The sequence below is a fragment of the Sarcophilus harrisii genome, chromosome 2 (genome assembly GCF_902635505.1).
Source record: "Sarcophilus harrisii chromosome 2, mSarHar1.11, whole genome shotgun sequence".
NCBI lineage: Eukaryota > Metazoa > Chordata > Mammalia > Dasyuromorphia > Dasyuridae > Sarcophilus > Sarcophilus harrisii.
In genome coordinates this window covers 271,110,621-271,398,978 of record NC_045427.1, presented here as the reverse complement: position 1 = coordinate 271,398,978, position 288,358 = coordinate 271,110,621, and the positions used below count along the sequence as shown (strand labels likewise).

The 288,358-nt window shown below is 34.5% G+C and overlaps 3 protein-coding genes across 6 annotated transcripts; 2 read left to right on the top strand and 1 right to left on the bottom strand.

Moving 5' to 3' along the window:
• The first annotated feature begins 127,806 nt into the window (after positions 1-127,806).
• On the top strand, positions 127,807-147,759 carry COCH (cochlin). The gene is made up of 12 exons (XM_012546927.2): positions 127,807-127,898; positions 128,487-128,543; positions 128,755-128,799; positions 132,285-132,441; positions 134,093-134,226; positions 134,740-134,802; positions 136,151-136,195; positions 136,289-136,436; positions 141,828-141,931; positions 143,168-143,394; positions 143,641-144,157; positions 146,627-147,759. The coding sequence occupies exons 2-12, from the start codon at positions 128,510-128,512 to the stop codon at positions 146,800-146,802; spliced, it is 1,650 nt and encodes a 549-aa protein (XP_012402381.1). The 5' UTR covers positions 127,807-127,898; positions 128,487-128,509; the 3' UTR covers positions 146,803-147,759.
• A 2,373-nt stretch (positions 147,760-150,132) lies between these two features.
• STRN3 (striatin 3) lies at positions 150,133-232,281 on the bottom strand. Of its 3 annotated transcripts, XM_031952267.1 has the most exons (18): positions 231,750-232,281; positions 198,236-198,339; positions 194,712-194,785; positions 191,120-191,201; positions 188,254-188,430; positions 186,022-186,151; positions 184,857-184,998; positions 179,487-179,597; positions 167,244-167,384; positions 162,730-162,860; positions 161,466-161,641; positions 161,271-161,318; positions 157,772-157,893; positions 156,980-157,147; positions 156,133-156,273; positions 153,869-153,976; positions 151,915-152,001; positions 150,133-151,825 (listed from the first exon to the last, which is right to left on the bottom strand). In XM_031952267.1, the coding sequence occupies exons 1-18, from the start codon at positions 232,056-232,058 to the stop codon at positions 151,656-151,658; spliced, it is 2,421 nt and encodes an 806-aa protein (XP_031808127.1). In that variant the 5' UTR covers positions 232,059-232,281; the 3' UTR covers positions 150,133-151,655. The 3 variants fall into 3 exon arrangements, with proteins under 3 accessions (XP_031808127.1, XP_023356922.2, XP_031808128.1); XM_023501154.2 differs by lacking the exon at positions 231,750-232,281 and having other exon boundaries at positions 191,120-191,198; positions 198,236-198,360; XM_031952268.1 differs by lacking the exons at positions 167,244-167,384; positions 179,487-179,597.
• Positions 231,250-286,678, top strand: AP4S1 (adaptor related protein complex 4 subunit sigma 1). Of its 2 annotated transcripts, none has more exons than XM_031952269.1 (6): positions 231,250-231,625; positions 267,057-267,259; positions 271,061-271,147; positions 272,148-272,216; positions 277,845-277,856; positions 286,158-286,677. In XM_031952269.1, exons 2-6 carry the CDS (start codon positions 267,122-267,124, stop codon positions 286,284-286,286), a joined length of 435 nt encoding a protein of 144 aa, XP_031808129.1. In that variant the 5' UTR covers positions 231,250-231,625; positions 267,057-267,121; the 3' UTR covers positions 286,287-286,677. The 2 variants fall into 2 exon arrangements, with proteins under 2 accessions (XP_031808129.1, XP_031808130.1); XM_031952270.1 differs by lacking the exon at positions 231,250-231,625 and adding an exon at positions 240,913-241,108 and having other exon boundaries at positions 286,158-286,678.
• Positions 286,679-288,358: the final 1,680 nt, after the last annotated feature.

The window sequence follows — 288,358 nt, the reverse complement described above, 5'->3', positions numbered from 1 at the left end:
TAGTAGTGATAAAAAAAAAAGGAAAAGAGTAGCAAGAAATATTTTAAAAATTCAAAGACAAGGGCAGGAAGTTCAGAGGAAAATAGATTAGTAAGATAGCTTTGAAATTAATATGCTAAATTTATTATATACTTTAAAACAAGCTGTACACAATGGAGACTTAGAGTTTTAACCTTTGAATATGGAAATACTTGCATTTGTTGGCATTTATCAAGTTGAGAATAACAAAAATAAAATTTAATTTAAAAGAATTAAATATAATTTTATATACAGGGTGTTAACTAAAGCCAGAGCTGTTTAAAAGATTAACAAAAGATGCTATTTTAAAACTCAGCATACTACTTTATTAGGTCTGAAAGAAAAAAAAACATGCAAATTTTTCTTTGTTCTCAGAAATTTTGGATCTGTGCAAGTCTTTAAGTTAAAGTTTCAAAGAGGGAAATTTAGGGTTGATAGGAAAAAAAAATCCTTTCTAATAATCAGACATTGTCAAAAGTAAAATGGACTACCTTGAGAAGTGGTGGGTTCCTCCTCACTAGAGTTCTCCAAGTAGCATGTGTATGACTACTTGATCAGTAAATCACAGTGGGGATTTCTCATGTTTATGGTTTGCACTTGATGTCTGCTGAAATCCCTCTCAATCTAAAATTCTCTGATTCTATGATCCTATTATCAGTCCATTCACTAGTATTTGACTTTAGAATTCAGGAGACCTGGATTCCAAGTCAAGATTCACCACTTACTTAGTAGCAAATCATTTAACCTCTGTCCATTGGTTTCTTCTCCTGTAAAATAATGGGGTTGGACAGAGTGATCTCTCAGGTTAAGATACTCTAGTGATCTCTCTCTCTCCCTCTAAGATCCTGGGCCATGATGATAACCTTTTTCTTCCCTGTGACCTAACAATCTCCCAAAGTAAAATAGCAAGGCCAAAAAGAGAACTGAGCAAATTCACAAAGCCAAGAAACACAGTGAAATGCAACACCATCAGATCCCAATGGGGCATGAGACAGGGCACAGAATGAAGCCTGGAGCTGGGCGCCTAATTCAGGAGGTCAGGAGTAGGAGTACATCATGTGGTGGAAACTGACTTTGATATCCTTTTTTATTTTTTTGTCAAGAATATAAACTGGATCAAATCATTCCCAGCAGGAACAAAACAAAACACAAACAATTAAAACAGTTGACCTGGAACTGAGGTCACTAAAGTTTTGTTTCTATCCCCAAACTCAATTGACTTTAGGCAATTATTTGAGCCACAAAACAAGGAATATGGTTCATGAGAAAGAGTACTTTGAACAAATTAAAACCTTTCTACGTCACTTCTTTTTCTCCGCTAACCTCAGATCTTAAAATCTCATCTAATACGTATGACTGATGCCTTCTGTATATTCCTCCCCTTTTTCCCTCCTTTTCTTCATTCACATAGCTATCTCACATGAAGATAATTCTATTAGCCTTCTGATTAATGTCCCCATATCTGGGCTCTTTCATATTAAATTCAGCTTTCATATAACTAACAAATTAATATTACTACAGAACAGATTTGATCATGTCACTCCCCTATTCAGGAAGCTTCTATGGCTCTCAATTTTTTCTAGAATAAAATACAAAAATAAAATTCTGACTTATTTTTCCAGATAGATTTCATGTTATGCTGTTTTGTATCCTTGAAATTTTAGTCAAACCAGCCTACTTACTGTGCCCCAAATATAAAATTCAATCTCCTGCCTCTATATTTCTATACAGATTTTTTTCCCCATGCTTGGAATCCTCTGTCTCTTAACCTGTGTTTCTTGGAATTCCTAGCTCCCTTCAAAAAACAGCTCAAATGCCATCTCCCACATAATGCCTTTCCTGTTCTCCTACTTGTGTTTCTTCCTTCACAACAAATAATTTGTATTTTTAAAAATTTGTCTATGCACATGTTGTTTCCTATATACCCTAACAGTTCAATCAAACTGGCTTCCTTGCTATTCCCTACATATAACTCTCTAATTCCCTTCCCTATATCTCTGCACAGGATGCCCTGGTCCCTGGAATTTATTCCCTCCTTACTTACTTATATTTATCTTAGAATAACTATTTTCCTTCCAAACTCTACTCAAGCACAATTTTCTACATGAGGTTTTCCCTCATCCCCTGATGCCCTGTGTTGCTGCTCTTATCCACCTCCAAATTAGCTTGTAAGCTCCATTCAAGTAGGGAATGTTTCATTTTTTTATCTTTCTATCCTCAGTCCCTAGCACTATACCTGGTGAATAGTAGGTGCTAAATAAATGCTTATTGACTGTGTTTATGTTTTTATTTTGTATATATTTTAATCTAAATATATGTGTGTATATACATTCATGCATAAATAAATACTAAGAGATAAATTGGTTAATAACTCCAGTATCTTGCTTGGCAAAGAGTAGCACTTAATAATGTCATCCAGAAGGCTAAATGCTGAATGGGAATTTACTTAATGACCACTCAGAAAAACTTATAAGTATTCCAAAATAGATTACACTCAAACATGTAAGTGAAAAAAAATTTAGAACCTTATATAATTTTGAGCATATATAGTTATCTATAAAACTATATTATGCATACATATGTATACACACACAAATGTGTATGTGTACATACATATGTGTATACATATACACACAAAATCTTATAGTCTCATGGCAGAGAAATGAACACTATTGACCATGGTGCTTATGAACTATTCTACCAAAAGCCTGGTTATTTAGAAATGGGACAGCCAATTATATACACAAATTCTATGTATTTTGTGCTTTCAGACTTACCATGTAACTTGGCTAAATGCATGTTATTTAAATTGAATTGCTCTTCAACAGTTGAATTTAGATTTCCTTAACTTTTAAAAAATATTATTCTATTTAGACACCTTGGAGATTTCTGTGACATATCAGCATTAGAGAAATTGGAAGGTCTTCTGGGTCACATGAGCTCAATGACTCAGCTCCCTCAGCATCTCTCCCCTATCTCTCATACTACTTGTCAGTGAGACTTCACTAGCAGACCTTACTCACCCCCCTCATTCTATCCCCTCCTCTCTCCCCAGTGTGGAGACCCGGGCTGTGGCTCCAACCACGAGATTAGCCAAGCTTCCTTAGCTGCTTAGAAGCAAAAGCCTACCAAGGTCATAAGTCCCATAGCACCAGTGCTGCAAAGCTCCATGCCACACCAAACAAAGAACAGAGGGAGAAGGCAGGAACCAACACACTGGGGCAGTGGGAGTACAGGTGGTGGGGTGGGGAAGGCTATACAGTACTCTACTAAGCCCAAGGAAAAGAACAGAGAACGTGACCACCCAAAAGTCACGTTGGACAGAGACAGATTGTTGAACTATAAAATGAAAGGAGGCTGAAAGGTTTCTCTCAGGTAAATCACAATAAATGGGGTAGGGGTCAGAAAGTGAACAAAAAGGGAAGAATGGGACAGAGGTGGACTGAAATTATCAAAGATTTCAAGAAGAAGAAAAATCAAAGACTTTGAACATAAACAGATAAATGAAAAGGAAAAACAGTAATGAGAAAAGAAAATATGGCCTCCAGATCTAGTAAAAGAGTTTAGACATTTGTAAATGGATTTGTAAATGTAAATGTAAAATAAAAGAAAATGATCCAATATTTGATGAGATAGAGGATTGTGAGAAATATGAGAACACAGAACCACAACATGGTATTCTTTTTTTGTTTGTTTGTTTTTTGTTTTTGTATTTTTTTTTTTGCAACATGGTATTCTTGAGTGTTTCCAAAAAAATGAAAATTTGGGGGGTAGACTTTATATCTGCCAAACAATAATAATGAGGGGAATAGAAAAATTTAGAATCTGCAATGGCAAACTTTACCAAAGGAAAAAAAAGAGAGAACAATAGATAGGAAACAAATAAACAGGATGATCTAGAAAAAGAGAGGCAAAAACAATAACATCATAATAGAGAAATGAGAAAGATTTAGATTTTTTTCAAATATATCTTCTATCACATTTAAGAAATATACATTTTGATTAGACCATGACATGCAGTTGAATAGGCAGCTCAATAAGTTAGTCCATCAGCACATAAGGTAGAATGGAAGCTCCATAACTTGCTCTCTTCTTACTTTTCCAGTTTTCTTATACCTTACCAATATTTTTTGGTCAATAGTTTTGATCAAATGACACTGGTCTTCCCAGTTCTGATGGACCTGGCCATCCTCAGCAACGAGATCAACCAAATCATTTCCAATGGAGCAGTAATGAACTGAACCAGCTACGCCCAGAGAAAGAACTCTGGGAGATGACTAAAAACCATTACATTGAATTCCCAATCCCTATATTTATGCCCACCTGCATTTTTTATTTCCTTCACAAGCTAATTGTACAATATTTCACAGTCTGATTCTTTTTATACAGCAAAATAATGTTTTGGTCATGTATACTTATTGTGTATCTAATTTATATTTTAATGTATTTAACATTTACTGGTCATCCTGCCATCTAGGGGAGGGGGTGGGGGGTAAGAGGTGAAAAATTGGAACAAGAGGTTTGGCAATTGTTAACGCTGTAAAGTTACCCATGCATATAACCTGTAAATAAAAGGCTATTAAAAAAATAATAATAAAAAAATGACACTGGTCTTCTTGGTATTTCTCACACTAAACATTCCATCTTCCAACTTTTCACTTGCTGTTCCACTACGCTATTATTTATGCATGTACTTTTAAGGTTTGCAAAGAGCTTTACTTATGTTATCTCATTTGACCATCCCAGCATCTCCCTGAGATAGGAGTTATATTATCCCCATTTTAAAATGAGGATCTTGAGGTTGAGAGGTGAAGCAAATTGCCCATTGTTACCAATATATGCAGGATTCAAAATTATATCTTCCTGACTCCAATTCCAGGGTTAAAGTTTAATAAAATGGTTCAATCTAGAGGCAATGAAGGTCTAAATGAAGATGTGTGAAGATAAAGGGTTGTATACAAATATACAAGTAGAAATAGAAAGATGTGGTAACTAACTGGATATTATAGGTGGAAAGAAAGTAGATAATAGAGGATAATGCTGAGGTTATGAAGTTGGGAACCTGAAAAGATGATGGTATAAAGAACTAAATTACTTTATTACCTAGTTATCAGGAATAATTAGTTGACATAAGAAACTTCCAGAAGACTCACATCCTATTCCCTGTAAGTAATCTGTCTAGAAGCATGGTTTACAATGTCTCTGTTCCTTTCCCCATAGAATATTATCTGATAGTATGCTGTTTATGCGTACTTGGGTGCAATTTGTGGTATTTGTCCCAAGTGTAAAAATTCCTAAGTATGGATCTGTTGTCATCTTAAAACAATACCATTTTTTCCCATTCGTTCTGGTAAGTATTTTATTGGGAAATATTATTCTAGAAGCATGATTAGATAGACAGAATGCTTCACCAAAAAATTCAAGACAATTCACTCACTCCTCCAGCTAAATTTTTTTCACTATCAGCATCATATTGGTCCTAGAAGAAAATGAAAGTGACTTTTCTTTCCCTGCTTGCAGTTTACAATTAAGTTGGAGGAAGTAAGAGGAGTACCCGGATAACTCAAGGAAAAGAGTTAAAAGTATATAGAAAGTGCTATAGGTATTCATTAGTTGAAAATAATACAACTCAACTGAGTAAATTATTAAGACAAAATATGAAAAAAATATGAAAACTTCACTATTATGACTCTCAGGAATGGTCAAACTTTTGTTCTCACTTCCCCCACATTTCTTGGGCCTCTGAGATCCTAAACTCTGAAATTCCTTTCTCAAACCCTAACCTTTTATCTCTCCATCTCACATTCTGCCTCAAGCAATGTAAACTACATCCTCATGACCTTCCCTCTCTTTCAGTAGAGAATTTTTAATTAAGAAAGTAGAAACTATGGTGAGCTCAACTATTTTCTTATTTTTAAACCTCAAATAACCTAAGAGTCATTCTTTACATTCTTCTTTTGCTCAAATCTCAGAGGAAGAAGTGAGGTCCTTCTTTTCAAGGTCAATCTTTCTCCTTGTGCCCCTAATCCCATCACCTCTCACTTGCTTCAGGAACTTGCTCCCTGAATTACTTCATATATATATATATATATATATATATATATATATATATATATATATAACTTTTGGCCTTTCTTTATCTGTTGTTTCCTCCTTCCTTGTTACCTAAAAATATTCCCACATCTCTCCATATCATTCAAAAGTCTTCACTTGATATGTTTACTCCAATAAAATGCTCTCATATTTCTTCTCTCTTTTATAACCAGATTCCTAAAAGAGTCATCTATACTACATTCCTTGCTTCTACTTTCTCATTTTAATCCTTTGCTAACTGAATGCCAGTCCCACTACTTTACTGAAACTATTCTAAGCATTTTGAATAATCAAATTAAATTCTCAATCCAATGACTCTTTCTCAGATTTCATCCTTTCTTACCCCTTCTGAAAGCATTTGATATTGCTGACCCCTTTCTCCTGAATACTCTCTTCTCCATGGATTTTCATGACACTGTTTTTTCTTGGGTCTTTTCTTCTTTTCTCTCTTACTACTCCTTCTGCCTTCCTTGCTAGACCATGTTCCATCCCTTTTGCATTTATTCCATCCCTCTAGCACTCTGTCCTAGGTTCTTTTCTTTATTTATACTATCTTTTGTAGTGGCCTCATGAACTCCAATTGATTCAATTATCTCTGTGCAATAACTCCCAGATCTATACATTCCCAATATCATTTGTCCTTTATCACCAATTATCTGCTGGACATCTCCACTTAGATATGCAATAGACATCTAAAATTCAACATAACAAAAAAGAACTCCTTACCTTTTTCTCTGAAATTGTTTTTCTTCCAATTTTTTTTATTTCTTTTAAGGCACTACCATTCAAATTTAGAATTTTTGAGTCATCCTCAGCTTTTCCTGCCCACTCCTCACCCACCCTTACTACTGAAGCAGTTGTAAAAATCTTGTACCTTCCACAAGCTCTCACACATCCATCCCATTCACTTATATGGCCACCATTTATCAGATGTTTGTAATTTCTTATCTTTTATTGCAATAACCTCTTAATCAGACTCTTGGCTTCCTCTTTCTGATGTGATTCCGTAAAGTTCAAGTCTGACCATGCTTAAACATTTTTTGACTCAAAAATCTTCAATAATTCTTTAGTCTCTAATATGAAATATTAAATCCTTAGCTTGTCACTTAGAGAAACTGACAATGCTACTCGTGCTTTTCATAACTTATTTTACATTACTCTCTTTTACATTTTCTGTGATTCAAACAAACTGGGCTATTTGGTTCTCAAATTTGGCACTCCGTTTTCTCTTTCTATATCAATACACAGAATGTTCTCTATACCTGTATTTCATTCCCACCTCATCTCCACCTCCAAGAATACCTAGCTTACTTCAAGGCTTGATTCTTGGGTCATCTCCTCTAAGAAATCTTATTTAGATCTTCCTTCTTTCTCAAAATATCGTATTTGTCTGTGTATATTATGTCAGGGACAGCTATTTAGTGCAGTTGATAGAGTTTTAGGTCTGGAACCATAAAGACCCATCTTTGATAGTTCAAATCTGACCTCACACACTTACTAGCTCTGTCACCCTGGTCCAATCACCTAATATGTTTGCCTCAGTATTCTTATTTGTAAAATGGTAAGGAGGAAATAGTAAGCCACTCAAGTATCTTTGCTAAGAAAACCTCACATGAAGACACAGAATCAAACACAACTGAAAAGTGACTAAACAACATATGTTGTAGCTCCTTAAAAGTTAAGAAATTAATTCTGTTCCTGCATATTCTGAATGTCTAGTAAAGTGTCTTGCATATAGAAAGTTCTTAATCCATGCTTGCTTAATTGAATTGAATAATTTCGAAATCTTTCCAAAACTGCTAGACTAATAGACAGCTTCACCAACAATGAACTAGCATGCCTATCATCCCACCACCCCTTTAAATTTTGTTTTTTCTTTCATCCTCTTTGCAAAATTAATGTTGGAAAATGACACTACAAAGTTTTTATAGCTTGTCCTTACTTTTTAAAATTCTTGAAATTGAACGTTCTTTCACATGATAATTGCTATCTTACATATCTGTTTTGGAAAATTATTCCTGGTATTTCAATGTAATGGAATGTTATTGTTCTATTTTAAATGATGAGCAGGCTGATTTCAGAAAATTGTGGAAAGACTTATATGAACTGATGTTAAGTGAAGTGAGAAAAATCAAGAAAACATTGTACACTATAATAAGAATATGCAATGATCAATTGTGATGGACTTGGCTCTTTTCAGCAATGAGGTGATTCAAGGTGACTTGGGATGGAGAGTAAATGTGGATCAAAGCATAGTATTTTCACCCCTTTTTTGTCACTTGTTTGCTTAGTTTTTTTCTTTTTCATTTTTTTCCTTTTTGATCTGATTTTATTTTTGTGCAGCATGACAAATATGGAAATATGTTTAGAAGAATTGCATATGTTTAGCCTATATTAGATTGCTTGCTGTCTTGGGGAAGAAGAAAAAAAGAAAAAGAGGGAGAAAATTTTGGAACACAAGGTTTTGCAAAGATGAATGCTGATAACTATCTTTGCATGTATTTGGAAGAATAAAATACAATTTAAAATTTTTTTTAAATTGTTCCTATTTGTTGATCACTTGTCTATTGAAGAATGTTCTTAGCCTCAGAGATTTCTGCTAGATCCCTATATGTTAGATTCAGATTTTGGTCATAGATGTTTGATGCAAGGATTTTTCTGCCATCTTTATTATTTCTTATTTTGGCTGCATTGGCCATTGATCTTTTTCAAGAATTTTTAAATTACCTATAACTGATATTTTTGGTCATACCTTCTTGTAGCCTTTATCTCTAGAAACTAGTTTTGATTGTTTTTCTTATTCACAGGTAGGATTCCTTTAATTTTTCAACTTTTTCAGTAATGTTTCTTAAGGCCTTGGAACAATTTCCTCCTCTACATGTAAACCAAATATAAACCACATATAAACTCCACAATAAACCAAATGTTTATTGAATACTAATCAGTTTTCCAAAAAGTATGAAAAACATAAAAATGGACTTTAGAAATGCTCATTTCATATCTTGCCTATAAGTATAAATATAAGTATTATTGCCTATGAGTTAGTTCCTTTGGTGGAAATTGGCTAGGAAGCAATGGGTTAGGAAGAGTGAGGAACTGGAATTACTTGGAATAAATGGGTTACCAGATTGAATGATGATTTGAGCCATTGTGGATAGGGTAGGAATATAGAAAGGAGAGAAATAGCTGACCAGAGAAGAATTTCTCTAGCCAGAGAACATATCAAGCCTAGAGAAAAAAAAAAAAAATGCTGGATAAAAAGAAATGATAGTCATGATAAACTAGGAAGAATGGCAAGATTATTGGTGGGAAACTTTAATGTTCTAAGACTTCAGAAAGCTCCAGAAAGCACAAGGATTAGGATTATTCAAATATAGTGTGCTATTACCACATATGAAAACCAGATCACCTGAACTTCCCTCATTTTAGTCTTCTTCATAACTGAAGATTCATAAAATCAATGACTGATCATATTTCAGTCTCCTATATGCCTCCCCAAAAAAGAAACTAAGTCTTTTATGCTATGCTTTAAGTCCATGACTTGGTATACTGTCATATCCAAAGATTCAAAGCAGACCAAGTTCAGAGTTCCCAAACCATGGTACTATGTTTTAACTATTTTACATGCTCAGTCTCCACCAATCAGCTCTTTGACTGCCCTTTTTCCATGTCTTGTCCTCTCCCTGGAAACAGTCATGCTCCAAGGAACAAGATAGCTTAAGCTCCATGATCCCCCTGTAGTCTTTCCTAAGAACTTTCAGGTCATAAGGTAAAAAATTCTTCTTCAACATGACTGATTCTTCAACAAGGAAGATGGACTTGAGTAATTCACAAAGGGAAATCCCAAGAGAATCCAGTGCTTTTCTAAACAGCTTCTATCTTGAAAACATAGTCTGTACCCAGGCAATAGCCAGAGAAAAAGGGCTTTCTATTACCCAACAAAAAAGTTACATAAATACACACTGTCCCTTTTGTTTTCTTTCATTTTTTTAAGGTCGGTTTTGAAAATAGATAATTTTACTGGGTAAGAAGCCAAGAAATGCTATTCTATCTTCACGAGGAGATTTGGCTTTTGCTTTCAGAGAGACCATTTGTGCCATGGTTAAGTTATGCACTCAGAACAAGGACTAATAAATTAGTTTCACTGTTCTTTTGGCTTCAGGTATGGCTGTACCTGAGCAGGGCTTCAACATTCAAGCAGAGCAAACAGCTTTGCTCCCTCACCTAATATTTTCTTTAAAAATAATTTTTCTCTCCACTAAATAAAGGAAGATATTTTCAACAAGTATGAGGAAGAAGTAAAAAATCTTAAGGCAATTTGATATAGCAGAACTTGGTAGATGTGATTTTTGGTGTCAGGAAACTGAGTTTTGATAACCAACTAAATTACTTTTCAACTGTGTGACCTCACTCAAGTCATTTCATCTCTCTCAATCTCAGTTTACTTAGCTGTAATAATAAGTAAACTGGATTGGACAATTCACTGAAAGGTCTCTTTAAGCTCTAACCATCTGTGGGTCTGTGAGTTTGGATAACAAGAGAAGCTACTCAAAAGGAACTCGAAGAGCCCTGGGTGTCATGGAAACTAACGGAAAGGGGAGAGCAGAGATAAAATAGAATAAGAGGCAAGTTGCCACTTAAAATAAGTGAAGACAGAGCCAATTATTGTGAGAGGATCACATCCAGCAAAGGGAGGATGTGCCCACCGAGGAACTGAAAGATGAAGAATGTTTAATGACTGTTGGACTAGAGAGAGCATAAAAGCATCAAGATACGATTTGCTAGACATTTATAGGGGAGAGGAGAGAGAAAAAAGTTCCTGGAAAGTCAGTATCTATAAGGACTCTTCTCTATACATTCAACAATCTAAATTGATACTTAAGCTTAATGGGAGTTGGTGGAATGGGAATGGTTTAAGGGACAAATGCTTCAGTCTACCCATGATAACTGCTCCATAAAATGGATATGACTGAGACGGAAAATCTGATGAACAATGCACAGTGTTTATACTTTGTTGCCGAAAATCTGTTTGAAATCTTATAAGGAGAAAAAAAATTTTCCTGCTAATATAAGTGTCCCATTCCTCATTCCCAAACCACAAAACAAGGAACTCTCTGAGAAATGACACCAAAGCTAAACTTCATTCAAATAAGGGCAACAGGATTTTCCATGCATGTTCTTTGTGAAACAAAGACTGGAAAAACTTCCACTGCCCTGAATCAATTATGGTTCCTCAATGGTCCAAACTTTTTGAAAAGCAATTAGGTTCTTATGCAACATACTCATATCCTTGGATATAACAGTCTCATGAGTAGGGATGTACCTTAATGATGCTATTGACTCGGATAAAAAAAAATCTGTTAAAAAATCTAATTAGCAGCATAATTAGCAACAGCAAAAAATAAAATAAAATAAAAGTAAATAACCCATTGATCTAATGATTAAATAAAAGGTTGAAGAAGTTGTAGAATATGAGTGAAATTTAATATTTTAACATCAGAAGAAGAACAACATATTCATATGATGAATATAGAGAAATGGCTAGGCAACACAAATAAAATAGAGAGGGAGCTTCAAAACCAAGAAGATCTGGATTCAAGAGTCTTAACCTCTTGATGCTCTAGGCAATTCATTATAATCCTAAATTCCAAGGAAGGTGCTAATTCTGCATCAGTAAGAAAAAAATTTCCTCACAAAGTATACCAATGAAATCACAGATTCAGTCCCAATGGGCAATGCCAAAAAAGAAACACAGGAAGACTTTAGAAGCTAGTTTTGCCTTTCTTATAGAGAGCTTAGGACAGTTCCTGACATAAAGGAATCATTTAATTAATGCTTTTTGACTTAAAATAGTGAATGAAGAACCAAATCAATTCTTTGTGTGTGTGTGTATGTATGCTACCCCCAACTATGTTAATTGATCTATTATTCAAAGTCACAAAGTAAGATCTTAAGAAACTTTTTTTATTCATTCAGTCATTCAAGATTGAATATAGAGAAATGGAGAAATCTTTCTACCAATGAATGATAGTTAAGTTCTAGGGAGCTGGCAGGTGCACAGAAGGATTAAAGTCTTGTTCAGGGTTACCTAGCTAAAAAAAAAAAAAATGTCAGCATAAAGTCTAGATGACCCAGGGGATAGTGTTCTGGACCTGGAACGGAGAAGACTCAACTTTGTGAGTGCAAATCTGACATCAGACACTACTAGCTGTGTGACTCTGGACAAGTTACTTCACTCTGTTTACCTCAGTTCCTCACCTATAGGATGAAAGCAAATCATTCTAGTATCTGCCAAGAAAACCCTAAATGGAGTCACAAAGAGTTAAATACTACAATAACACCTTCCCGACAAAATCCAACACTCTATCCACCATCTTCACTGCACCATAATGATAAGAACAACAAAATTCGGAAAAATTCAAAGAAAAAATTCCATTAAAGGCACATGGAACCAAAATAGTTTACTAAGTCTAATGTAATAATTGGTCAGCCCAGCATAGAAAACAGGTTTTAGAGACAGAAAAACTTGTGTTCAGGTGTCACTTCTGATATGTACTGGTTATGTTACCTTGAGCAAAATTATTTGTCTTATTGCCTCCAGGTAACTTTCTAAGACAATAAGTTGTACAATTGACCATCTGCTTTAGCAGATGGAGCTTCATGCAAATCCATCCTCCTCTCAAAAAAAAAAAAAAAAAGTTAAAGTTAATTTACACATTACCAAAAAAAAAAAAAAAAAAGCTTAAGTTCAGAAGTTTATGGTTTCATAAAATAAAAAAATCTCTGAATAACTAAAATTAATATCAGAAAGAAAGATGGATAGGAGATATGACCTACCACATAACAAATGAGGATCTCTGAAGAAAAATAGGAATAAAAGATTTCATCAAGAAAATATTTGATAGAAAAAGAAAACGGAATGATCTTATGGTGAGAGTGACAAGCCAAAAGATTGTGTGTCCCTGAGACATGAGAAAAAAGGAAATAAGGCTTCTAGCACATAGGGGAGGGGAACCCTCATGAAAGAACATGAACTAGAGGTTCACAGAATGGGCAGGCATGAATGTGTTGCCATCTGCACTAAAGGAGGGAACTCTTGAATTAATGAAATCACAGATCCATTTAAGCATATGAATTTGGTTTCACAAACAAATGTTTTTGTTTTGTTTTTTGTTTTGTTCAGTTTATTTGAATATTTTAATTGGTTGATTGATGGTTACTAAGTTACTAAGGTTACTAAAAACATAAATAAAATGTTTTTTAAAATTGCTCAGGTTAAATCTGCTCAGATTCTCTGCTTTCTTTTCTGATCAAGTGGCAAAAAATGATACCTTATATACTATAATTGTTGTTAAAGTCCCACCAGGGATGTTGGTTTTTTTCCAGTAGAATACAGTATAGAAGATAAACAAGGGCTTTCCTTCGATATTCTAAAACTTTTTGTTTGCCTTTTCCTATGATTAACCTTCCTACATATACTATCAACTCTGTCATTTTCTACACTAAATGGAATGTTTCAAAATTGGCATCTCAATTTTTAAAGAAAGCCTGGGCTTTTTTCAAAAATGTGTCAATTTTTGCAAATCCTGAGCTGAGAATCAGCTTGAGGAGAGAGGAGAGAATGATCAGCAACTAGAAATGAGCACATGTTGGCCCTTCAGAAACTCTGCCAGCCCACCAGAAGCTCTCGCATCTCAACACATACTGCATTCTTTGCTGCTTTTCTTGGAAACCCATGAGAGCACCCAGCTTGTGTGTCTTATCAGCTTCCAGGTATAGGCAACCTGCCCAGCCACTTCAAAAGAGAAACCAGAGAAAGGGTGGAGGAACGTGGGTAATACAATCCAGGATGCTACTGCTGACTACAAAAGCTTTGCAGGTATGGTGACTGAAAAATAACTTGAACAACAACAATGGTTGAAAAATAACTTGAACAACAAAGGTCAACTGGACTTCCCACTGTGTGTCTTGCAGTTCTTTTAAATTACTTCAGAACTAAAAATTAATAATGAATAAATAAAGGAAGCTTCTGTGACTTGTTTTATCTTATACCCAAACCTCTATTGCCTTGTGCCACTCAAATAAACTTAAGTGAATTCAGTTGTATATGCTAAGTTCTTGGTCAGCTAGTAAAGTTTCCAAAGAATAAATATTGTTTTTTAAGAGTCTGGTAATTTGTCTCAAACTTTCATGTTATTTTCACTGTGGTCCTTTTCTCCAGAAATACTAATTGCATCCTATTCACTCATCTTCCCATTTGTCCATATTACACATTTAACTTCTTCATTCTGATTCATCTTGATTGACAACAGTCTATATCTTTCCATAATTTCTATACAAAGGGTCTATACAAAATGTTGAAAAACTTCCTTTATTCCTGGGGAAAATGTATTGTCCAAGATAGAAACCAATTTTCTTTTGCCCCTATAATAGCAATTTCTCTCACCACTGGAGAAGAAAGGGCCTTGCCACCTAAACTACCTGGTCCCCTAATAATACCATTCCATTACAATACAAGGGAAATTAAACATAGTAATATCAAACTCTAGTAAACAAATCTGGTTTTTTTGAAGATGTTAAATATTTTTGACTGTTTGTGGATATTTCTTATCCTCTTAAGTGAATAGGATGATGGTTCAATTCATATAATCCTGCTTCCATGGAGTAAAATATAATAGGCATGATTAAGAGTAAAACAAGTCACAAGAAACCAGAATAGGGGGATATCTCTAAAAGAAGAAAAATGCTTCCGATTTAAGCATTATTTAAAGTTTCAAAAAAAAATGCTCAACTCAACCAGAATTTATTAAATATGGGGCCAGGCATACATAATTATAGAAATAGGCTACAGGGACAAGGACAAAATTAACAGTGAGATTATGTCAGTTGATCAACAAGCACTAACTAAGCACCTACTATGTGCCAGGCAAAGTGCTAAGAATGAAGATCAAAGACAAGGATGAAACAGACCATGCAGTCAACAGAGAAGTGATGAAATTAAAATGAAGAAAGAGACAAACATTTCAGACATAGCTAAACTATAAATATGTTTTTCTGGACATATAACTATTTCTTGATAGCTTTGGAATTTTTTGAATATTGTCTTTAATTTGCTCAATTGCAAGAAGTAGTAGGAGGGACACTGATTTTTTGAAAAGCTTGTTACTAGAAAAATAAAAAAATATTAAACTATTTTTATAAATTCTATTGTGGAGTGGCAGGGATAAAATATACAGATAAGAAAAATGAGAAATAATTTGATAAATAAGATAATCCTGGGGCAGCTAGGTAGTGCAGTGGATAGAGCACCAGCCCTGAAGTCAGGAGGTCCTGAGTTCAAATGTGACCTCAGACAGTTAACACTTTCTAGCTGTGTGACTCTGGGCAAGTCACTTAACCCCAATTGCAACAGAAAAAAAAAAAAAAGAATAAGAACAAGAACAAGAACAAGATAGCCCTAATAAGATTGGGAATGGTTTCACATTGAGTGTTGTACTTGAGTTGAACTTTGAAGAAAACTAAATGCCTTAAGTGGGAAAGTTAGTGCATTGGATAGAGCACTGGACTTGAAGTAAGAAAAATCTAGAGTTCAAATATGGATTTAGACACTCATCGGGGCAAGTCTTTATTTGCCTCAATTTCCTCATCTGAAAAATGATTTGGAGAAGGAAATGGCAAACCATTCCTTTATCTTTGCCAAGAAAATTCCAAATGGAGCATAAAAAGTTGTAAACAACTAAAAGGACAAAAAAAAAGTGCTTTAAGAGCCACTATTGAGAAGAGAATGTATGAGGTACAGCTTATGCGAAGATATGAAGGAACATATTGAGTTCAGAGAACACCGAATAGATCAGTTTGTCCAGAACACAGAATATATGAAAAGGAGTAATATGAAAATGGGCTGGAAAGGACCATTGGAGCCAGATTCAAGGGGACCTTAAATGTCAGCTTAAAAGTTTGTGTTTTATTCTATAAGCAATTCTATAAGCCACAGAAGTTTTTTGAGCAAGGAATGATGAACTCTGTGCCTTAGTATGATAATTTTAGCATCTGTGTGAAAGGTGGATTGGAAAGACAAACAATAAGAAGCAGAGAGATCAATTATGAGGCTATTGCAATAGTCCAGGCAAAATATGAGATCCTGCTCATTGCTATATGAGTATAGAGAGATAGAGAAAGCTGATATGGAAGTTGAATTCATAAATTCATAAGTGATTAAATATGGCAAGAGAACTGAGTGATGAGAAAGAGGAAGAGAGCAAGAATGACTCTGAAGTTTAAAAAATTGGATGACTGGGAGGTGGGAGCCTCAAAAGGAAAAGGGAATTTTGAGTGAGTAAAGATTTAAAGGAGTCAAGACAACAGAAACATAAACTTCTTGAGAGGGACTATTCCATTCCTTGTGTTTGTATACCCAGAACTTAGGACAGTGCCTGGCACATAGTCAGCACTTAAAAAATAAATGCTTATTGGTTATAGGCATTGAGTTTGAGATGCTGATAGACATATCCAGATGAAAAAGTTAAATAGGCAGTTGAAAATGCAGTCCTGGAGTTGAGGAGAAAAATCAGTATTTGAGAGAGAGAGAGAGAGAGAGAGAGAGAGAGAGAGAGAGAGAATATATATATATATATGTATATATATATATTTACATATAGTATATATGTGTGTTTAGTATATATATATATCTATAGCATATATATGACACACATATATATGTATAACATATATTTATATTCATTTTTAATTGTCATTTTAGTGGGGATGATCATTGAATCTCAAGAGCTGATTGACAAATGAGGAAAGGAGTGAAAAAAGGAAGAACTAGACAAGAGAAGAGGAAAAGAGAGAAGGGAATAAAAGAGAGAAGGGAGACAGGGAGAGAAAGAAGGAGAGAAGAAAAGAAAAGAGGACAGAGAAAAGTGGGAAAAGGAGGGAAGGGGAGGGGAGAAACAAAAGGGAAGGAAGGAAAAAGGGAGAAAGGAGAGGAAAGAGAAGTGAGGTAGAAATCCCAGAGAACCCTGGTAAACACCCATGCTAGTAAGTAGGGTAGCAAACAATTATGAGAAGAAACCAGAAAGAGAAGAAGAAAATCAGAAGAAATCAGTGTCATAAAAGAGAAATAATATCCAGAAAGAAGGGGCCAGATGTGACTGTCAGTGTATGAATTTCAAAGAAATAAAATAGGATGAGGAATGACAAAAAGTCCTTTGTATCTAGCAGTCAAGAGATCACAGGAAACACCCTAATATTATTTTGGTGGGGTTGTCGATTGGTCCAACCATTCTGGAAAACAATTTAGAAAAATGACTAAATTATTTGACTCAGAAATTCCACTTCCAATCATACACCAAGGAAATTCAAGAGAAATGAGAAATAGGTCCCATGTGTACCAAAATTTCTGTGGAATCCAATAAATGGAAAAAAAAGTAAATGTCCATCAATTGGGTAATGGTTAGACAAATTATGACCCATTGTTGTAAAGAAATATCATTGCATTAAAAAAATAATCAATATATTTTGTGCCTTATATAGAGTGAAGCAAGCAGTATGCCAAGAAAACAATAAACAACAAATAATTAAAGTAATGCAAACTAAAAGAACAATTTTTAAAAGCTGAATGCTGTGTAATTATTGTGATCAATCTCAATTCCAGAGAAGACATTCAGATTTGGATTTGAAAATGCCCTCTAGCAATACAAATAATAAATCATTCATGCCTATCTATTTTGTATCACTCCTGCCCATATATTTCCATTTCCAGGAAAGGTTTATTCACTATGTTAGAGTTAAGTGATACAATGAATAGAGTGCTAGGCTTGGAATAAGGAAAACCTGAATTCAAATCTTGGTCTCAGGAATTTACTAGCTATATGACCCTAGCAAGTCATTTAAACCTTGGTTTACCTCAGTTTTCTCAACTGTATAAAAGGGATAATCATAACAACTACCTACCAGAGTTGTTGTGAGGAAATAATATTTGTAAAATATATACCAAAGTTCCTGACACATAGTAAGTGTTATATAAATATAAAGGTGTTATTTCCTTTTTCTTCCCCTTATTCACTTTCAATTGTAAGGCTCCCAATGAAGCCTTCAGGTTTTCTACCCATCATGTAGGTAGCTTGCAGGGAAGTTGTGTAAATTAAGAAAGACCTGAGTTTAAATTCAGACTTTGACATTTACTAGCTATATGACCCTGATCAAGTCTCTCAATTTCTGTCTGCTTCAGTTTCTTAATCTGTAATATGGGTATAATAATAGCACCTACTTCCCAGGATGGGTAGAAGGAATAAATGAAATCATATTTTAAAATTACTTTGTAAAAGTGATATATAAATGCTAGCTAGTATCCTTTGCCACCATGACATACTAATCATTTTCTTTTTCTATCATACACTTCTCCAATGACATCTTTTATTCCCATTCTTTTTCAAGGTTCCTCACGGATTATCACAGCCTGTCAACTCGTACCATATGCCTCTACTTTGTCATCTATATGACATTCATTTTCAATTTTTCAAAGTATTGTGTTCTACCAGTAGACATTGTATAGTAGCAATACTATACAATCACTATCTGTGAACGACTTAGCTATTCTCAGTGATACAATGAGCCAAGACAATTCAGAAGGATTTATGATGAAAAATTATGTCTTCCTCCAGAGAAAGAATTGATAATCTGAATCCAGATTGAAGCATATTTTTTTCACTTTATTCTGTTTGTGTTTTTTAAGTCTGTTTTCTTTCATAACATAACCATTATGGAAATATATATTTTACATGTTTGTACATGTATAATCTATATCAACTTGCTTACCATCAGGGGAGAGGGAGGAAAAGAATGGAAGAAGAGAATTTGGAGCTCAAAATATTTTTAAAAAAACATTAACAGTTTACATGCAATTGGAGAAAATATTTTTAAAGTGATGTGTTAGTGTTTAGCACATAGTAAGCACTTAATGATATTTCATTATTTATCTTGCAGCTATACAAGAACAGAAGTAAAACATTGGCATTAGGAAAAAGAAGCTTTCCTTCTGTGAGAAGTTTGAGGCACTAAAGGAGCTTTGCAATTCCTTAAAGATAACATAGTCCACCCTCTTCCTTCTATTTATCTTGGACTCACTGGAACAGGTAGATATTCTGATGGACTCATGCTATACTTTATCCATCTAATTGCAACTTATAATTTGACCCATAATTATTCTTCATTTACTTGGCCTTTTCTGCATGAATGTCAGGTCAGACTCTTCTGAATGAATCTATATCTCCATCAGACACCTCTGTAATCTGAATCCAGAGTAGATGTCATCTGCAAATAGAAACATCTGGAGAACATCGCCATTCAGAGGGAATCTCTCTCCAATTCTTAGATGGATCTGCTGGATCTGCTTTAGTACATCAGTCCACACTTCAGAAGAGCATATATTTCCCTGCTTTATGACTCACCTGATGTTCATGCAGACTAGGGTTAGAACCAAGTAGGAGGTGAGGAAAGGGAAAGAAGAAAAAACTTTATCTAAGAGTTAAATTTTGAAAAGGAGGAAGGATATAGGGCAACAATTTAAGGAGATGGTGGAATTTTAAGAATATTTTTGTTTGTTTTAAAAAATAGAATCAGCCTGGACATGTTTGTAACTGGCAGAGAAAAATTTAGTAGATGGTGAAATATTAAAAAGTAAAAAGTAAAAAAAAAAAAAAAAAAAAAAAAGGAAATGAGAGGGGAAGTTTCTAGGAAAGTCATGAGGCAGACGAGTATTGATGAACAATAAGATGGAGATAAGGAAATCCACAGGAGATGCTCTCCATTTTATCAATCAAGATGGTCTACTATGATAAAGGTAGTGGGGGTTGTTTTAAAGGACTTGAAAGAGGAAAAATTTTGGAAGAGCTGCTAATGGAAAAACATGCACAGGAAAAAATAAAAGGATTGGCAAACAACAATGAGGGTCCAAATAAAATGAAAGTATTGAACCGAGACAGCAGGAGGGTATGACTTCTTCCAGGGACATTTGGCTACTGTCAAGTAGAAGTGAATAAATGGGATGATGAGTGTGAACAAGTTTTATGGACAAGAAAGCAAAGGATTTAAAGGTAGAGGAAAATAAAGTACTGGAAAAAACATCACTGAATTCCATTCAGGTAGAACACTATCTGATAATGTACGGATTTTCCAAGAAGTAGAAAATTTAATTAAGGCTACCATGTCATTTCAAAGGTCAAAAAAGTACAGGGACAAGCCCCAGATCAAATTCTAAATTTACCAACTATTGGTGCCTTCCAGTCTTTTCTGTCCAGCATGGGGGCTGTTAGAGCTATTACTGAAACCACATCTGACTTACTTAGCAATGTCAACATTGTCACTGAATATAAAACAACAAGACAACGTCATCAACAGAGTAGTTTTGAAACAGAATCACTCTACCAGGACTGGAGAAATATTTTTGCAATGCAAATCTACTACGATAGACAGTCACAAAATAAAATTACTATGGTATAATATTAAGTTTATGTTAATAGCTTCTTGCATAAGATAGTGACACATTGTGGGGGGGGGGGGCGGTTAGGGATGAGAAGAGTTTGGTGGATAAGCCTTACAAGTTGTGGGGGGAAATAAAAAGTACCTGGAAGTCCCACCCAGGAGGATTATTCTATTTGTTTTTATTTTTTGACCAAAGAAAAAAGGGGTGCTTTGTTCATTCCTAAATGACTTATTAAGATAGACTAAATATCTCACTTCACATGCCATTTTTCATTTGTGACCAGTTCTCCAGTACCCCATTTGAACTTTTCTTGACAAAGAAATTGGAGCAGTTTGCTGTTCCCTTCTCTAGCTCATTTGACAGATGAGGAAATTGAGGAAAAAGGAGAAAGTGACTTGTCCAGGGTCACAATGCAGCTAGGAAAGATCTGAAACAAGATTTGAACTTGGGGAAGATTAGTCTTCCTGACTTCAGTCCACTCACTCTATTGACCGTACCATTTAGGGCCCCTATATCTGTACTATTCAGCACCCCTGAACCCTTAGGATACAAGGACAGTCACCTTTAAAATCAAGTAATGAACTAAAATTTTCATTAGAGTGCAATGTGGTTCAGTGACTTGGTTAGCATATCTATTCTATAGAATTTTCTCTTTAAATGACCAGGTTTTCCATATCATAAAAGAAGAGAAGAGAACTAAAACTTAGGAATTTAGTTATTTTAAATAATAGGCATTCCTCTTGGGAAAAAAAAAGCAGTAAGCCTAAACTTTACTTATTTGCATTTCACTGTTGTTGAACAACCAGTAGGGAAGACAGAGCTTCTGATGAACTAAGAGTCAGAAAAAAAATTTTTAAATGCCCAAAAAAGAAAAAACACAAAAAATTTAATGCTTTAAGTAGGGGGATGTTCTATTACATCTACATGATATTTGGGAATTGAAAGCAAACATTAAAATACTAGCACATTTTTCAAAGAAACAAAAGCATGATTAAGTTTAATAGGAAAAAAACTGAATTGATTTAGGTTCAGGAGAAATGGATCTAGAGATAACAGAGAGAAGAATATCATTGTTAGAAGGGACCTGAATAATCACTAAGTCTAATCTCCCCATTTTGCTCATAAAGATATAGATATCCAAAGAGATTAACTAGGGTTCATCATGGTCCCAAAACTGACTAAACAGTAATAAAGTTCCGTTGGTTAAAAACAAAAACAATCCCAGACAAGTTACAATGCTGCACATATGGAACCTATGAGGGCATCCTCCCAGTGTCTCTGAGTTTGCCATGCCATTTTAAGAGTCCCATGGTTTTTCACTACACAACCTTAATGAGAATTTGAGGATGGTCCAGAGGACAGGAACACAAATTATTAGAAGAATGGAAAACTGGACCTAAGAGGCAAAATTTTAAAAACAACAGCAGCAATTGAGAGTAGACATAATTCCTGAGCAGGCTGATGGGTAACTAAATAAGAGTTTGTAGGGATATGAAGAGTTATCATAGAGGAAGGATTTAACACATGGCTAGCCACTTTTTTAAATCATTACTGGGAAGAGAAAGAGTAATTAAATTTAACAAATATTCATTAAATATCTACTGTTTTTGAGGAACTGGATGCTAGTGATATAGGGATAAAATGAGATATGGTCCTTGAACTCAAAGAATTTACAATATGAAAATAAACAAATTGTAGCAAAGAATAGAAATTTTGGATATCATTGTATCTTATAGTGTATACTTTTAGAAGGCAAGAATTATTTTCATCCTTTTGTTTTCATAACTCTAAAAGTACCTACAAAAATTAGACACATTATTAAAGTTATTTGACTTAAATTTTTTTGAAGATGAGTCTTTTTTTTTTTAATCAAACCATGAAACAAATTCTACAAGCAGTGTTTGTATGCCTGGACCTGACTTAGATGTTGTAGGAACTACATTAGAATGAGCAGATGGTCTCTTTCTTTGAAAAGTGTATAATTTATCCAGGAAGGTAAGAGCCCCCATTACTAAGTTTCTATGCAATCACTCTACAGTAAAGTTACTGGTGGGCTAAATTTGACTCTGCTTTTATGCTTATCTTTTTGTAAGTACAATAAAAGCTTATTCTCAGCTCATAAATTGTACAAAAGTAGACTGTCACTGTAGTTTGTGGACTGTATATCATACAATCATATTTACTGGTTTGTATTGTTGTATAAATGCTTCAAGTACATAGATAGCATGACATATTGGATCAAATGTTAGAGTCAGAAAGAAATTAATTTAAGCCTCACTTTCAATATTTACTATCTGTGTGAACTTAGGCAAGTTATTTTACCTATTTAAATCTTGATTTCTTCATCTGTAAAATGAGATTAATGATGGCCCTCTCTTCCTAGGGCTGTTGTGAGAACCAAAATTATAAGTGGCAAATGCCTGGTAAACCTCAAAGCACTATATAAATATCAGTTATTATTAATTCCTTGATCAGGCAATGGGAGATTGCTATTGTGTCTTCTAGGGTGGATCCATCACAGAGTAAGTAAACATTTTAGAAGTACTTATAGCTTGACCAGATATGCAGCAACCAAAGAATAATGATAGACAAGATATAAGTATGTAAATTAAACTCTAGTCAAAATTGCTGAGGGATTAAGTTAGTGACATAATGTCATTGAAAAATCATCACAAATGCCAACATGACAAAATAACAGTCTGGGGCCATATCTCATTTTATCTTCATATTTCCAGCATCTAGTTCCTCAAAAATAACAGACATTTAATGAACATTTGTTAAATTAAACAGTCTTGTCTTTTCCCAGTGAAGATGAAAAATGTTGGTCATGTGGTGTTTCCTTTATGATATTCTTCACAGACTGAAGAATTGTTATTTAGTCACTCATTACCCTATTCAAGATTCATAAGCCTACTTGGAGTTGTTGCTGTTCTTGTTTTAAAAATCTTGCTTCAGAGATCCAGTTTTCCATCCTTCCAATAACTGGAAGCTAACCCCAGGCCAGCTCTCTTTCTACCACATCATCCTGCCTTGTAATATTAGTCATTTTTATTCTTTGCTTGTTTCATGATCCCATTTGGGATTTTCTTGGCAAAGGCACTGGAAAGATTTGCCATTTTCTTCTCCAGCTCATGTTACAGATGAGGAAACTGAGGTGAACAGGGTTCTGTGCATAGGATCACACGGTGGTAAGTGTCTGAGGCCAAATATGAACCAATAAGAGGACTTCAGGTCTCTCACTCTATCCCATGCACATCTACCTGTTCCAATAATAATAAAAATCGTGACCAAAAGATAGTTATCCTTGGAGAGATTCCATGAAATGGCTAACATCAACTAGTAGTATCAAAAAGCACTCTTCAGCTGGCAGTCATGAATGTAATTAGCAATGTGTCATCAAATAAAACCACTAAACTAAACAACTGAATCAAGTGAATTTGTTTATTGAAATGGAGTGGTTTAGGATAGTGATTCAGGATAAGATCATTGCCACTAGAAGTTACAAAAAGGTTATCTTTAAGAAACCCTGATCTGGAAACCTATTGTGCAATGAAATGGTGAAAACTGCAACATATCAATATGGTTTGCAAAAATTTAGTATCTACTAGATGTCCTAAAAAAACACAAATAAGAAACTAGAGTTAATATCTAGTTACCAGAATCTCATATCACTTATGAGACAATAGATGACCAAAAAATCACATTACAAACTCGTGTATAAAAATACACTTGATTTCAATGAATAAATTGTACTAAGACAAGATCATCATAAAACACAGGACTGCTTCCTGTAACTACTCAGACACTAAGAATGATCCATAAAAATGTAAGATCAATGTTTTTAAATAGATGCATATTGTTGTCCTGAATAAAGTTGTGTGGAATGAAAAGCTTTCAAAATATAAAAATGTTGCAGAAGAATTCAAAGTCATTTGGGAACAAGATAAAATTTGTGCTCTCCTCATTATCCTTTCTGCCATTAGCATTTTATCTCAAAGGTGTTTTCAGGGAACCTAAAGAAGATGAATCCATGTCCTCTGATTCCAAATCTTTCTACTGCATCATACTGTGATTGGTTCTTTAGGTCTTTTTAGTAAATGATATTAGAACAAAGTTAAATGTGCTTTTAAACAACAGTACACTCTTCATTTGCAGTCAAAATTGAGATCATTGTCTTATTCAGTCTCCTTGACAGGATTTAGTATGTCTTAGTTAAGTCCTTACTCATTCTAACCAAATGTTTAGCTTCTTGATGTTCATTTTAGGGTCCTTTGCACGCAGGTTTCTTCTTTCTTGGAAGGTTACTCTTCTACTCCATCTAAGGTTAAGACCAAACATGTATTGAAAAGTTAAAAAGACCTTTGGTTTATATGAGATCTCAGCACAGTGCTACTATATAGCTAACCCCCTGTAAGGGCTTATAGGAATAATGAGAACATGACTAACCCAACTTTATTCCCTAAACTTGCCTTTCTACTCCCAGCTAGTTCTTTTAGGATTGCTATATATAGCCAACTTTTGCCTACCTCTATCCTTGCAGAGGATCAGAAAAATCATAAAAATCACTACATAAAACCTTAGAATAAAAGGCAGGTCCTTCTGAGACTAATTAAGCATATTTCTTTTCTAAATCACAAGATGATTTTTAATAGTAAAGGCAGCATCTGATTGGGGAAAAGACATTTAAGTATTTAGTTAGAAGGCAATTTTTGGAATAGCAGAAAAAAACCCTAAATTTGGAGTCAGGACAACTGAATGTGAGTCTTATCTCTGCTTATTACCTGTATGACCTTAAGCAAATTACTCTCTAACATCAGTTTATTCACCTGTAAAATGTGGGACTTGAATGAGATGACCTCAGAAATTTAGTCTAGCCTTGATTCTATAATTCTTTCTGTTCTGTAGGAGGATAATATTTAGGGCCAGGAGGATCAAAGTTCCTTATTTTGCAGATGGGGAAAATGAGGCCTAGAGAGGTTGTCTTCTGACAATTTTTCCTTTTTTATTTCTAGCAATATCACTATGATATTAAGTAAAAGAAACATCATGTGAAGAGTCATCCACATTCAGAGAGAGAACTATGGAAACTGAATGTGGATCAAAACATAGGTTTTTTTTTATGTTTTTATTTTTGTTTGTTGTTTGCTTATTTTTTTCTCTCATTTTTTTCCCTTTTTGATCTGATTCTTCTTGTGTAGTAAGATAAATATGTAAATATGTTTAGAAGAATTGCACATGTTTAACCTATATCAGATTGCTTGCTGTCTTGGCGAAAAGAGAAGGGAGGAGAAAGGAAGAAAAATTTGGAACACAAGGTTTTGCAAAGGTGAATGTTGAAAACTATTTTTATATATATTTGAAAAAAATACTATTTAAAAAGAGAGATCATGTTTTGTAAGAGATATGGTTTTTAATTTGGAGTTAAGACAAACTAGATTAATATTTTAATTCTGACAGTAGCAGTGTATTCATGGATGTTAGAGGGCTGAAACTCTTGAGTGGATGCACTGAGGTCGGTTCGAGAACTTAAGGCTAAATCCGGATTGGACAATACTCTATGGGCATGTGCCTGGGAAATGGCCCTTCCTACTATCCTGTGCTGGCTCGATAATTAGTGTATACAGAGAATTGTAGGAGGGACTAGGGGGTAGAGTAAGACTAGCCAGAGTCACTTTGGCAATAGATGAGGAACAAGGAAGGTCACAAAGATTCTGCTTCCATCCAATTCAATCCTACCTCTAAAGACCAAGAATAAAGACTAAGGACTTTTGCTTATCCTGACTCCTGCTGATTCTAAGGTATCCAGAGTGCTAAAGCAGTCATCACACATGGACAAGCTATTTAATTTCCCTATCTATTCTAAGACTATCTATTATGATTTCAGACCATTTGTATCTATCAGTATAAAAAGCTTCCCTTGAAGAAATCTCCTATCTTTAAAAGGCAGAGTTAACAGAAAGGAGTCTGAATTTAGAACCTGAGAATCATTATCCCTACTTGCTATCCATAGAACCTTTTACAATGCTTCATTTTCCATCAGGGCTCTGCTATATTTTGACTCCATCAGTAGCATACTCCAGATTAGGTACCTCCTGTTTCTCCCCCTTAGATCATCTTCCCCACGAGAGTATAAACTCCTTGAGGACAAAGACTTTCTCTCTTTTTCTTATTTTTTTCCCCAAGAGCTTAACACAGTGTCTGGTACATAATAGATATTTAATAAATATTTATTGATTAAAGTAAAGTGAACTTAGAGTTCTGAAACTTGCTACATAGGCAACTTTGAGTAAGTCAATTAAATTCTGGAAACTTCAATTTCCTTAACTATAAAAGGAAGGGCCTGAACAAGATGCTCCCTAAGGTAGCTTCTTTCTAGTTCCAAGGTTACAAAAATGTGATCCAATGACAGACTAAAGAAAGTAATAGAAAGGTATGGAGAAAAATTCTACTAGCAGTCATGATAGAAAAGTGATGGACTACTATGAACAGAGAAATGCTCATTTTTGAACATGATTGGTATGGGAAATATACTGGACCAGGAGTCAGGAAGATAAATTCAGATTCACCCTCAAATACTTACTACGTGAGCAAGTCACTTGATCTCTGTCTGCCTCAGTTTCTTCAACTGTAAAATGAAAATAATAATAATAACTTCTACCTTCCATGTAGGTTATCTTGTTGTGAAGATAAAATGAAACACTATTTGTAAAGTGCTTTGCAAATCATGAAATACTATATGAATTCTATTGTATTAATTTACAGGATTTTATTTTTTCTGAAATAGTGGGGAAAAGAGAGGAAAAATAGATTATAGATAATTTTCAAAAATTATTTTAAAAACAGAAACATTACAATTGATAAAAATGATGGCAAAGAAAACAAGCTTATGTTAACTTTGTTCTTAGAAAATGATCAATTAGAATTAAGGAAATGTTAACATGATCTTAGTCTCAGAAAAGTTATGGTAGTTCTTTAAAATGATGTTATAGGATATCATTTTGTCCTGTTAAAAATGCCTCAAATATACTGTCCTGATGAAATATATGGAAAAAAATTAACTATAGACACAAATAACACCTGCAAAAATAATCAACCGGCACACCCAGAGCAATGAGAAGCCAATATCTCCCGTTGTAAAACAGATCCAAGGAGGGTAAAAAGCATCTTCTCTGGCACCACTTCCTATTCTGTGTAGCAACAGAAATTAAAGCTGCCCAAGAAACTCTGATTTTCTTCCCCTCATTTCTCTCCCCCCCCAAATCATTTCACCAATGATCATGAAATTTAGTCCTTGATCTTTGATTTGGAGGGAATACTATGATTATAATGGATCTTGTCCATATTTTCAAATTAAACCTTGTATCTATATAGAATCTGGCATCAAGGTCCCAAGCTCTCCACTTACATTGTTCTCTTGCCCTTTTTTCCATTTCCAAATGGAAACTTTGTGAAATAGGGTATGAAGGATGTTGCTTATATGAGTTTCAATATTTAGTTTTTATACACATTTATTCATAATCATAATTGTGAAGTGTCAAATATAAGTTGAAAGATTCACTGGAGGAGTCAAGAAAGAAGAGAAGACACATTCCTGCTACAGCTTTTGCCCTCAAGGAAAAATATTGATAGTGTATTTTTCAAAGAAGCGGGGAAAGGCGCTATTCGAAAGGGTACTGAGTTCATCGTTGGCAGAACATTTTCTACCCTGTAAAACAAACTCCTCTTGTCTGTGTTTTGTAGGCATTAGGAGGCTATTATTACACTCTGGGAGATGGAAGAAGAGGGAGGGAATAGAAGTAATTTTCTATTGAGAGAATTTCCTTTTTCTATTTAAGATAAAACAACATTTTAAGTATTTACAACTGTTCCAAGGTGTCCTTTTCCTAGCATTTCAATTCCTAGCATTTCAAGTACCTGGATGATCTTGGACAAGTCCCTCTCAGACTCAGTTTCCTCATTTGTGAAATGAAATATAGTAGAACTAAATAAATTATAAGTTCAAAGTTCCTTGAAGAAAATTGTTTCAATTTTTTTTGTTTTTTTTTTCTTTTTATATCCAGTGTCTTGCCTACATCCTGACATGTAGAATGCACTCACTCAAGATTTGTTAAATGAATTATAAAATGAGTGAATGAATTTTCTAGCTCTAAATCTATCATCTAAAACCACGTGCAAAACAAAGATAACTAATGGACATTGCTGCAAGGATCCACTTCTCAAGTGCATGTGACCAAATCTCAGTTTCCCATATGAAAGGACTCTCTAACATTGTACACAGTAACAGCAATATCATGTGATAATCAACTGTAATAGACTTGACTCTTCTCAGCAACAGTAGGTTTGTGATGGAAAGTGCCATCTGCATCCTGAGATAGAATGTGGATCAAAGCATAGTATTTTCACCTTTTTTGTTTTTATTATTTGCTGGGTTTTCCCCCTTTTTCATGATTTTTTAACCTTTTGATCTGATTTTTTTTTGGGATACAGCATGATGATATGGAAATATGTTTATAAAAATTACACATTTAATCTATGTTGGATTTCTTGTTATCTTGGGAAAGAGGGAAGAAGAGGGAGAAAAAATTTGGAACTCAAGGTTTTGCAAATGTAAATGTTGAAATGTCTTTACATGTATTTGGAAAAATAAAATATTTTTAAAAGAAAGAAAGAAAAGGACTCTCTGGTTTCCCTTGGACATTTACTTCAGGATACCCCAATATTGATGAACAGGTCTTCTGTCAAATTGAAATCCCTCACACAGTTGCTGAGGTCCATATTAAAGCACAACTAAATTCCCACCTCCTCTAAGAAGTCTTTACTGATTACTTATTCACTTAGCAAATAGTTGTCAAGGTATAATACAGGTAGTTTTTCTACAGTACTTTAAGATTTATAAAAATCTTTTCATAACAACCCTAGGAAATAAGCACAATTATTGTTCCTATTTTACAGATGAGAAATCTGATGCAAACAGAAGTTAAGTAACTTGTCCAAAGTCACACAACTGCCAAATATCTAAGTTCAATTTGAACTCAAGTCTTCTTTTTTTTTTTTTTAATTTTTTTATTTTTATTTAATAGCCTTTTATTTACAGGATATATGCATGGGTAACTTTACAGCATTAACAATTGCCAAACCTCTTGTTCCAATTTTTCACCTCTTACCCCCCCACCCCCTCCCCTAGATGGCAGGATGACCAGTAGATGTTAAATATATTAAAATATAAATTAGATACACAATAAGTATACATGACCAAAACGTTATTTTGCTGTACAAAAAGAATCAGACTCTGAAATATTGTACAATTAGCTTGTGAAGGAAATCAAAAATGCAGGTGTGCATAAATATAGGGATTGGGAATTCAATGTAATGGTTTTTAGTCATCTCCCAGAGTTCTTTTTCTGGGCATAGCTAGTTCAGTTCATTACTGCTCCATTAGAAATGATTTGGTTGATCTCGTTGCTGAGGATGGCCTGATCCATCAGAACTGGTCATCATCTAGTATTGTTGTTGAAGTATATAATGATCTCCTGGTCCTGCTCATTTCACTCAGCATCAGTTCGTGTAAGTCTCTCCAGGCCTTTCTGAAATCATCCTGTTGGTCATTTCTTACAGAACAGTAATATTCCATAATTTTCATATACCACAATTTATTCAGCCATTCTCCAACTGATGGACATCCATTCAGTTTCCAGTTTCTAGCCACTACAAAAAGGGCTGCCACAAACATTCGTGCACATACAGGTCCCTTTCCCTTCTTTATAATCTCTTTGGGATATAATCCCAGTAGTAACACTGCTGGATCAAAGGGTATGCACAGTTTGATAACTTTTTGAGCATAGTTCCAAACTACTCTCCAAAATGGTTGGATTCGTTCACAACTCCACCAACAATGCATCAATGTCCCAGTTTTCCCGCATCCCCTCCAACAATCATCATTATTTTTTCCTGTCATCTTAGCCAATCTGACAGGTGTGTAGTGGTATCTTAGAGTTGTCTTAATTTGCATTTCTCTGATTAATAATGACTTGGAGCATCTTTTCATATGACTAGAAATAGTTTCAATTTCTTCATCTGAGAATTGTCTGTTCATATCCTTTGACCATTTTTCAATTGGAGAATGGCTTGATTTTTATAAATTAGAGTTAATTCTCTATATATTTTGGAAATGAGGCCTTTATCAGAACCTTTGACTGTAAAAATATTTTCCCAGTTTATTGCTTCCCTTCTAATCTTGTCTGCATTAGTTTTGTTTGTACAAAAACTTTTCAGTTCGGTATAATCGAAATTTTCTATTTTGTGATCAGTAATGATCTCTAGTTCTGCTTTGTTCCTACAGACCTTCCCTTCCACATGTCTGAGAGGTAAACTATCCTGTGTTCCTCTAATTTATTAATAATTTCATTCTTTATGCCTAGGTCATGAACCCATTTTGACCTTATCTTGGTGTACGCATTAAGTATGGATCAATGCCTAGTTTCTGCCATATTAGTTTCCAATTTTCCCAGCAATTTTTATCAAACAGTAAGTTCTTATCCCAAAAGCTGGGGTCTTTGGGTTTGTCAAAGACTAGGTTGCTATATTTGTTGACTGTTTTATCCCTTGAACTAATCTATTCCACTGATCAACTAATCTATTCCTTACCCAATACCAAATAGTTTTGGTAACTGCTGCTCTATAATATAATTTTAGATCTGGTACAGCTAAAGCCACCTTCATTTGATTTTTTTCATTAATTCCCTTGAAATTCTTGACCTTTTGTTTTTCCATATGAACTTTGTTGTTATTTTTTCTAGGTCATTAAAATAGTTTTTTGGGACTCTGATTGGTATAGCGCTAAATAAATAGATTAGTTTAGGTAATATTGTCATCTTTATTATATTTGCTCGCCCTATCCAAGAGCATTTAATATTTTTCCAATTGGTTAGATCAGACTTAATTTGTGTGAAAAGTGGTCTGTAATTTTGCTCATAAAGTTTCTGATTTTCCCTTGGCAGATAGATTCCTAAATATTTTATATTATCAGTAGTTACTTTAAATGGAATTTCTCTTTGTAACTCTGACTATTGGATTTTGTTAGTGATATATAAGAATGCTGATGATTTATGTGGGTTTATTTTATAACCAGCAACTTTGCTAAAGTTGTGGATTATTTCTAATAACTTTTTAGCAGAATCTCTGGGGTTCTCTAAGTATACCATCATGTCATCGGCAAAGAGTGATAATTTGGTTTCCTCATTGCCTATTCTTATTCCTTTAATCTCTTTCTCAGCTCTTATTGCTATAGCTAGCATTTCTAATACATTATTAAATAGTAATGGTGATAGTGGGCAACCTTGTTTCACTCCAGATCTTATTGGGAATGGTTGCAGTTTGTCTCCATTACATATGATGCTTACTGATGGTTTTAAATAGATGCTGCTGATTATTTTAAGGAAAAGTCCATTTATTCCTATACTCTCAAGTGTTTTTAATAGGAATGGATGTTGGATTTTATCAAATGCTTTTTCTGCATCTATTGAGATGATCATATGGTTTTTGTTAATTTGGTTATTAACATGGCCAATTATATTTATAGTTTTCCTAATATTGAACCAGCCCTGCATTCCTGGTATAAATCCTACTTGATCATAGTGTATTATCTTGGAGATGATTTTCTGTAGTCTTTTTGCTAATATCTTATTAAAGATTTTAGCATCAATATTCATTAGGGAGATTGGTCTATAATTTTCTTTTTCTGTTTTCAGCCTACCTGGTTTAGGTATCAGTACCATATCTGTGTCATAGAAGGAATTTGGTAGGACTCCTTCATTCCCTATTTTATCAAATAATTTATATAGCATTGGGGCCAATTGTTCTTTAAATGTTTGGTAAAATTCACATGTAAATCCATCTGGTCCTGGGGATTTTTTCTTAGGGAGTTGTTTAATTGCCTGTTCTATTTCTTTTTCTGAAATGGGATTATTCAAGCAATTTACTTCCTCCTCTGTTAGTCTGGGAAGTCTATATTTTTGGAGGTAGTCATCCATTTCACTTAGGTTATCAAATTTATTGGCATAAAGTTGAGCAAAATAACTCCTTATTATTTCTCTGATTTCCTCTTCATTGGTGGAAAGTTCTCCCTTTTCATTTTTAAGACTACTAATTTCATTTTCCTCCCTCCTTTTTCTAATCAGATTTACCAAAGGCTTATCTATTTTATTGGCTTTTCATAGAACCAACTCTTAGTTTTATTAATTAGTTCAATAGTTTTTTTACTTTCAATATTTTTAATTTCTCCTTTTAATTTTAGAATTTCCAATTTAGTATTTGATTGGGGTTTTTAATTTGGTCTTTTTTTAGTTTTTTTAGTTGCAAGCCCAATTCATTAATCTTTTCTTTCTCTGTTTTATTCAAGTAAGCCTCTAAGGATATAAAATTCCCTCTTATTACCGCTTTGGCTGCATCCCACAAATTTTGGTATGATGTCTCATCATTGTCATTATCTTGAGTGAAATTATTAATTGTATCTATAATTTGCTGCTTCACCCAATCATTCTTTAAGATGAGATTGTTTAGTTTCCAATTACTTTTTGGTCTATTTCCCCCTAACTTTTTGTTGAATGTAGTTTTTATTCTTCATGATCTGAAAAGAAAGCATTTACTATTTCTGCTTTCTTGCATTTAATTTTGAGGTCTTTATGTCCTAATATATGGTCAATTTTTGAATAGGTTCCATGAACTGCTGAAAAGAAAGTATATTCCTTTCTATCTCCATTCAATTTTCTCCAAAGATCCCACATACCTAATTTTTCTAATATTCTATTTACTTCTTTAATTTCTTTCTTATTTGTTTTGTGGTTTGATTTGTCTAATTTTGAGAGTGCAAGGTTGAGATCTCACACTATTACAGTTTTGTTGTCTATTTCTTCTTGCAACTCTCTTAACTTCTCCTTTAGGAAGTTGGATGCCATACCACTTGGTGCATATATGTTTAATATTGATATTGCTTCGTTGTTTATGCTACCCTTTAGCAGGATGTAGTTACCTTCCTTATCTCTTTTAATTAGATCAATTTTACTTTTGCTTGATCTGAGATAAGGATGGCTACCCCTGCTTTTGACTTTCACCTGAAGCATAATAGATTTTGCTCCAGCCTTTTACCTTTACTCTATATGTATCTCCCTGCTTTAAATGTGTTTCTTGTAAACAACATATTGTAGGGTTCTGACTTTTGATCCAGTCTGCTATCTGCCTCCTCTTTTGGGGAGTTCATCCCATTCACATTTACAGTTAGAATTACTAAATCTGTATTTCCTGCCATCCTAATAACCCCAGATTATGCTTTACTTATTCTTGCCTCCCCAACCCTCTTTCCCCCTTTTAAACTTATGTACCCCTCTTGTATCCACAATGCTTACCCTCTTTATAATCCCTCCCTCCCCCCTTTGAGTCTTTCCCCTTCCTTCCCTTATTACTCTTTTTCTTTTCCCTTTTCCTCTCCCCTGTTTTTAATGAGTCGAGAGAGAATTTTCTCTAAAACAAATGTCAATTATTTTTTCTTTGAGCCAACTCTGATGAGAGTGAGATTCACACAATGTTCCTCCCCCTCTCTAAATTCCCTCAGATATGATAAGTTTCCTTTGCCTCTTTGTGGGATGTGGTTTCCCTCTTTTATCCCTCCTTCCCACCTTATTCTGCCATCATCCCTTTTCCATTTCTACTTCCCTTTTTATGTTATATCAGTACAATCAAATTATACATGTATTCTTTTGTATATCCACAACTAGAAATACAATTCTCAAGAGTTATTTTACCTTTTCTGCATCTCTTGAGTTCTATGGTTGGAGATCAAATTTTTTGTTTAGTTCTGGTTTTTTCTTCAGAAACAAATGGAATTCATTTGTTTCATTAAATGTCCATCTTCTTCCCTGGAAGAAAATGCTCAGCTTAGCTGGGTAGTTTATTCTGGGCTGCATCCCAAGTTCTTGTGCCTTTCGGAATATCATATTCCAGGCCCTTCTTTCCTTTAATGTAGAGGCAGCCAGATCTTGGGTGATCCTTATTGTGGCACCTCGGTATTTAAATGTTTTTTTTTTTTTGCTGCTTGTAAAATTTTTTCCTTAATCTGATAGTTCTGAAATTTGGCCACAATATTCCTTGGGGTTTTTATTTTAGGGTTTCTTTCAGAAGGTGTTCGATGAATTCTTTCAATGCCTATTTTACCTTCTGATTCTATTACATCTGGGCAGTTCTCTTTGATGATTTCTTGTAAAATAGTATCTAGGCTCTTTTTTCATCATAGTTTTCGGAGAAGTCCAATAATCCTCAGATTATCTCTCCTAGATCTATTTTCCAAGTCTGTCGTTTTTGCAAGTAGATAATTCATGGTTTTTCCAGTTTGTCATTTTTGTTTTGCTTGACTGATTCTTGCTGTCTCAATGAATCATTAGTTTCTATTTGTTCAGTTCTAATTTTTAAAGAATTATTTTCTTCATTAGCTTTTTTACTTCTTTCTGTATGTGTCCAGTTGAGTTTTTAAATGTATTGTTTTGGTCTGTGGAATTTTTTTCCATTTCACTAATTTTTTTTGTGTGTGAATTATTTTCTTTTTCCAATTCACAGATCCTACTTTCTTGCGAGTTCTTTGTCTTTTCCAATTCGCAAATCCTACTTTCTTGTGATTTCTTTATTTTTTCCAATTCCAATTTTGTTTCCTACTTCCTGAGAATTTTTTAACTTTTCAATTCGTATTTCAGGAAGTTGTTGCTCTCTTTAAGGCTTCTCTTTCCTTTCCCCATTTATCTTCTAACTCTCTTTTGAGACTTTTAATGGTCTCTTCTATGAGAGCATCATGTAAAGGAGGACAGTCTGATGCATTTTTGCTGTTTGAGGTCTCTTCAGGTTTGCTGACCTGCTCTTTTTCTGCATAGAAGCTGTCCATCCATCGTTCTTTTCATCTTTTTATTGATGTTTTAAAGCCTTTAGGGTATGTCTCCTAGGCAAGGGGGTTACCAGCTTCCTCTGCAGAGCAGGGAGAGATGTAAACCGATTTCTGGCTCTGAGGTATGGGAGTGCTCTGAGTGAGAGTCTTCCCTTCCCCCAACAGGAAGTGGATTCAGCACTGGCCGAGCTATTGAAGTGCCCAGTTGGGCTGAGTGGGTTAGCGATTGCCCTCGGCTAGAGACTAAGGGGTGAAAGTGTCACTGCCCCAGGCCGGAGCCTCTTGTGGGACTGTGAGTGTTAGCAGCTGACCCGCAGACTGCAGACCGCCCCAAACTCTGCCCCAGTGTCTCTGCCTGATGCAAATCGGCCCTGGAAAAGCTCTATGGCCCCAAGCTGAGCCCCCCACTGCGCAGATTGGAGGCTAACCCGGGCTGCGTCCTCCTGCCGTGCAGGATCCAGCTGCCCAAGGAAAAGCCCTGTACTGCGGGTTGGGGCTGCAAGCTTGTGCTGAGATCTGTGCTTTCACTTTCGGTTTGAGGCTCTCCTCGGAACCTAATTTCTCTCCCAGTCTGCGCTGATCTCCCCCCTAGCCCCAGAACAAACCTTTTTTGGCGAGACTGCAGATTTTCTTTGGCTGGTGAGTTGTTCTACTTCTTATCTTTACAAATTGTAGCAGTCAAGACTATTTTTGAGGCTCGATATAATATTGATAAAGAGGGTAAGAGAAGAGCTTAGAAAGTCGCATGTGTCTTCTCCGCCATCTTGGCTCCGCCCCCCGAACTCAAGTCTTCTTGATTCCACATCCAGTGCTCTATCCTCCATGCTAAGTACTAGGTAAAATAAAACTTAGCATCTACCTTTAAAGAAATTACAATCTAGTAGAAAAGATAAGACAACCCCATTTAAGGTTTTCTCATGGCAAAGCTACTAGAGTGATTTCATTCAATCTAACCTAAATCCCTCACGTTATATTCAGTTTCCTTTTATTCTATCCTCAGTAAAGACAAATCTCTTACAATCCTTGTTTTGAATGATTCCATCTGCGCAAAAGTAAAATCTACAAGATTTGATTGTATAATTGCATGTGGTGGAGTGGGATGAAAGAGAAAGAGAAAAAAACTAACATCAAGCTTTCAGACATGAGTGAAGGGATAGCAGTGTCAACAACAGAAATATTCATAGTATAAGAAAGGACTGGTTTGGGGTAAAAAATGATAAGTTCAGTTTTGGAAAAGAAGAGTATATAATAAATACTTGGTCTTGGCACTGCTAATTAGTTCTCTAGAAAAGTAGACTTTGAAGCATAAATCTGAGTAAGAGATTTAAATCAGATTGAAGAAAGGATTTTCTTTTATTGAGAGATTATCAGGCAATTCAATGAAAATATAAGAGATTTAGATCAGATTGAAGAAAGGATTTTCTGTTATCAAGAGATTATCAGGCAATTTGATGAAAGTATAATAGAACCTTCTTTCTTGAAAGTCTTTAAGAAAGAGATTCACATGTAAGCTGTCAAAGGTATGGCTTTGTCCCAAAGGCTAAAGGACTTTACAAAGTTCCCTCCAGTCTTAGAATTCCAAGTATCATAAAGAGAACTTTAATTTTCATCTGTGAATCAAATCTCATGTGGATTCCAGAGAAGTCACAAATCATTAATACATAGAACTACTCCAAAAATATAGAAGCAAAATTGCCCCATAAGTCTAGTTTGTGTTATGGTGGTAGTTATTCAGTCTTGTTCGGCCATGTCCAATTCTTGATGACCTCATCTTGGTTTTTTGGTTTGTTTTTATTTCATGGCAAAGATATTGAAGTGATTTTCCATTTCCTTCTCCAGCTCATGAAGCACTGAGGCAGAGTTAAATATCTTGCCCAGGCTCACATAACTAGTAAGTATGTGAGGCCAGATTTGAACTTCCTGACTCTGAGTCTAGGAACAAACAAAATCAAATATTTAGTCTATTACTTTCCATAGGTTTATAACAATCAGATTTGGAAAGGATCTTCATTTGTCTCAATCTATACCTAAATAAGAATTCTTCAACATCACCAATGATTGGCTAACAGCCTCTGCTTAGGGACCTCCATGATGAAAAACTTACCAGGATACTCTGTGAATCAAAATCTTCCCCAAACTAATTCACAAAAAATGTGTTTACTTTTACTAGTCAGACAGAGGTCACATTTAATTATAAGTGAAAGCATTTCTTAAAAAGAACATAGTTATAAATGTAACACAAGTGACCTTCCCTAAACATGGAATTCACTCTTCTCTAAACAGTTCCTCTGTGGAGAGTAAACATGAAAAGATATAGCACAAAAAAGAAGGGAACACATGTACAGGGTATAGGTGTATGTCAATAGCTCATTCCTTGACCATCAGATAGCTGCCAGTATTTTTCATGATGTAATTATGAATCATGATATTTTCTTTTGGACCAGACTCATGTTTCTGCTATTCCTAGTAGATGTTGCTCTTCCATTTCAACTAAACTTCAATTATCAGCTATTTTCAGGCTTTATAAGATGAGGATGTTTTGATTAGTAACCCTCTTAAGCATTGGTCCACATCTATGTCAGACAGTACTTTCAGCAAGCTCCATGATTTACTGGAATTAGTTGTTAATTACTTTTGTAGTTAGAAAGCCTGTCTCTCTGGTAGAGTAGCTTTTCAATCTAGTCAGCTCTTTTATTCTCTTATTTGATGTCAGTTATGGTCTTTTTTTTTTTCCAATGAATTTTATTTTTCCAAATATATGTAAAGATCATTTTCAATATTCATTCATAATGTTCCAAATTTTTCTCCCTCCCCTCCCCCCATAGCTCCCCACTCCACCCCTTCCTTCCTCCCCAAGACAGCAAGCAATCTAATATAGGTTAAATATGTGCAATTTTTAAAAACATATTTTCAAATTATGTTGTGCAAGAAAAATCAGATCAAAAGGAAAAAACACACACACACAAAAGAAACAAGCAAACAAGAAGAAAGTGAAAATATACTTTTGCTCATATTCAGTCTTCATAGTTCTTTCTCTGTATGCAGATGACTCTTTACATAACAAATCTATTATAATTGTCTTGAATCACCATGCTATTGAAAAGATCCAGTCCATCACAGTTGATCATCACATAATCTTGTTATAGTGTACAATGTTCTCTTGGTTCTGCTCATTTCCCTCAGCATCAGTTCACATAAGTCTTTCCAGGCTTTTCTGAAATCTCAGCTATAATCTTCATGTCAGGTGCTACTTACAAGGCCATCTGCATCTGTTTGCCTCCCACCAGATGCTGTTGTGATTAATTAGCCTTTTCTGGATGGGGAAAATGGGGAGCTTTTCCATTCAATGGCTATGTACTGCCTCTCAGAATGAACTAAAACTCCAGTCACAAATTGAGATCAATTCTATTTTTTAAAGTCACCTCTCCTTTATCATCTTTTCTCTCTTCTTCATTTCAACTCTCATCTCACATGATCAGAAACCCAATTTAGTCTGTTTTTCTTCATATCATACCACTGACTGTGACAAGTATTCCTAGGACTCTACTTTTGCAAAGGAAAAAAAGAGGGAGTGCATGAAATTATTGAGGAAAATGTTTTTACTTTCATGATCCAATGTTTTGTACAAATCATAATGGCTGAGCACTATTAAGAAAAGTGAAAATTCCATTCCCCATCACAAAATATACCCAGGCTTCTTGCTGATACTGCTCTACTTTTAAAAGCTTTTATTTGACTTACCATTCTCTAAATCTATCATTCTTTATTTATTACTACTTACTCTCTACTCAATAATTTCTCAAACTATTATAATATGCTTTCTGACACCAATACTCAATTGCAGCTTCTCTTTAGATTACCTATTTACCATGTAATAATTCAACTTCCTTTTAGTTATACTATTTCTTTCAAAGAAGGTAAATTTATACAGGCACAAGTTTCATCCCATCAAGTCTCAGTCAAGCAAGTAGAGCAGTATATTAAATAGAGAGCTAGATCCCAAGTTAGGAAAACTTCAATTCAAATCCTAAGTCAGACACTTAGTTATATAGTTCTCAGTTTCCTCATCCACAGAAAAGGGAATAATAGCAGTTCTATTTCCTAGGATCATTTTATGGATCAAATGAGATAATCTATATAATCTATGTGGGTAATTATTATCTATTATTAATTAATCATAATCTCAGAATTCTTTTGAATACTGATAAAATGAGATAATAATTCATAAAATAAGTCAGGAAAACTCATCTCTCCAAGTTCAAACCCAGCCTCAGACACTTAGTTGTACGATACTACATAAGTCACTTAACCCTATTGGCCACAGTTTCCTCATGTATAAAATGAACTGGAGATGGAAAAGGCAAGCCTTTCCAATAACCTTGCTTAAAACAAAACAAAACCAAAAATAAATTAATAAAAAAACAAGTAGAGTCACAAAGACAGAAGCAGAACAACAATAATGGCAAACTTTAAAGCTTTAATTAAGTATCAACTATTATTACTAATTTTCTTTTATTGTGACATGTAGCTCTTTTTTGCTTGTTTCCTAAATTGTGGGGATTTATGTATAAATATCTGAGTCCATGGACTTTTATCATTTCTTCCTTCTAGATTATTGTTTCTTGTGAACATCTGGATGTTTCAGCTGCTAAATCTTCTTTCATTCTTGCTATTATTTATAATAACCTAACTTTGTAAATATATGTAAGATAGCTTTTCCCCTCTCCCATTATTTTTACTGTAAAATTATTTTGACCAGAATTGCCATTACATTTCAAATTGTGTGGGATGAACTGAGTGAAGACTCTCTTATGGGAATATGGCCTTAAACTATACCCTAATTATCATTTAAAACTTCCCCTAAAAAATGGGGAATTTTTTTGGTTAAATTGAGCTATAGCCAAAAAGCTTCAGGTATTAGATTGTCTTGAATGAACATTTCCCTTCTGTTTCCCACCAACTCTTAATTAGCATTTAAGTACTTCTTGTAAAGGCAATTTATTATTTTGTTTCTGGGATAGATTTCTATGTTTAAAATATAATCCTGGACTCCCCTAAACAATAGGAGAAAAGGTCAAGTGGGGGGGGCAGGGCTTCTGTTCTATTTAATCTTGTGTTCTGCAGTTTATGCTTTTCACTCTTTTAACTGGCATCCTGTTGGTTAGAAGATGTTATTTCTCATGAGATTGTAATAAATCTCTTTTTGCTTTTTCTTACTCTGAGAGTCTCTGATTGTTTTTGTGGTTGCCACTGTCTCACACAGTTTGGGGGCTTGTCCAGGATATTTCCTATTCATGAGGGGTCTCTCCTGTATTGAATCTTTGGGCAGACACCCTCCAGAGAATACTCCAGTAGTCTTTGGATTAGGCTCAGGAACTCCCACTCTAAACGAATAAACTCTCTAAGTAAACTCTCTAAGACAGTCAGAGAAAGCAAAAATGGAAGTAGGCTAAAACATACTCAGTGAGAAAAGGGCTTTTATAAATTTCTTAGTGGAACTCACAATTTCCCAGTAGAAAGGAAGTACTACCCCATGAGGTTGGAGCATGCCCTTAGCTGGCAGGCTAAATCCTGAAAGTGACTTAGTACCCTAAAAGAGTTAGTTAGCCATATAGGAGAAAAAGGGTGATCAGAAAGCAAAGTGGAATTAGAAGAAATACCATGTGACATGGGGGAAGGAAAAGACAAACCAGAATGCTATGGTGGACTTACCAAAGGAAAGTAGCCGCTGTGGGATGGCACACAAATAGGTTTTATAGGGAAAATTTAAACTCAGGGACAAGACTGGAATTTCCATAGAAGAAGATTGGAGAGGGAAGTCAAATTAGACAAGGATAGACCCCAGGAAAGAAAAAGGACAAGGCAGGTCTAGAGGGGTTGGATTCTGTGAACTAGATAGTTGAGGAAATGTAACAAGAATGGTATGAGAGGTCTTCAAAGGACAATAAATAAAGAGTATGGATTGTGGGATGAACTGAGTGAAGACCCTCTCATGGGAATATGGCCTTAATCTATTCCCTAATTATGACTTAGGATTTTTGCAATAACAAGTTGAGCTATAGTTAAAAAGCTGCAGGTATTAGATTGTCTTGAATGAACACTCCTCTTCTGTTTCCCCCAACTTTTAATGAGCATTTAAGTACTTCTTTTAAAGGCAATTTATTCTTTTGTTTCTGGAATAGATTTCCATATTTAAAGTATAAGCCTGGACTCCCCCAAACAATGGGAGAAAAGGTCGGGGGGAGGAAGGGGGGGGGATTCTGTCCTATTTAATCTTGTGTTTTGCACTTTATGCTTTGTACTCTGACAACCTGTCAGTTGGGAGATGCCCTTCCTCATGAGATCATAATAACCCCCTTTTTTGCTTTTTCTTACTCTTTGCCTTTATGGTCTTCAGTTTCTTGCCTAAAGCTTTGTAACATTTTACACTTTCTAAACTATTTATGTTAGTATCATTTGTGTGCACATGATATCACCAGAAGTGGGTAATAGCCATTAATTTTTACAAATCTTGAAAGTGCTTTGTTATGTGAGAGGTATATACTTCCAACCTCTTTGTTGTCATCATTAGGTCAACGTATAGCTGCCTCAGTGCCTCTAATAATCTTCCATCTTGCAGCTTCTGTAGCTCTATATTATCAGCCTTTGGAGGACAGTCATTCCTTCTCCAATGTACCTATCTCCTTCAGAAAGAGCTTCAAACTTGGTTGTTAACTCCAAATATTCTCCACAATGTGACATTCCTTCAATTTCCAACTATTTTCATTGCTTTTACCTTTCCTTATTCTGAATTTAATGAATAGCCCAAAGAAGAACATTTCCATATATAATATAGAAGAGTAAAAGAGGATTTTGAGTGAGATAGTGAATATCTATTATGAATATCTATACATATTTTTAAGAGCATATAAGCAATTCAGCAGATTACTTTCAAAGCTGTCCTATGGAGGGTGAAGCTAAGATGACAGAGAGTATACAGGTCTTTGAGCTCTCCCTGGCTTCCCTCAGATCAACCCCTATAAGATAAATGTGAAGTTGTATTTTACATTTGTTTTCATTTGTATTTTTCTAATTATTTAAGAGGGCTTTTTATGTATCTGTTAATAACTTATTTTTTTCCTTTAATAACTTTTGGGACATATTGTGTATTTTGAATAGCAGATTTTTTTCAAACTTGTGGAAAGCAAGATAACTGTATAAATATGTATACATAGATTGTATTTAACATATACTTTAACATATTTAACATGTATTGGATTGCCTGCCATCTAGGGAAGGTGGTAGGGAAAAGGAGGAGAAAAGTTGGAACAGAAGGTTTCACAAGGGTCAGTGATGAAAAATTACCCATGCATATGTTTGTAAATAAAAAGCTATAATAAAAAAAAAGAAAGAAAGCAGATTTGTGGAGGAGGAAGAAATTTGTGACCAAAGAAAAACTAGAGATCATTATTAATCATAAAATAGATAATTTTGATTATATTAAGTTTAAAAGTTTTTGTACAAACAAAACTAATGCAGACAAGATTAGAAGGAAAGTAATAAACTGGGAAAACATTTTTTACATCCAAAGAATCCCTCATTTCTAAAATATAGAGAGAAGTGACTCAAATTTATAATAGTTTAAGCCATTCTCCAATTGATAAATGGTCAAAGGATATGAACAGACAATTTTCAGATAAAGAAATTGAAACTACTTGTAGTCATATGAAAAGGTGCTCCAAATCACTATTGATCAAAGAATTGCAAATTAAGCAACTCTGTCTGTAGACAGGCTACACACCTGTCAGAATGGCTAAGATGACAAAATGACAAGAAAAGATATGACGAATGTTGGAGGGGATGTGGGAAAACTGGGACACTGATATATTGTTGGTGGAACTGAGAATGGATCCAACCATTCTGGAGAGCAATTTGGAACCATGCTCAAAAAGTTATCAAACTGTGCATATCCTTTTGATCCAGCAGTGTTTCTGTTGGGCCAGTATCCCAAAGAGATCTTAAAGGAGGGAAAGGGATCCACATGTGCAAAAATGTTTGTGGCAGCCCTGTTTGTAGTGACAAGAAACAGTGGATGCTCATCAGTTGGAGAATGGCTGAATAAATTATGGTACATGAATGCTACGAAATACTATTCTGTAAGAAACAATCAGCAGGATGATTTTAGAGAGGCTTGGAGTAGGTCTCTCCTACTGATGCTAAGTGAAATGAGCAGAACCAGGAAATCATTATACATTGCAACAAGAAGACTATACGACAATCAATTCTGATGGAAGTGGCTCTCTTCAGTATTGAGATGATTCAAACCATTTCCACTTGTGCAGTGACAAAGAGAGCCATCTACACTCAGAGAGAGAACTGTAGGAACAGAGTGTGGAACACAATATAGCATTCTCACTCTCTCTGTTGTTATTTGCTTAAATTGAGTTTTCTTTCTCACGTTTTCTTTTTCTTCCTTCTTGATCTGATTTTTCTTGCACAACAAGATAATTGTATAAATATATATACATATATTGGATCTAACATGTATTTCAACATATTTAACATGTATTGAATTACCTGCCAGCTAGGGGAGGAGGTGGGGGGAAGGAGGAGGAAATTTGTAGAAAAAAGAGTATGCAAGGGTCAATGTTGGGAAAATTACCCATTGTTATGGGCCAGAACTCTGAATTTGAAACAAAGGATTCTTACAAGGTAAAAGTCAGTGGAATTGATAGAGACAATGGTTATCTAATTTAGCATGGTTCAGTATGATTGATTTAATCCTACAAGGGAGATGTTATGGGCCAGAACTTGAAATAAGGTACTAAGTGGAATTGGGGAGACAATGGTTAAATCTAGTTTAGCATTGATTTAATCCTACAACAAATAATGGTTTCTTAGTGATACAATGATTGGTGTATACTCAGTGTGTAGCATATAAGATAGAAGCCTCAGCCAGGAAGATTCAGAGATTCAGAGACAAGTGAACAGAAGACTGGAGGCTGAAACTGGAGCCCAAGCCCTTAGACTCAGACAAATTCATCCCATCTCATACCACCTTGGTGGCAGGCTCTCCTCCTCTTCTCCACTGAAACCAAGATTTGGAAGGTTTTCAGAAAACTAGCCAAACCCCAAGTGAAGGAGATAGGACTTTGAAAGAGATAATAAAGGATTTGACTTTAATCTCTGGCTGCACTTGTGGTGATTACTGAAAGCTGCTCCCAGAGATCCCAATAGAACATTTCAACCCATGCATATGCTTTGTAAATAAAAAGGCTCAATAAAAAATAAACAAAAACTAAACATGCTGCAAAGACTTTTCTTCCTAGTTAAGTTTCTCTTCTAATTTTAACTTTATTGATTTTGTTTACATAAAAACTTGTCAGTTTTTATTATTTAGTCATTTTCAGTCATGCCCAACTATTCATGATTTCCCTGGGATGTTCTTGGCAAAGACATTGGAGTGGCTTTCCATACCCTTTGCCAGCTCATTTTACAGATTAGGAAACTGAGGCAAACAGGCTTGGGTGACTTGCTTAGAGTCACACAGCTGGTAAGTGTCTGAGGCCAGACTTGAACTCAGAAAAATGAGATTTTTTTGACTTGAAGCCTGGCTCTTTTAAAGGCCCCTATTCAATTTTACATTATCAAAATTGCCTGTTATACCTTATATGATGCTCTCTATCTTTTGTCTGGTTATCAGCTCTTCCCTTACTCATAGTTGCAAAGTTATTTTATTCCTTAATTCTCTGATGTGTTTATGATGTGAGCTTTCATATCTAGATTATATAATCATTTGGAGCTCATCGTGGTATATGGTGTGAGCTATTGTTCTAAACATAATTTCTTTAAGAATGCCTTCCAATTTCCCCAGTATGTTTTGTCAAATAAAGAATCTTCATGATTTCTTCTTTTTAAGATATATATTAATTGTTCTATATTAATTGGAATATGGACAGGAATTTGTTGAATCTTTTCTCATTCTCTTCTACAAGAAAAACCGGTCTACAAGAGACAATACTCATTTCAATGAGAAAGAAATACTAACATTGCAGCACAGCACAAGTCAATGAAAAATAGCTTTCTCCATAATGGTTGAAATTTTCAACTGAATTTTTTGAATTTCTTACAGTTTTTATACCTCACCTCTTAAGAAATTTCTCTATTATCTCAGTGATTTCATCAGGATCCTAGCTTCAGTTATCATATCTATAAAGATGATTCTCAAATCCATATAACCATATATTTAATCTGTTCTGAAGTTCATTCCTCCATCTCCAGCTGTCTCCCTAACATCTATACTCAAATTTAAAATATATAAAAATAAACCCATTGTCTTCCCCTGAAACTCATCTCTCTTCTAAACTCTCCTATTTTTAAGGAGGGATTTTAAGGAGGACTGACCACAAGAGTCAAGCAGATTTGCAATCTTAGAGTCACCTTACCAGACTGTTATCAACTATTGCCCACCCATAATTTCATCTACTTTCTATTCTTGACATCTTCCTATATCTTTTCAACATTTCTATCCATTTTTAAATATATACATTTTTAGAACTGGTCAAATATTAAGTTAATTAATTAAAGTTTAATGAATTTATTCTCTTACTACATCAGCTTGGATTTATTAGAAAGCAAGAATCTCAATTATAAAAATATATTTCCTAAGTGCCTTTTTGTGAAATCTTCCTGAAGTTTCTATAGCACTTTTCAGTTTAAAGGTATTTTATATATTCTCATTTGAATTTCTGTGAGATAGGTAGGGCAGGTATTATCCCCATTTTACAGATAAGGAAACTGTGGCCCAGAGAAGCCAACTACTATGCCCAAGTTCATCTAACTCATCAAACTGAATTCCAAGTCAATAACTTTCCCCACGACATATGTGTATTAATACTAATACCTACCAACATTTCTCTATATGAATTAGCCCCATAATTTTCTTCTCTACTTCACCTTCCCAAGGATTAGTTTTCCCGAAAATGCAATAAAGCTGTCTATGATTAGTCCCTGCTTCCTTTGATATAACTTTCTGGTCACCTAATGGCCTAAAAAGTCTCACCCATGTGGAGTACAGGGCCTTCAAATTTGGTGGTGCATTAGAACATAACAAGTAACCATACCTTCCTCTGATGATCAAAAGCATTTCCATAAGGAGGAGAAGGATGAAGAACAGATGTTTTGTTAATTGTTTAAAAATCAGGATTATTTCATCTTAACATCTACCCTGAACTGACAGGGTCACAAATCACAATTTATATAAGATGTGCTGTTAGTCTTGGCCTGAGAAACAGATACTGAAACAGTCATTTCTGGAAATATACTACCTTCCCTTTCATCTGGGCACTACCAATAAAAAAATCAACTAAATATCACCAGTATATAGAACTTTACTGACATACAACCTTCTGATTCTTCAGTCTCTCATTTTTCTGCTGAGAGAATGGGAATTTTATTCTTTATAGAACTTTTTCTACCTAAGATTTTCTGCTTTCCTGAATCTACCAGTGTCACAAAAATGACATTTTACAAATAACATTTCTTTTTTTTCTTTTTTTATTTATTTATTAATAATAGCTTTTTATTTACAACATATGTATGGGTAATTTTACAGCATTGACAATTGCCAAACCTTTTGTTCCAATTTTTCCCCTCCTTCCCCACACCCCCTCCCCTAGATGGCAGGATGACCAGTAGATGTTAAATATATTAAAGTATAAATTAGATACACCATTAAGTACACATGACCAAGCCATTGTTTTGCTGTACAAAAAGAATCGGACTCTGAAATATTGTACAATTAGCCTGTGAAGGAAATCCAAAATGCAGGTGGGCAAAAATGTAGGGATTGGGAATTCAATGTAATGGTTCTTAGTCATCTCCCAGAGTTCTTTTGCTGGGTATAGCTGGTTCAGTTCATTCCTGCTCTGTTGGAACTGATTTGGTTCATCCCATTGCTGTAGATGGCCAGGTCCATCAGAATTGATCATCATATAGTATTGTTATTGAAGTATATAATGATCTCCTGGCCCTGCTCATTTCACTCAGCATCAGTTCATGTAAGTCTCTCCAGGCCTTTCTGAAATCATCCTGTTTGTCATTTCTTACCGAACAATAATTTTCCATAATATTCATATGCCATAATTTACAAATAATGTTTCTATAGATAACTAATAATATTGATGCCTGAGGCAAATTTAATTGAACAGAGTAATGGCAGGGTCACCAATGAATGAATTAAGTAAAGGTAACAGGATTTCAAGAGGTTGAAGAACTGGCAGAAATTGGTACAGAAAAAAATTGTTAGCCAGGTACTGAATTTATTCAGGAAGAGTGAAAGTTGACCTAGAAGTTTATAGATAGCAATAATGAAGGCCTAAACAGCAAGGAATAAACTTTGAAGAAAGAAAGGAAATGTTTGAGGATTAAAAAATTAGGACCAATTTGAAAATGACATTGAGGAATAAAGAATATGTCAACTCTTCCTTCTGGCCCTGAACATCAGGGAGCATGAGAAAAGATGCATCCAGATTTGGATGGGGTACCAAGAGATAAAGTATCTTCAGGAAAAAGCTAGGTTTCAGTGAGTACCAGAAGATGAAATGAATCTAAAACAAAGAGATCAAGGATGAATGAAAGTTTTTAAAAGCAAAAGTTTCTAGAGGACATAATGAAAGAGAAGGCAGAAAAATGTGGACTGAAGTGGGTTAAAAAAGAAGGAGATAGGCATTAGTATGGGGAGAAATAGCAGGAGAAAGAAGTTTTGGAAGCAAGAAGTAAAGCAGGACAGTCCATGAAGAGACAATCAAACCAAGGGTACAGCCATAATGGGACAGAGTGTGGCTTTTTCCTCCCATCTTGTTCGCTAACTTCCAATGACAAGAACACTAACTTTTTCACCCTTTTCTGAAGCTGTCACAGAAGCAAAGGACGCTAAAAGATATCCTCTAGACCCCAGCTTCTTAAACTGTGGTTTGTGACTCCATATGAGATCTCATAAGGTGGGGGGTCAGTAAATATTTGCTTTGTGTACCTATTTTACATATCTATATACTGAGAATCAAATTAAAATGTCTTCCGCAACAAGGGGTCATTAATGGGAAAAGTTAAGAAGCCCTTCTCTAAGGAGGAAGTGGAACCCTCATCAATGACTCCTGAACAAACGTTCTCATTCTTCTAGCTTAAATACAGTTCTTATCATTTCAAAATACTAGGAGCTATATAGAGTTCTTTTGTTGGTTTAATAAGCATGATTGCTAGTTTTTTCCTTAGTATTTGGCTTACAGTCTTCTGTCCCAATCTCTGCCCTTTGAGACATCCTAGATTCCCATTTCCTGATATTACAAGGACAAAAAATATTTTGAAGGAAATATTTATTTTCTTTGTGGTTTCAGAATTATCTATAGTATCATTCCAATGTGAATTTGACCTGATCAATGCCTCTTCCAAATATCTTAACAACATTCATTTCCTAAGGGTGCTAATGAAAACGGAGGAATTGGACAACCTTTGGTATTTTCCTCAGTGAGAAGATCATTTCAAAATACTAGGAGCTGTGTAGAGTTCTTTTGTTGGTTTTATAAGCATGATTGCTAGTTTTTTCCTTAGTATTTGGCTTACAGTCTTCTTCTGTCCCAATCTCTGCCCTTTGAGACATCCTAGATTCCCATTTCCTGATATTACAAGGACAAAAAATATTTTGGAGGAAATATTTCTTTGTGGTTTCAGAATTATCTATAGTATCATTCCAATGTTAATCTGACCGGATCAATGCCTCTTCCAAATATCTTAACAACATTCATTGCCTAAGAGTGCTAATGAAATGGAGGAATTTGACAACCTTTGGTATTTTCCTCAATGAGAAGATGATTGAGAAGGAAATGGATATCATATATGAATGGAGATCTTAATATATACGTATGATACAGATCCAGAACAATATTTTTTGTTAGTGAGTGGGAAATTCTCAAATTTGGCTGGCATTGAAATCTGTTAATTTCAGTGTCTAAGGGCTATTTATTTTAAAAATCAAAACAGATTTTTGTGTACAATACATTTTTCTGTTGTTTGCATGATTAGCCTTTTACCAGAAGAGAGACCATTTTTACATAATAGATTCACGGGTCCCACAAGTAAATTCCCAGGATAAGGGAGTGAGGGACTGATTAGTGGCAAGTGCTCTTTTCTTCCACATCTAGATGTTGCCTTGGTTTCAACTCCATTACAATCATTCTGGTCTGGTGTGCTTGGTCTGCCCTATATTGCTCTCTCATAGCCCTAGAAACCAAAGAGAGGGAATCTTCTCTTTGAAGGATCCCTAGGAAGACCAAGTGAATTTAGGGGCTACCTTAAAGTTTGAGGATAGCATTTAAGGTGAGATCTGAATAGACCCAACAGGGGATAAACTGGAACTCTGAGATTGTGTCCTCTAAACTACAATCCTCTATCTTCAAATTCCTTCTGCATTTCCAATAAGATTCCCATAAACATCTCACAAATTGAAGATGTACAAAACACTTACCTTGTCCTCCAAACTTTTTCTGTCTAGCAAAGGAATCATCTCAAGCATCCATTTTTAAATGGTTTAAAAATCATTTTTTTAAATTAAATAGTAAAAGATATTTTTGACTATTTTCTATACAGCTCATTATCAACAAGCAGCTAAGAATTCTAAGGTTTTCAAAACTAGCCTCAGACACATACTAACCGTGTGACCATAGCAAACCATTTAAACCTTTGTTTGCCTCAGTTTCCTCAATTGTAAAATAGGGATAACAGCACCTACTTCACAGGGTTGTTTCAAGTATGTTCTGATCATGAAATGAGATAATATTTTTAAAGTGCTCGGCACAATGTCTGTCTCATTAAAAGAGACATAAATACTTGTTCCTTTGCCCTTCCCCATTAACATCCAATCAACTGTTAAATTCTGTCAATTCTAGCTCTGTGACATCTTTTATGTCTGTCTCCTTTTCTGTTTTTCTGCAGTGACAGGTTTTATCAGGCTTTATCACCTTTCACCTCTACAATTGTAATTGCCTGCTAAGTGATCTTTCAGACTGGTTTCTCCAATTCATCCTTCCCACAAAAATATCCTTCCCTAAAATAATCTTAAAGCCCAAGTCTAACCACATCAATTTTCTCCTCAAAAATTTTCAGTGATTCTTTATTGCATCTAAGATAATAATCATTCATCACCCTTCCCACCCTTACTAATTCTGAGACCAAAATTAGATTGTCTCTCCTAATTTGTAATATCTGTTTTGACACTTCAGTTCTCAGTTTAGTGGATAATTTAATTGGCCCTAGGACTCTTACTAAATGATTTTTTTAAAATAATTAATTTTGGGAACAAAAGGATAAACCAAAGTATATTTTGTCATCATTTTAGAATCAACTTTTTCATTGAATGTCAACAAATTCTAATTAAAAACACCATACTCATCAGTTATATTAGTTAGAAAAAATAAAAATCAGCATAAACAGAGTTATTGACTGACACCGGCATACATGTACACATGTATACATAAGGAAGTCTCTCTCTACATATATATATAGAGAGATATATATAGATATATATATATACATAGATATATTTTATGTACACATACATAGTATGTGTACATAATACATACATAGTATGTGTACATAAAATATATCTATGTATATACATGCATACATATTCACAAATATACTAAAATGAATGCATAATTTCATTAATGTGGGTATCTCCACCAATACAGATTGTAAATCATCTACAATTTTTTGTCCTGACTGATTCTTGCCTATGCCCCTCCCATAAATTCTGTTTTCTCATTTGTAAAAAGGAACAAGGATACTACCACGTATCTTCATAAGAAAGTGCCTGATAAATAATGCTAAAATTTCTAATAATTTATTAAGTTTTTATCTTCTTTTACTTCTCAAACACATGCCCCATTTTCCAACAAATTTTTACCATCTTCTACTATGTCTATTTTGGCATTGAAATCACCATATGTCAAGGTGTATGTTGAAATGCTCTGGAAGATTTTGTCAAGTTCACTGTAGAATTTTTCTACTTCTTTTATCTTCTGTAACAGATGTAGGCACACATGCTACAATTATTTTCGTGGTGGTCTTTTTTGTCTATGTTCATCATAAGCAAGATGACCAAATATTCTATGAAATGATGTTTCTTGCCATCTTTCAGCACATGATGAAACCAACACTTCCAGCTCTTTTTTGCCCCTGAGGAGAATCTGGAAGTCATCTTTCCCTTTAGCTAGGATTTCCTTCTCTTCTGGTTTCATTTACAGCAATAGTGTTTGTACGGACATGATTCAGCTTCTCTATTAGGACATCAATTCATTCATCAGTGAGCAAAGTCATCATATATAAAGTGCCAAAAATTAAAACAATGATTATGGACAATCTAAATGCTATGTGATTCTTGGTCCCCTTTGTCTCCTTTTCTGACACTCTATAGCCATCATTATACAAAAGGAATGTCTACAAAAAAAAAAAAGAATCAAATAATAAGCATTAAATCATAAGATCTAGCATTTATCTAGTGCATTAAGTCTTGAAATATATATTACATATATTTCTACTACATACATACTCTATCACTACTATATCAATAACAACTTGCTTTATATTTTCACAGACGTGTTGCTATACAAGAAGAACCATATATATATATATATATATATATATATATATATATTCACTTTATGGATAAGGAGGCTGAAGGTGGGAGTGCTTAAATGACTTGTCTAAGCTCATACCTAGGATGAGTCCAAAGTAATAGTTGAACTTCCTGCCTCTCTATCTACTATGCTATCTACTGTCCTACTATATATCTAGCACTATGCTAAGGGATATAAAATATATTTTTTGGAGGCAATTGAAGTTAAGTGACTTAACTAGGGTCACACAGCTAATAAGTGTCTGAGGCTATATTTGAACTCAGGTCCTCCTAATTCCAGAGCCAGTGTTCTATCCATTACATGGGATATAAAATTGAACATTTTTCTTGGTTTCATAAAACACTAAGGTCAAAGAACTCATCATCTAGGAATCAACCAATTAATGATGAGCCTCTTTGGACTTTGCTAGATTAGCTCTTTAGATAGTAAGTGAATGTCATCTCTGTAATGTATTTCAATGAATATTATATCATTTTAAGTTATATGTGAGTGGCAGCTTGTTGCAAGGAAACCCATGAGATAGCATTTTGCTCTACAGAATCAAATAAATTTGTTTGTTTTTTATAGTATATCATCAAAGCCATATATTTCAGAGAATTATATGACAGTAAAATATGATCTACTATGCAATAGTCACCTGTAACATCTTGTGTTCCTTATTAATAACTTTAACATTTGATGAATGTAGAAAATAAATTAGCAAATGAGATAATAGTTGGAAAAAACAGCTTAGCACAGTGCCTAGAGCATAGTAGGTGCTGTAAAAATGCTTATTCCCTTCCTCCTTATTCTCATAAAGTTTTTCTACAGTTGAGAAAGTAGATATGGTTCAGCAGTTTTTAATATTCCCACAGTAATGAAGTCTGAGATTTTTTTCCATAGTTTTGGCATGTTTTCTTCCTTCAGATACCTTAGAATTAGCTGTTTAATGCTCTCATGATAGTGTCATTTCCAGTACAGAACTCTTTTGTGTTTATTTGATCTAATACAGTTGCTTTTCCCATCTTTATTCTCTTCAGTCCATTTTTATCTCCTTTATAAGAGGATTCAGATGACAGTGTTTCCAATGCCTTTTTTGATGAAAAGAGATGCTTATCTAAAAACAAAAACAAAAAAAACCCTTTACAGATCTTTTCTCTCTTTCTTCTTTTTCTTCTTTTTTTTTTTTTTTTTTTTTGTCCTTCTTCCAGATTCATTCTTAAATACTCTCCAGGATAACTTGCCTTAATTAGATATTTCATCAACCTTTTTTAAAATTGATTTTATCTTTTATTTTTCTCTTATCAGATAAAACTGATCAGAATCTACCACTGTTCTTCATAATATTTTACCACTGAGTATTTATTTTAAATGAGTATTACTCAAGGCTACCCTATTTCTCTGCTTAGCAAATATATTCACTGTTTTCCAACAGAAGAATTTGAGGCTCTTTTATTCTCCTTATGATGACTGATTTGCATTGGTTGAATTTCTTTTTTTTTTTATTTATTTTTTCTTTTTTTTTTTTTTTGGTTAAATTTCTATATTAAATTAGCATAACCAATGTCAGTGGTTTTTCCTCCAATCATATTTCAGCATCAACAACTTATTTAAATCAGTCACATTAAGGTTTTTAAAAATTATTTAACAAGCATATTTCTTACTTTTTTTCATTTAGTTTATTTATTCTGACCATTGCTCTAATAAGACAGTGACCCTAATATACATACCCAGCTAATTCATGAATATCTACTGTATCAATAATAACTTGCTTTATATTTTCACATACATTTTCACATACAAGAAGATCCTTAACTCTATATATGGTTATACATGAAACTTATATAATAAGGCCTTATACAAAGGGAAAAGTTTTTTTTAAAGCTGTACATTACTTTTTTTTTTTTTTAATTTAATAGCCTTTTATTTACAGGTTATATGCATGGGTAACTTTACAGCATTAACAATTGCCAAACCTCTTGTTCCAATTTTTCACCTCTTACCCCCCCCCACCCCTCCCCCAGATGGCAGGATGACCAGTAGATGTTAAATATATTAAAATATAAATTAGATACACAATAAGTATACATGACCAAACCGTTATTTTGCTGTACATTACTTTTTACTAGCATTTATGGTTATGTCCTAGGATCCACTAGTATCTTGAGGTTTAACTTGACAGTCATTTCATTGGGTTTTAATTTGGTCATCACAATACAGAAAACTGTCATAAATATCAATGATCCTTCTGGTACATAAAAATTATAAATAGCAATAGGAGATTGGACTGAATCTATTGATCCCAGTATACAATTTATAAATTGTACCCTTCCCCCCCCCCAATATAAGCTTGTTTTTCTTACCATTTGCCTCTTGCTTCAGAAAGTATGATTATAAAGTACAAAAGCACAGTTCTAAAATTCCAGTTTAATTAGGACAAGTTTTACCAAATTTGAAGAATTTCTTAAGTTTTTAGTTTTTTTCTGTTTTGTTTTGTTTTATTTTATTTTGTTTTTGAAACTGATTCTCTCTGTGTAGGTTAGAAGTGTAGCAGCCACTTACGTAATGCTCAACTTCAGGGCTTTTGGGAATAAAAGCTTCAACCCACTCCATTTCCAAATGGATACACCTGACCCCCCTTAAGTAATCTGAAGGGCTCCCACTACTTGGGGCTCATCATAATGATTCTGGATTTAATTCAGAAACCCTATAGGTTCAGCATAATTGCAACTCAGAGCTCCCAAATTCAAGTGATGCACTAGCCCACAGCCTCTCTAGGAGCAGAGATTATAGGTATGCTGCACCACATTGGCCAAGGCAAATTTTGTCCAAAACAACAGCCAGTTCACGTTGCCATAGCTTAACTTGTTCTCTCTCTAGACAACTGCCACAAAATCCTTAAATTTATGTTATAGGCTACCTATTTTTTTTCCAGAGCAATTACCTTGTTACATTTACACTTTTAACCATAATAACAGCATATCATAGTGGGTGTGGGGGAGGGTAAACTATGGGACAAGGAATAAGAGATTTCATGAATAATCTTGGATAACGTTTTTTAACTCTAAAAATCAGATTCCTCATCTGTGAATTAAGAGGTTTGAACTAGATTATCTCTTTAAGGTCCCTTTTAGCTCAAATTCTATGATCCTAAAAGAATTGTTTGGGTAAATGGAGAGGTCTATCAATCAATAATATTTCATTAAGTGACTACTTTGTACCAGGTATTATACTAGATATTCTGGGAATAAAAAAGAAACAAAAATGGACTTATTTCTGCCCTCTATGAGCTTACATTTTTTGGGGGGGGAAATGTATAGTAATTCCATAAATTAGTGCATATAACTTTTTTGCCTTGATTTTATTTTTAATAATATTTTGTTTTTCCCCTGATTAAATGTGAAAAGCAATTTTCAACATTCATTTTAAAAAAACTTTTGAGTTCCAAATTCTGTCCCTCCCTCTTTTTCCTCCCCTCCTCCCTGAAATGGTAAGTAATCATCATATGGGTTATACATGTGCAATCAAGTAGTCATTTTATATAAGAAAATTTGAATCAAAGAAATGTAGTTACCTATGACTAGGCATTTATTGTTAGGAGAATGTAGCTACGCTATTAGGGAAAACAGCTCCCCTAAATAATAGGTATTTTGACAAATGGAGTTCAACTCTGATATGGGACCAAAAGGTTAGAATTGGCATAAGATGGCATTGGAATTTTCAGGTATATATGAAGAAATAATGAATGAGTGTAATGAAAGATTTAGAAATTCTAGTGAAGTCAAATAAAGAAGGCAAAAGAGCTGGCATGAGGGTTGAGATCAACACTGCATGACTGAAACTAGTTTCCTGTTTAAAATACAGGCCCCTGTGAGTCTTTCCCTAAAAAATGTACAAAGAGCTTTTTTTTTTTCCAGCTTTCACTACTTGCTATTTTAGGTGCGTAAAAAATCTGTGGTGTCAAAGCACTTCAATGATTTCCTAGTATCACTACTTCCAGCTAGTCTCCAAAGAAATGCAAATGTAAAATATTCTATTCCACTAAAGATGGGTGTGTCATTTTTCTTTTTACTAAGAGTGGCAAAAGATGAGCTCAGAGAAATGTCATTAACCTCAAGTTTCTTTGTTTGCCCAAATGCCAGTGTTTTGTCAGTCCACCACTGACAGAAGGATCTAACTGATAAAGAAGTAATATTCAAATTGAGGAGGTGAAGATTCATGCTATAGACTCCAGAATTTTATAATCTAAAACAACAAAGTTTGAAAAACTCTGATCTTTGCAGTAAACCACAAATTTAATGTAAGTAAATATTGTCTTGGAGATTGGGAGAAGAAAGGGAAATAGTGATATTATCAAAGAAGGAAACTCTCAGAGTTTCCAGACTGAGTTTCCAGACAGATACAAAGAAGCAACATGGATGCTGACGCAAAGGCTGAGTTGTATCAGTTCTATCTATCATCTTTTCTTTGGATCACTAAAGCATTTTTTGTTCAAAAATCTGTGAATTTTCCAAATTTCCAACTTGAAAAGGACCCCAGAGGGTATCTAGTCTAATCTGTAACTGAAGGGAACCACAATTACAACATCCTCAATAAATGGTCTTACCCATGTAAACTTTTGCAACATGAGGTGAACAGAACCAGAACAATTTACCCCGTAAAAGCAATACAATTAAAATAATAGCATATAAAAATAATCAAATAATTCTAATCAGTACAATGATCTACCACAATTTCAAAGGACTCATGCTCCAAAAATGCTGTTTACCTCCAATTAAAGAACTGATGGACTCAGTGTACAGATTGAAGCATATTTTTATCTCTTTCTTTTTCTTTTTTTCCAGAATATAACTAATATGAAAATGTGTTTTGCATGAATTCATTTGTATAATAGATATTGTAATTCTTCCCTTCTTAATGGAAGAATGAAAGGGTGGAAGTAGTGAGAGAATTTGGATGTGAAAATAAAAATTAAATTAAAAGACTATCAAAGACTACTAGGAAGGAGAAACCCAATACATCTTAGGATATAGGTAGCCCACTCTACTTCAAGCTAACCACAAATGGAAATAAGAAACCCACAGCCCAAATTGAGTATGTGTGGATTCCCATTTATGAATCCTTAAAATAAGAGTTAAAAAAGTGATATCATTTCCCTGTGGGACCTTCTTGGTGATGGGAGGTAAATGAACATTATGATAATATACTTCAGGATTTTGAAATGTGACATTTAAGTAGCACACTGAGATTTGCAAAGCATTTTACATATATTACCTCATTTGATCCTCAAAACAATCCAGCAAATTAAGTGCTAACATGCAGGTTTTACCATGTCTTTTCTCCTACCCCATTCAAAAAACTCCAGTGTTCTTACTACTCCCAAGATTGAATATAAAAACCTATGTTCAGTTTTTAAAGCCTTTCCCAACTTAGCTCCTACTACCCGTTCCAGATTTCTTAGACCTTATTCCTCACAATGTACTCTGAGATCCAGTGACCCCAGTCTCTTTGCTGTTCCTGAAATTAAGACACCTCCATTTTCTGACTTGGGGCATTTTATTGCTTGTTCCTCATGCCTGGAACTCTCTTCTTCCTCACAAATGCCTCTTTCTTTCCCTGGTTTCCTTCCAATCTCACCTAAAGTCCCATCTTCTGCAAGATACCTTTCTTAGTCTTTTTAAATCTTGTACTTCCCTCTGAGATTATCTCCAGTTTTTTCTGTATATATATATATATATATATATATATATATATATATATGCTGTGTCCAAATTTATATGGTTAGTAAAGAGTCTGCAGCAACATTTGCACTCATGTCTTTCTAAATCTATCCTCTGCTCTTTCTATTATGCCCAGATTATTAACCATTGGTTACCCCATAGCTTAGGAACAAATCTGTGGTTACGTAAGTAAGGTTAAAGTTAAGTAACTGAAACATTTTTAAAGCATTAAATTTCTAAGTGTTATAGGGATATAAAGGACAGGACTTGGAGTCCAGAAGATCCAAGTTCAAATCCTGTCTCAGATGCTTACTAGCTGTGTTACCCTAAATAAGTCATTTACTTTCTCTAAGACCCAGGTTCTTCATATTTTAAAGAGAGATAATAGCAGTCTCCAACTCCCAGAGTTGGTGTGAGAATCATAAGACATAGTATTTTTTAAAACTCTAGAAATCTTAAAGTGCTATTGTGTTACTATCGTCTATTATGATAGATTCTGGGACCCAAAAACAAAAAAACACAACAGTCACAAATGGTATTTCATTACAATTCAGAAATGTTTAAAGAAAATGGTTCTGCCCTTTAATACCATTCTTGTCTATTAATTTATACCAGATTTTAGAAGCAAGGCTTATGTGATTTGCCTAGACTGGAGTATTCAGATGACCGATTGCCCAGAATGATAGGAAAAGATGACAGATTAGTTCCTCCCAAACCGGAAAACTATAAGATGAACCAAAATATTTGACATCTTATGCATAAACTTCTCCTTTGAAGTCTTGCCCAAATTTAAAACACACACACACACACACACACACACACACACACACACCCCAAAACAAAACAAAAACAAAAAACCAACAATCTCACAATACCACAATTCTCACAGAAGGAAAGTAGCTCTAAAAAAATCATTCTGGATAAAACATCCCTTCTCAAAATTTGATCTATTTTTTCTGATATAGTCACAGAAATGTATTTGCATAATTCTCATTTTGCATGCTCAAAAAGGAACTGCTGAATTTGGCACTTGGCAAGACCTCTGAAGTCTTTGATGGTATAGTGAAAATAAAGAAATAGGGTTTTAGACCCTTCCCTTGGAATTGGCATCTCATCTAAAAATGAGGTATAATCAGTTGAAGATGCCTGTGTCCCAGCTTATAAAGCTGGTCCTCACCAACAATGGTTCCTAGAGATTTATTAAGTGGGGACTTCGCAGCAACTGAAAGTTATAACTACAGTAAGAGCTGATTTGGGTAATCTAATAACTAAAAATCTCTATTAATGAATCTCGCCCTATTGCAGTGGTTTCAGTAATGTCCAATCTTTGTGACCCCAATTGGGGTTTTCTGAGCAAAGATACTGAAATGGTTTGCCATTTCCTTCACATCATTTTACAGATGAGTAAACTAAGGCCAACAAGGCTAAGTGACTTGCCTGTAGTCACATAATTAACATCTGAAGCTGCAGCTGTTATAAATACAAAAATGATAATATATGCTTATGATGATGCTAAAGTGTTTTCTGGATAATCAAAGAAAGATAAGAGTTCACTTAGTTTTAGTGTTATGCATGCTAACCAAAAAATATATATTTCATGCACTATAATACTTGGGTGAAGCAATATAGACAATGGAATTCTACACCTGCAACCTTGTTTTCAAGTCTTGTTTCTGACAAGAGTTGTGTGACCATGGATTAGTCACTTAATCTCGCCAAAACTTTTAGACTTCCTTAAGATTCATTTATTTCTCTATAAATGACTTATGATCTAGATTAATGGAAGGAGATCCTATGTCAATGAAATTACAGTAAATAAATAAATATATATTAGGTGCCTAGGTTGTGCCAGGTACTATGCTAAGCACTGGGGATACAAAGTCTCTGCTCTTAGGAAGCTCCCACTGTTATCTTGACAATAATATTCAATAAACCAAAATGAACTTGGATGTGCCCTTCCCCAAATATGCTGAGAAAGGGAAAAGTCATTTTTAGAACTGTGATCATTCAAGAAACAGAGAATTTTCTAAATACAAAGGGCCTTAGAAATCATTTAACCTAATTTGTCTGCCTTGAAAATGTGCTTCCCATATTCTAGATCAAGTATTAGATGAGTCTTAGATTTCTTTTCCTCTATTTTAAATTCCAAATTGAAAAGGTTACTTTTCTCCAAAGTCCCCCTCCTTTTTTACTTCAGCAACCAGTTCCTCCTTGTTGATGAAAATCAGTTCCAAAATTACTCATCTCTAAAAAGTTGAAAACAAAAGATATGCCCAGTGTAGGAGAATAGTTAAACAAATCATGGTATGTAAATGCTGTAAAATAATAATCCTCTGTAAGAATTTAGAGAAACGTGAGAAGACTTATTTCAAATAAGGTAGAATGAGGGAAGGGAAGCAGAATAAAAAGGAAAAAATATAATTGGTTCAGAAGGCACAACAATTTAAATTAAGTGAAATTGAAGATTAAAAAAATACTTTTGTTTAATATAAGTACCATATAGCCAAAGTTAAAAGACATGCATGACTACTTTGTTATTAATTTTTTAAAATATAATTTATAATAAAATTTGCTTAAACTTCTGATGTATCAAAAATAAAAGATATCCTTAAAAAAAATAGGTGTTTCTCTTGTTTCTAGCCACAACTTTTGAAGGGCAAAATTATCACTAAGGCAAGTCAAGAAGTCAATAACTGCTCTCTATTGGAAGAAAATGAGTTTCAAGAATAGGTATATTAGTACATTGTTAGTGGAGTTGTGAATTAGTTCAATCAGTTTGGAAAGCAATTTGCAATTATGCAAATTAAGTGACTAAAAAGTCCATACTCTGACTTAACAGTATTTTTTGTTTAACAGTAAAAACAGTATTTTTGGTTACATTACTGAAACCACTGCAGTAGGGCAAGATTCATTAATAGAGATTTCTAGTTATTACATTACCCAAATACTGACTTAACAGTATTTGGAACAGTATTCCAAAAACTGGAAACAAAGTAGAAGCCAATTAAGTAAAAAATTGCTAAACTTATTTTGCTACATGAATATGTAATACAATATTACTGTGCAGAAAGAAATGATGAATGTAATAAATGCAGAGAAATATAAAGAGAGCTATATGAAGAAAGATAAAGTAAACAAAGGCAACACTATATACAATGACACCATTTTTTAAAAAGTATCACAAAATCAATCATAAAGAACAAGAGAAAACCAGAAGCCAATAATAAAAACTTATTTTTTTTAATAAAATAGATTTTTGAGCGAAATAGGGAAAGGGGAAGGGAAAGGAGAAGAGAAGAAAGAGAGAAAAAAGGGAGGGAGAGAAAGAGAGAGATGGACACAAGGAAGAAGAGGGAGAAAAAGGAAGGAAGAAAAGAGGGGGAAAGACAGGGGAAAAAGAGAGAAGAGGGGAGACAAAGACCCAAAGTCAGAAAGAAAAACATGTGTGTGGAGAGGGGGGGGGGGGGAAGGAGAGAGACTGAGATGGACAAGGAGAAAAGAGAAAGAGAAAAAAAGAAAGAGACAGAGAAATCCAGTAGCTGACTGGATAATTTCAGCCCCATCACTACTATATGGTATCTCCTTGGTAACGTTCTGATGTTTCCTGACAACCTCATTCTTTTTCTCTTTAGGTTCAGATGGTCTGAAGCACACTCTGCTAACAATCTTGGTTATAGTTTGTCTCTATTGGTCCTCACCCAAATGTTCTCTACCATGGCACTTCATCCCTTTGGTTCCTAGATTTTTTTTCACATGCACATATATTCTTAATATACTACTCTTCTTCGCTCCCTTTTCTCCTTTACCTATCTTGTTCCTTTTGTTATATCCATCCAAAATCATATTCCAGTCAGGCTTTCTTCCATGAGAAATATCTAGAAGGTAATAGTAAGTTTGGATAGTAAGATCAGTAGCTAAGTGTCTTTATTACCTTTTCTTTGTGTGTTTATGTAAAGATATCGGAGACTACTGATTTTATTATGGCTTTAATGCAGTTAGTGGCAGTGCAGAGAGTTGTGGGAATCCCCTCTTTGGTTGGAGATGCACAGATCCACCGTGAAAGAATTCACGAACCCAAAAAGTCTGACTGGAAAAGGGAAGCTTATTGCTGACTGAGAAGCCAGCTTTGCTAGGAAGACAGACTTCTGAGTGGCAAGCAGTCCGGGCAGGGAAATAACAAAAGGTTATCACTGAGAAGAGAATGTCTTCACAGCAGGCAGGAGTCCTGGCAGGCACCTGTGCCAAGAGGAGAGGTCCTGTGGCAAAGCATAATTCCTACTTTGGACTTCTGCAGAGATTGGGAGTTCAAAATTGTCTTTTTATAAGAAATCTGAGACATTCTATTGATTTCTTATAATTCCTTCAATGTTGTCACTGCCCCCAGCCCTAGATTTCTAGCTGAATGAGACCATTTAAGTTAGAGCTAAGTCGGGAGTGATACTGGGCTAATCTTAATGAAACCACTTAACTGCCCCAAAGGATGAGTCTCTGTCAGGAGAGTTTGAAAATTCACCCCAAAAGTCAAGGAGGACAGTTTCAGGGTTCACCCCCATCAGCTTCTTTCTTAGATTTTGTTTTCTGTCAATCTCAGAATATCTTTATTGTTATTTTTTGTTGCTATTCTCTATAAAACTGTAGCACAGTATCATAAGTATATATATATATATATATATATATATATATATACACATATATATGATCCAGAAGGCACTTTAGAAACTAACAGTATTTTAAGATCACTTTATGGGCATATATTACTGTTATTACATATGTTACAATAGCAACAGGACTTTCATTGGTATAAATTTCCAGTTATTAAACTGACTAAACCAGTTCTTACTTTAGTAATTTTCAGTAGTTTAGAAATTCCATTTAATAATCTTCAAAAACAACTCCTAGGTTGCTATTCTTTAGGTAAGTTTATACAAGCAGGTTTTTTCCCTTTCCCTTCTTTTTCAGTGTACATTTTTTATTAGATTTTTGAGACCAGATAAGAAGTTATTATTTGTGAGTGTACTCCAGAAAACTAAAATTAAAGGTGGGATAACATTGAATGAGATGAGGTAAGCTCTTTCAAGACAGTTGTGAAAATCGAGTAAGGTTTCATCTACTTCAAAGTTTGAGTAGGCCTGAAGGACTCTGAGCATTGATCCAAGAGCATACTTAAGTCCCCTTCCTGCTATCCTCCCATGACATCATTTTCTCTCTATTTCAGTCAAATATGGGCAACTATGTACTTATTGGTCAAGTTCAATTTCTTGGGTAGTTCCTGCATTTAGAATGTAAGATCCTCAGCCAATGAGGATGAGGGTCAGTGGTGGGAGGGGGTATTTGTGTTAGGGATTAAAAGTGTCAACCCTGACCCAGAAGGTGCTTCCTCCCTTCGATTTTCTGCTTAAGGGGTGGGACACCTGATTCTTGCGAGGACATATAATAAACTTTGCTTTGCTTCTAGAGATCTCTCCAGCTTTTTTTTATTAAATGGTGATCCCCTCTCCATTTTTGAACCACACAACATCTTTTTAGCTAGTTTTTCATTTCCCAAATTCTCCTCTGAAATTCTCACCTTCATTGGCAGTTTTAATGAGAATAGCATCTGTGCAATGAAAGTTGTTGATTTCTTGCCCAATATTTCAAAATCTTTACAATTTTTTTGCCATTGTTTCCAGTAATATCCTTCATGCCCACATGAATCACTACAAGTGGGTAGAACTAATCAAATGTGACAAGTGTTGGTAGATTCTCCATTATTTCCTGGATACATGACTAAGAGAGCAAGTCTCTCTAAATTAAGGTTAGATATACAAATAACTGTCTCAATATTCCCTTATCAGAGAGGTGGCTACAATGACTACTTGCTCTTTTTTTTTCCTTCCTTTTATTCAAAGACCTTTTAGCTGGAGGTATTTGTAATTCGCAGGAGTCCTCAAACTTTTTAAACAGGGGGCCAGTTCACTGTCCCTCAGACTGTTGGAGGGCCAGACTATAGTAAAAACAAAAACTTTGTTTTGTGGGCCTTTAAATAAAGAAACTTCATAGCCCTGGGTGAGGGGGATAAACATCCTCAGCTGCTGTATCTGGCCCATGGGGCCGTAGTTTGAGGGCCCCTGTTAAAAAAATCTATAGAATCAGTCCTTAGAGTTTAAGCATCTATATTCAAATAGTCTAGCTCTCTCTGCTTTGTAAGAATTTCTTATCTATTTTATAGCACCACGTGTTCCCTAAACCTGCCTCCAAACTGGAATTCTCCTTTGGCTTAATTTCTCTCTCTCAAAATTCCTAATTTGGATTAAAGTTCATTTTAAGTTTCAACTCCTGCATAAGACTTTTCTTGATTCCTCTACTTGCTAATAGTGCTTTTGCCACCAAAAATTGCATACATGCATATATACATATATACATATATATATACATACATATATATACATATGCATGTACGTTACACAGATATGTAATATGTAATTATATACATATACCATGTTTCCTCTCATAAGCTTTAGGATCATTAGGTGTAGGGACTGTTTGATTTTTGTTTTTGAATGACCATTCACTATTGTAGAGTCTAGCACTCTCCTCATTCACCTCTGTCTCCCATGAAGAAGTTGCTTTCGTTTTTGCCAAGACAAATTCTTATAATGGAAAGGGTCCATTTCCATATTCTAGGTCATGGAAATAACAAGGTAATGGGTCTTAGTGAAACCAAGGGCATGAACAATGCTCTGCAAGGCTGAGGTTAAATTTTGATGTAAGGAAGCTAATGAATTGGGAACCCACATGTCCATGAGAAAAATGATGTGTATGCTGAAGTCCTGAGCATGAGAACATGGATTAAAGAGGAAAAAGAAGACCATCAGACAAAAACAAAATTCCTTAAAACAGGAAGAAAAATCACCTAGAATCTGATAAGCAACTATAAATTTACATAATTACATAAGCCACCAAAATTTACATAACACACATCCATATGCATGTATGTTTATAACACAGATATGTAGTATGTAATTATATACATATATTAATTATTTCATTCCATAGAGTTTAGGATCATTAAGACTAGACTGGATAATATATAACAGGTGGAACTAATCTCAAGTAATAGTGGCAAAGAGATGGTCTGGAGATGGCAATAAAGAAAGACAAATATGCCTACTCTTCCTCATGGCCCAACTGGGTGCATGGAAAAAGGAGTATCAAGTACCAGAAAGTGTGGCCAGGAAAGACTTATATGAACTGTTGCCGAGTAAAATGAGTAGAACTAGGAGAATATTATACATAGCAACAACAAGGTTATATGATGATCAACTGTGATGAACTTGGCTCTTCTCAACAATGAGGTGATTCAAGACATTTCCATTAGACTTGGATTGAAAAATGTCATCTGCCTCCAAAGACAGAACTATGGATACCGAATATGGATCAAAGCATAGTATTTTCTATTTTTTTGTTCATTCATTCATTTCTCATGGATTTTTGTTGTTGTTGTTGTTGTTGTTGTTTTGGTCTGATTTTTCTTGCATAGCATGACAAATATGGAAATATGTTTAAAAGAATTGTACATATTTAATCTATATCAGATTACTTGTTCTCTTGGGGAGGGGAAAGGTAAAGAAGGGAGGAAGAAAATTTTGGACTGCAAAGACAAAAACAAATGTTGAAAACTATCTTTACATGTATTTGGAAACAAGATACTATTGAAAATTTAAAAAAAAAACACAAAAAAGTGAATCACACAAATTTTTTGTTTCCCAGTGCATATAAAAGTTATGTTTTCACTATAAAAAATAAAAAAATAAAGTGTGGGCAGGGATAGTGTTCTCTGAAGGGATCGGGTTTCTGTTAGCACAAAAAAGTTGGAAAGAATGTGAAGCAAAAAGATTCAGTGGTAGAATGGAATGAGAATGGGAGGGAAAGAGCCAGAACTGAGTTGTTGTTTTATTTTATTTTGGGTTGTTTTTTGTTTGTTTGTTTTTTAGTCCATGCTTTCTGGTTTCAACAAGTTACTTATTTCCTAATCATATCATTTCTCTTATCTGATTGCCTCCTTCTGTCTTCAATAATCATCTCTGGGATCCTGTATATCTGAAATTTTCATGATGGCAACATTCTAGGTTAGAAACTTCCAAATTCCTGGTTGATTGATAATTGACTCTTCCTCATGACCAAGAAATTGATACCTTTACCTGTACAGGATTCATACTTCATCTAAAAGCATTTGAGCAATTTTAATTTAAGAGCTACCCTGAATCCTAAGCTGAATGAATTGCTCAAAAGCATGGATCCAGGAGCCTTAGACAAATAGTGTGATACGCAAGGTCACATGCAGCCCACACTATTCCTGAGGATGACCTAAAGAAGATTTAAATATAATTGTGAAATATTTAACAAAGTAAATAAAAATGTGTAAAAACATAGATAATATCACATCAGACAACACAACAACCTCTCAGAGAGGTCAGATAACAGCAACTGCCTCTCAGTCTCCTTGTATCATCCTTTCACAAGAGGAGATCCATTCTGGGTTGGATCTCCAGCAGCCACTGTCATGTGGCTCCCATGTATTCCAACAGCTATCCTGTGTATTCCAACAGAGTAAGTACTCCCAGAAATCACTCCATTTGGGTACCATTCTTAATCTTGGAGCACTAGTACAGGTCCTTGAGAGCATTTAGGACTCTAAGGCTTAACATCCATGATTGATGTGACTCCTTTTGAAAATAGACTCTCTACAATTCCTTGCACTCTAAAGCCAGAGATGAGTGATACATTTGGAACTCAATAATGAGCAGACTCTGGACAAAGGATTTTCCAAAGGGTAAAATATGAGGAAAAACTACTGGAGAAATCAAATACAAGGGTAATATATCTTGACTGGTAACTTTTAGTAGGAAGTGTCAGACAAGACTGAACTACAAAAACAAAAAATTTTTAGTAATTAGAAATCCTGATATTTGGGAATTAGCTATGTGTTCTTTCCAATGTGTGTCTACCCTCAACTCTACAGATAATGGAGAAGAAAAGAGTTGCAGATAATACAAATCAAAAGAGAATTCATACTTTTTTTATAAAGGCAGACCAAATTTATTCAAAAGATTATGTATTGATGTTCATTCAGTGACTACTATAGAGAACCCAAGACCTAGCTCCACGATCTCAAGAAAAGGTGTCAGATTGATGAAGGAAAATCTCAAGTAACTGAAAAGCTGAAGAAGACATAGTTAAGTTGCAATCTGTACCAGGGGAGGGAATAGCTATAGCTACAAGAATGAGATAGATGAACTCTGAGATACCACTACACACCTGTCAGGCTAGAATGACAGGGAAAGATAATGCAGAATGTTGGAGGGGATGTGAGAAAACTGGGACACTGATACATTGTTGGTGGAATTGTGAATACATCCAGCCATTCTGGAGAGCAATTTGGAACTATGCTCAAAAAGTTATCAAACTGTGCATACCCTTTGATCCAGCAGTGTTACTACCGGGCTTATACCCCAAAGAGATACTAAAGAAGGGAAAGGGACCTGTATGTACAAGAATGTTTGTGGCAGCCCTCTCTGTAGTGGCCAGAAACTGGAAACTGAGTGGATGCCCATCAATTGGAGAATGGCTGAATAAACTGTAGTATATGAATATTATGGAATATTATTGTTCTGTAAGAAATGACCAGGAGGATGATTTGAGAAAGGCCTGGATTTCAGAAAAAGACCTTCAGAAAGGTCACTTACATGACCTGATGCTAAGTGATGCTACATGATCAGGATGCTAAGTCCTGATGCAGGACCAGAAGATCATTATATACTTCAACAACGATACTACATGATGATTAATTCTGGTGGATGTGGCCCTCTTCAACAATGAGATGAACCAAATCAGTTCCAATAGAGCAGTAATGAACTGAACCAGCTACACCCAGCGAAAGAACTCTGGGAGATGACTATGAACCACTACAAAGAATTCCCAATCCCTCTATTTTTGTCCGCCTGCATTTTTTTATTTCCTTCATAAGCTAATTGTACACTATTTCAAAGTCCAATTCTTTTTGTACAGCAAGATAACTGTTGGACATGTATACATATATTGCATTTAACTTATATTTTAACATATTTAACATGTATTGGTCAACCTGCCATCTGGGGGAAGGGGTGGGGAGAAGGAGGGGAAAAGTTGGAACAAAAGGTTTTGCAATTGTCAATGCTGAAAAATTACCTATGCATATATCTTGTAAATAAAAAGCTTTAATTAAAAAAAAAAGAATGAGATAGATGACATACTAAAGAATTGAAGGAGAAGAAAATGACCTCCTTTTTCTAGAAAGGCATCCGCTAATCTGTGAATTCTTTCCATAGATTGTAGGGGACCTACTAGCCTTGCTTATGTAATTTTTATTCTGCTTTCTGATTTTCTCTGCCTACAATGGAAAATGAGATGAACTCAATTATTAAGGGAGGAACTGCTTGGATTAATTGAAACCATTTCTTCTAATAAGCTGTCCATTTGGTATGTTGACAAAGAAACTACTGATTTCCAGAGTCAGGATCCATGGACCAGAGCACTTGAAAGGATTTTGAGAGACTAGTCTTCCCACCTTCAGGGAAGGTTATGCTTTATACTCCTAGATAATGCTCAACACAGCTTTAAAAGCTCTCCAAAACTCTCCAGAAAAACTCTTTTTCAACAATGAGGATTCACGGCCAAGTCCAATAGATTTGGTAGGGAAGGAGGCATCTGCTTTTGTTGTTGTTGTTGTTATGGTGGTGATGGTGCTTAATTTGTTTGGTGGCTTTTTTTCCCTTGTGAGTTTTTTTTCCTCCTTTTGATCTGATTTTTCTTGCTCAGCATGAAGAATGTGAAAATAGATTTAGAAGAATTGTACATTTGACCTATATCAGATTGTTTGCTATCTTTGGGATGGGGGAGAGGGAGAAAAAAATGGAACACAAGTTTTGCAAAGGTGAATGTTGAAAACTATCTTTGCATGTATTTGGAAAAATAAAATACCATTAAACAATAAAAAAGCTCTCCAGAGAAGGAAATAGAACCTCTACTATCCATTTAGTTCAAGTTCAGTAGCTATATAAGAAATCTCTTCTTTTAGCTAATTTAAACATTATACTCATGTAATCATGGGATGAGAACAGTGTTTCCCAACATTTCTTGATCCACAAACCTCTTTTAAGAACAACAAAATTATGGATCCTCAGAGTAATGTAAAGTACTATTTATATATTTTTTTGCAATTATTTACTGCCTAAAGCATCATTAAAGAACTTTTAACAATTTGGACTCACAGCAGGAAATCCTAGGAGGTTTGAGAACCACTAAATGAGAACCTCTAGATCAGAAGGAATTTCAAGAGATTATCTAACATATGGCTTGCTTTTGAACTAAACTTCTCCCAAATAAGTGTTCCTTAGATCTGAAAATATATTTCATAGTCAGGAAACTATTATTATAGTTGACATATATCTCATATTTTTATTACAATTCTTATCAATATTTAACCAAATTTTTTCTTCTTATACATAATTTTAAGTAGGAAAGACTCAACACAAAGAGGTTTGGTACACTTTAAAAAAAGGAATTTCTTAAATATCTGGCTTATTTAGCCCTACCCAAGTAGCATCTAGAAATAATATGCTTGTACTTCCCCAAATATAGCCATCAAATCTCTAGTCTAATCAACTTATCTCATTTAACCCCACTCAGAAGTTAGTTGGGAATAACTATGCATAATGCTCCCACAAGAGTAGACAACAGTTCCCCCATATAAATTTTCAACTTCACAAAGCATCAAATATACAACCAATTTTATTTACACAGTAAAAGACACAGAAAGGATTTGCACCCAATATAAAGAATCAAGAGTTGCCCATTCCCCTTCTTAATAGATTTCTGCCTTTCTACAGAGGAAGATAAGTATAGTCATCACAATTTATAGATTACTATGTGTAGGACTTCAGCAAGAGTAAAGAACTTGGGATTCAATAAAGAGCCTGAGACCTCCTCTCCAGGAATCTACATAATACTTTTGAGTCACAGTTTAACCCATTGTGGAAACCCTACATGTGGGAAGGACTCAGGTTTATGGCCTCCATGTCCAGAATTTGCCTTATTATTTTGTCACCAGCCTCATGCTACTACCATTGTCTTCCATAACCATAAGGCATTTTTAAGTTCCTATGGCATCAATCATTACTTAGTTCCTGGCTGGTGATGAGGACCTTTTTTCTACAATTATTGTTCTCAAATAAGCTTCATTGCTCCAACTCCAAAAATTATTTGCTTCTTTTCTCCTTGAGATGGTCTCAGGTCTTTTGGTGATAAAATAGCCAGGGCCAGAATGCCTCCAGGCTCATTTAAACTTTATTACTCTTCCCAACCCACTAGCAGAATGTATCTGGACTGTTTAATTTACTCAGCTTCCATAGTCCTACTTTCCACACAAAGTCTCCTCAGATAATTGTGGGAACATGCTCTTGCTTGGACCACTCCAAGGTATCTACATTTTCCACTTTAGGTCAGTTCATAGGTAATCCATCTTGATTACCACCTTCCCCAAACTTGAACATTGTGCTTTCCACTGAGACCTAGACTCTAACCATTTCTCAGAATCTTCTCCAACATTTCTTTAGAGATCACTAAAAAGAGGGCAGCAAAATCAATGGTTTCCACTGGCTACTCCCAGAACATGTACCTATAACATATATAATTTAAGCCCAGCTACTATTCTATAAATACAAAAATACCAGAGACAGAAAAGACATCGATTATCATCTACTTTTTATTCTCTCACTGATATAGAAACTGAAATTATTTGCTCCAAATTATACTATCATTAATGGAAGAAATGGAATTAGAACCTAAGTATTCTTCCTCCCATACCAATGATCTTTCCACTATAGCATAGTTCCATGTTGTTATTGACTTCTCAAATATCATGTATTTTTTTCTCTCTCGTATCAGCTCTCAATATTTTATTTAAATAGGTTGTTTTAGCACCTTAATCTGTTCTTCAACTATTCACTGTGAAATCAGGGAACCAGAATTTAAATCTCTGTTCTGACTTATCATCTGTGGAATTTGGGCAATTAATTGGTCTAGTTAATCTCTTTGGTCCCTCACATCCCTACATCTATTATACTTATTCTTTCTCATTCCTCCAATTAACCAAATACAATGTGAATTATCACTAGTGTAGAGCAGAAGATCCTTGGCATCCAAAGGACCTTGGGTCAAGTCCAACCTCTGACATGTACATGAATGGCTGCTAGACAATACAATAGAGAGAGTACTCGATTTGAAGTCAATAAGACTCAGCTTCAAAAAATATACATATCTTAGAGGATTGTTGTGAAGATCAAATGACTTAAATGACTAAATCATTTACAAACCTTAAAGTGCTATGTGTTGTTGTTCAGTCATTTTCAGTTGTGTCCAACTCTTTATTACCCATTTTGGGGTTTCCTTGGCAAAGATACTGGATATGATTTCTTCTCCACCTCATTTTACAACTAAAGAAAGTGAGTCAGACAGGGTTAAGTGATTTGCTCAGTCAGGGTCACAGAACTAGTAAGTGTTTAAGGTTGGAATTGAACTCTAAAATGACTCCAGGCCAAGCACTGGAGGCACTTAGCTGTCCCAAAGTGTTACATAAATGCTTATTATTATTATTATTATCTGTATGACCTTGGTTAAGTCATTTATTTTCCCACTACTTAACCTCCCTTCCCCATAGGTGACTCTCTAAGACTATAAATGACTCTCTAAGACTATAAATTATAGAGTGGGTACCCATATATATTGGTATAAAGAGCTTCCTCATCAAAAACTCCATAAAGAAATCACAGGGCTGTTCTTTTTTTAAAGATTAACTGAATTATAGCATTATTTTCTTAGGTTCTGATCACAAACTGCATTATTTCTAAAATGGCATTGCTTACAAAAATACTGTCTATGGTACTGTGAAAATGTCAAGCCACATGAGTTCTATGATCACATCCTCTGAAATGCCATTTATATTCCCCCACTGATAACTATTTGGCTTACTTCCAGGCAGTGCAAGAGTATATTTTTTAAAAGATGATTTCAGTCAACGCTACTATATATGGGCTTCAGAAGACTTAATGGACCTACTGTGGAGAAAAGTATGCTGTTTTGCTGTTCAAAATGTGTTTTGATCTGTTTGGTATGTTTAAAAATAGGTTTCAAAGAAATAAGTTTGAAAGAATTGCCTTAGTAGCTGCCTGACTAATGGCAGAGTTGCTAAACAACATCTATTATGTATAGAAGCACTTACAGAGCAAAATTTTTCAAGCTGTATCCCACCTACGGGAATACTTGAATCCCTAGGGGTAAGGGGAGACATGAAGCAAAAAAAAATAATAATAATAATATTCCAAGTACAATTCCTCCTTCTTTAATTTCATTTTTTTAAATTTTAGGTAATTGGGAAGGGGGGGGGGGGAGTGGAGATTGACTGATGAGAACCTAGTCCTTGAATCATGTACCACATACATGTGATATGCAGGTTTAGTGAGCCTGCTTCCAGAAATCCATGATGGAGAGGCCCTTTCCATCCCTGTTTCAAAGAAGGTGTGGGTATTCTCCTATTATTTCCCTTTGGCTTACTTCATGGTGATGAAAAAATCTTTTCAATGTATTCTGAGACAGAACTAAATATGTATACAAAAATTTAAAGCAGACAAACTCATTTTATCTTCCCTACTAGCTTTCAAGGGAGGAGGAAGAAATATGGGTGGGTCTATGGGTGGAGAGAGAAATAGAAGCAACGGAAACATAAATGGGAATAGTCTACCATGAAGCTGCCTTATCTTCCCATCAGATACCATAAAATAGTGAACACACTGTGCCTTTTCTTTCATGCTTTTAAAAAAAATTTTCCTGAGTCAATGAGAATCAGAGGTGGACCTCTTTGAAAGATTTGAAAATCCATAAAAGTTTCCCTCTGTAACTCAAGGTGGTAGCATTAGCCACATATGGTAGGAAGACAACTCTAATGAGCAACATGCTTGATTCATTCTAGCAGTGAACAAAACCCAAGATATCAAGTTCCTTGAACAAGGCTGATTCTTCATTAGCTATGGCACATGCAGAAGGGAATTAAGTGGGGATGTTATAAAGAGATAATAGGAAAGAATAAAATTCTTCCTAAGAACCAGGGTGCAAAAAGGGGAGACTAGACTCCTGGTTAGGCTATTATTGCTCTTTAATTCTTGCTATACTCCTTCAGTAAACATGCTTTTGTAAAAGTTAGTCAATATTAACTGTTTAATTGATTTTGGAGAAATAGTAACTAGCTGATTGTTATATGAAGAAACTATGAGATGGAGGATTGTGAAAGATGGTTTTAGAAAAACATCTCCAATCCTTCAAGGTTACCTCTAGACCTCCAATGGGGAAAAATAGTAAGTGTTCTCTGGGAACCCAATCTGCCAATCTAAATGGGGTTGTAAGAATGATCCCAGGGTTTACAACATACTTATTTTTGTTGCTAGCTTTTGTTTTTGCATCACATTCGCTTAAGAATATATCATTGTCCTCATATGTACCCAACTAGACATCCCTTGTAACAAATTTTAAAAGAAAAAAAAATTAATTAGTTCAGTAAAACTACTCTACACAGTGACTCTGACATCTTATCTAATATTATTTATTCATAGCCCTACCTTGTCTAAATAAAGAGAGAAAGATATATTTTCTCAACTCTTTTTAAGATCCAAACTTTATCATTTTAATTATACAGGATGAAAGTTTCTTTTTTGTTTTGTGTGCATTGTTATCATGATTCTGCTTCTTTTCTCTGCACCAGTTCTGTATCTTCCTATGCATCTCTAAATTCATACTTATAATTTCCTATAGACATCCACTTTTTTCCATGAAAGCAAAGTTCAACTCAAAATCATCACAAATAAGATTCACAGCAAATTCACTTCAAAAAATGTGGCACAGCAATTAAGTGACATAGTACATGTTCAAATAAGACCAAATTTTAGCTGAACATATTGAATGTTGTTCCAAACAGACTCTGCCACTATCAGTCATGTCACTGATATTTGCTGTATATTGTACATGAAGGATATAAAAATCAAACTTTAAAAGGCTTTGTATGAAAGTTTAAAATACTTTATTTAATTTCATTGGTTTTTTAAAAATCTTATGTAATTGGGAAGGGGAAAGAGATTGGCTGATGAAGGTCCAGGCCTTAAATCATGCATCATTATACACATGATATGTAAGTTTAGTAAGTCTGCTTCCAGAAATCCATGATGGACAGGCCCTTTCCACCCTACTTCAGAGGAGGTGTAGGTATTCTCTTACTATTTCCTTTTGGCTTACTGCCTGATGATGAAAAATGGAAATGATGAAAAATGGATTCTGGGACAGAATTACATATGCATATAAAAATTTAAAGTGAACAAACTTTTTTGTGTTCCCTAGTAGCTTTCAAGGGAGGAAGAAGAAATGGTGTGTAGGTAGAGAGAGAAATAGAGATTATGGCAATGTAAGTGGGTATGGTCTAGCATGCAGCTGTCTTATCTCCCTATCTGTCACCATTTGACAATAAGTACATGGTACCATTGTGCTTTTTCTCTCCTTGTACTTTTTTAAAATTTCCTGATTTTAACTAAATGAGAAACAGAGATGTAACTCTGTCTCATTTTCATTTTGGAATATTCAATAAAATTAATTAATTTGCCAAAAAGTTGTAACTTTTTAAAAACTGAAATAACTTGAGAATAATTATAGACTATTACTTGAATTTTTACCATTTTAAATTAAAATGTTAAATTTGTTTCATTTTAAAGGTGCAATAAAATCCCTTAGTTATGGTTAAATACATAAACAGTTTAAAGAGAAAACCCATAACAGAAAAACTGAAACTAGTAAAAGAAAACAGACAGATAAATTGCAGAAATACAAAAACACAAAGTAAAAAGCACAAATTCAAAATTCTTTTCTTATCATTGGGATTCATAAGGACTATTATTAATGGAAAGGAAAGATAGCTCCTTGAGCTTCATTTAGAATGACACCTATCCATTCCAAAAAACTTGTGATGGAAAGAGCCATTCACATGCAGAGAGAAAACTATGGAGACTCAATATGGATCAAAGTAGAATATTTTCACCTTTTTGTTGTTGTTTGTTATTCTCCCGTGTTTTTTCCCTTTTGATTTGATTTTTCTTACACAATATGATGAAGATGGAAATATGTTTAGAAGAATTGCACATGTTTAACTTATATTGGATTGCTTGTTGAGTTGGGGAACAGGAAGGGAGAGAGAGAGGGAGAAAAATTTGCAAAACAATTTGCAAATATTTGTAAAGGTGAATGTTGAAAACTACCTTTGCATGTATTTGGAAAAATAATTTTATTTTTTTATTTTATTTTGCTGAGGCAATTGAGATTTAAGTGACTTGCCCAGGGTCACACAGCTAGGAAGTGTTAAATATCTGAGACCACATTTGAAATCAGGTCCTCCTGACTTCAGGGTTGGTGCTCTATCCACTGCACCATGTAGCTACCCCTCTCTGCTCTCCCCCCCCCCCCCAAAAAAAAAAAGAATCCCTGTTCTATCTGGAAATATTTACACAATCTGATATATAGAGAGAAATAAGTAAGCTGAGCCAAGAATTCACTATACTCAATGACTACAACAATCTAAAAAAAAATAATTGTAATTATGGTTAGACATATGTCTGAGATGGAGGCAAGCACTCCAGGGATCTGCTCCTAGGAGATAAGAAAAATGGTGCAGGTATAGACACTCTGCATTGGTTAGCCATATGGTTGGGAGAAGTCTCTATCTGTTGTATCTATAACTGGTTGCATTTTTAAAACTGACTAGTGTTCCTCCTCCCCCTACTCCTCTCCCTCTCCTTCCTGGAGCCTAAAGGGGTACAGAGGAAATTAAGCCATCAAGATGCTGGGGACAAAAATTTTATGTTTGTTCTTGTATTAACTTGGAATAAAATATTTCTTTGAAACAGTTAATCTGATTGTGAAGTGTATAAATAGAACTACGCTACTTGGAGCTATGTGATTAAGGGAGTATAATCAGTGAAAGCTCAAACCAATTGCAGACCAGAGAGACAATACTAGTTCTACTGTAGGTAAAGGAATCACTTGGTACACTAACTCACAATGTCCACACATGCTTCAGCTCTCTTGTATCCCAAACAGAGTGTCTCCATTTAGGTGATTTGGGTATTCACTTAATTCCTGTCATACAGTCAAACAACGAATGCTGCAACCTTACAAAGAACAAGAAGAGATAAAAGAACATAGCCTCAATCTAGTCCTTTGTAGAGAGAAGAGATCCATAGAACCTCTACATGGAATATGTGGAACAATATTTTCAAAATTTTTGATGTGTCAATTCATTTTATTGATTGGATGTGTCTTGTTTTTCCTCAAAAATATTATTTGTTGATAAACCCAAAGGCTCCATCCCATTTATATGGGATAAAAATTCACTATTTGACAAAAATTGCTAGGAAAACTGGAAAATAGTATGGTAGAAATTAGGCATTGACTAACATCTAACACTCTATACTAAGCTTAGTTATATACTTAGCTATACTAAGTTACTATACTTAGCTATACTAAGCTAAGGTTGAAATGGCTGCCATAATTTAGACATAAAGGATGATACTATAAGAAATTAAGAGAACTAGAATAGTCTACTGTGATGACTGCGTATTTTAAAATCAGCCAGAGTTAGGAATTCAGGTTAAGGGAAAATCTTCAATCGTTATTCTTTGTGGAGGTGAAGGGTGATCCGAGGTGAAGGGGATCACGATAGCAATGTGTGCAGCTTCGACAAGAAGCCAGCCAGCAGTCTCTCTCTGCCTCTCTTCCTGCCCCTCTGCCTCCACCCACCAAAATCGTCATTTCCTATACAACACATCAGGACTTGCACAGAGAGTGGGCAGGGACCATTCTTTCTCCAAGCATATATATTAATAGAATATGATCCAATTACTATTTAGCCTCACATGCTTGGGACTTCAGTGCATCAACTCGAGCTTCAGCCCATTAATTACAGTCTTACCTCTCAGATCTGTAAAGAAGGGAGCTATGTATAGACAAAGAAGAACTAGAGAACATTGTGAAATGAAAAATGGGTAATTTTGATTACATTAATTAAAAAAGCTTTTGCACAAACAAAACCAGTGCAGTCAAGATCAGAAGGAAAGCATATTAAAAAATATTCTAAATCATCATTGATTAGGGAAATGCAAATTAAAACAACTTTGAGGTATCACTCCACACCTCTCAGATTACCTAAGATGACAGGAAAAGATAATGATAAACATTGGAGGGGGTGTGGGAAAACTGGAATACTAATACACTGCTGGTGGTGTTTCTAAATGTTCCAACCATTCTGGAGAACAATTTGGAACTATGCTCAAAGAACTAAAAAACTGTGCATACTCTTTGATCCTGCAACCCAAAAAGATCATAAAAAGGGGGAAAGGACCCCATGTGCAAAAATGTTTATAGCAGCCCTTTTTGTAGTGGCAAAGAATTGGGATTTGAGTGGATGTCCATTAGTTGGGGAATGGCTGAATAAGTTATGATATATGAATGCAATGGAATATTATTGTGCTATAAGAAATGATGAGTAGGCTTATTTTTAAAAGACTGGAAAGATTTACACGAACTGATGGCTAAGTGAAGTGAGCAGAACCAAAAGAACACTGTACACAGTAACAAGAAGATTAAGTGATGATCAATTGTGAGGGACTTGACTCTTTTCAAAAATGAGGTGATCCAAAAAAATTCCAATAGACTTGTGATAGAAAGTACGATTCACATCCAAAGAGAAAATTATGGAGTCTGATTGTGGATAAAAACAGTATTTTCACTGTCTTACAACTCTTTTTACCAACAAGGGTCATTTCAGAAACAAACCTTTCAATAGTTATATGAAAAAAAAATGTTCTAAATTATTAATAACTGGAGAAATGTTAATCAAAACAACTCTAAAGTGTCAACTCACACCTATCAGATTGACTACAACAACAAAAAAAGAAAATGACAAATATTGGAGGGAAATGTAGAAAAATAGGTAAACTAGTACACTATTGGTAGAGCTGCAAACTGATCCAAACCATTCTGTAGAACAATTTGGATAAAGACCTTCCCCCTGCCATATCATTATTAGGTTTATATCGTAAAGAGATCATAAAAAAGTGAAAAGGATCTGTATGTACAAAAATATTTATAGTAGCTCCTTTTTCTGGTAGCAAATAATTGGAAATTCAGGGGATGACCATTAAGTTGGGGAATGAATGAATAAGTTATGGTATATGACTGTGATAGGCTACTATTTTGTGTACTATTGTGTCACAAGAAATGACAAGGAGAGCAGATTCAGAAAAACCTGGGAAACCTAAGATGAAGTGATACAAAGTAAAGTATACAGAACTGGGAGACCATAGTATATAATACTAGTAATAATGTAATTATGATCAACTGAAAGTCTTAGCTACTCTGATCAATACAATGATCCAAGATCATTTTAAAGGACAAATAATGAAAACTTCTCTCCACCTCCAGAGAGAGAATCTATGAATTTGAGTGCAAACTGAAGTATATTGTTTTTTCAACTTCTTTATTTTTCTTGCCTTTTTTTTGCAACATGACTAATATGAAAATGTTTTATATGACTTTACATGTATAATGAGTATCACATTGCTTGCCTTCTCAATGAATGGGGATAGGTTTTGAAGAAGAACTTTGGAAGACTAAAATTTAAAACTTTCAAAAAAAAATTATAAATGAATGTTTAAAATGTTTTTTTTTTTTTTTTTAAAGTGCAGATCCCAATAGACTTGGGATGGAGAGTGCCACCTGCATGCAGAGAAAGAACTATAGAGATTGAATGTGGAGCGAAACTTAGTATTTTTATCCTTTTGTTGTTGTTTGTTTGCTTGTTTTTTTTTCCCCTTCTCATGGATTTTCCCCCTCTTGATCCAATTTTTCTTGTGTAACATGACAAATATGGAAATATGTTTTGGAAGAATTTCATATATTTAACCCATATCAGATTGTTTACTGTCTTGGAGAAGGGGAAGGGAAACGGAGTGGAGAGAGAAAAATTTGAAACACAAGATTTTGCAAAAGTAAATGTTGAAAACTATTTTTGTATGTATTTGGAAAAATAAAATACTATTGAAAAAAATTTTAAATCTCAAAAAAAAATTTTTTTAATGAATTGAAAAAGAAAAAAAAAGTGCAGGTCAACAACTTCTCTGCAATTTTGGTTTACTATCTATCTGGCAAAGTCACTTAATTGATATTTACCTCAATTTCTTCCATTGTAAAAACAGGCAAAATAACATCATCTACCTCACAGAGTTGTTAGGAGGATTAAATGAGATCTGTAAAGCTTTTAGCACAGAGCCTTGTAAATAGTTGATGCCATATAAGAGCTTGTTCTTTTCTCTCTCCCCAGTCCCTTTCCCTTTCTCTCCACAATTGCCTTGAATAGTGAGAAGCTGAGAACTAGTCTAAGTTCATATGACCAATATGTGTCAGAGGTATCATTTGAACCCAATCTTCGGGCCTTTGATGCCCTTTCTATATATATTATGCTAATTGCCTCTTAAGAAATGAAATAAAAAGATTACTTTTTCATAAAGAAAACTTTATTTTGTATATAAATGCCACATGAAAGCTATTCATGAGAGTAGGATAGTATTAAGTTTTTATTAGAATACATTCAAATAAATTTGGTAAAACCTATGATTCTGTTTTTTTATTGACCAACACTTTCAACCTGGGAACTATTTTTTGCAATTCTTGATATAAATTTGTTTTTATTTTCAATTCTAAATTGTCTCCCTTCTCACTCTCCCTTCCTTATCCATTGAAAAGACAAGAAAAACCAAAAAAATTAATTGCTGCATTAGCCATGTTTCAAAAAAAAAAATCCAAGAAAAATAAAAAGAAGAAAATATGTTTCAAAGTATACTCTGAAGCTATCTGGAGGTGATTAGTATGATTCATCATCAGTACTTTGAAACTGTGGTCAGTCATCATGTCGATCAGTTACTAAGTCATTATCATTACAATATTGCTAGTACTGTATAAATTGTTCTTCTTGGTTACTTGTTTTTGTTACTTTATATCACTTCATACAAGTCTTCCAAGGTTTTTCTGAAACCTTTCCTTTCATCATTTCATCATTCAGCACAATAGTATGTTCTATCACATTCGTATTTGGAATAGCTTTTGAAAAGAGAATCTTACCTATCACATTTAGCTTCCAGTTTGTTTTTGGCTTGGAATTTAATTGAGAAGAAGCCTGAGAATCTTGATTCACAGAGATATGCAGTTGAAAACAGAATTAAAGCCTTGTAAACATGATTAGTAAGCTAGAGGATGCTTCTCTGAAATTTTCTAACTTCAGTGACTGGCTATTGTAGAAATCAGTTAGTTCATCTTACACTGCGTTTCTGTTGCTGATTTTTCCCTAGTTTAGTATGAAAAACTAAGTACAAGGGTCACTCATAGTCTGTTTCCAACTGCTAAATATTATTCATTGAAATTTTGACCTGCTCCATTTCCAACTTGGATGGGTTCACTATACTTTAGACAACTTAATTTGGTGCCAGTCTGGATACTCTAGCAGGGGTCCTCAAACTTTTTAAATAGGGGGCCAGTTCACTGTCCCTCAGACTGTTGGAGGGCCGGACTACAGTAAAAACAAAAACTTTGTTTTGTGGGTCTTTAAATAAAGAAACAGTCATAGCCCTGGGTGAGGGGAATAATCGTCCTCAGCTGCCGAATCTGGCCCGCAGGCCATAGTTTGAGGACCCCTGCTAGGGTTTCAGCCCTATTGCTCTCAGTACTCTCAAATTTAAGTGATCCACCACTGTCATTTCCCTATAGCAGGGAATGACTACATGTGTGTACCATCACATTTATTTTAAAGGTAGAGAGATAATATACTACTTTTTGTAGTCCTTCCAAAAAATCTAGATTGGGGTAGGTTCTTATTTCTCTTTCTATTAAATTGTCTATGATCTGGCCACCCCCAATTCTCCTGCCTGGTACCACTTCCTTGTTTTGTCCCTTTTCTATAAACTCTCCCTCATAAATAAAATATTTTATGCCCTAAAGCCCAGTTTTAGGCCTAATTACCATCAACTATCTGCCTAAAGAATCAGAAACTAAAAAAATAGGACCAGCATGAATGGATCCTTCCTCCCCCTCCACATAAATACCTGACCCTGGTTGGTACTCCTGAACTGATTTCATGTATGGTGTAAAGAATGATCCAGATATCTTAGCAAGAATTATATAGTATAACATGAAAACCTAAAGCTATCTTTAGCAAAACTGTCTTTCTCTCGCCACTTTTTGAAGGCCATTAAATAAACAGGCTTCAGCTAGGTGACACAGTGCATAGGGAATCAGGTCTAAAGTTAGGAAGATTTATCTTCCTGAGTTGAAACCTGGCTTCAGAAACTGGTTAGCTGTGTGATACTGGACAAGTCACTTAATCCTGCTTGCCTTGTTTTCCTATCTGTAAAATAAGCTGAAGAAAGAAATGGAAAACCACTTCATTATCTTTGCCAAGAAAATATCAAATAGAAACTATGCTCAAAAAGTTATCAAATTGTGCATACCCTTTAATCCAGCAGTGTTACAACTGGGCTTATATCCCAAAGAGATCTTAAAGAAGGAAAAGGGACCTGTATGTGCACGAATGTTTGTGGCAGCCCTTTTTGTAGTGGCAAGAAATTGGAAACTGAATGGATGTCCATCAATTGGAGAATGGCTGGAAAAAATTGTGGTATGTGAATGTTATGGAATATTATTGTTCTGTAAGAAACAATCAGCAGGATGATTTCAGAAAAACCTGGAGAGACATGAACTGATGCTGAGTGAAATGAGCAGGACTAGGAGATCATTATATATTTCAACAACAATACTATATGATGATCAGTTCTGATGGACGTGGCTCTCTTCAACAATGAGATGAACCAAATCAGTTCCATTTGTTCAATAATAAATCGAACCAGCTACATCCAGCGAAAGAACTCTGGAAAATGAGTGTGAACCACAACATAGCATTTCCAATCCCTCTGTTTTTGTCCACCTGCATATTTGATTTCTTTCACAAGTTAATTGTACATTATTTCAAAGTCCAATTCTTCTTGTGCAGCAAAATAACTGCATGGATATGTATACATATATTATATTTAATATATACTTTAACATATTTAACATGTATTGGTCTATCTGCCACCTGGGGGAGGTGGGGCGGGAAGGTGAGGAAAAATTGGAACAAAAGGTTTTGCAATTGTACTGAAAAATTACCCATGTATAACTCTTGTAAATAAAAAGCTATAAGAAAGAAAGAAAGAAAGAAAGAAAGAAAGAAAGAAAGAAAGAAAGAAAGAAAGAAAGAAAGAAAAGAAAAGAAAAGAAAAGAAAAGAAAATATCAAATAGAGTCATGAACAGTAGGACATGTCTCACAAATGACTGAACACCAAATACACAAGGCTATCTGGTCATATTCCTTTCTCCATTATTTTCCCAGAATATGTTAATCCTATTCAGGATGAGTAGATGTTTTAGATATTAATACTATACTACCATTAATATTATTATACTCTTCCCTTCTTATCCCTGACTCTACATCCCACATCTTTCTTTGCCTGTCTCCAGTCAAGCTATGTGACCTCTCTCCCCATCCTTTTTAATATGTAAGAACCCCACATGAGGAACTTCCTCTTCCAAGATAGACATCATTGTTGCAAGTTATACTCTTAGTTGAGTGGGACAGTGAGAAATTAAGTATTTTGCACAAGATCCTAAAACTAGTTTGTATCAGAAATAAACTTTGAATTTTAGTCTCCTTAACTTTAAGACCAACTCTCCACCTACTTTGTCACTCTGTCTCTCACAAACTTTCCCTTAAATGTACCAAATAAAATGACCAATTGCTTCCCAAACTGACAGTATCAGGTCTGCTAGGGAACAGTAATACAGCAAATATCCTACTGACCAAAGCAGATAGAGATGCCAAGTATACAGCTGCTTCAGTAGAAATAGCAATTAATTTTCTACAAGACTATAATGTTTTTGTTTTTGTTAGAATTAGGCACTAATAACATATGGGAGCAGTTTAGGTCTCTAGTATAATTAACAGACCCTAGATCTGAATCCAAGGCTGGGCTGCGGTTGAAGGCTACTGTAAAAAAGACTCCAAGACACCAGCAGATTTCAATTGTACATGATAGAACTGGACATCTTTATGCCCCACCCTGTGGCCTGGCATATTAAAAACTCCCTGGTCTACTTGGAGGGTAACAGTCCCACCCTATCTCTATGTATGTTTTTCCTCCTTCAAATATGGCATACATTTTTAAAAGATGTTAAATATTTTTAAAGATCTCTACATCTTTATTTTAAAAGAGTAATTAACTATATAAGCAGGTGTCCTATGCCTCAACATAATGGGAGTAGAAGACAAACATTCTTTCTAGGTACAAAGAGAGGAAAATTTCCTCTTCTTTTCCCCCTTGAAATCTTTACCATTTCAATTTATGCTAAAATTGAGAAACTAAGCTTCTCTCATGGCTGCTGCTAGGTAGAAAATTATTATTAATGGAACTTTAATAAGTATTCCAATGGTTTTTCATTCTTTCTCACACTTCAGCTTGGCTACATGCCTTTTATGATCTATCTCTTCTGACCTCTGCTATTCCACATAAAAACATTGCTTTCTGTTATAATATTCTAGCACAGAAAATTTATTCTAGATTACCAATAGTTTCTGACACAAATATTTTTACCTTTACACACTATCTCCTGGCACAAAAGTATGCTTCAGAAAACTTCTGTCTCTTGGCTGAAAGCCTCTACCCAAGAAACCTAAGAAAATCTACACATGGTACCTCTTAAGATATTTGCAAGCATGAAGTTCACATTATTACAGAAAAAAGCATTTCATTAAATGAAGAAAATGATAAGATATTAAACTGATGAAGAGTAAAGAAAGCAATATACATGACAGCAATGTAAACAGGGAAAAAAAGGAGAAAAAAAAATGAACATTGTATAATTATGATGACCAAGCTTGGTCCCAGAGTAGGATTGAAATTAGCTACTTCTTCACACCCCTTAGCAGAGTTTTGGAACATCACATATATTTTCAGACAACTGGATGAGCTGGTTAATTTTGCTCATCTACTTTTATCCTTCTGTTTCTTTTTTGATCATTTTATGAACAATACCTCTCTTGGTAGAGGAATAGAAATGGATATATTCAGAATAGAAAGTAACATAAAAGCAAGATAACACAAAAAAAATTAACAAAAGAGAAAAATATAAATCCTTGAATGCACAACTATTAATCCCAAAGATATCTATAAATCTCTAAAATAATTTTCTGCCTCAAATCAGAATAGAATAATTTACTGCCTCTCAAGAAAACTTTTAACCCCCAAAAGTTCTAATGTTTTACTTCTAACTGGTTAAAAGTATCTTTTCTATTAAAAAAAAAAAAGTGTCTTTCTTTAACTTACAGTATATGTTATTCTCACAACTGTCAGAACAACATCCTTATCAATAGTAGTCCACTAGTCTCTCAGGCAAGGAAACAATGAGTCATATTTTTGTGCTTTCTCTAATGGACCAGATGAAGGCAAAAATTCTCCAAAAATCCTTTTCTCTTCTAGAGGTTATTGCTCTTATCCAAAACACCAATCCCCTCCCCTAATTGTCTCCTAGTTACCACTTGCATTCACCCCAAGCTTATCTTCATAGGAACATAATTTATTTTCCCCAATTAATCAAATATAAGGAGAGAAAAAGAAAAGTATCCCAAAATTTACCACATTTTTCCCCTCAGCCAAAAAATTTTGGTCCCTGTAAACTATCATACCATGTGATATTTAAACAAAATAACTTTTACATATACCATATACAGTTACTATAGTCCAGAAAAATCACGGCCCAGACTTTATAATTCAGCAAAGTGTCTTTTCTTTAATCACACTTCTTTTCCTCTTGCCTTCCTCCTTTTTTCAAACTCACCATATCGCAATCTTCTATGCCTGAAATTTTCAGGTCAAAAAGTTCCAATTCCCGGGCTAAATGGCAGCTTCCCCGTTGATGGACTTAAGATTAGAGGAAAATAATAAGAACTGCTTAAAAGGGATCCCACCCCTCCCAATAAAATACTTCAATTGCCCACATGCTGAGCATGAAGTGATGCGAAACTCAAAAGTTCCAGGGAGAACTTGGCATAATCATGGACCACATCTTAAAAATAACTTTTCCATAGACCATTGTAGATTCTCTCCTTTAGCCACTTATGTCCCTGGTTTTACCCCTTCTCTATTATTCCCTCTTCCTCCACTTTGAGTGCATAAGCCTGGAAAAAAGTAAAAAGACCACTGGCTCTGGAAATAGAGGACCTGACCTTTACCTGTGTTACCTTGGCAATTTATTTAATCCTGAGTCTTGATTTCCTAATCTGTAAGAAAAATAAGAAGATCAAATGGCCTTTGAAGTAAGTTCTTTCTCTATGATCTTACTAGCCTCTGTCCTGGCCCCATTATGTGTGATTAATGGGCTGTCCTAGTATGGAAATAGCAGTCTTGGACTCAGGATTTAAAAGGGGTTGGGATAGAGGAAGAGAGGTTAGAAGGATGTCCTATTAGATGAATGTTGCCTCACTCCCAGTATCAACTCTGACTTTTCCTTCAGGCTTCCTTGAGTATCTCTAATTAAGTCAATGTGGCTTTCCTATCAATACTGCCAAATAAAAATTGGTTTTAGTCATTTTGATTGCTTTCAGCACTATCATCTAACACTTCTCCAAAGCTCCTTTAGTCTTAGCAAAAGGACCCCAACATTAGTAAACAAAGTTCAATTCAGATGTGGTCCACTTTACGAGCATTTAATCATGTGCTTGCTTTCCTTCCCATGATACAAGATGCCATCCTATGCTCATAGGCAGTTATGTGCCACATTGGCTATATGTTCATCTATTACCTCCAGGGTATCATATATGGGTCTAGTCAGTGGCTGAAGAGCCTGAGTGACATCTGCTGTGACTTACTGCCACTTTCAAAATATTCTGCTTCCCTGTTATTTATAGAGGACAAAAGAAAATATTGTTTTCTTGTTATTTTTTTGAGAAACAATTATCAGACATATTGGAAATCAGCTTAAGTACTGATGCCATTACACTTGAAAGCTATTGAAGCTATCTATTTCCCCTAGGTGGGGCACAGGTCAGGAGGTAGCCAAGTTCTCACTCAAATATTAGCTAATATGAAATAAATCTCGTGACATAATTCCTGGTGAAATTTAAGCATGTACCAGGAATGTCTCATATTGGCTCCACTGATCCTTCTGCTCCAAATATTGGCAGTGTACTTAACAAGGTGTGATTGCAACATTCTGGTAAGTCATGGGTTTAGATGTCTTAATTCCTGCCAAATCAAGTGCTGGTTCTCACAATCTCAACCCTGATTAGACTTGAGCAAAGAAGAAATAATTGAGAAATACGGTTTTTAAAAAAAATTTTATTTATTTAATATTTTCCCACAGTTATATTCAAAACTTGTTTTTTACATTTGTTTTTAAGATTTCTGAATTCTAGATTCTCTCCCTTATCCCCCCACCCCCCTCACAATTAAGAAACCACATGTGAAGTTATGCAAAACACTGGGAAATATTTGCACAGAGGATTCAGGTAGTTCTTGGAGAATCTCTGATTCCAAGTTGGCTAAACCTATGAATTTTGGATCAGGGTTATACTTACTATTGAAACAATAGACTTATCAAAACAAACCCCCAAGCAAATCTCCTCACAAACATAAATATCAAAAGCAGTTGAGCAAAACCAGCCAACAAAATTGTTATGTCTAATCCAATTGTATATGTGAAATTCTGTTTTGGGAGCCTACCATGGTTAATTGAAAAAATGCTTATTTAACTTTACAGTATTTAGTGATAACACCAAACATTACATTTTATCTAAATCTTGTTGCCAATCAATTTTTCCAAGTTGTATTTTTAAAATAATGAATCCCTTCAAAGCATAGTATTTTTACTTTTGTTGTTTGTTTGTGCTTCCCCTCCCCCCTTTCTCAAGTTTATTTCCTTTTTGATTTGATTTTTCTTGTGCAGCATAACTAATATGGAAATATGTATGGAAGAATTGCACACATTTAACCTATATTGGATTGCTTGCTGTCTACGGAATGGGGGAGGATGGAGAGGGGGAGAAAATTTTGGAACACAAGGTTTTGCAAAGATGAATGTTGAACACTATCTTTGCATGTATTTGAAAAAATAAAAAGCTATTATAAAAAAAAATAATAAAATAGGAAAAAATAAGGAATAATTTCCCTAGTTTTTATTTTCTAAGTTTTCAAATAGCATTTTTTTATATTCACTTAACTGGACAGCTAGATTACATGGTATATAGTGCTCTGGTCCTGGAATCAAAAAGACCTGAATTCAAATCCAGTCTCAGACCCTAAAAGGTGTGAGACCCTAAGTCATTTAACCTCTGCCTCAGTTTCCCTAATTATAAAATGAGGATAATAGCCACCCATTTTGTAGTGGTAAACCCCATAAGTTTTGTGGAAAAGATTTTCAAATAAACAACCAAAATAGTCCTGTTTGTTTGTATAATTGTCTCTTTTTGTGGCTAATTAAGTATCTGCTTAGTATAGAGACTGCACTAGATCTCGAGTTTCTTCAACCTAGGAATTAGAAATCATTATGATGGATTGTATAGCTATTGAGTAGTATTAATGGAATTGGAGCCATATTTTGGGGAAAAAAGGTTTGGGTGCACATTGGAGTTACAGGCTAGTATTTCAGATTGTCTTAAAAGAATTTGTAGACTTAGACCATCATCATCAAATCAAAAGTAAAAGATTTATTACTCTACTCGCAAGCTAAATCTTTATGGAATTTTAGAAATAAGCAAGGGGAAAGAGGAGAGCTAAATTTCCTAATGGAATTCACAATTAAACAGGATGAAAGATGCCATTGGGGAGGAAAACATCATTAAGGGGAAAGACACCTTGGCAAGGCAAGCTCCTAGAGAACTGAGATGTCATGAGTGGGGCTAAATCCTAAAGAAGAAGTTTTACCAGAGGATTACAACATTGACTGATGGGCTAATCCTAAAAAGGAGTTTAGCATCCTAAAAAGACTCAGCTATAACAAGGAATAAGATAAAATAAGATGTGGCAATTTCCTAGAGAACTCAAGCTGCCATAAGGTGGGCTAAATTCCTAAAAATGGAGTTAGGAGTGGGACAAGGTTTACAATAAAAATAGGTTCTTTTAAAGGAGAAATAAATCTCAGGGTTGACAATATAACTTTGATTTCTCTTTGGATACAGTAACCATGGTTTTAGAAAGGTTTTGTCAATGCAAATTATTTAGCTAAGAATTCCATACGGCTTCTGCTTGGAGTAGGGCTAATAAAAGTCCACTTAAAGGTAATAAAAGGTCAAGATAATCAGAGTTCCTTCCTGCTTGCCTCAGGGAGTAACTTGGGTTATGAAATTCAAGCTGTGTCTCAATTGTACTATTCCTTGCTATCAAAGATTGCCCAGCTATCAAAGATCTAGAGTTTGCTCTACCCTAAAGGTTTTAGGGTAATAAATCAATAAACATTTATTAAGAACCTATGTATCTGGCATTGTACTAATTACTGGGGAGTGCTAATTTACTTTGTATAGCCTTAATTAGACTTTTTTTTTATTCTGCCAATCTCAAAATTGTATATTAGCTTTGATATAAACTGAGATCTTTTGGGGGGAAGGGTTGGAAAGGCCCTGATGTAAACTATGTCCCCTTTGAGGGGAAGGGGGCTCCTGACTCTCAAACCCAGGGAGGGACATGATCTTCCCAAGATAAGTAATCCCATTCAATTGGAAATCTGGGCCTGGGACCGGTCAATGTCCTCTATTGAATGGCTCAAATTGCTCCCCAGCTCCAGGCCAAGACTGACCCGATATAACCAAGAATTGTCAACTTATCTTTGCAGAAGTCCTAACAGGATTTTGCCCACTGATGATATTTTCTTCTTGGTGTAAACCCATTTTAGCTAATTGCCCTTCTGGACTTAGCCCACTGATGAAGATATTTTCTTCTCAGTGTAAATCCATCTTTGCTAATTTTTGATAGGAGTTTGCCCATTAAGAAAGCTTTCTTGTTAGTGTAAATAAACCTATTCTTTGCCACAAACCTCATGCTTGTATTTATTGGGGTTTGCAAATTCTTTCACAAAACCTGCCATTGGCCAAGGGGATCTCTTACCCTCCTTCTCACACCTCATCAGTTTTAGATCAGCTATTTCTGAAAACATGCAAAGCATGATTCTTCTATCATCTAAACCTCCCCCACCAGCCCCCGACTTTTTTAAGGGCATCACTGACATAAACTGCAAGTATGAAAATTATTTATCCCATGAAGTATTCAGGTCCAGAATATCAAAGAATAGATAATTTTCCAAGTTTATCTGTGAAATTTTTTTGGATACTGATTTAATGAATTTAGTTATGTGTGAAGGATACAAGAAGACAGGTGGTATTGATGAGGAGAGCCCAAAACTCTTTGTTTTTTTTCTCTCTCTGTCTTCTGGGTAAGCCATGAGATGAAGCACTTGGGAAGCTCTTTGAAGGAGACATTCTCCTTGAAACCTGCCTCTATAAAGGACAGCTTTTTTCTGTTATCTTGAGAGAGGGGCACCACCCCCATTGATAACATTTATTACTGATTAAGCTTCCCATTGAGTTAAAGAGCAGCCCAAAGACACTCATTCAATTCTAAGAATTTCTATTCTAATTCCAGTTCAAACTGCACTGACAAGCCCCCATCAAACTAGAGCAAATTCTAGTTTGTAGATAAAATGAGCCAACTCGGGGCTCAGTCCTTGCAGAGGACCTAAAATGTCAAGGCATCTCTCTCCCTGGCATAGCAGCAACCTCTGCCCGCTGAAATTTCAGCATTACCCTCTCTTTATCTTCCTCACCTATTTCCCTAACAAGACTTTATACCTCTCTGTCAGGATTTCTCTGCTAGAAAGTCTCTATCTCTCTGCCAGGATTCTTCCACTAGAAACTTTACCTTGCTACCAAGGCAGTCTTTCTATTCATGCACAGCAAAGGCTGACTTCTCCATGCCAATAATAAACTTCTTTTACCATTCTAGGTTTTCAGATTTGTAAATTCCTTTGTGAAGGACCTCTGTGCCACCAGAAGGGGGTTCCCACAATGCCCTCCCATGAGCCAAATCCTAGGGGGATTTAGGGGAGCCAAACCTCTTCATTTGGTTCCCTGAACCCCAAACCTGCCACTAACCTCATCATTTAACTCCCTAACTACCAGGAGCCCTGAATTTCATCACTATCGTTCCCCATCCTTAATTGGATCAAAAAAATATAACTTCCTCCAAAAAATTAGCTCTATTGAGAGAGATGGGAGTGGGGAGGGAGGAAAGGAGGTAAATTGGAACTCAAAGCTTTAAAAAACAATTGTTAAAAATTGTTTTACATGTAACTGGGGGAAAAAATAAAATAAGAAATTATTCCTATTCCATCATAGCCCAATCATAGGATGGCCTGCATATGTTAGGGACAGAATGGCTTTACATCAAAAGAATAAGGGAACTGGAATCTCTTAAAATCATCACTCTATAGAGAACAAAGTTTAGGGAACTCTGGAAATTCCAAAGAAAAGTAAAGTCTATACTGCTAAATAGAGAATGCTAAAATTCCTTTTGGCTTCAAGGGATATGAATGTTGATAATTATCAGTCACTCTAATGTTTCCCCCTTCCTCTTCCTATGTGTATATGTCTGTGTGTCTCTCTTTTTTCTTTCCTCTCTGTCTGTTTCTGTCTTCTGTGTCTCTCTCTGCATGCCCCCCTTCTTTTTTGTTTGAAGGATTGTAGTTCAATAGGATTGAACCAGGTTTGCAATGTCATTTATCCATGGTTCCTTCTTCTCCTCTGCTCTCTTCTATATTTGATTAGATACCAAATTAAGCTGATCATAGCTCCATGACAGCTCTTCTATGTAAATTGCCCACATATCTTAGTTCAAGTCCTCTTCAACTTTCTCATAGAATAATTGACTTCCCTGTTTCTGGTCCTTCAGCTCTCAATTCATCCTCTACACCACTGAAAAATTAGTCTTCCCTAAAGCACAAGTTTTATAATTTTAATTCTCTATTCAAAAACCTTTAGTGGTTTCCCATTGACTATAAGATAAAGTTTACAAATCCCTTAGTCCATCATAGTCTGGTTCCCATATAACTTCAAGACTGATTTAATACTATTTCTCTTCTTGAACTTTACCTTCTATTCACACTAGACTTTCAGCTATTATCCCAAATTTAACATTCTTCCCACTTTTTTTCTTTGTCCAAGCTGTCTAATATACCTAGAAAACATTCTTTCTGTTGTTTGCCTTTCATCCTTGAAGACAACCATGACATCAAGGAAGTGATGCCATGACTTGCAAGTGAATTGAATTTAAGTGATGTTAGGCTGTGCAAAGTCATCAGCCTTACTTTTTCCTTCAAAGTCTATTGATAAAATGTAGATAAAAATAATTGAAGATGGTCCCAGATGCAGTGGGAGATTTTGGTCTTTTTAAACTGAAATCTTTCCCAGGTCTCAGTTTGACTGAGGCACCAAGCATTGGGTGATTAAGACTAAGTAAGAAATAAGGCAAAGCATGGCCTTTTACGTAGTCAAAAACAAATGTTTGCTAAATATAAACCGTTGAAGTGGGGGACAGGGGAGGGAAGGGACACAAGGCACAGTTGGGAACTTGGACTTGGGAAACTAGTTCAAATTCAGCCTCACACAAGTCCCTGCACTTCTGCCTGTCATTTCCTCATCTGTAAAATGGAGATAACAGGATCGCCTCCCACTTCTGCTGGGAATCCAAAAATGAGAAAATGTTTTTAAAGCACTTAACCCAGTGTCAGGCACAAATGTGAAATTCTGATACTCTTAGGGCAATGAAATGTGTCCCCTTTCTGCAAGAATAATACTAACATCCTAAAGAGTTCCAATTCAGTGGCCTATCTAGGCACTGTTGTTCAAAGGCTCAACTCAAGCACTTTCCTCATGAAGCTTTGCCTGATTCCTCCTCCTCCAGGGAGATGTCAGTGTTCCCTCCTTCTATGATTGTCTTTATATTCATAAACTAGTTTCCATCCAAACTTTAGGGTCCTTTTGCAAACTGCTGAATACTCAGGGGAAAACATATCTCTTGATCACGTCAACTATCTGCCATAAAGGACTTTGGTGGGTTCTAGAGACTTTAGGGAAAGATACACAGGAAAAAGAATTTCCTAGGAAGAGAGGGAAAGAAAAGGCTTCGGAAAACTATAGATTCTCGTTATGTATGAGAATTAGCTCCATCATATTCCTGAATCTCTATAGTTTTGCAACAAATGAATAATTCCTTCTTATATTTAATAACTATATGGGACATTATCAACCACAAAAACAATCAGAGACTTTTAGAATAAGAAAAAGTAAAAAGGAATTTATTACCTAACGCACCAGAAGGAGCATCTTCCATCTGACAAGGTGTTTGTCAGCAAAAGGAGTGCAAAATAAAAACTGTAAAACAGAAGATTAAATATCCTGAATGCAGAAGTTTCTACCCTCCCCCCACTCCTAGTCTTTTCTCCCATTATTTGGGGGGAATCAGGCTTACATTGTAATGGAGGAAATCTAACCCAGAAATAAAAGAATAAATAGCCTTTTTAAAAGAGGTACTTAAATGCTAATTAAGAGGTAGTGGGAAACAGGAGGGATAAACACCTGCAACTCTTTAGTTATAGCTATATTTGTTATTATAAAGTTTCAAGTCACAATTAAGGTATAGTTTAAGGCTATAGTCCCATAAGAGTATCTTCACTCAGTTAAGTCCACACATAACTAATTATTATATTAGGGCCAAGATTTCTCCCCTTTTCTGCTTTATTGAGAAACCAATCAGTATGGGAGATCTCAAAGATTTGCCTAGGCCAAGATCTAATCAGACAGGAAATGGAAGTCTAATTTTAGGCCAATGAGTACACTCCTGTTTATTGTATTTGTTTAGACAAGTCTGGAAAAATGTTGATTCTTACTTTTATCAAGACAGGTGATATGGAAATTATCTCTCTGACCAAGATTTGAATGATCTCTAAAGAAGGGGAAGAGACCTGTATGTGCAAGAATGTTTGTAGCAGCCCTCTTTGTAGTGGCCAGAAACTGGAAACTGAGTGGATGTCCATCAGTTGGAGAATGGCTGAATAAATTGTGGTATATGAATATTATGGAATATTATTGTTCTGTAAGAAATGACCAACAGGATGATTTCTTTTTTTTTTTTTTTAATAGCCTTTTATTTACAGGTTGTATGCATGGGTAACTTTACAGCATTAACAATTGCCAAACCTCTTGTTCCAATTTTTCATCCTCTTCTCTCCTCTCCTTAGATGCAGGATGACCAGTAGATGTTAAATACATTAAAATATAAATTAGATACACAATAAGTATACATGACCAAAACGTTATTTTGCTGTACAAAAAGAATCAGACTTTGAAATATTGTACAATTAGTTTGTGAAGGAAATCAAAAATGCAGATGGGCATAAATATAGGGATTGGGAATTCAATGTAATGGTTTTTAGTCATCTCCCAGAGTTCTTTCTCTGGGCATAGCCAACAGGATGATTTCAGAAAGGCCTGGAGAGACTTACACGAACTGATGCTGAGTGAAACGAGCAGGGCCAAGACATTATTATATACTTCAACAACAATACTATATGATGACCAATTCTGATGGACGGGGCCATCTTCAGCAATGAGACGAACCAAATCAGTTCCAATGGAGCAGTAATGAACTGAACCAGCTACGCCCAGCGAAAGAATTCTGGGAGATGACTAAAAACCATTATATTAAATTCCCAATCCCTATATTTTTGCCCACCTGCATTTTTTATTTCCTTCACAGGCTAATTATACAATATTTCAGAATCCGATTCTTTTTGTACAGCAAAATAATGGTTTGGTCATGTATACTTATTGTGTATCTAATTTATATTTTAATATATTTAACATCTACTGGTCATCCTGCCATCTGGGGGAGGGGGTGGGGGGATGGAGGGGAAAAATTGGAACAATTTGGCAATTGTCAGTGCTGTAAAGTTACCCATACATATAAGCTGTAAATAAAAGGCTATTTTTAAAAAAAGATTTCAATGATCTAATTTTAGGATTAATTTAGAATGAATTTTAATAAGCTAAAGACCAACCAGAGTATGTAAATTAAGATGTGAAGAAATGTACTTCTTGAGTAAGGAATAGTTGAAAGAACTGGGAATATTGCACCTGAAGAAGGATAGATTTTTCTAAGTATTTGAAATGTTGTCACACACAAAAGGCATAAGATTTATTCTAGTTGACCTCAAAGAAAAGAACTAAAATACAGAGAGAAGGATTTAGGTTTGATGTAAAGAAAAATTTCCAGACAAGAAGTTACTCCAAAGTAAAATGAGGTAATAATTCCCTCATCACTATAGGTTTATAAGCAAAGACTGAAAAATCTCCTTGTCAATGATGTTAGTAATAGAGATTCTCATTCAGGTATGAGTGAGACATATTGAAAGTCTCCCAGAGACAGTTTATTAAAATAATTAAAGTCTGAGAGCTCCAGCTTCCATTTCTCAGAAATAAAATTACTAATCCCTTTACAATAATGCTAATGTCAGACCTTGCAAAATGCTGTTGTGACAACCACATCTTGTAAAGCACTTGCAAAAGTACCTTGCAGGAATTCCACAAGCTTCCTTATTCCTTGAATAAGACCTTGCAGGAAGTCCACGAGTTTCCTTATTCCCTGCTGGCAAGGATCCAGCCAATAAAATGAAAAGCCAATAGGAACGGGTGGGTTAGGGAAGTACTGTGGTTTTTGTGATTTTTGATGATAAGAGCTTGCTGACTGTGAATCTTCCTCCGTGCTGGGACAGCCCGCTTCTCATGAGAATTCTAGTAAAGGAACTTTCCGTTAGTAGTGGAGACACTTCTGAGTAGTCAGTTTGAGTGAGGGTCTTGCTATTCCACACAGGTAGATAGTGGATTAGTTGGTTTCCATGTTTCTTCAATTCAGAGATTCTGTATGCTTCTATTTCCTTGGATGACTTTAAAAATCTGGAAGGAAAGATATGATCATGCCTAAGTACCCGTAATGAAAAGCACTAAATGAAAAAAATGCTACCATTTTCACTTTTTTGTTCTGTTCTGTTTTTTTCTTTCCCTCTTGTTCTGATTTTTCTTTCATAACATGATTGATACGAAAATAATTTAAAATGATTTTATATGTATACCCTATATAAGATTGTTTTCTATCCTTAGGAGGGGGAAGGTAACAGAGAGAGGAGGGAAATTTAGAACTCAAGAGTCTTTAAAAAATGCATGTTGAAAATCATCTTTAAATGTAATTAGAAAAAGAAATACTATTAAGTAAAATCAAAAGAAAAAATTTAAAAGATATTAAAAATGCTACAAAGAAAGTCATATGTCAAATGTTACAATTAAGAAGAGGAGGATAGCTTATTTCTGTCTGTGGAAAGAAATTAATAAAAGTAGATTGGGAGAATATCAAAAAAATGTCAAGACAGAAGGGTGTTACAGGTAAAAGGATCTATATGACCAAGGATTCCTAGTCAACAGAGTGCAATATGTAAACCCTAGGCTAGAATGGAAAAGGCATTTGTTCAATAAAGAGACCATATTTTCCATAAGAAAATTAAATTACCCCCATTTCACCCCCAAAATTGTCCCTGATTCCATCTATTTCTCTTTTTTTTCTGGGTCTTCATCACTAACTGTATTCCCTAAGATGTCTGTTCTGAGTCTTCCTTTCTCCTACCTTATTATGTATCTCCTTTGGTGATCTTATTAGCTTCCAAACAATCAATTCTTAGTTCTTTGCAGATAACTCAGATTTATTTATCCAGCCCTAAACACTACTTTGACCTCTAGCTTGCATCACTAAATGCCTCAAACTAATACCTCAAACTAGATGTCTAATAGACATCTCAACAAGTCCAAAACTGAACTTATCTCCCCCTTCTAAAAACAAACAAAAAAACCTCTTTTCCCAAACTTTCCAATGACTGGCAACAGTATCACAACCCAACCCACAGGTGCAATCTGTTGCCAAGTTTTATTATTTCTCCCTTCACATTTCTTATATATGTACCTTTCTTTCCATTCATATAGCTGCCATGCTCAGGCAGACTCTTATAACCTCATATCCAGATTATTTTAATAACTTTCTTCTTGCCACAGGTCTTTTCTAAATTTCTTAAATATTTCCCACTCAGAACCCCTTTTTTACCTATGAGATATGATCTCAGGTATATAGGTATATTAAAAAAAGTACTCAAATCCAACTTTTTTTTTTAACTGATTGTCTTCTTTATCTGGAAAGCTCTTTCTCTTCATATCTGCAACCTGGCTTCCTTTAAGAATCAGCTAAAATCCCACTTTCTTCAAGAGGTCTTTCCCAGTGTGTGTCTCCTGTGTCCCATCAAATGTTCCCTATTCCTACTAATAGTTAATTTCCTACTGAAATTATCTCCCAATTATACTGTATTAGATCTTACATATACTTAGAAGTTTACATATGGTTTCTCCCATTAGGCTGTGAACTCTTTGAAGCTGGTGACTGGGTTTTTTGTTTGTTTTGTTTTTTTGTTTTTTCCCCCTTTCATTGTATAATCAACACTAGCAAAATGCCTGATTCACAAAAGGTGCTTTGTAAATGCTTGTTGATATGATAAATTTAAAGGCAGGTCAATTACCAAACAGTTATTAAGCACTTTGTGCCAGGCTCTGTGCCAAGTGCCAGAGATGCAAAGGCAAGCAAAAACAAAACAAAAACAAAGATTCTGGCCTTCAATGAGTTAGCATTTTAATGGATTAGACCCTATATTCTCAAACTGTGGTTCATGATACCATGTGAGATCTCAAATGAATGTGGAAGTCCTAAAATTATGACTTATTATCAGTGAATATTTGAATACCTGTTTTATATATCTGTATACCTGAGATCACATAAAAATTTCTTGGGTAAAAAAGAGTTCTGAGTAGAAAATGTTTACGAAGCTTTGGTTTAAACAATGTCTAAATAATGAGATGCCTACAAAATATAACTAGAAGGTAATCTTAAAGGAGAAGGCATTAGCAGTTTGAATGGAAGAAAGGGACTGGGACTCGGAAAGTTCTCTTGCAGAAAACTATTTTGTTTTCTTTTTAAAGGTAAGGAAGCTATTATAATAAAGCCTAACTCATAAAAATTTGGGACTACCAGGGAAAGATTCAATCTGAAGCAAGAGGAAAAGTTATGACCTTTCCAGAGATGACAAAAATACAAAAACAAAAAGTGTCAATAAAACTGTTTTGAAAAACTTGGGGTGTTTCTAAACCCAAAATAAGACATTTGTCAAAAATTAGGATGGCACTCATTACTAAGGTCATTCTGTTTTTCTGATACTTCTGCTCTGGCCCGAGACTGAGACATCTCATCACTGACATCTTTTCCAGTATGAGAAAAGAAACAGATTTACAATGCTTATTTTTCTTGGGCATTCAAACATGGCCTACTTCTTTGCAACTGTTAGAATTTAGAACTAGCTTTTTATCCTTGCCAAATGCCTATCAACAACAAGGTAGATATGTGAATACACATGATAGAGGGCAGCTGTTCACAGCCTCTTCAATATCTTTGAATGATCTATTGCTATAGATTTTTTTCACAATAGTATCTTATTTTTCCTATTACAGGTAAAGATTTTGAGTTCCAGTTTTTTCTTTCCCTCCCCCCTTCAAGACAGTAAGCAATCTGATATAAGTTTTACATGTACAATCATTTTAAACACTTTTTCATATTAGTCATGTTGTGGAAAAAAATCAGAATAAGACAGAAAAAGTAAATTTAAAAAAGCTGGAAATAGTATACTTCAATTAACATATAGTCCCCATAGTTCTCTCTCAGGATGTTGATGGCATTTTCCATTCCATAAATATTGGAATTGTTGTGGACTGCTGTATTCCTGAGAAAAACTAATTCTATCATGGTTGATCATCATACGATGTCGCTGTTACTGTTCTTTTGGTTCTTCTTAATTCACTAAGCATCAGGTCATAGAAGTCTTCGCAGGCTTTTCTGAAATTCACCTGCCTATTATTTCTTATAGAAGAATAATATTCTATTACATTCATACATCCTAACCTATTTAGCCACTCCCCAATTGATGGATATCCACTCAATTTCCAATTGCTTGCCACTACAGTTTCTATAGACTTTTCACCTCTCAGGCAAATTTTCAGTCCTCCCTTATCTTTTTTCCTTCCCTCACTTTCTCCTCCAACTCATACATGAACATGGAGAAATATATAGCCTTTTTTCCAGGATCTCCCCTCCTATAATCCTGCCTGGTAAAAAATGTAGAATTTTGTGACATTCTTTTGGTAATTGTTTTCCAATTGTTGGGAAAAAAGTTGGGGGAGCCTTCCTCAGTTTTTTTCCTCATTCTCAAATTGTGTAGGAGCAAATGGGTCTTTGCATTTGTCCCTTGTGTGATCCCCAGAAAGAAAAAAATGAATGACTAGTTAGAAGAGGCTGTGAACAGAACAGTTTGCTCTTAGCAACACTGCCAGTACAAGCAAATGTTGTATGTTCAACAGAGCAATATAGCTTCATCTTGGCATTTGCCTTCCCTTTTCTTCCCTTTGGTTAAGATCCTAAAATAATATTTAAAGAACATGGAAGAAAGCTTGGATAAAACTCACTTGCTCTATAGCAGGACACTTAACAGGTCACACTAGTGAGTTGGGACAGCTTAGAAGTTGCCAATTTCCTTTGGTATTCCCATTTTTGAAGATTCTCAGAGAGGAAAAGGTTAGCAAGCAGACCTCAGAGTCAGGAAGACTCAAGGTCAAATGCAGTCTCTGACTTATTTACTGGCTATTTGGCAAGTCTCTAGAAAATGCAGAATAGGGACCATGTTGTTCAGTCATTTCAGTCATGTTTGACTCTCTGTGACCCTTTTTGGGGATTTTCTTGGCAAAGATACTAGAGTAGTTTGCCATTTCTTTCTCTAGCTCATTTGACAGATGAGGAAAGTAAGGCAAACAGGGTTACGTGACTTACCTAGAGTTACACAGCTAGTGTCTGAAGCTAGATTTGAACTTGAAGACGAGTCCTCCTGATTCCAAGCTCCATTCATTGCACCACCTAGTTGCCTGTGAAATATATTCTGCCTGTCAAAAGAGAAGTGTGGGAATCCTGATACAAAATGTACTTTTTATTATTAAATTTTGCTATTTTCTTAATAGATTCTGCATGTCTTTGCTACAAGGGAAGGTTCATTGAGGCATGCATTGTATACTGGGAAATCACTATGAATTTTTGAAGTTTAATAAGCTTATAATATGTATGTATTAATTTAATATGTTTGAAATTGGTGCTTTTCTAAAAATAATGAATGAAAGACAGTTCCTGGGCAAGGTTTTGTGCAGCCAGAAGCTAAAGGAAGCAATGACAAATGGGAATAGATTCAGTAAGAGGACCTGTGAGCTCTGCTGGGATTTAGGGGTCTATTGTCAGACAAGGAAACCTCCTCTGGATTTTCCTCTGATTGGCAAAAGCCAAAGACTATATCCAGAAACAGAACTAATTTTGCATTAGAGGGGAAGGTTTTGGCCTTGACCAAAATACAATATCTGTGCAGATAAGCAAATAGAGCTACATCCAGGACTACTGTAGAGATCATTAGGGAACTACAGAAAGAGCCCCTAAAAATGAGACACCCACACCCACAGAGAGAGACGTGGTTAAGGGCACCTACTAGGAAAACCAAGAAACTACACATATTAGGGCTATACACCAAAGAAAAAAATTAGATGAGAGCAAAAAATAAGATCCATTCTCAAAATATCAACGGGAACTACACAAGAGAGAGAAGATTACATATCTGAGATTGTAAATGACTGAGAATTTCCACAGATCTTGGAAGATTTCTGTTTTGTTTCCAAGGATTTGTTTTTCTCATTCTTTCTATAAAACTTCTTTTCTTCCTCAATATTGTGAAATGTGTGCTTGCAAGGGGGACTGGTATCAGCCTACTGGATGCTGTCATAAAGTGATTTCTCTAGATTTTCTGGGTAGGAGCTATGAATCAGACAATAGAAAAGATTCTATAGGACACTACAATCTTTCCAGGTGCTGAAGCCTTTGCTACAAAGTTTGAGGACAGTTTTCTCCAAAGGTCCTACAAAGAACTGATCTTCAGCATCGAGTTCCAAGTATAGTCAATTTTGTATATTAACAATTAAAACAGAAGAAAGTAGAAATCAGAAGGAGACTTCATTATGAAGAAAATTTGTAGAAATTTAAACAAAAACCATAAGAGTAGAATGAGGCATATAATTTCAGACATGATTTATGTTTAAAAAACCATTCATTTAGGAAGAACTTAATTGTCACGAGAAAATATGAGAGTGAGGAGAATCATTGGGAAGTAAAATGATTTTTTTAAGAATATTAATAAAGCTTTTCAAAACAATGTTTTTAGAATCACAAAGAGTGTGAAAAGAATGAAAAAAAGCCATCTAGGAGAAACTTAAAGGAACTAGAAGGAAAAAAATTCATATAACATGTATCTTGCATAAAAATAAGGTAGATTTTTTGAGTTTTTTTTTTCTATTTATTCTCTAATTTTTGCATTGGACTTGTGGTTTTCTCAGTAAAGGGAACGTTCAGTGAGGAAATTTCCTCTACCTATGCTAGTCCCACCTGCTCTGTAACTTATAATCTTAGAGAGTTGACATTCCATTAGGATATAAATTAAGTTGCCCAGGGGTCACAAAGCCAGTATGGGTCAGAAGCTGGACTTTAATCTAGGTCTTCTTGTCTCTAAGAATAGCTCTCTATCAGTTTGCCATAAACCACTTATTATTGTTGTTGCTGCGGTTACCTTTGTTTTTCTTATTCAGACATTTCAGTCATGTCTGATTCTTCATGATCTCATTTGGAGTTTTCTTGGCAAAGATAACTGGAGCAGTTTTACATTTCCTTTTCCAGATCATTTTACTGATGACCTGCAGTTTTACATGAAACTGAAGCAAACAGGGCTAAATGACTTGCCTAGGATCACACAGCTAGAGTCTGAGGCAAGAATTGAATTTAGGAAAATGAACCTTCTTGACTCCAAGCCTGACACTCTATCCACTGCACCATCTAACTGCCTTATTCTTGTTGTTAGCTTCTGAGGGAAATCAAGATCACAAATCCATTGACATGTTATTCACAATAGAAAAAAAAAGAATGAGAAATAATTTAATTGTAGTCTTCAACTGAAAGTGAAAGAAGTCTCTTCCTCTAAGAATAGAATAAAGATAAGTCTAGATTAGACATAAGAAAACTTCCAGACAGTTGAAATAAGTTGCTAAGAAATGTTATAGAATTATCCAAAATTATCTAAAAATTGCAAAGATTCTCATCTATTTGGGATAACTTGAAGTGTGGTCTCTCTGTACATATATTTCCTCAATTCAAAACCTTTTAAATAAACAGGTACTATTGTAATGCCAAAGAAACTGAGCAAGACAGAGATTAGAGACCAATTCAATAATTTATTAAATGGAGAGAAATACTGGGATCCATGTTGATCCCAGGGCTAGACGAGACTATCATCTTAAAGAGTCTAGCCCCGACTATCAGGGCTAGGAGCCTTTTATGGAACAACAAGAACAATGACAGAATGGAGGGACCTAGGTGGGGATAACCTGATAGAGGGAGGTTACTGATATTCTAATGACATTAAGGAATGCCTATAAAACCTTTATCTCAACCATTAAGAGGGAATGGTTATAACCTAAGGCAGAATTACAAAATAGGACAATTGGAGGAACTGGTCACCCCATTAAAAGGGAACTTTGGCATAACACTATTTCAGAAAACTCACACACAAGTTCTATCATTTAAAGTATGAAATAAAAAAGAACTTTCCTCTTCATTAAGAATAATTGGTATACTCTTCTTGGGACACTTGATTAGCTGTGAAAATTTGACAAAGACATTTCCAAGCTACAGTGAGACAGGAAAGACATTTTTAGATGAATTTAAAGAATGACTTTTTAGAATAGTTAAAGCAGAGTGCCTTGAACCATTCAAACACTCAAGTACTGGGTAAATGAGACTTCTTTAACTTTTAATTTTTTTTAACTAATTAGTAATCTCTATCCTTTTTTACCTTTTGACTAGTTAACTCCTTATCAACTCCTTTTAGCTCCAACCTTTTCCTTTTTATCATGTGCTTAGATTAGGGTCTTCAAGAAACAAGTATCTCAATAAATAATTTAAATTTGTCAAATAAAAAGTGTCCGTTATTTTCTGTCAAGCTACTACAAATAAAATTTCTATGTTTTAAAAAAAGAAAAAGAAAAGAAAGAAAGAAAGGAAAGAAAATTTGACAAAGGAAGAATGGTGAAATTTTAATACCTGAGCTACTAAACACAGCATTCTGTCTTCAAGGAGAATTCTCATATATGAGTCAGCATACCAGGGAAAACAACAGTAGCATACTCACTTCCAAGAAATTCTCCCAGAAGACCACTGCATCCTTCCCAAGTTCTAGGGTTTAGCTGGTCTGCCTCTCCTCCCACAAATAGCCAAATGCTTCTCAAAGCAACAATGATATGGCCAGCCTAATTATCCCATCAGCTAGTACTCATCGTTTTTTCTTCTCAAACCTCCCAGCTACCACACCATCCTCATGTCCTAGTGATGGCAAAGCAAATATAAGGCACCTGAAGCCAGCTTTGCTCTTTCCTTGCCATTGAGAAATTAGGACTCAGACCATAATCTTGTCCTGACCTTAATAAATATGACCTTAATTAGGTCATTTAACTTTAGAAGCTTAGTGCCTTTCCCTCTCAAAAAATGAAAATAACCACTGTTGTTGAGGAATGGAGTGTGGAGAATCACATTGCAAGTGTAAAAGTACCTTAAAAAAGCAAAAAGCATGATAAAAATCCAAGTTATTATCTTCTTACCTATATATAAGGCTATATTTCTGAGCAGTAAAATACAGAGCACTTGCTGTTGTGAATTTGTACAGAGAATTTTCAGAGTTCTCCAACCAATGAAATCACATGTCTAAACACAAAGAAAAAAAATTGAATTAATATATCTTAAACCTGTGTTCAGAAAAGAATAACAGGCAACCTCTTTACAGGGATGAGAAACAACCATATAACCTCTCTTTATAAGTATACTGGATATAAATGAAGCATCAGGTTTTGACAGAAAAGAAATACTTAGTAAAAAAAATGGAGTTTCAGGGTTTTAATATTAACACAGAGGAAAGTGGCCCAATGACAATTGAAGTTGCATTCTTCCCAACATGGCATATTCTTTGTAAGCTTTGTATCTTGTAATTCAAATTGTTTTACACACACACACACACACACACACACACACACAAACTTTTTTCTAGATCCTAGGTTCAACCCCAAAAATCTCCAAAGCCAGTACCCTAAGATATAGTCAAGGGAATTTCTTGCAGCAACAATTCACCATAGAAATGACAATGACTTACAAATTAAGCAACAATAGCTTGGAGTTCGACCATATATGACTTAATGTCTTTATCCTGAAGATCAGAAACAAGAAATGGTTCCTTCCCTCTCAACAATGCAAATTGTAAATTCTTAAATTTAGAGCTAGAAGGAACCTTAGAAGTTACCATTTCCAGCTCCCTCATTTTACAGGGAGGAAACTAAGACCAATGATTCTCACTCCTCCCTTCACTCAGGTGTCAGGATATCTATGTCCACCAATGAAAAGAGATTCCCATATTAATGAGCTTTGGAACTCAGTTACATTCTACTATCAAGGGTCCTAGGCAGGATTTAAAGCCAGGGCTGCTAAACTTCCAATTCAGTCCCTTATGCTCTGTGCTTTGCTAATTCTTCTCAGAAGCAATTGAGGAAACTAAGTTAAAAGAATAATTTAGGGAATTTTTCTTTTTTGGAGGAAACGGGAATTAAGCAATTTGTTTAGTAACTCTTGTAAGTATCTGAGCATGGATTTGAATTCAGGTCCTCCAAACTCTAGGGTCGGTGCTCTATCTACTGCAACACCTAGCTATCTCTAATTTAGAAAATTTTTAAAAAGTGGTTCTCCTTTACTTTCCCAGGAGTCTTTTTCTATTCTATCAAATATATACTCGTGTGTGTGTGTGTGTGTGTGTGTGTGTGTGTGTGTGGTGTGTGTGTGGGTGTGTATGATAGATCCAAGTCTAGAAGTTCATCCAGCACAGATTTCTCAGTAGTCAAATCCTCTTTGAAAGCCTGGGAAGGTCATGCTGGTTCCAAATCAAATCTTACGAATATTATCAGTGGGGTCACTGTCACTGGGATCAAAAATGAAGATAGTCAAGAGATAGACAGTCTTCAACAGTTGCATTATTTCATTGAAATTAGGAAGCTATAAAAGGGGCCAAGAGCAAAGATAACTCAATGGGACTCAACTGAATGGTGTTTCAACTTAATATCCTTACACTTACATAGAAATGTATGGCTTGAGTTCCAGGGGTGGACCAAGATGGTAGAATAAAATCAGGAAGTTGCTGGAGCTCTCCCAGTTTCCCTCAAAAACCATATAAAACCAAGCCTCTGAACAGTCAGATGGAATGAAACCAATCTCCAGCTCAAGATAGATTGAAAACAAATTTCAAATTCCTGAACAGGAAGCTTGGAACAACGCCCCCTTTATCCCAGGAGCAGAGTGCTACCTTAAAAGTTTTTTTTAAAAAATGAGGCAATACCAAAAGAAAAGGAAAGAAAATGGGCAAGAAAGAGAAAAGAACAGAAAAGTAGAAAGCTACTATGGTGACAGGGCAGACCAAAACACAAACTCAGAGGAGGACAGAATGTATACAGAAGAAATCTCAAAGAGTAAGATAAGTTGGTTTCAAACCCAAAGAGGTTTCTTGGAAATATTCATATAAAACTTCAAAAGTCAAATGAGAGGAAGAAGAAAAAATGAGAAAAGAAATGAAAAGTATGCATGAGAGAGTCAATAGTTTGGAAAAGGAAGGAAAAAAATTATCTGAAGAAAACAACTCAAAAGTTGAATAAACTAAAAGAGATACAAAAGATAACTGAAGAAAATCACACATTAAAAACTAGAACAGAGCAAATGGAAGATAATGACTTAGTGAGACAGCAAGAATTAATCCACCTAAAAAATATGGAAAAAATGGAAGAAATGGAAGAAAATATGAAATACTTCATTGGCAAAACAGGAAAATAGATCCAAAAGAGACACTTTAAAAATTATTGGCCTACTGAAGGCCGTGATCAAAAAAAGAGCCTGAATAGTCTTCTACAAGAGGTCATTAAGGAAAACTGCTCTGATATTCTAGAAACAGAGGGGAAAAGACTCATTGAAAGAATCCATCAATCATCTCCCACAAGAGATATCCCACAAGGAAAATCACAAGGAACATTGTTGTAAAAGCCCAAAACTTAATCTCAAAGAAAAAATACTGCCAGACAAAAAACTATTCAAATTTCAAGAAGCAACAGTCAGGATTACCCAGGATCTGACAGCTCCTACAATAAAGGATCAGAGGGCTTAGAATACCATATTCCAAAAGGTAAAGGACCTGGGGTTACAACCAAGAATTAACTACCCATAGAGATTCAGCCTCATCTTTCAGGGGAGGAGATGGAGCTTCAATGAAGTAAGAGACTTCCAATCATTTCTATTGGAAAAAAAAAAAACAAACTAGAACTAAACAGGAAATTTAATGTACAAATATAGGACTCAAGAGAACCACAGAAAGGTAAATAGGGGGGAAGTGTGTGTGTGTGTGTGTGTGTGTGTGTATTTAAAGATTAAACCCCTAGATGGGAAAACAATACCTGTAGCATTTGAAAACTGTATCTGTCACTGAGACAGACAAAAGGGAGCATCACATGGACTGAGGGTGTGGTTGTAAATGGACTCTGATGAGATGACATCAAAGAAAAAGACATTAAGGGGTAGGAAAACCCCTTACTGGGTTTTCCTGTACTGGGAAAAGAAGAAAAGGGGAAGTCTAATGGGACAATTAATGTTCACACCAAGATGCTCAAAAGACCTATTACAATTGAGGGAAAGAAGGGAGGGGGATGAGCATCAAAGCTTGATCTCATCAGTTTTGGCTTTAAGAGGAAATAACTTAATCATTTAAGTTGGGTATAGAAATGTATCTAACCCTATGAAGAAATAGGAGGAGAAAGAGGAAAAGAAAAAGGAGGGACAAGATAAAAGGGAGGACAGAAACACTAAGGGAAAAGATAAGAGAAGGAGGTAAGGGTGATAGAAGGTTAAGGTAGTAGGTGGAGTGGGTTAGGAAAAAAACCCATACAATTAAGGACACGGTGGAAAGAGAAAACAAAAGTATATATAGGAAAGAAAATACAGAGGGAAATACACAGATCTGGTAATTATAATTGATAATGTGAATGGGATGAATTCTCCCATAAAATGGAAGCAAATAACAGAGTGGATTAAAAAACAGAATCCCACAATATGTTGTTTACAAGAAATGTATGGCTCATAGAACATAAAACATATATGCACATACATACATACATACATACACACACACACATACACACACACACTGAACCAAAGGCTTTGTTGAAGTTTTAAGCTTTTAATAACAGAAAATTGCACTAAGATTAAAAAGATGTTGTGTTTATACATGTGTATGTTCATATATGTGTGTATATGTAGTGGGTACCTATATAACATGTATGTATATAGGTATGCACATGCAAAAATCTATGTGCATGTATGCTAATAAACTTCTCTTTGGGCTTTTAAATGCCTTTCCAATCTGGCTCCTAGCAATCTGTCCAGTATCATTATATGTAACTACCACTTGCTGTACTCTACAACTGTACTCATTCACAACACTCCTTTCCACTTCCATGCATCCCCCTGCTTAGTACCCATTCCTTCCTCACTTCTACCTCATAAGATCCCTTAGTTTCTCAGCTCAAGTATTTCATTGTACACAAAGCCTTTCCTAATTTATCCAAATCTTAGTGCCTTCCCTACCTAATTTCGTAGGGTTTTTTAAACTTGCACATTATATATTTTGTATATATTTATCCTCTATTGACCATATATATACAAATTATCTTGCCTTGATGGCATATAAGACTCCTTGTAGTAAGGAATTAATTCATATTTTTTGTCTGAGTTCCCAGTATCTACAGTAGTCCTTCACACCTGGTGAGTGCTTAATAAATGCTTGTTGATGATGCTTAGTGAAGTGAGCAGAACCAGGAGAACATTGTACACAGAAACATCAAGATTGTGTGATAATCGACTATGACAGACTTTACTCAGTAATACAGAAATCTATGACAATTCCAATAGTTGGAATAGAAAATGCCATCCATATCCAGAGAAAGAGACAACTGAATGCATAACAAAGCATAGTATTTTCACCTTTTTGTTTGTTTTTTCTTTCTTGTGGTTTTTCCCTTTTGTTCTGATTTTTATTTCACAGCTTGACTAATATGGAAATGTGTTTAAAATGATTGTACACATATAATCTATATCAGATTGCTTGCTATCTTGGGGAGAGGGTGGTAAAAGAAAGAGGAAGAAAAAATTTGGAACTCAAAATCTTACAAAAATGAATGTTGAAAACTATCTTTCCATGTAATTAGAAAAATTAAATACTATTAAATAATAAATGCTTGTTGATTCATATGCATATATCTTTTCCATTAAACTGTAAGCTACATCATGGAAGGGTACATTTATATATATATATATAGTGCTTATATCACTTTCATTTATAAATATATTTCTCCCCCTAGAGCAATCCCATATAACAAATAGCCCCCTCCAAAAAAAGAAAAGAAAGAAAGGGGGAAATAGCAGTTTTGAAAAACTAATCCAACAAATGAGTCTAACAATGCATGTAATCTTCCCCACTCAAAGTGACCAACCTCCAAAGTTTGGAGGCACATTTCTCATCCCTTCTTTTAGAATCTTTGTTATTATAATTAAACTGCTCAACTTTATTTTTCATTTCATATTATAGTTATTATAGATGTTGTTTTCCTGGTTCTGTATAATTTACATTAATCCATATAAATCTCCTCATGCTTCTCTGTTTTCTTCATATTTATTTCTTAAAGCACTGTAATATTTTGTCAATGTACCATAATTTAATATTAATAATTGTCATTCCCTAACCAATAAGAATTTACTCTATTATTCTTGATTTGCATAATTCCATACTGCTTTCAGGAATGGTTAGGAATGCTTCCAAAAATAACTTCACCAATAGTATACTAGCCTCCCTATCTTTCCAAAACCCCTGCAATATTAACTATTTGCACCTTTTGTTATCTTTACCAACTTTCTGGATGGAAGGTGAATTCTCAGAGTTGTTTTAATTTGCATTTCTCTTATTTCTTGGGTTTTGCAACAATTGTATAGTCATATAGTTGTTAATAATTTGTTATTCTTCTTCTGAGAACTATTAATATCCTTTGACTATTTATCCACTGGATAATGACTCTTGGTTAAATATTTTTTGTCTTAGTTCACCATATCAAATCCTTATCAGAAATATTTAATTCAAAGGTTTTTCCCAGTCAGCTCTTTCCCTTCTTCTCTTAGTTGCATTGATTTTGTTTGCAATTTTTTTCTCAATTTTTTGTAATCAACAATTATCTTTTTTCATAATTTGTGTTAATCTCTATCCCTTGTTTAATTTAATATTCTCTCCTTCACCAAAACTGTGAAAGATACATGCTTTGGCTCTGGCAGGAATCATTTTTTAGCTAAATTATCTCCTCCAGTAGCAAAAACACAGTCAGTGTGTAATGGTTATTGAAAGATTGAATTTTGGATTTAAGTAATTTTATTTAATCTTCAAAACAATATAAGGAAAGCAGGGCATATCCCTACTTTACAAATCTGGAGACCAAAGCATATAATTAATAAGTGGGAGAATCAGGACTTGAACTCACGTCTCCTATCTATAAGCCTCATGTTTTTTTCTACTATGCCATACTGTCTTTATTTTTAAAACATCACACCAAACAGCAAAACTCTCTCACGATTTTTTTCCTTTTTTTCCATATAATCCAAAGTAATCTATAAGTAAATCTTATAATAATTCGTTCCCTTTTTAGTGCTGCTCCCATCTCAGCCCCAAACTCATACAAAAGTTAAACCAGCCTATAGCTGCTAAAAGGCTCCTAAATTTGTTTTATGTCCCTGGAGCTTTTAGTATTATTTGGTCTCAGTTTTCTCAGTAAACCACCTTCTTTGAAGCTCTATTCAGTAAATCAGAAGTCTAATCAGTCCAATAAGAAGCATTGTAGTACAGAAGCTAGAAGAGGGAGTTTATCAGGGTTTTCTTGATCACCCTGTAGGATGAATCTTTGCTTTTTTTCTTCCTATGAAAGTTGTGGACATGTCCATTTCACATATTCAACTCAGTGTAGATCAATTGTAGATGAACTTATTGGCTCAGACTTGTAAAATAGAGCCACCCTTCTGTGGTACATTCATTAAAACAGGAATCTGCTTTTTTCTCTTTTTTTGGAGAACTAGAGGAAAGGTGGGAATAAACTAGTATATGCATATAACTTACCCCCATCTATGAACTGTTATGAATATCTAGGGCAAAAGAACATGGGAGTAACAAGTGCTTTCATCCATGTGGTGAGCGTTCCTGGAAGCAAGTCATTAGCTTCCAGATTTCTGGATAGACAGCAAGTACTTTCCTAAGTAATGTCAAACTTTTTGAGATTTCTGGAATATAACTTTTAGCAAGAAAAGAAACAGCTCCTGGGCAGCAACAGCATATTAGGGAAAAGAAGATCTTTCACATGCTCCTGAAGCTAAAAGAGCAATAAAAGACTAAAATGCAACATGGTGAAATAAAAAATCCTGAACTTTGCCTTCTACATATACAATAACATATTCAGACAATGTAAGATCAGTGGGAAGAAGATTAGCTTTTTATCATCATCAGGCTTCTAGAGAAAGCCTTTACAGTAGTACCATAAGGCTAGAGACCTATACATTCCCCTGGAGTAAAAGCTGAATTCAGAGGAATATCAGGGGTCTACCTCTCAAACAACCCCAAATTCAATTATGTATTACCCATTCTGAGTATCTTACTTTTCTGCATTGTTTATTGAATCATAATGTCACTATTTTCTTTACATTTCCTCTGTGGGGCGAAATAAAGGCTGCCCTATACTCAATAATCATTGTTACCTTGGGTGCTTATATGGGAACTGGAGACCCTTTTATCTAAATCTATAAAGATTTATAATTTATAAATATGACTTATATTTAGGAATTTCCCAGAAGGAATTTTAGATGGAGGCAAAACAAATCAAAAGGCCATTTCAAACAAATTAACTTACTTCATATATTCCCAGAATCTGGGATCAATATTGAAGACAAAAGAGCCCTAGAAAAGAAGTCAGAGAACCTGAGTTCTAGTCCTGCTTTTTGGCTCTTGCTAACTATATGAACTTGCTAACTGTGAAAGTAAGTCAGTTCTTTGGATCTCAGTTTCCTCACTTGAAAAACAAGGAGATCAAACTAGGGGACTTCTATAATGTTCTTTCTACCTCTAAAATCCTCTCCTACCACACAAACTACTAATGGCCTAAAAGAATGACTACATCTCTGCAGAGTAAATAATTAGACTCTATTTGATGTATTATATCCAGATAAAAACATTATTTATTTGACATTCCCAACTGTTTAGTAGTTTTGGGCTACATCTAAAATATGCAGCATTTAAAGATGGATTTCCTGTCATCAATCCATCTATCAAGCAACATATTTTGTAAACTACTTGAGATGTCTAACTTCAGGGTTTTTTTTTTAATTAATCATCACTGGAATGAGCTAAAAATGTCAACACCAGTCTGAAGGGGAAAAGCCTATGAAAATGACTGAGGAGACAAGTAAATGAATAACAACAAGTAGAGGAAAATACCAATCTGTCAAGTAGAATAACACAGGAGGTACACTACACAACTCGAGGTTATTCAAACTGGGCTATTAGTAGGCCCAGGAACATAGACATCACTGGGTACATGGAAATGATCATCTTGACTATTAAAAAACAAACAAAACCAGACAAGTTTGAGGTGAAAGGGGGAGACATGACCAAGTGGAACAAACAGATAAAAAAAAAAACCTAGAACTTTAGCTGTCCTATGCAGAAATGGATTGAGTTGGACCAGATTCACATGGTAATTGTCCTTTTAGTCTTAGATGGGTTGTTAATGTCTCAGTTTTTCCAGCTCAAACTACAAGCAACAGCATAGATTTTGCCACACATGATCATTCAAAGGAATTTGGTCTGTCTATTCACACAGGAAAACTGAGAATTCAGATTTCAACAGATATTTGGACCGGAGCATAGGGGACAATCTCCTTTCTGGGCCTTAGCTCTAGGAAATAGGATTGTCTCCAAATATCTTGATAATAGATATTTTAGAGCGCTTATTCAACAGAAGTATATCTGTACAGTACAGACAAAAAGGTGATCCCACAGTTGAGTTGAGGAGAAAAAAAGTGTGCTAGATTACCTTCAGGAAATAACAAAGTTCTTTTATTGACTTCAAGCAACCTATGGAAGGAAAAGTCTATATTTTATTTAATTTTTAATTTTTTAAAATGGTTGTCTTTTCCTTATCTTTTTAATATCAATATTTTACTGTGATGTGAGATATGTAACACTACTACCTACTCAGAACTAAGGATAAATGTCAAGCATAGGATAATAGAGAATCTCATGATAGATATGAGAACATTATAATATATACGGACATAACTCTCTTAGGAAAAATGGAGCAAAGGATGTCTTCAAAGAATTACATGAGAGAAGGAGAAAGTAAGTGAGCTGATCACATGACAATAGCAAAGGATGACAATTTTGTTTTACAAGGCAATTTGGGGTTAATCCTAGACAGCAAATAATCCAATATAGGTTAAAAATGTGCAATTCTTCTAAACATATTTTTTCATTTATTATGCTGCACAAGAAAAATCAGATCAAAAAGGGGGAAAATGAAAAAGAAAAAAGCAAGCAAACAACAAAAGAGGTGAAAATACTATGTTTATTTCCCAAAAGACCTCTCTTTGAATGCAGATGGCTCTTTCCATCACAAGTCTATTGGAATTGGCTTGAACCACTTCACTGTTGAAAAGAGCCAAGTCCATCACAGTTGATCATCACATAATCTTGTTGTTGCTGTGTATAATATTCTCCTGGTTCTACTCACTTCACTTAGCATCAGTTTCTGTAAGTCTCTTCAGGCTTTTCTGAAATCAGCCTGCTGATCATTTCTTAGAGAACAATAATATTCCATTACATTTATATACCATAATTCAGCCATGATGGGCACCCACTCAGTTTCCAGTTTTTTGCCACCACAAAAAGGGTTGCTACAAACATTTTTTCATATGTGGGTCCTTTTCCCTTTTGTATAATCTCTTTGGGTTATACATCCACTAGAGAAACTTCTGGATCTAAGTGTATGTACAATTTTGATAGTCCTTTACACATAATTCCAAATTTCTCTCCAGAATGGTTGGATCATTTCACAACTCCACCAGCAATGTATTTGTGTCCCAGTTTTCCCCTATCTTCTCCAACATTTATCATTATCCTTTCTTAACATCTTAGTCAGTCTGGAAAATTTAGCATTTCTTTAATCAATAATGGATGACAGTTTTACAGAGAGACTACTCTGCTAGTCCAAGAAAAATTAAAAAAGGCAATCAAGTGACAGAATGAAAAAAATAGAGCCTAGTTCCCCACTTTTTTCCTCCACAATGATCTAGAAAATATATCAAACTGAATTCTGATTAGGAAATCTAAGAAAAAGTCACTATGAATCATATTTTTCAGCCAAGGAAAGCTTAGGGAGATAGACGAAGAGATCATAAAAAAGGGAAAGGATCCATGTGTAGAAAAATATTTGTAGCAGCTCTTTTTGAGACAGCAAAGAATTGGAAATTAAATTTCCATCATTTGGGAATGGCTGAACAAGTTGTGGTATATGAATGTAATAGAATGCTATTTTTCTATAAGAAATGTTGAGCAGGTGGATTTCAGAAAACCCTGGAAAGATTTACATGAACTGATGCTAAGTAAAATGAGCAGAATCAGGAAAATACTGTATATGATAACAGCAGTATTGTGTGATGATCAACCATAATAGACTTAGCTCTTCTCAGCAATATGATAATTCCAGACAATCCCAAAAGACTTATGATGGAAAATGCTATCCACAGCCAGAGAAAGAACTATGGAGTTGGAATGCAGATAGAGGCATACTATTTACACTTTTTAAAAATTTGTTTTTTGTTTTTTGTTTTTTTATCATGGCTTTTCCCTATTGTTCTGATTGTTTTTTTTTCACATGACTAATATGGAACTATATTTAATGTGATTGTACATGTATAGTCTAATTTTTTAAAAAAAATTATTTCCTATGTTAAACATTTTTGGCACAACATTAACATCCTATTAAGTAATCTTCTTTAGTGTGAAGATGTAGCCAAGAAATTAAACTACATTCATTTCAATTTTTAAATTTGTATCTGAAAATACTGAACAACTTAATTCAGCTTAATTCTAGGGAATTAATTCCACAGATTTTCTTAGTTCTAAAAAGCATGCTGGAGAAATGCTATTAGTGCTCCTTGAAATATAAAAGGAAAAATGGAGAATGGCGTTAAAAGGTAATTGGGCACATTAAGTATACCAGCTTTAGAAAAGATATTTCTAAAGTACCTATTTTTATTAATATATTCTAATAACTCTTATATGGCCTTCTTGCTTTCAGTCTTTTTTCTCTCTATTTAGTCTTCTCTATAGATGCCAAATTGATAATTCTAAAACATATATCTGACTATGTCACTTCCTTTCTCAATAAGTTTCAGTGTCTCCCTACGGCCTTTTGATAAAATACAAATTGTTCTGACATTTAAAGCTGATCATAATGTGATTTTTTTTTCAAATGGATTTCATTTTACTTCTTTTTACACACTCTGTGTTTTATCCAAACACATCTGCTTTGGCTCCCAATACATGATACTCCATTTCCCCCTTTTGTGTCTTTGCAAAGGCTGTCCCTCATGCCTGGAATACTTGCCCTCTTCATCTCTTATAATCCTTAGCTCACTTTAACATTCAATTTAGGTGCTGCCTCATGCACAAGATCTTTCTTTTCCCCTTGAGTGTTAGTGCTTTCCACCACAACATTCCCAATGGGCTTGGTAGCACAATATGAGAGCTAGCATGGTTTATCCAAAAGGGTCCAAACATGATGCTTTGAGTCCAACCTTGGAAATGTGCTACATGTGCCACCACAGGAAAATCACTCATCTCTGAGAGCTGAGCTTCAATTTCTTAATTTGCAAAATGAGAATGATAATAGTTATACTACCTACTTCAAAGAATTGTTGCAAGAAAGTACTTTTTAACTTTTAAGGAACTATATAATTTGAGTCATTGTGAATAATTATTAATAATTATAACTGTGGCTATTAAAAAAAGAGAGAGAGAAAGGCACTACTTGTCACCTGAAGACTAGTAATTTTGTTGCTGGCAGTAATACCAAAAAAAAAAAAAAAAAAAAGGAAACACAGTAGTATAAAAAAAAAAGTCACCAGCACTTACTATCTGGCCCTTTTCAATTTTGTTTCTGAACTGATGACCACCAAAGGCAGCATGGGGCTGAAAGAAGTTCTTTTATCCCAGCTCTACCTAACACCATTACGGTTTAGATAAATGAATTTCTTGAAGGGGACCCTTTAATATATCCAAGGTTATGAATTGAGTTAAAGGGCAATTTCAGAGCATAACTCAGGGGGAAAAATAGATTAAGGTGCAGCAGGAGAAAAGCAATTCAAAAGATAGACTTTAAAATGCCTAAGGGCTTCTCTGACTTATTGGCTGAGTGCAGGTGGCTGGAGGGTTGGAATCACAGGAAGAGCTCAAAATCGTCTCGGGAACTATCATAGGATCCGAAGACCAGCCAAGAACAAAAAGAACAGCTGACTTCCTAAAGATCGCAGCTTGGAAGAGAGGAACCCAGCTTCCCAAAGAGAGCAGTGTGTACCGTGATATCACTGGAGCACATCAGTGTAACTTAAATTGCTGTACTTATGGCATATGTTCTTGAAATTCATATCCCATAAGTATCCTTTCCCCACAAGTAGCAGGGTAACCTTTGGTAAAGTATAACATTGTATTATGAGGAAAATCTTTCTTATCATTTTTATTGCTATGTGTTTAATTAAATATCTTGATTTGAACTAGTGTATTGTCTGCTTAACCAGTAAAAGAAATATTCAAGTGAGGGCTTATGACTTAAACGAATAACAGTAATGATATAATAATAAATGTATATAACAATAACAAAATAATTGCTCATCTATAACACTAGACTTTTATATAGCACTTTGTTTTGAAAAGTGGCTTACAAATATCATCTTATTGGACCCTCATGATTATCCTATGAGATAAGTACTATAGACTTTACAAATATTCTTTATCCTTATTTTTTTAGATGAAGAAACTGAATTGTTGAGAGATTAAGGCCTAATAGGGCAACCAGGTAGTATAGTGGATAGAGCACAGGATTTGAAATCAGGATTTCATGAGTTCAAATCTGGTCTCAGATACTTATTACCTGGGTGAGTTTGGGCAAGTTACTTAACATTGTTTGCCTCAGTTTCCCTATCTGTAAAATGGACTGGAGAAGGAAATGACAAACCACTCCAGTACCTTTGCCAAAAAAAAAAAAAAAAAATCCTCAAAATGGGTCAGGAAGAGTCAAACATGACTGAAACAATCTTTACAAAAAGAGTTAGCAAATGTCAGAGGAAGTATTTGAATCCAAGTGTTCTTAACTCCAAATCCAGTACACTATCCATCACGCCACACTGCCTCTATGGTTTTAAATAGATCCTCATCTATCCATAAATATCCATCTGGGATGGCTCTGGGAGAGTATTTAGAGTTGGGGAGGGTGCCTACCAATTATAGGACCCTTAGGTATTAGACTGATAAACAGGTAATAAGAATTGTTAAGTGACAGAATGTATTAATTTCTCATAAGAGAGGAAAACAGACTTTGAGAAAAGAAAGCCATTTGTCGGTCCCTAGGGCTTAGGTTTTGCAGGTAAACAGGTAAGCATAGTCATAGTTTATAAGTAGTATTCTATTACCTAAAAGAGCTAATGATGCAAAATAGTATTTAACTTGTAGTCAGAAAGTTTAAAGTGATTTACTACATGAATTCATTAAAAATATATTTAGACTAAAAAAAAGGACATAATTCAGTTTATGCTACAAATTTTAAATGAAACAAAGGTCATTGCATGGCAGTCTGACTTACTATTTTACCTGTTGAAATGCTTTAAAATAAATTCAAAGTCATATATGTGTAACAATGATATTAGTAGACAAGTTTGTTGTACAACTATATTATATAAGACTTTAAGTGCATATAGTGATGTAAATTGTGCTTGGCTGTTGATAGATAAGCCAGAATCAAAAATGCCAGTGCTAGAAGCAACTTTGGAGATAACCTAGATTAATGCCTTCATTTCCCAGAGATAGAACCTGAGTTCTACAGAGATTGTGGTTATAATACTGAGATTCCGGGACCCAGATCCTCTGACTTTCAGATAAAGGACTCTTTCCATTGGGATAGTATGGTATTTTTTGGTCTTACAACCTCTTTTTATTCTTAAATATCATTAAAGACTCCAAAGAACTTGTATTTATATGTTATATGTATTTAAATGTACTATAATAGAAATTAAAACATCTTAATTCTTGTGACAATATTTTTGATTGCAAGTCCTTCTGAAAGAGTCTTGAGGATTCCATAGACCTCTGGGCCAAACTTTGAGAACTGTTGGTATAATGGTTAAAGAGCTGAACTCAAGTCAGGAATGAATTCAAATACTATGTCTAATACCTAATGTTATGACTCTGGAAATATTATTTCACCTTTCAGTGCTCTGGATATTTCTCTAAGGCTAAACTAAAGAGAAAGTTCTTATCTACATTGGGAGATTCCTTATATAGGAGTTTCTGACATCAATGAAATGATAGATATAGTCCTCATCTTTATCCTTTTCCCTATCACAGTGACTAATTTTGAGCATCTGTTTGGTTTAGTAGATGGAATATTGGTTTTTAAATTGGAGTTCTGTTTCTGTCACTTATAATTAATTACCCTGCAGCTCAGTTTTCTTATCTGTAAAATGATGGAGTAGGGATGAAGTAGAACAGATCACCTTCAATATCTCTTCTACCTCCAAATTTCTTATAATACTAGCTATGTGGCTAGACTACCTCTCTCAAGCTCAGTTTACTCCTCTGAGTATTATTGAGTATTATTATTTACTCATCTCAGTATTATTAATCTCCACAAAATGGGGATTAATGATAGTACCTCCCTCGGATGTTTGTTGTGAACACCAAATAAGATATTACATGCATTATAATACTGTATAATGAATTATATGATCAAATATTTTAACAACTGAGACTTTTTAAAGCTAAAATTTGCTTTTAAATGAAATTTCATCTTAAAAAAATATAACAAACCAAGCACCCAGAGGATATGTTTTTAATTATATAAGCAATGAACCAAATCCAATCAGATAAATCTGCAACTCTGTTTTCAAGGCTATGAACTTTTTCAGATCTTCAGGGAGTATGTAATGAGTTACTGCTGCTTGTAGTCTAAAAGATCTTATGCCCTCCCTAAAGGGCCAAACTTCTGGAGGTAACTTCCTCATTGAACAATGTCCGGTTCATTATGTAGAAGATTATGAACTTAATTGTACTAGCATACTTATGGAAAATTACTTTTTAGCTGAACAAATTGTGATGCATCAATATAATGGAATATTATTATATAATTAAAATAGCAAATATAGTACAAAGGAATACGGAAAGTTGTATAAAATACATAGATCGGAATAAAGAAAGATTTTCTTCAATCAAGCCTTTGACAATATAAACCCTGATGATCATCTTGGAAACTCCTCAGTTTCTTAAAATGTTGTATGCAGAATTAATCACAATAACTCCAGATGTAGTTTCACTAGGGAAGAGTAGAATCTTTTTTTTTTCTTTTTTCTTTTCAGATGTATATCTCTTGATTTTTAAGGGTTTTTTTTGGTTGCCATATTGCACTGTTAACTCAAAACTCACAATTCATTAAAACTCATGTTTTTTTTTCAGATTAATTTCTTTCTAGCCACTCACCATCTTATACTTATGAAGTTTATGTTTTTAGCCTAAACATATATTTACATTTATTCCAATTAAATATTTCCTACTTGGTTCAGCCCTCCTGGAAAGCAATTTGGAAATAAGCCCACAAAGTCACACAATCCAATGTGTGATTTATAAATAAATAATAATAATTTAATAATAAAGTTATAAATCACTTATGATTTTTAAAATTTTGACTATGTTTTCCAGTATATAAGATATCCATCTGAAGCCTCCTGACAGCAGTGATGGATGCAGGGTAGAGAATGAGATACATATTTTGGGGCGTGGCGAATGTAGTTTTGTTTGACTATGAATATTTGTTCCAGAAGTTTTTTTTTCTTTTTTTTCATTTGGGAGGCAAAATAAATTCTTGTTATTTGAAAAAATAAATTTTATCATCCCATTGAACCTTACTTTTTCTATAATATTCATATGAAAATGTATATTTAGACATCCTTGACTTTATAACTCAAAAGTTTTGTGATATAATTAAGAAATTTTGCCAAGGAGAATAAACAACAATCAATACACAAAGATAATTTTATGTTCTTTCTCAGAAGATTCATTTTTAAAGTGGTAAAGGAAAAGACAAACTGAGCAGGGTAAAAGTTTGCAGTAGTTATTATTGTTATTATTAGCACTCTAACATTAACTTTGGTAATATAATTGTGTCTTCCTTCTTGCAGTAAGTTAGCAGAGTATAGACTTTAAATAAATTCTATGAATTAAATTATATTAACCTATCTACTTATGGCATCATCTGTAACAACCACAGATGCTGAATTTTGTATAAAAAGTCCTGATTTCAACAAAAGAAAAATATTCTCCATGAAATGAGATGCAGAAAATTGGCACTTTGAATCCTCAATCTCTCTGTTTGACCTTCTGTAACTCATTTGCCCTCTTTGGACCTTAAGTCTTTCACTTTCTTTATCCTTTTATTATCTTTTTTCAGGCCTGTACTGATTTTTGTTTGGGAAAAGAAAGTTGTCATGACCATCTATAATGGTTTGTTTTAAAAAATCACATTTAATCCCACACTATCAACAACCATATGAGAAATTGTTCCTGTTCGAGAGAGAGAGAGAGAGAGAGAGACATAAAGAGAGAGAGAGAGAAAGAGAGAGAGAGACAGAGAGAGAGAGAGAGAGAGAGAGAGAGAGAGAGAGAGAGAGAGAGAGAGAGAGAGAGAGGACAAAAAAGAGAAAAGAGAAGAGAAAAGGAGAAAGGAGAAAGGAAAAAAGGAAGAAAAAAGGAAAGAGGAAAAGAAAGAAGGAAGGAAAGAAAGGGAGGGAGGGAGGAGAAATGGATTCATTTTTGCATTGGTGGTGGACCTATAAATTGGTTCAGCCCTCTTGGAAAACAGTTTGGAAATAAGCCCACAAAGTCACTAAATTGTGCATATATACCTTTTGATTCACTAATAACCAATACTGGATCTCCATCCAAAAAATATCTAAGAGGAAAAGAGCTTACAAATATATGTAAAGCTCTTCTTTTTGTACTGGCAAAGAACTAAAAATTAAAGGAATCAATTAGCTGAACAAATCACAATATATAGATGTAATGAAATATTATTGGAACCATAAGAAAAGCTAAAAAAGATGGTTTCAGAGAAACCTGAGCAGATTTGTCTGAACTGATGCAAAGTAAAGTGAGCAGAACCATAAGAATAATTTTTGCTGTAACATCAATATTGTAAAAATGAACAATTACTCGGATGAATGTCGTAACTAGCCATAGTTCTATAGGATTGATGAGGAACAAGACTACCCACCTCTTGACAGAGAGGTGATAGAATCAGGGTGCAGAATGAGATAAATTTTATAATGTAGCCACTATGGGAAATTGTTTTATTTTTCCATACATATTTTTCCCTGCCATGGGGGAACATGGTAGGAAATAGAAAAAAACAAATGCTTTTAAGTTGAAAAAAGAAAGAAAAAGAAAAAAGGATAATACTTAACTTTACATTTTCTAAAGTAATTCCATGAAAAAATTCTTTTCCAGACATCTCTGACTTTATCCCATTCCTGTAAACTTCCCCATGCAGAGTTTACTCAATCTTGAGTTTGACTATTTTTCAACCATATGAAAATGTGTAAATTATTTTTTCCCTTCTAAAACATCAATTTAACATTACAGAATAACAACTATAATGACAAAAACCTTAAACTCATTTCTGGATAAATAACAACTCTAAAATCAAAGAGCAATTTTCTTTTCCCTTTTGAATGATTTCTGCAAATGAAGACCTACCCGGAAAATAGTTTCACAACTGGGTATAATGAGATTCCAGTGTCATAGGCTGAATCTGCTGTGTATAAGTTGAAAATAATGTCTAGCATATTTTGTTGAACAAGCCCTTCCAGGAACTGGGCCTCTTCTGCCTAGTGGACTATGGGATAACTACATACTTTTTCCAAGGGGTGTGTGTATTCTTCCTGATAGCCTGCCATCATGGGGATTTGCCCAGCCTAATTGGGGGGAGTTAGTCCAATGACGTTTGTGGGTACTCAATAAACATTAAACAACAGCAACAAGATCATAGATGGCTTTAATCATTCTGAAGGTTTGAAATTTCTCCCAAGGAAAACTTCAGGGATGGTGGTTAGTGTAGTTTCGAAGAACTAGAACACTATAATGCTTCTCTCTCTCTTGATGGAACTGATTAAAGTTTTAACACAACCCAGCAAGTAAGTACCAAACTTCAGCCAGCCCACAAATGTTATTTTACCAGCCACCCTACCTCCCAAAGACAGAGAGGTAGTCCAATAAATTAAATCAGTGTTCTTGATTTGCTTGGGATAAATATTTACTTCTCTGGGCAAGAGGATATTTGCTTAACTGCTTCAATATTTTGGTCTTCGGGTGTTTGGTTTTTGTTTGTTTGTTTAATAAAAAAGACATAATACTGCCTCCCTTACTTTAAGCCAGCCTGAGGTCATATTTCTTTAGTGCGGATATCATCTACATGCAGCAACATATCTAGCACTTTTATTCTTCTAGAGCTAACTCCAAACCTCTTGTATCTCCCCCTATATCTATTTTTTAAATAGAAATAAACATTTTTTGTTTTAAAGAAGAGAAAAGATTATTCTGCAAGGTCATATCTGGACTCAGATCTTGAATTGAGGTCAGCTTATCATAGAATCTTTCTGACTGAAGAAAGAAAAAGATGGGAAAAATTAATTACTCCCATAGCCCATTTTTTGTCGCTGAATCATATGAGTTGTATTTGATCCTCTATGACATCATTTGTAATTTTCTTGCCAAAGATAACTGGAATGGTTTGTCATTTCCTTTTCCTGCTCATTTTTTGGAGGTGAGAAACTGAGGCAAATGAGGTTAAATGACTTTTCCAGGATCACACAGCTAGTCAAGATTTGAAATCAGGGAGATTAGTCTTCCAGTTTCCAGGCCAGTCACACTATCTACTGTGCCACGTAGGGGCCTGATGTCAGGGTAAAGTAGATGGAACCATCTCAATGGTGTGGTCTCCACCCATTGAGAGGCTGGCTATGTAGCAGAGGGGATAAGAGCTAGCTTTGGAATCAAGAAAACAGGTTCAAATTCTACTTCCAACATCTACTAGCTATGCAACCCTATACAAGTCATTTAATATCCCATTGCCTCAATTAGAATGCTCAGTCCTAAGGATTTTTTTTTTGTCATGGATCCTTTGACTGTCTGGTGAAACTTATGAACCCCTTCTCAAATCATGTTTTAAAATGCATAAAATTATGCTTTAATATGTATTAAAATAAAATTAATGCCATTAACTTCTTTTCTAATTGGTTTACAAAGAATGTCAATTATACTGAAATATAAGTCAAAATTTTTTTTTGTCAAGTTCACAAGTTTCCAGCTTTACCTTTCCCTAAAATTATATATTTTAGAGACAGCATCATCTGCTTTTTTATATAAAGTTCTACATTAGTGCACCTTATATTAATGAAATAGAGAAGAAAGAGTGGGGAAGAAAATGAGAAAGAAAGAGAAAGATGAAGAGAAAAAAGAAAGAAGAGAACAAGAAGAGAAATAAGTAGTAGAAGGAAGGAGGAAGAGGAGCAGCAGTAGTAGAAACAGAAGCAAAAGGAAAAAAAAGAAATCCTGAAATAAAGGACTTAGGTAGCATACTTGTTAAGTTTTGCTGATACTATTTGACTCTCTATAGCAGGACTGACATTAGTATCTATGTCAGACTTTCAATGTTACAAAAGATATTTTATTAAATTTGGATTTGGATTTATGTTTAGCAATAGAAGGTACTTTCTAAACTATTAAGGGAGAAGGGTTGTGATGTCATAGCCTACTATTTCAATAAAATGTTGATTGTTTCAAATGTACAATGGGATTTTTTTTTTTTAACCTGAAGGGATATTTTGTGTTTGTGTTAAAAAAAAAAAAAATAGTAAATTGGCATCCTTGTGTCAAGTGATGTTCCCCCCCCCTTGGCAATTATCCATTAAAATGAAATGTATATGGATGGCAAAAAAGAAAGAATCCACATCAAAAATCCCCAATACTAGATGGGGTAAGACCCAAATTCAAATTCTGTTGTAGATACTAATTGTGTGACTCTCGACAACTTACTCTCTCTTACAGCATCTCTGAAATGCTACTGGACTTAAAAGCCTGTAAGGTCCTTTCCAGCTCTAAATCTATTATTGTAGATATAACTAACCAAAACCAAAGGGACCTAATAAAGATTTGTCAAGCCATGAGCACAACTCATAAAAATCTAAATAATTAAAAATACCAGCAATAGCAATACTTTGGATTGCAATAAATGTCTTCCAACTGCAATAGCACATAAATCTTAAATTATCTGTATACTGAATCTCCTTAAGTCTCAGCTGTAAAATGAGGATAAAAACAGCTTCTCTCCCTCAGGGTTGATGCAAAACCAAATGAGATATTTCTAAAGTTTGACACACAGTAGGCACTGTATAAATTCTTATTTCCTTCACCTTCTGTAAGTCAGCATTCCTTCCCAGTTGATCCTTTACTCAACGTATACCAGAAAAGGGATGTTTGATTGTTCTCAACAACTGGAAAATCTACTTTAATAAATTAAATATATATATATATATATATGTATATATATATATATAAAATGAAGTAACATGGAAAGGAAGTGTTCTTTAAGCCATTCTCCAAATGATAAATGATCAATAAATATGAATAGCTTTCAGAGAAAGATCAAAGCTCTCAATAGTCATATGAAAAATTATATAAAACATTAATAATTTTAAAAATGAAAATGAAAACAACTTTGAGATACTACTTCATACCTGTCAGATTGGCTAAGGTGACAAAAAAGAAAAATTACAAATGTTGAAGGGGATGTGGGAAAATAAGTACATTAATGCACAGTTAGTGGAATTTTGAATTAGTACAACCATTCTGGAAAGCAGTTTGGAACTATGCCCCCAAAGCCTCAAACTATGATCTTTTGATCTAGTGATACCACTACTAGATCTATATACCTCAAAAAGATCAAAGGAAAATAAAAAGGACCCATATATACAAAAATACTTACAGCAGTTCTTTTTGTGGTGGCAAAAAATTGGAAACTGAGGGAATGACCATTAATTGGAGAATGGATGAAAAAAATTACAGGGCAACTAGGTGGCACCCTAGTTCATCAACTGTAACAATGAGTCAAATTGTTGAAAAGGGACAATAAATTACTTATTTACTATTAAGGATAGTGAACTGAATAAGGATATTGTAAAGTTTTACACATTGGTTAAAAAACAATAAGACATTTATAAAGGAGGATAGATAAAAGTAAGTTTAAGTGAATTGGAAACTCAATGAGTCAACATGTGATATGGCAACCAAAGAAGCTAAAATACATTTGTGCTACATTAATAGAAATATAGTATTCAAAATGATATAGTGGCATATTTGATCTTGCCATAGTTGCTCTTGGTCAACTCATACCTTGAATGTAGTATTAAGTTTTAGATGCCACATTTTAGGAAGAATATTGACAAACTGGAACCTCTTCTTAGGAAGCTGACCAAGATAAGAGAAATTCAAACCATGTCATATATGGATTGGTTAAAAGAAATTGCTAATATTTAGCCAAGAGGAGAAAAGACTTTGAATGGGTCAAGATAGCTATCAAAGGAGATATCTTTTTAAAAAAATTTTAGCACAGAATAGAATCAACAGTTAATAAAATTTTATTCCTTTCTCCTCCCTCTCCCTACCCCATCTTCAAGTGCTACATTTGAAAGGTTGTCATGTAAAAGAAGAATTAGACTTAATTTGCTTGATTTCAGAGTGCAAATTGAGAAGTAATGGATGAAAGTTGAAAATGGCAGGTTTCAACTCAATATAAGTAAAATTTCCTAACAATTAGAACTATGGGGGAAAAAAAGGTGGAATTGACTGCCCCAAAAGATAACAAGTCCTGTTTTGTGAGGCCTTCACACAAGTGCTAGATGACCATTTATCAGAAATTTTATAGAAAGATTCATTCTTCAGATATCAATCTTTTAATATGTATTTACTGAACATCTACCTACATTCCAGGCAGTGGGGCTACAAAGACAAAACTAAAACAATTCCTGTCCTCAGGAGGCTTACTTTCTTTCAAGAGAGACAACTGGTCATTTGTGGCTGGTGAATGGTTTCTGTCTTTTCTGATTGACACGATTCCATTTGAGATTTTCTTGACAGATACTGAAGTGGCTTGCCATTTCTTTGTATAACTCATTTTACATATGAGGGAACTCAGGCAAACAGGGTTAAGTGACTTGTCCAGAGTGACACAGGAAGCATCTGAGGTTAGATTTGAACTCAAGGAGATAAGTCTTTCTGATCCAGGGCTAGCATTTTATCCACTTTACTATGTAGCTGCCCCTATACTACATATCTACATATCAACCGAACTCCTTGAAAAAAAACAAAACACTATCTACAATTCCTTTCTTCTTACTTTAAACCCTCTATAATCTAAATTCTAAGAGCATCACTTAACTGGAACTATTCTCTTGAAAGTAACCAATGATCTCTTAATTTCTAACTCTAATGACCTTTTTTACCCAGTTCTCATCCTTCTTAACCTCTTTATAGTTTTTGACTCTCTTTTCTTCTCTGTACTCTCTTCTCTTTGGGTTGTTCTAGGATTGTTCTCTCCTCATTCTCCAGATACCTGTCTAACCACACCTCTCAGATCACCAGCTGTGAAAAAATCAGATTCTATTTTTTTTCTCTATATACTCTTTCATTTGATGATCTCTTCAATTATCATAGTTATGTAGATGTTTCCCAGACTTATATATTCCACTTCATGTCTCTTCTGAGTTCTTATGAATTGTTCTAATCGTCTAATGGATGGTTCAATGTCCAATAGACATCTCTAATTCAGTATGTTCAAAAGAGAACTCATCTTTCCATTTTCTTAATTTCACTATTACTGTTAAAGGTATAATCTTCTTTTCAGTCATGCTAGAATCCTCATTTTCACTTGCCTTCATATATTGAATCATTTGCCAAATCTTATCATTCCTACCATAATAACATCTCTCAGATACAAATCCTTTTCTCTATTTACTGAAAACAACCACTGCCCTAGTTCATTCAGGTCCTCATCACCTCTTGCCAGACTTTTAAAATAGCCTCTTTTTCTTGAAATAGTGAAAAGTAAATGAGCAGAACCAAAATAACATTGCATATAGTAACAGCAATATTGTTTTAAGCACAACTTAATTATGTCATTTTGATTATTATAATTATTTTGACTATTATAAATATTCAAATTAATTACAAAGGACCTATGAAGGAAGATGCTATTTGCAACCAGAGAAAGAACTAATAAATAAAGGTCTATAAAGAATGATTTTACATATATATACATATTTGTTTCTAATGATAGCCATCTGGGGAAGAGAGGAAAAAGGGGGGAGAAAAGAAATTTCCATGATAACTTTACCATATATTTGTTTATTTCTTTTGTTAATCACATATTTAAAAGAAATACCAAGTTTACAGAATAAATTTGCAGTTTCACATGTAATCATCTTTTTTTTTTTTTTTTTAGTATACTATGTTATGAAAATGCTTGTTTTACTCCATAAATTAAAAAGAAAATAAAGAGGGAAAAAAGAAAATAGTCTATTTGGCTTCCCTCCTCAAACCATTCTCTACTTTGCTATCTAAATTATTTTACTAACGTGTAGGACTGACCATGTCAACATCCACTCTTTCCCAAAGACAATAAACTCCAATAGTTCCCCATTTCCTCTAATATAAAACATAAAGTGACCTGTTTGTCATCTGAAGCCCTACATAATCTGTTCCTTTCTACTTTTCCAGTCAACTTACATATTTTTCTCCAGCCAAATTGGCTTACTTTTTCCTCTTCACACCCAATGTTCCATCTTTCCACAATCATTTTCTATGTCCATGCCTTTGCACTGGTTCTCTTCCATGCCTGGAAGGCACTCCCACCTCACCTCTGTGTCTCAGAATAACTGCTTTCCTCAGAACTCAGTTCGCTTGTTAGATTTTATATAAAACCTTTTCTTAAGCCCTCCTCCCCGGATCTAGGCTCCTTTCCCTAAAACTACCCATTTATTTTGCATATACTTATATATGTGTATTTCTTCCCCTTTACAAAGGTAGTCAACTAGCATTTATTAAGCATATGTGTCAGGCACTGTGCCCAATTGCCAGGCAACAAGGTTCAAACTCAACGTAAGGCTTGACAAAGCGCCTCAGAATTGCTGCCTCCTCTTTTCCTTAGAGAAATATTTAAAAAAAAAAAAAAAAAAGTAGGGATTTGTACCTGGTGAAATCCCACCACCCACTAATCAAATACTGGATTGCTTTCTGGGGAATAGAGGGGGGTAGTTAGAAATCTGACCGTGGCTTTTATCTATATCACCTGCTCAATTGCACGGTATAATCTCTTCTCCCTCTAAAATCACAACGAAACGCTGGGCAAGGCTGAATACTTCATACCAGTGGAGTTTTATTCCTCCCCGAAATAGACATTTTTGAGTCCTTGGCACCTACAGCCCAGATCATGTCTGTGGCGTCCCCATTCATCCACGCGCCCACTCTCTGGGGCTCCCTTGGGGAAATGGGGAGGAGGGAGGTGTCCATCCCTCGATTCTTGACCCCCTTTGTCCGACTTCCCTCAGCAGGGAGGGAGGGCTAGTCCAGGTGACCCTGGGTTGAGCCCTTAGGGTCCCCCAAGCTACTGGGCAGCCCCGCGGGGAGTAGGCGGCTCCTGTGGCGCTAGGCGCCTCCAACCTGGCCTCACCCCAAGCAAGTCCCCAAAGTAGAAGGGAGGAGAAAGAGCAGTGGGAACCCGGCTGCTGCCGCCGCCCAGTCCCAAGGGGAATCCCAGCTCCCCCATGCAGCTCCTTCCTTCCCCTCAAGGCCCTCCCCCATTTCTGTCCCCTCTTTGCCCCCGGCCCAGTGCCCATGCGCGCAGTAGACTCTTTATAGTCCACCCCAGCGCCCGGGCTTTCTGCACTCGTGGACACCCGGTCTGACAGCGAGCAAGCAGGTGGAGAACTGTGTGTGTGTGTGTGTGTGTCTGTGTCTGTGTCTGTATCTGTGTGTCTGTCTGCCTATCTGTCCTCGTCTCTTTTCTCCTTTTCTCTCTCCTTTGCCCATCCTCTTGCCTGCCTTCCTGTCTCCTCTTTGCATTCCCCCTCACCTAACCCGGGTATCTTCTCCCAGTCTTCTCTTAAAGGAAGATCCGTTGTAACCCCTAAAACTCTGAATTTTGCACCTTCTATAGAAGGAATATAAAGCTATTCCAGCTAAGGCTGGAAGGGAGCAGTTGCCCCTTTTCTTCTTAGGGCGGAGAAATGGCCCCGTTGCATCCTAAGGGAACCGGGATTTCCGAAGGAGTCCCAAACGCACCGGGCAGCTGGGTGAGGGGAGGGAAAGGGTAGAGACTCAAGTTCCTTGAGCTAGGACACGGTAAACAGAGTGTGTGAAGACCAGAGATTTGGGAGCCGAGCGTGAAGGAGACTGAAATTTTTCGGGAGGGTGGGAGAGGCATTTAGTAGGATCATCGATTGCCAGTGAAGCTAATGGTAGGGAGTAAAGATAAAGCACAGAAGTCCTTCTTTTTTCCTCCTCTCAGGTCTGAGCATTCCTCGAATCACGATGTCTCCGGCGTGGATCTCTGTTCTTTGCCTCGGTGGGTAATTTCTGGGTTATCACGTCCCCTCAGTTCTATCTTCCAGTGCCTCTCCCTTTCTCATTCTCTTCCCCTTTTCCCCCCAATATCCTGTCTCGGTTTGTCTCCAGTCTCTCTTTGACTCTGGGGGAAGGTAGTGGGATGGAGAAAAGGAAGAAGGGGGAGCATTGAGCCTCAGCTGCTATCCCGCCCCCTTTTCTTCTTTGTACAGGTGGCTACTTTCTCCTGCCGGGACCTGTGAGCTGCGAGGGTGCGGGTGAGTTCAGCCTCTGGCCAGAGCGAATGGGGAAATAGGGGTTGGAGTTCACAGAACTTGGGCCTCAGTGAGAGCAATGCGCAGGAACCCAACCCATCCCCAGGACCTGTCCTTGAGGTTCCTAGGCCAGCCTTTTGGGAGGAATATCCAAGTATAGACTCGGGAAAAAAAAAAAAAAAAGGAAGAAATAGACGTGTTCGGGCTGGTTACGAATTTGTCCTCTCTATAGGGATTTCTACCTCTGTCCTAGTTCTGAAGCTGTAATATAGCGGTTTATTGTTCGTTCATCCTACATCCTACTTGCTCCTGTGGTACCCAATGGAGGTCATTCTCACAACTCCCCTACTCCTCCCAGTCCTGCCCTCCTTTCAGTCTTTACGCGGGTTTTCCTCCCAGCCCTGCTGTTCTAGGAATAGTTCCCCCACCTCTAATCCTAAAATAGAGAAGGTAAGTGTTAAGGAACTGGGGGTGGAGAGCTCTAGTAGATTCATTACCTGAAAAAAGTTCCTTTCAGCGGGAAGAGAGGGGGGCTAATTACAGGTAAGCTTTTAGCCTCTAGAGACAGATGATGGTCTTGAAGTCAAATCGGAAGGATGGTTTTCAACTCTGATCCCATATTTAAAAGGTCATTGAGAAGTAGAAAAAAGCCCTATTTAATATAATTGTGATTGTGAGGGAACTGGAAACCGCCTTTAAAAGTGTCAGTTGTAGAAATGAGAGTGTGCATCCTAAAGAAGGACATTGATTAAAGATGTGGAAGGTGAGAGGAGTGTAGTCATCATCAAATACTTGAAAAGTTGTCATAAACATTTATTAGATTTCTTGAACTCAATTGGTAGAAATTTTAGGAAGTTTGGTTTTGTTTTGGTTCAGTATAATGAAAAAAAAAAAAGTTTTTTTTTTAAAATGGATTAAGCTGCCCAGATGAACTTCCGAGTTTCTCCTTGGAAATGTTCAAACAGAAGCTAGATGGAAGCCAGATCATACCTTTGTCATTATTGTTGTAGATAGGATGTAAGTTACTATTGGGCCAGGTGCGCCAAAAGTTTTGATCAAGATTCATTTATTTGTCTGCAACTCTATAGGTAACTCCTTTAAAGTGCAACAATTTAACATTAATTTCTTATTCTAGGAAGTTTTCCAAACTTGTATATTTGGAAAGTTTTTTGGTTTGCTTGGAATTTTGTTGTTTCTGGATTTTACAAATGGAATTCAGTTTTAAAATGTATTATTATTTGTTGTTGTTGTTGTTTTCCAAAGAAAAGTTGTGAAGGGGAAAATAGGCAGCCAATGAATGAGGTAGTGGTGAGGAAAGAAATAACAATGGGAGATAAGGGATTTTGATGGAACTTTGATCTGCTACATAAAAGATGACGATTTTCACTATGATTTCAATGAAACCAGTGAGATAATAGGTTTGAAAATATTGGATTCTTCTTCGTCTGTCAGGACATTAAATTTTCTCCAGCTATTAAAGTAATATTTGATATGAATCTTTGCTAAGGACAATGGTGTCAGTCCTGGTTAAATCTCTTTATAGGAAAGCTTTTACTTCTTATTTCAGGTAAAATAGGTCTTGGTAGATTTCCCAAAGAATGCTCAAGAAAAACTAAGTGGCACAGTGAATAGAGCATCAGCTCTGAAATCAGGAGGACCTGAGTTCAAATTTGATCTCAGACAATACTTCCTAGCTGTGTGATCCTGGCAAGTCACTTAATCCCAACTGGCTCAGAAAAAAAAAAGAGAAAAGAAAAGAAAAGAATGCTCAAGACTGTAGAGTACTAAATTGACCATTATGGACTCTAATAAACATATGCATTAGGTACTTGAACAGAATTCTATCTGATTTTTCACACAATCTGTTGTAAAATTTCTCAGCTGGTTGCTTTTAAGATAATACCTGCTACCATCCATTCTGAATTTAATGTTTATATAGGTTTTCCAATTTGTACTTTAGCATATTTAAAAAGTTGTTCTTGTATTTTGGATATCTTTTTTTAATGTAGATTTTTATTTTCACTACTATGTCATGTGGAGGCTGATTGTTTTGTTTCATATTTTTGGTCTAAATCTGTGATTTAATCAGAGTAATTAAAACTAACATTTTTATAGCACTTTGCTATGCAAAGTAGTTTACAAGTATCATTTCATCCTATCCTCACAATAACCCTGGGAGGTAGGCACTGTTATTATCCCCATTATATCTGGGGGGAATGAAGCAGACAGGGCTAGTGTCTTGCCCAGAGTCACACTAACTGTGTCTGATGTTATATTTGAATTTAGAACTTTTCCCCAGTTTCAGCATTGTCTCCATTGTGCCCCCTAGCTGCCTTTAGAGACTCAGAATGACTTAAATTGTAAACTCCTTTGCTAGTGTGGATCGGCAACTCATCTGTATTTTAAACAGATCTTAGAAAATTGCCTGGGCACTGAGGGGTTAAGGGACTTATTCTGTGATTATCGTGAAAGTGTGTATCAGCAGTAGAACTTGAAACTAGCTACTTTTTCTAAATTTCAAAGCCAACCCTCCATCCTTATATCTTATTATGCTTTTGTGTTTCATATTAGGGAAGAATATCTTTATTATTTGACTTACATAAGAACATAGATACGATTGGTTTATTTTAATATCTATATAATGAATACATTACATCTACTATACAGAAATAGCATTCTTAAACCAGAGAGCTATTTGATATCATTCAGATTGTCTAGACATAGTTATTTAATTATAGAATCATTCAAAAATAATTTTATATGCATAATTACTTTGCAGGTACATTGAGATATATAAAATTTTCACTTTTATAAAAGTAAAGATCATCATTATTATTACTAATACTGCTTTATCTTAGACCAAAGTTCTTAAATCATCCCAAATACAGGTGTCCAACATGATTTTAAACCAACCCTGAAAAAATACGCAAATTAGAATTTTATAATAGAGGAGACTTATAAGTAGGGGCTAAATTCAATTTGGGGAAGACATTTATCTACCTTGCTAAAAATCTAAAATATAGTAGAGAGATGTCAAAATATTCATTAAAAAAACCAAATATTTTTATTGATATATTTTTACATCCTCTACATTTGACAAAGTATCCCTTCTCCTTACCTTTAAATTCCCTTTAAAACAATTTTATTAAAGTCTTTTGTTTTTACATCACCTATATTTTTCAAAGAACTCCTTTTTCCATCTCCCAGAATTTATTATGTTATAGCAAAATTAAAATGAGTTTTTTAAAAATCAGCAAAATTAGTCAATTTGTTAAAAACATCTGACATATTATACTCCACATTCCTAATCCATCAAAATTGACAAAACAAAACAAAACAAGAAACAAAGTAGTACCTTCTCTTAACTTTTCTTAGGGACCAAGATTGGCTAAAGTCAAGATATTTCTGGACTTAAAAAAAAGAAAGAATAGAAAAATAGCTATCACAAAAAATCATGGGGCTGGTTGTATCCCCTTCTTTTTCTTCAGCTCCTATTGCTATCACATGCTTTACAAGAGGACTTGATATCAGGAAGGAGAAAGCTGATGTCCTTTGCCCAGGGGGGTGTCTTCTCCGAGATTTCTATGTCTTTGGGAACATAGTCTATGCCTCTCTTTCAAGCATCTGTGGAGCTGCCATTCACAGGTAAGCCTGGTGATCATGTCAGAGTAGGAGTGTCTGTTTTATCCATCTTCCAGTTTTACATCGTTATTTTGCAAATTTTCATTTAGGAGAAAACCAGCTTTTAAAACTTTCCTTAATAATCTTAAAACCTTGGAGGAAATAATAAAATAGTCACGGGAGGCTTTGGTGGGGGGAGGGGGGGAGGGAGAGAGGGAGGGAGAAAAGGAGGGAGGGAGGGAGAGAGAGAGAGAGAGAGAGAGAGAGAGAGAGAGAGAGAGAGAGAAGAGGAGGAAGGGAGGAGGGGGGAGGGACGGAGGGACAAAGGAAAGGAAGGAAGAAAGGAAGGAAGGAAGGAAGCAAGGGGAAGGGAAGGAAGAGAAAGAAGAGAAAGGAAGGAAGGAAGGGAGGAAGGAAGGAAGGAAGGAAGGAAGGAAGGAAAGGAGGGAGGGAGGAAGGAAAGGAAAGGGAAGGAGGGAAGGAAGGAAGGAAGATCCTCATGAAAGATTGTCCTAAAAAAAAAATAGAGTCATTTCCTCTTGGGGTCTCTTCACTTATGAAGCTTCTTTAATTGCAGTTCCCTACACTAGTGGTAACCTAAAGAATGAACTCTGCTCCTTTTAATTTGTTTTGAATGAAATCTAAAATCCTCTGGTTCAAGGCATGGTTTGGAAAGTTTGGAAAGTTGTATTGAGATTTTCATTAACATGGCAGCTCTAAAAAATAAGAAATTAGTGCCCCCTCCCCCCAATTTTATGCCTATCTGTCACTCAACAAGTTAAGAGGGCACATTTTCCCAGAATGTTTTTATTACAACTCTTAACAGCTGTAACAAAACCAAACCGATGCAAGATTGATAGAATCTTTAGATGACTTCTTTGTCTGAATTACTGAGATATGGATGATTTCCTTGACTCATAATAAATAGTAACTTACATTTGCATAGAGCTTTACCTTTGTTATTTCATTTAAGAATTACAAGAGCTTTGTGGGATGGATCTTGCCTGCCTTATTTTCCCAGTTTTATGGATGAGGAAATTGAGGCCCACAAAAGTTAAGTCATTTCCCCATGGTCTCCTAACTAGAAAGTGTCAGAGGCAAGTCGTAAACTGAGGTCTTCATAAATAACACTAATTTTTTTATGCCATGGTTTCTATCAAAATTGCAGATTACAAGACCTCTAATTCATACAGCATGTTCACAAAAAGTAGGTAGTATAGGTATTATTATTATCTTTGTTTCACACATGAAAAAAACTCTGGACTGGAGAAACTGGGTAATTTGCTTAGGGATACATGATTTATAACTATCAGGCTCAGGAATGAAACTCAGACTTCTGACTCCTAAGACAAATTCTCTTTCCATTCCATCATTGTGCCTTCAATACAGCAAGGCACTGAAGCCCAGACAACCCACTCCAGTCCCTAGAGCTACTATAAAATTTTTAAGAAGTATCATTTGGTGCTGGATTTGTAGACTGAGGATCTGGGATTTAATCCAGGTTCCTTCCACTTCTTATTGTTGTGGGCAATTTCACTTCTCTGAACCTCAGTTTCCTTAATTATAAAATGAGAAGGTTGAAGCAGATCTCTGGGTTTCCTTCCCTCTCTAAATCTATAATCCTATGATCTTAGATAAGAGTTTTAATTCTGTTCATCCCATTATTATGTTTCAGGGGGGTAATTACCAGCTCAGGAGGGGCTGTGCGGGTCTATGGTCTTCCTGGCCGGGAAAACTATTCTTCAGTAGCTTCCAATGGCATCCAGTCTCAAACCCTGACCCGATGGTCCTCATCTTTTACAGTGTCCAGTAGGTGCAACTAGCTTCCTTTTCTTTGAAAAAAAAATGTCACTAGACAGTAACATTGCCTATCTTTCTTAAGCATTTTTAGTTATATTGCTTGTTCCAAAGACTGAAGCCATCAATTGATGTCAGTCAACGATGTCAGACCTTTGATTTGGGGAATCTAGTGCTCAATCTGATAGAAATACATGTGAAAGGAGAAAAAAAAAATTTTTTAATTTCTGTATCTGTCTACTTTTTCCATCTCATGTTAGAGGACTGGTCTGGTATTAATATAAATATAGACCATCTAGCTAAATCAGTAAAGTTGAAAAGAAGTGGGATTTGTTTTCTTCTTGTCCAATGAGGGTCAGATTTGGCTCTTCACAGCAGAAAGATCATCGTCTGTTCCCATGGGCAATCAGCATTCAGGGTTCACCAGCCCTGTCTATTACTCAGTCTCAATTCTGAACTAGATTTCTCAATCTCTGATGGTGATGAGATCAGTAGGAAAAAACTGATCTTTTTTTTTATTAACAGAAGGCAAAAGTGAAGCTCTAGAAGCTACAGGACGGGCAGTGTCCACAGCACGTCCACCAGCAGGTATGAAATATGGAGTCAATTTTTTCAGTTTCCTGGACCAAAAAAGTTTTTTTTTTAAGTGTATTTTAATAATTGGGATGAGTCAACTTTTTAATTGTTTTGTGATAATATTAAAGAGCAATTAAATCAATATATTGAATTTTACTTTGTTTAAGTGATAGGTATGAGAAGGCACAATTTTCTCTTCCATGTATCCTATGATTGCTTTTACCTACTTGAACTGTGGTAACAACCATTCTCCACTATTCACTACATCACTGCTCCTTCATCTTATGCAGTAGAAGAAACAAATGTGTTGTGAGCTCCTGATACAGTCACATTTAGTTTTAAGACATGAATTATAATCCTTCCTCTGTCATTTATGACCTGTGTGTTCTAAGGTGGCCACTCTCTGAACCTCAATTTCTTCCTACAAAATTAAAGTATTGGACTCAATAGCTTCTAAGATCCTTTTTAGTTCTGAATCTATGATTGTGAAATTCTTTCACTCACCACGTCCTCTCTGATTTTTCCTCCTAGGTGAAGAAAAAAGAAGCCAAGGAATTCCCTCCTTCAGTTATATTAATTAGTCATTGTTAATTAGTTAATTAACATTGATACATTTGTTGATACGTAGATTTTCACCTTACCCAATGTTATTGTTCATAAAATTACTTTGTATTTGCTATTTGTGTATATTTTATATTTTTCAGTAGATTTTTGTAGTCTTTCAGTCCAGGGATTGTTTCATTTTTTGTGCAGAGGGCCTACTAGAAATTCATTACAAATTTCATAAATGTTTGTGGATTGATAGATTTCTAAGGCTTTCACAGATTTAAAGCCACAAAAAAGATTTAAAACCACAGCAAGAAAATGCAAGAGTATAATAGGAGAAATAACAATGATAAAGAAAAACTCACATAATAATAATATTATTTTTAGATAGTACAAGTGTTATCTTCTCCATTTTACAGATGAGGAAACAATCTCAGAGATGTGAAAATGAGATTCTTTGTTTTGTTTTTCTCCCTCCTGACAAGGCCTCCAACCTTGTTGACTTCAAAGCCTCCTCACTGGCCTTAGCAGGAGATTAAACATCTCTGGAAGTCTATACTGGCCTCTACATTGAGATACAGCAAGTTATACTCTTAGGGTCTTTACTTCTCATTTCTTTGTAGAGATACTGTTTCCTGACTTTTTGTTTCTTTGGTGGAGATATGGCTGCCTCTAACTCTGAAAGTGACTCAGATAAATCATTCTGTTTAAGAATGATGGTCCTTACCATCGACTCCTCTCCTTGCTTCTCTTTTCCACTTTGGAACTTCCTTCCCTCCTTTTGGTAATGTGCTGGGTGCTTCCTGTGTTGCAGGTAAACGACAGAAGAAGACACCTGACAAAAAGGCTGGAAACAAAGGTAAGATGAGCTAAGACTTTTACCTTCCTCCAGACTTAATTCCTTGTCTTTCTAGGACTGTTGAGAGAACTTACTTATTTTGCTTTTTTGCAGATTGTAAGGCAGATATTGCTTTTCTGATTGATGGAAGCTTTAATATTGGACAGCGCAGATTTAACCTCCAGAAGAATTTTGTTGGAAAAGTGGCTCTGATGTTGGGGATTGGAACAGAAGGACCACATGTGGGACTTGTTCAAGCCAGGTACTTGTATTTCAAAATGTCAGGAGATCTGATTGATAGAGCAAATGATCTTTCAGAATTAGAAACCATAAATGGACAGATTGTGTCTATGGTAGGTATATCATGAACAATGCAAATCTCCAAATCCCATGAGAATTAATGGTAGGAGTGCCAAATAAATTCAACACACATTCATGAAGTTCCTCCTATCTATAAGGTACTATGGTAAACATTTGGCATACAATGACAAAAACTAAACAACCCGTCTTTGAGGAGTTTACTCTCTATTGGGGGAATACAATTTGTATGTGTGTGTGTGTGCACTATTCTGACTTATATATAGATATATGCATATATGGCAGAATAATACATATTCATAAATATAAATAAATACAAAGATTTTACAGAGTAATTCAAATTAATTTCCAGAGTGGGGTCAACAAGCATTTATTAAATATCTCTTGTGTGCTAGACACTGTGTGTATACATATATATGTATGTACACATATGTGTATATATGCATGTATAAACATACAACTATGTGTTTGTGTTTAAAATTCCCATTTTCTTCACAAAGATACATATTATTTATTCTCTTTTCCAACTCTCTGACAGTTTTGTTCTTAGTCTTATCTTGTGAGCCCTAAATATTTTTCTCATATCTCAAAAATTCCAGTCCATCTTGATTGGATTCAAATATAAGAAGATTTAATTTCTAGCAAAAAGAAATCTGTCTAGAACTAATTGCATATAGTTAAATGTAGATATGATTTCCAACTGTTATCATTAAGCCTGACTATAAAAATGATTTATCTCCCAAATTAGAAAAGATTCTAATGACACTGATTTTTAAAAAGTGTAGAATTTTAGTTAGGCTTACTTACCCATTTTGCATTTCATTCTATTAGATTCTTCCCATAATTCCGGACTGTTAAGATCTTTTTTTTTTTAATCTCATACCTGTGATTTAATATCTTAACTATGCAAATTGGCTTTACAGAGTTGACAAATTCAATGAGCATGTCATTTATGACTTCTTTGAAATCACTGATTAAAAAAAATTTTGAACTGCATAGGTAAAAGCTATTTCAGTAATTTCATTAAGACCTCCAAGGGTGATTTGTTCCTACTGTTTAGGTCCAGTCATTCAAATTTATTCAAATCTATTTATCATACTAGTTTTCTAATTCATGTTTTTCCATCTTATCCATAAGGATATTGTGAAAAATACTGTGACAAAAATTTTGTCAAATTGAACAGGTATGGCTAAATAAAAATTTGTCTGAAAAACATCTAGGGCAGGGAACTGTGATTTTGGAGGGTTTTTGGTTTGTTTGTTTTTTTAAAGATATTTGATAATTAGCATACACTTTTAATCCCTGCTGCTGGGGAAGCTGAAGGCTGGTGAATCAGTTGAGCTTGGAAGTTCTGAATTGTAGCAAGTTATGCTCATTGGGTGTGTACATGAAGTTTGGCACCAATATGGTGAACTCTAAAAGGAACCCACCAAATCCCCTAAAGAGAGGTGATTGATCCAGATCAGAAAAAGAAAAAGTCAGTTCTCACGATGATTAGTAGTGAGATCTAGCCTATAAGAAGCTTTTGTACTTTCGAACTGGGCAAGATAGGGAGAATCAGTCTTTAAAAATAATAACAAAAGCTTTTGGGGGGGGAGTTCAAAAAGATTATTGAGAAAGGGTCCTTGGACTTCACCAAGACTGTCAGAGAGGTACAAGATACACACACACACAAAAAGGCTGAGAACCTCAGACTTCATGGTTTTAGTGAACTGCAAGCTCAGTAAAAAACAATAGTAGAAAAGCTAATGCACTCTTAAGACTGCATTCCAGTCTTAGAGGCATGGTATCTAGAGTTAAAGTACAGGTATTTTCTGATCAGTCAGAATATATCTGGAATAGCATGTTTTCATAGTTTAGAATGAACATTAATGAGTTGGATAAGAGAAATATAACTAGAATGGTGAAGGGTCTTGGGTTACTAAGAGGATCAAGGAAGAAACTATTTGGCAGGGATAAAGAGGAAGACATGATACCTATTTTTGAGAACTGAAGGGTTTCCTGTGGTAAAGTAAATATGTTTGCTTCTTGGTTCTAATTGAAAGTAATGGATAGATAAGAAAGAAAGAAAGAAAGAAAGAAAGAAAGAAAGAAAGAAAGAAAGAAAGAAAGAAAGAAAGAAAGAAAGAAAGAAAGAAAGAAAATTTAGGGTGAAATAAGGAAAAAAAAAAAAAACCTTTATTTTAAAAAAAAAATTATCATATCCCTAAGTATAAGGGCTACACTGGAAGACAGTAGATTCATTCCCTCTTTGTAGAGATCTTCAGGTAAATAGAGAGGCAGTATGACACAGTGGAAAGAGCATAAACTCTGTGTTCCAATTAATATTTGATCTCTTGTACCTCAGTTTCCTTATCTATAAAAGGTTGGATTGGATAGCATCTGTGGTCTCTTCTGGCTCTAAATCTCTAATCCAAAGACTGGTAACCACTAGGGTATGTATGTCACTTAGATGGCCTTAAAGGCCCCTTCTTGTGATTCTGTGAAATGCTCTGGTAAAATTACCTATCTAGGTAATTTCTGTGATCAATAGTAACCCTATTATAAAAGAGATGTATATATGATTTGCTCTTGATGAAATCATAGGGAATCATCACCATTTCTCTTGGTAGAATTCTAGATCTGGACTCATGAAAACTCATTTTCCTCAGTTTAAAGGGGACCCCAGGCAAGTCACTTGAACCTTGCTTTTGCCTCAGTTTCTTCACCTGTAAAAAGGGGCTGGAGAAAATGGCAGGCCATTGCAGTATCTTTGTCAAGAGAATCCCAAATGAGATCACAAAGAGTTAGACATGACTGAAAGAACTGAACAATAGTTAAAAGCTTTCATTTGTCAGATGAGTAAACTGGGGCCTAGAGAGATTGAGGTGACCTGCCCAAGATCACTCAGATAATAAGTGACAGAAGAATAAGAATCCTGATCCTCTGATCCCAGAACTATTATGCTTTCCCCTGTACCATATACTCCATTGCTATAGCTTTGAACAATCTACCATTACTTTCATGCTACAATGAAATACTAGAGCTGTTATCTATGCCTTTCCAAATCAACAGATAAATACAAAGATAAATAAAAATAATAAATACAAAGTTTTTAAATTTCTAAGATTGCTAAATTTGAGACTAGGATGTTCCATATGCCAGTGAATGAATTTAAACTCTTCTGAGTACCAACTTCAGACTTGGCCATCATAACGGAGATACCTCTCAGAGCTAGGCCAGTTGTAAACTTTATAAATTGACTAATCTTTGAAATGCATAGCAAATTTAAGAGATTAAAGATTAGGCTTTTGACTACTACTTGTGTCTCTTCATTTGGTCATTGGTGAATTAAAGTCTCCAGTCTAAAATGTAAATTATCTTTGTCTTTCAATTTAGTGTTCATACTGTTCAGCTTAGATTTTACATTAAAAACTTTTAATTCATAAACCAGGAGCACAGATCTTGCTCCTTATCCTCCCCAAAGTCCCCCGACACCTATTTAATCATGAATTTCAAGTAGAAAAACATCTCTGTTACTATGACAACCACTCAACCTACTGCTTGGATGAAGCCCATCTAAAAGTGAGAAAGCTGATATAGGCCACAGTTGCCCACAGATGGGGGTGGGGATGCATGAGTATGTCAGGTTTTATAGAGATGATTATAATTTTGAGTTTAAAAAGAACTCTGCTCCAATTCATGGCATTAACTCTTAAGTGTTAAATGATTAAATTTTTGTGAGCAATAGAACTGGGAAGCTAAATGTTTGTGGCACTTCTCTATCAATCATTAATGCCTTAAAAGTATACAGAAAATAAACTATACTTCACAGAAATTTAGTTTCTTAAATAAGCCTCTCATTCTTTTTATATTGAAACGTTATGTTCATGATGGTCATTTTTCAGTTGTGGCTGATTCTTTGTGACTCCATTTGGGGTTTTCTTGGCAAAGATACTGAAGTAAGATTTGCCATTTCCTTCTTCAGTTCACTTTACAGATGAAGAAACTGAGGCAAATAGGGTTAAGTAACTTCCCAAGAATTATACAACTAGTAACTATCTGAGGTTAGATTTAAACTCAGGGAAATGAGTCTGCCTGACTTTACTATGGGTGCTCTATCCATTGTACCACTTAGCTGCTCCAGGGACGTAATTATTTCCGTTTTAAAGCAAGTCAGGCCTCCAGCTGCTGCTGGATTAGAACAAAGGCATAACATTCATCAAATATATTTTGGATATACTATTGTATACAAGGTATGATAACTGCTAAAAAGAAAAAAATGTTCAATAGGTTCTTACTATTATTTTTTTGTCCCACATAAATCATGACATTATTTGCAAGGAAAAATACAATAGCAAAATAATATAATACAATAGTAATCCAGGCAATCTGAATACAATTAATTTGTAGAGGCTAGTGAATACTGTGCTGTTATCTGAAGTCAGATATTGTCTCTGACACTTTACTGTTTGTATGACTGAGGATGTCATTTAAATCTCTAAACCTCACACAATTTTCTAAGATTTATTTTATTAAGTTATAGTTAGTTCATCTAGGTGGAGGAAGTTCCCACTCCCAAAATCACAAATCCTTAAGTATTGGTATTTTAGCATGGTTTTGACACTACCAAATAACTTAACCCCTCCCACTCACACACACACACATACAACTGAGAGAATACTTATAAAAGGAAAATGAAATACTTGTAACCCTCAGTTAGAAATGCAGAATCCCTAAGCAGTACCTGAATACCATGTAGATTTAAGAATGGAAGATTTGTCTATATTTTTAAAAATAAGAATAAAACCTTCAATTTATTAAAACTCTATAACTTTATAACAAGGATTTTTGTTTTAACTCTTCTTTTCTTCTGTTAAAAACTTTGGGCTATTACTGTATTTACCTTACTCTGGAATTCTGGGCTCAGAAACCTTAACTGCTTAGTTACTAACATTCCCGTGTTTAGTAATAAGCACCAAGGCTTCTGTATCCTTGCACCCACTATTCTGTGGAGAAATTAAAATGTTACCTAATGTTACAGTAAAGTAAGTAATAGTGGATAGAGTTTTGGGCCTAGAAGTAGGAAGATGAGTTTGAATTCTACTTTATGATACTTACTCTCTATGTGATTCTAAGCAAGTCACTTATCCAGTCTTAGCCTTAGTGTCCCCACTTGTAAAAAGGGGATAATGATAACACCTAACCTCAGGGTTGTTGAAAGGATCAAATGAAATAACATCATAAAAGGACTTTAAAAATTTTAAGACACTATATAAATGCTATTATTGGGGAAATTCAGAATTTATTTTTATTCATTCTGTTGGGAATAACTTTTATCTTGTTTTCCTCTTAGTGAACATCCTAAAATTGAATTTTTTCTGAAGAACTTTACCTCAGCCAAAGATGTTTTGTTTGCCATAAAGGAGGTGGGTTTCAGAGGGGGCAATTCCAATACAGGTAAGTAGACCTAAAGTTATAGGACCTGGTGATAATTAATAGTGGAAAATCATCTCTCAATTTATGACAGTGTGACAAAATATTTTTGGATTAAAAAAAATCTTACAATTTTGGAGGCTTTATTCCCCCTTATAAGTCATTTACCATTAGCTAAATTGCATATCTCATATAGGTATCCTTAATGTACAGAAAAAAGCAAAGGAACCAAGTTTAGTAATCAATATAGCACTAATTTTGTACATTTTTGATGGCACTGTCATTTGTATTATATTGGCACGGTGCAGCAATGACCACTAAACATTCCTGTTATTTGTCTTTCTTCATATCTGAAAGAGCAGTACGTAATTATATCTATAAAAGTCAATCAATAAAAAAACAAATATTTATTAAGTATTTACTAAGGGCCAGGCACCTATGCTAAATTCTGGAAACAGAAAAAGAAGCAAAAGATAGACAGACCCTGCCATAATGGAGTTTACAATATAATGGGGAAGACTTTATGAAAACAAATAAACACAAAGCAAGATATGTGTAAGATAAATAGGAAGTAATTAAAAGAATTAAGGGGGAGGTTGGGATTTGCACCAAAAGACATTTGCTAGGGTTTGAATTAGCTTCCCTTATAGATTTCCAGTGCTATTGAATACTTTAGAATAACTAGTCCTTTGCTAATTAGGACACAAAAGATTTCCAATGGGGATAGGGGCCTACTTGTGTCTTTATCATTCCCAACTTAAATTCTTATGAAAATTATTTTAAAAGAAGTAAGGTTTATAAGAGTTAGTATAGGAATAATGTAGATTTTTAAAGAGAATCAAAGAATGCACGCGCTTTACCCATGCAAGGATTATTGTCCTTGTCTAAAAAACAAAAATTATACACATACACACACACACACACACATATATATATATATATATATATATATATATACACATATATCTATAACATGGGTACTTATGTATGCACATATACATACACATACACACACATATACAGTGTATATAATATAGCACTTAATGAATTTTAAATTAAATTGACTGGTGAGCAGTCTTCCAGAAATTATTAAAATTCTTCCTTCAATTAGGTCTTTACAATCAAAGAAACAGGAGGGAGAGAAGGTATCCACAATTTAAAACCTCAAATTGCCAGCCAGGGGGTGTCTGTAGTTAACTGGAAAATCAGTTCCTGCAGTGGTAAAGGCTGCTTCAGTATGATTTTCCCTTTCAATCCTAGGAAAAGCCTTAAAGCACACAGCCCAGAAGTTCTTCTCAGCAGACAATGGAGTGAGAAAAGGCATTCCAAAGGTGGTGGTGGTCTTCATTGACGGCTGGCCTTCAGATGACATAGAGGAAGCCGGCATTGTGGCCAGAGAATTTGGGGTTAATGTGTTCATTGTCTCTGTGGCCAAACCCATTCCTGAAGAACTGGGGATGGTTCAGGATGTCGGCTTTGTGGACAAGGTAAGGTGGTTGAGAGAGGGAGAGGTGTCCTGTGGCTTTAGGTTAATGACATTATGCTGGAACTTCAAACACTGCTCTGGGGAAATAGGATTTTTTTCATGTCCATTCGAGCTTTGAACATTTATAATAAGAGCACAGATTTGTGGTGTTTTTCCATAAGGAGAGCCTCTTTTTTTATGAGAAGCAGCAGCCAATTCTGGAGTTTCCCTAAGGGTTTCTCTCGTGTGTTCTGTTCCACCACATCAGGCCGTCTGTCGGAATAACGGTTTCTTCTCTTACCACATTCCAAGCTGGTTTGGCACTACCAAGTACGTGAAGCCTCTGGTCCAGAAGCTCTGCACCCACGAGCAGATGATGTGCAGCAAGACCTGCTACAACTCCGTCAACATTGCTTTCCTGATTGACGGTTCCAGTAGTGTAGGCGACAGTAATTTCCGCCTCATGCTTGAGTTTGTCTCCAACATAGCCAAGACTTTTGAGATCTCCGACATCGGCGCCAAGGTTGCCGCGGTACAGTTCACCTACGATCAGCGCACAGAGTTCAGTTTTACCGACTACACCACCAAGGAGAACGTGCTGGCGGTCATTCGGAACATCCGCTACATGAGTGGCGGGACAGCCACAGGGGATGCCATTTCTTTCACTGTGAGAAATGTATTTGGCCCCATGAGGGACGGACCCAATAAAAACTTCCTTGTAATCGTAACTGATGGGCAGTCCTATGATGATGTCCTAGCCCCTGCAGCTGCTGCTCATAAAGCAGGTAATGTTTTTGCTCCAACATGAGTTAAGATTTGGGAGAAAACTGAAGAAAAGTTCATTTGCAAGTACTGTTATTAGAATTAATGAGCAAGGTTATTTTATTTACATAGTATAATCATTCATTTAGTATAGCAATTATTTCCTTATATTTTCATATTCTTTGAAGGAGAATACTATTAAGTACCCTCTTCAGAATTTAATTTTTTTTTCTTCTTAGAGAAATGGCTTGATGGAGTGTTGATTTTAGGTACATCTGGGTTTAAATTCTTCTGACACATACTAGTTGGGTGACTTTGGGCCAGTTATTTCTCTCTTCAAGCCTGTTAAGTTGGGGAAGGAGTTCCACTAGATAGATGTCTTTTAAAGTCTCTTGCAGTGCCAAATCTGAGATTCTGTGATTTCTATACTGGGTCAAACTCAGTCTAACCACTCCAGTATCCTACCTCTGAAAGAAGAGCAGAATGGCAGTCTTCCTTGGCATTAATTTTGTCAACTGAATTAGATCGATTTGAATCTTTTTTCACTCTATACCAACTCCTCTACCTCTAGAGTAGAATAGAATGTTTTACATGGAGAGGTTCCTATCATTCTAATATTCTTGAATTTACTTTGTTCATTAGTTTTGTGCAGCTTTCATCTCCCAACACATGAGGCCTGATTTTAGGCTTTCTTAGATCATTTCTCATTCTGCTTATTATTTTAATAGCCCTTTTCTGGAGCTAGACCTTTCATAGTATCTTCCTTGAGATAAACAGAAATATTTGTAATTTAAAATAAGATGCATTGTGATTTTTATATTAGTATGCTTTCAGCTTTGCTTCCAAAATGTCCATCTTATTAGTGATGCATCAGGAACATATAATCAGGAAATACTCAAAAGGATTTTTTACTTTTCTTCCTAGAATATAACTGTTGGATACAAACTATCATGAACTATAAAGAAATTTGCTTTGCATGTGTTCATTTTAACTCATCTGCCATATTTCCAAATATTCAAATATCTTCCTACTATATTTTATCTTCATTGAGGCTCTGTTGGAACAATCTTACTTGACTATTTTTCCACTGTATGTATGATACATCCTCTGTATGTTTTAGAAGTATGATTCCCAAAAAAGCTTGAAACTAGACAAGATTCTAGGTCCAGAAACTCAGCAATTACTTTAGTCAGGAGTCTAAACAATGTTTTAGTGCAACAAGTAGGGCCAAATGGAGTGAACATCAAGAGAGAATAGAGAATCTGCAGTACCATCAGAAATTAGTACTATTTGTCATGCTATCTGTGCTTGCTTTTACTACAATTATTTGGTAAATTGTTAATCTTGAAGAACTATAGTGATTTTCAGCTGAAGTTGAAACCATGGGAGTAAAATGACTAGGACCCATTCTGATACTTCCCTTAGAGAAATCTTTTAGGAGAATCTAATGTATCAATGTTATGTAGAAGAAAGGAACAAACATGCTAAGAATCTGAAAGATTATTTACACGTTTGGGAATTATACACACTACTGCACAGGAAATACATCTCATCTCCAAAAAGGTGAAAAGTGTTTCTAGTGAGACCGAAGAAAAATTGCATTTTCAAACTTATTTAGGGCTAAGGAAGTTTTCTGAACAATTAACAGTCATCCTTATTTTTTTTGATTAGTAGCTAAGAGTTTAGTTGGATATGTTTTTTTCCTATGTTCTTTTTTTCTCTTTTGACTCAATGAAATCATAGGCAATTAATGATGATTTCTCTTAAGTGATTTCTCTTCTCATACCCTGGTATAGAGCCCTGAATCTGGTGTCATGAAAACTTCTTGACTTTAAGTCAGAATATGAATCCTGGTCCTTTGACCCCAGAGCTATCACACTTTCACCTGTACCATATACGCCATTGCCATAGCCTTGAAGAACCTATCACACTTTCACCTGTAGCATATACGCCATTGCCATAGCCTTGAAGAACCAACCTACCATGACTTTCTTGCTCCAATATCCCATTTTACTTTTATGCCTGTTTAAGAGGTGAGGGTATTTTTCTTTCACAGGAGGTAGGAGGATAAGAGAATGACAGGAGTGTAATAGTCTGTCTATTCCTATTAAAAAGTTATGAACAGAAGACTAAGAAATGACATTAATGATAGCAGAGCTGTTAAATAAGTCTGCAGATATGCAAAAAGTTGCTTTAAAGCTATTGGTTTTGAAGTAGAATTCACTATAAACATTCATTAACATAGTTACAAGAAAAGGTATTCCAATATTCCAAGCTTTATCTGGGATCCTATAATCTAAGCTCATACTCATCTAATCTCACTATTCTCAATTTAACTACATTGTTAAATGAGACAGGAAACTTGAGGTGATGGAATTTGGCCCTTGTTTAACCTAATTGTGTTTGAATGCAAAATGTGAAATTAAGTTTTATACTTTATGCAGTAAATTGATTCTATCATTTAAATTCATTTTGAATTATTTCCTTTATAGGTATCACAGTCTACTCTATTGGTGTGGCTTGGGCACCTTTGGATGATCTGAAAGATATGGCCTCTGAACCAAAGGAGACCCACGCCTTCTTCACAAGAGAATTCTCAGGATTAGAACAGATAGCTACTGATATAATTAGAGGCATTTGTAGAGATTTCTTGGAATCACAACAGTAAAGGTGACATTTTCATAGAAGGAAATGATATAAAGGTCTCTAGTGCTTATGCTCTAATGTTTTAATACACAAAGTACTTGGATCTAATACAAAAACATTAAAGATGTCAGTACCTTTCAAACAATTTCCAACTTAATTGAGCATATTCACTATACATTTTACATTCATGGCTTTGACAAGCATAAGATCCAAGATAGTATTTGGAAGCACTGTATTTCTTATTTGCAAAAATGCTCTTATAATCTTGATTAGGGAAGATAAACAATCATTTAATGATAATTAATATAACAAGCTCAACTTATAAATAAAAGGTAATCGTTAATTGGCCTGAAAGCAGGGATAGCTCCTCCAAAAAAAAAAAAAAAAATTGATAAACATGAGAAATGAAAAGGACACATTGGAGCCTATCTAGTTATAGAAGTAGCTTTTAGTTCTTCAGAGCTTACCAAAATAGCTAATGCCATGATCGATAAAATAGTACTTTGATCCAATTATGTTCTGCTCATTTGTAGATATTTCTATAACTTTATGGACTTAAGATGATTTTCTTGATATTTTATTCATTTCTGTATATGTTCATTGGCTATAAAACTAAGGACTTATGAATGGCATGAAGGGAATCATTTATCAGGCTTTATGTAGTGTATTTTTGTAATAACTTATGACTTCCAACTTATTACACTGAACATGGGGGGAGTGCCTTGTATTTTTCTATTTATAATCATAATTTTTTTTACATGTGTAGATAAAATTGGCTAGTACTATAAGAATCTCTAATGTACAAAAAAAAAACAAGATTTAAACTCATCATACATTGTAAACATTTTGCTTGAAGATATCATATAGAGGAAAAAATACATACTGCAAATAACTTAGAATGAAACTACAGAGATATTTGGATTGCAGTTTGGATGTTTTGAGCAATAAAAAAACCAAAACCCTTTTATAATCTGTACTATTCTAAGCTGCCTAATATTTCAATCTTATTTATGGGATGTAATTATTTCAGTGATTCGAGAGGGAAGGTGGGGGATGAGGAAAAAAAATAGGTTATTAATTGAGATAAACTGGGAGGAAGTCTAAAATTACTGAAAAAATGTCTTCATTATTTTTAAGTGCATTCAATAACATGGAATAGGCTAACAGACTATGAATGGGTGACTTCAGAAGTCCTGTTTCAGTAAGAAAATGCTTTGTAATTAGCAATTCCAATTATTTTCACATAAACATTTACATTTACAATATAATACACATAAACATCACATTTACAAAGTTCCCTCTCTTACCAAGATACAGGAATAAACAAAAGTTTAATCTCCCTCCCCCTCCTCCAACTGTGACCCATTAGTACAATTCTAAGACCAGAGACTTTTCCTCCACCCTTCAGTTCCCCCAGATCTTGATATAAGGTCTGAACCACTTTAAAATTGGAAACTTAACTGAAGTAGAAGAGGATTTCAACATAATCAGTTACGACCAAAACAAAACAGAACAAATCCACCCACCAAGTCTTCTAGAATAATTAAAAGCATTACAGTTAACAGGAAGAGGAAACACCTGAAGTCTGACGTTTTTAAAAAACAACACAACAACAACAACAACAACAACAACAACAACAACAACAAACATGGAGCTTTTTTGGGGTTTTTTCCCTATTTGGAACCCAAGATAACCTCTTCTTTTATTTGGTCCCTGACTAATTATTTCATCAAGGTGGACCATTTACACAACTACAAATCAACTTAGCTGAACACTAAGTTGCCTTATCCTGAGGTCCTAAGTAAAAAAAATCACTTGACCATGGTTTCACAGTAATCAGTGCATATCACAACTTGAACCCAAATATTCTTGACTCCAAAGCCCAGGTTAAAAATTCTCAGGGGAGGGGCAGCTGAGTGGAGCAGTGGATAGAGCACTGGCCCTGAAATCAGGAGGACCTGAGTTCAAATCTGGCCTCAGACACTTAACACTTACTAGCTGTGTGAGCCTGGGCAAGTCATTTGACCCCAATTGCCTCAGCAAAAACGAACAAAAGAAAAATTAAAGAAAAAATTGTGAAATTGTTAAAAAAAAATAAAAAAAGCCAAGATTTCTTTCAATGACAGAATGGTATTAGTTCTACACAATGCATATATTCCTATCACCTTGTTGCTATTGTAAATATCTTGAAATATAATTTATGCAATATTTAATAGAACCTGGAGCATGAATTGTGATCCGTTTTCCCAACTATAGTTTCAACATGTTTTCTTCGTAATTATACTAATTTCACATTATCCATGTAAAAATATTACTCTTGAGGAGTCTGAAGGTGTTGAACCAGATTGCCATGTACAACATAAAAATGCTTAAATTTATAACAGTAGCTCTAGACACACAACACTCCCAAGCTGCCTTTCTCTCAAAGTGCTCTATAGTGGTTTTTTTGATGCACATTTCCATACATAACTTTTAAAATTCTGATTATTATCTTGGGTGAAATATGATCCACATGTTTCATGTATCTTATGTTTATTTCCTTAAGGAGAAAAAAAGGTAATTGTTTCTGTCATTGTACAGGATGAAATTTGACACCATTTTAAAGAATGTTTTTTTTGCAGCAGTCCTTGGCTACCCCTACCTTAACTTAAGGGTAAAAAGAAGTTGTTCCAGCCAGTTTCTCTATGCAATAAAAAATGCTTGACAAGCCTCCTTTACACCCTTGCTTTTGACAAGCAGGAGAAATGTGGGAAAAGCTGAAGTAGCATTTGTTATTAAGCTAGGAAGAAGTCTCTGGAATAAAGTGGTGGTGGCAGCAATGCAAAGGAAGAGGCTTTCAAGGATGGTGAGATAGTCGAGAATCCCACTATATATGACAAAGATAGGCTTCTGTTGACTGCTGATGCACTACTGTGTCTGCTCAGAGAAACATTGTAGGCAGGAATGTTGTTTCATAGCACTATCACTAGTTTTGGCTATATTACAAGCTTTTTAAAGAATTAGGCTGGGAAATTAAATTAGGTGTTCAGTCAATTCAGTTGTGTTCTTTGTGACCTCATCTGGGATTTTCTCAGCAAAAATTCTGGGATGTTTTGTCATTTTCTTCTCCAGCTCACTTTACAGGTGAGGAAACAAACAAGGATTAAGTAACTTGTCTAGGATGATACATAGGAAGTATCTAGGGTGAAATTTTCAAAATACTGATGAATTAGCATAAAATTAAGATAAATGCTAGTTAAGTAGCATACAAAGTAAAGAATCTAGAAAATTCTTTAGTTCAGTGACTAAGAATAAAGTAGTATACTTTATTGCAATTCAACACAAAATAATGTGGCCAACAGTAACATACAGGTACACCATTTAATATTTATTATATGCATTTTATATACATTATTTTTCAACAGCTGTACTTTTGCTATGTGGTACAATCTTAAAAATTTGCTGATTCATAGTTTGTAAAACAAAAACCTTACAAAACTCATCAAAACTCGCAAACTGATCAGAAAAGTTTTGTGGAAGACTAGAAAAAATACTTTATTGTCTTAATCATGCATTACACAAACAAAATCTTTAGTTACACTGTAAAATTAAGCACATCTGAAAAAATAAAAACAGGGATAACTAGTCCAAACACAGCAGATTTTCTGAATCCTGATTCAACTACTTTTGTGTCCTATTTGTAATGCAAATATAACATTTTCACTCCAAATATTTTTTAAACAAGATAGCTTTTCTGGAATTGTGGTAAACTGAGATATGTAACGGGAGAAAAGTAAGTTGGTTTGCAAATTAAACTATGAAATTATCCATTTTTAGTCTATTTTAGACTGTTCAAAGAATGCCATAATAGATATACAGGGCCCTTTAGCACATACATAAATGATATAAAGACCAACAAAAAGTGAAATAAATAACAATAGGCCATTAGAGTAAGATGGGTAATCCTTGATAAATAAACTTGTAAATACAGTAAGATGTACAAAATATCACATAGTGATAGGATGCCAAGATTAGTTTTTTTTTTTTATTTTTGTGTTTTTTTTTTTTAATTTTAAAGAGTTCATTGGGGGTAGTAAGCCCCAGTGTTTTATTTTAACACATCTTTCTTTACAGTCTTTTATTTATGAAGACAGTTATGTGATGATGATGAATTAGCATCCTTATGGAAGGACTTGGCTGAGCTGTATTAGGCAAAAGAAGGGAAGAGTGGTTACACGGCAGCGGGTCAGTGAGATCTCTGTGTTTTAGGGTTCTATAATGCAGAAAAACATCATCAATACAATCTTGAGCACTGTTGTGACAGGCTAAATATATAAAAAGACTTATAAAAACTAGAATTTTATCCAAACATTTTGTGCAACTAATGCTAAAATATTTTAAGTTAAATTTCCTTTTTTTTTTTTTAAAGCAAAATAAATTTAAAAGGGAATCTGTGGCATTCAACTGATAAACAGAGAAGATCACTAAGAGATGAAAAGAAAGCTACTCTTGGAGCTCACTTCCCCCCCCACAAGAGCACCACATCCTAACCCTAAGGCAGCACACAGAGTCCAAAATAAGTCTTTTTTAAGATCAGACTCCACACGTTGGCTTAGACATGTAATGAACAGACATATGCTCAGTTCATATCCAGTAAAGGCTACAAATACTGGTTTCCTTTTTTTGCCCCCACAAAATACAGTAAATTACAGTTAAATGAATGAGCCTGACATTATTCAAGATGTGGTGATTTTCACCAATTTAAACCTGCCCCAAAATAGCCTTTGCTTAGGCAGATCATACGTAGTGTCTTATCAGTAACCTCATTGATGGCAGTGATGCATTCCCTCTTTCTGTCCAAGAAGACCTGCTATTATGTTGCAGGTATTTTTTATGTCACACAAATACTTTGGCAAGGGCATCAGCTCCTGCACTGGCAATATATGCTTTTGATGGATGGAAAGCTACATCATAAATGGACTCATCCAACTTCTTCCTATGAGCTGTTATTTCTTGTACACATGTCTTGCTGTCTAAATTCCACAACCTAATGGAACAGTCATGACCTGTGGAAGAAGGTCACAATTAATTAAATCTTGCAACAGAACCACAAGGCATAAAACCCTCAGACATAATGAATTACATTAAAACTTACTTCCAGACATCAGATAGATGCCATTAGGATCTACTGCTAGACTTGTAACAGCATCCAAATGAGCAACCATAGAATGGATCATTTTACCTATATGAAATACAATAAAGAACGTTATTGAATTAACTCTGTGTTTGTTGGGGGGAGGGAGGGGTTTAATACTTATTTTTCAACATGTTGATAGCAACAATTTCACATAAGAGCAAAATCCCAAAATGGATTTTTAGTAAGTAGCCTCAAATAACCAATGTGCAAAATGATGTGGTGGACACTGAAACAACACTGACAAGAAAATCATACCACTAAATTCTATATAAAATTACATAAAGAACTAAAGAACACTTTGCAGAAGTGAAATCACTTTTACAGCATTTAAACAGATTGCTAAAACAACCATGGATAAATCTTCCTATATAAATTCAAAAATAATCAAGTTCATTATTCTTCTGAGATGTCAAAAATTTCATATTTCAGGAATAAATAAAGGCAACCCCACAGTGCTGTGCCATGAATCCAGGCCAGAAGTTAGGTAAAGTCTATAAACCCACTTTCAGAATGATTTTAATGCAAAAATTAAAACAAAACATATATAAACCTACACCTTCCACCACCAAATTGACAAAAAAACCCAAAACTACTAAAATAAAAATAGACAAAAACAAGTTCATGAATCCTAGGTTAAAGAACTTGTCTCAGCATTAATTGAAGACACTGTAAAAAGTAACCTAATAGGGACAGCTAGATGGTGCAGTGGATAGAGTGCTGGTCTTGAAGTCAGGAGTACCTGAGTTCAAATCCAACCTCAAACACTTCCTCTATGTGACCCTGGACAAGTCACTTGACCCCAATTGCCCCAGCAAAAATCAACCTTATATTAAAAAAAAAAAAAAAAAAAATTAGAAGTAAATGTTAAAGATTAAAGAGACATTAAAAAACAACACCAAAAAAATAAAAAATAAATAAATAAATAAAACAGAAGGTACTATAAACCAAAATATTCTTCTAAATGGGGAACCTTTGCTATGAGACTTGTCACTCCATCGAAGTCAGGAAGTCAGGAAGTAGGCAAGCACTGCAAATCATGTACATTTTCCTATACCAATACTCTTTTTATGGCTAGAAAGGCTAGGGCTGCTCCTAATAAAAGTAAGGCCTCCTTGCACGTGTGTGTGTGTGTGTGTGTGTGTGTGTGCGCGTGCGTGCGCGCATGTGTGTATAAACATACATACATATCAAGCATTTAAGCTATAAATAAGCATATTTGCATAATGCTTCATACCTAATATGAAATATAAAGTATAAGCATGAGCACTATACAAATATATTTGATTACTATTACTTTTCAAGTAAAGCAGAATAACACTTAACTAGCAGGATAACCAAGAATGAAGGAGTTTTTCTGATTAAGTCTTACCATATATATTTACTCTGAAAGATTAATAAGGAAATAAAACAAATTATAGGAATGTAACTGTGAAATTAAAGTTAATAATCATTTCTTGATGATAAAGAATATTACTTTTATTAAAAATTACCAGTCATCACTGTAGACATGTGAAGTTAATGAAGAATTAAGCTAAAGATTTTCTTAAAGAATAAAACATTTTAGTTTCCATTAATTTGGCCTATTTTTTCCTCCTAATTTCAAGACAATGCTTCATAGTTCTAGTACCCCAAGGTTGTAAGACTAACATGTATTACATATCATGATCAATTTCCCTACTTTTAGCCAGAAAAAATATCAAGATGACTTAAGCTATTTTGAAGAAAACAAAAACTTCATATAAAGAAAGCTACTATATAAAATCTAGAGGTTAAATAAAGCATAACATTACAAAAAGTTTTTAAAAATTCACAGATTCATTACTTAATAGCATAATCTGAAAAATAATTACAATAGAAATAAGGCAAAATAAAGGCAATAATATTCTCATAATAAAAATAACAGTTTTCTTACCCGTTTTATTGTCAAAAAACTTGATGTGTCTATCTTCATGAGCAGTAATTGTAACAGGAAGTGTGGGATGGCTTACTACCCTGTTAATATGATTATTTGATTGTAAACCTAGATGGAAAAGAAAAAGCATGATCAGTGAATCATTTCATTTTCTTTACTGCTGCATCTTGTACTTATCAAATTATAATCCCTCACATAGTCTAAACTATTGCAAGTCAGTAGGAAGTTAAGATCCCTACTTAATAAGACCTAAGCACCAAAGTCTGAAGATATTATTTAGGGTTCCCTTTTGCTACTCATTATACATGAGTATCTAGTATGTAGATTTAAGATTATCTAATATGTATATTGATGGATTTTTCCATGTTCAAGCTCAGTATATATTATCAGTAACAAAATATAATTTCATATGAGACAAAAGTAATTTCACTACCGATTAAATTTTTTATTCAATTTATTAAAACTACATAAGGTCATCATGAGAAGAAAGTGATGTAGTAGAGATTTTTTTTTAATAAACTCAAACAATAAAAATTAGTCTTTTGGAAAGAAAAAAATCCCTCAATTTTATCAATTTTAATAAAAATGTTATCAATTCTAGGTTAAATTCAAGGAAAGAGGAGAAAATAATTTAAAATTATAAAGCAATTTAGAGTTACAAAGTATTTTATATACAGCATTTCATTTCACTCCCATGGTAATCAAGTGAGGTAAATGGAGATATAATCCCTATTTTACAGAAGAAACTGTCACTAGCTGTATGCAGCAAGTCTTACTAGTTTGGACAAGTCATTTAGCCTCTAAATCTCAGTGCAACATAAAACCTTTTAACTCTTTTAAAAAAAAACCTATATGTAACAATAGACTTCAATCCAATGAGATCTATCACTGAGGCACTACATATGGCATAGTTGAGTCCAAGGACATGGACAAATAGGAAAATTTGCATTGTAACATGATTTTTAAAAAATGTATTGTTGCTAGCTTTAAAATTTCTATGCAATTGTATCAATATGATATAGAGGTGACTCTGCCTTCTTCTTCTTCTTTTTTTTTTTTGGCTGAGGCAAATTAAGTGACTTACTTGCCCGGGGTCACACAGCCAGGAAATGTTAAGTGTCTGAGACCACAATTGAACTCGGGTCCTCCTGACTTCAAGGCTGGTGCTCTATCCACTGCACCATTTAGCTGCCCCTCTCTAGGTTTTTAAATACTAAGACAGTGGGGCTTAACTCTGACAAGTTTTACTAACATTTTAAGTATAGTTGCAACAATGGACTATGTCACATATCTACATGCAAAAAACACAAAATCTATATAGTTGCTAAATGGAAAAAAAGAGAAACTAATGATAAATTAAGAGCACAGAATGAAGAATTCAGAATTAAGTTAGAGAAAAGTTAATACCAACTTAGTTTTTGATCTTTGAACCTTCTCATATTATAATGAAAACTTCAGGAAATAATCTAAGCTGATGAAACAAAACAAATAATTCTAGAAGATTTACTCTTCTAGAGAGCCATTACTCTTTAAGAAATGGTCAAAAGCTATGAATTATTTTCAAAGTATCAACATAGAAATAACTGTATGAAAAGACTGCTTCAAATTTCTAGACTAGAAAAATGATTCCCAGATCAGAGTTTATACCAATTGAATGGCAGGTGATGAACTGACAGTCAATACTGCCTGGGAGAGGAGGAGAGAAGAATATATAGTAACATATTTTTGGTAGACCTGAGAAATGGGCCAAACAATGCAGAAAAACCACTATATTTATTTATACTTTTTGATTCAGTGGCTCCACTACTGAGCACATAGAAACACTTTTATGGCAGCAAGAAATTGAACGATCTGTATAAAATATTGTAACATCATAAGAAACAATAAATATAACGAATTTAAAGATGTGATAAAACTGGTAGGAAGTGAATGAATATAATGAAATAAGCAGAATCAGGAAAAAATATATACAATAAATGGAAAAGTACATTAAAAAGCTAAATTCTGACTAACTATAGTAACCAAGCTTGGTCTCAAAGAGTTGATAAAAACACTTTTCCACTCTAGCTCCTTCCAGTGGATTCAAGAGGACTACATTTCAGACATACTCATTTTGTATTTGTTGGTTTTCCTTAAATGTTCTTCTTTGTTAAACAACAGGGAGCTAAAGAACCACCCCTTCACGCTATTCCTCTCATTCCCTTTTTGCACACCAAGGACAGAAGTTGGTGGGAAATCACTGATAGATATTCAAGCAAACTTACCAGAATCTACCTGTGATGAAAGCATCAACAATGATTGTGATGTTTCTAAATCATAAATGACTGTACTGCCAGTGTTGAAAGAGGTCACCATATGAGCAGGATCACAGCCTATGAAGTCAACAGATGTAGGTATTCCATGTTCTAAAAAGAAGTCAGGAGGAATAAGAATGTATCATGAGATCAAATGATTATTATGAAATCTTTATTTTTTTGAAAAGAAAATCACTTCTATCTATCACCAATTAAATTAAGACAATATCAGAATCATGAAGGATAAAAAACACACCGAGATAACTGATGCAAGAATAGGGAGAATTTAAAAAATTATTCAAACATGAAGCACAGCTACAATAGCAGGAAAAAGAACAAATGTTTCATTTGAAATGATTCAAAGTACCTAAAAATAATTAAGTGATGAATAGACAATAAGAAGTGTGACACCCATTAGTTACTGGTTACATTATTAGTTACAGGTTATAGGGGTATAGCAATTTTTTTAAAAAAGCTTTTTATTTTCAAAACATATGCTTCTCTGAACATGAGATGTAAAAAGTGCAAGAAAAATTAAAATCATTTTCTCCTAACATAAACTTCATAAAAAAATTATTATAAAGAGGATCCTTTAAATCCCTGGATTCATCTAATATCCTTTTGCTTTAAACAGGTGACTGACTAAAATATTAACATAAATTTTCCAATATTCATTTTTACCATTAAGAGTATTCATCAAAATCTATCTTGAGTTACTTCTCTGTCAAAAACAAAGGAATTAAAAACTACTTAACTCCTCTAATTTTAACAAATTCATCTTTTAAAAGTTTGTGTTTTTATTAGAAAATTTACTTACCTTTATCTCCATTGTAAGTGCAAATGCAGGGTAATTTTTCTGGTGGATTCCACAATCTAACAGTGCCATCTGCTGAACAAGACAGTAATTGATTCTTTATGCCACTGTAGGCAAGACCCCAGACTGCATCTGTATGAGCAACTAATGTGCCAGCTAGAACGTTTGGCTCTGGGAAAGAAGAGTGAAGGAAAGGAAGAGAAAATAAATTTTAATTATTAAGATAATGGAAAAAAATAAACTTTTTGGTTTGTTGATAATAAGGATCTGTCATTTTACTACCAATATAAACTCATTCATAACACATCAGAAATCTAGCATTAAGTAATTCCTGATTTAAATTTAAAATTGGACTTATATTTCCAAGTTATTTTGGCATTTTACTTTAATGCTAGGAAAGACATTAATCACCAAATACAGTTAATAATTATGTCAAAAGTTCCAAATGCACAAAATGCCTATTTGTCATACCACCACAGTGATATGTTAAGTTGCAGAAAAAGCTTAACTCTACACTAAGACAAGCCAGGTTATGGTGGCCAAACTAGTTGTGTTGTCAGACTAACAGCATTTTCTGTCTAAGTTTATAACATGCTTAGAAACAAAATAATTTTCTTTGCAGACACTTTCTCTACATCTTTTCAGATTTTGTAGAAAGTTATCCACAATAAATAACTAGATCCTAATAAAACCAAAACATGTAAAGTATGAGACAGAACAATTTCCTGATATGGCAGACAACCACACATTCACAGATCTGTAGGCCCTAGTGAAATCATAATATCTACTGCTTACCGTATGTATCATATGGATCCACATTAGGACTAGGCATATTCCACCATTGAATAGTTGCATCAATGCCACCACTAAAACACTGTTCTCCATTAGAACTAATAGCTAATGATAGTACAGGTCCACTACAAAAAGAAAAAGGAAAATTATCAAGGAATTTATTTTTTTAAAAAATCAATGAAAACCTCGAGGCTAATTTTATTTACACACACACACACACACACACACACACACACACTCACACACTCACACTCACAAATAATATATATAGTCCTTTAGTTATAATTCTATGTTCCTAAAGCTAGTTATATTCAAAAATCTTTCAAGGCCTCTTCCTTTCTTTCTAAAATTCAAACCCTCCATAACCTTGTACTCTGTGACTTGTGCAGGTACCCATATTATAACAGCATACGATCTATGCTGCCACCAAACTGAACTACCCCCTCAGTAGAGACAGTTTGTTCTCCCAGTTCTACATCCTCAATACAAACAGTAATGGCTGTATACATTGGCCTTTGTCTCCAACTTTGAGGGCACCAAGCAGAACATGGTTAATCCTCTCCCACATGATAAGTTTACTAAATGGTTTTTCTTTCTAGACTAAATAAATTAATCTTCACTAGGCATATTCCCAAGGGCCCTCATCATTTTAATTCTCTAGGTCAGGTATAAAACTTAACAGAAATCACATTTAATTGTAATTGGGAAATGTCTAATGAAATAAATAAAAACATACGATAGTACAAGTAATAATTTGTAGTGTGCGAAGTCAACACATGGCTCATAAGGGCTTCTATTTGAGTTACTAAGTTCTATTGAGCTATTGACTAGCTGGCTATAGACATCAAGACTGCCAATTCATTATCAAATGCAGCCTCAAGATCACACATCAATTTGGGCTCTGCCATGTTCCCATAAGCCAAAATCCTTGAGGATTTCAAACAGAGCCCAAAGCAGACATTGCTGACATTTTTTCAAACTGGTACAGCCTTCACAATCTATAATGCCATTTACCAGCTGTGAAGGGGAAGAGGGTCAGGGGATGTTGAGATCTTGCCAGTCTTGGTGTCTTACAATACCACTGACAAGTCCCAGGTACCTCTCACTTAGTTTTCAGAGGGTTGCTAAGATACAGATTTATTAGTATAGTATATAAAACACCATCTTCAAAACTGCCATTTGATATAGTGAAAGCTAAGATTTGGGTTAAAAAAATTTTTTTTTTAAGTTTTAGTTTTAAGAATTTTATTTGCTGTACAGTATTTATGGCACTATAGATTCCATGTGTTATAAAAAGTGACTATTTTCTAAAATCAATGTCTTGTTTTTTAAGATGTTAGAACAAAAGCTAAAATTAATGTTTTGCTTTTTTTGAGATATTAGAACAAAAGATCATAGAATTGTAAAAAAATTTAAAATATTTTGCATGTTACCAATTTTATTTCTTATATTGCATAATGCAAGTTAGTTCATGGTTTCTGTGTTAGAAAATGTATATTATCAGAATTAATGTTTTGCTATAAAGAACAGGAAGCAGAAAAGTCAACCTTTAGTAATCTCTCTCTAGTAAAAGATTTGCAGTTTTTGGTGACTACAGGAATCTAATCTCCTATTTCCCACAGTTTTAAGGTTATCAACAGTTCTGACAAGCTGATTATCTAATAACTTCTAATAACCTCATTACAAGGATATGTTTAGGAACAGGAACTGAATATCCTCTGATTTCATTAGTATAGAGAACTTCTGTATAAGGAAACTCCCTCTACAAGTCAATGTCAAAACACTATTTATGATTTGCCATCCTAGGAGCTATCCACAACACTCATCAGTTAAGTGACTTGCTCAGAATTACACAGCCAAGAAGTGTCAGAAAAACTTCAAAATCAGGTATTTTTGGTCTTAAGACCTGGTTTCTCTTCACTATACTCATAATGCTTCTTATATATTATGAAGTGTAAAAAAAAAAATTAGAATAGTTCTTGCCTCTACCCCCATCAAGTCATCAGTCAAATGACCCCAACAAGTGGCTCCATCTCATTAATTTATTCCACCTACCACCCATTCCTATTTCTTTTAAAGACACTTTTTGGTTGTCCATAAGTCAAGCTAACCTTGGCTAAGAGTCTTAGCAATCCTAACACTAGTCTTAAGATGAGATTTCAGTTTTCTTCTTTGCATTGTCTTTTTAAAATTTAAAATTGGTTGGAGTTTCCTAGATATTCCAAAAGGGTGATTAAACAATTGCCCTCTTTTTCTTTAAGGGAATTCTTTTTTGTGCCCTAAGTATTTCATTCTTGGGAGTTTTTTCCTTTCACTTGGGCTTCCCAAGAGAAGCTTCATGAAATTGCATCCTTATTTCTTTGAACTATTTAACACAGTCTCCAAAAATCTAGCATACAAGTCAATCAGTGCTTCCTGATGTTTTTATATCATAAAAAAATTTAATTTTAATTAATTCCTCCTTCTTTAATTTTCTCTCCTTTACTCCAACAACCAGTTTTTTCATGGCAATAATCAAATAATTTAGCTATCTGCCCTTGTTGCTTCTTCCAACTTTTGAAAGATGAAATTGCATTAAGCTAAGCCAATAAAATGTATTAGCTGCTCTGCTTTTGACAGGAGGAAAAAAAAAAAAAAACACTACAAAGTCTAGATAACTGAAGTCCTCCATGACTACAGCATTATGTCTTCATGAAAGATAGGTATCAATTAACCAAATTCATCTATTTCCTTTTTCTTTCTATGTTCTCTGTGATATACTCTTGTAACATTTTCACTTCTGTTCTTCCAATGATCTTTATTCAATTACTCTTTCCCTTATTATTCCTGGATTTCTTCACTTGTCTCTATGTCTATATTTTCTTAATCTACAAAACTATTTTGCAACTCTGCCCCTACTCTCTTTCCTGTTACTTAGAATAAAATGTGATACTAGTTCCTGCCATCTTCCAATCATGGTTCCCATTCTATAGTATTTCAGTAATACCTACAAGATTAAATTTATTTCTCTGCATTCTTAACTCTAGTCCAACTTGGCTTTTAGAAGTATTTTTATGCAGTTGAAATCAAATGTTTCATTGCTAGGTTCCTTTCAAGAATTTTTTATGGCCTGTGAATTTCTAGACACTTTCAGCAAACTAATTTTCACTTTTAATTGAAGTCTACTCGATTTCTTTCTGTGCAAATAGATCAAAGATTCCTATCAGGAGTAATATATACTAAGCTAAAAATTATTCTGCAAAAAAATCAAATCAAATCAACTACTCAGCTAACCTCTCTTGATGAAGTTTCTCAGAAAATTACTGCATGTAGGAATTTATTCACATTAAACAATTATTTAGTTATACTCTGGTGCAAGCACTAAACCAAGCAATGAAAAAAAAACCAAAATGTAAAGATGAAAAATAGAAAAGTTCTAAAATATGATTAATAGAAATGTTTATTGTTACATATCAATATATAAATATCTATTGGTATATCTATTATAATTTGAAAGACTTACATGTGGGCCCTAAATGTGTAGATAGGTTCTACATCTAATGAGGCACTCCTGAAAAGGAGAAAAAAAAAAAAAAGATAAAGTAATTGAATAGTCATACAACAATCACAGAGTAGATTGAATCAGGAAAACAAAAGGGATAGAATAACTTATTAATTACTAATCAAATTACAAAGAGGCTAACATTTAAATACTTGCTTTTTGGCAGGAACTGTTTTTTGCAAGTTCCAAAGTTTTAGAGTATGATCTTCAGAGGCTGTAACCAGCACAGGCTCTACAGGATGAAAAGCTAATGCCCGTACTCCATCAAAATGGCTACGTAGTGTATATTTGGGATTCCATGTCTTTCGAAAGGCATCTTTATTGGCAGGTAACTAAAAAAGATAAAATTAGTAAGAATAATGATATTTAGGGCAATGTGAAGTCTTTAAAAAAGTTGTAAGTAGTAATGTACACTCAAAACATTTAAGCATGGTATGGTCAGTGTTATTGTTTCTACCAATATTCAACATTTAAGAATCCTTATTGTGAAAAACTTTGTTTAAAAAAAAGATGTTCTAGCCAAATGGAAATTTCTTTAAATCAGAAAACTAAACTTAAGATTACTTTTGTCAACTGAGAATAAAAAAGGCCTTCTATAAATTATAACAAAATCTATACCTATCATTTTCCCAAAGTATTTTTAATATCAAGTCATGTTATTTTAAAAAAAGGAATAAAGTACTTTCTCCCAACCTACAATAATGTTGCCAGTTAAAACATTTGTCTCTCTCATACTTGAAATCACTTATAAAATAATCATATTTACTAAAATTTAAAGCTATTAAGTTTTTAATAGTTTTTAAATAGTAGAAACTATTTCTTTAAGCTTTTCAGAAATATTTCCTAAAACAAAGTAACAACCCACTTATTCAACTTGAATATGGAAGTGAGGAATGCTAAAAGTAATTGGGGGGGGGGGGGGGAGAGAAGGGGAGAATCTTGATTTAATTTAAACTTCTATTTTATTGAGTATCTGGACAGAAACAATAAAGAAAAACAGATAAATCATTAATTAGAGTGAACATGTCATAATAAAACTTGAGTCTAAGGTTGGTTTCCTTCTAGCATTCAACATGACTCTAGGTAGTTTTGTTTTCACAAAATGTGTATTAAACTGGCCTTAGCAAATTTCCTAAGGTAAATCTGCTTATAATACGATTTCTTTTAGTTGTCTACTATTTGGAATTGCTTATACTACCACTTGCTATCATTTGGAAGATAATCAAAAGTTTACGGTACCTAATGAGTAACTATTTTTTCATATTTCACTCCAAACTTCAAACAATAAATCACAACAAATTGTCATTTTAATCCGAATATTTTTACTGTATCTTGACATTAATTTCCTTGTAGAAATCAGTCTGAAAATGAAGAGCCCTTTATTAAATCATTAAGTTTAATAAAATAAAACTGCACTTACATCATAACTATAGTCTGCATCATTTGTTACCGTCAAGTCTGCAAGGTCGCCAAGGCCTAGTACACTTAATAAAACATCATCAGAACCCATAATAAATGACTTGCCTCCTCCAGATGGAAACATTGGTTCAGCTATAAAGAAGAAAACCACTTCTTAAATGCTGAAAAATCATACAGAGTAACACAATATTGGCAAATGGAAGTATTTTAACTAAGACATAAAACAGTAGAAATATAACATTTAATTTCTCTACTTCCCATCTATAAAAAGGGAGACATGGCTAAAATACAAAAATTTTAAAGGATATATAGTTAATAAATGTCACCAGTTTTTTAGTCTCTTGTTTACTAGGTTTTAAAGTAATAAAAGAAACATAGTTCTTGACACACATCCAAAAGAATTCTTAAAACTGAAACTGCTTTACAACACTTAACAATGTTTATTTGCTGCAATGAAACTCTTAGTTTGGGATCTCTTAATTTGTTAAAGAGAGGTATAACTTTATTTTTCAAAGTTCACTAAATACTTCACTATCACCTTAAGATGTGATCTCTCTCCCTTTTCAGAAGCATTATTCATGTGGATTCAATAAAAAGAAAGAAAGGCTTTGGACTAAGAGTCAGGAAACCTGGGTTCTAGTTTTGGTTCTATTGTTAATGAGCTATATGATTTTATATGTCACTTAATATCTCCTGGCTTTACTTCTTATCCATTACTACAAAGATTACTTTTAGTTTGAAAGTTATGACTAATTTTCCCCAAACTGTTCTTAAAATAAACATGTTAGCTAAAATTTATCACTAAATTTTAAAGTTTAACATCCAATTTGTAAAATAAGCCATCAAATTTAACTAGTCTTTAAGTAAAACTCCTTAATATAGTCATCATCGTTTTTGAATCTAAGAAAAAACACAATGCTTAATTTAGGTTTTTTAAATTTGCTGTTTTTTCTATTTGCAGCTACCATTACTTACAAGAATTATTTTCCCTCTATATTTTACTACACCCCTGTTAATCTATAAATATTGAGGTGGGTGGGCAACTTAGCATTGATGTCAATTTTCTGCTCTGAAAATTATAGTATGAGCAAAGATTTTAAAAGAAATTTAAGATTATCCATTAAAAGCAAATTTAACTATGATGCTAAAAAGAACCAGAAGAATCAATGTAACAACATTTTTACTATGTAATTCTAACCACAACAGAAAATCATGCACAGATATAATGGGAAGAATTCGTATACAAAATGTACATGATAAATAAGATCTTAATTCTAATATGTCATGCTTCAAAAATGTTATAATAAATGGCATCAATGACTTTATAGGAAAAAAATGAAACTAAGTAAATCCAAATTACTTTTAAAGAAGAGAAATTTAATATCTTTCAAATCTATTACAAGTCAAATTCAACTTTTTAAGACTTCCACATTTTGATACCAATATTCCTATCTTCTTCATACCATGTTCATAAGGTGCAAAAATTTACAAATTAAATTCTGAATCACCAACAGATTTGAAATAGCAAACACAGTTAAATAATGCATGAATATAATTAGTAATATTTTAAAATAATTTAAGTCTGATTATAAAATTGCAGAAATATGAACAAATTTAGGTCCGTTTCTCCCCCCCCCCCCACCCCATTTTGCTAATAATATACTGGATATCACTATTTATAAATGAAAAAAATTTGGAAATGTAAAATTAGCAAATTTAATTTTTTTTTTAAAAAACCTGTATGTAAAGTTAAAGTTAAGTAACATTTTGCTGTAGTGTTGGCCAGTAACTAGAAAGGCTAATATTTTTCCAGTTTGTTTCTCACACACACACATGCATATGCACACACACACATGCATATGCACACACATACACACTGCTGGACATCTTCATAATTTGAGGTGAAGTACCACTCTATTGGCTATCTTAAAGTTATAGAATCAATCTTCCTGGTATAATACACAATTCTTATCATTTGGTCTTGATCTTTGGGATGGTTAAAGGAAGCCAAGGGTTGAATAATTTGTTGGCCCATATAAAAAGACTGGATCATTTGCATAAAAAAAAAAAGCCCATTCGATATTTTGATTAAAAATTTTAAAAAGTATGCTTATATAACAAGCTAGTCCTATCCATTTAGCATTTGTTCATACATATTCTGATGAGAATTTTTAAGCTATATTTTTATAAAATTCAGCTTACTTCAAAGAGCTACCACCACAGCAAATTACACTCAAAAAACATAATAATTACCTCCTTCACAAAAATACTTTCTTTTTTTAGGAAAATTATTTGATGTTGTATACACTGATAATGTGTGTGTGTGTGTACACACACACTGTATTAAGATTTTCTACATACAAATTTACTATGAAAAAATTACTCTGTAGTTCATAATTCATCATTTTTCCCCTCTGCAAGGCTTCTTTAAAAAAACAACATAAATTAGTTGATCTAAAATTAGGGAGCAGAATTGAATTCAAAAAGCCTTTGTTAACTTTAAATACATTAGAGTTTTCCCACTATTTCAATAAATAAGGAATATGAAAGTTGGACTACAAAAATGACACTGCCTTATATCATAGATCCTGTGGGATTTATGAATCTAATCTTTTTCCTGAAGATGAAAAAGAAAAAATCTTTAGCAAAAGGGGCAGAAACACAAAAAGTCTCAAATTAGGCTGCAATATTCCATGCAAAAAACCCTTTTCTATAAGAAATGTCCAACACTAAAGTGTTTTGCAAAGTAAGAAAACTTCAATGGGAAGTGAGAAAATTCTGTAAATATTTTTAAAATAAGAAATAATTAAATTTCTCACACATCCTTAACCCACTACCCAAAGAGGTCAAAAGAAATATTTTGTCTTTTTTTTTCCTCCCCAGGCTTTAAAATAAAGCTTCTGACTATACTTCTGCCGGCTCTTTATTTTTTTTTTTACAACTGGTTCTATATTTTTTCCCTTTCCTTTAACTGACATTAACATTATCATTTGTAATATGTGTTGAAAAATGTCATATTGTCTACCCTTACACATGCAGAAATCTTTTGTATTGCTTTCAATAAAAAAAAATTTAGTTGGTTTTTAATTATGTAGTATACACTTGGAATTTACTTTTTCCTATGGGCCATTGCCTTAATAAAACAGTGTTTGCCTGCTCTAAGATCAGCTCTGTGTGAATGTCTGAGCACATAAGTAATGGGGAGGTGAGGACCGATGAAGGATGAGAGTGGAGAACTAAGCCCAAGCAACAGAATGTTGTTTATCCAGAAGCCTTTCAATTCTATTAATTTTGCTTCTGTTAAGTTGTACCTGACTCTTTACAACCCCATTTGGGATTTTCTTGACAGAGATACTGGCGTGGTTTGATTTTGCATATGATAAAACAGAGGTAAATGGGATTAAGGATTTGCCCAGGGTCACACAGCTAATAAGAATCTTAGGCTACATTTGAATTCAGATCTTCCTGATCTGACCCCAGGTTTCCACTGAACCACCTAGCTATCCTAATCTATGAATAAGTATTAAATTCTTCACTCATTAAAAAAAATTAAATGTTTGAAATTCAAACTGTCCAAATAAAAAATAAAATTAAAAATAGTTTAATTATGTATTTTCTTTCTAGCTTTCCTTCCTCTTGCTACTTTTATTTTGGTATTTTAAACTTTTTACTGTTCAGTAATTTTCTTCCCCTTTCTTACCCCTATCTAAACATGTAATTAATATAGTTGGTGCCATTAAAAAAAAAATACATATTACCTGATATTCACAAATTTTTAAAAATACTAAATCATAAGGAAAAGGTTCAAAAGGAAAAACACAACTGGGAAATTGTAGGCAATTTTAAATGCTTTATTAACTAAGGCACCACAAAAATCAACTGTCAGCATACAGAGAATCTACTAAATTTTAAATTTAATTTAAATTTTAATATCAAATACTCTCATAAGACATTTGAAATCTTTACTACATTCATTCTAAGAGATGTTACCTTTATCTGACAAAGGTCTAATACTAACAACTCTCTATACTTTATCCTGAAAGAAGTTATCAGGCAGTACGTGTGTGTACATATACATATAAAAACATGCATGCACACATAAACATATACATAACAGTGGAAAACCAAGGAATAGACTTCCCCCCCAAATACATAATTGTTAACATACTTTTTCTTTAAAGGAATTAGTATAATTTCCAATTACTACTATATACAACAAATTAAAATTAGTCTTCTGAAAGACGCCCTGAAAAAGAACCTATAAAGAAATCATAGGAAACAATGCTTCCCTGACAGAGAATGAGAAATAAATTTGCCGATTTAAAATTAGAAACCAAAATTCCACAATGTATATTTAGTTATATTATCAAGGATATATCCAAAGTCTCTCTGAAGAGCATACTGAAGACTTGCTATTAAAACTCAAACAGCAGCAAGTGAGAGGAAAAAGGAGCTATATTTTGGAATGAAAATCTTCTGTAATATAAACAAATATGGCAGCTAAATTTTTTGTACCTTCCTCTGCTCTTGCACCTTCGTGATCAGTCATTCTAGTTGAGGGTGACCTAGATTGATTAATGATTCCTGAAGGGATGTGGGGTAGCTCATCATCTCCCAGATCAGCTATCATGTCGTGAAGTTTTGTCCTGTTGACCCCTGTAAATTAATGGCAGCAGCAGAGGTTCATTTGGTGGCTACTGCTTGATTGCTAGAAATTTTTACAACCAGTTTACCAATGAAACACAATAAACTAATGCTTAAGACAATCCCAGTTGTACATACCAGTACCAAACATTGTAAATTCCCTATATCATTTAAGCATAATTTTAAAAACAGTTATCAATAATGTATAATTCCCATCTTCCATCAATCTCCCAAATTCTATTAAAAGCCTATGAATACTAAATACAGATGATACCTTCCCATAAAATAAAATGATGTACATAACTTGAATATGTAATAATTAAACATAGGCTTTTTCAACTTAAAATTCACTATTTAAAAAAAATAAGCCCTCCCCCCCAAAATATTACACGTGATCTGTAATATGGGTGCAACAAACAATTAACTTTCCCTGATGTTTTTTCATCCCACAAAATTAAGTCACTGCTAAAATTATTCTAATTTCTTCTGATATTTCATCATGTGTATATGTATATGTATGTTTATATATGTGAATGAAAGTTTATCTGTGACTCCTTTGTATGCTAATATATAAGAACACACAATCCTAAAAGTAGAAATCTAAAGTTTTTTTCCTCAATAATTTTAGCTACTTCTCCCCATTCTCCGGAGCCTACCACCCCAAAAAGTTTTTGCCTTATACTATTTCTCTCTTCATTTTCAACTAAATGGACCTGGATCAAGGAAAGACGTATATGGTTTGAGTTAAGGTTTTAGGAAAAGAGAATAATATTTTAACTTTTATTATTAGTGGCTTTAAGCAAACTTACTTGAAACTTTCAGGATGACTAAATATAATCACCTTTTGGCTAGACTTTTGGTTTTGCTAGAAAGGATTTTCAAAGAATTAATCATTCCCACCCTCCTCCCGCCCCCGGGGCAGAGGATTTTATTTGAATTTTTCCTATGCACTTATTTATATTTGTATACTTTATTTCATGATTAATAACCAATAAACCTACATTTTAAGACTTTTAAAGACAAGTTTTAAGTTTCCTCTGGAGCCTAGTACAGTGAATTGTGCATACTAAGTACTTAGAAAATGTTAACTGAATTTAATTACTACAGTTCGTTCTTACTAAAATTTCAACAGGTATAATAGAGTAAAATCTGCCTATAAAAATTTCCACCTAAATGTCAGCAAATCTCAAATTTAACGTGACCAAGACTCAAAAGCCTTCTTCCCCATCACACCAAATCTCTTCTACCCATTTACTCCTTACTTATAATAGCATCAACCATTTTCCCAGTTAGCAAACTTGAAATCTATGGGTTATCTCTTCCCTCTCCTCAGTCTTTAAGTATCTATCATCAATCACTATATCCTATAATCTTTTTTGAATAATAAATGAAAAAAAAAATAACAAATCTCTTTCCCTTCTCCATTTCCACTGCCAAAACCCCTACAGGTTAACAAGCTATAAATTACTACAATAGTTGCATAATCTTCCTCCCCTAATCTCTATTTCCAAAGCATCCTTTTAGCTCAAATTAGCTTCCTCAAAGGCCATTTGTTTTCACTTACTTTCTCAGAAAACAATGATGTCTAATGTCCAATATAATAAAATTATTAAACTAAATAATTAAAATAAAATAAATAAAGGGTACTTAAAGTCATGAACTTATTTTTTAAAATGGTTTGTTAATTACTTTTAATAACTGATTGTTCTTCTTTAATAAGATTTATATGCTTGATCAGACTGCCAGCCAAAAGGGTTCATGGCACAAAGATTAACATATGATTTAAACTCTCAATGTACTTAATGACTTAGTTCTACAAATTGCAATTAATCTGAACACCATCTATTTTGGAACTTAACTCTGCCCATACAGAATAAATTCAATTATTTCCTTGTTTAAGGATGATTTCAAAATGACAACTCAGAAGAAACATATAAGCACCCATTTCATTTAATTATTTCATGTGTGTGTATATTACTTCTTGAAGTAGAAAACAAGGCTTTACTAATTTAGATCAGTTTCAGAAGTGTAAGTCAAATCTGCTCTCAATGAACTTCATAGGGAATAAAAAGGCTTTCTTGTGTTTAAAAATTTTTTTTGTATAATTTAACAAGGTTTCCCCTCATGTCATAAGAATAATGCCAGGACAAAAGTAGAGAACTGAAGGCATTCTAGTGTCTTACAAGAAATAAGATGATTAAAATAAAGTAGTAATACCTTTAAAAGAAAAAGAATCATAAGGCAAGAATTAAGCTTAAATTTCCTTAAACTATGAACTACCAAGGAGACAACCTAACAAAAACAATTTTTTACAGCTGAAAAATTAGTTGCATATTGCTATTTATTCAGCTCCTCACATAAAGGGCTAAAGTATTTATTTACACGCAGGTGCATACATGTACATACCACAAAGTACTAAATATCATCCCCATTTTCAGAAACAAAGTAAAAAGCCTGGAGGTGTTGATTTTTTTCAACATCTCACATCTAGTGTCCGAGCAGGATCTCAATTTTAACACTCCTCACTCCCAGTCCCAAGTACCATTTTTCTGCTATCCCATACTAGCTGTACTTAAAAAAAAAAAAAAAAAAAAAAACTTGTGATAGTATGCTAACCACAGTGATTTCAGGGCGAGGTGGGGATGAATTAATATATAAAAGTAAATGTCTGTACTTAAAAAGTTATATTTTGGAATTATGTTTATATAATTAATATATATTACAAGGAAAAAAATGAGTTCCCTGACATTGCGTCAGTTACTGATGATTTTAAACCATTGCTAAGAAAACTCCAAATCGGGTTCTTAAAAACAATAAGCTTCAACCTCAAGCTCATTCTAACCACCTGTGTTCATCCACTTTGCTTAATAATCAATCCAGTTCACAGAAAAGGACAGATTTAAATGTTCTACTGAGCTAACACAAAAGGGAAAAAGAAAAACACAAACCTCTTCGATATAAAAATCTCTGTTCATGGACATGCCTACTCTCCCTTAAATCTTTTGAAGACAAAAATTACAAGGGTAATAGGCTCCAACTCTAATCAATTACCCTTCCCCTTTTCACATACTATACTTGTAATACTTGTACAGTATTTTTCAATTATTTTCTTCCTCTGGGAAGTGTACCCTCTCACAATGGGGAAAAGACTAGGAGTTGTTTTTTTTAACCTTTTTTGGGGGGGGAGAGGGAGTTTAGCAATTGTTTTTATTTTGGGAGGGGAAAGACTATAGGAATCTGAAAGTTCATTCTAAAAGTTATAATTCTGGCAGTATCTATATAAACAGCAGGTCCTTTTTTCCCCAGTAACTATCTTAAGTGTCCTAAATAAAGATTTTAACTTACAAAGTTATGGCAATGCTAAGTAACAAAAGTTCTATATTAATTTGTTTTAAATTTATCAGAGCAAAATCTGTCACATATGCCTTCCTTAGAGTTGAACTGATAATGGAAATACCTAGATATATTATATATGTAAAATAAAATGATTCATTTACATTTGACTATGATTTCAACCTATTTCCCAATTTTCAGAGTCTTCTGTAATCTAGAAATACCAACTTTTTATTTCCTCAATTGAATGGAAAGATAAATATTTTCAATCAAAATCTTCCAAACCAGACTGAATAACTAGATAACTCAGAAAATGTACAGCCAAAACAGAGGCAAGTTTCTATACAAAATGCAAACCAAAGAGTAGATTTCTTTAAATTGAATTATTTGTCCACAATGATAACACACACACACACACACATTAATTCATGTGTATTCTCTTCAAGAATCTCTTTCCCTATGTAGTATCATGACAAGTGAGATGGTTAGAAACTCTACACTGGGCTTCTAAAACCTGGTTCAATTTGCAGAGTTCTACTTTTTGAGCATTATTTTTCTGTTTTTTAAATTTTTATATCAAAGTCAAACTCAGAATTAGCAGGCCTAGGAACATTTCTAGAGGCAAATATAAAACATCTAAATCTGTCCTTTTTTTCCCTAGATTTAAATTTCTAATTTGATATGTATTTCCTTTTAGTAACATACTAAATAAAAATAAACTTTGTTATGATAATTAAATCACTATATTTTCTAAAGATTATAATCACACTGATAAAATCACATGTCTGTCTAGCACCCTGAGATATATTTACATAAAATATATGTTATTAAAGAGAATTCTTAATATAAATTGTTTCTCCTAAAAATCTTATGCTTTTTGGTGTAGCAATAAGTGCACAGTTCACGGAGGCAAAAGAACAGCTCTTGCACATACTATCTGTGTGACCTCTGGCAAATCACTTAACCCTACTTCTCTGGACCTCAGTTTCATCAACTACAGGCCAAAAATTAGGTCTTTCTATTCCAAAATTTTACATCAGAAATAATTTATAATGATAAGATACAAAACTTCTTCCTCATCAGCAATGTCTGATGATGTCATGAATATTTAACTGAGTCTACAGAATGGGTGATATTCCCTCCCCATAACTATATAAAGAAGGAAGAATGCATTAAACACACACACACACACACGCTCTATACATGCTGTTCTTCCTGAGCTGTTTTGAGTCATGTCTGACTCTTCATTAAGCCCACTTAGGAATTATGATAAAGGAGTGGCTGACCATTTCCTACTCCAGATTAATTTAAAGATGAGGAAAGTGAGGCAAATAAGATAAAGTGATTTGCCCAGGATAATATTACAATTATCTGAGGCTATATCTGAACTTGGGTCTGAGTCCAGGGTCTCTCACAGAACATGTACGTGTGCATGTGCGTGCGTATTTGTGTACACACATAATACTTACATGAGCCCATAGAATAAATACCATCAGATATTCATACTAATTTTTAGAATATACCAAAATTACATGTAATGTTATATTAGAATATTATCTTACATAATAAAGATTAACTGACCAAAACTTCTCCTTTAAATAAAAGAAATGTGTAGGCACATAAAGACTCCTGTAAATAAAAGAGAGCATTGATCTAGGGCAGTAGTGTCAAATTCAAATACAGATTCTTGCAGGGCACAGGTGGACTTAGAAAACCACAACTTAATGCTATTGCTATTGTCTTACATTCTTATTTTATTAAACATTTTTCCTAATTACATTTTGTTTGGCACTTAGTTTACTGGGAAGAAAATTAGTGTAGGAGTCAAAAAGTCTTGTTCAAGTTTCACCTCACTTCTGAAATATTGATTGAGCAAGGGCAAGTCACATGACCTCTCAGGGCCTTTCTCACAAGCAAGTTCTTAACATTATAAAAGGCAAGGATGCTGATCTTCATTTGTCATTCCCTTAGAAGGCATTGAACAGATGACAATCCAGTCTAGAAGGGGAAAAAAAGCTATTACCCCAAGTACTCTAATTTACCACAAACATTTTGAAATGTGTATCTTGAATAGGTTCAGAGAAATTCAATGGTTTTGCCCAATGTCAAACTAATATAATAAACAGAACCAGGATTCAAAGAAGCGTGGTTCTTTGATCATATAGTCTAGAATACTGAGATATATGGTGCAATGGAAAAATCTAGGTTTTAATTATGGCATTACTACTCACTATCTGTGTGACTCTTGCAACAAAATTATTTAACTTCTATGGGATTTCTTGACCTCCTGAGTCCCTTCAAATCTTCATGATCTTTTGAATTGAAGTTCAACCATGTTATCTCTAACAAATGAAACATGTTTTTGTGAATTGAGAATGAAAATAGTTCTAAGTAGCATGGATTAAAATAAGCCAACTCTAAAACAAATAGTTTCTGGTGACCTGTCATCTTTAAAGTAAACATCAAAACAAGATGACAGTCAGGAAAAATATAACAGGGAAAAGATTATATGATGAGTTTGTATAGATTTTTTTTACGTTTCCCTTTACAAAACTAATAATCAACAAGATCTTTAAAATTCTCAAGGGTATGTCCATTAATTGGAGAATCGCTCAAGAAGTTGTGATACATAATTGTAATAGAATACTATTGTTCTTTAAGAAATTATGAGTAGAACTGGTTTCTGAGAAAAATCTAGTGAGATTTATATGAACTGATGCAAAACAAAGTGAGCAGGATCACAACACTGTTCACAGTAACAGCGATATTGTACAATAATTCATCTGAGAAGGATTTAGCTATTCTTAGCAGTACAATCATCTTTTTTTGTTATTGTTTGTCCCTCTTTCTCAAAGATGACCAATGACATCATTAAGTTGGCGTCTTAATTTGCAAACGAATGGATATAAATTGCCAGTTTCACTCTCTTCTTTCCAAAGATCTAGGACAATTAAGAAGAACTGATGAGGAAAAATGCTACCCACCTCCAGAGAAAGGACTGGAGAAGTATGATGCAGATTGAAGCATACCTTTTTAAACTTTATTTTTCTTTTTTGTTGTTTGCATGACTACACATATAAAAACCTATATGGAATTCCTTGCCTTCTAAGAAGCAAGAAGGGGAGAGAACATAGAACTCAAAAGTTTTGAAAAACTAATATAAAAAATTGCTTTTATGTGTAACTGGGAAAAAATAAAAACAAAAACTCAAAGAAAAAAACTTCTATAAACTTATGGAGTAAAAGTAGATGAAAATTCACAAATGTTTTATCTATACATAAAGAACAAGAAGTTGAGCAACTAAGAAAAGATGATAAACTTAGAATCAAGAAAGGGAGAAAAAACATTATCTTTTAAAAAGGGATAGGGGAGAACTAGGTGGAGTTTCCTCCCTTAGCATGTCCTACTTGCTTTTAAAAACATTTCAATTAGAAAAAGAATCCTGTTAAGAAGAGAGAAATATACTTTGTTAATTTGAATAGGTTCAGAGAAATTCAATGGTTTTGCCCAATGTCAAACTAATATAATAAAACAGAACCAGGATTCAAAGCACCATGGTTCTTTGATCAAATAGTCTAGAATACTGAAATATATGATGCAATGGAAAAATCTAGGTTTTAATTATGGCATAACTACTTACTATCTGTGTGACTCTTACAACAAAATTATTTAACTTCTATGGTATTTCTTGACCTCTGAGTCCCTTCAAACCTTCATGAATCTTTGAATTTAACCTCAACCATGCAATCTCTAAAAATTGATGTCTTATATTGTTTGTCCTTCAATTTAAAGAGGACATTATAAGGATAATGTCTTGGCCCAAGCATAAATTAGATTTAAATGCAGAAGAACTAAGCAAAAATAAGCAAAAAGTAAGCACTTACTACAAGCCAGGCACGGTGCTAATCACTTACAAATCTCATTTAATCTTCACGATATTTCTGGGAAATTTTATTTTACAAATTTATTTACAAATTTCACAGAATGAATAAACTGAGGTAAATAGAAATTAAGTGACTTGCCAAAGGGCATTCAGCTGGTAAAATTCTACAATCATATATAAATTCAAATTTTCCCAACTTCAACCCAACTCTATCCACTTTACCATCTTGCTGCCTATTAAGGAAATATAAGCACTGCACTCAAATATGTTCAACCTGAGACCTATGAAAAACCTAATAGCCCAAGGAGAAAGAGATGAACTTCTATTATGTTAGCTGATAATAGTAAAATTTTTTTAAAATTTGGTTTATTAAACTTACTAAGGCACAGAATGAGTGGAACAGTTATTAGATTCCTTTTCTATATTCAACTAGTTTTTCAGAATATTCAGATCTAGGATATTTCACAGCTATCTTTTTTTTTTCTTTCTGCAGAGAACTGGCAAAATATACATTCCATTCTAGCAAAATAATAACAAAATAAAGAGAAAGCAGACAAAACTGAGGGAGAAGAGCAAGGTATAATTGCAAGAACAAAGCTTTGTAGCCTCAGAACTATGGCTGAAATCCTGGCTCAAGCTTGTTCTATCTGTATCATCTTAGCAAAGTCACAAAATCTCTTTGGGATACAGCACCTATACCTGTAAACTAGAGGGAGAGCTGAAAAGGAGAATGGGTTTTATCATCTTGAAATTCCCATCAATGACATAAAGCCTATGATTTCATAATATACGTATTCTACTAATTATAGGCTGATTTGCTTTTACTACTAAATTTATTTTAGAGACTTTCCACTCCACCTCAAACAGTTCAAAGTGATGAGCACTCTTTTCCTCACTGAATTTTTTTTTTTTTACAATGAGTAAGAATGGGTTTTATATTAATTATAATGTCCTCCAAATCTCTATGCAAGATCTTCTATCAGATCTTTTATCAGTTTACTAAAATCTGGAGAGATGGTAGAAAATCTCTTTAGTAAATAGAGAAAAGACTGTCTGTCATTCACATAGCAGAGCTTAACAAATATTTCATGGTGAGCATTAAGAAGCAACCAAGAAAGAATAATCAAACTACTGAAGTTTTATTCGTTCTTCGGGAAATTTTTCAAAGTCCTATCATAGGTAATTCATGGATTACTTTAACTTTTTGACTTGAAGCTAAGAACAGTCATGAATAATGAAAAATGTTTTAATTTTACCAAGTACCACTCCCCATTAGCAGTCTAGGTATAGGCAACATTGTAAGTTAATACAGAAATTTAAGTAAATGAAATCTTGATTATCATGTGGCAATGAGAGAAATATAAAAATAAAATCTAAATTGCCAAGTCTTCTTTCCTAACTAAGGTGTTAACAATCTTTAACAAAAACAAAATGCAGCCAAAAACTACACTGAGAAAGCAGATCTATTGGGGCTTTTTAACAGTTATACTTACAGACCAAGGCAAATTGATTACAGTCTAGCTAGTCAAATGCATAAAGTCTAGTGAAGTTTCCTCAATAATAAATTTTCAAAAAGCTCCATTAGCCTAATGTTCAAAGCAAATCAACTCACATATAATTAAAATTTAAGTTTAGGAAAGCTACAAACTATTGAGACATTCAGCTTAGAAAAAATTATCATGACTGATGCTGAGTGAAATGAGCAGGACCAGGAGATCATTATATACTTCAACAACAATACTATATGATGACCAGTTCTGATGGATCAGGCCATCCTCAACAACGAGATCAACCAAATCATTTCTAATGGAGCAGTAATGAACTGAACTAGCTATGCCCAGAAAAAGAACTCTGGGAGATGACTAAAAACCATTACATTGAATTCCCAATCCCTATATTTATGCACACCTGCATTTTTGATTTCCTTCACAAGCTAATTGTACAATATTTCAGAGTCTGATTCTTTTTCTACAGCAAAATAACGTTTTGGTCAGGTATACTTATTGTGTATCTAATTTATATTTTAATATATTTAACATCTACTGGTCATCCTGCCATCTGGGGAGGGGGGGGGGTGGGGTAAGAGGTGAAAAATTGGAACAAGAGGTTTGGCAATTGTTAATGCTGTAAAGTTACCCATGTATATATCCTGTAAATAAAAGGCTATTAAATAAAAAAAAATTAAAAAAAAAAAAAAAAAGAAAGAAAAAATTATCATGGCATGCTAACAATTGGGGATAAGTTTCTGTTTATATATTCTGATATAATATCAGACCTGATAAGATCAAATCAGACTGAACTTGTTTCCCAACCTTTAGCTCAGTCTCCATCCAGTAAGTGATGGATTTAATACTATGTATATGTATTTCATTGGTTTTTTCTATTTTTAATCCTATTAAGGAAACACAAGCCCCAGTTTTTATGGACCAAACTTCCATGATTGTTGAATAGAATGGTAAAGTCAAGAGTTTTAAGAATAATTCAACCTCACGTAAGTAAACAAAATCTGTTGCACCAAAGCTACAAAGAAAAAGCAGGAGAAAATGAAAACTAATACTAAGAACTGAAAATACCATTGAAGCAACTTAATTAAGCCTCAGAAAACAGTTTTCCCAAGGCAACTGGCAGCTACACATTATTACTCAACTGAAGAACAGTGAGATCAATTCTTTACTGCTATGGATGAAGAAAAACTGCCTTCCTTGGACAAAACAATATGAAGACTGAATATTATGGACAAGATAATTTTATTTATGAAATTCACTTTTAAAAATTAAACATATATAAAAATCACTGTGAGAAGAATTCTGGATAAGCCTGTAAAATCTGAACATTTTAATCAGACTGCAAAAAATCCACTATAAAAAGACCCTATGTGGATGTCATGACTAATTCTGAAAAATGAGCTGATAATACTGAGAAGCAGAATTAATGCATAATTACAGAAATTCCATAAAGAAGATAAAAGACTGCACCATGGCTTTGGACAGTGTGACTTGGTCGCAGAACGTTAAGAATATCTACACAGAGAAAGATGTTTCATTTACCTGAATTCTGAACCACTGAAGACCCACAATCAAGGTTATAGTGTCTTCATAATAAAGAATTTAAGATTATCAATTTTGTGAATTCAAAAGGTGACTTCAGAAAAAGACATTTATTTAAATATATTTTTATACATAAGATATATTTTAAGATATAAACAGTAGTCACAATTATTAATTCAATAACTTTATTTTGTACTTGTTAAATTATACATCAATATGCTATGAAAAGTCTAAAAGAAAGGATTCTAGAAGAATTTGGCCTAATAATCATCAAGCTGACATAGAATAGGACATAGAATACTTCTATTTTTGTCCAAAGCTAAGGTAAGAAGAAACATAGAGGGCAAAAAGGAAAACAGGGAGAAGGATCAAGATGATTTAAATTTTACACAAAACTCAATAACAAATTATGCTAATAACTACACTTAATTAAATCAAAACCACTTTCTTTTGCTTGTCTAATTTTCAAATTTTAATATAGGTATCTATATATAGTCATGTAGGTAATGCAAATATCAAGTTAAATAGGACAAGAAAGAAATGTGATATCACTTAACATTGAGAATACTGATGTCACATTTTGAGAATACGGCAGCAGGTATTTTTCAGCTCAAAATCTCTACATATAAGCCCAAAAGGTCAAAGAAAGTATGTCTCTTAAAGCTTAGTTTTTCCAAACTGATCCTAATTTCATTAAAATAACTAATCATGCAAAAAATCACTTAAAACACTCAACATGCACAAATTATAAATAAGTGATGTTAGAGCCTTAATACAGCACCAGCCCAGCACTGTTTTAAAATAAAATAAGCATTTTACTATATAAGTTGAAACTTCTTATAGAATTGCTTAAGTTCTAATTTTTAAGTTTTTTAAATCAGCATGCAATAACTGAGGCTAGCACATAGCAACAACTTAAATCTACAGCAAGAAAAATGCAAAAAGTCAAATTTCAATAATGTTAAGCTACTAACATCTAACCCTACCCTCTAAAAAACATTTCCAAAGTGAAACTCTCATTCTTCAACTCTTACACCTACCACTTCATAAGCTAACCTATCTAGTGAATCAAATGTGTTATAAAAACTATCAATTTGAAAAACTGTGTCCCTTTACTTTTCTTACCAACTTTTATTTTTCTTTTGAAAAAGTCAGCAATAACTTGAGAATAAGAGTCAATGGCCACTAAAAACAGTATTAAAATAGCTATTTTAGATTTAAAGCTGATTTAAATTAAAAGTTTCAAGATAAACATCACCACTGAACTTTTACATATGATAATTTCTTAAGGTTTTGTATTGGGAACACTAGCTAGATAGCCTTTTTCTTTTATAAGTTAGGCAGGAGAAATATTGGAAAGTATCATTTCGTTCCTGATATTTTTATATCTACAGGAAACAAAAGATAATAACAGTTAAGGCTGAAGGGAAAGGGGACTGGAGTTTAGTAACCAATTACACAGGTTGTCTGGGACAAACAAGGTTCTCTTTTTCTCCCTTTTTTGTTGATTGCTAACATCCTTATTTCCTGACAAATCTCATACAATGTTTAAGATTTAGAAAATATTTTTTTCCCTTCATCCCAATCCAATTAGATGTGCTTTCAATGTTCCTCCATTTCATTAATGATAGACTAAATTTTGTTCATATGAACTTGAGATGATGTACAACAGACAAAGTTTAAAGTTGGTTGCCCCATTGTGAAAAATGGTAAATGTTTCTTTCACACACACACACACACACACACACACACACACACACACACACACACACACACACCATAACTTGAAAATGTTTTCCTCAATATTTAATATGAAATTTACATTATAATAGTCAGAATATCTGCACTTACTCTTGACCCCTTTCTTCCCCTTTCGTTCCTTCTTGTACTGTTCCTTCAGTTTACTTATTAGTCCCTGGTCTACATCCCAAACCTCAGCAGTTGGGGACAGGTCATCTTTGTCTACATGCAGCATATTATTAAAAGAAAAAAAATCAGCAGTTGGCAATGCAAGCTTTTGGCAATCAAATGTTATATAGATTTATTTAATCATCATCAAAATGTACTATTAAGTTATACTCAAAATATTTAAAGGTGCAGTCTTTGCCTTGTTATTCACAATTCAAGCATGAAATCCTATGTTAGTTTTCCAAATTTTAAAATATTTTAACATTTAGAATTTGATTTAATTTTATGAATAAAAATTTGGGAAGTTATTATCTGAATACTGCTGCTGTCAAAGCATGAATAAACCAAAACTAGAAATAAAATATAAGGTACTCAAAATAGATTACTGCATCTTTAGAAAGGTGTTAATAAAAAAATTATTCAGCCAGCATCATAAGCAAATAAATGAATTTCATGCGTACTAACATGAAAGTGCAAGCTAAGTATATGTCAGTGCCATTTTGTTGATGAAAGTAATCATGCACCCTCTCTCTCCCTCTTACTCTGCATGCAGAGGCAACTCTACAAATGAGATTACCATGGCCAATATAATAAATATATAGTTCCAAAGTTAAGCCTCTTAAACAATATAAAAACATTCACACAAACCCAAAATAGTTCAACATCTCATTACCTTCTTCCATAGGTCTACCACTAAAGTTAGCCAAAAAAAAAAAAAAAAAACCTCAAGATTCTACTGTTGAATATTTTTAGATCACACTTTTGGGGGGGTGAGACCAGTGAAATGCAGGGAGATGTGAAAATAAACACTTCTGTGCATTTACTAAAGACGAAATTTCAGCACCTTTAATTGGCCATCCATAAATCCATATTTGTATTAGCTAAAACTTGTGCCTGGAAAAAAGTTACTGTTAAGTAAATGTGGAAGAAACATTTTAGGGGGAGCGAAGTAGTAAAGAAAATAATAAGTCTGTTTATACATAACTAGAATACTGCTGATGTTGGAAGGGGAGGGGGAGGGGAAAGGATTGCTGGTTGATTTTAAACAGCCCAGTTATTACAAAGTTTGACAAAATATCCTGCAATGGAATCATAATTGTGAGTTTATATCATTATAGCCTGTACCAAAAAAAGAAAACCAAATTATATCAAAATACATTATAGGACTGAAAAGGTAGATAACTTTTAGGGAATAAGTACTTATTAAATTTTTTAAATTCAAGCAATAAAAAAATATACAACAATTCTTTAACAATTTATTATGAAGGTTTCCCTTCAAAGTTATCAAAAAGTTGTAAATTTAAATTTGTGTAGTGATGATTATTTTAATTATTCTAGATAAAAAAGATTGGACAATTTAGATCCATATACAAAACATCCAGTTTCCTTTTTAGAGATGCAACCGATATTAAAAAAAAAAAAACAACTACCTGAGAATGTCTGACTGGTAGGTGACAAACTTAAGAATTTGAAAAATAAACTTGAATTGAGTGTCAGACAGTTTTTAAGGTAATTTTTCTCCTTGGGGACATAATATTTGAGTAACCATATGTGCATGAGTTCTATCACTGCCTCAAATGTATTTTAAAAAAGTTAAATTCTCTTATATTTGCCAAAGGCCTCAAATATATTTAACATAACTAATCTAAAGTAAAAACTGAATTGACAAGTCATCTCATATGAAGTTTCTTGATGAATACAGTACAAAGAATCCAATCAGCTTTAACAAAGGAAAAGATTCTATCTAAAAAAGAAATCATTTAAGAGCAGTGTGACAGTAGGATAACCCCAAACAAGAGTTTGGATAATCACATTAAAAAAAAAAAAAAAAAAAACATATATATATATATCCACAATAGAAACCAAATGGGGTTGTTTTAACAGAAGTGGCATAATCTTCATCAGAAATTATATGAAGTAGAAAAAATTAATGAGACATTTTACCAATTAAGATAGATTCTTTGCAGAAAGAAAAAAAGCTGTGAGTAGCTCAAACTAAAGCAGCAAAAGGGAGTGAAAAAGCAAAAGGCAATATATAAGAATAAGCTGAAGGGGGAAAATAAACATCATTTGCAAAATAACCTACTTTCTCAAAAATTCAAAGTTAAACTTATTGCAATATAAGGAACATGTTGGTGAATGCATATGTGCACAGACAACATCCTGAAACTTGCCTGGTAAGTAACTGCTGATTGATATTGCTTATAAGAAATAGATAAGAGCACAAAGGAAGAGGCATCATAATCTTCTACACTGTTAATCCTTTTTTAAAAAATCTAGGGGGAAGAAAAAAAATCAAGAAATGAGGTTGTACCACTTCAGGCCATTTTTACTTTTTTTCTTTTTCTTTTTTAAGGCAAACATGATTATGGAATGTGCACAAAAGTTACACCCATGAAAATTCAACGCAACTAAACACATGGAATTTTAATATGGGCATTTCTGACTGCAAAAGTAGAATAAATATCAAAGACTTTTTAGACATGGCCTAAATCAATGATTCATTTTGTTTTCTTGAAACATGAAAAATTTCAAACTATTATCTATGAAATCTAAATATATACATCCAGGTACCAATTAGACCTTTAGAACAATGTTTCATCTATCAGCTTAAAAGACGTTTTGGCAGGTTGGGGAGAAGGAAAAATAAAGCACTTAAAATTATAATTCCTTTAAAGAAATAATAAAAATCAGAAATGCAACAGCAGGCATTTGCAGGGTTACATAGTTAGATAGGAAAAAATATAAAAAACTTTAAAATTAAGTAATGCTATGTATTTAATTAGAAGGAAAAATATATAAAATAAAAATGTAGTAATAAAATAGCTAGGTAAGAGAAAACATAATCATTTTTTTTTAAAAGGTCCCAAACTGAATTTTGTCAAATTTTATAACTGGACTACTAGCTTGCATAAATAAATAAATGTGAGAATAAAAGGAAATTATGTTGAACAATACAAGTGTCTCTATATGAGGCAATATAATTCATTAGAAAATATGTATAAAGTGCTTTGTAAACCTTAAAGTAATATATGCCAGCTATTATCATTATCATTACTATTATAATATATCTAATAATATGTATTGCTATATATAATTCAGCGCTTTTATAGCTGTCTACTTAGAAATAAATAATTTTGTTAAATCAATTTAAAGTAAAAATAAAGTTACACAAATATTGTCAGACCCACACAAAAAGTAACTTAATACTATAAAATAAAATTTATAAATATTTACAATATTTCTGGACACTTTCTCTTAAATATAATTTAGAAAGATACGAAAATACTATATTTATGACATATGCTTTCTTCTTTGGTATAGATACTAAATTAGGAAAACAAATTTGCTCTATAAAAACTTTTCCCCTCCAAATAATCCCAAGTGTAAAACAGTATCTAAAGATACTATTTTAAAAGTACTTCCTGAAAAGGAAAAAATAATTGAAATGATACCCAAGTTATTAAGCACTAATGAAATTAAATTCTCAATTATTGAGAAGTAAACAGAAATAGGTGTTCCTTTCAAGTTCTTACTGGTTATTACAATTGTTCTAACTCCTCTGCTAAAAGGTCACTCTCACTTACATATAACAGAGACTGTATCTTCCAAACTCTTGGCCCAAAGTTTTTCTGTATGGAAAGAGTTCATAATATGCAACTTGGCCTAAAATGATATTTGGCTACTTAAGTAATGATGCTGTCTATTCTTTGGAAAGAGTATGTTGTATTTCTGTTATCACTTTATCCTCATGCTTTTGGATTGTGTCTTTGTTCCTCTCCACTTGTACAGATAATTTGAGTCAATTAACTGTATGGAAGTCTGTGTTTAAAGAACTGTGGGATAAATAGAGATCTCATGGATACACTGTCCGCTATACTTATATATAGTATACAATTTATGCTATTTCATTTCATTTGCTGTAACATTGTTTTTCTGTGAGAAATGAAGAAGCCCTTTATGTAATGATTTACAAATAACCATAAAGGCAACTTTAAAAATGAACTACCAGAAATTGCTCAGTCTTTTAAAGAGTTAACAATGTTTAATAACATATTAAGTACTGATAAAGTTTTCTTTTAAAACTTTTGTCATCAAATTCTTACATTCTAGCATAAAAGTAAGATAATGATAGCAACTCACATTTATATAGTACTTAATGGTTTACAATACACTTTCCTCACAACAGTCCTGTGAGACAGGTAGCACAAATAATTATGCCAAAATGAGTTTACTGAAGGTAAGTGACTTGTTCAGAATCACATATGCATTAAATGTCATAATCGGGAGACCTGGGTTCAAATGCTTGTTGCAAGTACAGTACTCCTTTCCATTATACCATAGTGCTTCTCCATCAAGCCAAAATACTTTATAGAAACAAATATTTAATATAAGCGACAAAAAGGATACCAAATCTAGTGTCTAAAGATTTAGTTTACCATATATCACGTAAAATTACAAAGTAGAGCATACTGTGATTTATAATCAGACCATTATATTTTATGATTGTTATATGTCAAGTTTTTTTTATTACAGTATTTTAATAAATCAAATATCTTGATTAAAAAAAATAGCATTAATTCTTGAGCAACAAAAAGGATACCAAATCTAGTGTCTAAAGATTTAGTTTACCATATATCATGTAAAATTACAAAGTAGAGCATACTGTGATTTATAATCAGACCATTATATTTTATGATTGTTATATGTCAAGTTTTTTTATTACAGTATTTTAATAAATCAAATATCTTGATTAAAAAAAAATAGCATTAATTCTTGAGCAACAAAAAGGATACCAAATCTAGTGTCTAAAGATTTAGTTTACCATATATCACGTAAAATTACAAAGTAGAGCATACTGTGATTTATAATCAGACCCTTATTTTATCATGATTGTTATATGTCAAGTTTTTTTATTACAGTATTTTAATAAATCAAATATCTTGATTAAAAGAAAAATAGCATTAATTCTTGACCAACAGAAACCTAACGTCAGATTTGGTAACTTCACCTGCTTTCACATCTGAAAGGACAAACGACCAGATCAAAATGAAACATAAAAAAAGTTAGCAAATTACTTCCCAAGTTGATCAAAATGAGAAGATTTAAAAGAAAGTTTTGAATAAGATTACACTGCGCAACATATATTTTCTTGAAACTTTTCATCACTGGTCCTTTGATATCCATTTTAACTCCAACCACACATTCAGATACACACACTCAAATCTCTTAAAAGTTTTTCCCCCCAATATATACATCTATTAGACTGCTCCCCGCCTTCAAAGATTATTTGCTTTTATCTTATCTTCTTACCCCATTCTGTGCCATCCCCTGAGCTCCGTGCTTCTCCAGCGCCTTCTCCATCTTCAGCTGTAACTAAAAAATCAAATTCTTTCAGGGCTTCCTCAGTATCTGGGTCATCAGTAAGGTCAGCTGCTAAGCCTTCATTACCAATCTGCAAATGGATAAAGATCCACAAAATTTTTTTATTACTAAATTTTTAAGAGCTAGTATATTTTAATATTTTCAAACACGTAGTTTGAAATGTATATTGTGTTACAGTTCCCAGCACACAGAAAGTTAATGCTTGTTGACTGCTGAATGACAATTCTAAATTTTTAACACTAGCGCCATATGATTCAAATTTCCTGGGTAGAACACAAGCTCCATACTGTATTTTAAACTGTAAAGTTCTTTAAAGCAGGGAAATCCTCTTAGTTAAGGTAAACACACACACACACACACACACACACACACACACAGTCAGTCACCTGTGGCCCTTAAAAACTGCCACAAATGATCATTGCTACTTCCCCCCCCCCCCATAATTTCATCTTACTCTAAAGTTCGAGACTTCTCTTGTAAGTTCAATTTTTTTGGACCAATTAAAAGGTCCAATCATTAATAAAGATCTTAAGACTTTTTGAGCTGAAAGAGAACTCAAATATTATGTAGCCCAACAGTTTTTTTTTTTTTTAATTCATGTAAATTCTGGCAGGGGGAGGAGGAACAATAGCTTTGCTCAAGATAAAAAAGGAGAGTCCTAGTGCTAAGATATAACTTGGGCTTCTCATTCACATAATCAAGCATTAAGAAAAATTCACAGGTTATTTACCAAACTAGACAAATGTTTTTCAATACTCCATTTTTAGTTGCAGATAAACATACTAAGTAAGACAAGTAGGACTACTCCTGACAAAGAGCAGAATATATTCTCCTACACTATGAAATCCAGTTAGGTGGTACAGTAGCTGAGCAATAAGCATAGTTCCTATTACACACAAAAAAATTAGAAATGAAAATGACCGTTGGACAATTCTGATGACAAAACAAAAACAAAAACGTGACTGAAGCAGGATATCTAAGAGCCACTGATATAATTATGTGATTAAATACATGAATAAGAGCTCTATAAAAATATCTGAAATACATGCATACAAATGTGTCCTAGTTTTTAAGCATAAAAGTAAGCCTCTACTTTGTGTTTATTCATCCGATGCTTTTCTTTTCCATCTGTGAGATCTTCAATCATATCACTTTCCTCTTCTTCATCACTATCATCTGCATTTTCTAGGAAATTGAATGTTTCAAGAACATCACCAGAGTTCCTAGGGAAAAAAAAAAAAGAATTCACTGATTTTAAGGAAATCAAATACTCTCTATTAATACATTTTAGTTCTAAGATAAATTAATGGTTATTTAACCTCATAAGTGATTTAAGACTAAAATTTTTAACAAAATAGGTTTGATTTTCTTTTGTTATATCACACTCTTAATATTCATATAAATGAATCATATAACTATAGAAATATAGTTAGCTCAGTTTTATGCTAATTTCAAGCAACTTATCTCTGTTTCTGTAATTCAGACCAAATTGTCAATGAAGAAGTAGCTACAGTGAAAGCTTGTTTCTGTTTATTCATGCCCCACTGATTTGGAATTTGTTTTTGTATGGACATGAGATATCCAAAAACTTGTAGATTAGCTAAAAAAGTTTTAACTACAGAAAAAGGAAATGCTTAATCTATTGAATTTTAAATCTCAGTAAGAGTGCATTTAAAATTAACATAATTTTATCTATTCATTAAATGTTGTTTAGATTATAATTATACACACTTGAAAGTAATGCAAATTAATTTTCTTAAAAAATATTCTAGAATTCAAAATTATCATTATTTCCAACTACATTAGTCAAAAGATAAAGGTTTAAAAAATCTCATAGTGTAAATATTTTACCTAAGCACCATATTTTTATACCATGACTACCACTGGCAACCTGGAGAAGTCTATGGACATTCTAAATGCTGATTTTAACTACATGAATCACAATGCATAGGTTTACAAAAGAAACCAATTATGTTGACATTAAGTTGCCAAAATACTGGAGGGAGTATTTTCTCCCTCCAGTAAGAGGGAAGAGATAAGCAAAATCATTAACAAGGCAAAATAAGCATATCACTGAAAGTGAAAGGTAATATAAGCTATTAAGAGATTTTTAACTTTGTTTTTAGGATTTGTAAAAATCATTTGCCCTAAGATTTAGTCTAAGTTCAGGAGAATAAAGTTTCAAATTTCTAATAATTTTAATGACTAGACTGCCTACATTTAGAGAAACAAGTAACCAGAATACATTTTCTTCCCAATTAGAAGTACCCTTTCTCTCCTTAAATTTCTCTTGACACTATGTACTTTTCCTCAGGATTTTTATGTTATTGAAAAGGGGACCCTGAAATTCTGAAAATCCTTGAAGAAGAAAATCTCCTTTAACTGCCTCAGTGAGGGACTCTGCCCCCAAGGGACACAAACAGTTTCACCCTTATTATCTGGGTAGGGTCAGCTCAGTCCTGAAATTCAATGAATTCAATTCGAATTCTATCTCAATAGGAAACCCATATATAGGAGCCAACTTGGGACTCCACTCACAGGACCCCTTCAGCTAAATCCCTCATAAAAAGAGTCAAACTAAAACCCTTTCTTTACAGAGTTCCAAACATGTCAAGCTCCATGCCTGGCATGCTAAGGGCCTCTGTCCACTGGAATACTCTTTCCAGTACCATCCTCTCTTTACCTTCACCTATTTCCCTAACGAGACTTTATGCCTCCCTGTCAGGATTTCTAACTTTACTTCCAATTCCCATTATAAACCCTTTTATCAATCGAGGTTTTCAGGTTTGTAAACTCTTTTACAGAGAACCTCCACGCCACTACAAGGGAGTCCCCAAAACTTCCTACCTTGCACCAAACCTCTCCATTTGGTTCCCTGAACCCTGAACCTGTCACACTAGATCTTATCATTTAATTTCTTGACCACCAGAAACCCTAATTTCATTTTGGTTCCTTAAATCTAAACCTCATCATTATCATAAGTGTTTTATACTTATATTTCTTTCCTCTACTACTATTAACATTCTCTTTAAAAAAAAAAAAAAAGTGTGTTTTAACAATTTTTCCCATATCACTGATACAATATCATGTATTTATTAATTACTTAATGATAAAATTTAGAGAGCACAAATGTTTTCCTATCCACAACAAGGCTTCTTCTGATTATGGTGCTATAATGAATAAGAATGAAAAATTAATGTATTAATTTCTAATGGACTGTTTTGAAGAAATATAGAATATAGGATCTGGGTATCCCATTAAGTTGCTAACAAATTTTTATTTATCATATATTCATGAGTGTAAATATTAGAAACATGTATCATACCTTTTGATTTCTTGTCCTTTTTGCTTAGATGGAGATTCTCCTCCATTCAGAATCTGCTCTAAATTCTTTGCCTCTACTGAGCCATTTGGTTCTGAACCAGAAAGTCCAAGCAATGATCTTACTCTCTGAGACCGTACATCTAATATTGTGTCTGTGTAACCTACTTCCTGAAGATACCTGTTGGGGAAAGATATTGAATCCTGAAAAACATGAATCACCAAGATCAGATAGAACATATGTCAAAATAGATAAATGACTATTCTTTGGCTTGAAGGAAAGAACTTCCATCTTTGTAGCCTTCACAATGCCCAATATACTACCAGGTAATTCGGTAAATGTTTTCCAAGTGAGTAACAAAATTGTTCCTTTTCATTTTGTGATTTTTGCCCTATTCTCCTTGGGCAAGTTATAAGAAGGTAAGAGCATAAGTACATATGTAAATATACACAATTCACAAAGATTTCCATATGTAAGACTAGTGGGGAGGAGTCCCCAATTGTTCAGAGGTCCAGAAATAAAAAGCCAGAAATGTTTTTATAAGACATGTGTCTTATAAATAGTTTATTCACTTTGTGTTATGAAAAAAAAAATGTTTTAATTGGATGGCATCTGCAATGATGATTAGGTAGGACAAAAAAAAAAACAAAACTTTTAATTTGTTTGGTTCTGTTTTTCTGAAAAACAACTGGGGGTGAAGTGACTTGCCCAGGGTTACACAGCTAGTAAGTGTCAAGTATCTGAGGCTAAATTTGAACTCAGGTCCCTCCTTACTCCAGGCAGCTGCTCTATCTATTATTCTAGCCACCTAACTGCCCCAAAAAGAGATTTTCAAAAAAATGTGGTAACATTAAATATACAAATAAAATCTCATTACAAAAAATTATCATTAAAAGAAATGTGTAACCAAGCTCCTTTCTTTACAGGTAGCTCAGAGTCAAGTGATTTGCTATTGATCTAATTATTCTTTGTTCTGAAATTTGGTTCCTTTTAATGCCTTAAAATTATTAAAATTGTAAGACTGTCAAATCAATATAGTTCCCTTCAATTCCAAAGGTAAAACATTAAGCAGTACAGGACTTTTTGCAAATGGAAAAATATATACATACATTGCGTATGTATAAAAATATATGCATTTAAAGAAATATATGAAGCCAAGAGCAAAGAAGTAAAAAAAAAAAAATTTAAGCTATCTGAGAATTGAGGTTAAGTGAAAATGTTTCTTTACAAGTTCAAGGATAAGAAACTACACAAACTACTCACCAAATTTAAACACAAAATAAAGAATTAGCAAAATACTTAGAGAATCAGAATTTTAAGCAAAAGGCAAAACATACCATTTTCTGTTTCTAGTAAGCTTAGAATTTTTCTACAAAGACTTCAATGCCAAATATAGATCAAGCTACTTTGATACAAGATATCAATTTTTTTTTTTAAAGATATAAATTGTTCCAAGCAAACACTGAACAGCAGATCATAAAATGAACCCAATGTTAGGGAATTATATTGATAAAAAAAAAAAAAAATCACCATTCCAACTTGCCCCTCCATCCACAATTTGTAGTTTTATTCATTAAGGAAACCTTTAATACTAGTCCTAGTTTACAAATGGTTATTGCTATGTAAAAGGAAGATAAAAAGGACCTAAGATAAAGCTTTATATGTAGCTATTTATGCCTTTCTTGGACTGAGACTTTCCAATTATGACAACTGAACTTCTAGATTCTCCATTGTTCAATTTAAGCTTATTATTCAGAACATTTGTGTTTTTTATTCCCTCAATGTATACATCTTTCTTCTCTACTTAATTGCTGGACTATACCTCTGAAGATAGCATCTAGTCATACGAACTACACAAGCATTCAGAACCAGAGGAACAGTAAGCAAATTTAATAGTAACAGCTGATAGTCACATATCAATTAAGTTTGCAAAGCTCTTTACATTTACTATTTAATTTGATTCTCAAAATAACCATATTAAATAAGTATTACAGGTACTTATGCCCATTTTACAGATAAGGAAACTGAGGCTGGTTAAAGTAAGATTAAGAGAGAGAGTAAACCAACATTATCTAAAAGGATGTTTATGAAAAAATAAAATAAGACTATGGTTCTGGTTCTCCAGAAAAGTAGAATGGTATCATACCATCTTGACGTACTTCAAAAACTGCTCATATATTTGAATTAAACTCATTTTATTGAATCTCAGTACATCTTAAACAGTTCTTAGGCTAGTTTGTCCCATTAAAGAAAATTACACTATTTACTTAGATAAGTACTTTGTTCTATGCAAAAGAATTATTCTGAAAAAATTTGTATTTAAATTGAATTTTTATATAGTGATTTAAGGAATGATTATCTTGAGTCAAATCAGGAGTTAATACCTGGCAGGACAATACAAAATGTGGCATATTCAAGTAATAAAGGGAAGCTCCTAGGAAATTGTTTTTTGGTTTTGTCCCACTATTCCTCTTTTCCTTCTTCTTGCCCAAGCAATAACTCTTCCTATTGTCAATAGTGGGAATACTAATAGTGTTAATAAAGCCTTCCTGCTAACCCATCAATTGCAGGTTGAAGAGCTAGGTTTCATGAAAGACCTTTCACAAGAACAAATATGAATTGTTAAAAATTATTCTTTAATTTTAAAAAACAACAAATTTACAAACTCAAGGGAATAAAATACACCATTTCCCATATCCCAACAACCAAACAACTTCTTCCCTATACCAAGCCTACTGGAGAAGGAGTAAATAAACAAACTCATGTTTTATCATCTCGCTAAAAAAATCTCTTGAGTTCTGTTATATCAGGAGTCTAATTTGTATAATAAAGATAACTTGATATCATTTAAGCATATTACTTTACTCACTGTCTTAATAGCTGTCTGCCTTGTTTCCAGGTCAGCTGACTGTTCTGAGGTACTGTGGGAACCTCTGTGTCTTTGGTTTCTTCTGAAAAGGAAAAGTTTATTACTAATAGCTGTCACCCAAACTGCTAAAAATTGTCTGCAAAGTTGCTGTTAATCAAAACAAACCTTAAGGGGAAAAAGGCAAAAGCAAAATAAATACTTAGGAAAAATTTATATAAATATTAGAATCTACTTCTAAAAATACAAATTAATCTAGTTTACTTAAATCAAATGGGCTTTATTGAAGCTTCAGATACTTTGAAGGATACATGATCTCAGATAATTAGAATTCCCCATAAGTAAATCACAAACCATCTTGTAAGGCTCTAATTCACATCCTCCAGCAAATTTCTCCAAGGGGAAAATGGGGAGGGGAGTGTTGAGGGAAGGCAAGGGAAAGGACCTTGGACATTGCATAGAGCCCCAGCATGAGCTATGCAATGGTTATTCCTTGTTTGTAAGATATCTGGGTCACTCCCATTTCTAATAATATTTTTAAAAATATTATCATGTCACTCCCTACACAATTTTATTTATCTATAATACACTGCATCCTACTCATGCCAACCATATGTCTCTCCTTTCCCTTTGAGTGACCTACAATTGTAATTTTTCAGAAATTAAATATATCTGATTCACAGACATATAGCATCACTGATAGGCTAAAAATAAGAAGGTACTGAAAATAAATTTTTTGTCTTTTTAATGAAAATGTTTAGGGGTCATACACAACACTTCAAAGATGTTTAGGAGTAATACAATACTCCAAAGGCAATTCAGTCTATTTTCTTTCTCCCACTTAATTCTGAGTCCAGTTTATTGTTCATTACTAGTGTTTGGCATATAAGAAGTGCTCAATAAATACTTGCTGAATGATTAACCTACAATTTTTCTTTCAATGGACAACCAATTAATTATTACAACATAACCAAGAGACATTTTCCCCATGTGGATAATTAAACAAACCAAACCCAAAAGAAATCTCATTTTATATGCTTTGCTGAGACATAGCGTGTTCCACATGTCATTATCACAAACCAGAGCATTTGGTAAACTTCATTATAATAGAGAATCCTTTTGATACATGCTTCTTGACACTGGCAAACAACTTTGGAGACCATGTATTTCATACTTTGCCTTAAGTTTATAAACAAATCATTAACAAACTCATTTCTGTTGCATTTTTTTCAAGAAGTTTCAAGATTTTAACAGAGATTCATGGGTGGGTGCCTTGTTGAATAGTTTATAAAGTCAACAATAAGCAAAGTGGAATTTTGCTTTTATACCTAAAATATACGGCCTACAAATGCCATATAAGCACTAAAAACATGATTTCTACTGAAATTTTTTATTATTTCAATATTTTTAGTTATTAGGTAGCAAAAACAAAAATACCAACATTCATTTCAGGCACTGTCAAGTTTTCTTCCAATTTTATAAAAATTGAAATTCAATACAGGTTCTAAAGACAAGTAAGCCCCTTCAAGAAAAAAATGGGTGGAGGGGATAAGTGCTATCACAAACTCCAGCAAATAAAACACTTTCCACAATGATCTCCATTAAAACACTAGAGATGGATTGCCAAAGAAATAAAATTGAAATTAAAATGTAGAAGACCAATGAGTTAAGCATTGGAAAATTAGTTCTAGTCATACACAATAACTATGAGAAAGATATGTCCTCTTTTCTAGGCCTCAGTTTCCTTTTCCATAAAACTAGGATGTTGTGTCACATGATTTCTATATTTGCTTTAATTACCAAAGTGCACAATTGATTTAAATACTCAAAAACACTTTAGCATTGAAAATTTTTCAACAGGGTAGAGTAGTTTTCACCCTGTGGGATACAGATACATTTATTTTGCAACACTTTTTTTCCTGACTCTAAAATCTGCCTTCCATTGTTAACTATTACTCCATTCTTTCTGTATCATTTAAATTTTCCCTATTTCTAGAAATCACATTTAGAAGGTTTAGGTCCTTGCCCCAACTCCTTTTGAACATATTTCTCACCAAACCAAGCTTTAATTTTACCAGCAGATGGGGCCAAATTAGTTAATATTTCAATTAACTCCAGTTCTGGGCTATATATAAATACAGAAGTATTTATAAACAAATACAGAAGTAAAAGGAAAGTCAATGAAAGAGAGAGATGAAGATGAATCATATATACTATTGAAGAGAAGTAGGATAATACAATATGGAAAGCAACAGACTTAAAATCACTAGGTTCAAGTGTTAGTTATTCCACTTAACTTAGTAATGCTATATAAGAATCACTTAATCTTTCTGTTTCCTTGTCTATAAAATAAGGATAACGTTTGCCTCTATCTCTTTAGGATTTCAGAAAGATAAAATGACAAAGTATGTAAAGTGCTTTTTTCTTGAGAACCAAAGTTACTTCTATATAAAATAAAAAATTTTTTAACCTTTGAGATTAATAAAGATCATTCAATTCAGTCCAAATTCCTCATTTCACAGATGAGGAAAAAAAAGAATCCACAAAGTTCTGACTCAGTCAAAAGCTAAAGTTATCATCTCAATAACATAATACAGAATTCTAATCAGGTTAAAAGAAAATCAAAAAGACATTCAATATTAAAAAAAAAATAGATGTTAAAGAAATCATATTCAGTGCCTACACACTGAAAATTAATTACCATCAAGGCATAAACATTGCAACATTATAATGTGACCCATAAGATGACATGATCTTTTAAAGAAAAAGAAAGAAAAATGGGTTGGGGGGTTAGGTGGAGGAGACATAAATTGTGTGTTATGAGAGACTAAGTTAGTCATGTAACAGCTAAGAACAGCTGACACTTGAACCCAGTGACTTCAAGTCTACTGCTTTCTGTTTATTATTACCCTGTACCTTTTCTATAATAAAGAGATGTGATTCTATTTCTCTTGGAATCTCTCCTGCCACACCAGAAACTTGGTGCCAAAATTAAACCACTTCCTCCTAAGCTGAACAGCTGAGTAAGTAAATGGGTTACTTAGAGGCAATAAGAAATCTGGGCCTGAACATATGTTCAGATCTTCTAAAGTGCCAGATCCAGTCATATTCCCAACCAGAGTTAATTAATTAATTAACCCAGAGTTAATTAATTTACCATAACTTTTCCAGATGTTGAATATTCTAAATGCAAACTTGTAAATATTTGTGGGGATGGGACAAAATTATAGGTAAAATATTAAGCACTCATCTCTCCAAGTTCTAAATAAAATATAAGTTACTCTATAACTTGGATCAGGGTTATTAAGAGGAGGAATAAAATGTAACAGGAGACTCAAGCTTCTATTACCTTTTAGATACTTAACAATTTTTCAGTTTCACTACATTTGTAGGAGGGAAAGAAGGAGAAAGGGAGCAAGGAAGAAAGGAATGAAGACTCAAAAATTGTCATTTCACCAATATATCAAAGCAAAATATAGATACCAAATACATTAGCTAAAAAAGAAAATCACTTATTTTCTTTTAATAAATCACAAAAGGTAGTAGGGGTAGATGTTATGTTTGTGTGTGTAAATGCATGTATAAATATATTTACCTGATTCAAAAGTTGGCATTTTCAAGTCACCTTGGTTCAATTCTGTGCCATATTTTAATTTGTGGTATTTTGCCCTGAAAAAAATAAGAATAAACTGATGAAAACTGAAACTCACCAAAACATTTCAGGCTTTCAAATAGGTGCTTAATTAGTAATTACAACTATATAAGTTCTTTAAGAATTATACTACATTGAATTATACTGCATTGTCCCAAGAGCAACTCCTTGAATTAATTTAACCATTAGAATCCCCATTTTATAGATGAGAAAAAGTATTTTTCTTCATCAAGGATAACTGAGATTTGAACTTAGGTTCTTCAACTCATAAGTCTAGCATTCTTTCTATTACGTCATTTTATCTCCTTCCAAGTTAGGACTGATCTTGTAAAGTCTATAAAATTGAAACTCCAACCTGTTGACCTTTTGAAGATGTATAGAATCCCTTTTCTGACAAATTCTGCTTATTTTATGTGATAAAATTCTGATGTGCTTATTTTAGTTTTCACCTTTTTTACCTGAATTCTATTCAGTGCTGCATAATGTTCAGAGTCTGAAATCAGTAATTTTTGAATTCAGATCAGTCTTAGTTACACAACCTCTGCATCCTCCTTTTCCTTAATTGTAAAATGTATAGTGTAAAAGTGCACCACTGCCCACCTCCTGCCCTTGCAGAGGTGTCTAGAGGATCAAATAAGATAGTATTTGTAAAGCAATGAGCACAGCACCTGGCACAGAATAGATGTTATAAAAATACTAATTTCCTTCCTCTACCTTCCTCTTCACAACTTCTACAAGAGTGAAACATACAACTTTATTGTGCACTGTCCCCTTACAACACTAGAGAAAGGACAGCTGCTCTCTCTCTTTTTTTTTTTGGCAGTTATATCCCCAGTCAAGAATATCTTTGGCCTAGAAAGTATTAAAAAAAAAAAAAAAAAAAGATAAGGTGAAAAAAGTTTTAAGAAAGCTGCCTTTGATATATTAAAGTCAGGAGGCCAAGATGAACTACACCCTCAAATAATCATGATAACTTGAAAAGCTGGGAATAATGACAAAAGTTCCACAGGATCTTTGATGAAGGGCAAATGTAACAATTTTCCCCCAAAAAAGGAGTTGGAATGGAATATTCCAAAGTATAAGTTGGACGTCATTTCTTTGAAAAATTAAAGAGATATCAGTGCATCAATAAAGATATATTAAGCATCTAGTATATGTGCCAGGAATTTTCCTGGTTAGTTGATTACCTAAAAAATAAGCCAAAAACACAACGAGCCAATGCAATTTCACCAAGACTATCCTGTTGCTGGTTTCAGAAAAACCTGGAAAGATTTACATGACCTGAGATAAAGTGAAATGAATAGAAACAGAAGAACCTTGTACACAGTATCAGCAACATTCTAACAATGATCAACTGCTAAAGACTTGGCTATCCTTAGCAACATGATAATCCGAGACAATTCTGAAGAACTTGTGATGAAAAATGCCACCTACATTTAAAGAGAGAAATGATGGAATCTCAATGCAGATGGAAGCATACATTTCTTCCCCCTCCCCCCATTTTCTTTTACATTTTTTTTCCAGGGCGGGGTAGGGGAAGGAGGGCAAGAGATAGAAGAGGGATTTCGTTTTCTTTTGAAATATAACTAATATAGAAATGTTTCACATGACTGCACATGTATAATTTATATGAAATTGCATGCCTTCTCAAAGAGAGAAAGGAAGGAAGAAGACTATTGGGAATTAAAAACAGTTTTTTAAAAAGTTTAAAAAGTTGTTAATTCCATGTAATTAGGAAAAATTTTTTTTAAAAAAAAGGCTATAACGGGTTTATAATCTATAATCCTTGGACAAATTTCAAGTTATCTGTATATTTTAATGGGGCATAGGGAGAAATGCATTTTTATTTCAGTAAGGTTTGATAGTTTCTTTGGCTAAATATTGTAATTTATCATTTTAAACTTTTTCTGACGAAGTCAGAGAATCCCATAAAAGTTTAGTTCTTACTTTCTTGGGAAGAGATTACTAAATTGGGGAGAACAGAGAATGTTATAGACATAGTTAACTACATTTCAGCCAAATGACATTCAGTAAAATTTAACAATTTTATTAATGATTTATAATCCTCATTAAATTTGCAGCTAAAAGGGCTAGGAGGTATTGATGACACAAAAGATGACCCTCAAGATCTTAAAGCTAGAGTCAAAGATTAAAGATTTAAAACAACATAGCATCATAGATTTAGAGGTTAATGAATACAACCCATTCATTTTACAAACAAGGACACAGAGGCTGAGAAGTTAATTAATTTGCCCAGGATTAGACAACTATTAAGTGTCTAACTCTAAGAGGGATGAAAGGTCTTCTTCATGAATTTCAAAAACTCAACTATACAAGTGCAAAACTGTAGAAGATAATTTGTCTGGGAAGTAAAAGTGCATGTGTGTTTATGTGTAAAAGTAAAAGCAGAAAAGTGAGTGGTGTGGTATGGCACCCAAAAAATAAATCTGAGCTTGAAATGCATTGAGAAAGGCATAGCATCAAATCCGCTTATGATAAGTTGGACAATACCAAGGACAGCAACCAGAATGATGGAGGATCTACAATATCTTAAAAGGACTGGTTGAAGAAATTTGGGATTAGTGTCAAGAAGAGAAAGGAAATGACAGCTGTTAAAAGGCTTCCGTGTAGAAAATGGATTTGACTTATTCTGGTAGCCCAAAAAGGCTGCTTAAAGAAATAGCTAAACAATGGCTGGAGGTAGCAAAGAAAAACAAAATAAGCTTGGTATCATACAAAGATTTCTTAATTATTAGAACTACCCCAAAGTGGAATGGTCTGCTTCAGGATGTAATTAAATTTCGCCTCACTGGAGTCTTCAAGCAAAGGCTGAATGCCCACTTGTGGAGTATACTACAGAGAGTTTCTTTGTATAAGGGCTGGAACAGAGGGCTGCTGAAGTCCCTCTTCCAATTCTGAAATTTTGTGATTCAGTGAGAACCCTACAACTACCATTCAAGTAACAATGAAAACATATTTGTATGGGACTATATTAAAATTCCTAAGGCCAATGGAGTAAATAAACGTCTAATATTTTTAAAGCCCTTGTATATTTTTAGAACACTTTCTACAAACTATGTTGTAATACTACTCAGATGGTTGTCTATTTTCAAATAACTTTCCTATGGGACAAACTATCCCATATATTATTTTCCTTAACATGATTTTTCAGAACCAATTCAAGATGCTGGGTGGGCTATGCTTATATACTATTGAATTGGGCAAAGGAAGCAAGATCTTTCTTTTTAACAAAGGATGCAAATCTTAGGTCCCAAATTAATTTTGTTATTTCTATTTAGACATTTTAAGCATGATTTATTTCTCCTATTTACCTACAGGAATACTCCTTTTTTCATCTTTACAGCACTTTATACTTTTCAAAGTGCTTTTATAAACATTGCTTAATGGAGTAAAGAAAAGCAAGATTATTCATATTTCAGATGTATGAGAATATGAAACATACATACCTTTCTTGTTTTAATGCATATTCTAACATTTTTATTCTTCTTACTAAGTCTTTCTTCAAGTTTTCTTGACCTTTCCTTTCTCCTTGTAAAAATGCTATTCGAGCCTAGAAAAATAAAAGTAGTATTTACTAAGAAGTTTAAAATATTATCTAAATAAAGCATACTGAGCTCTTAGCAGTTCATAAGTTTTTTTTAATTGTACAGCTAAAAAAATTATCATCTTAAAATACTTGTGTATCTCTAATATTCTTCACTACATATAATTAATTCCTTTCAAATTCCTAAAAAGCAAAGGATACCATAAATTTTTGAAATTAAGCTATTTAATAGCCTCATTATTTCCAATCATCCTCAGTTTGATAACTTTACGGAATCACAAAATCTCAAAATTGAAAGAGACTTCAGGGGCTATCTAGTCCAATCTATAAATGGCAAGAATCCACTTCTCTCTTCCCCAAATAACCCCAATAAATTATTTTCCAACTTATGCTTTTAGAATCTGGGACTACTTCAGGAAGAAGCCTGGTTCATTTTTGTCTATCTCTGTTAGGAAGTTTTCCTTGCATAACAATGGAGCATTTCTCCAATTCCCCAACACATCTTCTAATTTCAAATGACAACAAAATCACTCTTTATTACAAACCATCCTAAACAAGGAGAAAAACTCATCGACCTTTCCCACTATTCAATAAGGAAGTATGAAGAACTTAGTACAAGCATAACTTTACTACTTTCTTGTTCTCTGAACAATCCCCAACATTTTCCTCCTTGGAACCCTTACTATTTTCAAATTAACATTTGAAGGATCCCATTTGTCAATTTAATACCTACACTGAAACCATTTCATAGAATGCGAGTTTTCTAAATATCGATACTCTTGGCCTATAGTTTGGTCCAGTGTTCCACATGAGTCAACAAGAATATTAAAAATTTTTAAATATTAAAAGATCACTGGCCTGATTTAAACCATGGACCTCTAAGTGTTAAAAATGCTTTAGTAAAATAACAAATCCATGATGTGTCGAAAGACATAAAAGGCAATGCAGTCAGTATGGTCTAGTGGAAAGAGGATTAGATTTGGGGTCAGAAGAATTTGACTATAAGATCTGGATTCCAATCCTGCCTCCAACTAACATTAGAGAAAAGTCACTACACCTCTCCAATTTTTCAATTTCCTCATCTGTAAAACAAGGAAAGTAGTTAATTTTTCTACAAAGCAATGTTTTAAAGAAGACACAGAAAGAAGATTTTAATATTTTGACTGGTATTTGAAAAATCATTTGGAAATAAGGTGGGTTTTAAAAAAGCAATTAGAGAACATACTAAAGAGGAATAATATTACTCACTTTTTTTTAAAAACTGTTATTTTCCAAGGCTGAGTATCCAATTTTTACTATACCACCAAAATCAAATAAGATGATGTGCAATGTTTTGAATTACAGCATTTCTAAATAAGAAGATCTGAAAACACTCAGCCAATTATAACAAGCATAAATACTGGGTACTAAGAGTAACCTCCTGAAATTTTTAAACTTCTATTGCTGAAGCAACAAGTGTTATCTTGTAGTATTTTATCCATCAAAATGAGAAATATAAAACTCAAATATAAATTTAATCTGTAAAAAGCATAAGTAATTTTTAATCTGAGATAATATTTTTCGATTGCTATCAACATATTACCTATTTTATTTATCAAATTTGATTCAATAAGAATAGTAAGATCACAATGATATTTGCAAAAAAAAAAAAAAAAAAAAAAAAAAAAAAAAAAAAAAAAAAAAACTTCAGTAAAATACCATACATAGACCCCCCCCAAAATGGGATATTCACAAAAACTAAGGGAAAAAGCAGCTAAAATTTAAGCATAAGTCAATGGTGAACAAGAGCTTAAATCTATAGGTTAAGAAGAAATCAATACAAATAATTCTATATATTGATAAAGGGGAAATATGAAGTCATATGCAATTGCACAATATATCTGAAAAATACAGATGTATCCCCCTTCATAACAGACTAAGAAGGAATTCAGCACAGATAACACAAGGAATTCAGCACAGATAACACAAGTGCTGTCACTACTTCCAACTGAAGTTAAATGCTTTCCAAGTGAGATCTTCAAAGAATACTGCTTAGATACTGTGACTATATTATTTAATTTGATGCCTATAATATTGTGACATGAAAAGAACAGACATTATTAATCCATTCATAAGTGAGGGAACAGAATCATAAGTTTGCTTACCTGTAAAAATATCACATTCATATATCACTTTAAGGTTTACAATACTCTATACAAATATCAGCTATTATCATAACTGGAAAACAATCTTTTCTCAGCTGTCCCTTAACTGCCATAAAAAAATGGTTTATTTCACCAAGTGGGCATTTGAGGGAACAGAGCTTTTAAATGTATGATTCCCATTTTTCAATTAATACTGCTAATATACTAATTAGTAGCAATTGGAAAGCTATCACTATCTACAGAAACTCTCAGAATAATTTCTACCTTTCAAATGGAATTCACACAGTAAAAGCAAGGAGTATAATCAAATTCCCACATTATTTCAACTGAAATCTACTCAGCTATTCATTTTACTCCTACCATCAGTAGCATGTCATGGAAAGCTGCCTTATTAAACCTAAACAGTTCTCTACTACATCCCAAATTCTGTTGCTGAAGATTGTTTACATTTATCTACACCTGAGTGACATAAAAATAAAAGGTAGCAACATTCCAAAAGTGCAGAGAAGAGAATGTCAAGCTGAGTTAGGAAGATATTTCTGCTTAACAATTCCATGCTTAACTCTGTTTACTACCTCAGTTCTGCTTCAATAAAATGAGCTGGAGAAGTAACCAAAATTCCAGTATCTTTATAAAAAAAAACAAAAACCTAACGGAGTAAAGAAAAGTCAAACATGACTAAAAGACTCAAAAAACTCAACAACAAAAGGATTTGGAACAATATAAACTGAAGGACTCAATACGTTGCTTAATTTTGTTAACTATTCCTACTGACCACCACCCTAGATTTTAGTCTTTGTTTATGGTATGGGTTTATGAATATGGGAAAAATATAAAGGTAATATGAAAACAAAGAAAAGAAAAAAATTAAGGAAAAAATCTAAAAATAATTTCCCAAGTAAGTTTACCTTCCAGGACTAAGACAAGGTAGAGCAACACATTGATTTGAAACAATTTCTTAACAAATTAGTTCATATTTTAGCCACTAGAGGTCATAAATTGTTCTACACTGATTACTATGACAAACTTTTGAAGTTTCTTTTTTTGTTTTCTGTAAATTCAATAGAATTTACATTATTGCTAAATTAAAAGTCTCGCATGAAATCATAAAGATACATTCCATTTGATCCTTGTATTAAAAAATACCAAGTAATTTGATAATCTATAACTTTGAATTTGAAGCTTCTTAAACCTCCATGCAACTAAAATCAGCTCAAATTTTAAAATTCCATCGATGTCTTTGTTTTTACATTAAAGGCATTTACAGACTTAACCAACTCTAATAAGCCGTCCTTCAAAAACCAATAAATAGATAAGAACAGGCAGCAAAACCAAAAGACATACCAAACATTTCTGACTGCATATTCAACATTCTGAAACCCTTTACTTCGAGCTTGCATCCCCAACTTTTCTACTCAAAGGAGGGAGATAACATTTCCTCATCTGTTCTGTGGGGCCAAGATCACTTTTAGTTTTTGCCTTCTCAACAAGGATTTAAATATACTTATATCTGGGCCATAGCCAGTTGGCTTGACTTATGTCTTACCATGGGACTCCAATTTATGGAGAAGAGAGACAAGTTGATGACTTTTGCGCAGCTGTCTCACTTAAATTCAATTTACTCGAAAGTCAAGATAAGACCCTCATGATATCATTAGTCCTGTAAAAAAACAAATGTTTGTGTGTCTGCTAGGAATTGTTAATATGCTTCCAAACAAGAAATTTATCAAGAAAAGGTTGTTGCTTATTCAATCATTTATTTCAAGGGCATCTGAATCTCTGACTCCACTTAGGGTTTTTTTTTTTTTTTGACAGGGATACTGGAGTGATTTACCATTTCCTTCTTTAGTTCCCTTAACAGTTAAGGAATCTGAGGTATACAGGGTTACTCCAAAGTTATTTGTCCTTTCTACACTTTCATTTGTTGAATCCATCCATTCCCATGTGATCAATGGGAAATTGGATGCCCCAGGGAGCTGTTGTTGGAACTGCATTATTATCAAATCAATAGCTGATACAATATGAGAATAACATGTTCAATTAGGTCAGGATTAAAAAAAAAATTTGATGAAATGCAACAATGCAATGAATTTAAGATGAAACAGGATTAAATGTAAAGTCCTAGAGTCGGAGTAACCATATGATCTCTGAATTCAGCCCCAAGCTCTCCTAAACTCCAGTCTTGTATTACTCGTATTGTATTGTATTGCTTAATGCACATTTCAAAATAGATGTTTCATAGGCATCTCAAATTCAAAGATGCAAAATGATTCATCCCTACTTCCCTAGCTTTCCGCCCTTCCATTTCCCATTTCCATTGAGGAAACCACTATCAGTTTTATAACCTTGACATTATAAGTGGATTTCACATTTCTTCACCTCAAATCACTTGCTAAAGCTTGTTTATAGCTCTATTACAATTCTTACATCCATTCCTCTTCTATTTACATATCCTCTGTAATAACCACCTCAGTGACAAAAACTACTCCACTGGGGACCCAAGTGAATTGGTCAATTGGGTAACAAAGTTCTTTCTTTCATCTTCTTTCTTCCTTTCTATATAGGGTGCCATATACTAATTTGTAAGTACTCTGCCCAAAATAACAATTTTTTTTCTTTTTTTGATAACTTCCTAAGATATCTTAGGATTTACAGGCTAGATTTCTTTCTTAAGAACCTGCCTTACACTCTCCCAACAATTGGTCCCAGGCCAATCCCCAATTGGTCATGGTGTGGATCCTAATTGACTCAAAATAAATGCAAATAGCAATTGTTTCTATTTAGGCCCCAAATCCTAAAGGTCTTCCCTTCTCAGATTGATTTTTTTTTTTTTTTGACTATGTAAATGAGGCTCTACTTAGTCTAAATTTTTATTTAGCCTATCACAGAATGGGTGTTACCTCAGCCACAGTGAGACTGATTAGAGATCTTAGCTCTCCCTCTGCATGCAGGGCCATTTCCAATCATTCTGATCTACATCTTGCCACTGAAGTCAGATGCCACTGGAGGAGAAAGTGAAGCTGGTGACTTTGCACAAACCATCCTCATTTAAATCCAACTCTCATTTACATGTCATAGCATCACTCATCATGTTATAGTTGTCTTGGAAAAGGAAGAACAAACAATTACTTACATAGCTAGGTCCTCATCTCTCACTGGACCTACAGTAATATGTAATGACCAAATTTGGTCCCCTTTTGTCTCTCCTCTTCAATTCATCCTCCACATTAAGGCCCAAAGTGGTCTTTCTTAAATACAGGTCTGACTAATCATATATCTCCTCTACTCAATTCCAACAGTCCCCTTATTGTTTCTGGAATGAAATATGACATATATATATATATATATATATATATATATAGCTTAATATATATATACACATACACATACATACACACACAGCTTTTGAAGTCACACACAGCCTGGCCACAATCTCTTTCCAGACTTACATAAGAAATTAATTAATTTCCCATACTCTTATGAACCAGCCAAAATGACCAGCTCACTATTTCCTGCACACAAGACTTAAGTCTATCTCCAGTCACCTATGTTTTTGCATTGCCTACCTCAAAAAACCTAGAATGTACTCCATTATTTGTTAGGTGAGTTACAGGTTTCCTTCAAAACTATGCTTAAGTGCCACCTTTTATATGAAAACTTTCTTCATCTCCCATAGTTTTGAGTACATTCAAAAAATTTATATTTTATATTCTACATTTAATACATTCTTGACTATACTTTGTATGTGTTGCTTATATACATCCTTCCAAAAAAGTCAAGGCCTTTATTTTTGTCTCCATATTCTGAGCACTTTACTACAGTGCCTGACACATAGAAAAACTTTAATAACTGATATAAATATCTTAATATTTCCAAAACAAGGGACATAATCAAATGAATTCCTCAAAGAACAATGATAGTTCTAAATCCATGATTTAATTAACAATAAAACACCCAATGGGACAGATACTGCAAGTTTTATGCTCATTTTACAAATGAGAAGGCTAGATACTCAGAAAAATGATTTACCTAGGGTAACAAAGCTCATAAAATGTAATAAAAATGTGGAGGTCATTAAAGATTCTGGCTTATTTTCATCAGTTTTTATATATCGTTAGGAAGATGGCCATTTGTTTGGAAAAACACATTTTCCCAACATATTAGCTGCAGTATATAAAGGTATTTTGATTCCCAGTTAAGTGGACCAGAGAAGCCAGAAAGCAGAGATGAAAACAGAGAGCATTCCAGGTATGGTGAGACAGCCAGAGAAAATGCCTGGAGCCAAGAGATCAAGTATTCTGAGGAGGCCAGTATCAATGGCTACAAAGGGCATGAAGTGGAGAAGTGCTAAGTTATGAGGAGTCTTGAATTTTGAACTTTAAACACAGGACTTTGTATTTGATCCTAGAAGTAATAGGGATCCACCAGAAGTTTATTTATATGCTTGTGGGAACATAGAAAAATTGAATTTTAGGAAAATCACTCTGGAGGCTAAATGGATAGGCATGGAGACAGAGGTGAGAAAGGCACTTTGTAGGTTACTACAACAGAGATGAAGATGTAGATAAATATGGAGATATGGGCTATAATCAGCATGATAAATAAATTTGGAGGACCATACCATCTATCTCCAGAAAATATCAGTTTTTTTTTAAATGCTACCATGGAAACTCATAGCTTTACAACCCCCAATTGTAACTATGAAGGTGAGCTACTTTAGTTTAAAAAAACCTTTCCCCCCCCATATTTTTATCAAAGATGTCATCCATGAAATGCATATATAACTGATAAGATTTTGTAAGGAATAAAAAAGGGGTCAATAGTTAGTAACTGATAACAGTAATTAATTCTTGAGCATTCTTCTTTAGTAATAGTACCATCAATTATCTTTTCCCAGAGTACTTGTTTTCTGTCTCAGGATACGCCACAAATTAATTACATCTCCTGCAATATGGACATTCACTAGATTTACTTGGTCTAATCCAACTATAGTTTCATTTAATCAGTTCAATTTCCTACTTCCTCAATGAAGTACAATGATGAATGATGTTAGCTTTCCAATGAAGTGGCTTCACTATCAATGAAAAAGAAAAGAGTTCATTGTAAAATCTTAAGAAATTCATTTCGTTTATTTATATTGATCTCCTTCCAGATTCACCCTTAGAGGCTTTGGAATGACCTAACTTATTTATTGATTTCACATCAAACTTTTAGAAAATTCCTCCATGAGGAGTTCCCTATACATGAAATCACATGTCCAGAATCTTGTCTTCCTCATCCTCCTGAGGATATTAACAAAGGAGTCTGCACTTTAAAATCAAACTAACTCTTAAAGGCAATAGTTCTTGACTCTTAAAGGCCATAGTTCTTGACCTGGCAAAATGACCAAGTATTTGTTGTCTGAGACAGCTTCTAGAATCTTCTGATGTCCTCTTGTGATGGGGTAATTTGCAATGTATAAACTTCTGTAAAAAATGGTGTTTAGATCCCTGTCCAAGTCTGTTTTGCATTATTAAGGCTTTTTAACAAGTTAGGATACTCCAAATTTACTAATTTGGTACTGATTTTTAATTTTGCTCCAAAAAGTAAATTATTTGATTTCATGGATAGCTAATTCTGAAATTATTCCCCTACTGACAGTTAGTCATTTACTGTTCATAAAAAATACAATTCCATTTTTTATGATCATTTAGTGTTTATCATATGATTTCTATGACTTAATTCTCTTCCTGAAATATTGAAGTATTCACATGTATATATACATACATGGAATTTCTGGGTAGTTTTTTAGTCTACATCCTCCGGTTGTTTTTTAATTTTGAGTCATATTTTCCATAATATAGTTTTGATATGATCTCCTTTGCACTCTAACCAGTATATAGTAACTTAAAAGGTTATCATTACATTGAATTCCCAATCCCTATATTTATGCACACCTGCATTTTTGATTTCCTTCACAAGCTAATTGTACAATATTTCAGAGTCTGATTCTTTTTCTACAGCAAAATAACGTTTTGGTCGGGTATACTTATTGTGTATCTAATTTATATTTTAATATATTTAACATCTACTGGTCATCCTGCCATCTAGGGGAGGGGGTAAGAGGTGAAAAATTGGAACAAGAGGTTTGGCAATTGTTAATGCTGTAAAATTACCCATGTATATATCATGTAAATAAAAGGCTATTAAATTAAAAAACAAAACAAAACAAAAAAAAAACTTAGAAGGTTATTATAAAGTTCCTTGAAAAATTATACAAATTCTAAAAATTCATCCACTTACTCATGCAAAAAAACCTTTAACACATACCTTCACAATAGTCTTTTTGATCAGGTTTATCACAAATCATAAATAATATGCAGAATTAATGGAGAAATTTGACAATTATTCTATGATCTAAGGCTACTTCTATAAAAAGAAAAAAGCACTAAGAAATCAGACAAGTTACAACTGAATTCACTGACCTAACCATTACAAACTTTTCAGGTTAATGCCAACTAAGAATGTTCCAGCTGCAAAAGTATATGAACTCCCTCTAGGTGAAATTACTTGAGCCACTAAATTTTTAAAAATAACAATTCAGAAAGGACTTACTAAAATTAAGGCACTATAAAATGTATCAGCAGTCTAGAGATGAATGTGTAAACAAATGACTGCTTGAATTTGGACTCTTACCTGAACAAAAAATGTATAATTATTAATCTTTAACATTATAAAAAAAGAAAAGAAAAGAAAAAGAGAGAGAGCCCTCTACAAACAGAGAGAAGACTGTGGGAACTAAGTGTGGCTCACAACATAGCATTTTCACTTTTTGTTGTTGTTTGCTTACATTTTACTTTCATTTTTTTCTTTTTTGATCTGATTTTCCTTATGCAGCAAGATAACTATTTAAATATGCATGCATATATTGGGTTTAGCATATTTTTTTTTACCATATTTAATGCATTGGATTACTTGCCATCTAGGGGAGAAAAATGAAAATTGAAAATAAAAAGCTTTTAAAAAAATACCAAGAATAGTCCTTTCATATATTCCAAAATGTCAACAAGGAAAATAGAAAACAGGTAATGTAAATTATTCCACTACAGCTTCCCTCTGACAACTATAGAAGACTATTCTATCTATAAGATGGTAGTTTCTACAAAACTGGATGTCTTGATTTGGCATGCACCAACTACCTGGACAACAAAATCAGGAATCCATCTGATCCTTTGCTTTCTGGAATTCAATGAATTCTTCTGTTTGAGTTCAGCGATTCCTTTCAGAAGTCTTTTGAAGAGTACAGCTAGGTGGTGCAGTAGATAGAGTACTAGTCCTGAAGCCAGGAGGACCAGAGTTCAAATCTAACCTCAGACACTTCCTAGCTGTGTGACCCTGGGCAAGTCACTTAGCCCCAATTGCCCCCCCCAAAATAATAAAATATAAGACTACTGAAAATAAATTGATTAAATTAACCTTTTTTCAAGGGTTCAAAATGGAACTTAAAAAAATTAATGAAAAGCCTTTTCAAAGAATACCTAACTCTCATTTTGCACATTCTATCAGTCAACTATTAGTATGAAACATCTTTCTTCCAGTTTATCCACTACTTCCCAAACAGCAATTTCAATTCTTTTAAATTATGAGTTTATTAAAATTTGGGAACTAAACTTTTCTTCCTAGTACATTCTTTTTCCTAAAGTGCCAAAATAATATTAGCTGTAGGAAAACTCATTTATAAATTAAAGTTAATACAATTCAATAAATCTGTTGTTTCAAATAGCAATGAAGCAAACATTTGCTTCTAGTTAATTTACTGTTATTCATTTCAACTTTTTAAAATACAAATTGAATCTATTATAAATTCTACATTTATTTAAGCAGGAAAAAAAACATCATTTGATGACCACTTTTTTTGTTGTTGCTTTTATTCTCCCACATAGCCTACAGTCCAAGAAAAAATAATTCAAAACAAATACATTTTGGAAATACATTAAAGTGTTTGAAAAGTCATATGGATATTGCATATCTCAAACTTTTGAGATGAAATACACAGTTAAATTTAAACCTTGCAACTGCATAATACTTCAAAATTTACAAAGTGTTCCCATGATTTGATTTATTTTATTTGATCCTCACAACAAATCTCTCAAGTCAGCAGGACAAATGATAATGATGTGGAAAAGTTTTAGATGAAGTTAAGTGACAGGGTCATAAGTAAAACTACTGTAATTTATTAAAACTGCCACTTAAGACTCCTCTTTCTACCCTCCATGTCCAAAAATGTATCTCTTTCTACATTTTATATTCATCATCCCTCCATCCAGAAAGGAAATTACATTTTTCATCTTCCATTCCTTTGGACTCATATCTTATCAACATGTTAACGTGATTACTGGCACATAAATTGTTCTCCTTTAATCCAAAGAAGTCTTGCCAATTTCCCCTCAAAATTGTCCATTTTATAATTTCTTATGGCACAATTTCCATTACTTTCATATATCACAATTTCTTTAATCATTCACCAACAGGATAGCCTCTTAGGTTCCAATTTTTTACTACAAAAAAGTTATAAACAGGAATTTTTTTATCATAAGTATTTTATAAACTTTTTCTATACAAACAGATTTTTTTTTTCTTTCTCTGTAGTACAGATCTGGTAATAGTATATAACTGGATCAATGAATACGAAAAGCATATAATGAATTATCAAAGGATAGTTGTTAAGTTTCTGGGCTTCCCTAAAAATATAGATCAAATAACCACCAAAAATGTTCTAGAAGGTATCAAATTCAAATAGAAATCAGAGCCACTAAATCATAAAAATCTTTACTGTAACTAATGTAACTGTTAACATAAATGTTACAAAAGTACAAATTAATACAACACAAAGCACAACTATTTTATTTATTTGTTAAATATTTCCCAATTAAATTTTGATATAGTGGAGATAGAATAAGAAAACTGCAAAGGCAGAAAGAAAATATAATATAATCCTGGAGGTCATAAGGAACACCACTGAAAGTGAATAGAGGACTGTCCATTCTGAGCTTTTTGACAAGTGAATTCACTGTGGGCAAGTCTTTAAGAAAACAGGGAAGAAAAGTAAAAAAAAAAAAAAAAAAGCCAAACAATTAAATGGCTAATCCTCAACCAATAGAAAATTCTAATATCCAAAATATTTTTATCAAGGCAGGTAAAATGGAAGGATGCAGAGACAATATTATTTGAGATATAATCAAAAATGCTCAGACCATGCCCATTCAATGTCTCAGCACATCATCAAGAATAAATGCCATAAAAATCTCTGCATGGGGAAGCTGGTTGGGATAGTGGAGAGAGCACCAGACCTTAAGTCAGGAGGACCCGAGTTCAAATCAAATCTGCACTCAGATACTTAACATGTCCTAGCTGTGTGACCCTGGGCGAGTCACTTAACCCCAAATGCCTCAGGAAAAAAAAATCTCTGCATGACTGCTCTCTACCATGCCAGCACAATCCTGCTAAACTAGAAACCAGTGGTGGTAAGGAACCAGAGCCCTCTTCTGCCTCCCCCCACTCCAACTCAAAGAGTATATGCCAGCCCTACTTTTAGCTAATAAAATCAAAATACCCAAATCTATTAAAAAAAACAAACAAAAAAAACCTTGAGTACTTTTGATGAGTATATGCCATAATAACATAGTCATTGAAAAAATAATGTGAAACACTTGTTGGACAAGATCAAACTTGTGTAACTAATAAGAAGTTACAAAAGTTACAAAACAGAACTAATTTTTTTTTTTTTTTTTTTTACAACATTAAAGTACCTAACAACAACAAAGGACTGGTTTTGTAGTGAAAATGAGAGGTAATTAATGGATAGCCTCCTTGTACTCCAATGTATCTTCTTGATATTGGAAGTATATTAGAAGTAAAAAAGGCCCACAAAACTTGGTATGAACTTAGTATAGAGGATAGACATACATGGACAGGATCCAATCTGCATTACAGTAATGAATATGTACACTGATAGGATGTGACAGATCTGTTTAAATATCTGAAATGGGATGGGGGTGGGGAGGAAAATCATTCACAGAAATACAATTAACTAGGATTTAACTGGTAAGTAACTAGATGGTACAGTAGGTAGAACATAGGATCTGGAGTTAAGAAGATTTGAATTCAAGTCCAGATTCACAATTAGTTATAGAACTCTGAGCAAAAAAAACTTAACTGCTCTCTCTACCTCAGTTTTCTCATTTGTAAAATAATGAGGATAACAGCATTTACATTCAAAAGTTGTTTTGAAAATAAAATCAGATCATTTGCAAAATTTGTTGCAAATGTTAAATAGCAACATAAATGCAAACTATTATTTTCTCAAAGTACACAAAAACAAAACCAAACCAGAAATTTCTGAACAGTTCAATAAACAAAGATAGGCTCATAAAATAAATCTTAAGTGATCAGAAAGGGAAAACATCAAAATATTAAGGCTTTCAAAAGTTATACATTTATTATTTTATCTTCAAAAGGTAATCCATAATTTGATTATCTCAATCATCTTAATCCACGTTTAAAGTGAAAAGATAATTTCAGAAACTATGTCATCAGGGTTACTATGTAAGTAAAACAATTGTACATTTTATCTTAAGCCCACAAGGTTATATTTTAACTATTTTGTTATACCCAATGTTACTTCACTGAATCAACTTATTATTTATTTATTTGATGGACTTAATTATTACATAGACTAGGAAATTATGTTTATAGATATTTTAAAATGAATTCCATATGCATACACCAAACATGCTTTCAATATGTTGTAATACTAAAAATGAAATTTTTGAAGTTCTTTATAACTAGAATACTAGCAAAAGTTAAACTCCAAAGAAAATTGTGATCTCTACATGTTTCACTCAAACATAATGATATTGGGGTCTTTCTCAAGTAAACAAGTTGAAGGTCCAGAATCTACTTAGTCTGCAACTCCTGTAAATCCATTACAATTATACCATAACTACTGGTTTTCATGATAATCATGTGTCATCAAGAAAATAACTTTTTATTTTCTTTTATTTATTTTTTTTTATTTTGCTTACCAAGTCCTTTTAATAATTCAGGAAAGAAAAAAAATTAAATTTTCATTTAATTCACTCCAGAGTAATTTCTGTCACCAAAAGTAGATATAACTAAATGACTAATACTCCATCAATAGAAAACTCAGCCAAAATATCTTTAGCAAGGCAGGTAAAATAGTTATTTAAGAGGTAACCAAACACAATTTTGGCTAGGCAACAAAGTAAATGGAGCAAATAAGCAACTTTCAGAATCAAACTATCAACTAATGACTAACTCCTTCCACTTCCCCTTTTCCTTTCCTTTCCCTTCCCTCCCCCAACCGGGCCCCCCCAAAAAGCACAGAAATCAGGAAACAGTCTTCTTGATCCCTAGTTCTCTTTATATCAGAAGGGAAGCAGCATATTCAAACTTTTCCTGTGCCTTGATTAATTTTTCGTGCAATGTTTTTAAAAGCTATGTAGCCACTGATTCCAGAGAATAAAAATTTTAATTTCTTGAACTTAATTTTTTTCCTGCCAGTGATTCACTGTCTGCAATCTTTGATAGCATAATTATATTAAACCCAATTATATTCAACATTGTCATCCAACTCATCTTCCTAATCAAAATAATTTAGAATATTCATTTTCCTAAAAGAAAAAAAGGATGATAATTTCCTAGTCGCAACAAAAATCAACTAGAAAAAAAGCACTATTTGTATATTCTTTGTTTATAATAGCAAAAACCTTTTTAAAAATTCTATCTACCCAATGAAATATCAAATATACAGGATACCCAATTTTGCTTCATAAAATCAAATCTAAAATGTTGAGAGGCAGAGAAGAGAAAGACAAGGGTGAACATGATGACAATGTAGACAACAAAACAGGGCCACATGTAAACATACAAATTCCCCTAAACAACCTAAACTTTTGGCTAAATGAAAATAATGTGAAAGTATAATTTAGCTTTTATAAAATGTATTAAAATTATTTTAATTGAATAAGATTTTGCTACCGATCATCAATGGGAATAAAAAGACAATGATAAAAGGAGTTCCCTGCCCTCAAAAAAATTTAAATATTCTTGGTTTAATAAACCAAGAATTTACCAAAGTACATCAAATGGAATGGCTAGCAAGCTACAGCTTTCTAGTAATTAACAGATGGTGAAACTACAAGAAAAATTGTTTTAAACAAATCCTACAAGATTTTTGAGAACAATTCTCAATATAATTCTACTCTGTTATCATCTTGCCTAAAAGCTCATTTTAAATCTGGGGCATGGCAAGGTACACTATGCTACTTACTGAGCTCAATTTTCACAAAGAGAATTTGCTAAGTACAACTATTTTGATATTTTTAAAATGGAGAATTTTCTACCACTAAGTTATGTGGGATTTTAAAATATATCTTCTGCCATACTTTTCCTCTTCAATAACAATGCTAAATGAAAGAAAAGAACACACAAGTATAATGCAAATTATAAACACAGATAATTAAACTCACGGGCTACTTTCCCAAAACAATTCCCTTAAATAGCAGTGATATTTTCTACATCTCAATTCCAAGCACCTTGCTTATAATGATCTAATACCACTTAGCACATTCTGACTTGTACTACTCAGGTCCCCTTAAGTTCTAAATTCCTTAAGAACTAGGATAATGTCTGTTTTCTTGTTGCATAGTGCAACAGGAAACTAAATTAAATTAACATTGTATTAAAATTTCTAGTATGTTTCTAGTATTAAGTTCTGAAGATTCAAAGCAAGGTAAACAATTCCCCTTTCTCAAGGAGCTCATAGCTTATTAAGGGACACAACCTACAACAACTTGGTACACACAAGATAAAGACAAAATGAAATGACTGAGGAAAGATTAATTTAGTTTTAGATGCCTACACAACATTTAATTTGAGATAGATTAATAAGATGAAGTCAAGAGAAGTTATGGTTAAATAAAGTAACTATCAAATGATTCGAGGTAGTAAAATCACTGCATTATTCAAAATCATGCAATAAAAATCACATGATTTTAAGAGGAACAGTCACATTTAAAAATTTATATAAGATTTTAATATATTTAACATCTACTGGTCATCATGCCATCTAGGGGAGGGGATGGGGGTGGTAAGAGGTGAAAAATTGGAACAAGAGGTTTGGCAATTGTTAATGCATATATCCTGTAAATAAAAGGCTATTAAATTAAAAAAAAATTTATATAAGAACCTTATTTTTAAAAAGCAGCATAATTCTTTACACATAAATAAGTGTTAAACATATAAGAAACATAAATACTTAATGCCTTGGGAGAGGGAGGAAGGAATCTTCTTCCCTTTTTTATAGGTGGGAGGACCATAATTATGAACAATGCATAGATTCAAATTATGTTAGTTTTACTAACCACCTTCTCCCCTTCCCAAAGTAGCTTTATTATTTGTTACGAGAGAGCTTGCTGGGTAAAGAAAATTAGGATATATTTTGAAATGAAAGGAATGTAAAAAGAATATGTTAAGGCTTTCAAAAAAATTTTAACTTATGGAATAAAACAGGAAACTCCATAACATAGCATAACATCCTAAAACAATAAAAAAAAGCATTATTGACATCCCGAATGCTTTCTTTAGAACATGACCCTTTTTTTTGTCTACACCCAGTCCTCCAGTTTTTTCCCCAACCTATTTCCCTCAAATCGTTAACTCTCATCCAGAATTTCTGTACTCCAGGACAAGTTCATTTTGGTTTGGCTGGATTCAGAACTAGCAACCCCTCCTTAATAAGAGTCATGGAAAGAAATAAAGAATTAAAGGAAACATTCTCTCATCTACTTTCAAGGGGGAAATTCAAAAGTATTTCTTCTTGAAGATGGCTGAAAATATCTCCTAGTAAATTAACTCTGTTGGTATCCTAACCAATGCTAATACTAAAATTTTATTTTAAAAAATTAAGTTGATTATTCTAGTACTATCTTGACATTATTGATATCTTGATAATCTTTATCACTGAGTATCCCAGAGTGTCATGTACTCACCTTTAGCTGTCAGATGAAACCTATGAAGCCCTGCAGAAAATGCTTTTAAATGAACAAAGGGAATGATACAATCCTTTTTAAAGCATCTATTATTTGCCATTTATTTATCTCATTTGCCACTTTATTATCTCATTTGATTCTCCCAAGAGCTCTGTAAAGTAAATACTATTATCCTCATTTTACATTTGAAGAAACTGAAGCAAAAACAGGTGGTAACCTACCCAAGGTTCCAAATCTAAAGAACTATCTGAGGCTGGATTTGAACTCAAATTTTCTAACTCCAGACCCAGCTCCACTGTGCCACCTAGTTGCCAAAATTATACAGGATCACAAAGGAAATAAGCTCTATTTAAATAGTTATTTAAAAAAAAATTTTTTTTTTTTTAAGTTCACAGTCTCTAAGTTAAGAACTCCTAGTACAGATTCAGTACACTGGGGAAAAACTGCAAATACCTCAATTCAAAATAGGTACAACCTTGGCTATGACTTCGTTTTGAGAAATATATTATGGTACTTTCAAAGTTTCCTTACCTAAAATTTTTTTTCATCATCTCTGTACACCAAGTATCTAGTGCATTATATCAGGGAAAAGAGCAATTTTTTCATTCCCAGTCACTTTTTTCCTGCTCTCAAATAGCAACTGAACTACAAACTGACTTCTCTAAACATTACCTCTGCTATTTCTATATGTCTACAGATGGTATAAAAAGGTGAGGACTAGTCAGCACTTATTTTTTCTGTTCAAAAGTCTCACCTTCTCACACTCCATATATGTATCTTCTTTGGAGAACAGCTGAAATTTAGAGGACTTTAAGACTGGCAAAGTAGGTTTTTATACACTTTCATTTGAACCTTAAAACAACCATTTAAGGTAGATAGTATAGGTATTATTCTTCATTTCACAAGACAAGAAAACTGAAACTGAAAAGTTAAGGGTGTTCTAAAATGTCAGTAAAAGAATTCAACCCAGGTCTTTTCTCATTTCAGTCATCTCATAAAAGAGTAGAGAAAGAAAGGAAAACCTAAAAATTATTTTTAGCAACTTTCCACTCATCTTATGCTAATCAGCATCCAAGTTGATTAAGGTTCTTTTATAATAAAGTATGAATTTAGAAACTTAAGATCAATTAAAAGTAATTTTATAGGTAGCCTTCTACCCAAAGCAAAAATCATCTTTACAACAAATGAAATCAATCTGCCTAAAAACCTCCTAAAAATGGAAAAAAACCAACCACTATTTCACAACATACTACTCTCCTGGAGCGATATAGAATAAATAAGTTCTTGTACAAATCAATACTTCAAATAGTTAAAGAATTATGTCTCTCCCAAATCATATGTTTACCACAATAAACTCATCTCAATAAATTCATCTATGACAGTTTTAATTTGCTTCCCCATTCTAGTTACATTTTTCTTGCTGAGATCCAACTTCCAGCACTCCTTTTAACATGTGGTGCCCAAAAAGGAACACTAATCCAATTATATCAACAGAATACCATGTGACTACTGCCTACTGTATTAAGGACACTATTAATGAAGCCTAAAATGACTCTTTTGGCAGTTACATCACCCTGATGATTCATGCTACTCTTTCATTTAACCAAAACCCAAATGTCTTTTTCACATAATCGGTGCCATACCCATCCTCTCCTTGTATAGGTTTCTAGAACCAGTAGTAATAATTCATAAAGTACAGAATTATACATTTACTTCTATTAAGTTTTATCATATTAAATTTGATCAATTTTTCCAAAATGCTAAAATCTTGTTACTTTCATTGATTTTTTGAAAAAAAAAATTACTTTTTTTCTTTTATATAGACCTTAAAGATACACTCTTATAACTGTCTAAGACGTAAAAGAATCTGATAAAAATCTTCCACATACACCAAGTCTACTATTACAAAAATTGTCTGGCTAATAATTATTTTTCATCCTCTCTCCCTCCTTCTGAAAAGAAAAAAAAATCCAACACTATTTTCTATGATATGCTTTCCACTTAAAAATAGTTCAGCCCCTCTCTAGATTACCTCACCATGGTTATTGCCTATTACTTCACCTCACCTATTCGAATAGGAAACTCCTTGAGAAAGGTTGTTTCTAAATCAAATTTAAATTTGCCAGTGTTTAACATAGTTTCTGGTACCTAATAGGCACCAAATGTTTGGTGATTTGACTTTTTGTTAAATAAAATATCTCAAATACTGTTTAAAGTGTTATGCCTTTTTCAATAACATCTTACACAAACTAACTTGTTTAAATGACTCAAAATTCTATAGAAAAGAAAAATATTTTGAACACATCATAGACTTGCTAAAGGGAAGATATGTCAAATTCTAGTAAAATTATTCAAGTAAAAGAAATGAAGAGATAACCGACATTTGCTCATTACATGATATTTTCCATTCTAACAATAGGATAATGCTGTAAGATAATAAACTAATGACAAATAAGCTTTCCTCATGTTAAAAAACAAATACTTTGTAATAAATATTAGCAGCCAAATGGTGACATGGCTGTGCTAGTTAAAACATTCTTTATCAGATTTTAAAAATGTTATTCAAAAAACTTCAAAGTGTTCATTCAGATGCTTCCTATCCACATCTCTACCTTCACTTTATATGCCTATAGTTCAATCAAGGGAAATATTAAAGTATCCTTCCCAGAAATGTCCCCCCCCTGTCACTTAGGAGGTCCAATTAAAACTCTACTAGAGATGATGAACTTCTTCAGATTCTCTTATTTCTTTCTGGATGATAGAGTAAAAATTGGGTCAAGCCACACCTAAGAAAACATGGGAAAAGGTTTTATATCACTTTATAATGACCAAACTATTCACACAGGAAAAATTAAGTATATGAGTATCTAATGTCTCAATAAATAGGATTCAAACTTTTTTGATCTTGCGAAATCAGACTAGGGATGGGAGAGAAGACAGCTTGCATAAGAGGGCATTGCAAGGAAATATTAGGGGGTAAGGGTAAGTGTGATTGTTGGAGACAAGTTCTACAACTCAATATTGAGAAGGTAGGATAGGACCCAATTTCACATCCTCTAGTTTATCACACACCCTTTGGAATCAAGCCACCACCCACTTTGGGGATTATACTACAACATGCAATTGAAAAGACAATAAACAATATGAGTAAATATATCTTGGACAATACAAATAATGAATTGAGTCTAAAACGTGGCAGGAAGAATGAGCTGAAAAACTTTTGGGAAACTGAAAAGTTCTTCTAAAGATTCCCCAAATTCTTAAAATAGTATTTCAAAAAATGTTATACAGCTAAATTATTTCAAATTTCAAGGATTTGTTAACTAAAGGTCTTTCTAAAAAACCAACATTTTCCTAGTGTTGCTTTAACCTAGTGTTGCAAGTCATGAAGAACTTTCTGAAATCGACTATCAAAAAAAAGGTCCTTTCAAGAAAGAACTATTCATTCAGTGAATTTTGTATCCCTAGTAGTTAACACTGTGGTAGGTCCTGGCACATAGGAGACAGGCCTTGAATAAGAACTTGACTGACTGATCCAAAGAGGGAGGTATATAGTAGACAGTAACAGAATGAAACATTACAAACAAGATTTAAGCAAAAGACTTGTAAAGTAGAGGTGTCAAAACTCTGGACTGCAGTGAAATGAAATTACCTATGATTAGGAAATAGTTAAGAAAAGAAATAAAAATACAATACAACATAGGTATTGCTAATACTTGTGGTTTTCTAAAACTCCAGCCGGCAAGGATCCATTTCTATTTGAGTTTGACATCACTTCTATAAAGGATGTGATCAAGGAATCAAATAAAATGAATTAAGCAAGATGATAGACTAGTCATGTGATTTGATAGAGCAATAATGCTTTGTTTTAAAGTCAAGGAAATTAAGACCCACAGCTTACTAAGTTTTCTCTGATGAACTTTTGGGAGCATATAGGCATGGATGAGTTGTGATCCGTCTGTATCACTGATATTCCCATTATGATGAAATGTTGAGATCCGCAGCAGATGGCTTGAATTTAACAGCTGACAAATACTACTAAATAGCTATTACATGGACAGGTAAACAAAACAAGGCCAAACAAACAAACAAAAATCATAGCATTTAAGAACAGTCTTGCCAAAGTTTCACTGGCCTTTATTTTAACTTGAATGATATTTGAAATTGCATTTAATTTCATTTCAGGAGTCTCTTCTCAAAAAAGTTTTTTTCCAAGCCATTCTCCAATTGATAAATGGTCAAAGGATATGAACGGACAATTCTCAGATGAAGAAATTGAAACTATTTCTAGCCATATGTAAAGATGCTCCAAGTCATTATAAATCAGAGAAATGCAAATTAAGACAACTCTGAGATACCACTCCACACTGGTCAGATTGGCTAGAATGACAGGGAAAGATAACGCGGAATTTTGGAGGGGATGTGGGAAAACAGGGACACTGGTACATTGTTGGTGGAATTGTGAATACATCCAGCTATTCTGGAGAGCAATTTGAAACTATAATCAAAAAGTTATCAAACTGTGCATACCCTTTGATCCAGCAGTGTTATTACTGGGCTGATATCCCAAAGAGATTTTAAAGAAGGGAAAGGGACCTGTATGTCCACGAATGTTTGTGGCAGCCCTCTTTGTAGTGGCCAGAAACTGAAAACTGAGTGGATGCCCATCAATTGGAGAATGGTTGAATAAAGTGTGGTATATGAATATTATGGAATATTATTGTTCAGTAAGAAATGACCAGCAGGATGATTTCAGAAAGGCCTGGAGACTTACATGAACTGATGCTGAGTGAAAGAGCAGGACCAGGATATCAATATATACTTCAACAACAATACTATATGATGATCAATTCTGATGGACATGGCCCTCTTCAACAATGAGATGAACTAAATCAGTTCCAATAGAGCAGTAATGAACTGAACCAGCTACACCCACTGAAAGAACTCTGCGAGATGACTATGAACCACTACATAGAATTCCCAATCCCTCTATTTTTGTCCACCTGCATTTTTTATTTCCTTCACAGGCTAATGGTACACTATTTCAAAGTCTGATTCTTTTTGTACAGCAAAATAACTGTTTGGACATGTATACATATATTGTATTTAATTTATACTTTAACATATTTAACATTTATTGGTCAATCTGCCATCTGAGAGAAGGGGTGGGGGGGAAGGAGGGGAAAAGTTGGAACAAAAGGTTTTGCAATCGTCAATGCTGAAAAATTACCTATGCATATATCTTGTAAATAAAAAGATGTAATAAGTCACTCAAAAGAAAAAAATAATAATAAACTTTGTAAAGAATGCCAAAAAAAAAAGTGTTTTTTCCAGATAAAAAATTTTTTAAAATAATTTCACTAGTAGTGGAGGAAATGTCGGGCTCACATTATAACAACAACACAAAACTAGCATAATAAATTATATTTATGACTGTCATGCAAGCACAATCTAAATTCTAACAGTCACCATGTCTTGTCCCAAACACTTCAAATCATCTTCATGTCTTACTACTGCTATATCAATAAAATCACAGATCCTTGAAATTTGAAATAATTTGGGCATATACAAAAGTTAATATTTAGCTATTCAATCAAATTCTGTTAAAAGTGTAAGGGGGCAGCTAGATGACTCAGTGGACAGAGTATGAGTTCTGAAGTCAGGAAGACTGAAGACACTTGACACTAACTATGTAACCCTATGAAAGTCATTTAATCCTAACTGCCTCATCCTTACATGTAAGGTGGTTTATGTTAATAAAATGATTCCATGTTATCATTTTTTCTACTAAAGACTCATCATATTGTTTCATATATTCATTTAAACGAAATAAATTTTAATTTGATCTCTAGAAGCAATAAGGGATACAAATACTCTGTACTCAATACTGATTAAAAAGGAAAAAAGTCATTAACAATATAGATTATCTTGGACTCATCTTGGAGCTAAGATATAGCAAGATACCTAGCCTAATCTTTGGGAAGTAGATTTTTTCATAACAAAAGATAGCAAGACTCTTTCAAAAAAATTTTTAATAGTTTTTTATTTTCAAAATACATGCAAAGAGTTTTCAACATTCACCCCTGCAAAACCTTATGCTCCAAATTTCTCTCCCCCAACTCCTCCCTTAGATAGCAAGTAATCCAATGTAGGTTAAAAATGTGTAATTCTTCTGTGCATATTTCCACATTTATCATGCTGCACAAGAAAAATTAGATCAAAAAAGGAAAAAAAGAGAAAGGGAAAAAAAAAAAAGCAAGCAAACAATAACCAAAAAAAGGTGAAAATACTATCTGATCCACACTCAGTCATCATAGTTTTCTCTCTGGATGTGGATGGCTCTCTCCATTACAATTCTTTTGGAATTGGCTTGAACCAACTAGATGTTGGAAAGAACCAAATTCATCACAGTTGATCATCACTTAATCTTGTTGCTGTGTACAACTGTTTTCTTGTTCTACTTACTTCACTTATTATCAGTTCATTTAAGTTTCTCCAGGCTTTTCTGAAATCATCCTGCTGATCATTTCTTATTGAACAATAATAATCCATTACATTCATATTCCATACCTTTTTTTGGCCATTCCCAACTGATGGGTATCTATTCATTTTCCAATTTCTTGCCACTACCAAAAGAGTTGTTAAAAATATTTTTGCACATGTGGATCCTTTCCTATTTTTAAGATGTCTTTGGGATACACTCAGTAGAGAAGACACTGCCGGATCAAACCATATGCACAGTTTTGATAGCCCTTTTATGCACTGGACTGTTCTCCAGAATGGTTGAAATCAGGTCACAACTCCATCAACAATGTATTAGTGTCCCAGTTTTCCCACATCCCCTCCAACATTTATCATTATCTTTTCCTGTCATCTTAGCCAACTTGAGAGATGTAAGTTGATATGTCAGAGTTGTATAGACTCAAAGAAAAACATAAAATGAATTACCTTCAGACACCAAAATGATTATTCATAAAGCTGATTAGTTTTCTTTTAATGGAAATTGGTTGTATAACCAAGGTCAAAGGGAAAAGTGGCTCTCTAAGAAAACAGTCAAGAAGACAAAAGCTAAATGAACACAGATTTGCCCTACAATTAAAACAGCCTAAAAGCTAAAAGACTTTTTAAGGTTTTGTTAAGAGCAAGATGATGAGCAAGAAATGGACCACTATCAAGACTTCAGTAACAGGATAATGGAAGATAGAGGATAATAGGATTAAAAATAAAAGTCATAATTATTCGAATTCAAATTTTCCTCAGAAAAGACAAAGCATTTCTTAATTAAGCAATTACAAAATATGGCAAGAGAAACTCAAAACCTAGAATGAAAGCATATAAGAGTATCCAAGCCACTTTAAAATGAGATAAAATGTGGTATAATAGAAAAATATTGGCAATGAAAACTAAGTACATTCAAATCCTTTGCCACTTTACTCGCTATGCAACTTTGAAAGAGTCATTTTAATTTCTTTCAGTTTCATCATTCTCATTTGTAATATGGAAATACAAACTGTTTTACCCACTTCACAGGTTTGTTGTATAACATGGATTTCAATCAAAATCCTAAAAATTTCTATCTAAAATTATTTAAGCATTTAGAAAAGGTAAAGGTGATTATTAAACTCAAAAGGATTCATAAAGAACTAGTTATCAAGTTACAAGTTAACCTCGATTCCTTTTGTTATAGTTAACTAGAGTGAATAAACAAAGGAATAATAACAGTCAAGGCTTGACAAATGTACTTGGGATTCATTCAGAAATTTAAGGAACCAAAAAAGTTCTTAGAATTATGGGAACTGAAAACATAGGCCAAAAGATGCATATCATAGGGCACTAAATTAGAACCTTAAGCTAAGACCTAATTTATTGAAGGGCTGACAATGGGGAGTGGTGAGGAAGAATTGTCTAAGATAGACCTCCAAGGCTCCAAGGACTCAGTCAAGATAAAGGCTCTGAGAAAAAGCTAACTACAGAACATTGTATAATTTACAACTTCAACTTTATCTTTACAGAAGGTAGAAACCTAAAGGATAATCCTCACCCTTAAACCAGAACATTATTCCCCACACATTTACTATTTCATCACCACTCTCTTGGTTTCCAACATCTTTCAAGAGGCTTCAGAGAATAAGGCCTAAGCAGAGGGGAACAGGCATAACCCAAAGAGTTATCTATTGATACAAGTGATATTACCTGGTGCTATAGAGTGATTCTGGGGGGAACAATGGCTAAAGTCAAGTTGTAAAAGGATTTAAAAGCTAAAGAGTGTATTTTATCATAGAAGCATTAGAAAGCCACTAGTTTAATTAAATAAAGGAGATACACTGTCAGATAGGCACTTAAGGAAAATTATTGGCAACTGTGAATATAAACTGAAGTGAAGAGAGATTTTGAGTGAGAAAGGCCAATTACAAGGCTGCTGCAACAATATAGGTAAGAGATGATAAAGTTTAAAGGGGGAGGGCGGGAGTGTAAGCAAGATCTAGCAAACTAATTCAAAAAGAATCAAGAACAATACTGAGTTGACAAACCTAGAACTGTCTTCAGCAACAAGTCTAGAAGATAGGTTGGGAACATCAAATTTGCCACAGCTCTATAATGTCTCAAAAGGCAACTAATCATGGAAGACAAAAGCTCTGGAAATAGAGTTGGGTAGACTATATAGGTCTGTCAATCATCTGCCCAGAATTAACAAACTTGGGAGACTTCAGAGTCAAGAAGAGTGTAGAAATGATCAAATTAATCTGGCTCTTGGGTAGTAAGTAGTTGGCTGAACAATTGTACACAAAGAATTTCCATTAATGGATTGATGCTAAAAAATCCAAAGGAAGCTCGATATTCTCAGATCAAATAATTTTGCCTTGATTGATTCATTAAATGTCGATTTGGACAAAGACATGGAAAACATAAAATCTACAGATTTCACAACTGGGAAAGAGAATCCACTTAAAAGACTCAGGAACCAAAATGATTAGATTAGAATAAATGCTGAACCCAATAAGATGAAATTTAAGACAGATAAAAATAAAGTGCTGCATTTAAACTGAAAAAGAGTGATTGCCTAATATGTCAGGAATACCTGGAAAAATAAAAATTCATATAAAAAAGAATTTGCAGGATTTTATTTGATCATAAACTCAATAAAAACTAGTACAATCCTACTACAAATGGAATCTTAGGCTATATTGTTCACAATTTAGTGTACAGTTACAATTCATGGCTTTCTTCTGTGCAATACAGTAGAATTTAAAATGAATTAATTTAGGTCAAAAATGCACTGAGATGTTGAGATTTCTGAAAACCATTTAATACAAGGGGCAGTTAGAAAAATTTAACACACACACATACTAAGGATGCTTAGAGGGAAAAAAAGACTAGATAGATTGAGCCAGGGAAGACATACATACTTAAAGTGTAGTCATGTAGAAAAGAATGTGTCCTCAATTATTGTTTCAAAAGGTAACACCAGAACCAGCCAGTCAAGTTATAGGGACAGATTTTACTGAATAATATAACATGAAAGTAGAAAGCACAAAGAACTTAGTAGCCATAAGGCAAGTCACTTAACCATGCTGAGAGTTCAGTTTTCTCATTTCTGATACTACTTTTAGGATCCACCTAACAGTATTTTTTTTAATAGTCAAACAAAAAATTTTTTTCTGTATTGATTACATTCAAAGAAATATATTTGTCATTCACAGTTTTTTTCTCTAACTTAAGGAGGTAAGTTGCATATTTTACCATTAAGTCTTTTGAAATTAGGGTTGGTCATTACACTGATCAGATTTTCTAATTCTTGTTTGTCTACCATATTGTTATCATTGTATACATTGTTCTCCTGGTTCTGTTTTCATTTCTTTTTTTTTTTATTATTAAATAACTTTTTATTGACAGAACCCATGCCAGGGTAATTTTTTACATTGTCCCTTGCACTCACTTCTGTTCCGATTTTCCCCCTCCCTCCCTCCACCCTCTCTCCCCACGATGGCAAGCAGTCCTAGCACCTAACAATATTATTGTGAGAGAACCAGGTAGTCTTCCCAGAGCTGGGAGGGGTTGAAATTCAGGGTTTTTCTAATCCAGGTCCACTCCTCCTCCCTCCCCAAAGATCAGGGGGACATATTCTAGTATATCAAAATTCTCACTTTGCAAAGTTACTTCCATTCACTTATAGAATTACAATTCAATCATTTTAGTGGAGAGGGGGAGGAGAGATAAGCATTTATGTATCACCTACTTTGTGCCAAGCACTGTACTAAGTATTTTAACAAGTACCTTACTTGATTCTCACAACAAATCTGCTGGGCAAGTGCGATTATCCCCATTTTGCAACTGAAGAAATTGATTCAAATTATGTGCTTTGCCCAGGTATATCCGGCATAGCTAGTTGTCTGAGGCTGCATTTAAACCCAAGAGTCTTCCAGATCCCAGGCCCAGAGCTCAATCCACTCACTTAGCTCCCTGTCTGTAATATAATGAACTCTGAAATCCCCTAATCTCTCCAACTGTGCTCTTTCTCCCCTTCACCAAACTTTAAAAAAAAAAAAAGGTATATATTTTTAACATTTTGAAAATTCTGAATTCCAAGTTCTCTCCCTTTCTAAAGTTCTTTATTCACCTGTTGAGAAGGCAAGAAATATCATTTATACATTTTCTCTCCAACTATACTCTTCTGTCTCCCCTTCACCAAACTTTAAAAAATATATATTATGTATATTTTTAACATTTTGAAAATTCTGAGTTCTAAATTTTCTCCTTTTCTCAAGTCCTTCCCCCACTTCCTGAGAAGGCAAGAAATATATCATTTATATATGTAAAATCATGCAAAATATTTTCATACTAGCTATGCTGTAAACAAAACAAAAAACCCAACTCCTTTTAAGAGAGTATACACTAACTGTAGGCTATTAGCACAACATGGGGGTTTACCTCTTGAACACATGTCCTTAATTTGCAGTTACTAGCTATCTCCACTTGAATGTACCGTTGGTATGTACTATAACATTGTGTGTACATGTAACCATGTACTATTGGATATACCCCAAAACTTAAAATTCCCAAATTAATTCACCTCATTTATCATGTTCAATATCTTAATATTATTTTGACTCCTTTTTTCCATTCTCTTAATCACCCATTCTTATCTATTTAATTGCAAAATCCTATCTACTCTCCTTTTGCAATACACCCCATTCACCTTTCCTTTTTGCTTTCATAGCTATTACTCTATTTCAGGATTTTATTAGTTTTTGCACCATTATAACAGCTACAAAACAAATTTTTGCCTCCCATTTCTAATGCGAGCCCATGGTATTTTGTTCATTTGGTTTACCCTAACAAAGATTTTGGATTGGTTTGCCATTTCCTTCTCGAATCTGCCCCCATTTTACAGATAAGGCAAATAGAGGTTAACTTGTCTTGGGGTCACACAGATAGTAAATATTTGAGGCAGAAATTTGAAATCAGATCTTCCTGACTCCAAGCCTAGGGAAGTCTAGGACCTCTTTTTAGAAAACTATTTTAAAAAACATAAATAACGGAAGATTACAAAGGAAAATAATTTCATTGAAATCCTGCCACCAAAAAAAAAAAAAAAAACCAACAACCACCACAAGTTCAGACCCCAAGAATTCCAATCCTAGAGCAAGATGCAAATCATATCATTCTGCTATTCAAAAAATTTAAATAATTCAACCTTTTTTTATGGAAAAAGTTCAAACTCCTCTAACGTACAAGTAGAAGTTAGGTTGTGATAGGAAGAATATGCCATTTTTAGCTTCTCTATGAATAAACTATGCTCCAGTCAAACATTATTACACCAATATCCCATTACCAATCAAAACGGACACTGATTAATTAGCTACAATGTTACTAGCTTAGTGTTGATATTGGAAACATCAAAAAACAGTTCTTGACATAAAAAAGAAAGGGAGGGAACATGCATTATGTGCCTACTATGTGCCAAGTTAGTAATAAAGACTTTACAGATAATATCTCATTTGATCCTCATAAACCCTTTAAAGTAGATGCTACTTTTATCCCTATTTTAGAGTTGAGAAATCTTGAGTTAAGTAATTTGCCCAAGGTCACACACCTAATAAATGTCTGAGACAGTTAAAAGATATGAGGCTGAGGGTGGTGAATAGAAAACTTCCAATCAGGAAGACCTAGTTCAAATCCCACTTCCGATAATGAGTTCCAGTATTAAGCAAGTTCCCAAGAAGCTTTTGGACTTTAAACTGAAGAAATGTTGATCTGATTTATTTAGTGGAGGAATTTCTTTCACCAGGAACTTACTACACCAATGAATGAAATCACAGGGTTGAAGATATACACAAGTAGTTTACAAACACAAATAGTCAAAGGAAACAATAAAGGCCTCCTGTGTAGATGGGGCTGCTTTTGAGATGAATTTTTAAGGAAATATTAAATTCTAAAAAGCAGAGTAAAAAGGAAGGCTAATTTGGCCTCAAAAATTACTAGCTGGGTATCCTTGGGAAAGTTATTTTAACTGCCTCAATCTTCATATCTATAAAACCCAGAAAAAGAAATGGCAAACTATTACAGTATCTTTGCCAAGAAAATCCCAAATAGGATCACAGAGTCAAATATGAATAAAAAATTACTAAACAACCATAAAGTAATAAAGACTTCATTTCAACAGTGCTATCTGTAGCACATTTTATAAATTATATTCGTTTCAAATGTAGTTATAACTTATAGAAGATATATTCTGCTAATGTCAAATGGTCCTCAACCAACTAACCCAGAAATTCCTGAAATCCATAACACCACAATTTAAGATCTAGCAGCATTTTCCATTAAACTGGAAAGACTTTTAAAGAGTACAGGCACAACTATAGGCTGTATTTCCCATCTAAGAACAAGCCTAAAAAATCTGGAGAACACCACCAGGAGCTTTAAAATTTTCACTTAATGAAGTGACCAATTACCATGTTATATATACATATGAGGTACAAAGATTCCTAAAGTACTAAATAAAATAGGAAAGAAGAAGCCACATATGTGCACCATAAACAGAAACAATAAGAACTACAAAATTAGGAATTACAAGTTAAGTTTAATTAAAGGAAAGGCATAACAAAAACTAGAGCCAGTCAAAGGGGCTAAATCAAAACTGATTTAGAGAAGTCCAATAGTAACAACCAAATATGTTATGCCTTTTAGTTGACTGTGGAATATTTTGCGAGATAAACTTAGTAATTCTGCAACAAAATCTATTATAACAATCATGCAAGCAAGTATTAAGGTCCTATTTTTCCAAAGGCAGTGTTATAGGAAGGAGAGAACTAACATGAGACACACACACACACACACACACACACACACACACACACACACACACACGTCAGTGCCTCAAGCATTTCTCCAGAACTTTCAAGTTTCCGAAGTTTGACTGCCTTAGTAGAGGTAGCACTCAACAGCTCAATAATCAGTGGACCAATGTGTATGTAAAGAGGTCACCAATTACTGCCCAGATAACAGTCATACGAAAACAAAAGTGGGCAATCGCTTCCCTCAAGAAAGTAAGTGTTTCACAGATAAAACATATCCACAAAGTAAAAATAGGATATATATACAAAATAAACTTAGTGATTTAACAGATTCAAGTCAAATTCCTGTTCACAAAGAATAAACCAATACTTAAGTTCCACAGTATCTTTTCCAAAGTGAGGGGGAAAGTTTACATATTAAAAGATTACCATATAATTTCACATATACTAAGTTTTAGTCAATAGTAATATAATTTATATTTTAATTCTATTAAATTTGTCTTTCAAATACATAAATTTACAATTAGCAGGAAAACAGCAATGTTGTAATGATAAACTATACAATGATCCAAGATAATTCCAAAGGACTCAATGTTGAAAAAATGCTATTCACCTCGGGAGAAAGCACTAATGAACTGAGTACAAACTTTTCTTTCTTACTTCATTTTTCCTTTTTTTTTGAAATATGACCAATAATTGTTTTGCATGACTTCACATGGATAACATACTATTCACCTCAGTGGCTGGGGGAAGGGCTATGAGAAAATTTAGAACTCAAAATTTAAAAAGACAACGTTTAAAACAAATAATAAATCAGAAAAGAAATCTGTAATTAGAAATGCAATGACACTTCTTAATGTGTCATGACATTGACATGAATTTCATGATCAAATAATGACATGAATTTCAACAGGTACACTTTTTAAAATACAAAGGGTAAAAACACCAATAAAAACTTTTAAGTTAAAGAATCTCAATAGGTTAGTAGTAAAATTGAAAAAATTAATAGCTAGTTCATTAATCCAATTTTACATCTGAAAGATAAATTACTTTCACAATTCATTAGAGAAACAAAGAATTTTTTCTACCCCAAAAGCAACACAATGTCTGGTTCAAAACAGAAATTATGCTGTCTTGAAAAACTAAGTTACTAAAGGCAAAAGCATTCTGCTGAAATTTTATTAGCAAGCAGAATCTTAAGACAACAAAATTTTGAGTAACTAATCTAACCCCCTACTTCTACATATGAGAAAACTGAGGTCTTTACCAGGGAAATGACTTGCCCAATGTTAAAGAAGTAGAAAGGAAGAAGTCAGGATTCAAACCAAGATTCGAAGTTTCCAAATTCAATACTAATTCCACTACAATACAGCTTCCTTGATAGTTTAAGAATTTGCCATTGAAATGACTTGGATGGACAATCCACAGAATTGGTCCAATCAATACATTTATTTTGGAAATACTGTGCAAAAGAACAGTAATCTAGTCTCAGAACTGGTAATATGAAATAGAGGCTGTTTTGCTTATGGAAAATAACTGCTTTTGGCGAGTTTTCCTTCAATTAAGATGCATCTTTTAAATTAACAATACTGCACTGTCCTAATAATAGTGTGTATTTGCGGACTAATGGATCATAGATGAATCACAGAAAACTGACAGCAACTTTTAAAATAACCTAGTTTAACCCCCTTATTTTTATTAAAGGGGAAAAATTGGATGTCAAAGAGGTTCTGTGACTTGGATGGGTTCACATAACTGGTAAATGGTTGAACTAGAATTTGAACCTAACTACAATCCTCAAATCTTTGCTTTGTATAAAGACTTTTGAAGAATTAGAGGCAAATGCAAAGGCATATAGTGGGTGTGAGCTACACAGAATACAGTTTATTAGATATCAGAGACAAAATAGGAAAAAAATTGGATTGGTCACCCACAAAAGTAAAAACTAATAAGCAATCTTAACTTGTTAACCTTTGTAATGTGAAGAAATCCAGAGGAAGTTCCCCAGGGTATATAGGTTAGGCTCATCCTCTGTGGACATGAGGATATGAGCAAGACTTTCCCCAAACAGGTGAGCATAGATTGCTGCACAGGAAAAAGGAATATCAAAAAGAAAAAGGATAGAAAGGGCAAAGTCAATATAGACATTATAAGATCAACATCCTTAACTTCACTAATAAAACAATAAGATCTCTATTGCCTGATTTACATTTTGAGAGTGACAAACTCTTATTTAGAAAATTCCTAAAATACAAATCCTAAACTTAATTCCTTATAAGATATACTGATCATCAATATTTAAACTACATTATTCCATTTCAAAACCATCAATATAAAAATGGAATTGTACCTATTAAATTTTTTTCTTGCAGTTTCAAACCTGTCTACCTCACTATTCAAAAGATTTTGCTATGTAAAATGGTGCAAAACATTTTTAAAATTTGTGTTTTTAAAGTTCAATACTATATCAAATATGAGATAAATCCACAAATGCTACAAAAAAGAGCTGATGGACACAGAATAAATCCTATAATCTTATTCAAAAATTTGATAAAGACAATTTCAAAAGCAGAATTATAAAAATTTTTCTTGGAAAAAAAAATCATTAAGTTCATATTGTGACTTCAGGATAAGACAAGAAACTCTTTTTTTGGCTCCAAAAGGTCATTGGCCTGATTTAGATATTTGAGATGAGATCTTTTTAAACAGAGTAATTTGTACTCCATTATTATATTACTCTAGTTGTGTATACTGTATATGTACACTGAACTAAAATACTGCACACAAACTAAACATATTTTTGTCAGAAAAAAATAACAGGTGCAGTGCTTTCTAGCAGAGATGTTTTCCCCCTTCCCCCAGTCCTAAATTTGCCTTGGAAGGGGGCTTAAAAATAAACACTTTGGTAATGTCCACTAAAATATTCTTCTCCAACAAACATACCAACATAGGGTCTTAAATCCAAGCCCCTGCCCAAATACAAAAGCAACACGCTCGTATTCCATTTTTGAGGACGAAATGAGGTAAACTTCCATTTTCCATTTCCTCCCCCAAAAGGGACTTGGAAATATGCAAATATCTGTTCTTTATTCCATCCAGATTTATATCCAATCTGCCTTTCCCTTTTGCCTAACACCAAGTAGCAAACAGAAGGCAGAAGGAAGTGACTGCTTGGGTCTCAGAGGCAACCAGAAGTCACTTAAGAATTGTTCTTTATCCAGGAGTTCAAGAGTTGGCCCGAAGTTGAAGCTTGTTAGGGACCCAAGGGGAGAGGGGGAAGGGGACGCTAAATAGGTGTACAGGGGCGCCTAAGCAAGGTTCAACAGGCGGGGATTAAAAACTTTAAAATTCCTTTCGGAGAGAATCGGGATGCTGAGGGGAGGGGAGGGGAGCTGTCAAAGGGCAGGTGGGGGGGGGGGGCTGCTTGGAGGAGGAGAAAGGGGGAGGAGGAAGAGCCCGGCAAAGTCCCGGACAGGGGTTTTTGGCCCAAAGGAGGAAGACTTAAGGGCAGCCTAACGCGCGCCTCCGGCCGCGGTCCTCCCTCCCCCACGCTGGGGTTCGGCGGAGGGATCATCCCGGGACCACAGGTTCCCAAGTTGGGCGGCCGCCGCCGCCGCCGCCGCCGGAGAAACCCCGGCGGACGCCATACTAGAAACCAAAATGGCTGCCCCGAGGAAGCCCGCACAGCGCAGCCAGTAAGGGCCGTGGAAAAGGCTTCCCGCGGCGGGAGGGAGGAAGGGGGAGGGGACCCCTGCCAGGACCTGCGGCTGCTGCTCGTCCTCCTCGGCCCGGGCCCCCCAAGGTACGTCTCGCTTACCTGGTGCCCTCAGGCCGGGGATCCCCGCGCGAGCCCCACCCCCTCCACCCTCCCGTCGAGGTCCCGTCGTTCTCCCCACCCCCATCCCCGGGGTCCCGAGGCCGGCTACCTGCAGTTCGGCCCGCTCCACTTCCCAGTGCGCCCGCTCCATCTCGAAGCGCGCCCACTCGTGCTGGATGTAGTGCAGTATGCCCGGGATCGTGTACTGCTGCGGCCGGGACAGCTCCGGGCCCGTAGAGGGGCCCGCGCTCTCCGCCGCCGCTGCCGCCGTAGGCTGACCTCCGCCGGCGGCCGCTCCTCCGCCGGCTCCCGATTGTAGGTTCATGTTAACCCCTGGCCCCTGTTGCTGCTGCTGCTGCCGAGGGGCTGCCATTCCCGGGCCGCCGCCGCCGCCGCCTCCTCCCGGGAGCTCATCCATTGTGTGAGGGGCCCCAGCCGGGGCGCGGGGGGAAACACGGACGGCTGGGGGCGGGGGGGAAGGGGGAGGAAGGTGGCCCCGCGCGGGCGGCTGGGCGGCGGCCCGCGGGGAGAGGGGCGGGGAGGGGGTCGTTGCTAAGTATCTGCCGCGGGTCAGAGCAGGGAGCTGCCGGCCGCCGCCATTACAGTCCCTCCTCCATCTGCCCGTCTCACTCACTCACTGGAGGGAGGGGGGGGCGGATGGGAGGGGGAAAGGAGGGTAACGTGGGGGGGGGCGGGGGAGGGAAAGGGGTAGTCGTAGAGCCGTCGCCCCCGCGCGGCATGCTGGGTAAGCAACGCGGATGCCGTTGCCGCAAATCTTATAGCCAAATAGAGTCCGGGTCCGCCGTTGCGCAAGCGCACTGAGGAAGGGAGGGGCCAAGGCGCGAGGTGGGAGGAGCTATGGGTCTCCTCTTTCCTCCCCTCCCCCCAGCCCAGCTCAGTTCTGCTACTAGTCTTTGGTCTCTTGGCCGTGTCCAGCGTCTCCTTCTCGCACTTTGAGGTGCGCGATAAAATCTGGACTGCAGAACTTTGCTCTTTGCCAGTTTCCCGAGTAAGCTCGTCTCGCCCCACTCGCTTCCCTGCACCTAACCCTGTGGTCCCGACGGGGAGGCCGCTGCCAGGGACCCGATCTAAACCGGTTTTGCTCTTGCTCTTCCGCCGGCCGCCGGCCCCTGCCAGCCCTGGATTCCTAGCATTTCTCTCGCATTCCTAGCGTGGTTCACGCCGCCCCAGAGTGTCGGGGCCTCTCTCTCGGATTCGTGGCCCATGCCAGTTTCCTCTCCGTGAAGGGCCTTGGGAGTCTCTCTTTTGGCAAGAGAGTGACCCCTCCGGACTTTGAGGCCAGTTTGACGCTTCCCTGCGCTCCGGGAACGACGGTCCCCGCTCTGGGAGAGGGCACTCTCTCCTCCTGTCCCCCCTTTATGTCTCGGGTCTGGTGCAGAGCACTTTGCTGAGGGTGACGGGTGGGGCACGTGGAAGGGGGGAAGGGAAGGCAGCCTCCAAAGTTCCTTTTCCTAATCCCCTCGGGTCCTCCTCTCTGCCTGGGCTTCCCAGCCCCACTCCGGAAATCCCCTCAACACTACGCCTTTCCTGAGCTTGCAGAGCTTCGGGTCCTAGCCATTCAGAGTCTGGGGCACGGGCACAGGTGCTTGCGTGGACGTTAGGTATATGAGGCCAGGGGAGCTGGGGAGAGGCGCGCTTCTCTCCGGGGCAGTGAAGACATGCCCAGTTAAATCAGACAGGATTTTTATGGTATTTATAACATGCATTTGATGAGAGTCCCCGTTTAACCACCATTTTTGAGGTATGTTTATCACTTTTTACACAAATTTGGCACAAATGTTTATCAATAAAAATTTATAAACATTAAGCTCATCAGATACCACTTTTAAATAGGATTTTAAGGCTACAAGAACCCTCAAGTCATGTAAGTCCCAAAGCTTTAATTTCATAAGTGCAGAAACTAAGGCCCAGAAAAATCAAGTCAGAAGTACATGATAAATAAATAGCAGAGGTCATGATTTGCACCCATACCTTCTTACTTCAAATTCAGGGCTTTTTCCAATTCATGAGCCTTCCAGTTCCTCTTTCTGCCCCTTCCATTTTCCTTAAGCCACACCCTATCAAAATTTATTTGTCTTACTGTCTTCCCCTACCTTACTAAGGCTAATAAACTAATTTTAAGATAAACATTTGATATTGCAATGGCTTATTTAACGTGTTAGCTGTCTGAAGGATCATTTGCTTGTTTAAAAGAACCTGTATATTTTTGGATGGGATCTCTAAAAATAAGATTTTCAGGTTTCCTAAGTATAATTGGACTGTATAACCTTTTTAAGTGGGCTCACCAACCATTCTCTAGGAAATTAAACAAACTTTGCCCCATTTCCATGAGATTCACAAATGCTTTGCCCATATTCTGTGGAGAGGCAAGTAAGTAGGTAATGCGATTTTAATAACCTGAACAAAATCTCCAGTATTCATGATTGGCTTGATGTGCTGAAGTCAGTCCTATGGCCCACATCATCAGAGTGACAACATTTTTCTGTAAAGAGTGGATAAGAGTCTTAAGAGCAGCTAGGCAGCACAGTGGATAAATTGCTCATCCTGAAGTCAGGAAGACTCATCTTCATGAGTTCAAAAGTAGACTCAGGCACTATCAGTGTGATCCTGAGCAAGTCCCTTCATCCTGCTTGCCTCTATTTCTTCATCTGTAAAATGAGCTAGACAAGGAAATATCAAACCACTCCAGTGTCTTTGCCAAGAAAATCCTAAATATGCTTGCCATCTAGGGGAGGGGGTGGAGGGTGGGAGGGAAAAATCGGAACAGAAGTGAGTGCAAGGGATAATGTAAAAAAAAATTACCCTGGCATGGATTCTGTCAATAAAAAGTTACTATAATTTAAAAAAAAAAAAAAAAGAAAGAAAGAAAATCCTAAATAGCATCACAGAGGCCCACTCTTCTGAAAATAACCTCAACAGTTAATCTTCCCTTCCCTAGAATTTATCCTGGCCCTCACTTTGCTGCTTTCAGTCTCTTATGGACTGGGAATCCAGATAATCATTATTATTAAAAATGTCTGAACTCTTAGAGTAAATACTTTTTTTTTTTTTTTATGAGGGATTGAGTACCTCTCCTCTGAGTTTAATTACCCCCCCTAAAAAAAAGGAGAGACTGAAGACGAGAGAGAGGTGTAAAGCACAGTGTTAAGAGCCTATCTGAATATACAAATACAAAAAAAAAAAAAATTATTTCCTGGGGTGGGTGGAATAAGTCATATATATATCTATAAATATGTTTGTTATGGGGGAGATCTTCACAATAGTGCTCTAGCAATAACTGAGAAGAGATGGAACATTTTTAGCTTCAGGGAGTTGGTAATATAGTTCAAAGAAGAAAGAGACATCTAAACTGAGTCTTGAAACAAAATTGGGGTTTTGAAAAGTACAACTGAAAGAGACCTGGAGGATAAATAAATTGATGAAAGCAGATGGCTTATCATCTGGGGAATAGCCAAAAGCCCAGTTTTTTTTTTTTTAATTATTATTATAGCGTTTTATTTACAAAACATTTGCATGCTGGAGAGACTTACATGAACTGATGCTGAGTGAAATGAGCAGGACCAGGAGATCATTATATACTTCAACAACAATACTATATGATGATCAATTCTGATGGACGTGGCCATCTTCAACAATGAGAATGAACCAAATCAGTTCCAATAGAACAGTAATGAACTGAACCAGCTACACCCAGCGAAAGAACTCTGGGAGATGACTATGAACCACTACATAGAATTCCCAATCTCTCTATTTTTGTCCATCTGTACTTTTGATTTCCTTCACAGGCTAATTGTACACTATTTCAAAGTCTGATTCTTTTTGTACAGCAAAATAACTGTTTGGACATGTATACATATATTGTATTTCACTTATACTTCAACATATTTAACATGTATTGATCAACCTGCTATCTAGGAAAAGGAGTGGGGGGAAGGAGGGGAAAAATTGGAACAAAAGGTCTTGCAATTGTCAATGCTGAAAAATTACCCAAGCATACATCTGGTAAATAAAAAGCTATAATAAAAAAAATAATAAAAATAAAACACACACACACACACAAAAAAAAAAAACAAAACAAAAAAAAAAACATATGCATGGGTAATTTTTCAATATTGACCCTTGCAAAACCTTCTGTTCCAACTTTTCCCTCCCCCCCCCCCCCCATGGCAACATGTTAAATGTGTTTAAAGTATATGTTAAATCCAATATATGTATACATATTTATACAGTTATCTTGCTGCAACAAGAAAAATCGTATCTAGAAAGAAAGAAAAAAAATCTGAGAAAGAAAACAAGAATGTAAGCAAACAATAACAGAAAGAGTAGATATGCTATGTTATAGTCCACACTCAGTTCTCATGGTCCTCTCTCTGGGTGTAGCTGATTCTCTTCATTATTGAACAGTTGGAATGTTTTTGAATCATCTCATTGTTGAAGAGACCCACATCCATCAGAATTGATCGTCATATAGTCTTGCTGCTATGTATAATGGTCTCCTTGTTCTGCTCATTTCACTTAGCATCAGTTCATATAAGTCTCTCCAGGCCTCTTTGAAATCTTCCTGCTGATCATTTCTTATAGAACAATAATACTCCATAACATTCATATACCATCACTTATTCAGCCATTCTCCAATTGATGGGCATCCACTCAGTTTCCAGTTTCTTGTCACTACAAACAGGGCTGCCACAAACATTCTTGTACATACAGGTCCCTTTCCCTTCTTTAAGATCTCTTTGGGATATAAGCCCAATAGTAACACTGCTGGGTCAAAGGGTATGCACAGTTTGTAACTTTTTGAGCATAGTTCCAAATTGCTCTCCAGAATGGCTGGATGTATTCACAATTCCACCAACAATGCATCAGTGTCCCAGTCTTCCCACATCCCCTCCAACATTCATCATTATCTTTTCCTGTCGTCTTAGACAATCTGACAGGCATGTAGTGGTATCTCAGAGTTGTCTTAATTTGCATTTCTCTGATCAATAATGATTTGGAGCATCTTTTCATATGGGTAGAAATAGTTTCAATTTCTTCATCTGAAAATTGTCTGTTCATATCCTTTGACCATTTATCAACTGAAGAATGGCTTGATTCAAGAGCCCAGTTTAATTGACACATAGAGTACAGTCAGTTAACAGTGGGAGAGACACAAAGACAGGTAAAAGATTCTCTGCTTTTGAGGAGTTCATGGTCTAATAAGGGAGACAACATGCACATAACTACAGACAAGCTAGATGCAGGATAAAATGGAAATAATCAATAGAAGGCATTTAAGAGAGGTAAGGAAAGGCTTTCAGTAGAAGGTAGGATTTTAGCTGGAACTTGAAGGAAACCAAGAGTCAGAGTTAAGAAAGCATTCCAGATATGCTCATTTGAAATATGATTATAACGTTAGGTTGGACTCTTATTAGGTTATTCAGTACCAGGCTAAGGAGTTTATATTCTAAAGGAAATAAAGAGCAAATAAATCAAACACTTATTAAGCACCTACTATATGCCAGGCATTATGCCAAGTGCTGGAGTTAAAAAATTGGGCAAAAAACATCTCCCCATAAAGGGCTTTACAATATAATGGATAAGACAGCATGCAAACAAATGTATGCAAAGCAAGCTATGTACTACAGAATAGGAATAATAGAGAGGTAAGGCACTGGAATTAAGAAACATGGGAGTGGGGGGGGAGGGCACAGCTAGATGGTGTAGTGAATAGAATATCAACCATGAAGTCAGGAGGACCTGAGTTCAAATCTAGTCTAAGACACTTAACATTTAGTAGCTGTGTGACCTTGGACAAGTCACTTAACCCCAAATGCCTTGCAAAAAAGAAAAGTTGGGGAAGACTTCCTGTGGAAGGTGGAATTTTAGCTTGGGAGGTCTGTAGTTAGAGCAGAGGTGGGAAGGCATCCAAAGCAGTGGGGGAATGAATGGGGAGAACCAGGGAGGAATATCCAAGACCCAGAGATGGAGTGTCTTGATCACTAGGAGAATTGAATGTTCAGACCTATCCAAGGGAAAGTAGAGGTGTAGAACTGGAGTTCTGTAGAGAAAACAGAGTCATCAGTGTCAAATAATTAAACCTATGGGAGCCAATGACATCACAGAGGGAAAAAGTTTAAAGATAGAATAAGAGGGCCCAGGACAAAGCTTCAGAGGAGATGCTTAGGGCATAGTAGAAGTTTAATTAGCAAAGTTCAGATAGAAAAAAAAAAACAGAAAAGAGCAATGTTTCAGAAGCTGAGAAGAGACTATCCTAGAAGGAAACATCAGCACTTTCAGAAACTGCACAAAAAAAAAAAAAAAGAAACTGCACAAAGATCAAGGAGGGGTTTGACTGAGAAATGATTAGCCATTTGGTATTTAGCCATTGGTACCTTTGGAAAGCAAGTAAGAAGATGCAACCATTATACATTACCTTTACTAGTAATTTAGCAATTAAAAAGAAGAAATAAATAGAATGATTTCATGGAGCAGCAAGTTTAAGGAAAGGTGTAAGTATCTTTTAAAGATGAACATTTGTATAAGGCATCAGTAAAAATAGTAGGAAGATAATGAAGATGAGAATGATGGAGCAAAAACTTCTAAAGATGAGCACAGTCAAAAGCACATCACAGGAAAAAATGAGCACAGACTCATTTATTGGGGAAAGAACTTATTATTCGAAAAAACCATTGGGAAAATGGAAAGTAGTCTGACAGAAATGAAGTGTGCACCTATATATCATATATCAAGATAAGCTCCAAATGGGTACATGATTTAGCCATCACAAGCAACATGATAAACAAATTAGAAAAACAAGAAATTGTTAGATCAAGGAAGATTTCATGGCCAAATAAAGTCACAGTAGGTAAGTTAATAAAGGATAATTATATAAAATTTTAAACTTTTTGTACATCCAGCTAAATGCAGCTAAAATTAGAAGCAGGGATGGGAGCGGGGGGAGATTTACAGCAAGTTTCTCTGCTTATTTAGTTCTTGCACATGTTTAATTGATATTGGATTGCTTGCTGTTGGAAAGGGAAGGGAGAGAAATTTGGAACACAATGTTTTGCAAAGGTGAATGTTGAAAACTATCTTTGCATGTATTTGGAAAAATAAAATAACTTAAAATTTGGGAAAAGATTTAATTCTAAGATATATAGCTGATGATTCAAATATATAATATGAGCTATTCTCCAGTTGATAAATAGCCAAAGGACATTACCATGCACTTTTCAGAGGAAAAAAATTCAAGCTATCAGTATCCGTTTGAAAGGGGCTCTAAAAGACTTACAGTTAAATAAATGCAAAACAACTCTTGAGATTCCATGTCATACCCAGCAGATTGACAAAATTGATCAAAAAAAAGAAAGTGACAAATGCTGAAAGGCTGTGGGAAAGCATATTACTGGTGTTGCTGTGAACTTGCCCAGCCATTCTGGAAAGGAGTATGGAACTGTGCCCAAAAGGCTATTCTTGGACCTAATAATACCACTACTACATCTGTACCCTAAAGAGATTAAAAGAAATAGGAAAAGGACCCATATATACAAAAATTATATATATGCATATATTATATAGAAAAAATATATATATATTTATATATCCCTATTTTGTAGTGCTAAGAATTGGAAACTGGAAAAGTGCCTCTCAATTAGCTGAACCAGTCATAATATATGTGATAGAATATTGCTGTGCTGTAAGATATGATGCAGAGGATGATTTCAAACAATCAGCTTAGAAAATCTTCAGAATTTTGATCCATACAATGACTAACCACAATTCGAAGACTCATGGTTGAAATAAGCTATTTTCTAAAGAGGTGATAGTGCAGATTGATACTTTTTTTTTTTTTTTTTTTTTTTGTATATGGCCTACCTGCTAATTTGTTTGGTTTGGCTACACATATTTGTAATAGAGTATTTTGTTTTGTTTTCTTTGGGAGTAGGGAGTCTAGAGGGAGGGAAGGTATATCTTCATTTTTTTTTAATTGATTAAAAATAAAGTATAGCTAGAGGAGTTAACTTTGCTGAAGAGAAGGACCACCTCCTCCCCAGGATTAGAGCTAAGAAAAAGATGAATAAGGAATATAAACAGGCTTTGAGGTATGGAGTAGGAGAAATCTTATATTGCCTAAGTCTTCTCTAGGCTAAATCACAAATATTATTTCCAACTCCACATCATTCTCCAACTGATTGAATTTTATGACACTGATCATAATTCTGAATGAACTAATCATCTTAAAGTCCACAGTAACATAGTCCCTTCCTCCAACTCCCACTGCTTGTGTCTTCCCTCTTAGATTACCTTCCCTTTACATGTAGATATCTTGTATGTACGTAGGTCTTTACCTGTTGTCTTCCCTTTAGAATATGAGTTTCTCCAGACTTGGGACCACATATTTGCCTTTTTTTTTTTTAATTCTTTTGTATTCCTTGATCTTATTAGTATAGGGTCTCAGTAAATACTTATTGACTAAGTGACTGACTGGAATACATAATTGAAAAGCATAAAAACCTGATAAATGCTTCAGTCATACCATGTGTGGATTTTGTGGCATGTTACCTACTATAAAAGAAGCTCAGTGACTGTTAGTTCATTTTCCTCAGCCTATAAATTAACAGATTGTTTTTTTTCCATCCTAACCTTCTCTTCCCCCAAAAAAACCCTCCCCTTAACTCTTTTACTCCTTTGAACTAAGATTCCTTCTCTCCTTGTTCCTTTCATAACCAAACTTCTTTAAAAGAATTTATTATTCCTATTTTCTCTAAACCCACTTATTGTGTAATGATCTCTCTTCTTTAACTATTCTACTGCTTTCTGAATAACATCTATGGAATAATTGCCTAGTTAACAAAGCTATTACAGGTCACATGATACAAGGGAATGAATATAAATACAGAGACAGAAGAAGGGAGTTCAAACCCCAGTTCTTCCACTTATTATCTATTTGATTTGGAAAAAAATCTAGAAGGGTTTCTATCCGGGTTTCAGTTTCTTCATATGTAAAATGAAAGGATTGAATTAAATGACCTGTGAGATCCCTTCTAACTATAAATTCTGTGATTCATCTTAAACCCCTTTGATTGACCACTCAGCCATATTTAAGCTAGAAGCTTGAAGCATAAATCGGCACTAAGATTCTAATTAGAATTCTGGTGTGAAGATACCTTGCATGACATCTTAGTGTGACCCACTTATTTTATCCATGAGGGGAAACAAAGGGTAAATGATAGTTATTTTCAAATATTTGAAAAACTGTCATGTAAAAGAGAGATTATATGCTTCATCTTCTACTATAGCCTGCCATTGTCATACATTCTGAAACAGATTGCAATCTCTGGTACTAATTTGAAGAATTGGATCAAGGGGAAGATCTCAACTCAGAAGGACCTGTTTTGGAAAGGATCATACTCAAAAGTGTGACAAAGCCAAGAACAAGGACCAGGAAGAAAACAAGTTAAAAAGGTTAGAGACAGAAAGGGAGCTGTTAAATAGAATAGCTGTTTAATAGAATTAAATCGAGGACTCAAAAGATGGTTTGAGGCAGGAATAGCAGAAGCTGAATTCTAGAATTTAGGCTGCCATGATTTAGTCCTGGGAAACCGACAGGTATTCAGACTAGGAGGGCCTCAATTTTGTGCTTTCAGTTAGGACTTCACACAGATGTTATTTGAACTAAATTTTGAAGGAAGCTTGAGATTCTAAGAGGTCAAGGTAAGAAGAGAATAAGTTCCAGCCTTTATGAAAAGATAGAGAAATGACATATACTCTTAATACATGATGAATGTGTATTCTTTCAGTGCTTATGAAGTAAAATATTACTGGATTTGCTAAAAAATTCCATCTTTATCCAGTTTACACCTTTCAGAATTTTATAAAGTTTAAGCAACTTTCTCTTCAGCTTTATGTCCAACAATTCAAAGCCCTAATTCTTTGAATTCTTTCCATATGAAAACCCCTCCTATCCCCAAACCCAAACTGTCTGAGGTATTAAAAGGAAGGAGATGCCATCACTTTAGACAGGTTAAAATATTTTGTTTTACTTCTAATCCACCCCATTGTGATAGTGCCTAGCATTTGGGGTAGTGTCTTCATGTAATACTCTGCAAAATGTCCAAGATCCCTTTACTTTGTAGTAATTGATCACTCGGTTTAAAATCATCTCAGTCATTTCTGTTGCAATTATCTTATTTGTCTTACCTCACCTAACTGGAACTCCCTCCCTCCAAGCTGCTACTGAGTCATTTCCTCTTTCAAATCTCACTTCACAACCTTCCTGGTTTGTTTTAGTCTTTGCCCAGAGCTTTCCTACACCTTTTCTGTGCCTTGTTAGGATGTTCACATTTTCTAACCAGCACTTTTCAGCTTCATGAATACTTTTTTGTACTTTTAATCTAGTCTCCAGACACTTGTCTATAACTACTCCTTTACTTCAGAGTTTGAAAAGGGTTGTGCTATCTCATGAATAGGCTGCCTGAACAAGAGAGGTGTGTCAAAGGTGTGTCAGCAGAAGCTTGTGAAAAAATTCCAGGTTGCTAAACATATGCTTAAACATAATATGTAATACTCAGATCCCTTCTTTCCAGTTTTTCTAGTATAGGATTAGGAGTTCCATGTTTCATCTGGGAATATTCACCTAAGTTCACATACTTTGATGTATATCTTTATCCCTTTTATTGTGTGACCTTAGATAAAGCCTCAGTTTCCTCATTTCTAGGAAGAAAGATAATCTCTAAAGTCTTTTCTGATTCCAGTATCACATATTTTCACATTTCTTTTCCCCAAAGAACTTGATGCACTTTACAAACATTGCATTCAGCCTTTTTGTAATATCTGGGTGAAGACTGTGGGGACAATTATCACCAAAAAAAAAAGTGAGAGGGTAATAGAGCTTGTGGTTTGCTTAGGACTGTGGGCATTAGGAATGAGTTATGGTCTAATTGAAATGTTTACCCTGCTTGAGTCTAAAGGAAAAGGAAGGGTCTTCCTGAGCCAGATCTGGAACAAAGCTTTAAAAACTATATTCCCTGTGTTTGTAATGAGATATAGCTTGACACAAGTGAATACCTTCATTGTACAGAGTAAATTTGTGAAGGGGAATGTAAGAGAATAGATAAAAGACCAGCCTTAGAGTTAGGAAGATGCCAAATTCAAGACTTGCCTTTGACACATAATGGCCTTGTGACCCTGAGCAAGTTACTTATCTTTTGGATTTGTCAGAGCATTCTCTGAGACTGTAGATTACAGCAGAGTTGCTACAATTTGGGAGAGGGAGTTTACACACTGGGAATTGCCTACAATAATGAAATCACAGAGACATCAATATTTGTAAAAATTAATATTAAAGAGCCTTCCTCATACTCCCTTCCATGCTGCACACATAGAAACTGCTTGCCTTACAAAGAGAGCTTAGGTTCCATACCTTCGGTTATTATCAGCTTTGTTATTCTTAGTTCTTGGTCTAAAATTTATTTTCTAGATTTCCCCATTTATAATCCTATAGAGAAGCTTATTACAAAGATATTATATAATTCAAGGAATTGCCTTTAAGATAAAATACAAAACTCCTCTACTTAATCATTTAGTCTCTCAACAATTTACTTGGACATTTAGTCTCTTTACAAAGTCTAATTCAGACATAGTTGACATTCCTCACCCTCACCCACTTTAAGAACTGGACAGGCTGACCTCCTGACTGTTGCTCATACGTGATGTTGGGGCTCCCAGTCTGTCCTCTTGCCCACCCTGAAGTTTCTCTCTACCCTCTCAACTTTTGGTAATTTCCCACATCTCCGAATTACTTTCTGTTTACTTTGAACATACTTTGTATTTATATCTCTATGAATGAACATGGTGTGCTCTTGACCCCAGAATTTAAGCTTCTTGAAATCAAATTCTTGTCTTTGCTCAACACCTGATCCAGTTATTCAATAACATGTAAGAGATCTAAGAAATGCTTGTTGAATTGATTATAGAAGGATTGGAAAGAATGTTCCTCATCTGCAAAAATGAGAGGTTAAACTAGATAATCCAAGAACTCTGCTGCCTCTAAAATTCCCTCAAGCTGACTCTCTTTTATGCTACTTTCTACTGTATTTTGGCAATAAAGTGCCACATGGGCCAGTTTCAGAATCATTCCTCTATCAGAAGTACTATTTATGATTTTTGAAGTGATACAGACATTCGGTGGAAAGATTTAGTGTTCACATCTATAAATACAGTCAAACCATAAGCAAATGGACAAGAGGCCTCAAGCAAGATCTTCAAGGAGAATGGGCAAATTAATCAGAAAGCCCACAAGAGAACTTTAGTGCAAGTGGAACTGAAAAGGAGGAGGCAACTATGATCTGAATTGAGGATTACCTGCCAGATGAGATCAGATATCAGTTTCTCATTTCACTAAATGCTCCAAACTAAGAAAACTATGGAAATCCAGGAATAACCACAGCACCTTTGAACAGTTCAAAACATACAAGTGGATAGAAAAAGGAAGAGCTCTTTATAAATTAGAGGAAAAAAATACATAGTCTTTTAGAAACACAACATACTCTGTTTTTTTAAGAATCTAATTTGGCTTCAGAATTTTCTCCTGGCTAATATGTTAGAAAGTAATAGACTGTGATAATACAGTATTAATAGCTATCCCACGCAGAGTAACCTGATGTCAAAATGGAAAAAAAAATTGCTGTCTAAGTCCAAATCCCAACTGGACATTTGGCTAAGAAAAAAGCAAAAAAGACTTTAAGTTTTTATAGTTCACATAAAAAAAACAGCCAGATAATTTATCTGAATGGAAAATTGCCAGACTCTTCATAGGTAATAATGTAACAGACATGGAAAAGTGGTTTGCCTTCTGTTGGAAGAACAGCGAATATCCAAGAAGTCAATTACTGCTGCAGTAGATATTTACTTCATGTGAACTCTTCTATGTGGCAGATAAAAATATTTCATCAACCAATTGTGATGGATAAGTCTGTTTTTAGAGGCTCCTAGTTGAACTAAAACTAAAAATTAATGAAAAAGATGAAAATCTTTTGTTTTAATAAAAACAGCCTAAAGCAAATAAATGCTTATTACCCCCAAAAAGAAAGTGGATCAGAGAACCTTTTAAAGCTTTTATTGCTTATCATGATTGAAATTTTACCTTTTAATTTTAAATAATTTAATGGAAAATTCAAATATCTGACAAAACCTATGATTCAAATAGTTCTGAGGGTAGTCTAAAAATAATTTTTTGGAATATTAGAGTAACAAATAGCCCCAAGATTAAATTCTATGAAATACACACACATACATATGTGTTATATATGTATGTATATCCTTTAGGCAGCATTTGGGAAGTCTTGTCTGACAAGTTTAATCTCTTATTTACATTTTAAGTGTGAGCTGTAACAAGTTGCTACACTTTACTGTGGAATGTAAAATAGCTGAAATTGCTTCTAGGCAAAGGGCAGCCAAGCAAGCCATTTAAGCAACTGTGTGTGCCACTCTGACATCTGATCTGAATGAGAATGGTACTAAATTCAGAGGGATGTGTCTGCAAACTTGCTTTCAGCAGCACGCAGTTGGCATGTTGTATTTATTTGAAGTAGGAGAGAAGATGATTGAATTAGTTGACCAGTAAATCAGAGAGCCAATGAAACAGAAAGGCTGATGACAAACCTTACTAAGCATATTATGGTAAATTTGGTCAGGTATTTCCAAATTTCACTGTATCTAGTGGAAGCTCTTTTGTGGATGAAAATAGTATTTTAGGCTCCAATCTAAGAATGCCTATAACTTAATCAATTAGGAATGTGGCTTTTTTTTTTTTTTAATGTAATTCATTTGTTTAGGAATCAGATTAAATTTACAAATACAATAGGTGGTGGGAGTTGGGGGTGTGTGGAAGGTGGAATTCTATTAAAAGATTTCAAAACAAGTTTTGATACTGTTCTTATCTGACTCATACTGATGAGATTAAATTAAAATACTTTTGGGAGGTAATAATCACCCATTTCATTACTGATTCCCTCAGGCACTCTGAATTCTCAAGATAGCCATTAGTATCATATGAAGACATCATCATATCTTGACTCACATTAGGAACATTGATTTTCTAGTTACTGTGGAGATCTTAAGGTGACAAGATCAAACCTTGTGACTACTAATTACTCTTTTGAATGAGAGTTCACTTTAGCAATGTCCTTGACCCTTCTGGGTAGGTAGTGATTCCCTGAGTTTAAATTAAGCATAGAGCCCATGTCTTCTTTTAGATTATCATATTAAACTGGAGTAGGATATTAATTTACTAAAAATGGTGTTGAACTCTGAAAGAGTTAAAGCAACTTTCCGAAATATCTAATTTCCTTTTTGGGTTTTTTATTTCAAATAATTCTTTTAATTGGTTGGAACTGATTTGGAAGGTATCCCAGAATATTTATTTTTAAAACAAAATGCATAACAGTTAAAGCCTATTTCTATAAAACATAAAGAATATGGTGAGTACATTACAATGAACAATTCACTATGAATTTGAATACATTCTTGTTTTAAATTTCTTATATTCACATGGCTTCCTCTGCAAATAAAAAGCAACCCATATTTTAACCTATAGGTCAGAGATAAATACACAGCACTACTTTGCTTTAGGAAATTCCATATTAATTGAGTGTATCCCCTTCAAATGAAGAATGACTGAATATGTAATGGCATATGAATGTAATGAAATATTATTGTTCTATAAGAAATGATTAGCAGGCTGATTTCAGAAAAGCCTGGAAAGACTTACATGAACTGATGCTGAGTGGAGTGAGCAGAACCAGGAGAATAAGATTGTTGTACACAGAAACAAGATTGATTATTTGATGATCAACTGTGATACTCTTGGATTTTTAAGCAATGAGGTTATTCAAGGCAATTCTAACAGACTTGTTTTTTGTTTTTTGTTTTTTTTTTTTAAATAATAGCTTTTTATTTTCAAAATACATGAAAAGATTGTTTTCAGCATTCACCCCTGCAAAACCTTGTGTTCCCAATTTTTCTCCTCCCCTTTCCCCCCCAACTCCCTTCCCCAGACAGCAAGTAATTCTTCTCTACATATTTCCACAATTATGCTGCACAAGAAAAATCTGATCAAAAGGAGAAAAAAAGAGAAAAAATAAAAAGCAAGCAAACCAACAACAAAAAACATGAACATACTCTGTTGTGATCCACACTCAATCCCCATAGTTCTCTTTCCAATAGACTTCTGATGGAAAGTGCCATGCACATCCAGAGAGAAAACTATGGAGACTGAATATGGATCAAAGCATAATTATTTTTCCTTTTTGTTATTATTGTTTGTTTGCTTTGTTTCCTTTTTTCCTTTCTTGTGGTTTTTCTCCTTTTGATCTGATTTTTTTTCTCAACCTGACAAATATGTAAATATGCTTAGAGGGATTGTGCTTGTTTAACCTGTATTAGATTGTTTGCTGTCTAGGGGAGAAGAGTGGGGAAGAAGGGGGAGAAAAGTTTGGAACACAAGGTTTTGCAAAAATTAATGTTGAAAACTATCTTTGCATGTATTTGGAAAAATAAAATACCATTAAAATTAAAAAATTAAAAATTCCATATTTACAAACATATAAATTAAAGAATGATTATTTATTTTACCAAAAAATTGTTTTATGGAAGAAACCATTATGAATATCCCATATTTTAAAAAATAGTAAGAATTACAAAAATTTCATGTATGTGCAACTTTTCAGATATATATTTATCTACTACACAGAATAAGATATTCTACTAATTATTTAATAAATAAAATAATGACTAGATTTCAATAATCCTATGGAATCTTAATGCTGGGAGGAACCTCAGATGGAATTTAGGTTAGATTCCTTTTTTTCTTGAGGAAATGGAAGCTCAAAGAGACTGTGATTTATTTAACAAGGTAAAATCAGAGTTTGGCCAGATTTAAACTTTATTGTCTTATAACAATGCCTTTTCCAATAGAAGATTGTTCATTTGGTTAATTCATGATTATGAATTCTTTTTTCTTATTTAAATTAGAATCTGAAATTTTGTGGTTCCAATGCCTATTTTTGTAATTTGCTGGCCCATAATTTTAATTCTTTTGGAACTTTATTCTTAATCAGAAATTCTGTTAACTTCTAGTACTTTGAAGTTGTTAACTGCTATTCTTATGAGACTGAAGAAATCATATTTTAATGATGGATTTCTTTATTAGGTTTCTCAGAGGAATACTATAGTGTTTTCAGACAGTAATAGTAAACTGAACTAGTTATGGTAGAGGCAAAATTTACATGTTATTTTTATAAGAATACATAAAGTCTTATCAGAAATAGTAAGAACAAAGTAGCTATAAAACAAAACAGATTTTAAAGGGTTCACTTTTTAGCCAGGAAAATTAATACCCATGGCTAGTATAGATAGGTTTGTATATCAAAACTATGAAATGCTAAGAGCATTATAAGACATGGATGGTTCTAAGACATTTATGTAGCTTGTTTGAGCCTTAGTTTTTTCATTTATTAAATAGGAAATTTTAACAAATTATGTCAAAGGTCACTCCAGCTCTAAAATTCATAACTGTGCAAAAAAAATCTATGCACTTGAATTTTCCTATGTACACACATTTCTTGGTTTATTTTAACATGTGAAGTATTTTGGATCAAATTAGCCACTGTCTCCCTTTTTCTACATATACACACATCAGAAACTATGACTAATGAACAAAAATAAAAGAGATATTTTCAGTTAGACTGTGTAATGATCCATTTATAAAAGATACATATATGTACACATTACACATGTTTCTTTTAATTGCACACAAGTTATTTTCAAAGTATTTGTTTCCTAGTTTCATAGTTATCCAATAAGTTCAGTTTAATTTAGCATTTTTAAAATACCTGCTGAGTACAAAGGCCGGACTAATTTTTAGGGATATAAAAGTGAGGCAATTCTTATCCTCAAGGAATATAAAGGGAAAGATTAGACATACCATACAGTTAATTTAGTAAGGGTTACATCAGTTCTCATTCTTCTCTACTACAGCTCTGTGTGCTGCCATTTCAAGAAATGCAGGTGGTAGATGGGAACGTTCCACAGCTAAAGATTATTTCGCGCAATCAAGATGATAGGGCTAGCATCCCCTGACAAAATGTAAAAGGATGAAGACATTCCCACCTTGCTGAGCATGACAACTTGTATAGAAACTCTTTGCCCAAGCTCAGTCTTTGAGATACTTAGTTTCTTTAAATTGCAGCCTACCCTAGAATTGTCTTTCTGTTTTACCTCTTGGATCTGATAGCTACCTCTTTGCCTTACTCCCCAGGTCCGTGGCTGCAGCCTCTGGGTTCTTGTTCCTTTGTATTTGCATTGCATTTTCATAATTCCAATAACTATTCCTTTCCTTTGCTTCCCATCCCCGCCCCCACAACAAACATTCCATTTAACTCACCTCTTGTTCTTGGTTGTTCCTACTCAAAGTAAACTTCACTGCTAGACTTCAATGGGTGTTCCTCAGCTAGGAAAATTTCAGCCAACATCAGGGTCTCGCGATTCCCTCAGGAACTTCCAGCCCAGCGGCATACAAATACACTTGCTACAGTGTGTCTGTCATTTCACCAGATTGAATATTTCCTGTAATACATCCCTCCAACAGTGTCACCCCATCTTTGCCTATCTGGTGTGACTCTTGTCCAAGTTCTTCTGTAAGTTCCCCACCTAAGGAATGGGGCCTTCATCACGTTATTTCATCATTTCAAGGATGCTTGTTGTCCTTCAGTTATTCCTACTTTTAACTCCCTGATCATGCCATCTTTTAGAAATAAATTTCTTTGATTACAAACTCCTTTACAACACGTCTACATAAATTCCTTGTTTATAATATGGTGCAGCTTACTCATTCATGCACATCTTTATGGCAGTTTGGGTCATTCTCAATTTCAGTTCTTTGAAGACTATAATAATCCATGGCTTAAAGCCATACTGCTTCTCTGTAAAAATATTGCTGTTAGAGTACATATTTTCTTAACACCCCCCAACCACTGGTGCTATAGAGCTGCAAATCATGGAATAACTCAGAAAAAATAAAACTGAAGGTAATCCAAAGAAAATTGGAAATATGGATGATGGGTATAAGTAAACTGTAACTTACTGCTAATGATAATTTACATGCTGATGACTACATCAGACCCCAGAAAATTGCATAGCCTCTTAAAAGTTCCATGATTATTCTAAAACTAGAACTCAAGAAATGAACAAAAAGTGTTTTTTTGCCCAGACTATATGAAATATATACTCTTCAAAGTAGATATTCAGCAGTTGAAAAATAGTTTGTATCAATATAAAGGAATATTTCTGTAGCATAAAAAATATAAGTATGACGAATTTAGGAAAAGATGGAGAGACATATGAATAAATTTAGAGTGAAGTAAGCAGTATCAGTAAAACAAAATACACAATGACTTTTTAAAAATCTTTTTTGGACCAGATCTGTGATTTTATTGAAATAGGGAACTTGTGGTGAGGAAATACAGATTGGCACTTAGTCTACAAATTATATTTTTAGAGAGTTGCTTTGGACACTGAGTGGTTAAGTAACCTGGACAGGGTCATATATCCAGTATCTATATGAAAGACAGGGGAAGATGGAAGATAAAGGGATAAATATATAAGCATAATGTCTGCTAAAACACATTACAAATATTACATTTGATCCTCACATCAACTTGTTGAGATCAGTGCTATTATCCTTAGTTTGTTGTTGAGGAAACTAAAACAACTTCCCTAAATTACCCCAGATGAACTCATAAAAATGACAAATTTGATTATATAAAATTAAAATTTTAATTTAATTAAATTCAGTATAACTAGTATCAGAAAGTAAACAATTAACTGGGAAAAAAAATCTTTGCAACAAGTTTCTCCAATACAGGCATCGTTAGGAACTGGAATTTGTTATTATATAAGTGTGTGTATGTATATGTAAGAAATTGATTCAAACTTGAAAGAACTTTCTCAATTGATAAAATGGTCAAATGACACATAAATAGATGATTTTCAATGAAAGAAACCCATACTTGAAAGTTCTGCAAGAAAAATGCTCCAATTTATTAATAATTAAAGAAATGCAAATTAAAATAACTGAGATTCCACTTCATATCCAGGAAATTTCCAAAGTTCTCCAAAAAAGGAAATTGACAAATGAGGAACTGTGGGAAAACAGGCACATTAATGCACTGTTGGTGGAACTGAATTGTTTCAACCATTCTGGAAAGCAATTTGGAATTCTTTTCCATTTTACTAAATGTGTATTCCTTTTGACCAGGTGATAAGCTGCCAGCCCAAACAAAGAGAAAAAGATCTCTCTCACACACACACACACACACACACACACACATACACACACACACACACACACACACACAAATTTAGCAGCTCTTTTTACTAAGAATATGTCCATTAATTGGGGAATGACTGTATAAGTTGTGGCATACAAATATAATGGAATTCTATTATGCCATAAGAAATGATGAGATGGTTTTAGAAAATACTTGGAAGATATGTATGAAATGCTCTACAGAAAATTGTAAAAAAAAAAAAGAACAATTTTTGAAACACTTAAAAATTCTGATCAACTCAGTAATCAACCATAATTCCAGAAGACCAACTTTCCTGACAAAGAGGTGATGGACTCAGTTTGTAAAATGAGACACATTTACAGACATGATCAATGTGTGAGTTTGTTTTGCTTGACTATGTATGCTTATTACAAAGGTTTTCTTTTTTTTTTTCTCCAATGGTGAAGGGAATGAAAAAAACAAATACCTCTTCATTGGGGAGAGAGTTAATTTTTTTCAAAGTGGTGGTGGTGGGGAAACGGGAGAGAGAGGGGAGGTAGGGAGGGAGAGAGAGGGATGAAGAAGGAAAAAGAAGAAAAGAAATTTAGTTCCATTAAAAATGCTAAAAAATTATCCAAATGCAATTCAACCTGATCTCTTCCATTTAATTCTGGACCTATCTCACTATCTGTCTTCTATTACTATTCAAGATACATTTACTGATAATATAACTATAGATAGGCTAAATTTCCAATTGCATGTCATAATTTGATCAATTTGCCCTTATTATCCAACTGATTTTTCTTGTGTGAACTATTAGATAGTTCTGTGTAAAAAGCCATGAATCTGATTGAAGAAATTCTGTGGTTCTCTTGAACTGAAACCAACCCAATGTGATACACAAATGAGAGCATCTGGGTAATTGTATCAGTTACAGAGAATTCTTCCATTTGGATTTTGTATAGAACATCTTACACAACATTATCAACTAGTTTTCACAGACATTGTTTCTATGTTATGCCTGCCTTTATCATGATAATTAAGGGATCATTACATCAAGCAATCTTGTGGAATCTTAACATTCATGGGAACAGAGCCGTTGTAGTTATATTTTGCTGTACTGAATTAAATTTTTTTTTTAGTAAAAACAAATAAAACAGGATCTCCTATTTGCTATGCCTCAGTCATTTGGATGACTGAAAGTCTTCTGTCATAGAAAATTGTCTGAGAAAACCTGTTTCTCATATTTCTCATATCCTTATTTCCTGCCCACGGGACCCTTGAACTGTGTCCCCATGATTCTAAATACTTATTAATGAAATTTCCTCCTACTGTGCTTCAAACTAAATCTACAAACACTTCCCAGGTTTCTCTCACCACCACCACCACTCTCACCTTTTCTGGCTCCCATGTGTGACTTCTTCCATTAGAAGGAAAGCTTCTGGAGGGAAGATACTACCTTATTTGCTTGTGCTTGGATCCTCAGAATTTGGCACAATGCCTGGCACACAGGAAATGCTTAATAAAGTGTTCTCTGTCTTCTACATACCCCTCTGTCAGTAATTGCTGATGGCTACTTGGTTGTTTTTTTGGGGAAGGAAGAGGGTAGGAATACTATGCACAATCTTCATTCCTTGGTAATTTTCTCCAGTTTGAAATATCTTTAAAATCCAAGAGTGTCTTACAAATTGTGTCACCCCTAGCATAGATTTCTTCTATATGTTTGGTGTGGTCTAGCCGCTCTTTTTCATTTCATATTCTTGAGTTTCCTTTTCTGTCTTCATCATATACCATATTGGACAATGAGATTTAGAATGAGTCCTAAGTGTTGATTCCAATATCATTACTGATGAGAACAGATCATTACAGAAACACTGGAAGATGTGTATCATTTTGCATTTATGTAATTTATCTTCCATATCTTAAAACCTTAAATTCTCAGTTGATTAGATGGAAAGCACTAATAAGTGGCAAAGCATGCTATTTCATCCCAGCACTAAAAAACATTATAAACCTCTTGTCAAGGAGAGGACATATCACCTCTGACTTTCAGATTAATTAATTTAATTTGCAAATGGAATTGGGAAAAAGAAATGCTTATAAATAGATTCCAGTTTTGAAAAAGTGCTACAAAATTGTGAAATCCTATTATGTATACTCTTTATGTGAAAAGTATTTTTTTTTTTTTTAAGTATATTTTACCTTTCAACTCCTTCATGGTCTCAAAGATGATGTCAACCTAGCTTGGGGATTTTTTTCTAGAAAGAACATTTCTTGATTTCTTGGATTGTAATAGACCTAGAAGGAAGGTATCTAGTCATAGGTTTATAAATTTAAAGCTGTTATCTAGAGCCACCGAATAGGTGAGAAAACAGCTTTAAAGAGGTTCAATGAGTTACCCAGAGTGGCCTATGTAATAAGTAGCTGAATCACATTCTCACTTCAGTTATCATCCCCACATTATAAGCCATAATTGCACAAATAATTTAAGTAAATTGGAAAATACTCTCAGATTTGATATATAAAAACCTCTCAGATTTACTAGTTACTATCTCTTCAGTAAAATGTCAGACTTATTTGGATTTATATCACAACTTGGATCAGAATTGAACAAACCTCTTTTCATCAATAAACTGATGGGGCTATGGGTCATTATCTACTAATAATGGAGAAATTCAAATATTCAGCTGCTGAGAAAGCAATAAAGCTGATTAGACTGTTGCACTTGTTCTTATATGTGTGGAAAAGAGTTTACTAAGTAACACATCAGTGGGAAATACAGCTAGGTCAATTGTCCTTAATTTGGTTCCTTCTCCCAAAGGATGTAGGCCAGGTACCTAAAACTATACAGAAACTTTGAAAGAAGCAACATAAATTCATAGTCAGGATCCTAACAAAAAAAAAGAAGATAATACAGTCAAACTTTTAAAATTGACTTCATGAAATTACATTTCCACAAGCTGAAAACACTAGTGGAGAAGGATCTGATGGGAAAGAAAGTCTTGTAAACAATATCCTGCAAGAACTTTAGAGCATCTTTAAATGGAAGGGGAAAAAAAGCTTGGGGCCCCCCAAAAACTCCAAAACATAATAGTGTAGAAAAAGATAAAGCAATTGTCAAGTTTAAGGAAGAAACAAACTGTCCCAAATTGAGGGGAGAAAAAAATATTTTTTCTTTACTGCTAACCAGCATTATTTTCTCTTATCTTCTAGCCAGATAGGGGCAAGTTTTGTTCATAGAACAAAGTCAATATGGAATGGTAAATAGGAACTGATAATTGCTACTCTAATGTTTTCTGTGTTCTTGCCATATTGGTTAGTTGATGTCAGCACATCTATTCTGCAAAGTAGCATATATTTTAAGGAAAGGACATTTAGAAATGTCACTATGAATGTCAAGATGAATCCAGTGTTTTCAATAAATATGCAGTATAGATACTGCAGCTGGATATTTCTCCTAAAATTCTATCACTTAGCTCAACATTTTCAAGCAAACATTACTGGCAAGTACTTAGTACAGGTTAAAGTACTACCAAAAAAAGTTACTTTTTATAACTTGTCTTTAAGAATCCAGGATACAGTCATAAAATCATAGCATTTTGGGACTGAAAGTGACCTTAAATAATTATCTAGGCCAATGCTGTCATCTTATAAAGAAGGAAATGATTAATTTTACTTTTTATTTGTTTTCTTTATTTAAAATGTCTTTTTTTCAATATGTGGAAAACTGAAAGGCAAGTGATTTCATAAAGTGATGAGTACTTAAAATATCAATCATAAAGCACTTGTGAAATGTTGGGGGAGAGGGGGTGAGGGTAAGGAGGGTGTAAATATAAAAGGGACAAAGCTCCTGCTGCTAAGAAGTAGCATTTTACATTTCACCAAAACTGTGGGAAATTTAAAGAAATTACAAATAGCATGCAGATTTTTTTTTTTTTTTTTTTTTAGAATTCCTAAGTTTCTTTTTTTTATTTTTTTATTTTTATTTAATAGCCTTTTATTTACAGGATATATACATGGGTAACTTTACAGGATTAACAATTGCCAAACCTCTTGTTCCAATTTTTCACCTCTTACCCCCCCCCACCCCCTCCCCTAGATGGCAGGATGACCAGTAGATGTTAAATATATTAAAATATAACTTAGATACACAATAAGTATACATGACCAAAACATTATTTTGCTGTACAAAAAGAATCAGATTCTGAATTATTGTACAATTAGCTTGTGAAGGAAATCAAAAATGGCATGCAGATTTTTTTTATGTATTAGTAGCTATCCATTGTCATTCATTGCCTACCTAATGAGTAGATATTTGATGTCTTTTAATTTAATGTAATTTGACAAGTAGTGAGCTACTCCAACCTACAGGCTTTACTGTGGGATCTATTATAGCAGGAAAAAAAATGAGTTGCAGGGGTTGTCATTTGGAGGTGCTATCTAGGTGAAGGTAAGGATTGTAGATAGAGATTATGGAATATTTATACACATGCAAAGCTTACCTGTTGAAATTAACACAAATCCCAAAGACTAAAGAAATTCAGCATCTGATTAAGTAAGAACATTAAAATTTGATCTTAGGACCTACATCATTAACACCATTCTTTTTTCTCATTTACCAAATGTTTATTGCTATCAGAAGTATTAACCCCACCAAATTTAACTTACCATTGATTAAAATGGTGCTTCAAAGTTCACAAAGCACGGGACATAAATTTTTCATTTGAGCTTCATTACAGCTCTGTGAGGGGAGGGACACAAGGTTTTCTTTATTTTCACTTTGGTCTGAACTTGTGATTTCACGGCTCTGAAGAACTGTTGGCAGAGATCAGGGACAGTGCCTAGCTGCCTCCGTATCTGTCAGGCCGAGGCAGAGCTCACCTCAGAGGAGTCTGTGACTCCACCACTGGCCCTTTATTCTCTTCCTCTTATATATCTAGGGGCTGAGACTGAGTTAGAAGGACTGGTCCGAGGTCAGACAGTAATACCGGACTGAGCAGGCCTTTATTGCAAAAGTAGGATCCACTGCAGAAGGAGCACATTGCTTCTAATCATCATCATCATCATCATCATCATCATCATCATCATCCAACAGCTGGTATTTATATAACGCTTATTGAATGCCAGGCAGCCTCCCAAGGAAAATGAAGCAGGCAGGCTTAAGTTGCTAGTATGTATCAGAGGTCAGATTTGAGCCCGGGTTTTCCTGTGGACAGAGTGCTGAGCCTGGAGTCAAAGACCCAAGTTCAAATTCAGCCTTAGACACTTACTAGCAGTGTGACTCTGGGCTGCTTAATCCTGTTTACCTAAGATTTCTCATCTGTAAAATGAGCTGGACAAGGAAATGGCAAACCACTCCACTATCTCTGCCAAGAAAACCCCAAATGAGGTTACAAAGAGCCAGACACGACTGAAACTACTGGGCAACAACAGAACTTTTTGACTTCAGAAGCAGTGCTTTATCAGCTGCATCACCTAGCTTCTAATTAGCTTGCCATATTGTCTTATTAAATCCAGGAGCAAGTAACTTGTGTGCCAGGCCAATTATGGAACCCATCTGCAAAGGCAAGTTCAACCAAGTGGTTCGTGGATTGCCTAACAATTCTGACAGGCATTTGTGAAGCCTCTACTATGTTCAAGACATAGTGCTTAGCACTAGGAAAAAACAAACCAAAAAAAAGCCCCTGTCTTCATTTGTCTTGTATTTTACGGAATGAGAGATCCAACATAAAAGCAAAGAAACATTCGTGATCATTTGAGGGCGATAACATTACCACTAGGCCAGTAATGTCTCTGTTCCAAAAAGCTGGTTGCAAAAAGAAAAAAAAACTCCATTATATCTGTAAGGTCAAAGTAAAAATATTATCTTTTTTAAAACTGCTGGCCACCATAAAGATTTTTAGGGCCTTTTCTTTCTTCTCCCCTAGAAATTATTGGATTTTAAAGCACTGTCACAGAAGCTCATAGGATTATAAATTTAGCTGGAAAGGACCCTAATGATCTACCTCATTTTATAGAGAGGAAACTGAGGCTCAAAGTCCAAGATCAGATAGGCATTCAGTAATAGAACTTGGACTCATATCTAGGTTTCTTGACTTTAAGCTCTTTTGATGTGGTATCAGGGAAGATACCAAGGGAGGAAAGAGCTTCCCATAATTATTTACAGATGCATACTGTAATAATTTGCATATAGACCATACTTCTCAAAATCTGGCAAGTGTAAATGCTAAGCATGGTCCATAATAAGCACTATTTTTCAGTTTATATAACTATTTATTTTCCTGCCCAAGAGTCTTCATTTTAGGAATTATAGTTTATGTGGAAAGAACAGCCTGGTGAGTAGTAAGCACGGGAGGCCTATAATCAGGGAAGTTGTAGATTAGAATTTTGCCTCCAGTACTTACTTACTCTGTGACTTTGGGCAAGTTACATGTACTCTTAATCTTGCTTTCTTCATTTACAAAATGGAGTTGTTTTGAAGACCTTCAAGAATGTGGTACTGTTAGTATTTTAAATTTTCACATAAAACCAGGGTTATTGGAAATATTTTTTCAAGATGCTATTATATAATATTATTTCATCAAGAACTCTGGGAGATGACTAAGGGCCATTGCATTGAATTCCCAGTCCCTGTGTTTGTGCCCACCTGCATTTTTGATTTCCTTCACAAGCTAATTGTGCAGTGTTTCAGAGTCTGATTCTTTTTATACAGCAAAATAATGTTTTGGTCATGTATACATACTTATTGTGTATCTAATTTATATTTTAATATATTTAACATCTACTGGTCATCCTGCCATCTAGGGGAGGGGGTGGGGGGTAAGAGGTGAAAAATTGGAACAAGAGGTTTGGCAATTGTTAACGCTGTAAAGTTACCCATGCATATATCCTGTAAATAAAAGGCTATTAAATAATATATATATTATTTCATCAAGGGATTTACATTTTAAGATAAATTTACATAAATCATCTGTAAGAAAGAGTTAGACCATTTTTATTTCTTCAGAGATCATCTTTGCTCTGTGATGGCCATTCCTCATCATTCCAAAATACCAAGAATTGTAAAATTTTGACAGTTAAATGGGAATTTAAGATTATCTTCAACATGTAGTTTTCATTTTTAGCAAATACAAATTATACATTTTGGTGATTTATTTTGACCTTTTTTCAGATTAATATTTCAACTCTATCAGAAAAATACATATTTGATTCTATCATTTTATTCACCAAAGCTAACAAATCAGTAATTATTAAGGTGTCAGATTTTCTACCTGCCACATCTATCTAAGCAGAAAGATTCTGGTATATTGAAGAGAAAAACTTGTTTTGGGAGCCACAAAACTGGATAGGTCCAGCTTTGCCCGTGTGTGTGTGTGTGTGTGTGTGTGTGTGTGTGTGTGTAGTATTAAGGTAGACAATTCACTTACCTTCCTCATGTTGTTCCTCATCTATACAACAAAATTATTGGACTAGATTTCATAAAAGTTCCCTTCCAGTTCCAACATTCTCTCATTCCAACCCACCAAATATAAATATAATATAATAGAAACACGAAAAAAAGAACAAATAATGACATCATCCTCCAGCTCCTTCCGCTTGTACTTGGATCATGTCCTTTCTCTGAAGATTCCCTTGAGACATACCCGTTTACCTTGCAAGGTGTAGTCTTTAAATTCATCTGCCTAAGGAGGTTTGGTCATTGGTTTCTGCCACCATTACCTCTAATTGTTTTTCTTCAGGGGCCTCATGGTTGCCTCGCAAAGACAAACACCCCCACTAGCTCTCCCTTTCGGAATATCTGAGCTGGAAAGGCTTCAAAATTCACGGGGCCCCCTCCCTTCCATTTCGTAAGTGAAGCTCCTTAACCCCCCGAAGGGGAATGGCCAGCCCTGCCTCGGCCGGAGGCACGGCGGAGAGTCCCACGCAGGGGCCCAGGGGCCCGCCCCCTTTGGGGTTCTCCCACCTTGGACGCCGTCAAACGCCGGGAGGCCTGATTAAGCCCCCAGAGTTGTTCCCGGCTGAGAGAGAACGGCCGGCTTAGGAGCTGGCCGGCCCAGCCGCTCAGGGCGACCCTGAATGATCCTCTGCCCTCCTCGGGCCTCCGGTCTCTCCTTTGCGGATAACAACGTGTGGCCCCGACCCCACCGGGCTGTTACCAGGAAAGGACTTTGTAAACCTTACGGCCCAATAGAAACGTGAACAATAAACAGAGGAAGTTAATTCCTGACTCCTTGCCGCTCCCTACTCCTGTCTCAACATATCCCTTATTACTTTCCTGAATTTCATAATCATTCCATCGCCTTCCTTCTTAATGAATAACTAGGACCTCCCTTAGCCGAACCCTCAGTTCCTAACGCATTTATGTTTTCTCGTGCCTGTTACGGATTTTAGAGTAAGGGCAGTCTCTAAGCACCATTCTTCCCTCCTTTGCCATGGGGGAGTCCTGTCACATGTTCCTGGGCACGGACCTGCACAAAGAAATGGGCCTGCAGCCCTTTAGTTGTTTCTAGCTTCTCCTTTAAAATTAGCCTCTCGGTGAGTGTCAGGATCACAAACCCTTCTTTGGAATGCTTACGGGGAGAACTCTATCCTTAGGGAAATAGGAAAGAATCTGATCCCCTAGCAAAGTGTTGCAGTGAGCTCTCTTTATGTCTCACTTTACCTCATATTCCACCCAACCTGTTTTAAAGGCAAAGGCTTTGCTCTGGGCATCTTTAACAAAGGAGAAAAGGCTTTCTTGTGCCATGAGGAAAAGCCCATGCCTCTGGGACTTAAAAAGAGCTTTAAATAGTTACCCTTCCCAAAAAAATGAAGAAAAAATGCGCCAGTATTTAATTTGTTAATAATTTCTCATCATGTAGTCACCGGCTGTTATTTCCCAGCATCAGCTTTTTGAAGAGTAAAGGCCTGAAAATCGAGCCTTTATGCCTCAGGACTGTTGCATTCCCACCCACAACTATGAGTTTTGTTTTCCTGGAAGAATGGATAAGTGACCTCAGCACACCCCCATTGGTACAGCTGTCCTAAGAGAATGGGAACCTTTCTGAATAACATCCTGTTCTCTAAGTGCATATATAAACTGGATAAATGCAGCACCACACCTTACCAGACAGACTATATATTAAATAATTAGGTTCGTTACAGTTGTTGTCACTGTTAATCATTGCAAAGGTTTGATGTGGGTTGTTGGCTTGAATTTAGGAGTGACATCTGCTCTGATAATTTTAGAAGAGGTAAGAGAGAACAATACCTTAGTACATATAAACATAAAAAGCCCCTTTTTCCCGCTTTTCCCAATCCAAGTTCCTCAGTTCCAGATGTTGCCTGTGAATTCTCCAAATTGAAAGAACTTATATCATTTTCTCTTTTGGTCATCATTTTACATGGTGAGGGATGGTCATCTGCAACAACATTTTTTTTAGTTTATTTTTTTTTATTTTCAAAACATATACATGGATAATTTTTCAACATTAACCCTTGTAAAACCTTGTGTTCCAAATTCTTCTACCCCCTCCATAGCAAGTAATCCAGTATATGTTAAACATGGTAAAATGTATATATTAAATTCAATATATGCATGTCTATTTATACAATTATTCTGCTAAACAACAAAAATCAAATCGAAAAGGAAAAAAATGAGAAAGAAAACAAAATGCAAACAATAACAAAAAGACTGAAAATGCTATGTTGCCATCCACACTCAATTCCCACAATCCTCTCTCTGGTTGTAGATAGCTCTCTTCATCACGAGTTATTGGAACTGGCCTCAATCATCTCACTGTTGGAAAGAGCCATATCTATCAGAATTGATCGTCATATACTCTTGTTGTTGCTATGTACAATAATCTCCTGCCTGGTTTTGCTCATTTCACTTAACATCAGTTCATGTCAGGGCTCTCCAGGCCTCTCTGATATCCATCCTGCTAACCGTTTCTTCCAGAAAAATAATATTCCATAACATTCATATACCATAACTTATTCAGCCATTTTCTAACTGATGGGCATCCACTCAGTTTCCAGTTTCTAGACACTACAAAAAGGGCTGCCACAAAACTTTTTGTACATGTGGGTCCCTTTCCCTCCTTTAAGATTAGAAGTGGTCATCTGACCAATAACCCAGCCCAGGTAACTTAGACCTACTTTCACAAGATCCTATTTTCCAAGACATTCTGAGGATTAGCCCTTCCCAGCCTTCTTGGGCTAACCCTCAATATATCCACACCTCATTTTTCTCCATACCTCTGTATACTTTGTCAGAGTAGGCGTTTTACTGCTGCCATCCTCAATCTGGGAGACAAAAAGAAGGGAGAGACAAGTAAGAATTATTCAACTCTATCCTTTGCTGTTGATTGAAATTAAAACAGATGATTAAAGATTGTAACTCTTACAGGGGATACTACCTTAAGAATAAATAATTCTCCTAAAAATCAGGATCACCCTATGCCAGGAATAGACAACCAAATTCTTTCAACCTGAATCTCAGTAGCAATGGATGGATTTGATACCTTGTGGTAGCTGTTAATGACTAAACGTTCAACATCAGATGATAATCATAATAATAGCTAACACTTATGTGGCACCTATTATGTCCCAGGTACTTTGGCTAAGTACTTTGCAAAAATTATCTCATTTGATCCCACAACCATCCTGAGAAGTAGGTGCTATTATTAGCCTCATTTAAAGGCAAATTGAAGTTAAGTGACTCAATCAGGGATACACAGTCAAAAAGTATCTGAAATGGATTTAAACTTAGATCTTCTGATTCTAAGCCCATCACTCCATTCACTGTACCACCTACCTTCCCTAGATCCTTCCCTAGGTAGGAAGCTAAAGTGATATAATTACCCATCAGCCATCAGTCTTGTGGGAGAGAGGCTGTTAGCCATTGGCGCCAGCTGTTGAGAGCAGTGGTAGACTAAGAACAAACTCATAGAGTAAGTCTAAATTTTTGAATAAGAAAAATCAGTCATTTTGTATGACCAGAGACATATTCTCTGATATACTGTTAATATCTTGTAAACTTATTTAAGGCAGAAACTGCTTTTCATTTTGTATCCCTAGCGCTTCACCCACTAACTGCCACATAGTAGTTGCTTAACAATAAATGTTTATTGCATTGACTTGCATTTCATTGGATCAATTATACTAATAAAGCATTTCTGCTGAAAGATTTAATACATGCAGAATAGAAAACGACTTCCACACTGTCAGTTATATATTTCCTACCTATTAAGTTCTATACTAACTATATACTAAATGCTGTGGATACACACATCAGTGTGAGGGATACAATTGGATGGTATATTTTATATTATCTCTTGTAAGATATTTAAAAATTGCTTCATGTGCAAATTCTTCTTTGGAAACATGCTAAAGCTTAGTTATGTCCATAGTATCTCTCTGCTTCCCTTTGGCTCACTCAGTTTTGATTCTTTGGAGACTATAATAGCTACAGCATCACTGAAAGAAAGATGATGTTAAAAATAAGTAAGTCACAACTAGATGGATAATCATGGGTCTTTTTTTTTTTTTTTTAACTATTTGACTTGTTTGAATTGTTAAATTGATCTATTTTGGATCCCTGGGCAGAAGCCATGTAATATTCCAGAGTGTGCAATCAATACCAAAAAGGAACATTTGAAAGTTATGTATCACCTAGAGAATCCTCTTTTATGACACCAGTAAACATCTTGGGTAGGTGTATGTTTCATAGTTTTGAAATTAATGATCAGAGTATCATTGTACAAAAAGATTATCTGTGATTGCTTTGTGTGATCTGAACATAGATGTAGGTGACTATTGTTTCAGGAAACATTTTAAGGCTAAATTTTGCTTTACTAAGTTAAATACATTGAAAAAGAATAAGGACAATAGGTTTTTCTAGTCTCTAAATAGTTCTAGCAGGTAAATTACTGGGAATATCTAGTCTGCTATAGAGAACTGTCTGTACAAGCAAATACCACCAACTTCTTAGGGCTTGCTGAGGATCAATGAAATAATGTATTTAAAGCACATTGCAGAACTTAATATATAAATGTGACATCATCATTATATTATCATTCAAGGATTTCCTCCATATATGTATCAATTATTCTTATAAAAGTTATAAGGTAAAAAAAAAGTCTATGGATCAATAGTTACTGATGTCATCTTCCTATCATCTTTTTTATTGTAATAATATCTGTAATTTTATTTGATATATTCAGCTTTTTTATTATTTTTGAAAATCAGTACTTTAAAAATTGTATTGCCTACAGAACAAATCTCTTCTTTATATGATTAATCTTATTCAGCTATTCTTCTCAACTTCATTTTCTAGATATTACTTCCATTACTTGATGTCACAGTCACTTTGTGCTGCATATGTTGGGAAACAAGATGTTTGAATCTAAATATGGAAACATCAGTAACAAAAACAGATTGTTATAGAAATATTGGCAGACCTGTTCCATTTTTTCATACATTCTTTGTCATTCATATTCATAATTTATAAATAATTCATACATTATTCATAAATTATCTTAGGATTATGTGGTTTAATAGAATAACATGTGAAACTTTATACAGACTCATTTTTACTTCAGTGACCCTTTGCTCTACTGTAATGGGTCTGTTCTACCTCCATGATGTTTTGAAAATGAATTTTATGAATAACACCAATTTTGCTGTTGTACTTAGCATCTGCCTTGACAATAAGGTCAAATGTTTCTTGGTAGATGTGGTTTCTGGGTGTTGTGAGTCCCCTTGTTTTGGTCATAGCTATAAAATAGTTAAACTTTTCTAGAAAATGGTTATAATTAAAATCAAAACATAGTCACAATGTAGTATTTTTACCTTTTTTGTTATTTGCTTGCCTTTTTTTTCCTTTCTCATTTTTTTTTCCTTTTTGATCTGATTTTTCTTGTGCAGCATAATAATTGTGGAAATATGTATAGAAGAGTTGTACATGGTTAACATATATTGGATTACTTGCTGTTTAAAAGAGGGGTAGGGGAAAGAGAAAAAATTTAGAACACAAGATTTTGAAGGAGTGAATGTTGAAAACTCTTTGCATGTATTTTGAAAATAAAAGGCTAAAAACAAAATAAGTCAATTCAGAGATATTATTATTACCTTCTTTCTTCCTTCTTCTAGATTAATTTTGATTTTTAATTTTGTTCTAACCAGCCAACAATCCTAACAAATATGCAAATACATGCAGAATAGAAAATGACTTCCACGTTGTCAATTATGTATTTCCTACCTATTATGATTGTCTGTCTTGGTGCTCATCATTTCTCACACCTTTCAGTCTCTCTTGGAAAAAAATATCTGTGACACAGAAGTATGAATATTCCTCTAACTTTTGTCTTTATTCACTTCTTAATCTCAAATCATATTTTCCAGCATATTTCCAACCATAATTTATCCCTTATGCCTATTTTTCACATTAAATTTCTTGAGCGTCAATGTATATGCTGACTTGTCAAGTTCTTTTGAAGACTTTCATTATCTCTTTCATTTTCTGCAATTGATGTGAGCACATAGTCTTATTACATTCATGATAGTCTTTTTTTGCTTATAGTGAGAATGTCAATATTGACATAGTTCAGTTATTCCATTGAATGATGAATGAATGAATGAATGAATGAATAAGCCAGAATTTATTAAATACTAGTGTGAAGACATCTGCTAAAACTTGAGGCTACAGAAAGAAAAGCAAGATAGTCTATTACATTCTGAGAAGCTCACATTCTAACAGGGTAGAGGTTTCTTCTTTTTTCTCTTGATAGTATTTTATTTTTCCAAATATGTATATAGTTTTCAACATTCATTTTTGTAAGACTTTGGGTTCCGAATTATTTACCTTCCCTCCCTTAGCTTCCCGCTCCCCAAGAGAGCAAGCAATCTGATATAGGGTTAAGCAAATTTCCATATTTCATGTTGTGCAAGAAAAATAAGACCAGAAAGGGAAAAAAATCATAAAACAAACACAAAAAAGTGAAAATACTATGTTTCAATCCATATTCATTCTCTAAAGTTCTCTCTCTAAATGTGGCTGGCATTTTCCATCCCAAATCTATGGGAATTACCTTGAATCTCACGTGGCTGAGAAAGAGCCAAGTCCATCTCATCTGATCATCACATAATTTAGTTGTTACTGTGTACAGTGTTCTCTTGGTTCTGCTCATTTCACTTAGCATTAGTTCATGTAAATCTTTCCAGGCTTTTCTGAAATCAGCCTGCTCATCATTTCTTATAGAACAATAATATTCCATTACATCCATTACTATAATTTAGCCATTCCCCAACTGAAGGGCATCCACTCAATTTCCAGTTCCTTGCAGGGCATCCTAAAACCTGTATTATGAATCACTTTTGAAAAGGTTTTGTGGTGAAATCTATAGACCCTTTCTCAGAATAATGTTTTTAAATGCATAAAATGAATAGGATTTCAAATGAAATGAAATATATTTAAATAAAGTTATAATATTTTAAAGTTCATAGACACTAAATTTTAAAAAAATCTTGTAATGGGTAAGAGAGCTTAGATCAGTGGTTCTCAAACTTTTGTTTTCAGTATCTTTATCCTATTAAAAATTATTGAGGATCTCTCCAAAGCGTTTTTGTTTAGCTGGGTTATATTTATAGACATTTACCATATTGGAAATAAAAACTACTTTTGAATTTGTAGACCCTCTAAAAGGATTTCAGAGATCCCCAGGATTCTCTAGATCATACTTTGAGAACCACTGGCTTAGATGAAGGGTTAGCTAGAACAGTCCAGTGATCCTTGAAATATAGTGACAAAACTACTGATAATATATTTTCTTGAGTGTCATTTCCATTGATAGCTACATAGATTTACAATTTTGAATCATTTGATTATTTCAAAGACTGAAGTAGGCAAGAACTTTCTTTTCCAGGTCTTCAGTTCAGGGCTATTGAGGGAGGCACTGACTCCAACACCTGCAGAAGTGTAGGATCAGATCTCTGTAGGAAATGCTCCCCCAAATGGCTATGAGAACTAGCTTGGGGAGCAGGGCTGTTGGCCTGGGGGGCTGCTGTTCTTCTAGCTGTCAAGTAAAGTCTGGATCACATCCACTAGACGGGAAATAGTGGTCAGAGGGGTGTTTTGGCCCAACCATCCAGAATGATTTGTTAACTTGCTGGGGCTTGAACAAAGAACTCAAGCTTTAAAAAAACAACTCTTCATAAAGTATGTATAATTAGCTGAAGATATATAGGGCAGTCAACCTTCCACCTATTGTTTTTCTCAACTGCAGTCACTGCAAAAGTAGAAGACCATAGAAAACAGGGCCTTCAAAACTTTTTTTTTCTGTTTTAAGTGTTACTTTGACCAAATAATTTATCACTTTATAGCCCACCTTCTGGTGATGATCTTCTCTGTAATTAAATAGGCTGGCCCTCAGATAGCAGATGCTATCTATCATGGGAACCATACTTGAAACATCCCTAATTTGGCAAAATTTCCTAGTATTTAAAGTTTGCTTGTATAGTTTTGGGGATTATTTGAGCATTTGAGGGAGACATAAGAAGGAGAACTTTGGTAGGGAGTTAATTACCTAGTAAAAAAAAATTTTATTAGGTCACATGGTACCCTTTCTAGGGTGGGGTTCATTTATCTATTGGGAGTAAAGATTTTATTTGGAGAGTATCTTGTTTCCCTCAGGAGCAGCTAGATGGAACAGAGGACAGAATTCTAGAGTCAGGAAAATTCATCTTTTTGAGTTCAAATCTGGCCTCAGATACATAGTAGCTATGTGATCCTAGCAACCCTCATTGATAAATGAATTGGAGAAAAAAAAATGGCAAACCACCCCATATCTTTGCCAAGAAAACTCCAAATGGTGTCAGAGGCAGCCAAAAACTGAAAACTACTGAACTGAATTTAACTTAATCTATTCATATACCTCAAAAATAATTAGAAAACATAATGGGAGTCATTTGGTCATTGTGAAATTTGGTCTTTTAAAAATTTATTTTTACATATCTCATATATATCAGAGTGCCTTATGTATAGTAAGCTCTTAATAAATGTATTTTAAATTGAATTATCTTCAATATTGTCTTTTTCCCTTCAGGTATATTGATCCAATTATAGCTGATACTTCTGTGCTTTATCAACATAAAATACTATCCAGGAAAAATGATAAAATTTTTCCTCATGGTGAATAAGCAAGGACAGACCAGACTTTCTAGATACTATGAACATATAGAAATCAATAAGAGAACTATTCTGGAAGCAGATGTCATCAAAACATGCTTATCACGATCCAAGGAACAAGTAAGTTTCTGTGGTTCTCTTTTATCTCACTCAGGCAGCCTTGCCAGACATATTATTATAGGATTTTGAAGGATCATTTTTTAAAGATTTTTTTTTTTCTTTTCAGTAGGTACTGCTTCCCTTCACAAAAATTTGCCAAGTAGCAGAAATAGTGTGGGGCCCCAAACACAGCTCCTTTCTCTTTCCTTAGGAACAAAGAACACTGTAAATTCCTGGCATGGTCCTTTTAAAGAAAATGGTGCACTGGAAATGGCAACTCAATGCCTTTCTCCTACTCTAAAATGTTGATGGGTATATTTCTCTTTTTGGGGTTAATTTAGAACTCATTCCTCATGAAACTTGTTAGTCCCCTAAGGAAAAACTATAGTTTTTCATGAAGTCAAAAGACTAGTCTAGAAGTGAAGTGAAATCCTTCTGGCCCACTTTTTGCCTGTTGTATGACATTCTCTCTTGGTTTATATTCTCATTGTCATTTGCCTACAGTAAATGGGCCTCTAAAATTACAATAAAACTCAAAGATTTCATATAACTTCTTCCATTGCCAAAACATTCATTTGAATTTTTGATATCTTTTATCTGAGTGGAAAAAAGAGAGAAAAAAATCCTGAGTAGATAAACCTATTATACCTTCAATATTGAGGGTTTATAGGTTAAAAACTTTGATCCAGAAGGGAACCTTAAAAGTTATCTAGCCCAGGACTTCTTAAACTTTTCCCAATTGCAATCCCTTTTCACCTAAGAAATTTTTATGTAACTGAGAAAATTTTATGTAACCCATAAAATAGGTACATAAATCAAACATTTATTGGTAATAAATCATAAAGAAATTTATTTTAAAACAATTCTTTGGTATATATATTACTTTACTACTTACTATAGAGCAAAGCAAATTTGAATACTAATGAACTGGAAATATTTATTTTCACATAAAGAATTAAATCTTGGTGGAATATTTGATACTACAGGATTTAGAGCAATTCAGGAACTTTTTCCCAATGACAAATATTTTGCCACTCCCCATATGCAATTTTACGACCCCATGTGAGGTCACAACCTATGGGTTGTTTAAGAAGCTTTGATCTAGCTGTACTACAGCATTTTACAGATGATGAAGTTGAGACCCAGACTTGTCTAAGGTCACTCCACTAGGAATGAGGTGAGGGCCAGGTGCTCTTACTCTGGATTCAGTATGCCCCAATAGACCATGATGCCATATTTAAAAAAAATAAAAATCAAATCAAACTCATACCTGACTACCTATATACTCCCAGCAAAGTGAAATGAAGAGTTTGGATAATTCTTTGATTGTCTCCCAATTCCTTTTTTCCTGAAATATCTGGAAAATTGAGATTAAAAACAAGAAGCTTTATTAAGTTATCTCTCCTAATGTTACAGTTATCCATTTTATTGTTAAGCAAATAGACTAAAAAATATGAGCCACTCCTGAGATGAACATAAAAAGTTAAGTTGTTTAAGTATTCATATTTTATATATTGAAACTCTGTTTCCTTTTCTTGGCTTCTTAAATTTATTTTCCAGTTGTAACATATCAAAGGTCCTCTTCAGGTTACAACTGTGACTTTCCCATGGTACATTCTACCTCATGTTCTCAGAAATGCCTGCTTAGAAGAAAACCAAGTTAATTGGTCAACGCTATGTTAAGAACCATAGAAATATAAGTGAACATGAACATAAACTAGTTCTTTACAGAAAGACAGCATTCAGCAAATTAAAGCATTATTTTGAAACCAGCCTTTAAGATGTAAGCTCTGAAATGTATGGCTGTACAATTTCTGAAGCATCTAAAATTATTTTAGAAATCATCTTGCATCTGGTGAGCTTTTGGGCATGAGTGAATGCCAAGAGTACAGTTTCTAGGGTAACCTCTGTTTTATTTGCAGAGATTCCCTGATGCTCTTTATGCCAGTAATTTCTTAGGGGCTTCAGGAAGAGTCTGAGTCTCCCAAATGGTTGTCTTTCTTTGAAGACTGCAGCTGTCTATAGAGATGATACTGGCTCCCCGGTCTGAGAAGTGCGCATATCACCTTTTTTTCTGATTCAGAAAGCCAGCTGCAAATGTCCATAACTCTAGGTCGCCCTCTGCACAAAAATATTCGGAGGAATCTCCTTAACTGCAGAATTTCCATAATGAAGATTTGCAATTTTATTCCACAGGTGCATCTTGCCTCTTGAGAGTAACAAATCATCTTAAGGCTAAAAGCCAGAAAGTGCTTTTTTGGAGTGGATTTGATCAAACATACCCTAAATTTCAAAGGAAGAGGGCTGGGATCCTTATAGCTGCCTCTCCCTTGGATGTATACATCATAGTTTCTCCTACTTGTCTCCTTACAATTGCTTTAGTAGATAAGAAAATAAAAGGGGAGGTATTTTTTCATATGATAGTGAAAGGAAAATAGTTATTTATTCACATGAAGCTATGTTTACAGTGGGAGATTGTGTCTAGCATCTGCCCACAAAAGCTATCTTTAAATAATTTATAAAAGAGATAAATACCTATCTCTTTTACCTACCTGGAAAAAAAAAATCAAGATTTCTGGTTGATTTATAAATTTCACATGTGAAGTTCTATGATGACTTTTTTTTATTAATTTGGTTATTGATATAGTCAATTATGCTAATAGTTTTCCTGCATTCTTGGTATAAATCCTACTTGGTCATAGTGTATTACCTGGGGATGATTTTCTGTAATCTTTTTGCTAATATTTTATTTAAGATTTTAGCATCAATATTCATTAGGGAGATTGGTCTATAATTTTCTTTCTCTGTTTTCAACCTACCTGGTTTAGGTATCAGTACCATGTCTGTGTCATAAAAGGAATTTGGCAGGACTCCTTCAATCCCTATTTTTTCAAATAGTTTATATAGCATTGGGGCTAACGGTTCTTTAAATGTTTGGTAGAATTCACATGTAAATCCATCTGGTCCTGGGGATTTTTTTGTAGGGAGTTGGTTAATAGCTTGTTCTATTTCTTTTTCTAAAATGGGACTGTTTAGTCTATTTACTTCCTCTGTTAAGCTGGGCAAGCTATATTTTTGAAGGTATTCTTCCATTTCATTTAAGTTGTCGAATTTATTGGCATAAAGTTGGGCAAAGTAATTCCTAATTATTGCTTTAATTTCCTCTTCATTAGTGGCAAGTTCTCCCTTTCCCTTTTTAAAACTAATAATTTTATTTTCCTCTTTCCTTTTTTTAATCAGATTTACTAAGGGTTTGTCTATTTTGTTGGTTTTTTCATAGAACCAACTCTTAGTTTTATTAATTAATTCAATAGTTTTTTTTACTTTCAATTTTATTGACTATGATGACTTTTTAAAGCACTTTTGAAACTTTGAGTCCTTAAGAAGTTTTCCAAAAGATTTAGGGAAAACAGAGAAAAAATTTTTTTTTAAATTTCCCTTTATTAGATTAGTTATTTTCACATTAGAATCCTCAATGAGCGAAGGAGTTGCCCATGTGTAGATTATTCATGAACTGTGTCTTCTGGGGCCCGCCCAAGAAACAAGAAAAAAATAAAAACCTCTGTCCTGGATAGACTGACTTTTCTTTTCCCTTATTTAACCTCTTTCTCCCCTTCTCCCCCCCCAACCGCCCAAGTGCCCCGAGCGGTCCCTTGAAGGCTATAAGGAGAAAGGTGAAGTAAAGGGTTGGCTAATCCTTGGTATAACCTGTATTTATGGGAGCGTATTGACAGACATTCACATCTTACGTGGGGAATAGGTTCATTCTTGTAAAGAACCCTGCTAACTGAGGATCTGGTATTTAATGTGTTTTTTGTCTAGTGCTCTTTTATCGAGTATAAGGATTTTAAGCTCATATATCGGCAGTACGCAGCTCTCTTCATCGTAGTTGGGATCAACGAAACGGAGGTAAGAAACCGGGAAGGCCCATGAGAAAGCGAGACTCGGGGAGGCCGAGGCTGTTTCTGTAAGGGGGCCGCGCTCTCCCCGACTAGATAGTCTGTCAGAAAGCAGGAGACGCGGGGGAAACAGCCGGAGCCGCGGCGGCTGAGCTGGGCGACCGGCAGCTTATGGTCTTCTGTTCAAGCCTAGAGGTGTGGAGGCGGCTCAAGCTGCTCACACAGGTTCCGACGGCAGGGTCACGGCCCCCTTGGCAGCCCTCGGTCCCCCACCCTGATGCTGGGTTCAAGATAGGGTGGGAGAAGGAAAGAGCAGGAAAGTCTTACCGACCGTCAGGTGCTGCAACTGTGAAGGTCGGATTACAGGTGTGCAGGGAAGGGAAGGAAGAAGAGAGGAAGGGGGAGACAGAAAGGGGGAGAGAGAGACAGAGACAGAAAGAGAGAGAGGCAGTGACAGAAAAAATGAGAAAGACACAAAGACAGACATAGACACAGAAAGAGAAAGAGTGAGAGAAGAGACAGACAAAGTCAGGCAGACATAGAAAGAAAGAGGGAAGGAGGAAAGGAAAGAGAGAGAGAGGAGACAGACAGAAAGAGATGGAAAGAGAGAGAGAGAGAGAGAGAGAGAGAAGGAGGAAGACAGGGAGAGAGAGAGAGAGAGTAGACAGGGAAGAGAGAATTTAAAATGACTCAGCACTTCTTATTCTCATGTTCAAATCATTAGACTCTGGGTCCTGCCTCTGTTGAGGTACTGGTATTCCTATTAGGTTCCTTATAAACTTCAGAAGTAGCTTTAGAATGAATTTCTTCCTTTCCTGTATTTATAATTTTCTCTAGAAGTTAGAAACATTCTCTCTGTCTCTGTGTCTCTCTTTGCTCTTCTCTCTTTCTCTTTCTCTTTCTCTCTCTCACTCTCTCTCTCTCTCTCTCACACACACACATACAATAGCTATATCTGACTTTATATTCAAATTAATAGTACCATCCATCAGCATTCTTTTTCATTTCAGAATGAAATGGCTGTGTATGAATTCATCCATAATTTTGTGGAAGTTTTGGACATGTATTTCAGCCGAGTGGTAAGTCTCATAGTAAAAGAAGTAGTATCCTTCATCTGCCCCGTGGTCCAGAAAAGGCATTGGTCCTTTTGAATTTGAACTAGTTATAAATAGAGCAGTTTAGCAGTAGAATGAAAAGATGCTCAATTTTTCTTCTTTACTGTGGCTCATCCAAGGAAACCTATGTTTGGCTGAGGTCTTTTTTAAAAGATTAGGATTAAAAAACTGATAGCCTCTTCTATTTGGAGAACTTTAAAAACAGTTTTAAAACTTCTCAATGAAGTATAATCATCAGAGATATAGGTAAATTTGACAAGGAACATTTGGAGATAATCATCAAGGGAGAGTCTTCATTAATTTAATAAAGACCTGGTTAAGAATAAATCTTATATACGTGGCCCTCTTCAACAATGAAATGAATAATAATGAGCAGTAATGGGAAATGAGTGTGAACCACTACATAGAATTCCCAATCCTTCCATTTTTGTCCGCCTGCATTTTTTATTTCCTTCACAAGTTAATTGTACATTATTTCAAAGTCCGATTTTTCTTACGCAGCAAAATAACTGTATGGACATGTATACATATATTGCATTTAACATATACTTTAATATATTTAACATGTATTGGTCTCCCTGCATTCTGGTGGAGGGGGTGGAGGGTGGGAGGGGAAAAATCGGAACAAAAGGTTTTACAATTATCAGTGCTGAAAAATTCCCATGCATATATCTTGTAAATAAAAAGCTATAATAAAAAATGAATAAATCCTATATTTTCTCCACAAACTATCCACCATATTACTCTTATAGTGTATGACAGATTGCTAATGAAAAGACTTGAAATTTACCATACTTTAATTTTAGATGACTTCTGTATGAAAGGAATGATATATCATTTACCTTTGTCACATGACCGTTATGATTTAAAAGCTGCATTGCCTTTATGGTCTAAAAGCTTTTTTATCTTTAAGCACTTTTTCTATCCCAAGCTATGGTTTGAGAGCCGAAATAAATTCCCTGTATGAAACAACTGAGTTCACAAGAATAAGATGCCTGTTTCTGGAAGGATATGATTTATTCAAAGTAAAACAAGTAGGCAAAAGGTAGTGGAGCTGAGTAACACCATAGGAAAATACTTAGGTGAGGAAATTTAGGAAGCAGAGGTGGAAACATGGTTGGGATCATTTGGTTAAAGATCAACAGAAACAGGAACATGAATGACGCTATCCTTGGACTGTACTAGAGACTGTACAAACCACCTGGATACAAAGAGGAAGTAGATGAAGAGTTTGGAATACATTATGAGCCCAGGGGACTTTTGTTACTCAGGCTTTTGCTAGAGACTTTGCCAAAAGCAAAGAAAATAATTTCTTGATTTGCTTCAATCATAAAATTATACTTGGTGTTTTTCCAAATGAAATATGAAGTTTTATTGTTTGGGATACCGACCCAGTGAGACTGCTGGATCAAAGGATATCACAGTTTTATAGCCCTTTGGGCAGTTCCAAATTATTCTTCAGAATGGCTGGATGATTTCACAACTCCACTAACAATGCATCAGTGTCCCAATTTCTCCACATCCTTTCCAACATTTATCATTATCTTTTCCTGTCATTTTAGCTAATCTGAGAGAGTGGTTCCTCTCAGAGCTATCTTAATTTGCATTTTTCTAATTAGTAGTGATTTATAGCATTTTTTCATATGACTCTCTGGCTTTCATTTCATCTGAAAATTGGCTGTTCATATCCTTTGACCATTTATCAATTGAGAAATGACTTAAATTCTTATAAATTTGAGTCAGTTTTCTATATGTTTTAGAAATGAAGCTTTTATCAAAAACACTGGTTGTAAAAAATTTTTCCAGTTTTCTACTGCTTCCCTTCTAATCTTGGCTGCATTGGCTTGCTTTGTGCAAAAACTATAGAATTTAATCTAAAAAAAAATAATGTGAGGAAAAGATTAAACTCAAGAAATGAGACTGGGAGTGGCAATTAAAGACAGCAAAGTCTTTTCTCTTTTAATTGGATTAGGGCAAAGAAGATCAAAGGAGGGATAAAAAACCTGCTCCAGGTAAATGGGACAGTGAGACAAGAGGCAATGCTGCTCAACTCTCATTTTGCTTTTTTTTTTTTTTGAACAACTCTGGATAAAAAAAGAGAGAGCAGAACTGATTCCTGGGAAGCTGGAAATCAAGATAGATTCTGCAAACTAAAACAAACTATAAGGTTGACTTTAATTCCTGGTAAAATTCTAGAATACGTTCTTCAAGACATAATTAGAAAAGGATGTGGTGGTCACAATGAGCCCATAAAGGTTCATCAAGAACAAGTCATACCATACTGCTCTCATTTCCTTTTTTAAACAGGGTTATTAGACTGGGAGTTCAGAGGAGTGTTGTAGATATCATTACCTAGATTTTAGCAATGCATTTAACAGTATCTCTCATGCTAATTTTTTTATGGACAAGATGAAAATACATGGGCCTGATAATTAGTTCGTTTCAGGACTGGTTGAATGAATAGACCGAAAAAGTAAATCATAATTCATTTAATGTTAACTTGGAAATGAGTTCTTTAGTAGAGTATGCTAATGATCTGTACTTTACCCTTTGCTATTTAACTTTTAAAAATCAGTGCCTGTTGGAATCCTTACAAAGTGTAAACTCATTAGAGTTGATAGAGACAGTAATCATCTAATTTAGCATGGTACTTAGCAAATTCTCTAACTCACTAATTAATGTATTTAAGTACTCATTGGAGTTCACAAGTATGGGAGATTCACAAAGTTAACTTTGTAACTTTGTGACTTCACACCTCCCTTAATCCCTCCCTCAGAGGAGGAGTCAACCTTTGGGAGATCACATATAAGAAGCGGACAGAAGCTCAGTCAATTAGTTAGGTCAGAAGAAGCCAAGAGTCAGAGTAGAGAGAGAGCGCCAGAAGTCCTCTCTCGGAGGCAAGACAGATTCATTCCAATTTTCATGTTGGTGCTGGCTGGAGGCTGAAGGACAAACCTTTGGATTTGGAGACATTTGGAGGGAGCTCTTGGAACCAAGCAGAGAGATAGGCCACCAAGAAAACTAACCGGGCTATTTTGGAGGAAGCAATAAGAGATCTGAACTTTTAACACCTGGCTGCATTTGGGTGATTATTGATCTGATGTGATACTAAGGCTGCCTCCAGAAAACCTCCCCAAGAAACCTGCTTCTACAGAGAATGATCTTATATTTTAAAGCAGAGAACACCACAAGTGCCTTGGACAGCATTCTTATGAAATCTGAAGATGACACAAATCTTAAGCAATTCTTCACCTAAAAAACCCCAATCTGGGTATTTTAGTGGACTGCAAGCTCCCCTGGGGGAAAAATACAAAAGCAGCTTAAATCCTAGTTGTGGAAAAAAAAAAGTCCAGGATTTGGAGTCAGAGGACATGGTTCAGATCTTGCCTTGGCCTGATGGGCTCTCTGTCCTCCTGGCAGACCCCATGGGATGGAGCCGAGATGCTGCGGGAAGGGAATTTCTAGCCTGGGGGCAGTGGTGGGGCCTGTTAAATAAAATGTTTTATAAAATATTTAGGGCAAGTCAGTGAACTCTGTGATCCTTCTCCAGCCTCCGAGGCTCTTCCAGCTTCTGCAGCTGTGATTCTCTCCACCTTTGGACACTGGGATAAAACAACCCAAAACACCAAGGGAGACTTAACATCCAGGACTAGGGAGCAGTATCTGCCCTGAGTGGAAGGCAGGTAGAGAACTCTGTTCAGTCTTGAGTTCCATATTTTATGGAAGGTATTGATGTGTTGGAAAAAATCCAGGCAAAGCCCCTCTAGATTGTTCCATAGGAGAATGAGTTGAAAGAAGTGGGGATATTTTAAACAAAGAGTTGCTTTAGGAGGGATATGAGAGTGTCTTCAGGTATGTGAAGTACTGTCTCTTATAAAAGAGATGAACTTGTGCTTGGCCAGGCCTCAGTAAGTAGAGCAGCCAGGACCATGTGGGTAGACATTCTGAAGAGGCTAATTTAAATCCAGTAAAGAAAGAAATTCCTAATGATCAGAGTTAGCCTAAGGTAAAATGGGCTGCCTCCGGAGGCAGAGGAGAAGGAAATATTTGGGAAGAACATGATGGCTGTCTTCAAATACCCAAAAGATTATTATGAGGAAGAGGGATTAGTCTTGTTCTGCTTATTTTCAGAAAGTAGAACCCAGACTACTTGTTGGAAATGACAAGAAAGTAGATTTGGGCTCAGGATATGATATAATAACTACAGAGGCCTAAAATTTGAATGACTTTCCATAAAGAGTTGTAAGTTTCCATCACTGGGATCTTTAAGCAGATGGTGAATATTCAGTTGTAGATAGCATTTATGATTTGGGTAAAGGCTGGACATTCTGAGATCTCTTTCAATTCCAACAGTCAATTATTTTATTAGCCTGATTTAGGATAGAATGGTAACAGATTTTTGAAAGGCAGAAGCAGGTCAGGCCCATCCCCCTATAGTCCTTTTCTCCTGATGGATCACTCAAGCCTGGCATTTATGAGTTGTCCTGTCTTGGGCCAAAGAAGTTTCTAAACCAAACCAGGCACAAAGAAGCTTAGCCCCAACAGTAGGGCCTTTAGGGAACAGAAAATACACTTAAGAGATTCCAAAGGCCAGATAAAAAAATGCATCTTCTATTGCTTACCTAGAACACCCAGGGCTCTTGCATTTGACTCCATCAAATGTAATTCAGGAGACCAAATTTGTTCAGAAAGAATTCCAATTGAAAATTATGCTCATGAGATCAGAGTTGACATTTTGTAACTTCATAAAGGTTTTGTCTCAAACAAAAGCAACCTTTCCTGAAATGACAAAGCTATAAAGTTGGAGGCATCAAAAGGAAAAATAAGAAATACTCTGCCTTCAGTCTGTTTATTGGTTTCCTTGTTTATCTTTTGTACTCTAGGAGGGAGTAAAATAACAGGTTCTTGGATTAGGGCTAGAATTCCACAGAAAGATATAAGGACCATGTAAGTCACAAAAGTAAAGATTAAGGATTCAGTCTCAAACAGGTGAGTGGACAGTGTTGTAAAATCCCAATATATGCCCACATAGGATGGCAAGAAAAAGAGAAGAGCAAAAATTACTGAGGGAAAGAAAACACCTGTCCCACCCAAGCAAGATGTCTTGTAATCAGATATTTATTTTTAGATTTAGGAGTTTTGAACATTCTTGCTGAGTCTATCTTTGATCTTACTGAATTTCTAACTCTTCAATCCAGAGATCAGTTTCATGCTGAGGGAAACTTCTCAGAATCAAGATTTCAGAAAAGTAAGATATGCAAAACACTTTCACTGATGCTATTGAGGAAATATCCTCTCCTGGAGAGGGATGTCAAGAGTCTGCTAGCTAGTTTTTCTAACTTAAAAATCTTATTCCTCTTAAATATATTATAACTTTCTCCCAATTCTTAAAGATGAATTGATCTGTTTAGGAATTCCTCAGGATACTTATTCTCAGAAAAGCTTCAAAGTCAAGACTCCCTGGCTTTCTGTTTTCTAAATTAGAATAGCATTCTGTGCTCAGAAACCCTTCATGGTCAGTATCCATCTGTAGCAATACTATTCTCTCTCCCATTTTTTCTCTTATTTTTTTTTTTTTTTCATCTTTTTCAGAGTGAATTAGATGTATCCTTTTCAATACTGTGTGCCTATTTGCATTCCACTATGCAAAGAGTTCCTGTGACTAAGTGGGCAGGTAAGTATTATTTGTCATACCCAGAATCTTAGAAATGGACATGATGCCTTTCTCTCACAGGGAAAAAAAAGTATTACTGGCTTGATTTCTTGATTAAAATGTTAATTATTTGTATATCACTATCATTTATTAATTTAACAGCTATAGGCATATAATAGAAGTTTTTAACCTGGTGTCTATGAACTTTTAAAATATCTTAATAACCTTATTTCAATATAATTTTCCCTTTATACAATATACAGTCTACATATTGTTTTATGCACTTAGAAATCTTGTTTTGAGAAGAGTTTCCCATATTTCACAATATTGCCAAAGGACTCAAAAGCCCCCAAAAAGGACAAGAATCATGATCTAGAATTACTTATACTCTGCGCAAAGTTTAGAGGACATATCCAGAAAGTATTTCTCTTAGAGCAATTGGATTTACAAGGATTCCCAAATACAAAACCAGTTATTATTATAATAATAATAGCCCACATTTACCTGGCAAATCTTTTACATTTATTATTTCATTTGATCTCCAATACAGTGTTTAGTAAGATCAAGATCATTAATAATGATACAGTCTAGACAATTTAGAAGGTTGGAAAGATTGTCCTCCTTTATCATCATTTCCTTTGATAGCAGACAGAGCTAACTACTTTTTCTTTTTTTCCTTCCTTGATCTCCCTTCTTAAATCAAAGCAGCAAAGACTTCTAAAAAGATGTATCATTTTCTCAGAGATCCTTGATATTTGGCAGGAGCATAGAAACAGACTTTGTTTGGATGATATAGAGGCAAGTTGACTTTCAAGTTAATTTTTACTTTAAAAAATTCTATTTATCACTTGGAGGTAAAATAAGAGGCCACTTTAAAAACCAATCTAATCCTTGTAAGTATGTAACTTATATGTGGATAATAACAATAACATTTAGTCATTTTTGCTAGCTATTTTGATGACAACAATTTTTGGTGTGTTTACAGATATCAAAAAAATTGTGTGGTATTTGACAAACTCCTAACAAGATAGGGTAGAACTAGAAACCAAGCCATGAGTATTATAAGGAGGCAGATTTTAACCCCATCTAGGGAAAATCAGTTTAACAGTTTGTGCTATTTGAAAACAAAATGGGAGCTCCTTTTGGAAATAATGAAATCCCTGTCACAGGAAGTGTTTGAACAAAGACTGGATAACCACTGATGGAGGAGACTGTAAAGGGAATTCTTTTTTTCTGGGAGGAGTTCATTTTTGCCCTCATAGTCTGTGACTGCAATATATTCATTAAGATGTCTGAAACTACTTTTCCTTCTCAGGATCTTTTCATATGCTTTTTATAAGACTTTTTAGCTTTTTTGGATAAAATTAAGCAGTTTTTATCATGCCTAAGTGATGTTCCAATGCATAGGTCTAACCATAACACTGCTACTCAACACACTTTAATGGTTCCTGACTACCATAGGATCAAATACCATCTCTTCTGCTTGGCAGCTGAAACCCTTCACAACCTGATGTGTGCCTGCCTTTCCAGGCTTAGATGTCACTACTTTCATGTACTTTTTTGTCAAATTAAACTGGCTTTCTTGCCCTTCCTTAGACTTGACATCCATCTCCAGTCCAGTCTCAGCCTTTCCGTAGCCTGTCCCTCATATCCAGAATGCACTCTCTCTCACTAGAGCTGTTTAAGAATTCCTAGTTTTTAAAAGCTTAGCTCAAATACCATCACTTCCTCTGTGAGATCTTTCTTGTTTCCCTGGGTGCTAGTACCTCTACATCAAAGTTTTTGCTTGTATTTACTTTATATGGGTTTATTATATATTGCATATGTGTATGCATACACATACATGTATGTATGTAGGTGGATGAAAAAGCTCTTTTAGGACTTTATTTTTGCCTTGTTATCCCTCTACTCAGAACAATACCTGACATGTAGTAGATACTTAATAAAAGTTTGTGGACTGAGTGATTGATGCCTCCTTTCTGAAGGTTCTACTGTCATGCTCCATCATGGTGTGGAAATGATTTTGGGTTCTTAAAGGTTACATCAATGGACCACTGGCTCAGAAGGCTTTGATTATGGCTCAGAGATATATTTATATTTGTGGTACAAGGAACAGCCCAATTAATTGAAGAGATCCTTATCACCACATGATTAGCCACTATGTAATTAATTTTTTTTTATCATAAAAGCTTGTAAACTGTGACGGGATTATGCTCTGTGTTGGTAGGAGTCATGAATATTTACCTATCAAAATATTATCAATCCTTAGTCTTCTGCACACAGAAAAGAAATTTGAGGAAACAAAATACATCATGTGTCTACTGTTGGCTTATTAACTTCTTACTCAAATGCAGGGCAGAAAAGTCTTTTCCAGGTTTGTTGCCATGGGCCCATGAGATAGCCATCTAGCCCTTACTCACCTGGCATACGGCTTCTGTACCAGAACTCTGGACAACTCCATTATTGACAGTCCCTTGGAAATAGGACCAACCAAAAAACTTGCAGGTCTTAAATATCCAATGTCTGTTTTTCAGAGAAGTATGTGCATCAAGATTCTAGAAGAAATATTAGCTTTTAGACCTTTGCCTCAATCACAGATAGCTGGGTTCCCAGAGTAAAAACCAAAAAATAGATTTGATCAACCTTTCTTTTTTTTTTTTTTTTTTTTAATTTAATAGCCTTTTATTTACAGGATATATACATGGGTAACTTTACAGCATTAACAATTGCCAAACCTCTTGTTCCAATTTTTCACCTCTTACCCCCCCACCCCCTCCCCTAGATGGCAGGATGACCAGTAGATGTTAAATATATTAAAATATAAATTAGATACACAATAAGTATACATGACCAAAACATTATTTTGCTGTACAAAAAGAATCAGACTCTGAAATATTGTACAATTAGTTTGTGAAGGAAATCAAAAATGCAGGTGTGCATAAATATAGGGATTGGGAATTCAATGTAATGGTTTTTAGTCATCTCCCAGAGTTCTTTTTCTGGGCATAGCTAGTTCAGTTCATTACTGCTCCATTAGAAATGATTTGGTTGATCTCGTTGCTGAGGATGGCCTGGTCCATCAGAACTGGTCATCATCTAGTATTGTTGTTGAAGTATATAATGATCTCCTGGTCCTGCTCATTTCACTCAGCATCAGTTCGTGTAAGTCCTCTCCAGGCCTTTCTGAAATCATCCTGTTGGTCATTTCTTACAGAACAGTAATATTCCATAATATTCATATACCACAATTTATTCAGCCATTCTCCAACTGATGGACATCCATTCAGTTTCCAGTTTTTAGCCACTACAAAAAGGGCTGCCACAAACATTCGTGCACATACAGGTCCCTTTCCCTTCTTTATAATCTCTTTGGGATATAATCCCAGTAGTAACACTGCTGGATCAAAGGGTATGCACAGTTGATCAACCTTTCTTTAGAGCTTTAGTTGGTTGCCAGAGATCTGTATAGCTGTTGAGGTTTTGCACCAAAGCCAAAGCAAATAGGCCTCCATTCCTTTGCCTACAGTCATCAGTTCAGAATCGCCTCCTTCCTCAGTTGACTTGAATCTTGAATTTTCAGGATGTTGGAAAATGAGTTGCCTGAGGACTGTGGCCCTCCCCCAGAGGGCTAATGCAGTGTCTAGCATAACTACAGTGGCCAGGAGACATCTCTGAAAATTGCCTATCAACTGCTTAGGCTAGAGAGGGCAACCCCCAGACTTGTTTGATTCTTGAGCTAAATCCAAGATATTCTTTTGTCTCCCTGAAAACCACTGGAAATGAGCAGAACCTTGTAAAGATGCTGACTAAAGTAGTTGGCTGATGTTCCATGGATGTTTGCTGAATGTAGCAGGATCATTCTCCAGAGCCTGCTTTCACATAACTTATGCTGTCCATCTCTGCCTCTCTGTTACAACCTTTTCAGGCTTCTGGGTTCTGGCAGGAGTAGCCTATGTGCCAGGCTGAGTCGGGGGACTAAGATTCTAGTCCAGTTCCAGTTTGACAACCTGGTTGTAGAACGCAGTGATGATCTATATAAATGGAAAGCATTATTAATATGCCATCTTGGAGCAATGTTTCTTTTCTGGGTCACCTAAGGACATTCCCCAAGGGTCCCTAAAAAATAGTTTATTTTGATAGAAGATTATTTGAATGAAACTTAATAACTTATTAAAACAAATCCTGGTCTAACTTGCTGGATTTTAAAGTCTATTGGGGTAGTAGCTCTTTCTTGTTAAGGAGACGATAAATGCTGAAGGAGATAACAAGTTTTACCATGAAATGACCCTTCTCCTTCAGTATCTAGTGGAACCTATGACACATATACAAGTAACTTATAAAAATAATATATGGCAATTAAGTACATAAGAAAGACATAGGAGGGGGCAGTGAGGTGGTGCAGTGGATAGAGCACCAGCCCTGAAGTCAGGAGGACCCGAGTTCAAATCTGGCCTCAAGACACTTAACACTTCCTAGCTGCGTTATCCTGGGGCACTTAACCCCAATTGCCTCAGCAGGAAAAAAAAAAAAAAGACATAGAACTATGTGAGACCCAAGAATTGGGGCAAGAAGAGAAGGCCATTGCAATTGGATATCAGGATTTCCTGGAAGATTTATAGCTTTTGATTTGGGCTTTAAAAGAATTCAGAAAGCTACAGCTGGGAGGGAGGTATTACAGACATTTGTCGTTCAGTTTTATGTGACTCTGTGACCCCATGGACCATAGCACATTAATGCTGTCCATGGGGTGTGTTCTTGGCAAAGATACTGGAGTAGTTTGCCATTTTCTTCTCCAGTGAATTAACAGGATATAGTCAACAAGGGCAGAAATAGAAATATAGAATAGCTATTCTATATCTACTAGGCGTGCCAAGTCATCCAGTTTGGCTAAAGCCAAAGAGTGCATGTAGTGATTGTTCAATCATTTCCAACTCTTTCATGACCTCATTTGGGGTTTCTTGGCAAAGAAAAAAAAAGATTGGTTTGCTGGGTTTTTCTCCAACTCATTTTGCTAGATGAGTAAACTGAGGCAAGAAAATATTTACGAAATCATGTCTTTTGCAGTCTGTTCCTTGCTTTTTCATATATGACTCCATTATATTTTGAGCAGCTAGGTGGTTCAGGGGATAGAATGTCAGGCCTTGAGTCAGGAATGCTTAGCTTCCTGAGTTCAAATACAACCTGAGACACTATGTGACTTTGACCAAGTCACTTAGTCCTGTTTGCCTCAGTTTCCCCATCTGCAAAATGAGCTGAAGAAATGGCAAAACACTCCAGTATGTTTGCCAAGAAGACCCACAAATTTGAAGAGTCAAGCATAACTGAAAAATGAGTGAACAGATTTGACCTTCGTATGGCAAGCAAGAAAACTAGCAAATAACTTTGATCAGTGGAGTTTCATGATCCACTACATGTATATTTCAGAGAGAAAGTGTCAAAGATGGCTTCTGGAGGGAAGAGAGAAGAAGCAAGATGACTTCCCAGGAGACTGTATTAGGTAGCTAGGCAAATGGTAGTGAAATAGCAGAATGTAGCAGTGGGAATACAGAAGGAGAGATTGTGGAGGTACATCCCACCGGATGTGATCATAGACTGGGTATGAAGCAAAGGAGAGAAACCTCCTCATAGCTTAATCACAGGAGGCTGGGTCAATGAATAATCATGTGATTGATAGAGATTGTGGGATCAGAAGGGATTTTGAGGGACACAGTGGTAGGAAGTCCGGTAGGCAGCTGAAGGTACAGACATCTCTCCTGAAAGAGGATGGCAGGATGGCGTACTTAACTGTAAAAGCACCCAGAGAGTTCTGAAGACAACGGCCTGGGTTCAAATCCCCTACTGGAAGGTTCTGATCTGTGTGACCTTGGACAAGTCACAACCTCTCTCAGTCTCAGGCTCAACTTCTCTAAAATGAGGGAGTTCCTGTCTAGCTCTAGAACTACTATGGCTCCCCTAGTCAGAGGAGTTAATGGCAGAGTACAGTAGGGGACCAAGGTCAGAACTTTTGAGAGATTAAAATTGACTTTCAGAAATTAAGAGGAGAGTCATGAGATAGTAGAGACAGAAAAAGAATAATTGGAAAAATAAGAAATCCTTGAAATTGTGGTACTTATGCCAAGGGAGAGTGGTATTTTTAGGAGAAAAGGGTGGCAAACAGTGTCAAGACCTGCAAGAGTTCAAGGAAGATGAAGATTACTGGAAAAAAAGATTATTGCATTTGAGGACATTGATTGGTTATCTTTAAGAGACATTTCTGTTGAAAAGCTTTTAGATAATTGATAACTTTTTCAAGAATTGTCTACAAAGGGGAGAAACTGCAATGATTCCTTCAGTTCCTCAAAAAACCTTCCCTGTAGGCATTCCAACTCGGTTCTTCAGAAATAACACTTTTTGTGTAAAGGGACACATATAGCCCACAATATTCTTGAAAGGTTTTTGAGAGAAACAGTGATACAGTAAAAGGGTGTTGGTCTTGGAGAAAAACCCTAATTTTTGATCAGAGATTAAATTCTATTACCTGGCTGCACTATTCCTCACTGGCAAAACGGAGATGAGACTCGAATTCCTTAACTCTCCAAATTAGTGTGAAGCACTGTTTTACTTCTAGGCCACAAACTCCAAGTAATCTTGTTTTATCTAAATTTTCTTTATCCCCCTGCATTTAGTGCTGTGCTTTGTAGACTAGACATTTAAGTTTGTGGTTGAGTTTATTACATATATTGTCATGAAAGACCAGGCTCAGTATTGACCTGAAAAACTGGAAATGATTTAAGTTTTAAAAAGTGAAAGAAATTGGCTATTTTTTCCTTTTCATTCCTCACAAAACTTTCTCAAAAGTACCAAGTATTTTTTGTCATCATCTGAGGAAAGAATATTCTATTACATTTCCTTTTTAGGCTCTGTGTTTTTATCATCTTTATCATCTTCATTCTTAATATGTATTTATATTCCATCAGGTATGCTAAACCATCTTTTTTTAAGAGGAAATAAAATGTGAAATGAAATTGTTCACATTTCAAGTCCAGTGTCAATAAAATGGAGATCCCTGAATTCTTCAGTTTTTTTTTTCCCTAACCTTTCAACTTGAAATGCTAGTTATGCTACATCCTTTTCAGTTAGGATCTTGGAATTATCTTTGGGTAAATTAAGCATGTCTCCACCACCAGATTCATTCTCTTTCCTTAAAGGTTTCTCTTCTTTCCCAAGAGGGATCTTTCCCTTTTACTCACTGATTAGAGAAAGGAAGTGAAAATTCAAGCCAGCAGAGGACATGTTTTGCCAGTTATTTCTGCAAATAAGTAGAGGAAGCATTGGAACCAAATGAGGAAGAAAAAAAATCTATTTTTTTTTTTAACTGAGGCAATTGGGGTTAAGTGACTTGCCCAGAGTAACACAATTAGGAAATGTTATGTCTGTTAAGTGTTAAATCTGAGACCAGATTTGAACTCAGGTCCTCTTGACTTCAGGGCTGTTACTCTATCCACTGTACCACTTAGCTGCCCCCAAATCTCTATTTCAATCTGGAAAACAGCCTCATATTTGGAAATTACAAATTAAAACTAACCCAGATACACAAATGTGGGGGAGGGAGAGTAGTATTAGTCTAGCTATTTGCTCAGGCCAGAATGTAAACTGAAGAACTAGAGAAGGAAGAATAAGGTTTTTTCTTGGAAGCTTTTTGAGACTCAGGCAGGAATATCATAGGTTTCATGCTTTTTTTTATATAAAGAGTTGTCTTTATTAAAAAATAAAAACCATTTTATTTGCTATACTGGATAGACTAGATATGATAAAACTTTTATCATGATGATTTTTATGATACAACTTTTTTTGATATATGATAAACTTTTATGATAAAACTCACTTTCAGTAAAAGCAGATTTCTATTTAATGTTTTACCACCTCATTAAAAAAAAAAATCAAATCCTCTGAATAACCTAATATAACATTTTATAAGGAAACAGTTTATCTTTGTAAACCATGATTAAGCTTAATTTTACTTTTTAGTTTATTAGTATTATCTGTGTCAGACCAAGAAATTGGACAGATTTATCACATTCATATAGACATGAGAAATGAAAAATTTTCATTATTTTGAGAATTGTCTAGTCTAATTCTACGGTTGTGTTTGAGACCATATTAAAACAATGCCTATAAGAGTTTGGGACATGATTTTTTCTGTCTAATCCCTGATTTTAATTGTTCTTCAAGTGAAGTTCTTTAAGCAAAAGATCCTTAACTTGACCTCCCAGATAATGTTTAACTTGGATAAAGTGCACATAATTTTGGACGAGATGGTGCTGAATGGCTGCATTGTGGAAACTAACAAGGCTAGAATCCTCGCCCCTCTCCTGATTCTTGACAAAATGGCTGAGAGCTGAATAAAGAAGCCATGTCTTGACGGCACTGATTCACAAGGAAATGTCAGAAGCACAGAACACCCCCTACAACTATATTCTTGGAGAATCCACAAAGCTACATATTACAGCAAACTGGGGTCTAGTACCAAAAGCATGGTTTTGGTTTCCTAAATGGAAAACAGAAAAAAGTATCTTCACAATATGATATACAATGGGAATTATAAACTAAATTAAGAGGTGAGGATCTTACCAATTATGATTCTAAGTTTATTTCTTTACACTTCTTAAATTTTATTAAATGAAATATCAGGGCTTGATATTTATCAGCCAATGAAGTTTGAAAATTAGTTTGAAAAACTACATAAATCATTCAAGATGATGTTTTCCTATATGAGTTTTTTGTTTTTATAAATTTTTATAAATTTTCTTTTAAATTCTAATATATCTTCTAAATAAACTTTTCACAATTTAATCTGGTTCCATTTGTCATTCTATAAAAACTGTTGTAATTAAAAAAAAACTTTCAAGGGTATACAGCAATTAAAATGTTTGTGCATTTATCTAGTGGATAATTAGAATCAAAATAAGGAGTTTTTAACTACTCATCAAAAAGTTTTTTTAAAAAAGTTCAGCTCCCTTGAGAGTATCTCAGTAGCTTCACTATCCTTTAATTTGCTTAGAACAGTGCAAAAAAAAAAAAAAAAAGATGTTTACATGAAAGATGTAGAGGCCTCCCATCCTCCTTCTGTTTGACCTAGTCCATATCTGTCTCCCAATGAAGCACTATTATCAATCAGGAGAATCAAAAGTATTTGTGTACAAGGAGAGAAGGGAGAAAAGCCTAGATAAAGACATTCTGCCACCTTGTGGAATGCAGCAGGTCTCCTTCCACCATTTTCTAACAACCCTCTCTGTCCCAAGTTGGATGAGCAAGTTTTACTAAGTATTGGACAACACACCAAATCCTACTAGTAATGTTATTGTAGTTAATTGCTTCCTAGTACAGTTCCTCCAAACTTACTTATTTCCTGGAATGTTTTTACTCACTTAAGAGTTTGGATGTGGAAAGCCAGAATCTAACTGTGAAAGATGAGGGCCAAAAGCAGCTGCTGGTCAACCCACTAAGGCAGATTGTGGAGAAACTAGAAGGGACATTCACAGGAGGAAGGCAGAATACATGAGAAGTGACCACTGGCAACAGTGTGATAAAGAGACCCAGGGCAATGGGGAAGCCCAGTTGAAAAGAGGTCTTAGACATACAAGTTAGAAAACACTGTCCTACTTGGTAGCATGTGTCAGGGAATTACTGGAACTAGTACACCAAGACTTGGCACCAAGGGAATGCACAAATTTAATTTCTGGGTCATACCAAAATAGTAGCTGTCTTACATCTTAGCACAGATTTTTAAAACCTTGTGAGCTTGATGACTTTTAAAAATGATACACAGGTATCATTGAAGAAATCCTACTTAGGGACCCTCAAAGCTACTTGTTATCTTTATATTTTGAATTGAAAAATCAGTATTCCTACAGTGTGGACCATCTATTTTTTTCAGGTTTGTTTTTGAAAACGACCATTGATCTAAACTAAACAAATCAGTAATGGGTAAGTCTAGGAAACAACCTGTTGCAAGGAGTAAAAAGTGGAAGGGTCAATAAATACTGAAGTCTTCCAGTTTACTCCCAGTGTGATCTTAGGCAGTTCATTTCATCTCTCTGACAGGACCGTTTATATACAAATACACACACACACACACATATGTATGTGTGTATATATATATATATATATATATGAATAAATCTCTTTTGCTTAAATATGTTTCGTTATTATAAGGGAGGTACTATGAAGAAAGGAAGATATTGGAAGTGTATGTAATATTTATTTAAATATCAATAGGACACTTTCTTTTTAAATAAATAGATACCTACTTAGTACTAAATAGTTTCCAGTCTTTAAACTGAACTCAAGTACAAAACATCAGGTCTTACTGCTCCTACCCCTCTTCGAACTTATTCCATCCACGCTCTGTTCTTTGGCAGCAACAAATCTGCCTTTATTGTGTAAGACAATATAGGAACAGAAGACACTGAAA

Coding starts and splice junctions, on each gene's coding strand:
- COCH (XM_012546927.2), top strand. CDS start 128,510: ATGTCTCCGGCGTGGATCTCTGTTCTTTGCCTCG. Junction 132,442..134,092: donor TGTGGAGCTGCCATTCACAG/GTAAGCCTGGTG, acceptor ATTATGTTTCAG/GGGGGTAATTACCAGCTCAG. Junction 134,227..134,739: donor CTCATCTTTTACAGTGTCCA/GTAGGTGCAACT, acceptor TTTTATTAACAG/AAGGCAAAAGTGAAGCTCTA.
- STRN3 (XM_031952267.1), bottom strand. CDS start 232,058: ATGGATGAGCTCCCGGGAGGAGGCGGCGGCGGCGGCGGCCCGGGAATG. Junction 162,861..167,243: donor AGGTGCAAGAGCAGAGGAAG/GTACAAAAAATT, acceptor TCTTCTTTATAG/CTGAACCAATGTTTCCATCT. Junction 161,319..161,465: donor AAAACAGTTCCTGCCAAAAA/GCAAGTATTTAA, acceptor TCTCCTTTTCAG/GAGTGCCTCATTAGATGTAG.
- AP4S1 (XM_031952270.1), top strand. CDS start 267,122: ATGATAAAATTTTTCCTCATGGTGAATAAGCAAGGACAGACCAGACTT. Junction 267,260..271,060: donor TATCACGATCCAAGGAACAA/GTAAGTTTCTGT, acceptor TTTTTTGTCTAG/TGCTCTTTTATCGAGTATAA. Junction 271,148..272,147: donor TTGGGATCAACGAAACGGAG/GTAAGAAACCGG, acceptor TTTTCATTTCAG/AATGAAATGGCTGTGTATGA.